Source organism: Magnolia sinica, chromosome 4 (assembly GCF_029962835.1).
Source record: "Magnolia sinica isolate HGM2019 chromosome 4, MsV1, whole genome shotgun sequence".
Taxonomy (NCBI): Eukaryota; Viridiplantae; Streptophyta; class Magnoliopsida; order Magnoliales; family Magnoliaceae; genus Magnolia; species Magnolia sinica.
Genome location: NC_080576.1, coordinates 52,271,366 through 52,559,723, shown reverse-complemented (window position 1 = coordinate 52,559,723; position 288,358 = coordinate 52,271,366). Strand labels below are relative to the sequence as shown.

The 288,358-nt window shown below is 40.7% G+C and overlaps 4 protein-coding genes and 1 long non-coding RNA gene across 19 annotated transcripts; 2 read left to right on the top strand and 3 right to left on the bottom strand.

Moving 5' to 3' along the window:
* Positions 1-57,812: 57,812 nt before the first annotated feature.
* On the top strand, positions 57,813-59,792 carry LOC131243115 (uncharacterized). Its single transcript, XR_009169876.1, has 3 exons — positions 57,813-58,559; positions 59,347-59,425; positions 59,546-59,792. It is a non-coding gene; the product is annotated as an uncharacterized LOC131243115 (long non-coding RNA).
* A 29,290-nt stretch (positions 59,793-89,082) lies between these two features.
* On the bottom strand, positions 89,083-121,284 carry LOC131243114 (pentatricopeptide repeat-containing protein At2g26790, mitochondrial). Of its 5 annotated transcripts, none has more exons than XR_009169871.1 (4): positions 118,517-121,283; positions 117,651-117,706; positions 93,917-93,996; positions 89,083-89,876 (listed from the first exon to the last, which is right to left on the bottom strand). XR_009169871.1 is itself a non-coding variant. In XM_058242224.1 (2 exons), the coding sequence occupies exon 1, from the start codon at positions 121,020-121,022 to the stop codon at positions 118,563-118,565; it is 2,460 nt and encodes an 819-aa protein (XP_058098207.1). In that variant the 5' UTR covers positions 121,023-121,284; the 3' UTR covers positions 89,083-89,876; positions 118,517-118,562. The 5 variants fall into 5 exon arrangements, 1 of the variants encoding a protein (XP_058098207.1); XR_009169873.1 differs by lacking the exons at positions 89,083-89,876; positions 93,917-93,996 and adding exons at positions 111,936-112,068; positions 112,170-112,315; XR_009169874.1 differs by lacking the exon at positions 93,917-93,996.
* Positions 121,285-142,389: 21,105 nt separating this feature from the next.
* Positions 142,390-231,179, bottom strand: LOC131243112 (probable plastid-lipid-associated protein 12, chloroplastic). Of its 9 annotated transcripts, none has more exons than XM_058242213.1 (11): positions 230,849-231,164; positions 229,918-229,971; positions 220,364-220,438; positions 198,904-199,023; positions 180,149-180,340; positions 179,895-179,978; positions 179,689-179,781; positions 161,832-161,909; positions 161,632-161,711; positions 159,361-159,471; positions 142,390-142,619 (listed from the first exon to the last, which is right to left on the bottom strand). In XM_058242213.1, the coding sequence occupies exons 1-11, from the start codon at positions 231,095-231,097 to the stop codon at positions 142,532-142,534; spliced, it is 1,224 nt and encodes a 407-aa protein (XP_058098196.1). In that variant the 5' UTR covers positions 231,098-231,164; the 3' UTR covers positions 142,390-142,531. The 9 variants fall into 9 exon arrangements, with proteins under 9 accessions (XP_058098196.1, XP_058098197.1, XP_058098204.1 ...); XM_058242214.1 differs by having other exon boundaries at positions 161,832-161,885; positions 230,849-231,162; XM_058242221.1 differs by lacking the exon at positions 230,849-231,164 and adding an exon at positions 224,485-224,685.
* On the top strand, positions 169,866-172,063 carry LOC131243113 (uncharacterized). 2 transcript variants are annotated; one of them, XR_009169870.1, is made up of 3 exons: positions 169,866-171,237; positions 171,321-171,396; positions 171,474-172,063. XR_009169870.1 is itself a non-coding variant. In XM_058242223.1 (3 exons), exons 1-3 carry the CDS (start codon positions 170,866-170,868, stop codon positions 171,408-171,410), a joined length of 384 nt encoding a protein of 127 aa, XP_058098206.1. In that variant the 5' UTR covers positions 170,126-170,865; the 3' UTR covers positions 171,411-172,063. The 2 variants fall into 2 exon arrangements, 1 of the variants encoding a protein (XP_058098206.1); XM_058242223.1 differs by having other exon boundaries at positions 170,126-171,028; positions 171,107-171,237; positions 171,321-172,063.
* Positions 231,180-239,700: 8,521 nt separating the features above from the next.
* On the bottom strand, positions 239,701-286,976 carry LOC131243111 (nicotinate-nucleotide pyrophosphorylase [carboxylating], chloroplastic). 2 transcript variants are annotated; one of them, XM_058242210.1, is made up of 10 exons: positions 286,789-286,974; positions 286,522-286,664; positions 283,192-283,325; positions 283,031-283,094; positions 282,821-282,903; positions 273,272-273,355; positions 273,000-273,152; positions 272,460-272,636; positions 257,355-257,422; positions 239,701-240,033 (listed from the first exon to the last, which is right to left on the bottom strand). In XM_058242210.1, the coding sequence occupies exons 1-10, from the start codon at positions 286,914-286,916 to the stop codon at positions 239,937-239,939; spliced, it is 1,131 nt and encodes a 376-aa protein (XP_058098193.1). In that variant the 5' UTR covers positions 286,917-286,974; the 3' UTR covers positions 239,701-239,936. The 2 variants fall into 2 exon arrangements, with proteins under 2 accessions (XP_058098193.1, XP_058098194.1); XM_058242211.1 differs by lacking the exon at positions 239,701-240,033 and having other exon boundaries at positions 257,386-257,452; positions 286,789-286,976.
* Between the last annotated feature and the right edge of the window lie 1,382 nt (positions 286,977-288,358).

The following is a 288,358-nucleotide window of genomic DNA, read 5'->3' as shown; positions in this document are numbered from 1 at the left end:
TGCCTAGCTCCACCTAGGTTCCGAATGCCGCAGATCGCCCCTTATTACGGAACCACCGATCTGACTGAACACCTATAATCTTTTAGGGCTTAGATGGAACTTCATGGTGTATCAACCATGGTTATGTGCCAGCGCTTTCCATAACCCTAATAGGAGTAGCTCGGAAGTCGTTTCAGTAATTGAAGCCACAATCCATTAACTCATTCACACAGCTCAGCAAAGTGTTCATTACTAACTTCATCGGAGGAAAGGAGAGGCTCAAACCGTCCACTCACCTCGTCGCCATTATCCAGAAAGAGGATGAGTTGCTGAAGGACTACAGCAAACACTTCAACCTAGAGGCAATGTAAGTGGATGGACACTCAGAAGAGATCGCCTTGGTTGACATGATGGGAGGCCTAAGGAAGGGGAGGTTCCCCTTCTCACTCGGCAAGAACCCACCAACAACATTAGCTGATCTCCACAATCGAGTTCAAAAATACTCCAACGTTGAGGAGCTTTTCAGCTCGTGAAAATCTGCTCGGAACAAGGGCAACTCAAACAAAGAAAAGCAACCTAAGGAAGAACAAGTCCTAATCAACAGCAATAAAATGGAGAAAGGACAACGAGTCGACTAGATGTCAACACACGAGCAGACGGTGTGAAAGCAGGTTCAGTTCATACACTCCCCTCAATGCGACACCCGAACAACTTCTCATGGAAGTTTGAGATAAATGAATCCTCAAATGGCCAAACAAGATGAAATCCAATGCTAACAAACAGGACAAGTGGAAATACTACCACTTCCACCGCAACCACGATCATTCGACCAGCGACTACTTTGACTTAAAAGAGGAGATCAAAGCCCTCATCTGCAACGGGCACTTGCAAAAATATGTCAATAGGAAGGAAGAGTGGGAAGATCGGAAGAACGAGCAGCCCATCAATAATGAAGCCACCAGGGAAATCCACACCATCTTTGGCGGACCCACCAGGGGAGGAGACTCTAACCAAGCACGAAGAGTTCATGCCCGAAGTATCAGCCATTGCAGCTCAGAATATCAAATCCACGTCACTAGTAGGCCTCTAAAGGAATAGAAAGTAGCATCTTGTGAGTTGACCTTCACCGAAGAGGACGACCGAGGTGTCCACCACCCCCACAATGATGCACTAGTGGAATTTCTTGTGGTTGATTGCCCCTCCATCTACAACGTCATCCTCAGACGACCTTCTCTCAACACTCTACGAGCAGTGGTATCAACATACCATCCCGCAATAAAATTTCCAACCAAGCACGGGGTCAAGTTAGTCAAAGGAGATTAAAAAGAAGCTCGTAAATGTTATTCCATGGCACTAAGAACACAACAACAGGCAATGGCCATCACCTCACTTGATCCTCAGGAGGACTCGATTGAAAGAGGATAACCAATGGAAGACCTTGTAACATCTCGCTCGACGAAACCGACTCGACCCGAATAGTACAGGTCGTCTCATCGCTGACTCCAGCCCTACAGGATGAGATCATAGATCTCCTCCGATGACACACCGACGTGTTTGCCTGGTCTCATTAGGACATGCTCGGAATCAGCCCAAAAGTAATGTTTCACAAATTGAATGTCGACCCCGACCACCGACCAGTAAGACAGAAGCGATGGGCATTCAAGCTAGAGCGGTACGCCATCATTGGGGAAGAGGTCGACAAGCTCTTCAAAGCGGGTTTCATCAAAGAAATCTACTATCCAGACTGTATCACTAACATCGTTTTGGTGAAAAAATCCAATGGGAAGTGGCAGGTTTGTGTCAATTACACTAACCTGAATAAAGCCTGCCCCAAGGATAGTTTTTCTCTTCCATGGATCAACCAGCTGGTCGACAACACTACCAGGCACGAACTCCTAAGCTTCATGGATGCTTACTTGGGATATAATTAGATAATCATGCATCCATACAACAAGCAGAAGACAACCTTTGTCACCAACAAAGGACTCTACTGCTACAAGGTCATGCCCTTCGGGCTAAAGAACGCTAGGGCCACATACCAGCGGCTCATCAATAAGATGTTTGCCCAGCAGATCGGATGATCCATGGAAGTCTACATCAATGATACGCTTGTCAAAAGCATCAAGGCTGCAGGCCACGTCACTAACCTCAAGGAGATGTTCGCAATCCTGCGAAAATACTAGATGAAATCTAAGCAAATGCACCTTCAGCATCATCTAGAGAAAATTCCTTGGCTTCCTGGTCAGCCAGAGAGGAATAGAGGCAAACCCTGACTAAATTCGAGCTCTCCTGGACATGAGCTCACCCAAAATGAGAAAAGAAATTCAATGCCTCATAGGGAGAATAGTCGCTCTCAAATGTTTTGCCTCTCGAGCCACTGATAAATGTATCCTTTTTTTCAAGCAACTGAAAGGGAAATAAAAGATAGAATGGATAGAGGAGTGTGAGGTTGCCTTGCAGTAGCTCAAGCAGTACTTGAGATCTTCACCATTGCTTTCAAAACCTGAGCAAGGGGAGCCGCTACTATTATACTTAACAGTTTCGACAGAAGCGGTCAGCTCGACACTCATCTGGGAGCAAGAAGGTAGATGTCGGTACACTATGTCAGTAAAACCATGGTCTCTGTAGAGACCAAGTATCCAACATTCACCTTATCCCTAGTCATCTCATCCCGTCGCTTGCGACCTTATTTCCAAGCCCACACCATCATAGTTCCGACTAGCCAACCTCTCCATTAGGTACTCCAGAAGCCGTAGGTATCAGGAAGACTTAAGAAATGGGCAATCGAGCTCAGCAAGTTCGACATTAAATATCAGCCCCGAACCGCCATCAAAGGCAAATTGTGTGCGAGAGAGACCAGGAGGCCAGTCCAAGTAGCTAGACTGATCAGCCTGAAGATCAGATAGCCGAGCCAGATCTGCTAACATGGACGCTGCACGTCGACGGTTCATCCAATTCTAAAGGCAGCGGGGCCAGGATAGTCCTTAAGGCTCTTATTCAGACCTATACACAATATGCCTTGATATTTAGATTCCAAACATCGAACAACGTGGCAAAATACGAAGTGCTATTGACTAGTCTTAGGTTGGCAGCAACAATGGGAGCCTAGAACCTAGAAGTCCATAGTGATTCACAGCTCATCGTCAACTAAATATCCAGTGAATATCAGGCCAAGGAAGAGAGAATGAAGTCCTACTTACAAAGGGCCTAAGAACTTATCAGCAAATTCTCGAGATATAATATCGACCTAATCCCCAAGTCAGAGAACTCCAAGGTGAATATGTTGGCAAAGTTGGCCATAACAGCTGAAGATGACATCCCAAAGCTGATTCCAATCGAGTTCCTGACCAAACAGACCATCAACAAATCTAACCCAAACACGGTCCTCCCGATATATTCGAAACTGACCTGGATGGACCCGATAACCAACTGCCTATAGGAAGGTAGACTGCTTTAAAATCGACTCAAGGCACGCAGACTTCGATCCAGGTCGGCCCGATACACCATGATCGAGGGCACCCTATACAAGACAGGATTTTCCCTCCCATACCTCCGATGCCTCTAACCTGAAGAGGCTAAATACGTTCTCAGAGAGACATGAGGGGATTTACGGCAACCACTCCAGCAGTTGTGCCCTGACCCACAAAGTCACTTGGCAGGGGTACTTCTAGCCAACCATCCAGATAGACGCCAAGAAATACACTCGGAGATGTGACAAGTGTTAATGATTTAAGGTGATACCTCATTAGCCATCAAGCAGCTGACTCCCATGACCGGCCTATGGCCTTTCACCCAATAGGGAATCGACATCATTGGCCCCCTACCAACTGGCAAAGGACAAACCAAGCTCGCAATTGTCACGGTTGACTACTTCACTAAATAGGCGGAGGCCGAGCCCCTGGCTAAAATCACTGAGCAGAAGATTATCAATTTCATCTAGAAAAACATCATATGTTAGTACAGAATTCCCCACACGATTGTCTCAGACACCAGGAAGCAGTTCGATAATGACCGGTTCCGAGGTATGTGTAAGAACCTTAAAATGCGGAACACCTACTCGTCACCCCGGCACCCCCAGGCTAATGGGCAGGTCCAAGTGATCAACAAAATCATTAAGAATCATCTCCAAACCAAGCTCGAGAAGGCCAAAGGATTCTGGGCTGAGGAGCTTCCCCACATTCTCTAGACATGTTAGACCATTGCCCGGATGACTACAAGGGAAACCCCCTTTTCCCTAGCCTTCGGGGCCGAGGTCATTGCCCAGTCGAGATCAAACTCCTAACTGATTGGACCCGCTCCTACGACAAACATCAGAACACCGAGCAAATGACATTGGACCTTGACCTGAATGAAGAAAAAGGGAGCAAGCCCAACTCAAAGTTGCAGCTCGGCAGCAACAAGTCTCCCTCTTCTACAACTCTCGAGTAAAAATGAGAAGATTCCGAGCTGGAGACTTGGTCATGCGCAGAACATTCTAGAACACTAGAGAGCCTGGCTCAGGAACCCTGGGACTGAACTGGGAATGACCCTACAAAGTAATAAGCACAAGCCGACCAGGGACATACCAACTCAAAGACATGGAAGGACGACCCCTGACACATCTAAAGCTGGGTAGAAACTGACCCGATCCGGCAGATTCGACCCTATCCAAATCGAACTGAAGGCCTAAATTGGTGCGGTTCGAGTAGGATCAGGCAGATCCGACCGTTCATCAAATCGAGTTCGGATTAATGTTAATCCAGACCAATCCGATCTGAAATCCAATCCGATTGGATGCGATCCGATCCGGACCAAATCTATTTATAAGTTATGTATATTTACTATTTTACCCTAACCCTACATATATATATATATATATTACATTTTTACCCTACCCTCTCTACCCACACTCGAACGCCCACCAAACCCTAAATCCCTAAAATCTCCCACGTCTTTACCCGAACAAGCAGGAGCGGGTAGCCATCTCGATCCTAATTCAGCCACTCTAGACTCCACTCCACAGCCCAGCACACTCATCATGCCACTCCCAATCCCGATCCTAATCCCGATCCGGCCACTCCACTTAACAGATCCGGCCATTCATCATCTCCATTCATCAGGTAAGTACCTACTCGGCCACTCATGTTTATATATATATAGGAGCGCAATGGCTCGCTATGGTGGACTGCACTGACTCACTGTGCGGTCATGTCTCGTCGACCAACCATGGGTCGCTGCCCACTGTTGGTCCCCTCGCTCTGCCTAGTCGTGTGGTCCACTAGATCGATGTTGATCCCGTCCGCCCACACCCTGTAGTAACCCAAACCTGCCCTGGCTCGCTGATGGGTCCATTGGGCTCGTTGGTGGTCCTGTCCACCCGCCTTGGCTCGCTGATGGGTCCACTGGCTCGCTGGTGGACCCATTTGACTCAATGATGGGTCTTAGTAACCTCCGTTTTAATCATCTATTATTGTTGAGAAATATTCCATTGCAATGGTCAGAGAATTCCATGGTGCAGATCTTTCTCAAGGTTATTACTCCGAATGTTGGTAAAAATCAGCATCCGAGGGTATTTTGGGTATTTTGGTAAAAATCAGTGAGTTGGGGTATTTTGGTAAAAATTAGTGAGTGGGGTATTTTGGTAAAAATGAGTGATCTAGAGTATTTTAGTAAAAATTAGTGAGTTGGGGTATTTTGGTAAAAATTAGTGAGTTAGGGTATTTTGGTAAAAACCAATGAGTTAGGGTAATTTGGTAAAAGGTAGTGAAGAGGGTGTTTCGGTAAAAAAGGGTGCACGGGTGTCATTTTAATGGAGAAGGGATGTACACCACCATTTAGGGAAAAAGTTGGTGAACACCATTGTTTAAGGAAGGAGGTTAGTTGTTGCCTTAAGGAGAAGTGGTGGTGATCACCATTGTTTAAGGAACTGGGAGGCCTATAAATACTCCCTCCCATGCCTCATTTGGACAAGAGAGAGAAGAGGGAGACAAAGGAAAGACAAGAGGAGAAAATTTGGGGAGAGGAGCACCTCCACCCAAGCTTTGTGCGCAAACAAGCTTTGTCCGCAAGCTTGCATTGTGTGCAATCTTGTGTTGTGGGCAACCCCAAATAATCCCTTGTCCTAATACTCCATTGTGCGCCACTTTCATTGTGCACTTGTCTTAACATCTCCATTGTGCTCCACTTTCATTGTGCGCTTATCTTAACGTCTCTATTGTACGCCACTTCTATGAGGACTTTGTCTTAATACAACCTTTGTGCACCACTTCTATGGGGACTTTGTCTTAATCCCATGCATTGTGTGCCATCTCTTTCTCCTTCATGTCTTAATCCCATGCATTGTGCACCATCTCTTTCTCCTTCATGTCTTAATCCCATGCATTATGCACCATCTCTTTCTCCCTCATGTCCTAATCTCATGTATTGTGCGCCACATCATTCTCTCCCATGTCCAAATACCACCCTTGTGCGCCATTCCCTTAGGGATTTTGTCCATATACATGGCTTTGTGCGCCACTTTATAAGGGAGAAGCATTGTGCTCCACTTTGAGTGGGCACTTGTCTTAACTCCAAGCATGGTGCACCACTTCTCATGGTGCTTTGTCCTGAGGCTGGGTGATGTGTGCCACTTCTCATGGTGCTTTGTCCTGAGGCTGGGTGATGTGTGCCACTTCTATGAGGACTTTGTCCTAAGGCTGGGCGATGTATGCCGCTTCTCATAGTGCTTTGTCCTGAGGTTGGGTGATATGTGCCACTTCCTAGGATGCTTGTCTTAACTCCAGGTAGTGTGTGCCACTTCCACATTTCAAGGGATGTTCGCAGCTCCACATTTCAAGGGATGATCGCAGCTCCACATTTCTAGGGATGATCGCAGCTCCACATTTCAAGGGATGATCGCAGCTCCACATTTCAAGGGATGTTCGCTGCTCCACATTTCAAGGAAGTGCGCTCCACATTTCAAGGGTTGCGCTCCATAGAGAAGATAATTACAGAAGAAAGAAGAATCTGTCCGTACGATTGTAAATAATGAACGGAAGGATGATCAGAGTTGATCTCAATGGTCAGATCAAGGAAGAATGAATGGAAGGATGATCAGAATTGATCTCAATGGCCAAATCAAGGGTTTCAAGCCCGCATAACCTTTCCGCCATGGCGAGGAACATTAAAAGCGTCGAAATGCTGCCGAAATTGCCATCGGACTGTCTTTTATTTCATTCATTGTGTTGCATTAATTGTACTCTGTTTTCAGAATCAAGGGAATCTGAGGATGTAAATGAACTCAGAATAAATAAATATCTTGTGATCATTGTTCTCTCACTTTTTCTTTGTTATCATTGAATAAATCCCCCAAATCAAATGCATTTATTTTCTTGTCGAAACAATTATGCAATTGCATCTTGAATCAAGACCATTACTTTATTTTTTCTAATTATTTATCTATTTGTACATATTGTTTGGCCCACTTGATCAACATATGGTTAGGAAAGTTCACCTTCTAAAAATAAGGATTTGATTAACTTTAGGGCAGGGTCGGCTCAGGCCAATCCCACCTATGCCCTCATTGATTTAAGATTGTTCATGGCTCCAGCTGCACATTTCATGGGCAAGTAAGTATGCAAACAGCACACTAATCTAACAATCTTAAATATCGAAGATCTAGATCAATTACCTAAAAATAGTTCCAATAGTTTGAACATTATATTAGAGTCCCTAGCTAGTTTAACAAGTCTAATTGCATTATTTGGGAACTGTAGCATCTTGGTGGGCCATATTAATCCTAACCTCTGCAGCATATTGGTGGGGCTTACTAATCATATTGGTTGAACCATTCTAGCCTATAAATTTTCTATATGACTTTGATTTTTTATTTTTTATTTTTATCTACTAAATGTAATTCAGATAAGGAGGTAGATAATTAAGTAAGTGTAATTTTCGGTTGATGAAATACTTGAACATGAAAACTCTAATTGGAATGGTTTATTTCGAATGATGAGTAAACGTGTGAGGCCCGCCTTGATGTATGAATTTTTGATGCCATGCATACATTTTTCTATATCATTTTAGGGCAAGAGGACAAAATTAAAGTATATCCAACTCTCAAGTAAACCACACCACATAAAATAGTGGGAATTGAATGCCTACAATTGAAAACTTCTTGGGCCTCAAAAGTTTTAGATTAAGTTTAATGAATGCCACATGTTTTCCATTCATCTATGTCTTTTTGTCCTTACGAACAGGTTGGATGATAAATAAACATCAATGTGGGCCTTAACCCTAACCTAAACACTAAACCTTAAACCTAACCCTAAATCCTAAAGTTAAACCATAATACTAAACTTAAATCCTAAACCCTAAACTCTTAACCCCTAATCTTAAGCTTATTGCTTATTTCTTACTTACTGCTTAATATGTTTGTATAATTAACTAATTGTGTTACATTACTTTTTCGCTTATCTCATTATTGTGTATTGTATGCTTGGCTTAATATGTAAATTACTTTCTTTGCCTAGATTATTATTGTGACTTGTGACTTGTGTTGTGATTTGTGAGTTAGATAATTAGTTACCCATTTGAGGATTTCTATATGGCCATATATAGATATAGTGTGTTTTGGTGGCATAGAAATCACTCAAATTGTCCCATTTTGGACAGTGAAAGGTTATATGGATAGTATGCTTTCATATAATCTATTTAAATGTTCATGCCTAATCCGTGGTCCATATCCTCATTTCTCTCTGGATATGTTTCTTCCGTTTTGTTTCCAATGCCAACTATCTTCACATTACTTAGATATTTGGCATCGAAATGTAACAGAAGATCAACTTATCTAGAGAAGCATGGGGAGATGCTGCTGGATTTTCAGCGTGGACATTTAAATGGAAATATAAAAGTATTACAATCTATTCAACCTTAGATGGGTAACTAATTTAGAATTTAGTATAACTTTGTTGGCGTTAGATTGTTAATGCTAATATGATTTAGTATATTTCAACTATCACATGGAAAGTGTAGGTCTTTCCAATTCCCCGGGAGGTCGGTCAATTACATCGTCAATGATCCTTGAAGATAAAGGATTAGGTCTTGAACCTAAAGAGGTGCCCATTAATACTAGTACCACATAGTCACATATTGTGGGAAAAGTAAAAAAGAGATCGATAGTGTAGGATGATTTTGAAGAAGTAACCCTAAAAAACGGTACCTTGAAAATATAATGCAAGTACTATAAGACTCAGTCTGCTAAGCAATCAGATGGTTCGACCATAACTCTAAAGAAACATATTTCAAAGTGTTATAGAAAAGTGCGAACTACGGTAGGGCAATAAACACTTTCATTTACACAATCTGCAGTGGGTCTGTCGGAGGGTACATTGTCCATCTATAAGTATAACAAAGAGCTAGTGAATGAGTTGATGGCCAAGTTAATTATTACCAACGAAAGACCATTTTAGATGATAGAGAATCTTGCTTTTGTTGAACTAGCCAAATGCCTTAACCCCATATACGAGAAGGTCTCCCGTACAACAATAAAGAGAGTGTGCATGAAGATGTATGAAAGTGAGAAGCTCAAGTTGAAAGGAGAGTTGAAAACGATTTCTCAAATTTGTGGACGGCATCCAATCAATGAAAGGGGTATATGTAACATCTAGGAAAAATTCATACAAAGACCCGAGTACCACCTCAGGCAAAACAACCCAAGGATCGCATCTTGTCATATAAATTAGACAGGATTTAGTTAAGTACTAAATAATCAGTGGATCAAGCTTGGGCCACCATTTTCACAAATGAGAAGGCCTAAAACTATGAGTACCATTGACTCAATGTCATCTTAAGACCTGGGAGAAATCCCAAGAGCTTGTCGCTCTCGGGAGTACATTAAAACTCTGTAACGGACCTAGACTGCACATCGGGGATCCGATGACTGCGAAATTATATGACTATGTCCGTCCTGCTAGGCTTAACAAACATCGTGGGAATCAAGCCCAGATAGTGTCCAGAAACATCCAACTTGAACCATGAGTGAAGTGCGTGAGAAACGCAAATATCTTTAGAAAATGAACTGAAACTTAAGTGAATTGGGTCGTTCGCTCTCACATAAAGTTGAGGATTTCGGACCGTTAGTTTGTGACCAAACTTCACGCATGGGGAAAGGAAATTTTCTTACACATATCCGTATAACCATGGCCCCGATTGAGCAGGTACGACCATTGATTTGAGAGAGGCTCTCCACGGTCGATCGGCTTATCCGATCACACCAAAATCATGTCCTGGCATGGATCCACTATCAGGGAGCGTACCCTATGATGTAGATGACTTGTGGGCCTCCCTACGAGCCCTATTCATCATAAATAACTGCCCAAGGGGTATAAACCATATATAAAGTGACCCTGGGGCCATTTGCATCACAATTGGGCTTATAAATAGCCATTATTTCACTCTCTCTCTCTCTCCCATATACAAATTTTGCAAAACCCTAAGAGGGAGAGAGAGGAGAAAAGAGGAAAGAGAGAGGAAGAACTTTTAGAGATTTACTGCAGAAACCTTCTCCCACGAATCCACACACCGAATCACCGCCCTGTTGCGCTACCAAATCTTTTTCGGCTACAATTTTGGGTAAGAAACACTAACCCTAATATCGTTGTAGAGCTCCAGGATACTTGTTCGTCAACCTAGCTAATTAGTTTCCTCATTTAGGTGCCCGACATTCCATTTTGGAAGTGTAGAATTTGGACTAAGTCCGAGTCGAGCGTTCTAACGAAAGGTGCGGACTATAAATGCTTAGGATACGATTTATCAATGCTTTCATGATAGCTAATGATTTATGTCTATCTTGATGGCCACCGTATTGTCTTAAATGCAATGATTTCTGTATGAAATATACCTATGAACTGTGATAAATAAATGATGCACCCTACGTGTTTGTTGAAATGTTTGAATGAACATATGAGAATGATTAGTGCTTATTATGATTCCTAATCTAGGATTCATCATCATCATATGCATATAGATTTCTCTATATGAATATTTGATAAAACACATGTTGTAACTAACGTAGTCTAAGTGTTTGATAAATTGTTTCAATGAGAAATTGTTGATGATTTGTATTTATTATAAGTATTAAGATAGGATTCCTTGTTGTCTTATGCATATGTATGTTTTCCTTTATGAAATCAATTGATAAAATGTAATTTATATTTGACATAGTCTATGTGTTTGATGAAATGCCCAAATGACAATCCACTTGAATTGTTTGTTGAATGACGGGATGGATATTCCACTTGGTTGTAGCAACATTTGGATAGGGTTGGGGCTACAAACGTAGTCTAAGCAATCGGGAAAAGTCCTTATTCAGGTAGCCGAATTTGTCTCACCACCTTGGGTAAACTCAATGAATCCGATTCGCACAATGATTGTCGACAGTGGTTAGGCCACGATGGGTGCTTACGCACTCCATGTCGATTAAGTCAGCATGCGCCCATACAAATCGAGCTTGCCTAATGAACTGATTGACCTATTACGTGTTCACCATGTATGGACGCTACTGCTTGAATCTAAGGTACCCCTCACCAATGTAAAGATCCACTATAACCATGGTTCCACGATCCGCTAGACTCATGAGCCGGGCATGGTGGTATGGGACACCGTCTCCGAGCTGTCGGCCTATGCTAGGGTGACGAGCCTCCCCGTAGTGACCAGTGAGCAACTAAGACTCGTGAGCCAGGCATGGTAGTATGGGACACCGTGTTCGAGCTATTGGCCTACGTTGAGGTGACGAGCCTTCCCTTAGTGACCGTGAGCACAAATTTCTTACAACTTGCCTATCGTATGTGTTTGACTAGGAGTGATGAACCTAGATGGATCCAGAACATAGGAGTAGAGCCACTGCGGTTGTCTGATGCCGAATGTTCGATTTAGGTCAATGATGTAAAGGGAGGTACCCTAGCTTCCCAAACTTGCTGTATGAATAAGCTTAATTAATTACTTGGCTAAAATGACCATGGATTGCAATGCATTAGTTAGGATGTGCTTAAAAGGCGCTGGAGTTGCACCGTTTTGAGGAAGTGTTGTCATATGCGAAACAGGCTATCAAAGCCGCGTGTGAGGGAGCTTTGATGTGAGGGCATACATCATTACTTGCACCCCATTCTTGCATTAAAAAGAGTAGTTAAGAAGTGATTGTTATGTTTGCTTTATTATTATTGCTTTGATTGACTTGATAACATGTGTAACTTTTGCCTTATAGAACCACTGAGTTGATCACTCATTCCCACTCAGGGACGGTGTTTTAAAACACCAACTAGACTTTGATGTAGATGCAGGTACAGATAACGTCTATGCTATGGAGCAGGACTTCTTATACGAGGAGAAATTCTCCAACTTCCAACTCTCAGGCGAGTCGATGTAGACCTTGTGCCGATACGCAGGGACCACTGGGACATCTGGGCTTAGTCGAACACTTTTATATATTCATTTTGTTTATTTTGAAATAATACATGTTTATATTGAACCCGGTTATGTACTCATAATCTGGAGGAAATTTTTGAAACACCTGTACACTTAAATAGATATGTTTTAGACTTCCGCTTGCTTAACTTAATTATGTCTGGAGTATGAAGTGTTGTTTCATATAATCCCACACATGCTTAACTCATTAACATGGAAGAAATCTGAAAATTATCATCCATAATGCATAAGTGATGTTCTGGATCTCGGGAGTCGAGCTTTCCTCGACCCTTGAAATTCAGGGCGTTACAAGTTGGTATCAGAGCATGATTTGGATTAAACTGGACCTGGGTTATAGGTAACATGACGCACTCTGACGCACTCTAGCTTAGAAAGGGGGTGATGGAATTTAGAGACGATATTAGGATCCCAAAGTTTCGCTGACAAGCGAGACTAAACACGGTAATTTAGTCCACAACGTATGTCTGAGGACTTACATCACGTGAAGTGACCAAAGTCGCCTCTGGGCCGTCAGTCGATGGGTTTGAGTTGTCAGTTCATGAATTTTGAACCTGAGTTGGATCCAGGTGGCACGAATACATGCGCGTTGGAGCTCTACAATGATATTAGGGTGGCCGACAAGTTCAGTGGGGCCCAGGGTGGCCCACAGTGCGAAATCGACCACTGGAGGTGGGTGGCCACTGCCGATCGATTGCACACCACCGGCCAGTCCAGTGGGGCACTACGGTGCCATGGGATCGGCTGCTCACCGGCGCTGACCAAGCATGGTGGGTCCCTCCTACTTGTGGGGGGCCCCTTTTAATGTCCCTACCACCCTTTTCCCCTCATTTCTACCATTTGCAACCCCTCAAACCCTTCCAAACCCTCTAAAAACCCCTCTTCTCTCTTAAATCTCCATTTTTAAGTTCTTATATTCATCTTCTTCCTTGCATTTTTCATTTCTACCCAATCACTCTCAATCCTTCAAATCTCTCCCTTATTCTCACTCATTTGAGCACAAAACCCTCTTTTTTGTGTCTCATAACACCCATACCTTCAAATCGACTCCATCCTCAAAGTGTTTCCATCTCCATGTCTCTTTTCAAGCTAGTGACCATCATTTTCTTCATTTCTACGCTCCTTTCCCTTATGGGGAAGAAGGGGAAGAAGTAGCGGCCCCGGACGAGGCCGAGACAAGTCGTCCGAGTCACTCTGAAAAGAAGACAAGTGCCAAGACAAGTGCGAGATCCAAACAGAGGTCGAAGCGGGACCTCGACCCTCAACTCCTGATAGATAGGTCTCTACTTGCAGGCATTGAACTTGGTAAGTTCCGCAATCGACGAGTTGTTTTTAAAGCTCACGTAGATGAGAAATTGTTTGGGATGTATCTAGTGATCGACCACCTCCTGGAGAGCGGGTGGGGCCCCATATTTGAAGGAAAAACACATGCTAGTGAGGGCACCGTGCTCGCCTTCTATGCACACATAAGGTGAAAGTACCCTAGTTTGTCAATTAGCGTGAGTGTTGATTCGACTAGACAAATAAGTTCCATAGGAAGATCAATCAACTGTGTGCCTCAATCGGATGTGGGCCCGAACTCGCCACAGGTAAATCTAAGCCTGACATCCCATGTCCCAAAATACCAGGTAAATAAAACCCTTAAAACAAATTAGAACATCATAGGATTTTGAGTTAGAAAACTTTTTTAAATTTCAAAAAATCTCTAAGTTTTCTAGCTCTGTCGATTTTATCGGTATACTGATCCATATTATCGGCATGCTCTTTCGATATCCTCGATCACTAAACGATATAATCGAAATGAGGACAACATATGTCGAACAACCACATACTCATCTGGACAGAATTATCGATGTATCGATATCATCGATATTCAAATATCGAGTCTATCGAAGTTGACTCGATAAAATTGACAACAGAGCATATGAGTCCCAATTTTTTTTAAGAAAAATCATAAGATCATCAATATATCGAAGTACTTCTCGATATCATCGAAATTCAAATCTTGATGATATCGGAAGGCCTTCGATGATATTGGTCTTGGACTCACAGATATCCAGCAAATATTTTAGGATAATTTATCATTGATCGAAGGTCACTCGATAGAATCGATATTCAAATATCAATAATATCGAGGCTGAGTCGATTGCATCGAGAATGGACATAAACTGTCCAGCAAGCTTGACTGAAAAATCCTTTGGATTTATCGATACATCGACCCGACTACCAATATCATCGACATTCAAATTTCGATGATATCGAGTGTACCTCGATCATATTTGTTGACCTGAAATATTTCAAAGCAAGTCTCTCATTTTCAAATATCGAGGAATCGAACCTCGTATCGATACTATCGGAGTTCGAAATCTGATGATATCGACACCTGTCTCAATTTTCTCGACTAGCTGCCAAAAGGTTTCAAAAGCGTATGACAATGAGTTGTGTCATCGAGCAGCCAGTCGATACAATCGAGAGTATACGCTCGATGATATCGACCCTGCTCGATGATATCAAACTCTGTCATAAATGTGACTGTTTTAATCTGTTGGAACTTTTTGCCTATATATAGAGAACTTGTCTTTAGTTGCTAGTAGAGAAAGAAGAGAGTGCTTTTGAGTGTTTAACCTTAGATCATTTGCCCAAAGCCCTTTCTCTCAAGGGAGTTCATCCTCCAATCCACCCTCATCATTGATATTCGATAGAGTGGATTGGAGAATGAACTTTCACATTCAAGGATCCTTCAGCTACCATCTTAATGGCAAATCATTAAGCTTGGGATGCCTTAAATGCATAGATGATTGGAATCACTCTATCTCCTTTATAGAAAAATATTTGAGAGAAGGATTCTATCATAACCTTGACCCAACCCGTCGCCATGTATTGGTACATCTTCTGAGTTGCAGATCAAGGAAGCTGAAGTTCTTCATCAAAGGAGGAGATCTTCAACAATGTGTAGAAAGGGACTCATCTGCTTATCTGTAAGTTATTAAAGTCCATAGGACCCATGTGATCTTTCCTTTCTAGGATTGGGTCTAAGGTGTTTCTCACCCCTTACAAGTCCTCTAGAAAGCCTCCGGCGAGAGTATTTGTGGTGGGTGCATTATGTTGACCCTTCCTCTGTAGAGAGCATAAACAGTTAGGGTCTTGCAGAAGATCTTTGGCCAGTGTGCCTAAAAGTGGGTGCTCATGTTAACCCTTGCTCGTGAGAGCATAAACGAGTTAGGATCTTGTTGAAGATCCTTGGCCAGTGTGCCTAAAAGTGGGTGCTATGTGTTGACCCTTACTCGTGAGAGCATAAACAGTCAACCTAGGTATAGGTTGTAAAGGTTAAAGGTGAACCTCATTTAAAACGTTGGGTTTGGGGTGAACCGTGTGAAACCTCCTTAGTGAAATCCGGCACACTCAAGGGTTGAGTGCGTCTACTGGGAGTGGAGTAGACAAGTAGTCGAACCACTATAAAAATGACTGTGTTTAAGATTGTTATTGTCTTATATTTTGTGTGATTTCCTTTAATACTTTCATATTTGATTATCTGAGATCATATCTCACACACACCCACAATCATATCAATCATAAACTAATTTGCATATTATTCATCTCTCAAATAGGTTATGACTGGATCCTCTACCGGGCTTGGAAGCCAGTAGAGTTACTCTTGAGTAATCCTAAATGTATGCTTGTTGTTAAGATTAGAGTGATAGGATTTTAAATTGATATAAAATTATTAAAAAGTCTTATTCACCCCCCTCTAGAACATATTGGCATATTCCTACTTCAACTAAAGCGGTCATTACCACAATTTCAATTGGTATCAGAGTGGGTCTCTCTTAAGGGCTTCACCGCCTAGAGAGTGATCTTGACTGAAGTTAGGAATATGGCCAAAGGAGAGGGCTCATCGGTCTCTAGACCTCCAGTATTTGATGGATCAAATTAGGCATACTGGAAGGCTAGAATGCACTACTTTCTGAGATCTCTGGATCATGATGTTTAGGATATAGTTGAAAGAGGATATGTGCCACCATCTGAACAAATAGTACTTGATAATGGCACAACTATCACCAAACCAAAATCTAAAGAGAAGTGGACATCATTCGATAAAGAAAACCAAACTACTGGGGCCAAAGTTATGAATGCTATCTACTGCGTTGTGTCCCAAGATATTTTCAATCAAATTAGTATGTGTGGGACATCCAAGGAAGTATGGGATTTGTTAGAAACAACCCATGAAGGAACAAGCACTGTGAAGAGATCAAAACTGCAACTCCTGACATCACAGTTCGAAAGTCTCAGAATGGAAGAGCATGAGACCATCATGGAGTTTTTCACAAAGTTGAATACCATTTGCAACTCCATGGGAGGATTAGGAGAGAAAGTTTTGGTACCAAAAATCTATAGGAAAATTCTAAGATCCCTACCGGAACAGTTCAATCCTAAAGTAACAACCATTGAAGAATGTAGAAACATAGATGAAATGAAAGTAGAAGAACTAGTAGGTTCTCTACAAATATTTGAACTACACTTCAAACAAACCCCTAAATCTAAAACTATTGTCCTCAAAACTTTAAAGAAAACAACACATGAGGACATTGAAAGTGAAAGAGAAGATGAAGATGAGGAAGTGGCTTTATTGGCTCAACGATTCAGAAAGTTCTTTCAGAAAAATCATGGCCGTCCATTTAAAGGAAAAAAGGTAGACAACAGACAACCTACAGGTAAATTTGGTAAAAGGACCAAAGAACCACAATGTTATGCCTATCAGAAGTTGGGACACCTGTCTACTGAATGCTCAAATAGGAAAACTAAGGGTAAGGCAATGGCTGCCACATGAGATGATAAGGAAGAGTCAAACTCAGAATCTAGCGACTCAAAAAGCGATAGAGACCAGAAATCTTTGAAAATTCTTATGGTCTCCACTACTCCAATCATTCCCAGTGAAACTGAGAACAAGAGAGAACCACAAGCACTGAATCATTTCCATCAGATAATGAGGAAACCGAAAAGGAAGAAGAAGAATAACAGAAAAAACTACAAGATGCTTACACTCAACTTTACATTCATAGCATCAACATTGTTAGAAGACTTGGAATATTTAAAAACAAAAAGGAATTGCTGCAAAAACATTTGGATAAAACTCTGGAAATTAATACACATCTAATCAATGATTTACAGCAATATCATTAAGATAATGATAGACTTGAAAGAATCAATACCTTCCTTAAATCTGAGTCTAAAAAACTAAACAAACAGGTTGAACAATTAAAAGATAAAAATATGCTCCTCCAAAATGAAAATCACACACTCCTATTTGATTTCGAAGAATTCAGAAAAATCGCTAAGCTAAACTATAAGTTTTCCCAGAGTAGTGTGAAGCTAGAAAAAGTCTTAGGTATGGAAAGACCTGGAAATGACAAGGGCGGCTTAGGATATGAAAAATCTAAAACAAAATCTAGAAAAGTAGCACAAAAGACTAAAAAATCTGTTGCTTCAGGAAGTAACACAAGAACTACTCCAGTCTGTCATTTATGTGGTGATTCGGGTCACTACAAGTTTGAATGCTTATCACCTAGGAAGACTCAACATAACTCTGGTCAGAATTATATTGGAAAATTCAAACCAACTAGAAAAATGCAAAATGTCTGGAGTCAACATAGGGATATGGATAAAAGAGATTCACATCCATCACCACCTAAAATGACTAACAAGGAGCTATTGAATCAAGTGGTCAAATTAACAAGAAAACAAAATCTACCATAGTTAAAAATCCTGTCATGAAATGGGTAATAAAAGAAAAGAGAAATTGTCTGGTTACTCATTCAAACCATATACCAGGCAATGAAACTAAATGGTACCTGGATAGCGGATGCTTAAGACATGTAACAGGTGACAAATCTCTCCTTACAAATTATTCAGATCTTAATAATGGAATTGTCACCTATGGAGACATAAGCACTGCTTAGGTAATTGAACAGGGAATTATTAAAGGAATAAACTTGCTTAAAAATGAGAATGTTTTTTGCATAAAAGGATTAACTCACAATCTTCTAAGCATCTCTCAAATATGTGACAATGAGCATATGGTTACATTCAACAAAGAAAAATGCGAAATCCTAGACCTCTCAAGAAAATTAGTAATGAAGGGTTCTCGCACAAATAACCACTGCTAGGTCATCAAAAGTAAAAGAAAGGATGTTCCCTATGCCTAGAAATGTTGAACATAAAAATAAGTCCACGTCATGCATCGAGATCGGGATATTTGCTGAAATGATGCAATTTTGCTGAGCTCTTAATGATATATCTGAGGTTCCTCTCCTCAATTTTTTTTGTACATAAACATCTCGATGTTTATAATTTTTGGTTGTACAATACTTGTACAAAATTTTATTATGTATACTATTGATTCAAGATATACTACATTATACATGAATGTTTTGTCAAAGTACTGCGGAAAAATGGAAATTATTCACCTTCGATATGTCTGTCGATAAGTCATTCTCGATTAATCGATCAAACGTCGATATCATCGATGCCTCTTTGGAATGTGAAAAGTCTTATGATCGAGAATGATATCAAAGACAGTTTCAATAACATCGAGTGGGGTATCTCGATATCATCGAAACACTGGTCGATAATATCAAAAGTTGCCGCCCTATATAAGACAGTGGAGCGCGAAAAAGGGTAATTTTTCACAGTTTTTTTTGTCTTCTTCCCTGCTCACTCTTCTCAACCAGATAGCTCGAAGCCTCGTCGAACAGCCCCAAACGTTCCACAAATCTGGTAATACCCTTCTATACATCAAGATTTCATTTTTTTAGGTATCTCCTTTTCAGTTGGGTTTTGTCCGTCTTTCCCAAAACTTTCAAATCCTCCTTTTGTCCAATGGGAAAAGACAAAGGAAAAGTATTCGGACCGGGTGAGTCATCGAGATCCTCTCGATAAAAAGTGCTTGGTCCAAAAGAAAGAGCAAGGGTTCCGGAATGTGGGACCCCTACAAGGCAACGTACTAGACAGGGATCGTATAGAGGCTCCCAGTCAAAGGCCCCAGTACCTCCACCAGTTAAAGTAAATTCAGTCTTGGCAAATTTTGTTGGGAGAAAGGTTGTTCATGAGAGAAAAGTCGATAGAAGTTGTCTAATTCCATACAACCTGGAACCTCTGCTTGCTGCCATAGGTTGGTTGCCCGTTCTTGATTTTGGTGGGCCTTGTCATATTGAAAGAACATATAATTTCATCACCGCCTGTCATTCTCTAGTATCTGACCCACCGTCCATCACTGTGTCCGTTGAGGGTGATGATGTGGTGATCACCCCTGAGTCAATTGCAGGTATTTTTAGTCTTACCCTATCGTCCGTCGAACTTCTAAATTTAGATATAAAAAATATTGAGATTCAGTTCATGGTCACAAAGTTCCTCTATCATGGTCGTGACGTCCAGTGGCACCAAGGCAATGCTCTAAAATCCAAATTCATGGAACCTCGATTTCAAATTCTGCATCGTATCTTTGCTTCGAACATCTATTCTAGAGGTTCCAACAGGGCCGATCTTACGGGTTTCATGACTATGATAATTCATTCAGTAGCCTCTAGAGTCAAGGTTTATTTGCCTACTCTTATCATGCACCAGTTAGTCTATGCCTTTCATACGGCCAAGGATGTCCACTTACCCTACCCTTGGATCATACACACAGTGTGCGACACCATTAGTTTTCTAACTACAAGTGATCTGGAACTTCCACTTCAAGTCTTCGACAAAAGCAACATTAGAAGGATGGACTTGAAGTTCCATAAGTATCCCAAGGATCCTCCAAAGGAAGGAATTCAAGCAGAAGGAGAAGGAGGTGCAGGTGACGCTCCCACTGAAGAGACTGAGAATGCTGGAGATGAAGCTCCTGGACCTCATCAAGCACCGTCGACATCAACTTCCGGGCATGCTAAACGATTTAAGCTCCATCAGGATCGGATTGGAGAGATTTAGTGAGATGTCTCTCAGTTCAGGGAATTGATGAACGAGCATCTTACCGTCTTGGAATGGCTAGTCCACAGAGTGCAGCAGACTGTACAACAATTGGTTGATCTGATAACCTGCCGTCGAGACAACATGACGCCATCTACTTCTGCTCTTTCACCATAGTATAGGACTCTGAACGCTATCACATTCACCCTCTTTTATCTCTGCGTATGATCATAAGTATCTTTTTGGATGCTCTACGCTCTCATGAGTGAATGAGATAGCTCCTTAACAGTTTGACAATTCTTTTTAACTTGTTGTATATGCCCCTGTGCGGGTTTGCTACTGATGGTTACTTCTGGGTGCCCATGAATGGGCCTATTTTTTAATAATTGTTTCTACTGCCAAGGTGGGGCAGTATACGGTTTGTTATTTTGGATGTGGTTGGGTATTAATCACAATTATTTACTGCCATATTTCTATATGTGATCACCTATTTTCTCTGAGTATATGCGGTTTGTGCTTATATTGCAGATGGTATGTGATGCATTTAATGTTGTGCTTATCCAGCTTACCTATTTCACTACCTTACTTGGTCTGCTCTGCATACAAAGGATCCAAACACGAGATGTCTAATTCACTATTTTCATCATTATGCATCTATCTTTTATATATGTATGCTATCTAAATTTTGGTTCTCCTTAAAGCTTCAAACTTTAGTCAATATCTACTATCATGTTATCCTTTGTCAATGACTATCAAAAAGGGGGAGAATGACTCAAACACCCCAACAGGAAATGTGTATTTGCTTGTGTATGGTGATACAGGTGATAGGGGGAGCAGCTGCACCAAGTTAGGGGGAGTTTGCAGATAGGGGGAGCAGCTTCTGAATCCTTCTGAATGATTATGTGTGTGCCCACTAGATGAAATTGTAAAATTGAGTAAAGTGTATGTACACAATTTAGGATGTGTTTGTCTAGATACTGTTCTAGGGTGTTTTGGTATTTTGTCACGTAATTGACAAAGGGGGAGATTGAAAGTGCCCTAGTTTGTCAATTAGCGTGAGTGTTAAGTCGACTAGACAGATAAGCTCCATAGGAAGATCAATCAACCATCTGCCTCAACCGGATGCGGGCCCGAACTTGCCATAGGTAAATCTAAGCCTCACATCCCATGTCCCAAAACACCAGATAAATAAAACCCTTAAAACAAATTAGAACATCATAGGGTTTTGAGTTAGAAAACTTTTTCAAATTTCAGAAAATCTCTAAGTTTTCTAGCTCTGTCGATTTTATCGATATACTAATCGATATTATCGACATGCGTTATTGATGTCCTCGATGACTAAACGATATCATTGAAATGAAGACAAAATATGTCCAGCAACCACATACTCATCTGGAGGGAATTATCGATGTATCGATATACCTATCGATATCATTAATATTCGAATCTCGGGTCTATCGAAGTTGACTCAATAAAATCGATAGCAGAGCATATGAGTCCCTATTTTTTCTAAGAAAAATCATAAGATCACCGATATATCGAAGTACTCCTCGATATCATCGGAATTCAAATCTCGATGATATCAGAAGGCCTTCAATGATATCGGACTTGGACTCACAGATATCCAGCAAATATTTCAGGATAATTTATCTTTGATCGAGTGTCACTCGATAGAATCGATATTCAAATATCGATGATATCGAGGCCGAGTCGATTGCATCGAGAATGGACAAAACTGTCCAGCAAGCTTGACTAGAAAATCCTTTGGATTTATCGATGCATCGACCCGACTACCGATATCATCGACATTCAAATTTTGATGATATCAAGTGTACCTTGATCATATCTATTGATGTGAAATGCTTCATAGCAAGTCTCTCTCATTTTCAAATGTCGAGGAATCGAACCTCGTATCGATAATATCAGAGTTCGAAATTCAATTATATCGACAGCTGTCTCGATTTCCTTGACCAGCTAGCAAAAGGTTTCAATAACGTATGACATTGAGTTTGTGTCATCGAGTGGCCAATCGATGCAATCGAGAGTATACGCTCGATGATATCGACCCTGCTCGATGATATCGAACTCTGTCATAAATGTGACCGTTTTATATCCATTGAAACTTTTTGCCTATATATAGAGAGCTTGTCTTTAGTTGTTGGTAGAGAAAGAAGAGAGTGCTTTTGAGTGTTTAACCTTAGATCATTTACCCAAAGCCCATTCTCTCAAGAGAGTTCATCCTCCGATCCACCCTTATCATTGATATTCAATAGAGTGGATTGGAGAATGAACATCTGCATTCAAGGATCCTTCAACTACCATCTTAATGGTAAGTCATTAAGCTAGGATGCCTTGAATGCATAGATGATTGGAATCACTCTATCACCTTTATAGAAAAATATTTGAGAGTAGGATTCCATCATAACCTTGACCCAACCCGTCGCCATGTATTGGTACATCTTCTGAGTTGCGGATTAAGGAAGCTGAAGTTCTTTATCAAAGGAGGAGATCTTCAACAATGCATTGAAAGGGACTCATCTGTTTATCTGTAAGTTATTAGAGTCTAGAGGACTCTTGTGATCATTCCTTTATAGGATTAGGTCTAAGGTGTTTCTCACCCCTTGCAAGTCCTCTAGGAGGCCTCCGACGGGAGTGTACGTGGTGGGTGCATTGTGTTGACCCTTGCTCTGTGGAGAGCATAAACAGTTGGGGTCTTACAGAAGATCCTTGGTAAGTGTGCCTAAAAGTGGATGCTCATGTTAACCCTTGCTCGTGAGAGCATAAACGAGTTAGGGTTTTGTGGAATATCCTTGGCCAGTGTGCCTAAAAATGGGTGTTATGTGTTGACCCTTGCTCGTGAGAGCATAAACAGTTAGCCTAGGTGTAGGTTGTAAAGGTTAAAGGTGAACTTGATTTAAAACCTTGGGTTTGGGGTGAACCGTGTGAAACCTCCTTAGTGAAATCCGGCACACTCAAGGGTTGAGTGCGTCTGCCAAGAGTGGAGTAGACAAGTAGTCGAACCACTATAAAAATGACTGTGTTTGAGATTGTTATTGTCTTATATTTTGTGTGATTTCCTTTAATACTTTCATATTTGATTATCTAAGATCATATCTCACACACACCCACAGTCATATCAATCATAAACTAATTTGCATATTGTTCATCTCTCAAATAGGTTATGATTGGATCCTCTACCGGGCTTGGAAGCCAGTAGAGTTACTCTTGAGTAATCCTAAATGTATGCTTGTTGTTAGGATTAGGGTGATAGGATTTTAAATTGATATAAAATTATTAAAAAGTCCTATTCACCCTCCTCTAGGACATATTGGCATATTCCTACTTCAACTAAAGCGGTCATTACCACAATTTCATAAGGGACCCATCTCTTAAGCCTCTCCAGTTTACCATCCTGTTAGGGAGAACAGAAACCAGCGTCGATGTAGATATCATGGCCCGAATCATGGGAGTGGAGCATGGTGTTGTGCATGTGAAAAGGCCAAGCTATATGTCCTAGAGGGGGGGTGAATAGGACAATGCCAAATAAAACTTATAATAGCGGAATTAAAATGAATAAGATAGCCAAAGTAAATCACAATGCAGTAAATTAAAATAACCTCAAAATTCAGATCTTGAGAGGTTGATACAAACGTTGTTCTAAGGACAACCTTACACCAAAAACAGAGTTTATGGTAGGACAACCTTATTTCTAGAAAGATCTTTGTATCAAGTCTCAAACCGAAGAGGAATACAAAAATAAATACAAACTGAATTGAAATAACTTGTAATCAAAAATGTATTGTTCTAGGGATAGCCATACACCATAAAAATGGCAGGGCAACCTTACTGGAACAACTTTTAAATGAAATTGAAATTCAAGCTGATAAAGGAATAGCTGAAAATAAATTCTAAACTATTACAAGATTCTCACAATGCTTGAATTAAATGATTACAACATTCACCACCATACAACCCACAAAAGAATAATTAAAGATTAGAAATATAAATCATTCAACCACAACACCAGGGTTTATAGTGGTTCGCCTGTGTGTTCACCAACTGTTAAACAACAGCCACACAAAAAGCTACTCCACTCCTAATATCCTCACACAGGGGATATTAGCATTCACTAACAAATAGGTTTTCCCAGGTTCACCCAAAACCTTTACAATTGTGTCTTTGTCTGTGGGCTTACATAATTAAAAAAACCCCACTTCTGAGTTTTCCTGGCTCTCCTCAGAAAACCAATACAACAAGATTTTTCTGGCAAATCTTGAAAGAAACCAAAATAGAAAGGGATTTACAATTAAATGTAAAATACCTAATTATCTCCTTCGTTGTAGCAGCCCGGTAGAACCAAATCAAAGTAGATGACTGAATGTCCAAGTTCAATGTCCAGTACTCGATTACAATGGTTCTAATTCTAATAGATTTTAAATTAAACCAAATAGGGCTTGCCTTAATTGATTTTGATTCCAAAGAAAGGGAATAACAATTCCTCTTATCAAATCAGATTGGAATAGCAGAAACAAAATCAATTAAAATAAAGCTAAGGAAAGAGAATATTAAATAAGCACACTTAGCTTAGATGGAGCACAGAATTATCTCTCAGAAGTTCGACGAAGATTGGCTTGAATAGATTAATTAAATCAATGATTTCTTCTGAGATTCATGCACTATTTATAAGTGAGAAGATCGGGTCTTCGACTGGTCTAGAGTGCTCTTCGACTAGTCGAAGTACTAACAGATATTTGAAAAATCCAGCGGGATATGCTTTGACCGTTCTACGACTGGTCAAAGCTCTCCTATGACTGGTCGTAGGTCACCTACAACTGGTCGTAGGTCTCCTTCGACTGGTCGTAGGTCCTAAAAAACTTCGCTGGAATTCGAGTCGAAGATTTTTGACTGGTCGTGATGCAGTCGACACTGTTCCTACGACTGGTCGAACAGATTCCAGGACTAGTCGTAGCCTAACAAATTTCATCCGAAATTTGTAACAAACTCACGACTGATCGAGAATTTTCTTAGACTGGTCGAAGCAACTCTAGGACTAGTCGAAGAAGGCCTAGGACTAGTCGAAGAACAGGCCAATCTCATGTAAAATAAACATTCGGTTTATGTATCCGAAATGACCTAGTTCTAAGGTCACCCTATGGTCAGTCAAACCTCAATCATGAAGTATGGACATTGAAACATTAGGAACAAGTGACCTTGAAGTATGAGCCTTGTAATCTTGATGTAGATCAATCTTGAAATCTTGATGTAGCTCAATCTTGAAAGGGTCTTGAGTTCTTTACCAACTGCCTTGTACTCTTCAGCTTGAGTCTTGTCTTGTGAGCTTTACTTGTTGTGAGCTTAGCTTGTTCATGAATGTTGATCCTTGAGAGAGCTTCACTTATGCAAGTTATATATAACATAACAGTGATTTTGTCACCACAAATTTGACAACAGGCAGGGATATAAACTATAGCACTTACAGCATGCCAGTGAGACTAATCTCACTAGTGAATGGGAGAGAGATCGCTGCACTGGCTTCCTTTGCGGCCGACTCGTTGAGTGGAGGCGAGAGAACAACCTCAAAACGACACGCATGATGGATGATTTTCACCTGCTCCACCATATATGCACGTACAACATGTATCCTAGATGAAGCAATCGCACGGAATGCACTAGATTTATGGTGGATTTCCTGTACCGAGTTGGACAAGGAGAAAAGGTGTGTCTGCCCACTCTTGCCTTGACTCAGATCGTTAAGGCGGCACAGTCTACTCGGGGGGACTCATCCCTCCCATTCGTCTGACTAATTTGTAAGATCACCCACAACTTTGGGTTCAAGCTCCACATGGACAATCTCACCCCTGTCCATATCATCAACGAGACTACCCTCAACAACATGAAAATAGGTCCCAGGCAACGCAAAGCCAGACTTGAAAAATTCAGGGATGAGATGGAAGAAGAGACCGAAGAAGAGGAAGACAGTGAAGAAGAGGAATAGGAGGAAGAAGTGGAGGCACAGGACTCCAACTAGGAGCCTCCCACTGCTCGTGATGACCACCAGGACCGGGCCGCCCTAGACACTCGCATGGCCAAGATTGAGGAAAACTAGGCCTACTTAAAGTAGAAGTTTGAGGAAAACCAGGCCTGAAGTTCAAGAGGATGTCATGCACTCTGAAAGCCCTCCTGTACTGCATGCAGGTAAGGGAGCACCTCCACCTTTACCAGAATCGGAGGATTAGTAGTATAGTTTGTAGTTGCTTTCTTTTTGTAATAGCCTTGAATAGGCTTAGTTTGGATGCTAGGTTGGGAAATGTTGGTGTCTTTTTTTTTAGTCAGTTGTCATGTGTTTTCTGTCATAGTACATGTAATGCCATATCATATGTAACTGTGACAAATTTTGTTAAATGAAATGCATGGAGCTCCTTTTGTTTAGAAATGTGTGGAATGTTTAGAAAAAGTTGATGATGTTATCCTAATTCTATAAATGTTGTGCCCTGTGTTGTATATAGGGAATGCCTCATAAAACTACTCAGAACATGGCCTGTCTCCCACTTGGCGGGTTGGTTGATGGGGCCCCTCTCCCGAGTGATAACCAAACAGACCTTAGTTTGGGTCTAACTAGCGAGACGATGCCGAATTCACAACCAGCCACTGGCCCCACAAATGGGCCAACACCGAGTGCACCACCGGTTCTAGGTCAGAACTGCGCGTCTTTGTCGACGCCACATATGCCTCAGGCAGCCCCTCCCCTGATAGATTGCAACAGATGATGCTCTTAATGCAACATCAACAACAGGTCTTGGCGACGATAGCGGGGGCCATTGCACAGAATATGAACGTGGCACCGCCGATGCCACACGTACAGGCTACTAGGACAATGACTACAAGTGGCCTGTTTGAGCATTTTGAGCACCTCCGTCCTCCCACTTTTGTGGGTACTCATAGACCAGAGGAGGCCGAGTACTAGTTGGATCGTATTTTTAAGATGTTGAAGCCATTGCATTGTACTGAAGAAGCCATTGCACTGTACTAAAGCAGAACAGGTCAAGTTGGTTACATACATGTTTGAGAAGTAGGCCAACCTATGGTGGGACAATATCCTACGGACCGTTCCCATAGGATTTGCGTGGATGTGGGACGAGTTCGAAACACGTTTCCATAGAAAATACTTCCCCCTCGCTTATCGTAATGAAAAAGAGGGTGAATTTCTCTGCCTCAGACAGGGGGGAATGACAGTGGTAGAATATGAGAACCGTTTCACAGAGCTAGCTAGATATGCTCCTTTGATTTTGGCAAATGAGCTGATGAGAATGCGACGATTTTCGAAAGAATTGCGGGCTGACATCTGCACCAAGATGTGTTGTGCTAGCATCTCCAACTATACTGAGCTAGTGAACCTGTCCCTGTGAGCTGAACAGGACGGTGAGCAGGTGTCCCGAATACGCTTACCAATGGGCCCGAGGCCTAGGCCTGAATTGCAAAATCGGTCGTTTCTCGGCAAGAGGCTGTGTATGAACTCTACTCCAATACCAATGACTCCCCCGACTTACCAAAGGTGTTCCGATCTTTTGTGTACCTACTGTAACAAAGCGGACCATACTGACCCCTTTACCAAGATGAGGGATAATGGCTACACACCGCCTTAAAGGGTTAACCACCAGCCACCGCATGTTATTTCGGCTCCACCTCTACGATCTGTAGCACTGGCACAACCATACAATCGACCTCCTTGATCAGGGTCGAATATTGCATATCAGACCCCAATTATTGCCTGATTTTATGTATATGATAATGCTTAACGGATTATTTTAATTATATTTTTGTTGCAGGATGAAATCAGGAGCGTTGATGGAGAAAGAGTACTACAGCGTAGATTTGATGCTCCGAAGTCACCAGAGCAAGGGAGGCACTCCAGAGGACCAATATCGAATAATTTACACGCCAGGAATCTGAAGAAATCAAGTCATTCACATTAAAATGACCCGAAATTAGTCCAGAATGCAAGATCACAGGGGCTCCACCATCCGATTGACACGAAACTCCATACATAGGATGGGGATCATAAATTAACTGTACAAATTAAATTTCAGCCATTGAATCATTGAGAAAGTGGCCCAACGGCCAGATCAGCCCCTTAATTCATTAAGTGGGGCCCACCTGGTAACAGGATATACTTCAAATTTGGTCTCAACCCCTTAATCGGGGAGACAAAATAGATGGATGGTGAAGGTTTCTCATAAGCATCACAGAGGGCCCTGTATGTGCAGCATGTGCTTACACCATGTACACGTGCCCACCGAGCACGGAACCAGCTAAGGCGGCTCAGCAGGCACTAACCCATGTCTCCTTTCCAAAAACGGCAGTTGCTGTTTTCATTCAACGTAATGGACGGAAAGTCCATTTTTACGGACCTCTGTGGGGCCCACCCATGGCACGTACGTCTGATCCAATCTGTCCATCGTGTAGAGGGCCTCGAAGAAATCAAACACATGCTGCTTTTTTGTACCCATTCATACACACGTGTTTGGTACAGAGGCCACAAGCGGACTACCTTGTAACGTTCAAATTGATTTTAACATGATTTCTTCTCTGGGCCGCGTCAATGGACGTTTAAAACCATCCATCTTTGAACGAAATCTTGTCCTGAATCCAATGTACGGGGTGGATTTTCCCGAAAATACTTCTGTGGGGCTCACCGATCATCGCAGCGTTGTACGTGCGTAGGCTTACGCACGTCCGTGAAAAACAGACTTTCGGCCGGTTGTGGCCCACCATCTTTGATCAGATGAAATATCTGATCCGTCCATCGTATAGGCCAGCTAAAAATGTCCCAGGAGACGTTGATTTTATGGATAAAATACAAAGAACAAGGGACTTATGAAGCCCCGAACTTTGCTGCGAAAAGATGTTGTGCGAACTTTGCTGCGAAAAGGGTTTCGCACCGACCGACTTCAGCACTCCACCGCCCATCCTTGCTGTATAAAAGGAGGAGGTTGGGACGTCTAGAAGGGAGGAGAGGAGATCCAGGGAGAGCTCAGTTTGGAGAGAAGACAGAGAAGAGAAGAAAGAAAAGGAAGAAAGAGAGCAAAGGAGCTTGACGTGAAGCAATCAAAGGGATGTGTTTGTTTTCTATTATATTTTTCTTTCCAGATTCTTTGTTCCATCCCATGAGTTGTTAATTTCTTAGCTAGGGCTGAGATGAAGCCCCTAATTTGAATGACTCTTGTATGTGTTGATTTTATCTGAATTTGATTGGTTTGTTTCTTTCTCTAGTGTGCTTAACTGAAATCTCCGTACTTCTCCATTCTACGAGCTTAACCAAAGTCTAGTTATGGATGTTGTTTGGAATATTATTCTAGGTGCTTGTGTCTGACCATGAACAAGTTTTCTATAGAGGAAGAAATAGGAATCTACATCTCTTCATGCCTGACCATGGATGGAAAGATGTGATCCATATGCTTTAAGGGATTATACATTCTGTAAGACCCATGTCCTAATCCGTACCATTCTGTTAGCTTCCGCGGTCCTTCCGGTCAAATTCCGGCAACCTTCGCACCGAATTCGGTGTTTGCGCACGATCCTAAGCCAGGTCCCGCGCACCGACGTCGGCTCGATCTGAAACTTATGTCTTGGCGATCGCGTCATCGCCGCGATTCCAACGCCGTGATTTGCGCACCGAACCGATACCCAGGTAAGAAGATGCCGATCAGCGTTTATTCCGAAGAAACACCGCGCGTTGCGGATTTTGAGGGAATCTCTACACAATTAGTCCCACTAATTAACCATAAATGCAACCATACCTCAAAGTACTCCACCCATTCCCTCTTTTTCCAAAAGTCCACCATCTTTCCACCTCACCATTCCTCTTTTTCTCATTTTCAACCTCAACCATCCCTCTTCTCCACCAATTTCAAACTAAACCATACCCCTCATCACTCCTTTCTTACACCCATCCCTCCACCCATTATTTCTATCTCTCCCTCTCATTCTCTAGCAACTTTTCCAAATTCCATGAGAAATTTCACACATCCAACACACTCTCTCAACTTCAAGTGTGGCCCACCCTCTCATCTCCAATCTCAACCATTCATCTTTCATCAACCTCCATTAAAAGTGAAGGTAAGGAGCTAAGGAGTCCAAGGGAGCAAGGAGAAGGAAGATAAGGTGGGTGATTTTCCATTATTTTAAGCTTTAGGCCCACTTGTTGGTGGGACCCATTTGGATGTATGTGATTTAATCAAGAGGGCCCATAGTGGCGGGGTTCCTCTATCTCACCGTGTATCTCTCTCTCTATCTCTCTCTCATTCTTTCTTTGTAATGGTGTGGATCCCACCGATATGTGTTACATCTCCCCCATCCATCCACATCAGACGGTGTGGCCCATTCTATTATAGGTGATGATCCGCACCCTCCACTGTTGGGATGGGCCCAATGCATCTTTTTATATGTATATATATATATATATATGTATGTTATATTTTATATAATATATGTATATAATATATAATATAATATGTACTTATATATATATACAATATAAGATAAATATTAAATGTATCTGTATATATATATATTGGTGGGCCACATTCACGTGGGACCCACCACATTTTTGTGAATATATACAAACCGTCCAGCGTCCCTGGACGCTGGACTTTGCAACAGTGGACTTTTAAAAAAAAAAAAAAAGGAAAGGAGTGGTGGGCCTCTCATGCAGGCCCCACCTTAATGTTTCTATACAATCCAAACCGTCCATTCTCTTCCTCAGGTCACTTAAGGCGTTGAACCGAAAAATGAGATTGATTTGGTTTTCTGGCGGGCCGTGATATAGGAAACAGTATCCCTACCTTTGATTTGCTCCCTGATGCTCCTGTACGTCTGAAAAAGCTCAATATTGGACTCTATGGGTTGGTATCAAGCCACAGAGACCAATGGATGGAGTGGATCGTACTGAAGCGGGCCCCACCTAAGAAAAACCGTAGAAAAACTAATTTTCAAAAAAAAAAAAAAGAAGAAGCAAGCAGCAGCCGCTGCCGTTGACAACAGACGCAGGCAGCGCCTGCGCTGCCGCTAACGGACGGACGGTCGGGCTGGGCTCACGGCCCCAATTGTGGGCCCCACCGTGATTCCTTTCGACCATCAGCACCGTGCATTTGATGGGTCCTCTCAGTCCACACGTCCACCCCGAAAATCAGCCTTATACGGAACTCAGGTGGGCCATACCATCTAAAATCATGAGAAAACATGCCAAAACATATAAAATCACTTGGTGGGGCCTACGTGAGTTTTGGACGTTCCTGAAAATTGGTCTGGACCGTTAGTCCAGTGGGACACACATAATGGGTGGTCTGGATCAGTGGACCACATTACAGTGGGCCCCCAAATCATGACCCTATGAACGTTTTTTTTTAATAAAATAAAATAAAATAAAATAAAAAGGGGTTCCAGTGACCCTGTGACAGGTTGGATGGCAACAGACATCACTGTGGGCCCTACCCACCTATGGTCCACGTGAGTTGTTTGGATGGCAAACAAACATCGTAGTGGGTCCTACTCAAGGTCCACGTGACCTTAGGGATGGATTGGATTGCAAATAAAGAAATAAATAAATAAATAAATATTACAGTGGGTAATAAATATTACAGTGGGCCCTATCACATGACCTTATGAATAGGTTGGACGATAAATAAATATTACAGTGGGCTCTACCCTGGTCCACATGACCCTATGAATAGTTGGTTGGAGAATAAACATTATAATGGGCCTTAAGTTGGGTGGAAAATAAACATCATATTGGGCCTTAGGCTGGGTGCAAAATGAGCATTTTGGTGGGCCCCACTTATGTAAGTATTGTAAACCATACCCTCTATTAGTGTGGGCTCCATCATAATGTATGTGTTTCATCCCACTGTCCAACTATTTTTGGAGATAATTTAAGGCCCATTATGGAGGCCCATCTTCATGCATTAGTGGTCCTTGTTGAGGCCCACCTTAATTTGTATTAGGTCCATCTTGTGAGGCCCATTGAGGCCCACCTTGATATAGATATGGGGCTCATGTTATGTAGCCTATTTGATGTATTTGGGTCCTTGGGTCAAAGCCCAATTAGATGTACAAAAGGCCCATTACAATATGTGATTCATGGAAGGCCATTCCTTGGGAGCGATGTTGGTTTGACGTCCACATTGATAATGTTGGTTAAATGTCCGCATTATAGCTCTCCCTAAGGCCCACTGATAGGCCCAAACTTGTGGTAAGTAGGCCGTCTAGACCCATCTCCATTATACCTAGAACCCATCTCTTATTACATGTTTAGTATAGATTCATGATCATTCGCACCATATGTATGCCTGATGTGAGGAGTGACCGATCATAGCATATACCTTTGGATAGACTATTTATGGGCTCCCTGATAGGTGGAGTTGCCTCATATAAGTGCATGGTATATACAAGATTGTTGCATGACTGATGGTGTGACGCATGCACTTGCATTTGTGTGATTGTAATTACTGTATGCCCTAGCGACATCGGGGCCATAGCCTCCATAGACACATCATGGATGGCTGGGTTGGATACTGAAAATATTTAGTTTTAGCATACGGGCGCCATAGATATCTCTGGGTGAAAATCCCTAAACCCGATGGTACCGGAGGATGACTCCAAGGTCGAGACCGACTGCACACACGAGCGCATGAGGGCCGAATACCAGGAGGCCGCGTCTCCCACTGTGTCGTGGTCGGTTGGAAAGGAGTGTGGCCTTACTCGCCCGAGGGTAGGGGGCAATACTAGGCTGAGTTTGACCAGCTCGCGAATGGGTCCGCTATCGACATGCCGGATAGGTATTGGCAGACTATTGGTCAGGCGGATAGTGAGGTTTCTTACGCTCACTTGGACTGTGCGGCTAGGAGAGCGACAGTGCCATTTGGAATGTATTGAACCCCGGTGATTATCCAGAATGAGAACTATACTGATACATGTTGAGGTTTGGCATGCTTGAGTTGCATCTTGCATCGCATGGCCGTGTTATGGCCGATAGCATTCATATCTTGCACCGCATAGCCTTGGTACGGCTGATTGCATTCATGTGCTCATCACCATGATTCCGCATCACTCTGACCTTGCATTTTGAGCACGTTTATATTGCGCACACACTTACACCACCCTCTAAGCTTTCCATAAGCTTATGCACGATTGATGCGTGCAGGTGACGCCAGGACGCAGTCGCAGCCATAGTCTCGCCGTGGTCGGACCGTGCAGACGAGCTTTTGGAGTTTTGTTTCTTTTATTACATTGTATTTTCCCCTTCCAGTCGCATTGTACTCAAAAGTTTTTGATCATAGTGGATTTTGTGGTGGTGTTCTTGTGGTTATTGTTTGTGGGTTATGCTTTTGTTATGCTCATTATGAATCAGACTGATGATTTGAAACCCTCCTTGTAGTATCCCAGGATCGGAACCTGGTGAATGGGTATCGGGATCCGAGAACGGGGTTCTACGGAGGCTGTCGGCGCCGGATTCGGCGATCGGGAATTTTGTGAGCCCGGTTTCCGAGTTCGGGGCGTGACACATTCTGTGTGCCCGACCAAGGACATAGTTTGTGATTTATTTAATTTATATCAATTTGAATAGGGTGAATCAACAGGTAAACAAGGGTTAGGATAATTAGGGGTGGATTTGAAAGTCCTAGTCTTCTCCTTGATTGAATTTTCCTCACTATTCTCGATTATTTTCCATATATTTGTGTTAGTAGTTTGCTCAATTATTTATTGGATTAGTTAAGAAGAATCGTAGATTTAAATTGTGACAACCAGTCCTCGTGGGAACGATCTCGTAATACATACCATATTTACATCTGATTCGTATACTTGCGAGTTTGAAATCATTTAAATCAGATTGGTTTAAAAATAAAACATCACTCCTATATCCCGAAATAGGCCACCTCAACGACTTATGACAGCGCCGCCTAACTGTCGGGCGTACATGCACTCACCGCCGAAGCATCTGAATTAGCGATTGTTGTACTGCTAGCCTTTGAAGTCACTGCCCACATCTAAGGTACCCCTGTATTCCTGTTAGTGGACACCGGGTCCACTATTTCAATGATAGCATGCTCTACAGTCAAGCAATTAGGGTTGGACACTATCCCTATGGTTGGGGTAAGAGTCATTGCCGCAGCAGGGACCTTCTCAGACGCCATTAAGCTTTATAAGAGTTGCCCGATAGGCTTAAGGAGCAGAGTGGTGTGCATTGATCTGATCGTAACCAAGATATATCATTACGACGTCATCCTCGATATAGATTGGCTCACCGAAATGAAGGCAGAGATTGACTGTGAAACCAGATTAGTGACAGCCCATGGGCCCAAGGGCACGACCTTCACCTTCCTAGTTCAGGTCAGTTGGCCCTACCGCATTAGTTGTTATGCTTCCCTGTTGGAGAATTATGATGGTCCGTCACTTGGGGACACGCCAGTAGTCCAAGATCTCACGGACGTGTTTAGAATGATCCCTGGACTACCTCCTCAACGCGAGATCGACTTTACCATCGACCTTGTGCCGAGCGCAACACCCATCTCCTTGTTGACGTACCGCATGCCTCCGTGTGAGATGGAGGAATTGAGAAAGCAAATTGATGATTTATTAGACTCGGGTTTTATACAGTTGAGCGTATCTCCTTGGGGAGCACCTGTGTTGTTTGTGAAAAAGAATGATAGATCGTTGCGGTTGTGTGTAGATTATCGCAGGCTAAATCACGTCATAGTAAAGAACAAGTATCCTCTGCACAGGATAGATGACCTATTCGATCAATTGAAGGGGGCTCAATATTTTTCTAAGATAGACTTACAGTCCGGGTATCATTAGTTGCACTTTAGGAATGAAGACGTGCAGAAAACAGCTTTCAGGACCACTTTGGGCACTCCGAATTTCTCGGGATGCCGTTTGAACTTACAAATGCACCGGCCGTATTCATGGATCTCATGAACCAGGTGTTTCGGCCATATCTTTACCAATTCGTCATCGTATTCATAGACGACATTTTGATATACTCAAAGAGTCGGAAAGATCATGAAGAACACCTGCGAGCAGTCCTTGATACTCTTATGCAGAATCAGTTATTTGCACGGTACCAAAAATGCAACTTCTGGAAGGAAGAAGTCAAGTTCTTAAGACATGTGATTTCCAAAGAAGGAATCATCGTGGACCTTGCCAAGGTGATGGCGGTACAGGACTGGGAGTAGTCAGGCTCAGTCACAGAAGTGAGGAGTTTCCTTGGACTTGCTGGCTATTATCGCCGATTTATTAAAGATTTCTCCAAGATAGCCCGGCCATTATCCCAACTTACTCGAAAGGATCTTAAATTTGCTTGGGATGAGAAAGCAGAGGCAGCCTTTCAAGAATTAAAAGACAAGCTAACTTCTGTGCCCGTGCTAGTGCTACTAGAGCAAGGGGATAAATATACTATTTACACCGATGCCTCGTGAGTCGGTTTGGGATGTGTACTTATGCAGAAGGATAGGATGATCACCTATGCCCCACGACAGTTGAGGAAACACGAAGAAAATTACCCAACTCACGACCTAGAATCGGCGGCAGTTATTTTCGCATTAAAGCTTTAGAGACATTACCTCTACGGAGAGGAGTTTGAGCTCTTTTGCGACCATAAGAGCCTCAAGTACATCTTTACACAGAGGGACCTGAATATGAGGCAACGCCATTGGATGGAGACTTCAAAAAACTTCAAGTTTGGAGTCTCCTACCATCCTGGCAAGGCTAACCTTTTGGCCGATGCGTTGAGCCTCAAGAAAACTGTAGAATTTACAGCCCCACTGATGATAGAAGAGTGAAATATGGTGGAGTTCGTGCGAGATTTTGAACAGAGGCTGACAGTGGAGGAGTCATTCAAGAGTGTCGCACACTTGATCGAATCATAGTGGCTCAGAAAGAAGATGATCTATTGGTAAAGATGAGAGAACATGCAAGCGATAGTGAAGAATCAGAATGGAGGATCGATGGAGGTTTGAGGTATCACTGCCGTCTATGTGTCCCAAACCATCACGACTTGAGGAGAGAAGTTCTACAGGCCACACACAGTTCAAAGTTGACAATGCATCTGGGTAGTACAAAGATGTATCGAGATGTGAAACATTCATACTAGTGGGACAACATGAAGGCCCAAATAGCAGATTTTGTGTCCCAATGCCTCACATGTCAGCAAGTTAAGGCCGAGCACCGCCAACCCCCTGGTTTACTTCAGCCCATGCCCATAGCCGAGTGGAAGTGGGATTTCATTTCTAGGTTACCAAAGATGAGAAAGGGACATGAGTCCATTTTGGTGATTGTGAACCAGTTGACAAGTCGGCCAATTTCCTCCCAATTAGAGTTTCTAATTTGGCAGATGACCTAGCCAAACTATACATTAAGGAGATAGTACGACTGCATGGGGTTCCTCTAGAGATTTTATCAGACCGAGACACATGATTCACGTCTATTTTCTGCACTCGAATCCAAGAAGCGATGGGGGTGAAGTTGAAGTTTAGTACCGCGTTCCACCGACAGACCGATGGGCAGACAGAGCGGGTAAATCAGATACTCGAGGACATGTTGCGAGCATGTGTACTCGACTTCAAGGATAGCTGGGATGACTATCTCCCTTATGCCGAATTTGCATATAACAATAGTTTTCAAGCAAGCATTGGCAAGGCTCCTTACGAAGCCTTGTATGGAAGCCCATGTCGGGCTCCGCATTGTTAGCCAGAAATTGGCGAGAAGAGCTTGGTTGGCCCAGATTTGGTTCAGGCGACCTTAGAAAAGATCGATATTATCAGGCATCGACTCCTTACAACCTAGAATAGACTGAAGAGCTACGCAGATACGAGATGCAGACAGTTAGAATTTGAAGTTGGGGACCACGTATTCCTTAACGTTTTCCCAATGAAAGGAGTACTTCGTTTTGGCAGGAAAGGGAAACTCATGCCAAGATTCATTGGCCCATTCTAAATTTTAGATCGAGTGGGTGTGGTGGCATACTGTCTCGCCTTACCCATGCCACTCGTAGGCATACACAACGTATTTCATGTATCGATGCTGAAGAAATATATTCTCAACCCTACCCATATTATCAAGTGGGAACAAGTACAGCTAAGGGAAGACACTACCTATGTATTACAACCAACACGTGTTCTAGATAGGAAAGAGCAAGTATTGCACAGCAAGGTCATCTCACTCATGAAAGTATTATAGGCCGAGGAGGAGGCTACTTGGGAAACTGAAGCTGAAGTCCGTAAGAACTACCCAAAAATCCTCGAGGAGTACGAAAAGGTACTAATTTCGAGGATGAAATTTTTCTTTAAGGAGGGTAGATTGTAACGTCCTAAAAAAATCTGTACAAATACCCGAGTACCACCTCAGGCAGAACAACCCAAGGACCGCATCCTGTCATATAAATTAAATGGGATTTAGTTAAGTACTAAATAATCAGTGGATTAAGCTTAGGCCACCATTTTCACAAATGGGAAGGCCTAAAACCACGAGTACCACTGACTCAATGTCATCTTAAGACTTAGGAGAAATCCCAAGAGCCTATCGCTCTCGGGAGTATATTGAAACTCTGCAATGGACCTATACCTCACGTCGAGGGTCCGATGACTGTGAAATTATAAGAATATGTCCGTCCTACTGGGCTTGACAACCATTGCGGGAATCAAGCCCAGATAGTGTCCAGAAATGTCCAACTTGAACCACGAGTGAAGTAAGTTAGAAACGTGAATATCTTTAGAAAATGAGCTGAAACTTAAGTGAATTGGGTTGTTCGCTCTCACGCAAAGTTAAGGATTGCAAACCGTTAGTTTGTGACCAAACTTCACCTATGGGGAAAGAAAATTTCCTTGCACATATCCGTATAACCACGACCCCGCTTGAGCACGTACGACCGTTGATCTGAGACCGATCGATCGGCTTATCCGATCGCACAAAAATCATGTCCTGGCATGGATCCACTGTCAGCAAGCGTATCCTATGATGTAGATGACTCGTGGGCCTCCCTATGAGTCCTGTTCATCAGAAACAGCCACCCGGGTATAAACTGTAAGTGTCATAGTTTATAGCCCTTTATGTTGTCAAATTTGTGGTGCCAAAGACACTGTTATGAAGCTTGCATCTGTGAAGAACAATGCTCTACTCAAGATCAACTTAGGTTGGCAAGCACTGTTCACAAGTCAAGAATCTCAAGAAGCTTTCAAGTTCAACCTCAAGATCTCAAGAAGCTTTCAAGTTCAATCTCAAGATCTCAAAAAGCTCTCAAGTTTAAACAACATCAAGACTTCAAGCTCCATTACTTTCAAAGGTCACTCATCTCTAAAGTTTCAATGTCCTTACTTCACTATTGAGATATGACTGACCTTAGGTTGACCTTTAGAGTAGGCCATTTTGGATACATAATTCATATGTTTTATATAAGTGAGTTTGGTCTGTTCTAAGACTAGTCCTAGACTTTGTTCGACTAGTCCTAGCACTGCTTCGACCTGTCTAAACATTTCCTGGATCAGTCATAAGTTTGTTACAAAAATTGGAAATTTTCTGTTAGGCTTCGACTAGTCTTGGGGACTGTTCGACCAGTCGTAGGAACAGTGTCGACTGCATCTTCGACCGGTCGTAGACCTACGACTCAAAGAATAGCATTGAAATTCGGCCACCTACGACCAGTCGAAGGGATCCTACGACCAGTCGAAGGAAACCTACGACCAGTCGTGAAACTGTCAAATCTTATCGCGTCCAAATTTTCAAATATCTGTTGGTTCTACGACCAGTCGTAGAGGTCCTTAGACCAGTCGAAGGCGTGATTTTCTCACCTATAAATAGAGCACGAATCTCAGAATTATAGAGGGAAATTAAAGGACTTTCAAGCTAAATTAATTCAGCCTTCTGAGAGATAAGTCGATGCTCCATATAAGCTAAGTGTGCATATTTAATATTCTCTTTCTTTAGCTTTCTTAATTGATTTTGTTTCTTATATTCCAATCTAATCTGAAAAGAGGAATTGTTGTTTTCCTTTTTCTGGAATCAAAATCAATTAGAGCTAGCCCTTTTATTTTAATTTAAAATCTATTAGAACCTAGAACCATTATAAAGTGAGTATTGGACATTAAACTTTGACATTCAAATCTCTACTCTGACTTGGTTCTTCTAGGCTGCTACAACGAAGGAGAAAATCAAGTATTTTACAATTTGTGTAATTTACATTACTTGGTTTTATTTGAAGTTAAGCCAGAAAAATCTCAAGGTTGTTGGTTATCAGAGGAGAGCCAGAAAACTCAGAAGTGAGGGTTTTTTGAATTGTGTAAGCCCTTTGAAAAAGACATAATTATGAAGGTTTTGGGTGAACCTGTGAAAACCTATTTGATAGTGAACACTAATATCCCCTGTGTGAGGATATTAGGAGTGGAGTAGCATTCTGTGTGGCTGTTGTTTAACAATTGGTGAACACATAGCCGAACCACTATAATTCTTTATGTTGTAGATATGTGATTTATATTACCTATCTTTTATCATTCAGAATTGTGGAATGTATGTGTAGATGTGAATGTTGTAAATTTTACATTTCAAGCACAATGGGGAATGTTGTAATAATTTAGACTTACATTTCAGCATTATATTTTTGCTATCTCTTTATTACTTTAAGCTTCAGTTTCTCTATTTGTTCTAGTAAGGTTGCCCTGCCATTTTTATGGTGCATGGTTGTCCTTAGAACAATCAATATTTTGAGCTAGCATTCAGCAGTGTGAATTGATTTATTTATTCAGTTCTATCTTTCTATATTTCTGCTGTATTATCTTAAAATTTAGCATAGTCCTATTCACCCCCCCCCCCCCCCCTCTAGGACATATAGCTTGGCCATTTCATAAACCATGTATAAAGTGACTCTGGGGCCATTTGCATCACAACTGGGCTTATAAATAGCCCTCATTTTACTCTCTCTCTCTCTCTCCCATATACAAAATTTTCAAAACCCTAATGGAGAGAGAGGAGAAAAGAGGAAAGAGAGAGGAAGAACTTTTGAAGATTTGCTGTAGAAACCCTCTCCCACAAATCCACACACCAAATCACCGCCCCGTTGCACTACCGAATCTTTTTCGACTACGATTTTGGGGAAGTAACACTAACCCTAATATCGTTATAGAGCTCCAGGATAGTTGCTCGTCAACCTAGCTAACCAATTTCTCCATTTAGGTGCCCAACGTTCATTTTGGAAGTGTAGAATTTGGACCAAGTCTGAGTCAAGCGTTCTAACGAAAGGTGCGGACTATAAACGCTTAGATTGCAGTTTATCAATGCTTTCATGATAGCTAATGATTTCTATTTGACTTGATTGCCACCTTATTATCTTAAATGCGATGATTTTTGTATGAAATATACCTATGAACTGTGATAAATAAATGATGCACCCTATGTGTTTGTTAAAATTTTTGAATGAACATATGAGAATGATTAGTGCTTATTATGATTCCTAATCTATGATTCATCATCGTCATATGCATATAGATTTCTCTATATGAATATTTGATAAAACACATGTTGTAACTAACGTATTCTAAGTGTTTGATAAATTGTTTCAATGAGAAATTGTTGATGATTTGTATTTATTATAAGTATTAAGATAGGATTCTCTGTTGTCTTATGCATATGTATGTTTTCCTTTATGAAATCAATTGATAAAATGCAATTTATATTTGACATAGTCTATGTGTTTGATGAAATGCCCAAATGACAATCCACTTGAATTGTTTGTTGAATGCCAGGATGGATATTCCACTTGGTTATGGCAACATTTGGATAGGGTTGGGGCTACAAATGTAGCCCAGGCAATCAGTAAAAGTCCCTGTTTGGGTGGCCGAATTTGTCTCACCACCTTGGGTAAACTCGATGAATCCGAGTCGCACAACGATTGTCGACAATGGCGAGGCCACGAGAGATGCTTATGCACTCCATGTCGATTAAGTCAGCGTGCGCCCGTACAAATCAAGCTTGCCTAATGAACCGATTGACCTATTGTGTGTTCACCATGTATGGACGCTACTGCTTAAATCTAAGGTACCCCTCACCAATGTAAAAATCCACTTTAACCATGGTACCACAATCTGCTAGACTCATGAGCCGAGTATGGTGGTATGGGACACCGTGTCCGAGCTGTCGGCCTACGCTAGGGTGACGAGCCTCCCCGTAGTGACCAGTGAGCAACTAAAACTCGTGAGCTGGGCATGGTGGTATGGGACACCATGTTCGAGCTATCGGCCTACGCTGAGGTAACGAGCCTTCCCGTAGTGACCGCGAGCACAAATTTCTTACAACTTGCCTATCGTATGTGTTTAACTAAGAGTGACGAACCTAAATGGATCCAGAAAATAGGAGTGGAGCTACTACGGTTGTCCGACGCCGAATGTTCGATTTGGGTCAATGATGTAAAGGGAGGTACCTTAGTTTCCCAAACTTGTTGTATGAATAAGCTTAATTAATTACTTGGCTAACACGACCATGCATTGCATTGCGTTAGTTAGGATGTACTTAAAAGGCGTTGGAGTTGCACCGTTTTGAGGAAGTGTTGTCATATGCAAAATAGGCTATCGGAGTCGCGTGTAAGGGAGCTTCGATGTGAGGGCATACATCATTACTTACACCCTATTCCTGCATTAAAAAGAGTAGTTAGGAAGTGATTGTTATGTTTACTTTATCATTACTGCTTTGATTGACTTGATAACATGTGTAACTTTTGCCTTATAGAATCACTGAGTTGATCACTCACTCCCACTCTGGGACGGTGTTTTAAAAAACTAACCAGACTCTGATGTAGATGTAGGTACAGATGACGTCTATGCTATGGAGCAGGACTTCTTAGACGAGGAGGAGGAATTCTCCTACTTCTAACTCTCGGGCGGGTCGATGTACACCTCGTGTCAATACGTAGGGACCACTGGGACATCTGGGCTTAGTCGAACACTTTTACATATTCATTATATTAATTTTGAAATAATACATGTATATATTGAACCCGGTTATGTACTCATACTTTAGAGAAAATTTTTGATACACCTATATACTTAAATAGATATGTTTTAGACTTCCACTTGCTTAACTTAATTATGTTCGGAGTATGATGTGTTGTTTAGTATACCACGCATGCTTAACTCATTAACATGGAAGAAATCTGAATATTATCATCCATAATGCATAAGTGATGTTCTGGATCTCAGGAGTGGAGCTTTGTTCGACCCTCGAATTTCAAGGTGTTACGGTATATGTCACTAACTGCTCACTACGTTGATGCCGAATGGAGGGTTTGTAAAAGAACAATAAATTTTCGTTATATTACGCCTCCTCATAATGGCTTGATGATTTCAGACTGCATATACAAATGTCTTGTGGAGTGGGGAATTGAAAAGAAGATCTCCTCAATAACTCTAGACATTGCCTCTGCAAATGATAGCGTGATAATGAATTTACGCAACCAGTTTATGGCTACCAGTGACCTGTATTTTGATGAAAAGTATTTCATGTTAGGTGTTGTACCCACATCCTAAACTTGATTGTACAAGTTGGCCTTAAAATAATTGATCCCACGATCGAGAACATAAGAGAGAGTGTGAAGTACATACAGGGCTCACCATCACGATTACATACATGGAATGAGATCGTGAAGCGGTTGAATTTGTCAACTCAGAGAACGATGAAGCTTAACGTCACAACACATTGGAATTCATCTTTTGAAAAGTTGGATTCAGCGATAGATTTGAGACTTACATTCTTTACAATGCGGAGAGTGATAGTGCATATGTTTGGTTGCCTTCTAAAGATGATTGGTCAAGAGTTGAATCAGTTCGCAAGTTCCTTTCAGTTTTTTACAACAGTATGAAGAAATTATCGGGCAGCAAGTATCTAACAACAAATATATTTCTACCTGAACTTTGGAAGGTAAAAGATGTCTTGTGCAAAAGCAGTAGTGGACTAGACTTTTTCCACTTAATGACCATAGGTATGCAGCTAAAGTTTGATAAGTATTTGTAATGCCCCATACTTTTCAGTACACGGGCGTTACCAGGGAAGCCTAAATATGTTTACACATGTGTAGACACACGTGGTTATACTTGCACACCAACACCCAGTAATTCTCGATCTATTCATCTCAACCATCTTGTACAATATTCATCTGTATAACAAGCCATCTATCCGACTGATTTTCAAATTAGTCCATCATATCTTCAGGACATGAGCCAACGAACCCATACATTAGGAGTTCTCTACGTTTACAGAATGAGCCAATCAAACCATCCATCATACGTCCTAAGGTCTGGATCAACAGACCCATCATTCATCTAACTTCAAAGACTCCCACAGCTGTACACCACTTGATCATTTCGATTAAGCCACTTGATTTTTAAACTTTCTAATGACTTCAACGAAACTAGGCCGAGAAACATAGGAATCATCCCTAATCATATTTTGTAATGATCTAACCATCAGATCTTCATAGATTGTAAAATAATCTAGGTATTTAGAAAGCAAGGCTCATTTACAAATTTAAAATAATTTAACCTTTCTCATCAAGCCCTACAGTAAATAAAAGGCATTAGTCAAGATGCAAACCACGATGAACAACTTGGAAAAATAATGATGATGATGATGATGATGATAATAATAATAATAATAATAATAATAAAGATCATAATGATAAAAATAATAATAATAGTAATAGTAACAATAATAATAATGGTAGTAATAATAATAATAATAATAATAATAATAATAATAATAATAATAATGATGATGATGATGATGATAACAACAAATAACATTATAAAAAGTAGTGTAACTTGATATTTACTGCTATAAGGGCACAACAGGTCATATATTGATGATTTGATCATTGATGATCGAATCGGACTAATCCGACCATTGGATTGGCGGAAATCATTAATCGAACGTGTAATCAGCAAGTGCAGGCCATCTTAGTTTAGGATCTACCTTGTGTTGGTCAGGGATATTAATAAGACCAGTGAAAGTTGATGGACGGCTTTGATTTTGTTAGCTGGTCCTGTGGGCCCCACTTTGGGGCTATGCATGTGCACAGTTCACATGCACTCATAGTGCACCGGATGGGGCAGTCCAGTCAAGTCGGGTCTGACCGCGCTTTCTAAAAATGGAGAAACCTCTCTCTGTCTCTCTTTGGGTTTTGACAGAGGATGGACGAGTGTCCAGTTCTCTTGATCAGTGGCCCACCTGCGCCGGCGACCGTCCATCAGATGCGGCCCTTAGATCTGACCAAAACCATGTCTTTTGTACATATTTGTGCAACCACACGTGCATAAGATCCTTGGTGCAAATAGACCCTACAAACACACCATGTCCAAAAGAGGAAACTGTTCTCCCAAACAGATCAACAATCCGTATGCTCTCTCTCCTTTTCAATCCCAGCTGTCCGTATCAGGCAAATCCTAGCCCTTTAAGATAGGTTTTCTCTTCATAAAGAGAATGAGAGAGAAAAATCGGTCGCTCCCTCTCAAGTCCGAACCCACAACCCAAACGCCCATGGAGCTTCGAAATCTCTCCTCTACAATCTCCATGGCGTCCATACGGACCGTCCGAAAGGAGCCGATTGGAGGAGGAAGCCTTCATTCAAGATCTATCATTGCAGATCGGGCATCTTCCTCGTTCAAATGGCACTGAGTCACGGTCCGAGTTGGGTCAGTTCATGCCATGCTAAGTTTCCAATACAGGAAGGAAGTTAAAAAAAGAAGAAGAAGAAGAAGAAGAAGAAGAAAGAAGAAGAAAGAAGAAGATAGGGTGGTGCGACTGTTGCACCGCACCACCATGGCCGACCCGTCTGAGCTATGGGTGGGGTCTAGCGAGTCAGAGTTGAGTCCTGACTCGTTCCAGCCACCTTAGAACGAAGAAGAGGGAGGTGAGGTTCTATCCAGACCACTGCAGCAGTGCTGGGTCATAAGCTCAACTCGGCAGACGCTCGGAGCAACCCAAGTAACGCCCTTCCCCCTTACCCTTCCATCTTTCTACCAGCCATAACTACCGTGGTTAGGGCCATTACCGCTCTCCAGACTGTGAACTGAGCTGAAACAGACCTTCATCTGGGCCGCAATATGAACTGAAAACATTGCTCAGGTGGACCGAAAATGGCTCCCAGACTAGCAATGTAAATGGACCGAAGAAAGCCTCAGCTAGGCTGTGGGAAAACTAGACTAAAACCAGTCGTTGGTGGGCCAGGATAGGACTGGAAACAGGCCTCCAACAAGCCATGTGAAGAGCCGAAAATGGGACTTCACATGGGCTATGCAAAACGTTGAAAACGCCCATCAGGTGGGTCATGGTAGTGGGCTACATGCCGGGCTGGAATTGAACCAGACCTTGGCCAAAATCACAGTGGGCCTTGCCCTACAAATCCAGTGGGCTGCAGGGACCCTGGAATAGCCCAGTTGCTAGGGCCCCATTGGACAGTAAAGGGTGGGCCAAACCAGGCCTAGTTCAGGCCCAGTTTCGGAACCACTACCGAACATCAGTGGCTGGGCCGATCTGGGTCCAGTTCAGGCCTTGTCTAAATAGCTTAGACATGCACAAACCATCATCAGGTAGATGGGCCCGGAGAAATTGCACGTTGGAGAATGTACACTCAACCCAATCATTTTCATTGGGGAACCTTTCAAAACAAAATTCATAACCCAAATAACCACACTACCAAGCTTTATACATGAACTATATAACTAATGCATGTAAGTACCTCGACCACAAGTGTGGGCCTGTTCACTCTAATGCAGGCCCAAATAGCCTTATTCATGGTAGACCATGGTATCTATTATCATGACTAGATTTATTATGGATGGTTATGACAATTACTATTAGATAACATTATTTAGGAAAATTCTTATTAATATGATTATCAGCATTAGTGTTAGCCCTTATTATATTATTTTTAGTAAAAATTGTTATAATTATTACTCGCATTATCTAATAGATTATTAGTCATTATAAGGAGATTAGATAATGTTGGCATATTTAAATATGAACTTGTAAATTATCATTGTTACCATTACCATCACTATTAGGATTATTAGTATTATATATGAATCGCCATTAGTAAAATTATTCATACTAATATTAGTTGTTACATACAAAAAGTATCATGATTAGACATGAATGTTTTATTTTTTCCATCCTTAAATATTATCATTAATAATTGGAGCATACTAGCTATTCTCATTACGATAACTATTAGCGTCTCGGCATATTGTTAATATTAATGATCGTTTCATTAGCATTACGATCGACTATACATCGTTAGCTATTATTGGATTACTATTTTTAATTAGTAACCTTATTAATATAGTTATTATATCCATTAGAAATTGAATCCAAGAATCTAAACCGAGACCTAACTCTAGGATGAACCCCTAAATCTAGGCCTAGAACTAAACCCTATAATAAAAATCCTAATTAAAACCCTAGGATAAATGATTCAAACCCTGGGCTATGATCTTAAACCTAGATAGTGCGTAGAACTTGGATCTTATTGTACAAGTTCATGATTTGTGGTAGGATTCGATTCTAAGGACGCAAGCACTTAGCGACACTAGAAGATGATTCAGTTCATCAGGTGATGATTTCTCCCCTTGAGCTTTCCATATTTCCCATTAGCATAAGTGATAGTTTTATTTTAACTTTGAATTGTTAATTGATATCTTGCCCTGTGAGTACATGTGCTAATTGTTGAAATTGATATGCTAGATAACATGCTGAATAATTATCCTGCATATTTTCTCATACTTGTGGATTACTTGTGGTTTGCTTATGGAACTTAAAATATTACATCAGTGGGAAACCCCCATTTATAAATGTACACCCATACTTTGGATGTAACCTGATTGATTGTGATTATAATGGGCCTTCGACTTAGTGGTTGATGAATAGCGATTTGAATTGGATATTTGTAACACCCCATACTTTCCAGTACTCGGGTGTTACTAGGTAACCTAACTTAGTACAAATATTGACTTAATTTGGACACTCACGTTCATTGCAGTTTAAATCCAACCGTTGAATTATTCGAATCATTAGGATGTCGGGAGTGGATAAGTGGACGTTCACTTAGCATGACTCACTTACAAATTTAAAATAATATGACTTAATTTGGACACTCACGTTCATTGCAGTTTAAATCCAACCGTTGAATTATTCGAATCATTAGGATGTCGGGAGTGGATAAGTGGACGTTCACTTAGCATGACTCACTTACAAATTTAAAATAATATAATCCTTCTTATCAAAGCCCTATAGGCGGCCGATCAAGTAAATGAATGACGTTGATCAAGATGCAAAACCCAATAAAACGACTTAGAAAATACTAATAATAATAGTAATATAATTAAATATTAATATTAGTATTTAGACTAGTAATATAGTAGGTCTTGAACATACATCGCGACCCATGTATTTAGATTCATATAAACAACTTAGGGAAAAGTAAAATAAAATCTACAAGAATAATAATAATAATAATAAAATGATAATATTATTAGAAGTATTATAACATGATATGTAATGTTTAAAAAACATAATAGGACGCACAATCTATAGTCTAGCCATTGATTTCTAGCTTAAATGGTCCCTTGGACCATTTTAACCGTTGAAGTTCAATCACGGGATGATCTGACCACTAGATCATCGAGAATCCACCATTAGGGCGTGAAATTTAAGAGTATGGCCCACTTGGACCTTGGATATGTCCCATATTTTTTTAAATGCATTAATTAGACCCCTAGGAACTAATGGGTGGTGTGGATTTAATCACATGCCTTGGTGGACCCCATTTAGAGGAATCGCGTGAGCACAGTCCGCGTGCACCACGACGCACTGGACTGCGCCTGGAGTCAAAGTTGGGTTTGACCCGACAACCAAAAGAGGAAACCCATTCCTCTCCTGTCACAACTCTCGCCCAAATCGGATTTAAACGGACGACGTCCGTTTGCGACGTCCGTGGGCCACCATGAACTTGTGCATGGATGATCATAACCGTCTATCTGGTGGAGGCTTTGAAATCATCGAAAACCCCAAAGATTCACTTGAGCAATCACACGTGCAGGTGCACAATCACAGGTGCGAGCTGACTGAGTAAAACCACTCCTTTTCCAAAAACGGAAGACTTCTGTTTCCTCATTCGTATAACAGCTAAGCGATCCGAGTGAGGGGAATCCCTCTCATCTCGGACGTCCGTTTGATGGCATCTCAGCAATCCATTTGCTCAGGGCGTTCCTAGCAAAACCAGGGATGATTTTGGTTCCTACCCACTGTTTCGGGAGGCAGTTTTTACCAGAATAAATCCGGGACGCCCATTGACGATCCGACGGCCCTGAGAGAGCTTAGGGCTCGATTTAAGTCCAACGAATGGAGTTGCAACAGGTCCCTCTTCCACGCCCCTGTCGCAACTCGAGAAACCGGCCGAAAGCTTCCAACCGCGAACCCATTGCCCAAACCTCCCCCAAACTTCAAAACTGCATGTCGGTAAGCTCACTGGAGCTTAACCAAACCATCCACAGGATCCAGTTCGAAGGGAGGTATCGTGTGGAAGGAAACGCCATTAATGGCGGTCTTCTTCTCCACCACTGTTGGCACGTTTCTGGGTACGTTTGGCCTGTATATTGAGTCCAGAGATGGCTGGACTCTGCAGTAGGGAAAAACAGAGAGAAAATAGGAAGGAACAGGGAAGAAAGAAAGAAGAAAGAAGAAGAAAGGAAAGGAGATGCCATGACCAGCTCGAACTGAGCCGGCCCGACTCACTGAACCCGCTGACCCGACTCCGATCCCAGCCAGGGATGGGTCTGGTCAATCTAGACGTTTTCTGGCCATAAGGAAGAGAAAAGAAAAACAAAGGAAGAAGAAGAAGAGGGTGGAGGAGAGAGAGAGAGTGCGGCTGGCCTAAGCAAACAGAGTCAACTCGGTTTAGGACTGAGTCGGCCTACTGGCCGTTAGCTGGGTCGAGTCCAGGGACTGCTGGACCTCTGTGCACAAGAAGAAGGAAGGGAGGAGATAGTGAAGGGGAGAGAGAGAGAGAGAGAGAGAGAGAGAGAGAGAGAGAGAGAGAGAGAGAGAGGTGGGCGTGCTTGAGACGAGTCAACTCGGCTGGAACCGAGTTAACTCGGTTGGGACCGAGTACTGTTGGGCCGGGTCATCTTGGGCCTTGTCCAGGTGTTATGTTCGAGTTGTGATAACTCTGTTGCGTCAAGCCGAGCTACCAAGTCAACTAATGTAAGTAAACTTTTCCCCCTAAGTTAGATTGTTTAATTTACTCTAAATTGTATTGCGGTGATTGGCTCGATTAATTAAACATGATCGGCCATTGGTAGACTACTTGCACTGATGTTAAACAATATAAACATATTTACAATTATTAAATAGTAGTATTTTAATTTCCATTCCTATTGTTATTAGGTTTGTAATAGTAGGAATATATATAGCCATTAGTAACTTACCTATATTGATATTAGTCATTACATATAAAATAATATCATTGTGCATTGTTGGTCACTCTTAAATATTAGCATAAATAGTAGACTACAATATTAATGACGTTACGCTAATGTTAGTTACTATAAATGAAACTACCATTAATGATATTAATGTGGTACCCATCACTTGGAAATTTTATCTTTAATAATAGATTATACTATTTTATTACAATCGTAAAACTAATTATTACCGTGGTCACAAATATTAGTTATATCATTAATGTTAAATTGTAGCTAACCATATTGTTATTATATGGTATTTAAGTCGTACATACATTATGGTTCTACTCCTAGAACTAAACCATAGGATGAAAATCCTATTTTTATAATAAAAACCCTAAGATAAATAATTCAAACCCTAGGCTATAACCTTAAACGTAGGTGGGGCGTAGGACTTTGATCTAATTGTACAAGCTCATAGTTTGTGGTAGGATTCAGCTCTAAGGGCACACGCTTTCCCTAGCAACTTTAGTGGCGATTCGATCGTGAGGTGATGATTCTTCCCCTTGAGCTTTTCATCTTTCCATTAGCTTAAGTTATAGTTTTTATTTAAATTTATAATTGATATCTCTCTCTTATAATCACATGTGTTCGTTGGTGGAAATTGAATTGCTATATTGCCTGCTTAATGTTCATCCTATATATTTGTTCATAAATTATTTATGAATTACTTATGGAACTTAAACTGGTACATCAGTGGGAAACCCTCACTTACAAATGTACACCTATACATGGGATGTAACTCGATTGACAGGGATTACAATGGACCTTTGATCTAGTGGTTATTGAGTGGTGGTCTAGATGGATCATTGATGTGGGCCTACCATCTAGAGTTGTTATGTCCAATGGTTTTTAAAGATGGTCTTTGTCGTATGGTTTTGATATTCGCCCTATGTGGAATATTTTGATACTCGCCCTACGTAGTTTTGTTTTGATATTTTTCGTATATGGGTTCGATGTTTTATACTGTGTAACCATGCGATGGTAAGCCCCATATACTGTAATATGATTGGCCACCAGTCGATGGGTTTCCATTAAACATCCCAAGATGGTAGTCTCATGGGCCAGGGATGGTGATCATAAGACATTGTGCCTGAGTCGTCGGCCTACACTGGGTCACGTGCTCCCCGTAGTGACCATGAGCTTATTTAAATTGGCTGGTTGCAATTGGACTAATAACGGGTTGGCTAATCATGCATGCATAGCAAAGACCAGCATCTATTGCTGTTGTATGTGACATACGGATTCGCCTAACTGGATGTCTTAGCCGGGGCACAAACCATCATCTATTGTTATCGTACGTATTTGCTTGTGTGGATGTTTTACTCGGAGCACAGACCATCTGGATGTTTTACCCGGGTCGATGATTTCACGGGCGACGAGCCCAATGTCTGTCTGGATGTCTTGCCCGGGACAATGATTTCATGGGCGACGAGCCCAATGTCCATTTAGATGTCTTACCCAGGACAATGATTGCATGGCAATGAGCCCAATGTCCGTCTGGATGTCTTACCTGGGACAATGATTGCATTCATGCATCCATGTATATAATAAGATTACATTTACTCTGTTTTGGCTGTCTGGATGTTCTATACTATTTCTTACCTAATGCAGCGATGCGTAATCTTGAGCGGAATTCACACTGAGTTGGTCACTCATCCATCAAATATATAACTATACAGGTAGCACAGGTGGCCCAAGTGACATTCATGTTTATATTGATAAGGAACAGACTATAATTGACAATGATACATGATTGTAATTGCTAATGGTTGCTACAGGATTTCATATCCCAAAATTGTTGTAATTTACTTTATTTCACATGTAATATTATTTCACTTTGTAATTTGTAAGAATGGGGACATTGGTTTGTATAAGTCATTATGGGCAACTTCTTGTATATTTGAATTGTAATGAAATTTTCTTTTACGTTAATTTATCCATTCTATGCTCATCTGCTTACTCGATTTAATATATATATATATATATATATATATATATATATATATATATATCAATTTGACCATCCTTTAAGGTTAACACTCGGGTTTTTGAAAAACAGGTCATATACTCGAGTCTTGAAAAGTCGGGGCATTATAATATTAATGTCGGCCTACCTCCATAAATTGTTGTGTTAAGTGGTTTTCAAGGATGGTCTTATCGCATGGTTTTAATAATCGCCCTATGTGGCTTAGTTTCAAAATTCGCCCTATGTGGCTTAGATTAAAATTTTGCCCTGTGTGGCTCAGTTTTGACATTTGTCCTATGTGGCTCGATTTTGGTATTTGCTCTATGTGGCTCGGTTTTGGTATTTGCCCTATGTGGCTCGATGTACCATTTTTATACAACCATGCGATGGTAAGCCCCATATATTGTAATATGATTAGTCATTAGTCGACGGGCTTCCATTAAACATCCTAAGATGGTAGTCTCATGATCCGGTGATGGTGGTATGGGACCTATGCCCGAGCTGTTGGCCTACGCTGGCAACTGACTCTCGTAATGACCTTTGAGCTTATTTAAATTGGCTGGTTGTAACTAGACTAATAATGGGTTGGTTAATCATGCATACATGGCATAAACCATCGTCTATCGCTAACGTACGTGATGTACGATAGGTAGTCGTTACGCCGCACTTAGTATGTTTTCGCTGACGACTAGCCTCTATCTAACTGGATATTTTTCCCAGGTCGATGATTGCATTCCGCACGGTTGACACCGGGGTGTTGATTGCGTATTTGCATGGGTGACGAGCCCAAATTCCGCACGAATGAGCATCCCCGAGGCATGACTGCATTCACGCATCCATGCATCTAATAAGACCTGCATCATGTATTATTTTGTATGCTTTGCTTCATGACTATGCTTACCTAATGCGGTGGTGTATAATCTTGAGGGAAATTCAAACTGAGTTGGTCACTCATCCATCAAATATATAACCATACAGGTAGCACAGGTGGCTTAATTGAGTTTCAGGTTCAGACTGATGAGGAGCAAAGTACCATTGTCAAAGATGCATAATTGTATTGTCAAGAGTCGCTACATGGCTTACAGTTCCAGATTTGTTATATTTTGCTTTTGTTACATGTATCATCATTTCACTTGTAATTGTAAGTTTGAGACATTTATTTGTATAAGTCATTATGGGCAACCTCTTGTACATTCTAAATAAAACACAAATTTTCCTTTATGCTGACTTGTCCATTCTACGTTTATCTGTTAACTCTGATGAAAAAAAAAAAGATTATATATGAGATTTGGCTCTTTATAAGTTAACACTCGGGTTTTGGGACACGGGTCATATACTTAGGTCCTGAAAAGTCGGGGCGTTACAATTGGTATCAAAGCATGGTTTGAACAAACTTGGCCGTGGAAAATGATCTTATACAAATCTTAAATGTCTCAAGTTAGGATATTTGAAATTAGAAATTTGAACTTAGGTGAATTTCCCTTAGATTTAAGAGGATGATTGAGAATGTAGAAACCCAACCTTAGGCTCCCTTATAAATTACTAAGATAGTTGTTTGAATTGATATGAAATCCCCTAGAATTGGGAGGAAATGAGAATACAGAAACTGAAGTGTTAGGCTCCTTGGAAAAGTAATTAGATAGCCATAGAACTTAGAAATGATCTTAGGATCCTTTGAAAATATAGATGCTTAATATTTTAAATTCCTTAGAGAGTTGTTGGATAGTTGTAAAACTTAGAAGTGTTCTTAGGCCCCCTTAAGAATTATTAAGTTAGCCACTCAACTCAAACTTATGTAAAAATAAATAAATTCCCTTTGAGTTGGGAGAAATCTAGAATATAAAGGCCCAAATTTAGGTTCCCTACAAGTTGTTTGGACGACCGTATAACTTGAAAACAAAACCATGTCCCTTAGGAATTTTTAGGATAACCATTTGAATGTATATGAAATGCCCTTAGGATTAAGAGGGGTTTGAGAACTTGGAAACTTAAAACCTTAGGCCCTTTGAACATTTTAGATTTAATTATTTGGACTTAGAAACAAGAACTTTGGTCCCCTTGTGAAATTCCAGAATAGCTGTTTGGACTTAGGAATTTAATATGGGTACTAAATATATACTATGATGTATAAAAGACTAAACAAGAACATCCCTTATGCTTGACTTCCAAGTAAAAATCTTTTAGAAATCTAGGGTATGAGCGTTCCAAAAATTTCCTAGTTAGGAACAACACTATCATATTTGTCAGCAAGCGGACCGAACTTAGGCACGGTAGGAAATTCCTTACCCACCATATTGTATCTTAGAACAAATTTAAACACTTCTTAAACTTAGAAATTATACGTAGGAATTGTAATTTGAATTCCTTAGTACGTCTCTTTAGCTAGAGGCGATGTCTCTCATGGTTTCCAGTACTTAGAAATTGACTAGAGACGAAGTTACGAAATCTTTGGTAGAATCGCAACCCTAGCATAACCATATTGGAGTAAGACTTGAAATCCTAGATAGATTTAGTAAAAACAAAAACCCCAAATTCCCTGCAGAAGACCCTAGTTTAAAAAAATTTGTATTGGGCCTAGAAGATCAGAGTGTGCTGTGGAAGCGTAATGGGCCATGTAGACTTGTCCTTCAGGAGGATATAAGATTTCATGATATTTCCCATGAGTCTAGGATAATCAAAATCACAAGTCGATGGAACCACATATAGACCAAGTTACATGGTTTAGGTTCAAGTTTTAAGTCCTAGCAAATCTTAACGATTCCAATGCCCTGATCAATCAAAGGATCGACATTTAACAGGATTAGGAATTGATACCCAAAATCCTCTGTCCTGCACAGGCAGATGATTGACGTATCGGGCTCAAACCCACTATGACCACAGTTCGTGACAGTTTGACCACTAGGATATAAAAATTAAAATTAAAATAGATAAGATATCGTTATTAGTCACCCGAATGAGCTTACAATCTTAGTAAACGCTATTAGAAATCCCGATGTTGACGAGCACTAGAAAGATTCCCGAGTTCTAATTAACACTTAAATGATTTATAACCTATAGAGGACCCTAAACCCATTAGTGATTGATAGATTAAATGCCAAAGGGTTGTGGTAGGTCTGTATGTAACTCGTTGGGATTTCACACTTAGACAAATCAAGAATATGACGCACCACTAAGGCAATTCTCCTACATCAATAACCAGGATGAGCATTATCGAACCATGACGGTCAAAACTTTCTTTAAGGGAGGTAGGTTGTAATGACTCTTGTTATGGTAGTAAATCATAAGCGCTTGCTTATACAGACAAACTTAGAGAAGAACTAGCGGATGCATACGAACACCATAAGGTAGATTGTTGTCCATTTTCATAGAGGAAGTGCAGAATTTCGAAGACGAAATTCTCTTTAAGGGGGGTAGATTGTAACGCCCTGTACTTTTCAGTACATGGGTGTTACCGGGGAAGCCTAAATCTGTTTACACGTGTGTGGAAACACACGTGGTTATACTTGCACACCAACACCCAATAATTCTCGATCTATTCATCTCAACCATCTTGTACAATATTCATCTGTATAACAAGCCATCTATCCGACTAATTTTCAAATTAGTCCATCATATCTTCAGGACATGAGCCAATGAACCCACACATTAGGAGTTGTCTTCGTTCACAAAATGAGCCAATCAAACCATCCATCATACGTCCTAAGGTCTGGATCAACAGACCCATCATTCGTCTAACTTCAAAGACTCCCACAACTGTACACCACTTGATCATTTTGATTAGGCCACTTGATTATTAAACTTTCTAATGACTTTACCGAAACTAGGCCGAGAACCTTAGGAATCATCCCTGATCATATTTTGTAATGATCTGACCGTCAGATCTTCATAGATCGTAAAATAATCTAGGTATTTAGAAAGTAAGGGCTCATTTATAAATTTAAAATAATTTAACCTTTCTCATCAAGCCTACAATAAATAAAAGGCGTTGGCCAAGATGCAAACCACGATGAACAACTTAGAAAAATAATGATGATGATGATGATGATAATAATAATAATAATAATAATAATAATAATAAAGATCATAATGATAAAAATAATAATAATAATAATAATAGTAATAGTAATAATAATAATAATGGTAGTAATAATAATAATAATAATAATAATAGTAATAATAATAACAAATAACATTATAAAAAGTAGTGTAACTTGATATTTAGTGCTATAAGGGCACAACAGGTCATATATCCATGATTTGACCATTGATGAACGAATCGGAACTAATCCGACCATTGGATTGGCGGAAATCATTAATTGAACGTGTAATCAGCAAGTGCGGGCCATTTGAGTTTAGGATCTGCCTTATGGTCGGTCAGGGATGTTAATAAGACCAGTGAAAGTTGATGGACGGCTTTGATTTTGTTATCTGGTCCTGTGGGCCCCACTTTGGGGCTATGCATGTGCACAGTTCACATGCACTCATAGTGCACCGGATGGGGCAGTCCAGTCAAGTCCGGTCTGACCCGCACTTTCTAAAAACGGAGAAACCTCTCTCTCTCTCTCTCTCTCTCTCTCTCTCTCTCTCTCTCTTTGGGTTTTGACAGAGGACGGACGAGTGTCCGGTTCTCTTGATCAGTGGCCCACATGCGCCAGCCTTTGGGACGATCCAAACCGTCACTATAAGAAAAACAGGCATAGCCGACTGATGGGGCTAACCTTTGCCCGCAGCCAGTTCCAATGGCCGCTAGAAAAGGGCCCTATTAAAAAAAATTCCGCAGCCCTAATTTCATTTCCGCCACTCGATCTCTCTCTACCTCTCCCTCTCCCTCTCCACTCCCTCAAGCTCTCTCTCTCTCTCTCTCTCTCTCTCTCTCTCTCTCTGCACCTCTCTGTCTCTGTTCAATCTCTCTCTACATCTTTCTCTCTGTCTCTCCCTCTCCACTCTCAAACCCATCGCCGACACACACACACACACACAGAGACACACACACACACTCTCTCTCTCTCTCTCTCTCTCTCTCTCTCTGTCTTCCATCCTCCAGCACAAACCGAAGACCGTAGTTATTGTACTGCTTGTCCATCCTGCACGATCAAAGCACCAGGTCCAGCCATATCTGGTCCTTTTACTCACTGCAAACAGGTACAGATCTAAACCCCTCTGCAGTTTAGAGCTTTGGATTCTATTCCCTTCCCTTCCCTCTCTCTCTCTCCCTCCTAGGTTTAGGGCTTTTGGTCTGATTCACGCTCTTTTCCCATGCTTCTGCTGGAAATTAGGGTTTTAGGATGAGGTTTTCTCCCGATGAAAGTGATTGGGTTTAAATTGAATGATATCTTCTGAATGATTTTCGACATTTTTTGTTGTAGATTGAGTGGCATCTTCATATTATCTTCGATTCAGATAAGAATTCTCAACAACTACCAAATTCCAGCCTTGCAATCCTGCAGTGGGAGGACCTGCAAAATCTCAATTGGTACATGAGGTATATTCACTGGGTGGTGAAATTGGGAAAACTGTTGATAGGTAATATTCCAGAAAACACTTTACTTTGAATGAATTTTCCTTTGACACTGTTTATTGATTTGATAATCTATGTTAGAAAATAGGAAGTATTCCTTGTGGTTATTTCATTTGGTTTTGCATCAGTTTGTTGATTTTTAATTGTTGGTGGTCTTCAAATCATGGATTAGCTACTGTTTTTATTGTGTACCAATAAGGACCATATTTATTTTTATTTTTTTGAATTTTGAATTTGGTGTTTGGATTATCATCTTCTGGTTTGATTTTATTGCCAGCTTCACTTGTCTTTTCTGCATAAACTGTTGTTTGGTGACAACATCTTAATCTCTGGCTCTAATCTTGTATGTTTAACATTATCATATAGATTTGATCAAAATATCCTCTCTATCCATCAACAAGACTTGCAAGTTGTAAAGATCTTTCAGAATGATGACAGTGAGAACTCGGATTTTCCTAAACCTTGGAATCAAGCTGATTATGAGGGATTGTTGTTTGCTCTTGCATGGAAGGTCTGTTTTTCACATTTCCTTTCAAAGAAATATATTGTTGGTTTGAGTTCTCTAACCATCTTCCACTATTCTATAGGGTGTGGGAAATAGGGAAGCTGTATGGCAGCGTAGATACTTTTATCTGGTCAGGCCATTTCTTTATATACTAGAAAGCCCTGCTTCCTAAATTTACAAACAGTGTCTTAGGTTCTTAGATAGTACTCTTTTGTTTTGTTCATATCTAGCATTTTGTATCTGACTGTCCTTTCAAAATTCCAGATTTTAAGCTGTAAATGAGTGCACCAGAAAATAGTTATAAAAACTGTTAAATCTATCACGTCTCTCTTCTCCAACCTACGAGGAAAACAAGTATATCAGGTTCCTCCGGAGCATGCTGGCAATGTGGAAAATGTGTTAGCAGTTTGTGATGTTGGGCAATCAAACATCAAGGTCTGGTTCACGTGGTTGTTATTTTAATATAGTAATTTAATCTTTATTTAGAAAATTGAAAACTGTTGCCTGGATGGCATGGTTCTTCTTTCAATTTGCTTTATACTTCATGTGTAGGTCATTGAACTTGTTAATGCATTGATTTTGCGATGTGATAATGATAATTCGTGGCGAACTTGGTAGAACTGCCTTCAAGGGGCTATCTATCGTGCATCGGTGGGTTCTCCTGGTTTATATTTAGGCATGCACATATCTCTCACTTATCATGTGTGGACTTGTTGAAATCCTGTTTGTCTTCAACTTGGGTTTAATAAGATATTTGAAGGCTAAGTTTTTCCTTAATAATATTTAGTCTTTGAAAAGGTTGTTTTAACTTACATATGTTTTCCAATTACAAATTCAGATAAACTACACATAAGACGTAACTTTATTGGTTTAAAAGATAATTTTCCTTTAATTATGTTTAATCCATGATAAGCTTAGGTTGGTTTACATTTATGTCCATATCACAACTTCATACAATTTATACAGAAATTTAATTATTTAGCTTGTTTTCAAGTTTGGAACCAAGTACATAGAACTCATGTAGTTTATAAAGAGAGTAAACATGGGGTAATTATTCTCATTTGTGAACTTTTCACTTGGAGCCCTGTCATTCTAGCACATGCATCGGATGTCTAGCTGTAGAAAATGGAGACCAAACCATGACAATTAACTAGCATGAAAATTGGCCTATCCATCTATTGGGTGGGTTCACCATTACATTGAGTCAGATCACGGGCTGTCCATTTATATTGAATGGGCAACCCACCTGTTGAGTGAACTAACATCCATTCTAATCCTTGGAATCTTTATGGTGTGGCCCACCTTCTGCACAGCTCTGAAACATGTGACAATTTACGGAGAAAGACAGGATTGTGCAAGATCTAAGTCACTCATTAGGTGATCCCAATTTGTAGCTCCATGGTTTAAAAAATCAGACTTCTTTTATTTTTTTATTAAGGAATCATATGAAGAGTTTAAGCACGTGCTTCTTGCATTTATATTTGACAAAGGATTAGACATCTCCTGTGGTAAACGAGGTATGCTGGAAGTTTATCTTTTTCAAAATTAATTAGATAGTTTCTACCATCTTTGCTCTTTGTTCAAAATTAATTTCTCTTGTTTTTCTTGCACGTGATGTGGGTCCTTCATCAAAGCAGTATTAATTTGCTAGAGAACAGAGGAGGAGGGCATTTTGAGGAAAAGCAGGTCCTATTAATTTTCAGGGATGTATGCAATGCGGTATTTGCAATGCATTCCGATTCACCATTGATTGCTCATAGGTAAGGCCCTTTGATCCTTGAGCATTACTCTTTAACCTCTCTTTTTGTTGATCTTCTTTCTATTAATTTGTGTTGATTTATGATTTGAGAAGAACCTTGTTTGGTTCTGGTTATGGTGGTTATCAAGAATAAATTCTGTTTACTCTCAGTACAATTGTCATTTACATATTTATTTTGGGTTGTTTTGGTTAAGGGAATTTGTATTCTTTTTTCCGAGGGATGCTGAAACAAACAAAAATGCCAACTGTTGTATTGTTGAGAAGAGAAGAAATGGATGGATAAATTGGGTCTTTTAGCAAATTCCCTCGGTTCATTTTGGATTTTTTTATTTTGTATGTAATCTATTTTCATTTTGGTTTATTTGTAAACTCTTTTTTACTGCCTTGCCAAAAAAGGATGATTGAAATTCTGCATTTTCCCCAAAAATTTATCACTGATCTGGGTTTTGTCATTTTTAAAGGTCAAGATAATATTGCTGATTTTGAGATGAAGCTCATGGACATTGACAGCAAGCATCTTGGAATTCCATAAGCAGAGTATTATGCCATTGTAAAGATGCCATCAGCTGAGTTCTCAAGTATTTGCAAGGACCTCAGCAGCATTGGAGATACTGGTATCATCATCATCATTGCATGAGTTAGTATTGAGATACTTCCATACAGATAATATTGTGTACTGAATTCACCCACCATCCATTGGTTGAAATTTGAATAGAATGTGTAGGGATTCTTGTTGGTTGTTTCATACTAATGTCCAACATTCATATCAACAGTTATAGTTCACTAACAACATTCGTGTTGGAATAATTCCTTGTTGTCTATCATTTATCTTTCAATGATTCATTTGGCAAATTTGGTGGGTTACTCTTATTTTATGGTGCAGATATTGAACTGGATTAATTCTGCTGTTAACTATCAGTGCTAGTTTCAAGATAATTGGTAGAAAGTGCCCTTTGATTTCGAATTTTACATTATTGTTTATAACTATGAAAACCATGCAGCAAAGATGTTATACACGCACTCAAATGAATGGTTGATAGTCACTTATTACATTCAACTGATTTCTTGTTAAATGTTGGCCATTGGTTGGGACTTTTTTAACCATCTGTTTGTAATTATTGAAAGTTTTCAAGTGGATAGGATCACCTAACGTTGTGGTTTTCTGAGGTACGGCTAGAAGAATGGTCCAGATCTCATGCATGGCATCACATGTTTGGAGAAGTATTGCTGGACAACTAACTATGATGCAAGTGTCGAAACTGGTTCCTTTCTCAACTTGTTCAATGCGAAAGCTTGTTAAGTCTGAAACGAGCCCTGTTTTTTTTTGTAGTGTTTGGTATGCTTCACTATAGTCATATGCATTAGTTTTTAATTTCTCTATGATCCATTTGGAATATTCATATGCATTTAATTTATTTTTTTCAATGGACATTGCTCTTTGTCATGTGGTCTGTTATTAACATATACTCACAGAGATAGGAATTTCTTGAATAATCGGCCATTCAATATACATTGTGTTATGTAGTCATATGATTTGCTGACTTCCAATTGCAGGGCAAAAAAAACCCACCTGAATTGACTGAATTAGTTATCTTGTTTATCTTATTATCCACGTTTTTATTGTAGCCTGATGTTATAGATGTGTGTGTGTATGATTGTTTGTCATGAAGATGCATTTTATAGGAGCATTGCAAGTGTTTGATGGTGGTTTTCCTTTCCTTGACATTGTCTGATATATGATTTTGTCACTGGTTTCCTCTTCAATCTAAATGCAGTGATTTAAACATATCCATCTAATAAATGCAGGATATCAACTGAACTTGCTGCCTTGTCTAGTCAGCAACATGGTGCCTCGTTTCAAAACCAAAGCAGCAACGATAATTTGTTCCAGCAAAATCTGGGCATATCCAATGATCTCTCAAGTGATCCCCACCAACAATCACACAGGTGGTTACTACTTGGTATAAGTAAATAAATCTTCAAGTATAGGACTAGCCCACCTTTTGATGGCTATCTATTAGTTCTTTCGAGTAGTATATCATGACACACGTAGATGCTAAGATTCTTTCATTCCTTGAACAATACTCATTCACACTCAAATATTTAAATACTTGTGATAGATAATAATGTTTTCCAATGAATTGTATGTACAAAAACACTTAATTCCAAAGGGAAACAGAGTCATCTTCTTTGAACTTTGCTCTTTTCTTACTTTCTCTTAGTTTGGTAATTCTCTTGAACTTTCGGTGCTCTGTAATATCTGCTGAAGAAAGTCTGAATTAATTTTCATTTTTTTTGTCATGTTCATAGATCCTTGAAAAGCTATACAATGCCAGCCACGTCATCATTGTAAATGAGTTGGTGAAGCTAGCATCCATTCAGCTCTCATTCAATGATTGTGCTTCTGCAATGGATACCATAAAACGAGTAGATGCAATATTTTCACTGTATTATGGATCTCACACGTCGAAGCTATTTCCATATTTGGAAAATCTCAAAGAAAAGTTCTAAAGCTCACTTCATAATGAGAAACCTTCTGTTTTATCTGTTCAGGTTAGTAGCACTCACTTTTGCTTCTTGCACCAATTTTTTTTCAAGGAATGCTAATTGCTCAACCTTAATTCAATAAAGTTCTCATTGCAATGTGTAACTGCTCATCCAGTATGATCACCATGGATGGTCCATGACCTAGAAATAGGATGATCAAACCATCCCAACTGCTCAATCAGGCTGTGACACCAAGATGGATGGTTGGTCATTTTTTTCATCAAATCGGGTGACTAGGATAATCCAATCAAGTTTGCTTGTTAGTGTGGTGATGTTATTTGGGTAATTCTGTTTGACTGGGGATCCCATTAGTAATTAATGAATTTTACTATTGAATAAATTAGGTGATTGTGTTATTGGGCAGTTGGCTGGCCGCAGATGTAATGAATGTGGACAACCACTTCCTGAAAGTTATGCGCCCCCTGCAGATGAACCTTAGACAACTGGAATTTTCAGTCAATTGTTGCCAAAACTGCCTTGTCAACTGAATGTGTCTCATCTAATGTTCTGGTACTTGTGTCTCAGTTCTGCTCTTAATTCATCTCAGCCATCAGTTTGCACCACTGATACATCTCTTTCTTCTGGCAATGGAGCTTTGGATCCTATGGATACTTCTCCTTGTTCTATGGATATCATGCATACAGACATCTTGAAATTTTTGTTGGATTGATTCTGAGGGTCTTACAAGAATGTCTGTTCTCACTTTTGTTGTGCAGGATTTGGCAACTGTGGTTCCAGATCTTGAACCAGCAGGAATTGATCTTCTTTCTGTAAGTTTTGGTTTTCAGTTATTTTGTTTTCATATGCTTACGAGTAATCTTACATAGACATACACAACTGATTGTTTGTCAAAATAACTCGAAGTATACTCCAGGTTTGTATGTGGTCTCTTACATTTATAGTTTGTTGAATTCCCAGTTAAACACATAATTTTAGTGGAATGCAGGGTTTTATCTTGTAGGGAGAGCAGGTTTTTAGATCTGATCCCTCATCCTAGTTGGAATACTCTGCTGAGCCAACATGCACATGTAAGGGATCCATTGACACACTTTCTACTTTCCATCATCCAAATTTGAAGTCTTTAGATATAATAGTAAATTTCTGACAGTGAGTAAGATTGTCTTGTGATCTTCATTTTGTGGCCTATGAAATATATGCTGAACCTAGTAGATCTTCAACAACATAGGGAAGACAAAAACCTTTCAACTAATGGAGTTTCAATGGTCCCATAGTCTCTCTAAATCAATAGTCTTATATGTAGAGATAAAGACAGACAGTTTTAAAATTATGATTTAAATATGTTTGCTAACCCCTCATGTATCCTCCACTGGTCCACATGCACCTCTATTTGGGGCTCCACATGCCAACCTGGCAAATGTTATCTGTGTATCACTTGTGAACCAGTGTAGATCATCTAGCCAGAAACTCAAGCTATTCAACTGTCAGGTCAGCTGCATGGGAATAGGCAGAATAGATGGCCTTGAAAACAACTGTCCAATGTTTTTGTTCATTTGTGGCTGGCCTGAGTGATTTTCTGGACTGGCTTTTGGCTGGATAATCTACACCTTTTTCCACCTGATACGTGGCCTGGATGTCATATGCACATGCCCAGTTAGCATGCATAGCCACATGTGGAGGTGCCTGTGGGGCTAGAACCTCGAAGTAGTGAGCAAACATCTTTTTATCTATGGAAACTTAATGTTTTACTGCTATGAATTTGTTCCGCTTCATTTAATTGATAGTTGAATCTCGCTTTTGATTGTTCCTTTTACTCTTTTATTGATAGTTGAATCTCACTTTTGATTGTTCCTTTGAAGAGATCTGCTGTTTTCAATCTGGTGGGAGTTAGTTCATTCATTGAATAGAAATAGCATTGAACTAGGTGTTCTGATGTATTTAGGGCTTGGTTGCACGAACTTTCTTCCCAGCCGCCTTTCCTACTTTCAATCATGCACTGGATTTGTGCTTCCGCTTCCAAACTGTTTATGCTTCGTAATATTTTGAATAGATGCTTCCTACTCATGCACCAGAATCTGTTGCTGCTTCCTTTCTTCCTCTGTGCAACTAAGTCTAAGTGGATCTTTATACATTTGCCCGTTATGAATTAGGGCATGGTTTTATGGCCAGCTATGCCTTTCGGAAAATTTAATCATCTGTCATTTCATGGTTGACAAGGTGTATATGACCCCTTGTAGGACTGCATGTGGGCTTAGAAAAGCGCCTGTTTATTGTTACTAGTGGAGAAGACATTTTACTCTAGGTCTAGCCTGGACTTTTGAACTACATTCAGTTTCTTGTTTTTCTTTTTTATAGATCAATTTATATTTCAGTTAGGAACTTCCATTACATTGTTGAATTGCTGGTTTTAAAATTTACAAAACTTATTTGTAGGTGATTCAAAGTGTATAAAGATTTGTTTCAAATATTTTGATATGTAACCATGTGCTAATATTTGTTATATGTTCTGTACTTTAATTCACAGAAACTGTTCAATTAAGGTTTGATTTATTTCACTATAGGCATTGTCTGCCTGTAATATGTTAGTTAAAAACTAAAATAGGAAGCAATTTCTTTACGGTATATGCCTAGGAGCGCTTCCATGAATTTTATTTATTGCCTATCATATACCTAGAATAACTAAGAGTTTCCCTGCATCTTATTGGGGTAAGCTGATATGGATTCAACACTGCCGTATCAGCTGATGTGAACCTGATTTTCTGAACCCCACTCAGCAAGCTATGCATCTACCGTGGCTATGGGCTAGTCATATTTAGCTACGGATTTTAACCGTAGCTTTTAACCAATTTTGCACCAAAAGCTGATGATTTAGCGGCGGCCAGCACAACTGTCAGTAAAGGTCCTGGCCGCCGGTAAAGCCTTTACCGACTGAGGCTTTACCGGCTGTTAGATAACCGCAGGCAAAGGATTTACTAGCGGTTTTCTTAGCCTTTGCTGGCGGTTTTGACCGCCGGTAAAGTCCAGTTTTCTTGTAGTGCGTCCATCAGATGCGGCCCTTAATTCTGACCAAAACCATGTCTTTCGTACATATTTGTGCAACCACACGTGCACAAGATCCTTGGTGCAAATAGACCCTACAAACACACCATGTCCAAAAGAGGAAACTGTTCCCACAAATAGCTCAGCAATCCGTGTGCTCTCTCTCCTTTTCAATCCCAGCATTCCGTATCAGGCAAATCATAGCCCTTCAAGATAGGTTTTCTCTTCATAAAGAGAATGAGAGAGAAAAATCGGTCGTTCCCTCTCAAGTCCGAACCCACCACCCAAATGCCCATGGAGCTTCGAAATCTCTCCTCTACAAGCTCCATGGCGTCCATACGGACCGTCCGAAAGGAGCCGATTGGAGGACGAAGCCTTCATTCAAGATCTGTCATTGCAGATCGGGCATCTTCCTCGTTCAAACGGCACTGAGTCACGGTCCGAGTTGGGTCGGTTCATGCCATGCTGAGTTCCCAGTACAGGAAGAAAGAAAAAGAAAAAAAAAGAAAAAAAGAAGAAGATAGGGTGGTGCGGCTGTTGCACCGCACCACCATGGCCGACCCGTCTAAGCTATGGGTAGGGCCTAGCGAGTCGGAGCTGAGTCCTGACTCGTTCCAGCCACCTTAGAACGAAGAAGAGGGAGGTGAGGCTCTATCCAGACCACTGCAGCAGTGCTGGGCCATAAGCTCAACTCGGCAGACGCTCGGAGCAACCCAGGTAACGCCCTGCCCCCTTACCCTTCCATCTTTCTACCAGCCATAATTACCGTGGCCGGGGCCACTACCGCTGTCCAGGCTATGAACTGAGCTGAAACAGACCTTCATCTGGGCCGCAATATGAACTGAAAACGTTGCTCAGGTGGACCGAAAATGGCTCCCAGACTAGCAGTGTAAATGGACCGAAGAAAGCCTCAGCTAGGCTGTGGGAAAACTGGACTAAAACCAGTCATTGGTGGGCCAGGATAGGACTGGAAATAGGCCTCCATCAAGCCATGTGAAGAGCCGAAAATGGGCCTTCACATGGGCTATGCAAAACGTTGAAAACGCCCATCATGTGGGCCGTGGTAGTGGGCTACATGCCGGGCTGGAATCGGCCCAGACCTTGGCCAAAATTACAGTGGGCCTTGCCCTCCAGATCTAGTGGGCTGCAGGGACCCTGGAATAGCCCAGTTGCTGGGCCCCCATTGGACGGTTAAGGGTGGGCCAAACCAGGCCTAGTTCACGCCCAGTTTCGGAACCACTACCGAACATCAATGGCTGGGCCGATCTGGGTCCAGTTCAGGCCTTGTCTAAATAGCTTAGACGTGCACAAACCCCATCATCAGGTAGATGGGCCCGGAGAAATCGCACGTTGGAGTACGTACGCTCAACCCAATCATTTTCATTGGGGAATCTTTCAAAACAAAATTCATAACCCATATAACCACACTACCAAGCTTTATGCATGAACTATAAACTAATGCATGTAATTACCTCGACCACAAGTGTGAGCCTGTTCACTCTAATGCAGGCCCAAATAGCCTTATTCATGGTAGACCATGGTATCTATTATCATGACTAGATTCATTATGGATGGTTATGACAATTACCATTAGATAACATTATTAAGAAAAATTCTTATTAATATGATTATCAGTATTAGTGTTAGCCCTTATTATATTATTTTTAGTAAAAATCGTTATAATTATTACTCGCATTATCTAATAGATTATTAGTCATTGTAAGGAGATTAGATAATGTTGGCATATTTAAATATGAACTTGTAAATTATCATTGTTACCATTACCATCACTATTAGGATTATTAGTATTATATATGAATAGCCATTAGTAAAATTATTCATACTAATATTAGTTATTACATACAAAAAGTATCATTATTAGACATGAGTGTTTTATTTCGCCATCCTTAAATATTATCATTAATAATTGGAGCATACTAGCTATTCTCATTACGATAACTATTAGCGTCTCGGCATATTGTTAATATTAATGATCGTTTCATTAGCATTACGGTCGACTATAGATCGTTAGCTATTATTGGATTACTGTTTTTAATTAGTACCCTTATTAATATAGTTATTTCATCCATTTGAAATTGAATCCAAGAATCTAAACCGAGACCTAACTCTAGGATGAACCCCTAAATCTAGGCCTAGAACCAAACCCTATAATGAAAATCCTAATTAAAACCCTAGGATAAATGATTCAAACCCTGGGCTATAATTTTAAACCTAAATAGAGCGTAGAACTTGGATCTAATTGTACAAGTTTATGATTTGTGGTAGGATTCGATTCTAAGGGCGCAAGCACTTAGCGACACTAGAAGATGATTCGGTTCATCAGGTGATGATCTTCCCCTTGAGCTTTCCATATTTCCCATTAGCATAAGTGATAGTTTTATTTTAACTTTGAATTGTTAATTGATATCTTACCCTATGAGTACTTGTACTAATTGTTGAAATTGATATGCTAGATAACATGCTGAATAATTATCCTGTATATTTTCTCATACTTGTGGATTACTTGCGGTTTGCTTATAGAACTTAAAATGGTACATCAGTGGGAAACCCCCATTTATAAATATACACTCATACTTGGGATGTAACCTGATTGATTGTGATTATAATGGGCCTTCGACTTAGTGGTTAATGAATGGCGGTTTGAATTGGATATTGATGTGGGCCTACCATCCATAAGTTGTTGTGTTAAGTGGTTTTCAAGGATGGTCTTTATCGCATGGTTTTAATAATCACCCTATGTGGCTTAGTTTCAAAATTCGCCTTATGTGGCTTAGATTAAAAATTTATCCTGTGTGGTTCAGTTTTAACATTTGCCCTATGTGGCTTGGTTTTGGTATTTACCTTATGTGGCTCGGTTTTCGTATCTGTCCTATGTGGCTCGATGTACCATTTTTATACAACCATGCAATGGTAAGCCCCATATACTGTAATATGATTGGCCACTAGTCGATGAGCTTCCATTAAACATCCTAATATGGTAGTCATATGAGCCGGGGATGGTGGTATGGGACTTATGCCCGAGCTGTCAGCCTACGTTGGCAACTTACCCCTGTAGTAACCTTTGAGCTTATTTAAATTAGTTCGTTGTAACTGGACTAATAATGGGTTGGTTAATCATGCATTCATGGCACAGATCAGCGTCTATCGCTAACGTACGTGATGTACGATAGGCAGTTGTTACGCCGCACTTAGTATATTTTCGCTGACGACTAGCCTCTGTCTGACTGGATGTTTTTCCTAAGTCGATGATTGCATTCCGCATGGTTGACCCTAAGGCGTTGATTGCATATTTACATGGGTGACAAGCCCAAATTCCGCACGGATGAGCATCCCCGGGGCTTGACTGCATTCACCCATCCATGCATCTAATAAGACCTGCATCATGTATTATTTTGTATGCTTTGCTTTATGACTATGCTTACCTAATGCGGCGGTGTGTAATCTTGAGGAGAATTCACACTGAGTTGGCCAGTCATCCATCAAATATATAACCATACAGGTGGCACAGGTGGCTTAGTTGAGTTTCAGGTTCAGACTGATGAGGAGCAGAGTACCACTGTTGAAGATGCATGATTATATTCTCAAGAGTCGCTACATGGCTTACAGTTCCAAATTTGTTATATTTTGCTTTGGTTACATGTATCATCATTTCACTTATAATTGTAATTTTGAGACATTTGTTTGTATAAGTCATTATGAGCAACCTCTTGTACATTCTAAATAAAACATAAATTTTCTTTTATGCTGACTTGTCCATTGTATGCTTATCTGTTAACTCTGATAAAGAAAAAAAAAAGATTATATATGAGATTTGGCTCTTTATAAGTTAACACTTAGGTTTTTGGGACACGGGTCATATACTAGGGTCCTGAAAAGTCGGGGCATTACAGTATTGGTCTAAGTGTAGTCTAGTAATGGCCGTTGCAGTCGTTCTTGATCTCCAATACAAGATGATAATGGTTAAATTCATATGTAGTAATTTGTATGGTGCAATGGGTGTTGCTGAGGTCGAAAAGATTTCTGATGCAGTCAGTGAATTGTACAATTTCTATGTGTGCGGTGCAAAAGAAAAATCTCCTCATGTGGGGGTTCTAGTTCTGCTGTTGATGAACCATAAGAAGAAACGTAGATGATTTCATGTCTTACGTGGCACAATGGAAAGGGACTCAAATGCAAACGCCCAGATCAGAACTTGAAGACTATCTCAAGGAGCCACTTCTAGTTGTAAAATCCAAAGGCGATGAATTTGATATTTTGGACTGGTGGAGGACGAGATCTGGTAATTTACAATACCTTGTGCTCTCGTTAATGGCACGAGACATATTATAAATTCCAATTTCAACCATGGCTTCAGAATCTGCTTTTAGTACGAGGAGTAGGGTCATAAGTAAGTATAAAACCTCACTTATACCTGAATCGGTTAAAGCGCTCATTTGTATTCAGGATTGGCTGCGTCCGATATGGGGGAAAGGGAACTCTGTTGATGAGGAGTTCGATGAAGAGGAGAGTGACAAGCATGATGAGACAGTACCTACAGCTGCAAGATGAGACACTGCATTCTATTTCTGTTGCATTCGCTTAAAAGTTATATCATGATATTTGTAATTATTTTTAACAGTTAAATTGTAATATTATGGTTATGGGTGGATGGATATTTCTCTCTTTTCATTTGTATTATTCAATTAGTTAATGTTGTTTAAATCTCTTATTATATTGTTGGGTAATTGCATTCATTCATGACTTTAACTTATTTTTTTATATTGTCCTAACCTAACCAGATATACAGTTGTAGATATATCATCGGAAGATGATGCATCGGCGAATATTTGGAATTATGGAGTCCAAGTCTACTTACAAGATGGAAAGATAAAGTTAAAATATAAGTTGTGTGGAAAACAATTTGTCAACAAAACAAATCAGCTCGAATTAGATTTGACTTATCGGAGAGGAGACGCCGCACCATATAGCAAAGCTCTTCAAGAAGTCCGAGATTTATTTAGAGTTATTCTCGACTCAAATACAAAGACTTCTTACACCCCTCACCCTATAACTACAACCAATACAACCAACTAAAGAGTATATAGAAGTAGGCCTATCATAAATAAAGAAGGGTTAAGCTGAGGAACTGTCTTTAGTTCCAGGCCTTTCACAATTAGTAGAGAAGAAGAACAAGAGAGAATTTTAAGAGAACAAGAAGAACGCGATTATAAAGAGGCCGTTAAAGAAAGCTTGCAAATGACATCCAGATCAAAGAGTACCAGACAACAACATCCACCTCCGAGACAACATGATGTTGAAGCAGGTACAAGTAAACCATCAAAGTTTCTTAAAAGTCTTGCAACATTTTATAGGCAGTTGGGAATCCTATACAAATTAGATCATAAAAAGCGACTGAAAAAACTTGTTGCATCTATGAATGAGGACGATGGGAAGGCATCCCCACCATCTGATTCAGTAGAGGTGAACGACAATTTTTTGGACACATCCAGGTCGAAGTCGGCCAAGAGTTCTCCTGTAGTTGAATCCGTAAAAAGAGAACCAAAGAATGATTCTGGTGACGAAAGTGGAGGAGGGGGTTACTATTACGGTTACGGACAAGGTTCATCTAGTTACATGCTGCAAAAGCATTCATCATACAGAGGGTGTTGAATGTATGAAAGTTTTACCTAATTTGTACGTCAATATGTGCATATTAGGTTTATTTACTTTTGATTTTGGACGAGGTTTATTTACTTTGTTCATTTTATGTCAGTATGTGCATGTTAGTTTTACCTAATATGTATGTTAGTATGTGCATTTTACCCTTAATTTCTTATTATGATTTATGAGCCATACTGTGGATGAAGCATATCTCTTAAATAATAAATATGTTAGCCATATTATCAATGACTATTCAAATGGAAAGATCAGGTAATTAGTATTATCGTCTTAAACTCTTGGTAAAACTTTTAGGCCATGCACCATCAATAGTTAGGTCGGCAACTTCGACGGCTTAGATTTCTATAAAACTATACCTTCTATATGATTTAAGAATCACCACCATTTTTCACAATTTTTTTACAATTTTTAGAATTTTACTATTATTATTTTTAAATTTTTTAAAAAAAAATAAATCAGGACCGATCCGAACCGTACCCAATCTGATCCGACTCGGTTTCCCTAACTGAGTCGGACTCGAATCGGATCAAGCCAACAGTGGTCCGGATCGGTTCGAGTCAGATGTGTCGAATCGGATCGAGTTCGGGTAAGCCCATGTAAATTTCGGACCGAATCGAGTTTAACCCAATCTGATCCAACTCGGTCTGATGCCCAACTCTAGCCACATCAATGAAACGCCGAGCACCTGAAGATCTACTACGCGTAGAGACCGACCATACCTAGGGGAAAAATCTAGTTTCCTTTCATTTTGGATCTACAATTAACAACCGACCAAGTCGGAATCCACATATTTTCCTCGGAATCTACAATAAAAATCCCGAGGTCGAATAATTTTACTTTCCACCTGTCATCTACAATAGTTTGATCTACATGGCCTACTGAGGACTTTCCTTAGTACAAGGGAGAAAAAGTCTTCACCAGTCGCTCGACCCTTAAAGAAGAAGTCGAACCACTAACTAAATAAGACCATTAAGACCACACAATATACAAGGAGGGCTCGCACTTAAGCCCTGGCACAACCTAAAGGGTCGACCTGCCAATTAACAATAAATTGATCCGACTAGTCTACTTAGAAGAACCACACAAACAATCATTGCAACAAAAATTTCTTTTTCATTCACGTGAAAAAAAGAGTACATAATAGAGGCAAAAAGAAATGCAACAGTAAGAGGGGTACAAGAGAAGGCAAACATGTTTAGGGTTCCACTGGAGGAGGTTGCTCGGAAGGTAAAACTTCAAGAATAAAAAATTAAAAAAAATAATAATTTTTTTTAAAAAGGAGAAATACAAAGGAAGAGGGGGTAGAAGAGCAAGAACAAGGCTCACTGGAGAAGAACGTCTGAGAAGTCTTTGGAAATCACATTGAAATCGCCCAAGGAAGGGATATAGAATGCTTAACAAAAGGGTGACGAGGCGAATAACCCAAGGCGATGCTAGGGCACCTCCTTTTATAGCAGGTCTACTCGTATGGGGTTCAATGCTTGCATTTAATGCGCAGCCGAAAACAGCTCCTCGACACTCCCGTCCAGACACGTGGAGCACTACCACTCGCTACACGGCTCCACGACCAAGAACAGGCCACACGTTAGTGCCCCATATGCCAAGCATCGAAAAGGTGCCCTGACAGCACATGTGACCTTAAGCCACGACACGCCACCTCAAGTGCAGCATATCATGATTGTATATACACTCTAATTCCTATGCACACCACCTAACTCGACATTAATGACAAACATATTCGACACCCCAGGCACAAGACAGTCTGACCCGACCAAGACTGATCTACTTCTCAAGTCCACTGTGCAAACTCAAAAGTAAGGGGGCTTACTGTTATGGGAAAAATGGATCGACCAATACGATAAGGTCAGGTCAGAACTTTGTGCACTTCACCAGGTTGAACAATGACAGATATGACTAAATATTCAACATCCGGCTCCAAACCAAGTAGTAAATGAGGTCAAGCTCGGTCTCTCGTCAGCAGGTCGGAAGACCCACTGATCTGTCCGTTGCCAAAAGAAGCGCAACTACTATTCTCCAAAGAAGTCAAGTCGGGGTAACCCCAGGTCGACATAATCCTAAGTAAGCATAACCACAGGTCGGCACAGCCCTTCTTTTGTTGGTTTCAACCTGTCCTGATGGTATCTAGCCAAGATCCCAGTCGAGGATCTAGGAAAGTGGCCACAACATGGATCTGCCCGAGATCCTAGCCGAGAATCTCGAAAGATCCTCGTGACACATATGGATCCGAATCCTACTACAACTCGTCCCTACCAAACAAGGAGATCTCCTTTACGCCACTGCCTCTCCTCACCTATAAATAGGAGCCCCTCCAATGGTGGAATGTAAGGCCCCTATCCTAGACCGTACTATTCCATAGGTTTCTACGGTCCTCCTGATCGAATTTCGGCAACCCTTAACCTGTATCCGACGTTTGCGCGCGATTCTAAGCTGAGTCCTGCATATCAGAGTCGACTCAACTCGAAACTTGTACCCTAGCAACCGCGCCGTCGGCCCGGTTCCAACACCGCGACTCGCGCATTGATCCGATACCCAGGCCAGGAGATGTGGGCCCACGTTCATTTTGAAGAAATGCCGCATGTTGCGAATTCTAAGAGAATCTCTATGACCCGTCACATCAATCAATCAATTACACATTAAGTACACCACCCATGCCTCATGTCAGCTCACCCCTCACAAGTCAACTCTCTCTCCCCACCCATTCCTCTTTTACCCAAAATTCAACCCAACCCATCCCTCTTCTTACACACTCATCACTCACCCAATCACTCTCTCTCTCTTTCAATCTCTCTCTCTCATTTCAAAATCCATTTTCAAGCAACCCCCATGAGAGGTGGACATCCAAGCTCCCTAAGAGAGAAGCCATGTGTGGCCCACCTTTCTATCACCCAATCCCACACTCCAAAATCAATCTTAACCATTGAATCTTGTTCCCTTTTAAGCTCCAGGATGCGTTGGTGGAAAAAGGAAGAAGAAGATCCTACGGTGGGTAAGTTATGATTTGATTTCGATGATTTTAGGGCCCACTTATGGTGGGACCCATCTTGGTGTATGTTTTATATTTTTGGAGGGGCCCATAGTGGTAGGGTCCCTCCCATTTTCACCACTCCTCTCTCCCTTTTTCTCCCTTGTGTGATGGCCCGCCTTGATGGCATGTGGTGTCCACACGTATGGACCCACTTAATCTGCAACTTCCATCTGTTGAGTTACTGGGCAGCAGCCCAGCAGCATATTGTTGCTGCAATTAACGTCAGTATGCCATGTGGGCTGGCTGATGTATGTGTTTTATACACACCTTCATGTTGATGTTACGTGGACCCCACCACCAATCATGTATCTAACGCATGGGGTGGCCACATGTACGTGGACCCCACCTGAGGCATGCGTCCATCCGTGCTATCGTGGAGCCCACATTATGTATGTATTACATGTCCACGCCGTCCACCGTCCAATGCCTGGATGGTGGAACCCATATGTAATATGTGTATTCACGTCGTCCATCCGTTTGCCTTGACATGGGACCCCACTTAGACATATGTTATATCTTCACCGTCCATTAAATTTCTCCGCTCATTTTAGGCGTTGAGTCTAAAAATGGAGCCAATCCAAATATCTGGTGGGCCATGTAGTGGAAACAGTGATATTGTGGTTAAAATCTATTAGAGCCCACTGCGATATTTCTATACGTCAAATATGTTGAATATTGGGCTTATTAGACCCGTCACGAGTAGGAGACCCAACGGACAGACTGGATTGTCCCAATGTGGGCCCCGCCTATGAAATTTCTCAAAAAAATGGGAGGTTACTCTGGACGCTGTTGCTGTCAGCGTCCAGAGGACGCTGCAGCAAGCAGCATCCTGGTGCTTAGGATGGACAAATCAGTGGGCCCCACTATAGGTGCCACCATGATGTGTGTTGGAAATCAATACCATCCATTTGATGGGTCCCCTTTATTTATGGGGTGCCCCCATAAAATCAGTCGTAGATAAAACCCAGGTGGTCCACACTATAGGAAATAGTGGTGGATTGAACGCCTACCATTGAAGCTTATTTGGGGCCCTAAAGTTTTAGATCAATGTGGAATTGATTTATTTATTTATTTTAATTGTAGGTCTGTGTGACCTTATCACCAGATTGGATGGGAGTTAAACGATACGGTGGCCCCACGTGGTAACCCACTTGTTGTGGGCCAGCCGTGACATATGGGTCTTATCTCACCGTCCGTGTAATGCTGGATGGTGGGGCCTACTGCATGTGTGGCAGTCCACACTGTCCAGTTCACTGGATGTGGACCCCCATGAGATATGTATTATATCCTAGCCATCCATCCATATGGCAAGCTCTCTCTCTGGTGGGCCACGAATGTGGACCCCACCCTTGATGCATGCGTTGTATCTACATCGTCCAACCATTTTGAGAGATAATTTTATGGCATGAGAAAAGAATGAGATAGATCTAGTTATTCAGTGGACCACACTGCCAAAACAGTTGGATTGAATGTCTACCATTGACACTCTTTTGGGTTACAAAAATTCTAGACCAACATGATATTTATTTTTCCCTATTGGTTCAGGTCCTTGTGACCTTATGAACAGACTGGATGGAAAATACATGTTATGATGGCCCTTTGTGAAATTTTTATACATGGAAATCACCGTCTCCACTACTATTTGTGATGTGGTCCAACTGACCATTTGATCATTACCTCCACTGTTATTTGTGGTATGGTCCAGATGATCTTTTGATATGATTCAAATTTTTTTAATACTCTAAAATGACTCCTAAAAATAGTTGAACGGTGTAAATGGTGCGGCCCACGTAGTGCGGCCCTCTTGTTGTATTTGAGAGGCCCAATATGATGCATTCGAGGCCCAAATACATGGCCCATTTGATGCATATGAGGCCCATGTGCAGGGCCCATCTATTGTGTATAAGAGGCCCATTAATGCAGTCCACTTGATGTATATGAGGCTCATTGGTGCGGCCCATCCATGAGGCTCATCATGATGTATATTTGAAGCCCATGTGCAGGGCCCACCTGTGATGTATATAGGTCCATGTGTAGGGCCCACCTATTGTGTATCGAAGCCCATCAGTTGTGGCCTATTGTGATGTATATACGGCCCATAAGTGAGGCCTAATGTGATGTATTTGTGACCCATTGTTGTGAGGACCATTTCGACATATATTAGGTCCTTGTGTGAGGCCCTGGGCCCACGATACATTTGGCTCTACATGGGCCACTTCTTGGGAGCAATGTTGGTTAAATGTCCACATTGATGGGCAATGATGGTTAAAGGTCCACATTATGACATTCCATTAAGCCTTGTTAGGCCCATTCTCATTGATTCTGATTCCGATTGTATTGGCTGATTCCGATTGTCGGGGCTGAGTATCGAGGCCAATTCCGATTGTCGAGGCCAATTCAATTTGTTGAGGTTGATTGTATTGGCCGATTCCGATTATCGATGCCAAGTATCAAGGCCGATTTCGATTTGTCGAGGCCGATTTCGATTTGTCGAGGCTGATTGTATTGACCGATTCTGATTATCGAGGTTGAGTATCTAGGCCGATTCCAATTTGTCGAGGCCGATTGTATTGGCCGATTCCGATTGTCGAGGTCGAGTATCGAGGCCGATTCCGATTTGTCGATGCCGATTGCAATGGCCGATTCCGAGTGTCGATTTTGATTGCCAAGGTCGATTGTCGAGATCTATATGATATATATACGACCCGTTATTGAGGCTCATGATAATATATTCATGGCCCATGGGCAACACTCATCGTGATGTATTCGTGGCCTATGCGCAAGGCCCATTATGATATGTATTAGGCCCCTAGTGCATGGCCCATTTGATGTATTCGAGACCCATGTGCAGGGCCCTCATGTCATGTATTTGAGGCCCATGAGCAAGGCCCACCTGTTGTGTATATGTGGCCCTTAAGTAAGGCCCATTATGTTGTATATTAGGCCCTTGTGTGAGGTCGTGAGCCCATTATATGTTTGGCCCTATGTAGGTTATTCCTTGGGGGCAATGTTGGTTAAATGTCCATATTGTCAAGGCCAATTGTTGATACCGATTATGAGTATGTGACAGCATAGCATCATGATACATGCCCATACGCATCATCTTCATGTTTGTTATAAGATGTGATTGACCATTGCATATGTCATTGGGCAGGATGATATGAGACTCCCTAATAGGCGGAGGTTATCTCACGTGAGCACACGGCATGCACAGGATTGATACATGACTAGATTGTATGACTCATGCATCTTGCATTATGTTGTGATTACTGTACGTCATAACGACATCAGGGTTGCAGCCTCCACAGGCATGTCATGGATGGCCAGATGGGACACCGAAAATTTGTTCTAGCATCGGGCTACCATAGATGGCCCTGGGTGAAAATTTTTAAACCCTCTTGGTACCAGAGGATGCCCCAATGTCTAGACCGAGTGGATATATATGAGTGCATGAGGGCCGAATACCAGGAGGCCGCGTCTCCCACTATATCGTGGTCGGTTGGGAGGGGGATGTAGCTTTACCCGTCTAAGGGAGTAGGCATAGCTAGGCTGAGTTTGACCAGCTCGTGAATGGGTCTGCTATCGACGTACCGGGTAGATATTGGCTGACTACTAGATAGGCGGATAGTGAGGTCTCTTTCACTTACCTAGATGTGTATTTGATAGGACAGCATGCTGGTGTAGAGTGTAAGACCCGTGTCCTAATCCGTACCATTCCGTTGGCTTCCGCGGTCCTTCCGGTCAAATTCCGGCAACTTTCGCACCATATCCGACATTTGCGCGCGATCCGAAGCCAGGTTCCGCACACCGACGTCGGCTCAATCTGAAACTTATGTCTTGGCGATCGCGTCGTCGTCGCGGTTCCAACGCCGTGACTTGCGCACCGAACCGATACCCAGGTAAGAAGATGCCGATCAGCGTTTATTCCGAAGAAACACCGCGCGTTGCGGATTTCGAGGGAATCTCTACACAATTAGTCCCACTAATTAACCATAAATGCAACCATACCTCAAAGTACTTCACCTATTCCCTCTTTTTCCAAAAGTCCACCATCTTTCCACCTCACCATTCCTCTTTTTCTCATTTTCAACCACAACCATCTCTCTTCTCCACCAATTTCAAACTAAACCATACCTCTCGTCACTCCTTTCTTACAACCATCACTCCACCCATCCCTCCATCCATTATTTCTATCTCTCCCTCTCATTCTCTAGCAATTTTTCCAAATCCCATGAGAAATTTCACACATCCAACACACTCTCTCAACTTCAAGTGTGGCCCACCCTCTCATCTCCAATCTCAACCATTCATCTTTCATCAACCTCCATTAAAAGTGAAGGTAAGGAGCTAAGGAGTCCAAGGGAGCAAGGAGAAGGAAGATAAGGTGGGTGATCCACCGTCATTTCTCCTATTTTTTTTTGGGCCACATGTGGTGGGACCCGTTTGATGAATGCATGTATGAAATGGAGGGCTCATAGTGGCGGGGTCCCTCCTCTATCTCACCGTGTATCTCTCTCTATTTCTCTCTCTTTCCCTCTCTTTCTCTCTTCCTTAGAATGAAGTGGGCCCCACCAATATATTAAATCTACTCCATCCATCAAATAGGGTGGCCCACCTCATTTTAGGAAAGATCCACCCCCCCCTTATTTAGAGTAAATGACATATTATAATATTTTATTAATATTTATATATATGGTAGGCCGTGATCATGTGGGACCTACCTTGATGAACATGGGCCACTCACGCGTGGGACCCACCATGAGGCAGTGTTTATCCAAACCGTCCAGCGTCCAGAGACGCTGGACGTAGGCGTATGGCATGGCTAACAAAAAAAAAAAGAAAAGCAAAGGAAGAAAAAAAAAGGGTTACTTTTTGGTGGACTACTCATGCAGGCCCCACCTTGATGTACGTATGTGATCCACACCGTCCAATCTATTCTCCGGTCTTCTTTAGGCGTTGAGCCAAAATGTTAAGGCGATCTGATCATCAGGTGGGCCATACCATCTGGAACTATGTAAAGACATGCCAGATCATAAAAAGTACTCGGTGGGACTCACCTGAAGTTTGGATGCAGGTGAAACTAGTTTTGGACGGGTAGAACAGTGGGATACACGTAATGGGTGGGCTGGATTGTGAATCACATCTCGGTGGGCCCCAAAACAAAAATATATATATATATAGGGCAGCGCCTGCTGCCACTGACACAGCAGTAGACGCTGCTGCGTTTTTTACACGGGCGGGCGGCCAAGAAGCAGGGACCCACGGCTCCATCCGTGGGCCCCACCATGATGTATATTTTGTATCCACACCGCCCATTTGGTGGGCCACTATTTGACATTGACCCCCCTCAAAAATCAGGCCAATCCAGCGCTCAGGCGGCCCACATCATAAGAAACAGTGTGAATTGAACTCTACCATTGAAACCCTTTCTGGGTCCACAGAAGTTCCAGATCAAGCTGAAATTTGCTGTTCCCCTTCTCCCTGGCCCGTGTGACCTTATGAACGGAGCGGATGGAAGATAAACGCTATGGTGGGCCTCGCATGGGGCCCACAGTGATGCATGTGTTACATGCCCACCGTCCAGACGGACGGTGGGGCCTACTTGATGTATGTGTTCGTCCGCACCGTCCTGGACGGTGGGACCCTTCCCTGCTGTACGTGAATGTGCACGTGTGTGCACGTGTGTATGCATGTGGTTGTGTGTGCACGTGTGTATGCATGTGGGTGTGTGTGCACTTGTGTGAGTGTGTGTGGATATACATACATACATATCTATATATGTATATATATACATATATATGTGTATATATATATAATATTATATTATTATTATATATAATATTGTATATATTTACATATATTAATATTATATATAATATATATATATATATATGATGGTGGGCCTATATGGGCCCCACCATGATGCATGTGTTGCATCCAAGTTGTTCAACCATATGGCCGTTGTTGAGGCCCACCTGGATGTGTATTTGTGGCCATTGTTGAGGCCCACCTTGGTATATACATAAGGCCCATGTGATTCGACCCATTTAACGTATTTAAAGGCCCATGGGTTATGGCCCATTGCAATGTACATAAGGCCCACTAATGCGGCCCACTTGACTTATATAAGGCCCATATGAGATGGCCCATTTGATGTATCTGAGAACTATGGGTCGAGGCCCAATGAGATGTATATTAGTCCATTGCAATGTGTGATTTCCTATGGTTTGTGTAATGGTGCTTTATGGCGGGCTAAGCCTTGGGAACAATGTTGGTTTGACGTCCACATTGTAAGGACAATGTTGGTTAAATGTCTGCATTGTCACACTCCTTAAGGCCACTGATAGGTCCATACTTATACTCTGCAGGCCGTCTAGGCCCATTTCTGTGATACGCAGAGCCCATCCCTATATGCATGTTTAGTATAGATCCATGATTTATTATCATACGCATCATATGTATGACTGGTATGAGGAGTGATTGATCATAGCATATGCCTTCGGGCAGACTGTTACGAGCTCCCTGATAGGCGGAGTTGCCCTGTATGAGCGCATGGGTTACGCAGGACTATTGCATGACTGGTAGTGTGACTCATGCACTTGCATTGTGTGATTGTAGTTACTGTATGCCCTAGTGACACCAGGGCCATAGCCTCCACGGACACATCGTGGGTGGCTGGATTGGATACCGAAAATGTTTGGTTCTAGCATACGGGCGCCATAGATGTCCCTGGGTGAAAATCCCTAAACCCGATGGTACCAGAGGATGACTCCAATGTCGAGACCGAGTGGATATATGAGCGCACGAGGGCCGAATACCAGGAGGCCGCGTCTCCCACTGTGTCGTGGTCGGTTGGAAAGGAGTGTGGCCTTACTCGCCCGAGGGTAGGGGCAATACTAGGTTAGTTTGACCACTCGTGAATGGGTCCGCTATCGACGTCCCGGATAATTGGCAGACTATTGGTCAGGCGGATAGTGAGGTTTCTTACGCTCATTTGGACTGTGCGGCTAGGAGAGCGACAGTGCCATTTGGAGTGTATTGAACCCCGGTGATTATCCAGAATGAGAACTGTACTGATACATGTTGAGGATTGGCATGCTTGAGTTGCATCTTGCATCGCATGGCCGTGTTATGGCCGATAGCATTCATATCTTGCGCCGCATAGCCTTGGTACGGCTGATTGCATTCATGTGCTCATCACCATGATTCCGCATCACTCTGACCTTGCATTTTGAGCACGTTTATATTGCGCACACACTTACACCACCCTCTAAGCTTTCCATAAGCTTATGCACGATTGATGCGTGCAGGTGACGCCAGGACGCAGTCGCAGCCATAGTCTCGCTGTAGTTGGAGCGTGCAGCCGAGCTTCTGGAGTTTTGTTTCTTTTATTACATTGTATTTTCCCTTTCTGCCGTATTGTACTCAAAAGTTTTTGATCATAGTGAATTTTGTGGTGGTGTTCTTGTGGTTATTGTTTGTGGGTTATGCTTTTGTTATGCTCATTATGAATCAGACTAATGATTTGAAACCCTCCTTGTAGTATCCCAGGATCGGAACCTGGTGAATGGGTGCCGGGGTCCGAGAATGGGGTTCTACGGAGGCTGTCGGCGCCGGATTCGGCGATCGGGAATTTTGTGGCCCGGTTTCCGAGTTTGGGGCGTGACATAGAGTGTACTAGACTCCGGTAATGATCCCAAAGAGGAACCGTACTAATATGTGGACTTATTGAGTAGGAGTTGCATACTCATTCATTCATTCATTTACTATCCACTCGAGCTGGTGGTGCGCAACTATTTGTTACGTGTACTTTTGCAATGGCCGGAATTTTGGTTGGGGCGCGCGACTAACCTGAGATCAGGAGTTTACCACATTGAGTCTAACTTTTCAAATTAGGTATGGGACTGGTTTGGATAGAAATCCCTTGTGGTAGACCCCGTAGCCTGCGATACTACATACGATCATCCCGACTTCACACTCCAGCATAGTCATTCCATTCACACCGCATACTTCATTATATCCCCGGCATATGGCATTTTGGGTTACTGTGTTTCTACATTTATATGGTCTAGATACGGCTAATGATATTCGTGAACTCATCAGGAGTTGTATGTTGCATTTGCATCATCGGCATCTAATATTTAGTTATCTATGATTCCACTTTACATAGTCGATCCGCATTGTTATTCTGATATTGAATGATTTATAGACTTGTCAGTATTTTCGCTTATCCCGATGACATATGATTTATGAGTTTTATTGTATGTTTGACACTTACCTTGTGCACACACTTACACCACCCTCTACGCTTTTTATAAGGCAGGTGATGTTAAGTTGCAGCAGTGCGGAGCTTGAAGCATGTAGCTCTCTTCCAGAGCTTTGATCTTATTTTTGACATATGTATTTTTCCCTTTTAGCATTGTATTTAAAGTTTATATTAGTAGATATGTGATGATGATGTTGCCTTTGTTATTTGGGTAAGCTTGTGATTATACTTCTTATGAGATAAATGTACATTTGAAAATCCTCCTTGTAAGATCCCAGGATCAGAACCTTGTGTATAGGCGCTGGGAGCCGAGAATGGGGTACTACGGAGGCTGTCGGCACCGGATTCGGCGATCGGGATTCCTGTGAATCCGATTTCCAGGTTTGGGGCGTGACATGAAAAGTACACACAACTCTAGCCTAAAACCCCATTTATGACCAGACTTAGATTCACCACCTGACTTAGGCATCAGAGGGTCCTTTATATTAGCTAGGGTCTCCTTTATCCGTTCCTTATGCAGGTGCTTAAAGGTCTAAGGAAGGCTAACCAGATTTCTACATTAACAATATTAATGTTAATTTTATTATTAAATCATTAAATGCCGATTTCTTTGAAAACATATTCCTAGCAAAATCTAAGGCTACTTCCGTGGAAGTAATAAACTTAGTTGTAAGGATTGATGTAGCTAATGACAAAATAGAAAAGCCATTTGAATCTAAAAGAAGAGAACCGAAGTTGAGACTAACTTCGGATCCGATTTTTACACCTTGACTCATGAGCTCTACTTATGCAACCATTTGGAAGGAAGCCATTAATAATGAAATGAACTCTATATTGCACAATAATACTTGTCAATTGGTAGACCTACCTCATGGTAGCAAACCCATAAGTTGAAAATGAGTTTTTAAGACTAAGCTTAGACCAGATGGATATGTTAAGAAATTCAATGTTAGGCTTGTAGCTAAGAGGTATAAGTAAAATAAATGTATTGATTTTTCGACACATACTTACTGGTCAACAAGAGTACAACCATACAAGTATTAATAGCTATTGCTTCCACTACAATCTTATGATCCACTAAATGAATGTGAAAACTACTTTCTTAAATGAAGAATTAGAAGAAGAGATTTATATGGACTCAAGGTCATGAGAATAAAGTATAAAATTAATTAAATATCTTTATGGGTTCAAGCAAGCTCCAAAAGCAATGGCATGAGAAATTTAACAAAGTATTTTTGTCAAACGGTTTTCAAATTAATGAATCAGAAAAATGTGTGTACAACAAGTTCTTTGAAAATGTATGCATTATCATATTTGTTTATGTGGATGGCATGTTAATCTTGGGTTCTAACATTGATGTGGTGAATAAAACTAAGTCCTTAGTTCATATTTCAAGATAAAGAACTTGGGAGATGCAAATATGATTCTTAGAATCAGAATTGTGTAAGATTCTAACATAATCATTTTATCTCAATCACATTATATAGTGAAGATTCTAAGAAAATATAATCTTCTAAAATGTAGACGTGCAAGCACTTCCTTTGATCCATATGTGAAATTGTATAAAAATTTTGTGATAATGTATCATGAGTACTCTAGTGTTATTAGGCATTTAATGTATCTAATGAAATGTACTAGATTTAATAGTGCATATGCAACTGGTAAGCTGAGTAGATATACCAGTAATATTGGAGAAAATCACTAGAATGTCGTAAATAGATTACTAAGATACTTAAAAAGTCTTGCAGCTTTGGTCTTAGGTATACAAGATATACATCTATACTAGAGGGGTATAACGATATAAATTCATTATCAGATTCAATGAAATCCAAGTCTACTGGTGGTTATGTGTTTACTCTTAGAAGAGTCGTAATGTCCTAAAAGTCTAAAAAGCAGACTAGTATCTCTCGGTCCACGATGGAATCCGAATTCATTGCTCTTGCGACTGCAGGTGAAGAAACATAATAATTGAGAAATATGCTTTCAGATATACCGATGTGGGGTAGATTAATGGCAACAATTGCACTACATTGTGATAGCCAAGCTGTGATAACTAAGGCAGACAATAGAACCTATAATTAGAAGTCCAGGCATCTGAAACATAACTTAGTTAAGCAATTGATTTGAGATGGGATAATTGCAATTAACTTTGTCAGGTCCAAAGAGAATTTAACTGATCCACCAACTAAAGCTCTAGCCTGAGAGTTAGTGATGAGTACATCGAAGGGAATGAGGTTAAGTCCCACCTAGATAAATTACTAGCAATGGGAACATAACCTATATGACTGTATATCCTAAGAAGTAAGTTCAGTGAGTAACAACAAGTAGCCACGAATGACTTATTACCGGCATTGTATATGAAAATTGAGAACCCCTTTCCTATGATGTAGCAATGTCATAACATGTAGCGATGAAGGTCGAACTATGTCCTTAATGAGTTCCATAACTTTGATATAGTGGGATGTCTAGCTGGATGTACATTCTTTATGGACTTACTTATATGGGTGTGGAAATGGGGCTGCTTCTTATGAGAATTGAGACATTTTCCAAAGCACTCATGAAACTAGGATAAAGTATATGACTGTAATGTGTTGGCTTAATAAATTCAAGTTGCCTCGAAATATTGTGTGTGATATGTTTGGGTTATTATTGTAAGGGGTTAATTCAAAACTCTATGTTACTTCCTCCCAACAAACTAGACATATTTGTATTAGTATATGTTCAAATCTTTAAGATACATTTGTTAATGCACTTTGTTTCATTAATTTGACCAATGGATTTTCTATTCATTTTATTATTATTTTTTTTCAAATTGAAAGGAATTGTTATAATAAAATAAGAGATTTGAAAAAAAATCAATAAAATTGATTTCTTGCCTTTGTTAACTATTTGCCATATTTGCGTTTAGTTTTATTCCACATTGGAAGGTTGTTAAGAAAACTAAGCATTTATATTAAAATATCTCACTAATCCTTTGTATTGAAAAATAATGATATGCTGTGAGAGCAACCCTGCACACACACGCGAGGGTTGCAACTATGGTCATAGTCGTGGTCGTGGCGTGGTGCAGTGCGGTGTGTTTTTTATTGGGCACTTTTGTTTTCTCTACTATTTATTACATCGCTCGCATGCACCTGTAGCCCCAATGGCTATCTACTTTCTTCTTTTTTTTAATAAAAACATTTTCTCTTCATTGCAAAATCATCCAAGAAATTTCTCCTCTCTAATTTTCTCCTAAGTTCTTTCCGCAACTTTTATTTTATGGAAATCAGTTTGAGCACTACTGGGTTTATGTGGCTGAGATTGAGAGTGCACAAGATCGACGCCATTCATCTTGGAGGAGAACTGTTGTATCCCGACGGCAGACTTGCTGAACCCAATGTGCATCTAAAATCTTCCTAGTGGTAAATTTGTCTTTAAGGCAGCGATGGTCACGTGCATTACCTTTTCAAATTCTTCTTTGTTATTTTTAATTATGATATTTTGGATTTTCTTCTGTATCTTTGCACATTAGAACCAATAGAATGTCCCTGGCTGGTCCAGAGTGTGCTATGAAGCAGCCACATGACCGGAGGAACTATATGCTATATGGCCCGCATCTTTGCACTATAAACAGGTTTTCAATCTTAACCTTTCATTTGAGTAGCTACAGGTAAACTGTTAAGGAAGGAAATACAATAACGGTCCAAATTCAATTGAAGAACGTCCTGAATTTGGTTGCCGATATCTTCAATTTTGAGAGATTTTAAAGGGCTTCCTCCACCACAGTGCAACGCAACAAAACCAATGGTCTAGATTACTCGAGCCACTGGCCACTTGTCATCATTGTAAATAAGTATATACCACATCATATGATCTGAGGTGAGAAATCAAAATCAGATTAATGTTCCAGCTTACAAGATAGGTTTAAGAGCCTCTGATAATAACACCCAGATCCATAGTTCAACTGGCAGACTGAGTGGAGATACCTCGTTTCAACACTTGAGGTCTTGGTATCGATCCCTAGAGGGGGGTGGCTAACATGGAGTGTGTGTATTGACATGGGTGTGTACTAACAAAGCTAACCGAAAAAAAAAAAAAAAAGAGCCTGTGATAATATCGCAGAAAATACACGAGATTTTTTAATTTATCAGCAGATCTTGAAGTACCGTGTTTTCTCATGGTGTACCTGCAATGTTAATGAAAAATAGTAAAAAGTAAGGAATTTCTTATGTGTTTGCGTGTGTATTAAATGTACTTATTAATTTACAATAAATATTTTTAAATATTTTCTTTTTGGCTAGATTTTTCGGGTAATATTTCAATAAAATCTCAAATTTTGAAAAGCTCTTGAGAAATTTTCGTGCTGGGAATGAAATTTGTCGGCTATGGATTTCGAATTTTGACATTTTTCTCCTTATGTCATGGGAAAATTTTACTTATTATTATTATTATTCGAAACGGCAATCAAATCTATTTTTCAACGGGCAAAGGCCCAAAGATTTATAGAAACCAAAAAAAAAAAAAAAAGACTACAAATCAGCCCAACCAACTTTCACAAAGCCCATCCATCCCAATTCCTTTTAACTCAATTGCTCATTCGTTGACATTATCTTTAACAAAACAGCCAGTTAACTCCAAAGATCTCTCCCAATTCCTAAAAGCTCGATTATTCCTTTACAGCCATAGAGCCCAAATCCCAGCAGGTAAACATAGTCGCTAAATTAGCTTTCCTTTTTTACCATTTCCCCACCCTACCAACATAGGAAGAGAGATTAGATTGAACTGGATATGGCGAAACTGGCAAAGATACTCGATCAGAACTACGTTGCATAAGAACAATGGATAAAAAAGATGATCTGTTGAGTCCTCAACCTGGTAGCACATAAAACATACGTGGGGTTCCAGTCCTTACCTCAGTGGTAGACACTGAGGAGTTTCAACACGAGGTCTAGGGTTCAAAACCCATAGGTGGTGAAATCTCACCATGGCCTGCGTGGGTGTGTGCGTGTGTAAATAAATAAATAAACATAAAACATATATGGGAAGAATCAACCCTCTTTTACACAAAATTTCAACTGTTAAGACTTTGTTTCTACCCACCAACCACACTAACGCCACCACCTTTGGAGGAGCTCCATAACTCCTAAGATAAGTTATATGACTGATTTTCATTGATGTAGATCCTCCGCTAATCTTTTGATAGAATGATTTTTAACTGTTAACTAACCAGATTTTCAGATTTTTGTAGAAGCCACTTGAGGGAGTCAGATTAGAGCATTTTCGGCCACACATTCTCCAACAACTTTAATAAAGACAACACTTCCTCAAACCCCGCCTCATTTAAATTCCTCGTATATTGGGGAGTCCACACCATTATAGGAACAACATCTAGCCATTGTCATGTCAACTTGAGGGGCTAGCCCTATTAGAAGTGGAAAACTTTCCTTTAATCTATTGTTTCCTTATCCAGATATCTTCCCAAAACCTAATCCTCTCGCCATTACCCAAATTGAAATCAACCCCTTCTCAAACCTTCTCCTTTAATCAAGGCCCTATACAAGGATGATTCTTTAATCCACTAAGAGCCCTCTTGTTGCCCATATTTCCTACTAACTACCTCCCTCAATAAGCTACCATCTTCCACCCCAAACCTCCATGCCCACTTGCTCAAAAACCCCACGTATAACTTGTGTAACGTGGAACCTGACAAACACCCCCCCTGTACTAGTTTACAGACCTCCTCCCACTTCATAAGTGGAACTTGTGTTTCTCTTCAGCCCTCTTATGAAAATCCCTCCTTATCTTCTCTAACTTATCCACCACCCCTTTAGGATATTTGAATAAAGACATATAATACACATGAAGATTTGTCATCATTGCCTTTAAAAGTGCATACCTTCCTCCCAACGATAGGTGTCTAATCTTTCAAGAACACGAGACTACTTTCGAATCTTTCAAGAACTTTGTCCCAACATTCTAGATAGGAGTGCAACTCAAGTCAGTTGGGTCAGGTTGAGGGTCAAGACCCGATCCCATCGGACCCGACCCAACCTAACCCAACCCAATGCAAATACATATGATCATTCCCAACTCAAACCCAACCCAGTGACTTTGACAGCTCAAACTCAGGTTTAGACAATCGGGTTGAACATAAGTTGAGTTGCAGCCCTAGTTCTTGTGCTAACATGATGCCTAAAAGATAGAGCTTAAAATCATTTTTGTCAGGGGAGTTACTTGATACTCTGTAGCTAACGCGATGCCTAAAGTAAAGATACTCTCGCTGCTATGACACTTGATACACAGACATCTAGAAATGGCATGTGGCATGTAATAACTCAAGTTAAACCGGCTAATTTGTGGACAAGCTATCAATAACTTACGGGCCAAAACTCAGATTGGTTGAACAATCCATAACTCCGGTTGATGGGCCCCTTGTTTACTGAAATAAGACCATTGGATATTTTTTCATTATTAACTATCCAATAAATGTCCACAAATCTTGAGTCATATAATAAAATAAGCCTGATTTTTGGGTCATGATACATGTAAACTCATAATTTGGACACTTTCATTTACATTACAAATGACGTGTACAGTTAAGTAATTTCTAAGGTCCTGTGTATCAACCAATGATTTTAGAGGCAAAGTTTACAAAAACAGAAGAAACTGTACAAATCAAAGTTTCTTCTGTTTTTGTAAACTTTGCCTCTAAAATCATTGGCCCATTTGCTCTGCATTCATTTCTATGTAGAAACAAGCTCAAAATTCTTTTTAACATTTAAAAATATTTCAAAAACAGTGTGATGGTTAGACATCAATTCATCTTTTGATGTTCCAAACATTTGATTACTTTCTATAATTGTGTGGTGACGTCACTAAACATTTGACTATGATGATGAGCTTGCTAAAGAATATAATAATTTATAATGTAAAAAATGTAATGATTATATTTATTTTTTTTACCTATTTCCTTCACAGATGTATTCAACTATCAATTTACAAGCTGTAATTCTTGTTTAAACAAACACCTTGAAATGATAATGATGAAATAGGAAAACAAAACACACAACAAACACCTTAAAATGATCATGATGAAATTGGCAAACCAAACACACCCTAACTTATTTCACCTTATTTCAATACAATGCAATCGTGTAGAACTGCTGCTGCCTCAATCAGATTCAGAATCTTCTATGGGCATCGTCTTGACTTGGCCTAGTTCACCACAATGGTTGAGTGCCCTTGACTCATTAGATTATATCACATTATCTCTTCAAAAAGTGTGAATCCCTCAACCCTACTGGGCCGGAGAATCTGTTCTTGACGAGTACCACCAACACCACCTTCTTAGCATGAATCCCCCAATCAGCAACCATCGAAATTCAGCTTATAGGCCTTTTCCACCTTTCTTTGATCTTGAAAGACTTGTATTTGCCTTGATACATGGTTCAGCCCAGTTGTGGTAGATCAGTTGCCTTGGAATGTCAATCATCTTAGAGTTTAGACTTACTACCCCAACTTGCTACCAGCCCAGGATTTTTTATTTTTTATTTTTAATCACACAAGCTAGCTTTGCTTTGAAGATTCCATAGGGCCGATTTCCACAGGATTGTCGACTGTCCACCAGCGCTTCTCCATGCAATTGCGGTCGGAATCATTGTATCAATACCCAACTGCGCTAGCCCATATTTGCTACAAGAACATAAAGAATTAAACATGTATGTTAGTGGATGAGGATGACGTAAAAGTTGGATAGCCATGAATCAACCATCAAATGTCCAAATGCAAAATGAAGAACATGCCAAGGTTAATTTTGAGTTTATAGATGCCTCATGCACAAATTTTGAAGGCCAGTATGGATTATATATCCATGTCAGCCATTCATTTTGCCAACTCATTTTAGGGCACGAAAAAAAAAATAAATAAATAAAAATGAGGCGGACCCATATCTTTAGATGGACCAGTAGTGGATCAAGAGGGCCACCTAAATGTATTTGTATATCCATGCCGTCAATCTGTCTTGTCAATTCATTTTAAGCATGGTCCAAAAATTCAGGTACATCTAAATCTCATGTGGACCACTAGTGAGTGGCGCCTTAAATGTGGGGCCCACCTCAATGCATTTGTTGTATATCCACCAGGCAAATTCAAATCTTAAGTGGACCACTTGTGGATGAGACCCTGAACATGGGACCATCTCAATGTATGTGTTGTATCGATGCCGTGCATATGCTTTAGCACGAGCAAAAAAAAAATTAGGACATGGCCCAATTGCTATTAGATAGTGCTCTGTGAGCCCACCATGATGTATGTTTTTTATCCATGTCATCCATCCATTTTTACAGCTCATTTTATGGCATGAGCCAAAAAATGAGGCAGATTCAAATATCAAGGATCATACCACAAGAAACAATGGTGATTTAATGTTCACCGTTAAAAAGTTCTTAGCCTACATTGTAATGTTTATTTGCCATCCAACCTGTTGATTACGTCACTACGTCACACAAACCTGGATGAAAGGAAAATACAAATAACAGCTTGATCCAGAACTTTGGGGGCCCCAAAGAAGTTTTGAATGGTGGGCGTTCAGTCACCACTGTTTCATGTGGTGTGGTCCAACTAATATTTGGATCTGCTTATTTTTGCGCTCATGCCATAAAATGATTTGGCAAAATGGATGGAACACGTGGATAAAATGCATACATCATGGTGGGGCCCACATAACATCATCTAGTAGCAGTCGTTACTGGTAGCGTCATTAGGCAATCCGCATGTGCGTGAGCCCTGACCATGGGCCCCCATATATGTTGTATATCCATGCCGTCCATCAGTTTTGCCAACTCCTTTTAGGACACGGTCCCAAAAATGAAGCAGATGCAAATCTCAGGTGGACTACACCACAGGAAAAAGTGATCATTGAATGCCCACCATTAAAAGTTTCTAGGGCCATTGTAATGTTTATTTCCATCCAACCTGTTGATAAGGTCACATAGACCTGGATGAAAGGGAAAACACAAATAACAGCTTGATCCAAAGATGTGGTCCCAAGAAGCTTTTAACAATGGAAATTTAATCCCTACAGTGTGGGGTCCACTTGAGATTTGGATTTGCTTCATTTTAGGGACCATGCCCTAAAATGAGTCAGAAAAACGAATGGACGGTGTGGATATACAAAATATACATCAAGGTGGGCCCCACAGGTGCAAGCGCATGGAGCATCGTACACTCCAGAGTATTAAAAAGAAAAAATTGAGACGTGGTTGTTCCCCGATTCTCTTTTCAAGAACAGAGAGAAGGAAAAAAAGAGCGGGGGAGAGAGAGAGAGAGAGAGAGAGACGGGATCGAGGAGAAGAAGAAGATGGTGCTGCTGACACAACAACAGCAACAACAAAGAAGAAGAAGAGGTAAGTTTCTTTTCTTTTTACTTTTTTATTTTTTCAATTGCTTCACCGTCATGGGGCCATAATGGCCGTTATAGCCTATAACGGCCAATCTGTGGCTGTTACCGCCCTTTTTCTCCCCTACCCCGTTTCAGACCCATATCACATAATGGCCTTAACCGTTACTGATACGAATCAACTGTTACAGCCGAAACGTAACCGCTTTTACACACCTTTGTCTCGCTATCCTCCGAGGTGACGACCTAACAATAGGCGCCAAACAAGTAAATGTATGAGCCACCGACCCTAGCATGCCGTTGATCACCCACCACGCGTCATGGGAAGAGAACCCTCGAAAACAAGAGGCGATGGAGGCTCACTCTCATGCCTTCACATGGTCAACCCACTGCTCGAGACACATATCAGAGAGAGAGAGAATGACAACCTTTCATTGAAGCAGGGGGATTTAAGAGCGATCTCCCCACCAGGCATCACCTCTCTCTCGTCGAAGAGGGAGCCATGTGGCATCCCCCCTTCTCAGCAGCAATGAAGGCGTCAAAATGAGCAACAACATCGGTGACACGTGGCATTTGAAAGTGAAATTGCGACGGTTGTCCAACACGACAACACGCTACGCAGAAGCTTATGGAGCTTAGAGTTACGACTAAGTCCTAGGGGGGGGGGGGGGAATAGGACTGCTTAAAAATATGTGCCAATTAAAAGTAATTAACACTTGAGCTTTAGGCTTCCAAGCCAAGTAGATCCAAGTACATATACCATATACTACAATGGATACAACTAATTGGGCGACTAGTCTACATTGGAGATGTGAAATATCAATTGTGTATGCTTACAAATTAAGTGCCTAGCATACAATCTATTCATGCATTCATAATAAACAAATTCAACACAAGCATAAATAAAATTACAAACAACAACAATTGCAAACACAAGAATGTATAGTAGTTCGACTAATTGCCTACTTTACTCCCCGTGGACGCACTCTCCTTGAGTGTACCGAATTTCATAGATTCACCTCTAACATTTACAATGGTTTTATAGGTTCACCACAAACTTACACGTACACACCTGTGTCGGTGATGGTCCTACACAAAAACCTACACGTACTCACCCGTGTTAGTGGAACACGTTTCCACCCGTGTCGATGGATCCCACAGAGACTTGGTTTTCTAACAGCTAAACAAGAACCACTACGGTCCTAATTCAAGGACCTATGTATACCCCCGCCAAAGGCTTCCATGGAGACTAACACGTACGCACCCGTGTCCTGTGGCGGTCATACACAAGAACCTACATACACTCCCGCCGGAAATGATCCCACAAAAGGACCTAAATGAATTTGAATCTCAAACTCAATAATTACCAGCAGCACTAGTCAGGAGTGGATTGAAGAAAACTCTTTTAAAAGCTCCCAAATAGTCTCTTATAATATCCACCAAGGCCCTAGCTCTGTTAGCCCTGGGTTGGCAAACAAGCAATCATCGTTAAGCTCTACCATCCCTACAAATGGGAACTCCATTCAAGAGCTTGTCTTCCACAACCTTCAAAAGGACCTAAACTCCTCGCAACAATGAGCCCGGGAGATATACTGACATTCCTCCATCACCTCATGTATCATTTTGAGCTTGGTTTTAGAAGGTTCTATCCTTCTAGATAGACTACAATACTGCAGGTAGGCAATGGTCCCAAAGATCTCCCCTCTTTTATAATAGAAGATAGACCATCAACTTCCATATTGAGAAGAGGCTTTTATTGCTTATGGAGCTGGGTAAGTCCATCTATAGGACAAGTGAAACCACGACAATGACTTGATTGTAATCTCAATAAGTCACAAGAAGATCTTTATGAAGACCATGACAGGATGTCTCTCACTCCCTGCAAACATCATTAAAGAATCACAATTTTACAGAACCTCCTAAGACCTCAAACAATCCCCATGAGAACATCTTTCCTTGCTTCGCAGAGGAGCCGCTACTGCAGACATTCCTTTTCATTTCTTGACTTTCAAATTTGGGAATTGGAATAGACCAAAATGTGCTATTTCAGTTCCAAAGACGGAAAATGTGTATGCAAATCAATTAGGGTGGTTGTAGACATCAATTCAAAAGTATCTTGAAAGGAGTTCATATAAATCAAGGTAAATGTGTAGATATCAATTATCAAGTATCTTCAAATTGGGGGTATGCAAAACAATAAGCATACATGTAGATATCAATTCTCAAGTATCATTCAAATGCGATAGTAAAGGAAAATAACTCGATTGATTAATTTATTTCTATGTACCATTTTTCATTCAATACGCAAATTAGATTAGTTAAGCAAGCAACATACCTGATTGCTAACAGTGTTGTGCATCACAAAGCAAACAAAGCCAGCAGCATCATGCATGCGTACGTTGTCAACTCCCATGCCTAGCACAAGATAAGATGTAGTATGTCATCACAAATTACTTTGTCTAAAATATGCCACTTAAGGCATGGGTACAAAGATATCATGAGACTTCATAAGCACATGTTAAATTCCTGCCTTTTGGGGCTCACAAGAGTTTCAACACGAGGTCATGGGTTCGAGTACCCATTGTGGTGTGAGTGTGTGGGTGTGGGTGTGTGTGTATTAAAAAATAAATAAATAAATAAAACATGACCTACACTCATAGACACACGGAGAGAGAGAGAGAGAGAGAGTAATGCACACAGGTGCATGGGTGTCAAAAATTATGTGAAGTGGCATCTCCTAAATTCTAGTCAACAGGAACGTGCAAAATGCATGTTGAACACAGTTTTTACAAATGTCATTACAAAAATTGATAATTTTAAATTTATTAAAAGATCTATTCGAAATTTTATTAAATTTTCTTAATTAAATTTAGCTAATCATTAAGATTTCTTAATTAAATTCAGTTATTCATAATCAAAATATTTAATTAAAAACCACAACAGTAAAAATTGGCATTGTATAAAAAGATCATCATCATCATCAATATTCATAGTATTGGTATCGATGCATGCATCTCACCGCTGGGATACAGAAACATTTTGGTAGCACAGGGGAAAGATTGCATGTATTGGGGAATGGATCATTGTGCAAGGGAAACATTGGAAAAATGATGGAATTTAACAGAAAAAACTTCAGGTGATGTTAAAAAAGACATGACCACACTCTTAGAACTCAAAAAAAGGAGAAAAGAAAAAAGAAAAGAAGAAGAAGACAAAAGGAGTATCCATGATAAGTTTCTGTTGGACAAAAGTGATGCAATTATATCCAAAATGAGTCATATCATTCAAGTATCCTACAACTAATTCATACAAAACCATTCAAATTTTGGGTCCCAATTTAGATGTATGATGAATAAAAAATTATGCTTAGTTAATTGACTACCAGATCGGTGGACATTTATTGGACGGTTAAAAATGAAAAATATCCAGCACTCCTAATTCAACAAATAACAAATCAAAGGTTAAGCCATCCAATTCTGATCCACCTTACACATGGAAGGCATGTCCAACTATCTAGACAATCCACATGGTTAAGCTCATAGTGGATGGAGCACATCTCTACAATCACACCAATCAAGTAGTCCTAAGTCCCAAGCAATTAATTAATGGCTCTTAAATGGATGGTTAAAAGTAGAATAGTGAATGGCCTAAATTTGAATGTACTAATCAGATTGGTTAGTATTATCTTTGCAGTGTATATTTTGGGTCATGCTCCCTTGATAGTTGGGTCAGCAACTTAGACGGTCTAGATTGTCATACAATTATGACATTTTTATTATATCAAGAGTCGCCACCATTTTTTATATTGTGCTAAAATAACATAGAAGTGTAGCTTCTAAATGAGAAAACCTTTGATATTCTTAATAAGCATGATGGGATGGTGGACATGCACGTAGAAATTGGCTTAAAAATTGCACTTGGCGTACAACTAATTGAAATTAAATTGTCCAAATTATGTGTCATAAACCAAAAATTAGGTTTATTTCCTCGTAAAATGATGATATTGGTGAGGATTTATTGGAAAATTAAGAACGAAAGATATTCATGGTCTTCAACCAACAAGTGTCCACGAATCAAAGGTTAGGATCATTCAACAATCTGATTTTAGGACCATAACTTAGTGATAGTGGGTTCCACAATTTAGTTGGTTTAATTTGAATTAACATACGAAACATGTACAACTCCTGAGTGCATGCATGTCAAGTGTTATATGCTGCCAGAGTATCATACAACTCTGCATTTCATAAATGGAGAAATACTTTGATACTCTGGCAGTGATATATCATATATGATACACATGCACATAGATATTACAAAGTAAATGCTTATGTGGCATACAAATTATTCAAAATAAACTGTCCAAATTATGGCACCAGTTAGATCTATCGTGGATAAAAAAAAATTACTCTTATTTGGTTATCAAAATAGTAGATTGTTGGGCATTTATTGGATGGTTAGAAATGGAAAATATCCAATGGCCTAATTTCAAAAAACAAGTGTCCATGAATCAGTGGTTAGTACTGTTCAACCAACCTGGTTTTTATACTGTAACTTAACAAGAGTGGGATCCGCATTCTAATTGGTTTAATTTGGGTTAATATGTGCCATGTGTACCATTTCTAAGTGCATGTGTATCAAGCGTCATACACAGCCGGAGTATTAAATACCCTTTGAATATGATGGATGACAGATGGCCTTGCAGGCTCTTTTATTTTGGAAAGAGGTGCAGGAGAAGGAGAGGGGAGGAGAGAGAGGAAAAAAGAAGAGAGAGAGAGAGAGAGAGAGAGAGAGAGAGAGAGAGGAGGGGCAGGAGGAGGAGGAGAAAAAGACGAAGAACGGAAGCTTTACAAAGAGGTGCTTTTTTTTCCATTCTCTTCTATTTATTTTTTTTTCAATTTTTCTTTTGAATGGGAGGTGTTGCCCTTGTATCGTCAATAGATATCGCATGTATCAATGATAGAAGGGAAGTTTACAAAGGCTTTACGACAATATTTTCAGATATATCGTCAATATCATGATATATTGGGCAATATTGACGATATATCGATCAATATGGGGGTACTTCGCAATTGCCCCCATGTTTCGTATTAGTCCCCTGAGAAACCAATAGTATCAGCCAATATATCAGCTGATATTATCAATAGTGCAAACTGTCAAACAACCATTTACTCCAAAAGCTTAAGCTGTCAGAGTGTGGTGTATCAATGTATATTGAGGGACTTAAACACTTCGACAACACCGCCCCCCCCCCCCGCACATGCGGGGTGGGAACTCCGCATGGGAACATACTGACGAGGGTGGAGGGACACTCACACCATAAATAGGCCGGGCTTAATTTCCTGGTCCCTGGGCCGGACCTGATTTTTTCCTGACCCCCCATGGGAAAATAATATATTAGCGATGCATATTTGCTACTCTCGAGATTCGAAAATAGGACCTTCCTCTCTAATACCATGTCAAACAACCATTTACTCCAAAAGCTTAAGCTGTCAGAGTGTGGTGTATCAATGTATATCAAGGGACTTTATCACTTCAACACAAACAATGATCATCATCATCATTATCATCATATAAGCCATATCCCAATTAATTGGGGGATATTATCAATACTACAAACAATGATCATCATCATCATATAAGCCATATCCCAATCAACTGGGGTTGACCATATGAATCATATTCCACCATACTACTCTCTTAAGGACTAGACTTGAGTTAGTCCCCAAGTCATCAAGCCTTTTCCTACTACCTCCATCCAGATTCTTTTGGGCCTTCCCCTTGCCCTTTTACAGCCTTCAACTCGTACGAAATCACTCCCAAGTCCTTGGTCTCCATTACACATGACTAAACCATCTAAGTTTGTTTTCCCTCATCTTATTACCTATTGATGCTACTCGTAAGCAATGCTTTAAATATCGATGATATCAGCCAATATATCCCACGATATATCTTGTATCCCACCTATGCGATACGAAAGGCACAGGTAATGCCGATATATCCCACATGTCTGATTCGGTGAACATTTTCAATTTCCGATCCCTTTTTTTTTGTTGAAATTATGTTAAATCAGTGTCAAATTGCTATAAATTCATTAGTTCTTCATGTTTTGCGTGAAAAACCATGGAGTTTGAGCTTTGATTTCGATATCCATTGGTTCTTCATGTTCTCCACATTTTTTTTTCAAAAATTTCCTTCAACCAGCTATCAATTGAGACTAATTTCAAAGTATTTACAAGTATTTGATTAAATGATCATCACATACACTCTAATTTTGAAATTTGAGTGTAGGTGGTCCAATTTGGAAAAAATTCAAAATTTCCCCATTTTCTCCCAAATTGCTTGCAATATTGCACTCCAAACATGAAATCAAGCATGTATGAGGGCTGATCTACTGATTTGTTAAGTCCTTGTCCATTTTCGGAAAATAAAAATTATTTTTTAATTAAAAATTATTAAAAATTATATTTTTGAAACTTCCCTTCAACCAGCTATCAATTTAGACTAATTTCGAAGTATTTAGGAGTGTTTGATGAAATGATCATCACATATACTCTAAATGTTATGCATTTAATTTGAATATATTTGCATTAGTTTAGTCAAATAGTGCATAGCTTAGGACCCTATACAAGGAAACCTATTATGTGCACTTCTTTTTTGAAATGTTATGATTTAAAAGTGTGTATCAACGTTTTTTTTTTTCACAATCCCTAAGGTTTCATTGAAAAATTCAACCATTTTCCCAATGTTTCCCCATGTTTCTCCAAAAGTGCGATAAATTACCTAGTGTAAATGATATATCCCGTGCGATAACCGATGCGTATCTGTATCCCAAGGATGCGATGCATAACGCAATACCGATATTTCGAACACTGCTCATAAGTTCCCTCAAATGCATTCATAGGTAATTCTATCCTTCCTCATCTTTCCACTCATCCATCTCAACATCCTCATTTCAGCTACACACATCCTATTGATGTTTTGTTCCTTAACTGCCCAAAATTTTGTCCCATGACACATGGTTGGTCTTATAGCCATTCTATAAAATTTTCCTTTCAATTTGAGTGGTACACAATGATCACATAAAATACTAAAGGCACATCTCCATTTCTTTCCACCTAGCTTGAATTCTATGGGCAACATCCTACTCAATCTCTCCATTCTCGTGAATTATTGAGCCAAGGTATAGAAAGTGGTCATTTGGGAAACTTCTTGGTCAACAATCTTGACTATTCCTCGTTTTCACTCCTATTGTTACATTTTTGAAAGGTAAATTGCACTTCAATATACTTTATTTTAGTCTAATTATTTTTAAATCCTTAATATTCTAAAGCACCCTTCCATAAATTTAGTTATCTTTATGCCCTCCCTCATCTTGTCAATCAAAACCATGTCAATTGCAAACAACATACAACATAGAATCTCTTCTTGCAAATGCCTCATTAACTGGACTAAAACTAATGCGAAAGAAAGGGTAAGGGCTCAATGTTGACCCCTGGTATAAGCCTATAGTAATTGGGAATTTACTTCTCTTAGTGGTCCTCACATTTGTAACCCCTCCCTCATACATATCCTTAATCATGTCAATATATCCTCTTGAAATTCCTCTCTTTCCTGATACCCACCAAATTAACTCTCTAGGGGCCCTATTGTATGCTTTCTCTAGGTCAATACCAACCATGTAGAAATCCTTCTCTTCCTATATTTTGTCATCAATTGTCTAAGTAGGAAACTAGCTTCGGTGGCAAATCTCCTAGGCATGAATACATTTGTCTCATGCCTTAGTCTTTGCTCAACCATTCTCTATCAAATTTTCATAGTATGGCTCATAAGTTTAATCACACGATAGTACAACCATGTTTGTCTCCTTTCTTCTTATAAATATTATTATAAGAAATTTATAATTAAATATTTAAAATAATGTATCTAGCCGCAGAGGTAATCACTTTTGAAATATTTAAAATATTGCAAAAAAAATAAAATAAAAATAAAAAATAAAATTACAACTATCAAGAAATACAAGGATTTTTAAATATATAAATTTAAATCATTTCAAAATATTGCATACAATTTAATTAAATTATTTAATTAGAAAAACTTAAATAATTCCCTAATTAACTTAATTTATTTTTGTAATTAAAATATATAATAAAAAAAACTACAATAGTGCAAACCGTAATATTAATGTTTTATTAAAAGAGAAATCTTCACATACCTTAATATACATTGCTTTCTTTCCCAATTTAAAATATTTAAATAAATTTAATTAGGGGAGTTCTAATGATTTTTTTTTACTATTAAAATTTTGCTAATTAAATTAATAAATTATCCAAAATTTTCTAATACAATACAATTAGATTGTCCAATTTCCTATCAATTATCGGATGGCTCAGATCACTTGATCAAAGTGACTTTCAAGATGTGCAGGCAATTAAAATTGGAGCCCACAAGATGGATGTTTAGAACGTTGATCAAACCTTCTTCGGTACGATCAATCCAGACAGTCCATTTTGTTGCCCATAATTGAATATAGCAAAATTAATTGGAAACTCCCATAAATGATCAAGCATAAGGATAAAAATCTACTTCTTTCATGTGCACTAAAGCATGCATGCATATAAATAGAACAAACATGACCAAAGTCTTGTTAATTGAGAAGACAATATGCACTAAGATGGATTAACATAATGAGAAGACATGGGAAAAAGTTAATTTAAAAACTTTAAAACAAAATCAAAGTAGACCATACCTTATACGCAGAGGGGAGAGAGAGGAAAGTAATTGGTGTGTGGTGTTGCATGAAAAGAATAAGATGAATGGTGTAGGTTGTTCGACTGTTGGAACATTAAGATGAAAGGTGTTTGAATTTTGAAAGAGAGCATGGTTACGATGAGAGAGAGAGAGAGAGAGAGAGAGAGAGAGAGAGAGAGAGAGAGAGATGGGGTGAGAGAGAGAGAGAGAGAGATGGGGTGCTATTTGATACTCCAGCTGCATGAAAGCATGACATGCTGCCCACTTGTATACCGCATGACAAATTTCAGATTGAATGGACAACCTCATTCCTGATTTGCAGGATCTTCTTTGCAGAAAAAGGATTGTAGAAGATTCATTTTAACTGGTAGCCAGGCAATCAAACAGTTGTAATTTTTTGTTCACGATATCTTTGCAAATAGACCCATAATATGGACCAGCTTATTTTGAATAATTTGCATGACATGTGCTTGATTTTGAATGATTTGCATGATATGCTTGATCTTGAACAACTTGCATGATATGATTTTGAACAACTTGCATGATTTGTGCTTGATTGTCACTTCTGTATGTGCATCCACATAAGCCATGCAACTATGCGTAGTCAAGTGTCTTAAGAGTTAAATTACTAAAAACCCTAATCAAATCGTAGCACCATGTGTTTGAATTTTTAGAGGCAAATTCGGAAATGAAAATGGGTTGAAACTCCCTCTTTTTTTAGTAGTGTAGATTAGTGCCTCATATAGAAGTTTGAGGCAATGGGATCTGTTGGGGGGGAAAATGGACGAGTCAACAAGTCGGCTTATGGAATGGACCAATTCTACTGAAGTAGCTCAGGCCCATCGAGCGCTGAGCCTAAAGAGGTCTATACGTCTAGAGAGCGGAGCCTCCAAGGAGGTTGATGCAACCTTAAGGACACTCAAAGAGCCCTTTAAGAGCCATATACTACCGACCTAGCCCATAGGTCGGTGATAGGTCGATTATGGATTGACCGCGTCTCGGTCAACAGTCGATTACGTATCGACAATAGCTCGGCCGTAAGTCGATTATGGATCGGCTATAGGTCAGGCGTTGTACAACCACAGAGATCAACAATACTCTCAATTGGTTTGAGAATAGCAAGAGCTAAGTTGGGGCCCATTCTGGTCATGACCCAAGGCCGACCCAAGGCCGACCCAGAAGATTCAAATGAACTCCTAATATCCTGGGAGGTCTATCGAGATCTCTGGGGGATAATATCGGATCCCGATATTATTGGGAATCCCTCATCATACGGAAATATGGGATTATAGCCATAAAATCAAGGAAGAGTCCAACCAGAACAATATTCGAAGTCTCCTATAAATAAAGGTATGTTCCACCATTCAATGTACGTTGAAAACCTTCTGGACGATCTTACTCCCTTCTCAAAGACCTCCATCCTGACTTAGGCATCGAATAGTCCCCTGTGATAACCAAGGCCTCCTTTGTCCCTCTTTTTTTGGCCTATACAAGTCCAGGGAAGGCCTGTACACTAGATCCAGCGGAAAACTACATCAACAGTTTGGCGCCGTCTGTGGGAACGACATCGTAAGTCGTTCCTACTCTATTGACGACACTCCAGATACCTGCGATGGCAAAGGGAAATAAGAAAGCACAATCTCCCCTAGTGGCAATCCCAATCATAAGCACAATCTCCCCTAGTGGCAATCCCAATCATGACTTTGCCCGTGCCAGAACGCACTCCGCGATCTGTGGAACGGCCAGAACAGTAGGAGAGCTGCCAGGGTTCTCCGCAACACTAGGCCACCTCAGGTTCGAGCAGGCACGCCCAGCAAAACCGTCGAAGGAATGGTCGACGGAACACCCTCGAAAGGGAGGTCGGAGATATCAGGGCAGATCTAGGTTATATGAAACAGATGCTGGGGCAAATGCAGCCCCAATGAGTGCAAGGATCCGATTATATACCAACCCTCCTCGACCCTCCATTGCGCAGGCAGCTCCACAATCGAGCTAGCATCACGATCCAATCGAACCCGTTTCGTCCCATGTTTCAGGGACAGTCCCGTTACATGCGTCCAACCTACATCACGAGATAGATCAAAGAAGGCGTAGCCGACCCCCAGCCGAAGCAACCGCCGACAGCGAGGAAGCATGGAAGGCTGAGATTCAGAGCTTGCAAAAGCAAATTACATATATGAAGCAAACCTACCAAGATAACCCATCTAGGACAGAAGAGACCGAGTCCCCGTTCATAGCCGATATAATACGAGCATGATTGCCAGACAGGTTTCGGTTGCCCCAGATCACACCATACACTGGGAGTACCGACCCAACGGAGCATATGGAGTCCTTCCGGACTTGCATGGAGTTGCACGATGCGTCGGACGCTGTCATGTGCCGAGCCTTCTTGCTGACCTTGGTGGATGCTGCTCGGCTCTGGTTCAAACAACTAAAGCCGAGGTCCATCAATTCATTCTTCGAACTGAGTGAGGCATTTGTCACAAACTTCATTGGAGGGAAGAAAAGGCTCAAAGCATCAGCACACCTGATGAACATTGTTCAGAAGGACGGCGAACTCCTCAAGGATTATATCAAGCGCTTCAATCTAGAAGCACTGCAGGTTCAAAGGCATTTGGATGAAACTGCATTGAATGCCATCATGACTGGACTAAGGGACAAACCGTTCCTCTTTTCCTTAGATAAGAACCCTCCTACTACGTTGGCCGAATTCATGAACCGGTCTCAGAAATACGCCAATGCCGAAGAATCTCGAATCTTTCGGGACGCAGCCCAAAATAGAAACGCCCCAACAAAAGAGCAAGCAAAGAAAGAGCTTGATTCGACCAACGCAGGCAAAAAACAAAAGGACCGATCTCGCGACGACCGTAGGTCGAGTAAGCGACCCGACAGTAAGTTTACTACTTACACCCCACTCAACAAATCCCATGAGCAGGTCCTGATGGAAATAAAGGGCGAACGCTTCGTCCACTGGCTGAATAAGTTGCGAAGCAATCCCGACCGAAAGAGTAAGAACAAATACTGTCACTTCCACCGGGACCACGGATACAATATGAGTGACTGCTATAATCTCAAGCAGGAGATCGAAAGACTTATTCCTGAGGGCCACCTCGAGGATCATGTGGACCAAGGAGATAATCGGATCACAGCGGCCGAAGAATGCCTGGTCGATAACCGACCAACTGAAGAAATCCGAACAATCATCGACGATCACAAGGGTGGAGGCAGTGTTCGGGTTGTCGGTATTGCTACAAGTTTCGCTGGCCAGAGATAAAGATATAATATCGTTATCGCCGATAACTGGAAATGCAAAGAAAATTGCGAAAACATGGAGATAACGGTGAAATTTTTTAATGAAACTTCAGGACATGCCTAAATACACATATTTGCATATTTAGAAATTAAAAATTTGTAAAAAAAAAAACATTAAATAATAATTTTTCATTTATGGGGCCCAAAAAAGCATACGTTTTCATAAGAAATTACTCTAATAATAACCAAAATAAATTTATCTAAGTTTCAAGTTGACCACACCATATGAAACAGTGGGAATAATGATTTCCACCATTGAAATCTTCATAGGGCCCAGTGATGTTTATTTGTCATCCAAACTGTTCATAAGATCACAGGGACATGGATGAATAAAAAAGAGAAATATCAGGTTGATACAAAACTTTTGCGGCCCCCAAGAATTTTTTAATGGTAAACATTCAATTCACACGGTTTCATGTGGTGTGGTCCACCTAAGCTTTGGATATGCTTCATTTTTTGGCTTGTGCCTTAAAATCATCTAATAAAATGGATGGACAGAGTAGATCAAATACGTAAATTACGATGGGCCCACGGAATTTACTCAGTACACAATCCACTTCTGGCGGAGTTTGTATGGATCCCAAAACTTACCGAGGTCGGTGGATTCGAAAGCGAATTGGTTGGTGTACCTCACATCAGCTATTGACATCAGCAAGTTCCGTGGGTCTAATCATGAGGTATGTGTTATATGCAAACCGTTCATCCATTTGAAGAGCTCGTCTTAAGGCTTTAGACGAAAAATAAGACAAATATAACTATCAAGTGGACCACACTACAAAAACCAGTGGAGGATTGAACATCCACCATTGAAACCCTTTTTGGGGTCACAGAAGTTTTGGATCAATATATATATATATATATATATATATATATATATATATATATATATAAAATCCTCTTCATTCAGATATTTGTGTTTTTATGAAAAGATTGGATGCAAAATAAACATTATGGTGGGCTCTACAAATTGTTTAACGGTGAAAATCATTTATCTCCACTGCTATCCATGGTGTGGTCCATATAATCTTTGGATATGATTCATTTTTTACATATAAAATGAACTCTAAAAACAGATGAACGGTGTAGATATAATAAATACATCACTGTGGGGCCAATGTAACTTTGATCTCCTTTGAACTGTTCGTACCAATCGGAGCTCGAGGAGTGTCAGTGCTCGTCTTCGCACGACACGTACCTACAGCAGCTATATAGCTGGTGTGAGGTACACCTACCAATCCGCTTCCGGTGGATCCCTAACTGTGGGACCCATTATGAAGTATGTACCTTACATCTGCACCGTCCATCATATATGACGGCTTATTTTAGTGCGTGATCCGAAAAATGAACCAGATTCAAATCTTCAATGGACCACACCACAGGAAACTATGTGAATTGAATGCATATCATTAAAAACTTCTTGGTGGCCACAAAAATTTTGAATCAAGCTAATATTTATTTTAACCCTTCATCCATGCCTTTTTATATTTACAAAAAGGTTTGATGACAAATAAACATCACCGTGGGGCCTAAGAAAGTTTCAACATTGAAAATCATTATTCTCATTGTTTCTTGTGGTTTGGTCCACTAGAGCTGTGGATATGCTTTAATTTTGGGATTTATCCCTAAAATGAATGGACGGCGTGGATAAATCACATACATTCACGGTGGGCCCAGAGAGTTTACTCAATACACTGAAGCACACCATGCGCCCGGTCTGCTTCAGAAGTTCTAAAGCATAAAAGAAAAAAAAAAAAAAAAAAAGAGGGGATTTCGTCTGCGAAGAGGGGTTTTTGGCGAAAAGTGGGGATTTTCGACAGAGGGTTTCAAAATCCTATCTCAATCTCCCAAAATCCCTGATTTTTCGACAAGAGCTGTCGATTGCTGCCCACGAGGTTCTTTTCTTCCGAGTTTCGATCAACCATCAACCAGGTATTACCGAATTCAAAGGTTTTTTTTTTTATTTTTTTCGCTTTTTACCTATTTTGTTGCAAAAAATCCAAAATTATCGCCGATATTTCGCCGATAATCCAGAGAGAAACGAAAAATGGGGGTTTCGGTGTCACTAGTCTAGCGACACCGATATTATCAACATTTCGTCGACAATGCGAACACTGGGTGGAGGCGATTCAAACAATGCTCGAAAGGCTCATGCGAGGAGCATTAGCCGTCCCGAGGCAAAAATCATGGTCCTGGCCCGACCCTCAAAAGAAAGGAAATTGGAGAAGTATAATGTGACCTTTACTAAGGAAGATGCTCAAGGCATTCATCACCCTCATAATGCCGCCCTGGTGATTTCAGTAACCATAGCAAACCGGAAAGTGTTCCGAATCCTCATCGACATAGGGTCAACGTGCTTTTCGCCCAGGCCTTTGATAAGTTGGGCATTGATCAGTCCACGCTCCGACCAGTACGAACTCCCTTGATCGGATTTTCAGGCGAACAGATCTTGCCCGAAGGAGCTATTCAGCCCCCTCTCACAGCCGGGGATGGGCAGGACCAAACGACGGTGATGGTCGACTTTCTTGTGGTCAATCAATCATCGGTCTACAATGCTATTCTCGAGCGACCATCGCTATACCTCCTCCGAGCAATAGTGTCAGCTTATCATCTTGCCATGAAATTCCCGACCGAACATGGCATGGGAATTGTCAAAGGGGACCAGCACGACGCTCAGCGATGCTATGCAACGACGTTAAAGGTCCCACTAGAGGTTATGATGATCGAGTCCTCCATCGCGCCCACCGTGGCCTTGGATCCATGCGAGGAGTCTTCCAAACAAGGCCAACCCGTGGAAGACCTTGTTCAAATCCCATTGGACGAGTCCGATACCTACAAAACCATACAGGTCGGATCGTCCCTGACTCAGCCATTGAAGGACATATTGGTAGCCCTACTACGACGATATGCCGACGTCTTCGCATGGTCTCATGAGGACATGCCAAGGATTGACCCCTCCATCATCACACACCGGCTGAACATTGATCCGACTTACAAGCCGATCCGACAGAAGCGATGCGTCCTTGGTCCAGAAAGGTACGCTGTGATCGGGGAAGAGGTCAGCAAGCTCCTCAAGGCCAAATTCATCGAAGAAGTCTACTACCCTGATTGGGTGGCCAACGTCATATTGGTCAAAAAGGACAACAGGCTACACAGACCTGAATAAAGCCTGCCCCAATGACAGCTTCCCTCTTCCTAGGATCGACCAATTGATCGATAGTACCGCGGGTCATGAACTTCTTAGTTTTATGGATGCATATTCAGAGTATAACCAGATTGTAATGCACCCAGGGGATAAATCTAAAACTACCTTTGTCACTGACAAAGGTTTTTATTGTTATCGAGTGATGCCTTTTGGTCTGAAAAATGCAGGAGCGACCTTTCAGAGACTGGTCAATAAAATGTTCGCTCGCCAAATAGGGCGAACAATGGAAGTATATATCGACGATATGCTCGTCAAGAGTGCTAAAGCTACAAACCATGTAGCCGACCTTGAGGAAATGTTCCTCATCCTTCAGAAATACCACATGAAACTAAATCCGAGCAAGTGCGCATTCGGCGAAAGCTCGGGAAAGTTCCTCGATTTCCTAGTTAGTCAACGAGGGATCGAGGCAAATCTCGAGAAAATCAAAGTGCTACTCGACATGCAATCGCCGAGGACGATCAAAGATATCCAGAGGCTGACCGGGAGAGTTGCTGCGCTCAATCGCTTCGTGTCCCGAGCCACAGATAAATGTCTTCCTTTTTTCAAACAACTGAAGGGAAGACAAATAGTGAACTGGACCGAAGAGTGCGAGGCAGCTTTCCAGCAGCTAGAAAGATACTTGGGATCGGCACCCCTACTCTCCAAACCCAAGCAAGGAGAAACGCTGCTACTGTACTTAGCAGTATCCGACGCAGCAATCAGCTCAGCATTGTTTCAAGAGCATGAGGGAAGGCAGTTCCCAGTTTAGAAACAAGGTATCCAACCTTGGAAAAAGTGGCCCTGGCGTTAGTCGTTTCTTCCCGACGCCTACGGCCATATACTTCCAAGCCCATACAATAGTCATTTTGACTGACCAACCATTGCGACAAGTATTACAAAAGCCGAAAGCTTCAAGTCATCTCACCAAGTGGGCAATTGAACTGAGCGAATTCGACATCAGATATAAGCTGAAAGTTGCGATCAAAGGCCAAGCGGTGGCCAACTTCATCGTCGAGGTCACACAACAATCTAAACGATCTGGGGTAGATGAACAACTTCCTCCCGACCCGCCTGAATCGGGAGATCCAGAAGCTCAGTGCGACCCAGAACCCTCTAACTCCCTACTTCGTCCCGACCCTCCCCATTGGAAACTCTATGTTGATGGCTCCTCCAATTCTAAGGCAAGCTGGCCCGGGGTCATCCTGGAAACTCCCGATCATACGCACATGCAATATGCCTTAAGATTTAGATTCCAAGCCTCCAACAACACGGCATAATATGAGGCCTTGCTCGTCGGACTCCGGCTGGCAGCAAACATGGGGGCTAGTCACCTTGACGTTTTCAGTGCCTCGCAACTAGTTGTTAACCAGATAGCCGACATTTACCAAGCCAGAAAAGAATGCCTAAAGGCTTATCTTCGGAAGGCGAAGGAGTGGATCGGCAGCTTCCGACACTACAGCGTCGCCCTGATCCCGCGGGCCAAGAATTCTAAAGCTGATATGCTAGCAAAGCTCGCTACAGCAAACGAAGACGAAATCCCTAGATCTATCCCTATCGAATTCTTGGCCAAGCTGAGCATCGACGAAGTAGACGTCCCGACTGTACTTTCGATTGGTTCGGAACCGACCCGAGCGGACCCAATTATCCATTATCTCGAAACCGGTAAACTTCCCGAGGACCGAGCAGAGGCACCACGGATGAAAATAAAAGCCGCCCGATATACCATGCTCAATGGTACGCTCTATAAGAGAGGCTTTTACCTACCTTTCTTAAGATGCCTACGACCCAATGAAGCCGAGTACGTCCTGAGGGAGATTCACGAGGGTATCTGCAGGAACCACTCAGGAGGAAGATCACTAGCCCACAATGTCATTCGACAGGGTTACTATTGGCCGACCATCCAACATGACGCGCGCAAGCTCGTCCAAAGTTGCGATAAATGTCAGAGATTTGCGACCGTTCCGCGACAGCCACCAGAAGAACTTACCCCCGTGGCCAGTCCATGGCCATTTGCTTAGTGGAGAATCGATATCATTGGGCCCTTCCCCACAAGAAAGGGTCAGACCAAGTTCGCCGTCATCATTGTGGATTATTTCACCAAGTGGGCAAAGGCAGAGCCATTGGCCAAGATAACCAAGTAAAAAATCACAGACTTCGTTTGGAAAAATATCATATACCGCTTTGGGATACCTAGGACTATCGTCTCCGATAATGAGAAGAAGTTTGATAACAAGCAGTACCAAGAGATGTGCAACAATCTCGGGATCCGCAACATATACTCGTCTCCGCGACATCCACAAGCGAACGGGCAGGTCAAGGCTATCAACAAGATTATCAAGCATCACCTCCGAACCAAACTCGAGAAAGCCAAGGGAGCTTGGGCCAAGGAACTTCCCAAAGTCCTATGGGCTTATCGGACCACGACCCGAACAGCCACCGAGGAAACCCTATTCTCCCTGGTGTATGGGTCAGAAGCCGTCACCCCCATAGAGATCGGAATGCCTACCGCCCGCATAAGCTCGTTCGACGAAAGAGACAACGATGAGCTTACGTCCCTCGGCCTCAACCTTTTGGAAGAGCGAAGAGAGCGAGCTCGGCTTCGAACCGTTGTCCGCCAACAACAAGTGTCTCGGTTCTACAATGCTCAGGTTAAGGTCAGAAGGTTCTGAGCAAGTGACCTAGTCCTCCGAAAGACATTCCAGAACACCAAGTTGGCACGGGGACCTTGGGACCCAATTAGGAAGGACCCTACGTGATTTCAAGCATAATCCGACCGGGCACATACCGATTAGAGCATCTGACCGGCCAATTACTCCCTCATCCTTGGAATGCCGAACACCTAAAGATTTACAATCCATGAGTTGGTAAATAGGCGATCTACATCCGAGACATGTCAAGATCGGTATCGATAAGGGGATCTATAAATGACCTTTTCCCGATCAAGTTCCGAGCAACACCCGACTGACATGTACATACTCGCATCCGTTATGTAATCCGACCAGTGAGGAAAATGAAAGCGAAACTTCAAAAAGGAGACATTTTCATTAATCAAAATGGTGTAATTACATCGGCATTACATCAACTGTGATTTCAAAATTTGTACATCGGGAATAAGCAAAACAAAAAAATATATATACAGTGCGCTGGAGATAATGATGCTCGGACTACTGGGGGCGCTTAAGGCTCGGGCGCTTGGTGTGCTTGAAGTGCCTGAAGCTAAAAAAGGGAGCAGGACGAAGGAAATACTGCTCTGCAAAATTAACTTCAAGGCTCAGTCGCTGCTTCAGAGGCCGTCTGTGAAGCCACTTCAGGAGCCGCCTCAGGAACCCCTTCATCGCCCAACCCGTCGGAGGCTGACTCAAGCTCGTCAAAATCAGAAAGGTCAAGCTCGGGAAAGCTCTCCTTCATCACCTTCACGCACTCGGCATAGCCTTGGCGATAGAGAGTATTAGAGGTGTACGCGAGTCGAAAATACTCATTTACTCGCTCAACTCGACTCAAAAATACTCGACTCGACTCTGCTCGAAGTGAGTTAGAGCCGAGTACGAGCATAATTTAGGTACTCGAAATGAGTACGAGCCGAGCACAAGCATGAACGTACTCGACTCAATACTAGACTCGGTACTCGACCATGGGTATAAATACCCTTCTATTACATTTCACGCCCGCCCGTTCAAACTTTAAAAACCCTAACCACCCCCCCCCCCCCCCCTGCCATACCAGCGCCCAACGGCCATCCCCATCTGGACGTCACTCCTCTCTCTCTCTCTCTCTCTCTCTCTCTCTCTCTCTCTCTCTCTCCTGTCGTGCTCATCAAGTCGTCCCTACCCTACCCTGCTTGCCCGGTGCCGCAACTCCTCCCTGCCGCCCGTCCGGTGTGGTAGATCGTCCCTGCCGCCGGTCGTCCTGGCTGCTCGACCATGCCCTCTCCGGTGCCGGTCATCCGGTCCCTGCTGCAGCTCGCCCGGTAAGCACCTATCTAGTGGGCCTTTTTTAGACAGTTACATTTGCAAATTTAATAATTTAAAAAAAAAAAAAAAAAAAAAAGCAATATTTTGGGACTGATTTAGATGTAATCTAAGTTCTAACAGTGGATTTCAAACCACTCTGTGAGGGAATTTGAAACCCCCATTTACTTTGAGATGCCAAACAACCAAGGGATTTGAAATCTCCTCAAATTCCCTAAATCCATAGTGCCAAATGACTCTTAAGTGTCTGATTTTTCTCCCATTTCTCCTCTCATCATGGATGAGAGAAGATGAGTTAAGTTCAAGTCAGGTTTAGAGGCTAGAAAACCATATGGCAATTGGCACTCGAAAACTCTACTCGAACTCAGCTCGGAATCTGCTCGGACTCTGCTCGTAGCCCGAGCCAAGCCGAGTATGAGCTGGGGCTGAGCATACCGAGCACGAGCAGAGCAATACTTGACTTGACTCGACTCGTGTACACCTCTAAAGAGTATCCCTCTCATCCAAGAATGCCTGGGACGACTGGAATTCCTTCACAGCATCCCTTCGTGCGATGGCGAGGGCGGCCTTTGTCTCCGTCTTCAGCCGATCAAGCTTGGCGTTCGTATCCACGAGCTGAGTGTGGCATCTATCATACACCACCTTGGCCTCTTGCAATCGCGAGGCCATCCCAACCTTCTCAAAAGAAGACACTTCGAGAGCAGCCTTCATCGCCTCTAGCTTGGCCTCCACGGTCGACGTCCGAGCTTCAGCCTCCTTGGCCTGCCTATGAGCCTGAGCAAGCTCAACGCGGGCCTTCAACACGCATGGAGCAAACTACAATAAGATGAGGAAGGTCAAAACAAATTGTCCGAGAATAAAACAGACAAGAAATAACGTCAGCTAAAGCTCTTCCCTCGAGGAGGGTGGTCGTCATGCGGGCAAGTGTCTGATCCATGGAGGATTCGAACAAGCCGACGAACTCTTCTTCGGCGCCTTGACGATCCGCCCATGGGAGAATATCCTCCGTCCGGCGGAAGCTCCCCTTCTCCTCCTCAGCCTCCTCCCCTCTCAGAGGATGAACCTTGGAAGGGGGCTTAGACGTCTCCTGAGGTCCGGAGGGAGCCACCTCCATGCCCTCGTCCATGACCTCTATGACGGTCGAGCAAGAGGGGGCAACTTTCCCCTTGCTCTTGGAGGACGTCTTCTGCCTCTTCTTCTTCGGAGCGTGAGTGTCGTCCCGAGGAGGCGCCCGGACCTTGGAGGGAGGCCGAAGGATGGGCCGAGCCTCAGACATCTCTGCATCAAAGCAAAACACGATAGTACGTCAAAAGCATTTTTTTTTTTTAAAAAAGTGTGAAGTCCGAGGGCTCAGCTGAAGGTCTCACCACAAGTCGTACCTGTCAAAGCTATGTCCAAGCCTGACCGAAGGAGTCCTCTGGTTGGAGAAGCACTCTCCAAGATCTCTTCTCCCTACTCAGGACTCGTAGGTCCCTGATCCGAGCTGTCGAGCCACCGTCGAGCAACGGCGGATGCTTGGGAACGACTAGAAGAAAGACATGCAAACAGAATTAGAAAGTATAAAAGATCACCGATCGACCAAAAAAAACCGGGGGGGATTTATCATTGAACTCACCGGGCTCGGAGAAGGCTCGGTGAACGAGAGATTGAATCGGTCATGGGTCAGCCATCTCCCAACAACTATAAGCCCAGAACCACCTATCCCTCCAATGTTTATTAGAGGAAGGGGGATCGGTAACCAAAGCCCCGCTGGTATTTCGCCAGGCACAAAAATATTGCCAGTCAGGCTAAAGGAGGTTCAGCTTCACTTGATACAAGTGGAGGAACTCCTCCACTGATAGCTCGAGTTACTCCATCTCAACCCACAAGACTGCACAGCCGAACAAGTCCCTCCACCCATTCGGGGTCAACTGCCTCAGAGCCAAGCCGAGGCAAGCCAAGAGACGCCGAGCAATCCCTTGGAGTGGGAGTCGCAGGCCACATTGGAGGGTGACTTGGAAAATCGCAAACTGCCCCGGCCGGAGGTCGGTCCGGCAATTCGTCCCCCGAAGGAAGCTGCAGGATCACAGATTCGAGAATGTGATACTCGAACCTAATCCAGACAAGCTCTTCCTCAGACAGGGTTAAGGGCACCGGTCCTCTCGGATCCTCCTCGCCCTCGGCTTCCCCTGCTCCATCCTCAGCAGGAGGATCACCCGCCTCAGCGGCTTGTCCGGTCTCCAAGGGCACGCTAGTCTCGCGTGGTCCAGGCACCATTTCTTGCCTAGGGGATAGGTTCAACGCCCTAGCAACGGGCGCCGGTCTCTACACCGGAGACCTCTCCAGCACACTTCTTGACAACGAATATCGAAATGCGACATCCGCCATCACCACCAGTGGCGAAGGTGGGTTCCACATAACCCTAAGGTGACTACTCACCCCACTTTCGCCACCAGAAACCCCCTCCCGCGAGCTCATAGAGCCAGACATGGACTGAAAAATAAAAGGAGGGGGGAGTGAGCTCACCGGAGTTGACGCTGGTGATGTCTTAATCAAGCTGGGGCAAGAACAGTTGCGCCCAGGAGAACAGAGAAGCAGAAAGGGGAAGAAAGTGAGACGCGAATGAAGATGACTCATAGGTTAGGGTTTCCCTTATATCAAGGTATCCCAAATCGGTTACGTTTCGGCCGTAACGGCCGATACGTAACAGTAACGGCATCAACCGTTACGCGATTCGGCCCCGAAATGGGGCAACTCTGTTTTTTGGGTTCGTAACAGCCGTTACGGTCCATAACCCTAAAGAAAAATGAAAAAAAATGGTTTTAAAAAAAAAATTTCTTCTTCTTCTTCTTGTCCTTCTTCTTCTTCTTCTTCCTCTTCTTCTGCTTCTCGCCCTGCTGCGGCTGCGGCCCGGGCCTCCTCTCTCTCTCTCTCTCTCTCTCTCTCTCTCTCTCTCTCTCTTTCTTTTCGGTTTCCCTCTCCCGTTTTTTTCTTTTGAAATCGGAAGCGATTTGACTGGTGTAGTATAGCTGCTGTAGGTACGTGTCATGTTAAGACGAGCGCTAACACTCCTCGAGCTCCGAGTTGTACGAATGGTTCAAAGGAGATCAAAGTTACATGGGCTCCACGGCGATGTATTTATTATATCTACACCGTTCATCTATTTTTAAATATCATTTTAGAGCATTAGCCAAAAAATGAATCGTATCCAAAGATCGTCTGGACCACACCAAAAATAGCAGCAAGATGATGATTTTCACCGTTAAAAAATTCGTAGGCCCACCATAACATTTATTTTCCATCCAATCTGTTCAAAAGGTCAAAAAGACCTGAATGAAGAGGAAAAACAAATTTCATATTGATCTAAAAGTTCTGTGATCCCAAAAAGGGTTTCAATGGTAGACGTTCAATCCCCCACTGCTTTTTGTAGTGTGGTCCACTTGATAATTAGATCTGTATTATTTTTCGTGTCAAGCCTTAAGACGAGCACGTCAAATGAATGGACGGTTTAGATATAACACATACCTCATGATCAGACCCACGGGACTTGCTTGCGTCAAATGAATGGACTGGTACGCGTTTCGCAGCATGTTGCACAATTTAATAAAATGTACACGTGCCACATGAGCCCCACCATGCTGTATGTATTTTATCCATGCCATCCATCCATTTTGCCACATCATTTTAGGTTATGATTCAAAAAATTAGTAAGATCCAAATCTCAGGTGGACCACAGCATAGGAAACAGTGGTTATAGAATGCTCACCATTAAAAATTTCTTAGGGTCCACTGTAATGTTTATTTTCCATCTAACCTGTTAATAGGATCACACTAACGTGGATGAAGGGAAAACACACATGTCAGCTTGATCTGAAACTTTTGTAGCCCCGATAAATTTTTAATGATAGTCGTTTAATTATTATTGTTTCTTATAGTGCGGTCCACCTGAGCTTTGGATCTGCCTCATTTTTGGGCTCATGCCCTAAAATTATTTGGCAAAAATGGATGGACGGTGTGGATATAACACATTCATCACGAGTGGGGTCCAAAAAACTTTGACACTCGTGTGCTACACTTCACAATCTAAGTCCTACCTAATTCGGGCCCTCAAAAAATTATACACGAGACATGTATTAACTTAAAATTTACCAATTAAATTATGGACTGTAATTGCTAACTCAAAATGCCAAAATCAAATTGTTTGAATAGTTTTAACTGTTAATTTGTGAACGCTTATTTTTTAAAATAGGGCCTTTTGATTTTTTTTTCATGATTCACTATCCAATAAATGTCCACCAATTCACAAGTGGGATAATGCCAATAAATTGCATGAATTTGAGGCTGATTTGGGGCATGGATTGGTCCTCCAAGTCAGCCCCAAATTGGCAACACGATCTACCTAAATAAAATTTCATTTTTTAAAAGAACTATTGGGAGAAATGATATCAAATTGTTAAAGTATATAAATTAGATATTTAGAAAATTAAATATATGAATTTGGTAGTCAAATTCAGGTTATCTGGTCCATAAATTCATCAGACAGTCCGATACAACTTCTCGCCAAAGAGTGGACCGTTACACCACCATAAACATGTTCCAATTTATAAATGAATGCATATTTGGAATGCTTAGAATATTTTGGATTTAATCCATATTTTTTCATATTTTTTTGGCAAAAAAAAAAAAAAAAGACTTTGTGCCGTTACACCCCAGTATCCATATCGGTTTCGGAGGGCACTGTTACGCCAACCGATACCGATATGGGACACCTTGCCTTATATAGCTACGCCACGTGTCACTGGAGAAAAGAGACCTCTGATGGCACGCCGTACGAACGTCCCTTCGGTTGCCCCAGAGCGACACGTGGCATAACCCATGCACCATTCGAGTTCAACATCAAGTGTGTCGCCACATGTCATTCCCTCATTGCTCCGCCGCTGAAACGACGACTTGGCAACCCACGTGACATCGGGTATTGAACCGACACATCACGAAACTAGTTGGCGCGCTTCGTTGTTCGCACTAGGTTTTAATGACTACACGACTCGCCCGGTCCAATCATAACCCGACCTATGTCCGATCTACTTCTTGACCGCCATAGGTCGGTACAAGAAGTAGGGGGCTCACTGTTGGGGGGAAAAATGGACAAGTCGACAAGTCGGATTATGGAATGGACCAATTCTACTGAAGTAGCTCAGGCCCATCGAGCACCGAGCCTAATGAGGTCTATACGTCCAGAGAGCGGAGCCTCCAAGGAGGTTGATGCAACCTTAAGGACACTCAAAGAGCCCTTTAAGAGTCATATACTACCGACCTAGCCCATAGGTCGATGATAGGTCGATTATGGATCGGCTATAGGTTAGGCGTCGTACGACCACAGAGATCAACAATACTTTCAATTGGTTTGAGAATAGCAAGAGCTAAGTCGGGGCCCATTCTAGTCACGACCCAAGGCCAACTCAAGGCCGACCCAGAAGATTCAAATGAACTCCTAATATCCCGAGAGGTCTATCGAGATCTCTGGGGGATAATATCAGATCCCGATATTATTGGGAATCCCTCATCATACGGAAATCCAGGATTATAGCCATAAAATCAGGGAAGAGTCCAACCAGAACAATAGTCGAAGTCTCCTATAAATAGAGGTATGTTCCGCCATTCAAGGTACGTTGAAAACTTTCTGGACGATCTTACTCCCTTCTCAAAGACCTCCATCCTGACTTAGGCATCGGAGAGTCCCCTGTGATAACCAGGGCCTCCTTTGTCCCTCTTTTTTTGGCCTATACAGGTCCAGGGAAGGCCCATACACTGGATCTAGCGGAAAACTGCATCAACAGGATCCATTTATCTCCATATCTATTTGTGTTGGTGGCAAGGCATTGAGTAAGACTAGCTAGAGGTGCAAAATCAGCTCTTATTGAAGGTTTTAGGGTGGACTAGTCAAACTTCCAAGTTTCTCATCTCCAATATACAAACGATACAATTCTACTCTGTGAGGCGGAAGAGAGAAAAGTGCGCAATTTAAGGAAAATTATTACTTGTTTCAAGGGGGTATCTGGTTTCAAGGTAAGCATTAACAAAAGTGAGATTATGGGTGTTGGTCTTTCAAAGGTAGTAGTAGATTTGCTGATATCTTTGGTTGTCATGCAGGTTCTTTTCCGTCAACCTACCTCGTGCTTCCACTTTGCATCGGAAAACCAGAAAAGCAATTATGGTATACAATTATTGAAAGATTTAAAGGCAAGCTCTCAAGATGGAAAAACAGATATCTTTCTATGGGAGAAAGGTAGACATTAATTAGATCGGTTATGTCTGATCTTCTGGTTTATTATATGTCCCTTTTCAGGTGTCTAAACTCAATGATGGATAGGGTGGAAAAACTAAGGCAGAACTTCTTGTGGCAGGGATTAGAAGAAAAAACATAAGTTCCATTTGATTAAATGGGACGAGGTAAGTCATTCGGAGGAGGAGCGGGAGTGCAGAATTTAAATCATGTGAATCAGGCGCTTTTAGGGGAGATTTGGAATGGAAAAAGGAAATCTTTGGAGAGAAGTGCTTGAAAGGAAGTATGCAGTTCATGTAGAGGGAGTGGACTATACAGGGCTTCCGAACTGTGGAAATCATAGCATCAATGAGGCCTAAATTAATGGAGGATGTTAGTTTCTCATTGGGTGATGGGAAAGATATTCAATTTTGGGAGGATATTTGGTTGGGGGAAAAAGCACTGATTGAAGCTTTCCTAGGCTACAGAGAGTATCCACGGAAGTTAATATATCAATGGCTCATTGTTTCTCTTTTTCAGTGGGGATGATCCAATATGGGGCCCTCCACATCATAGGATTTTTTTATTACATACGAACAAATGAAAGAATTATTGATACCTGCAAATATCAAAGGTCCAACTTTCTTGCACGAAAAAACCCTTCCTTTCACACATCTGCAGGCATGGTAATAAAACCACATTCATGAAATAAGAAGAACGAAATACATGTAAACTTTACAAACAGCCAGAAATAGGACATTTGCTTGTAAAAGAACTTCATGCAGAGGCAGTGAGGCATGTTTGGGTGTTCATGGTGGCCAATGCCAACATGAAAAACTGCCTCAAAATCGCGGCTGGATAAAGAATGGGACCTGCCAACGCCAACATGATGAACTGCCTCAAAATCATGGCTGGATAAAGAATGGGACAATTTTGTTCTTCATTCAACCAAGATTTAGGACAGAGAGAGGAAGAAAACATTATCCCACTCGATGCAGGTTGCATTTTCCATGCCCCTCCAAACGCCAAGGGCCTGTTTGGCTTTCCAATTACAACGGTGAATGGCTGTCAATGGGTAATGATTATTTACTCTTGTAATTGTGTGATGACATCACCTATATTTGACTGCAATGATGATTTTGCTACATTGTTTGTTTCACCCATAAATTAATGTAAAAATGGTTGTTTTATACCGTGAAAATGTAATGATTACAATTTACATTACCTACTTCCTTTACAAGTGTATTTGACTCTCGATTTACAAGCCATAATTCTTGTTTAAACAAACACGTGGAAATCATAATGATGACTCATTTACGTTGCATTTCATAGGAAGTTAGAAAACCAAACAGGCCCCGAGGGCATTAAGTCCATTAGGAAACCCACCGACCACAATTTAAAGGTACACCCAAACACTACCTCATGTGGGCAACTTTAACAAACTTTCAACTTGAATCTTTAGTTTGAGAGTGAGAAACAACATACATGGCATAATTTTTGTCCTTAATGCTGCAGTCTGTGAATCAGATAACTAATAAGCTTTCATTTGATGTGCCATTGACAGCTTCTGAGGTGTTACTGACGGCTGCACCTTTCTGGCCTTCGAAATCCCACTGTCCAAGACAGAGAAGATCTTTGTATCAGGCTCTATTCCTTTGACTATCATTTCATCAACCAGATTTACAGCCTTATCTACATCCCCTTTCCTACAATACCAGGACACTAAGACTGTGTATGTTACAGCATCTGGTGTCCGTCCACTATCCACCATTTCATCAAAGAGATTAACAGCACCCTCAATATAGTCTATCTTGCAATGTCCATCAATCAAAACAGTGTAGCAAATCTTGTCGGCCTCAATCTCCATTTCTGTCATCTCAGTCAACAATTCTAAACACTTGGGATTGATTCCACCTTCGCTCTTCCCCGTCTCAATAGAGAGATTGCCTTGGTGTGAACTGTCTTTTAAATACCCGTCGAGGAGAACTGTGTAAGTGACTACATCAGGTAGAATCCCCTTCACTTTCATCTTGTTGAACAAATCACAAGCTTCTTGCAAGCGCTTTGCCTTGCAGTATCCATTTATCAATGTAGTGTACGTAATAACACTTGGGGACAAACCTCTTTCCACTAAATTCTCATATAGACACCAAGCCTTTCTCATCTCCCCTGCCCGAGAAAAAGCAGCTATAAGTTGATTATAAGCAATCTCACCCGGGGTAATATCCATGGCCAACATTGTCTTGAACACAACAGAAGCTTTCTCCACATCGCCCTCCTTATAGAGCCCACTCATGAGTTTAGAGCATGCAATCTCATCCACAAGAATCCCTTGCTTGGACAACCTGACAAAAAGCTCAAACCCTTCTGTTGTATGGCCCACATCACAGTACCCACCAATCATCGCACTGAAAGTAACCACACATTGAGCTAGCCCTCTTTCTTCTAATGTATTAAAGAGTTCTTCCGCCTCTTTCAGCTTGCCCCCTTTACATAGGCCCTCAATAATTGTACTGTATGTAACGGCATTGGGCTTCACACCTTGGTCCACCATAAAATCTAGAAGCTCAAATGTCTCTTGCACAAGCCCATTCCTACAAAACCCACTAGCTAGTACATTGTACGTAACAATGTCAGGCACGAGACCAATCTCCAACATATTGGCAAATACCTTCCAAGCCTCATCCAATTCACCTAGACGGCAATACCCCTTGATCAAACTTGTGTAATGAATAATGTCAGGTATCAACCGTCTACTCATCATTTCATCAAGCAATTCAATTGCTTCTTTCATGTTACCAAGCTTGCAGAGAGCATCTATCACAATATTGTAGGAAATCCCATCAAGAAAAACACCCGAGCCCTTGAACCTACGGAAGAACTCCCATGCTTCAACAGTCATGCCTATTTTACACAATTTTTGAAGTAAGAAGCTGACAATGATGTAGTTCGTTTTAATTCCCTTCGAAACCATCTCATCGTGAAGAGATAAAGCTCTTGAGAGACTCCCCTTCTGACAGTGCATTCCAATAAGCCTTTTATAACTGTACATATCAGGAACTATCCCTTGCTTTTCCATGTCCTCTAAAACATCTTCAGCTTCCTGCACTCTCATCTCTTCACAGAACCTATGAAGCACGGCATTATAACTATAAGCATCTATCGGGCCACCCACACTCCGAACTGACTTGAGGAGTTCATAGCCTGAATGTGGTTTCCGATGTGAGCACATCCATTTAATCATCACCCCGTAAGTGACAGCATCAGGTGCAACACCTGCTCCTTCCATTTCTCTCAGTACACCAAATGCTTCTTCGAAATTCCCTTCTTTGCAAAATGCCTTAATCCTGATTGTGAAAGTGTGAACGTTCCGATCGACTCCCAATCTATTCATCTGATGATAAATGGCCCATGCCATCTTTACCTTACCACTATTGATCAAGCTATTCATGAGGTAATTGAAAGACCACAAGTGGGGAACAAAACGACGACCATCCACTTGGAAAAATGCATCAACAGCCTCATCCAACATACCCTCCTCAACATAGACTTTCAACAATGTATCAAACACCTGAACTGACATACTCAGACCGATGCATCTATCCACAAGAGTGTCAAAAAGGGTCGAAATTTCAAAACCCAATTCATCTTTCGATGAGACAAGCTCCACAAACAGAGAATGCAACTTCTTCTCAAGACCCGAACTGCACAGAATCCGTATGATTGCCGAGCACGTGTCAACACCATGCCGGAACCCACGGCTCTTTGTATGATTGAAGAAAGATAAGGCGAGAATAGGGTCATTACTCAAACTGTTCAAGATATCAACCACTTCTAAAGTCCCCCCGATCAAATTGGGCCGTTGCTCACCATTCGGGTCCGATACATGAGGGGCGATTCGAACTGCGGCGGATATGGAATAAAAGCATGAGAATTTGCAAGGGAATATAGACTTCCTACAAGAAAACGACCTGATTGCTGAAACCCACATGGGAATTTATGCGCATCGCAACGGGATTCCGATACAGGCATCAACGGAAACCCAGTTATGGAGAGAAGAAACAAAGCCGAGGTTTATAGACTGATTGTAGGAGAAAGAGATGAATGTCTAGAAACAGAAAATTCTAGAAAATCCGAAGGAAGAGATAGACATCTCACCTGCTGTTGATGAATGAGAGAGAGAGAGAGAGAGAGAGAGAGAGAGGGAGGCTGACGGTAGCTGTTTTTCTGGCTTTTGAGGGTTTTTACAACGTCTATCTAAAACCCTTCCTGTATCAGTATTAGGGCTGTCAATGAGCCGGGTTGTCCATACGGGCCATCAGGCTTGGCCCGTTTTGGCCTAGTTTTGGGTGGTGTATCAGGCCCGACGGTCGGGCTAGGGCTTAAAGAAGGAGACCGATAGTCAATCAAGCCAGACTCGAGCTAGCAACCTAAAGGCCCATAAACCCAGCCCGGCCCAATAAGTATTTCCTAAACCTAATTTCCCATTTTCTTTCATTCTCTGCCAAAATATCATTTATCTGCAGAGATATTCAGGGCTTGGGCTCGGGCGGACTCAGGTAGGGCTTTGCGTAAAAATTCCAGGCCGGACTCGGCTCGACTATCTGCTTGGACTTACGTTCAGAATTGCAGACGGGCTTAGAGAGTTCTCGGCCCAGACCTAACCCGCCCCATTGACAGCCCAGTATCAGTCTCTCTTTTTTCTTCTCTTTAGCAGATAACCTGCGGAGGACACGACTTCCCGTGGCCCTAAGCTTAGTGCTGCCTACCGCGATGTTTGTATTATATCCACTCTGTCCATTCTTTTCTAGTTAGTATTGAATTGTATTAGATGGGATTAGCATCTTTATTGCACAATAACTTCATGCCTAGAAATACCATGGTATTCTAGCCATCTAATCTCATGTTTGTGATAATATTTTTGTTATCGCTGAATTAAGCAAAATCATGTTTGGTGGACCATAGAATTGTAATTAACGGACCAAATTCAAAACGGATGTTGCATATATATATATATATATAAAACCAGGATGTCACATGTAAACAGTATATATGGATGGACATCATGGATAAATGCATGCATCGTTGTGGGGCCACATGTGGAGTGGATTTCAAAATCCATAAAAATCCAACATGAACCAAATGCAATTCCATGGGGCTTAAATGCAATTCCATCCCACCTAATCCCAACATTTCCTATCCTCTCCAAATGATGGATGAAATTGCAAGGAACAAATGCAAATCTATCCCTCCTAATCCCACCAAACACTTCCTTAGTACATTAGATCAGACATAACAAAGATCAGAAACTCAAGTAGACTACGCCAGAGTAAAGGGTGGGGATCGAAAATGACATCTAAGAATCCACCGTGACGGTTGTATACCGTCTAGTGCATTTACGAGCTGATTACCACGGAGAAAATACAAATGTCAACTTGATCCAAAACTTGTGGCCATTCAAGAATATTTCAACAGTAGCCGCTCAATTCCCACTGTTCCTATGGTGTGGTCCACTTGAGTTTTCAATCTTTTTCATGTTTGGGCTCATGTAAGGCAAACATCACCGTGGGTCCCATAGGCTCCCTCCAGGGCAAGACTCTTATATCGTTCATCACCATTGTAAACGTGCAATCCTGTTCGACCAAATCGGTGCCCTAATTGTGGATGGACGGTGACCCAAAAATTACAATAACAAGATGGTGCAAAATCAGAACTCGGACCACTCTTTTTTTCTTTTTTCTTTTTAAAACTTTTAACCATCCATTTCATATCCGTCAAATTGGATGGTTAGGATTGCTCGATCGGTGTAACTTCTGATATATGCCTCATCCACAATGATTGTTTGGATGGTCGCACATGAGTGCAATAAGTGATGAGGGTGGTGGCAACCTATCATGGGAGTCGGCTCCCAATAGCAGCTACATGATACTAGGATTGGCAGGCCTAGGTTTGTAGAAACCTGGCACATGGGATGAACAACCAGCCTAATCTAGCTAGCTAGGTAGGAGACGGCGCCAACAAGACCAAGCCTGGCTCACGGTATCTAAGGCCGGGTCAAGTCCCATGGTGCCTGTTAACGCTGCCCATCGATCCCCTCCCTAATCTTCGGAGGGGAAGGACGCCCACACACATGCCACTTCAAAGGCATAGTATAATGACCCAGAATTTTGGTACACGTGTGTACACATACATGTATGTACAATTGTAAGTGCTATAGTTTATATCCCTGTCTGTTGTCAAATTTGTGGTGCCAAAATCACTGTTATATATAACTTGCATAAGTGAAGCTCTCTCAAGAATCAACATTCATAAACAAGCTAAGCTCACAACAAGCAAAGCTCACAAGTACAAGGATCAATCTTGAATGCAAGAACTGCTCACAAGACAAGACTCAAGTTGCAAGACTTCAAGAAGAGTACAAGGCAGTTTGTAAAGAACTCAAGCCACTTTCAAGATTGAGCTACATCAAGATTTCAACTACATCAAGACTTCAAGGCTCATACTTCAAGGTCACTAGTTCCTAATGTTTCAATGTCCATACTTCATGATTGAGGTTTGACTGACCATAGGTTGACCTTAGAAGTAGGTCATTTTGGATACATAAGTCGAATGTTTATTCTACATGAGTTTGGTCTGTTCTTCGACTAGTCCTAGGCCTTCTTCGACTAGTCCTAGAGTTGCTTCGACCAGTCTAAGAAATTCCTCGATCAGTCGTGAGTTTGTTACAATTTTCGGATAAAATCTGTTAGGCTTCGACTAGTCCAGGAATCTGTTCGACCAGTCGAAGGAATAGTGTCGACTGCATCTTCGACCAGTCGAAAATCTTCGACTCAAAATACAGTAATGTTTTTCAGGTTCTTCGACCAGTCGAAGGTGACCTACGACAAGTCGAAGGTGACCTACGACGAGTCGTAGAACGGTCAGGTTATAGCAAGTTCAAATATTCATTATTGCTTCGACTAGTCGAAGAGCTCCCTAGACCAGTCGAAGACGCGATCTGCTCACCTACAAATAGTGCACGAATCTCAGAAGAAATCATTGAATTAATTAATCCATTCAAGTCAATCTTCGTCGAACTTCTGAGAGATAATTCTGTGCTCCATCTAAGCTAAGTGTGCTTATTTAATATTCTCTTTCCTTAACTTTATTTAATTGATTTTATTTCTGCTATTCCAATCTAATTTGATAAGAAGAATTGTTATTCCCTTTCTTTGGAATCAAAATCAATTAAGGCAAGCCCTATTTGGTTTAATTTAAAATCTATTAGAATTAGAACCATTGTAATTGAGTACTGGACATTGAACTTGGACATTCAATCATATACTCTGATTTGGTTTTACTGGGCTGCTACAACGAAGGAGATAATCAGGTATTTTACATTTAATTGTAAATTCCTTTCTGTTTTGGTTTCTTTTAAGATTTGCTAGAAAAATTTTGTTGTATTGGTTATCTGAGGAGAGCCAGGAAAACTCAGAAGTGGGTTTTTTAATTGTGTAAGCCCACAGACAAAGACACAATTGTAAAGGTTTTGGTTGAACCTGGGAAAACCTATTTTATTAGTGAACGCTAATATCCCCTGTGTAAGGATATTAGGAGTGGAGTAGCATTCTGTGTGGCTGTTGTTTAACAGTTGGTGAACACACAGGCGAACCACTACAATCCCTTGTGTTGTGGTTGAATGATTTATACTTCTAATCTTTAATTATTCTTTTGTGGGATGTATGTATGGTCGTGAATGTTGTAATCATTTAATTCAAGCATTGTGAGAATTTTGTAATAGTTTAGAATTTATTTTCTGCTATTCCTTTATCAGCTTGTTATTCAATTTCCTTTAAAAGTTGTTCCAGCAAGGTTGCCCTGCCATTTTTATGGTGTATGGCTGTCCTTACAACAATACATTTGTGATTACAATTTATTTTAATTCAGTTTGTATTTATTTCTGTATTCCTCTTCGGTTTGAGATTTGATACAAAGATCTTTCTAAAAATAAGGTTATCCTACCATAAACTCTGGTTTTTGGTGTAAGGTTGTCCTTAGAACAACATTTGTATCACAAGATCTGAATTTTGAGGTTATTTTACTTTCTTGCATTGTGATTTATTTTGGCTATTATATTCTTTTTAATTCCGCTGTTATAAGTTTTTTTGGCATTGTCCTATTCACCCCCTCTCTAGGACATTTAGCTAGGCCTTTTCAACAATTGCCTTCATTGGAGTATACACACATAGACCCATGCATACATCCACACACCCTATGCACACATGCATCTGTCGACTCATGTAAATTGTGACCGTTAATATGTATGATCATTTTGCTTAGTGCAAACTATTAATTAATGTCATTAATGATTACATGATTTTGGTAGAATATATATAAGTTTATTTATAATGCACTCTCTCAACTCATAACTTAAAACCACGTGTTTAATTATTAACTAATCCAAATCTAGCCAACATCAACTATTGACTGTGCACTGAGATTAATCTAATCTTAACCACTAGATTGTTGTTAAAAAATAAAATAAAAATCGAGAACAACCCATTTTTTGTGGGAACCAACCCCACCGTCAGCTTGTGTGTGGCTCACCTGAGTTTCGGATCAGCATCATTTTTTGCCTTATATCTTCTCTTGGCCAGGCCGAGATGATGGACGAAGTAGATTTAAATTATTGTTAATGGGACCCACTATATCTTAAAAAATAAAAATAAAATAAAAAATAAAAGTTATATCTTCCGCACGACTAAACCACTTTCTCCACTTTCCTTCCTTTTTGTACGGTAATGGCCGCCGAACCTCTCACTAAATGAAACCGTCCCATAATTCTCACTCCTCCATTCCATTACACATCCATTTATAAAATAGAAAAAAAAAAGAAAAAAAGAGAGAGAAAGAATCGAATGAATCAATCAAATTAAAAAAAAAATTGAGTGAATGAGAGAATGAGCTCTGTAAATCAAGAGAGAGAGATTAAAGTGGGGCCGGATCATCAGACTTTAAAGTAGGTGATCTTAACATGAAATTTATCATTTTCAGTTATTATTATGTTTATTTTATCCAAATTTTCGTAGAAATATTATTGTTAGTTAATTTTTTATGTAAGAAATCTACTCATTTAGAAATCTCTATTTTATTTTTTAAAAATATTTAATATTGAAATAATTTATATATAAATAAAATAAAATAAATTTACAGAATAAAATAAATAGTTTATTTAAGATTATTTTATTAATTCTTAAATGTTTTGTTAAGAAAAAAATTATTAAATTTAATTTCAAATAAATTATAATATCTGACAATATTTTACAGTACAAATAGAACATATAATTAATTATTTAAAGTATTGATGATTCATTATGCAGAATTGTGAATATAAGTGATGTAAGATTGATAAGTATATATAAACAAATATGATTATGAAAATAAAATAAAAATATATAATAATAATAACAAATTATAAATTATATAATTGTCATATGTAATCAGTATTAATATGATATATAATAAGATATATAATAAAATAAAAAGGTTTATTAGATCATTAAAGTATATTAAAATATAAATATTATGTTTCATAATAATATAGTAGTAATACAATATAATTGTAGGTTATAAAAAAAAAAGACAAAATATATAACATAATTAAAGTAAACATGTGTAAGATAACATTATATTACATAATTAATACATAAGTATTTAATATTATTTATAAGATTATGTTATAAGTAACAAAATAGAAAAGTTTTATTTGATAATATATAAAAGTTGTAATAAATATAATTTATTATTTAAAAAAAATTATGTAAATGATGATATTAACAATTTAACATAAAAGTAATATAATGATTATATTAAATGTATCAAACAAAAGTAAATTTATTAATTTAAATAATTAATTATAAAACAAGGTTAATCATACTTACATAATGTTGTAACAAATAATTTATATAATAATAATAGTATCTAAAGTCCAAATTAATATCTTCCTTTACTTTATTCAATTTAGATTTAAAAATAAATAATAATAAAATTCTGAATTTAGATTTAAATAGTTAGATAAAAAAAATAAAATAATAATAATAAATTTTAAATTATCAAATAATAATTTAATTACATTATTAATGTTATATTATAGAAATCAGTGTAATAATTTTTGTTCTGTAAAGATTAAAATCTAAATTTTAATTCTAAAATTTGAAGAGTTAATTAAATTAAATTTAAATGAACTTAAGTTTAAGAAAATTTTCAAAATTTTGGAATTGAAACTAAATTGATTAGATTTCTATATTTTCAAATTCTAGTGATTAATGTATATTTAAAACTTTATTAAATTAAAATTTTAATAAAGTATAATATTAGATTTTTAACTTTAAAATATATATATATATATATATATATATCCTTGTAGTTCAAAATTTTTGTTTAAATTAAAATTTAAATAATTTATCGATTAAACCTAAATATATATTCTCAATGAATTATCAAAGAGAATTTAAAATTTGTTATAAAATAATTAAGTTATTTTAATATATATATGTGTGTGTGTATGTGTGTGTGTGTATTTATTAAGTTTATGTGATAAATAAAATAAATTTTTTAATTTTAGAATTTAGTGAATAAAAATAATAAATATTTTTATGTTAATATTTAACATTATTTAAGTAAAAAATAATAATTTAATTAAAGTTAGAATTTAAACAAAATTTCTTGTACATTATTTCATTGTAATTCATAAATTCAATAATAGTAAAAATAATATTTTATTTAAGTATTTGAATTATTAAAGTTTTAACAAAATGATATGTAGAATTATTAATTAGAAATAAAAATTTATATTGTTGATATTTTCGATTGTAAAACAGTGATTCATCTTACATACCATATTAGCCCAACAACACGAACAGTAGAAAACCTTGATTGGAAACAGTCATGGTTAAAAAGATTAACCTGAAATCCAAACCATTCATCAAATAGACCACTTAGGTGTTATTTTCTTTTAGTAGATGGTGTCCTAAAACTCAACTTCTCACGCCTCCAGCGAGTGTAGACAGCAAGTTAATGCTATGTGCTGTGTCAGGGGGAGAAACTCATTGAGAGCGTAAGCGTAGGTCAGGTCTAGCATGTGACGCTAAGTAGGTCGTGGGCATATGGTTTAGTCCAGAAATCGACGGTCCAAATATTAGGTGAGTGATTCTCCTCCATTTCTGAACTTTCTGATTTTATGTATTTTAGAATATTTATTTATTTATTTATTTATTTGACATAATGATTTCAAATTAATATTGTCAAATTCCTTTATACCTAATATCTACTTTTCTAAATTTTAGCATTTACTGAATCTGATTAACTTGTAGAGTTAGATTTTAATCTAACTTTTATTTCTGAAATTTGGTGTTAAGATTTAGACATTAAATCTGTGTTAAAGTAATTGATTTAAATTAATTGGTTTAAAATAATATTAATAATTTGATTCTAAATTTTGGTTTTCTTTTTTTCAAAAAAAAAAGGGCAAAGAAAATAGCTTAATGTTTCAGTAAATTTCAGGAATTGAATTTTTACGGCATCAAATTTCTGCACATTTGTATAGAACTTGCATTGTTGTATCGGGATTTAAATAATTAAATTATTTCGCTACTGATTTTAGAATAATTCATGACATGCATTCATCTCTACTGATTACGGAATTATAGAAAAAGAAAGAAAAATGAGGAAATGATTATGGTATTAGCAAGTACAGCAATCGTGTCCCTTGGGTGAAAGACCCTAAAGCCAGCAAGTAGGGCAATCGTTTCCCTTGGGTGAGAGACCCTAAAGCTAGCAAGTAGGGCAATCGTGTCCCTTGGGTGAAAGACCCTAAAACCCATTGGATCCTTCGAAGTCTCCTTTGTGTACGGCGTATGAGTACAATTGTGTGCGCCGACATACGTCAGAGGTACAACTGGAGCAGTAGTCTGACCAACTAACATATAAATGGGTTCCTCATCACAAGGTACCAGTGTGTGGGCGTTAATGTAACGTAACCATACACCTAAGTACGGTGTTGTAAGATGTGATGATTATTTAATTTTATTATTGAATTCATGATAGTGTAGCATTCGGTACGTCTTTATGATTCTAACATCGCATTCATGTCATATTTAATATTCAATATTTTGATTCATGTTTTGAATTTCAAGAAAGTAATTTTATTATTTATTTGTTTAATATAAATCGAGAAATTTTAGATTTGGTTGGATAAGATCCCACGAGCGGTTGTGCTCATACCCAAAATAACAGTGTTTCAGGGCATCAAAGTTTAGTCAAGGGCAAAGTGGAGTGAAGATCCAATCATCAATTTACTTATATTTTATTTATACCGATAGAAGAAAAAAAATGTATAATAAGAATTTAGAAATGAGTTTAAGCTGTAATAGTTAAAGGTTGTATTTGATGAACGTTGTTATTGTAATGAGATTGATTAAGTGTAGTTGTGAATGTTTAATATTAAATCATGACCTAGGATTCGGACCTGGGTCTGGCCAACTCGGGTATCGAATTTCAGGGCGTGACACATAGGATGTTAATGGTTCGGTTTGGCTGCCTCTCATTTCCATAGTTGTAAAATTCTTTAGACGAAATAGAGTATGGTAAAGAATATGCTAGAAATTTGGAGTCATCACTAGCCAATTAAGCTATTGAATGCATGGTAACTTAGAAATCATAAAATCACTTAAGGATCAAGAAATCGTAAAATTCTCTGACTTAAGTGACCTGCTGTTGGTCTGCAACCATAGGTTCTGGATAAGGATCCCAGTGATGAAACAGGAAGGGGTTAAGTACCCTCTTTTGCCTACACAATGTGTCATCTCTACTCTTTTGGGCTCACAACTTTTCGAGGGATTGAATCATACCGCATCATTATGTAATGAGCTATGCTTCGCATGGTCTCTTAAGGAGATTGGCTAAGCAAAAAAAAAAAAAGATTCTAGTATATGAAATAATAAGGCAATGAATAAAATGAAATGCAAAACCAGCCTTGCTGCATAGGTTTAGGACCTGGATAAACACATACGCTAAAGTAAAAAATGAGTTAATGTTGAAACATATTAGGAATGTGTAGAGTTGGAATGTAATTTGAGCTTACTCGAGATGTGAGAAGAAGAGCAAAAGAAAAAAGGAAAAAAAAAAAAAACGAGAGAGAAAAAAAAGAAAAAGAAAAAAAGAGAGGAATCCAAACACTATTTTTCAGTTCAAAAGAGATGATCGAACATCACGATTCTAACCCTACTTATTTGACTGGCTTCCTTATAAACGTTTTGTTGCAAGGGTTGGCTTCTTAAGTAGTCAGGGAGGGCCGTGGTGTTGACCAAGAATCTTCAAAATACTTGGGAAAAAGGATCAACCCTGACACTCCTCTCAATCTCTATCTCTCAGTCTTCTGTACTCTTTCTTGTTTCTCTCTTCCTCCCTATCTCTCTCTATTCCTCTACGGACTGCTGTGGGGTTAAATTTATAGATGAAAACCATCGACTCATGGTGAGCCAATGGCGTGACACTTGTCATTTTTTTCATGGTTTTAACATCTGCGAGAGTGGAACGAAATCTTCGTTACGTAAAAAGTATGAAAGTTGTTTGTTGGTATGCGGTGGGCTACGACTTATTTCTCTCTCCTTCGCTCCCTGCTATGCTCAAGGGGATTTATTTACTTTTAGGGGCTTGTTTCCTAGTGAAATCCAGGTTTAAAAGATTTGAAATTGCCTAATCGGGAGGTATTCAGGTCCTATTCATCTCTTTTTTGATCGGCTTTCAATGCTTCTTGGGGCATCCACACGCGGTTTTATCGCGATTTTTAGAAGAGGCGGGTTATTGGCTCCCATTCTGATTTCAGAGTTGGGTGTCTTTCAATTAGGTCTAGTGATTACTTTTATGATGTGCCTAGGGTCTTTCCTCCTGGATGTATCAGCTTTCATGACCTAAGTATAGTTTTATCAAAGCGTGATCAATAGTTCAATGAGTAGTTTTTCTCACCTCATGTAGGGTGCCTATAATACCCCATATGGCCTGATTGCCTAACTGAGCCCAGGTCCCTTTTTTGAAAGACCCAATCAAGTTCAGTATCCATCGGATCTCTGGATGAGTTGGGTTCAACACAAATAAGAGAACTTAAATAGTCAGGCTCACCCAATGGTTGGATTGGACCACACACACGTGCTACTGTGACACATGCATTGCATGTAACCAGGCTCTTTGACATGTGTGTGGCTTGCCAAAACCCCGTTTTGTTACTGGAAAATTAAATAGAGGAATGCTGGGGTGCACTATAAGTTGTGGTACTCCCAGTTGCATTAGTAAATCAATTGATCTGAACTGAACTGTCCAGAACACATTCCATCGGTTATGATTCAAAAGTTGCATTAATTAGGTGCTCTAATTTATCATTGTTTTGGCCTTATTTTTAAAGCCGTCTATTTTTTAAGCCATGGATGGGATGGTTACAATTACCTAACAAAGGAGGGGCTTCTTTGTAATCATGGTTCCCAATAACTAGATATATCGAATTGGTTAGGGGACCTATTTTGTGTGAATAATCTTGATCGTCTATATTAAAAGCTATTGATTCCATTAGGATTAATCTTTACATCTGGAGTTGAAATATTTTTCTCGTGTTTTGTAATCCTTTCTATTTTATTTCAGACTGTGATTGTCCTATCAACTAAATTCTTCATTTTTTTTTCCAATCCACAAATCTAATTGGTACAATTGATTCATGGTTAATCTTATAATTACTTATAAAATCTTCTCTAATTTCATTATTGATAAAATGGTTATATTTTTTCAGATCTGCATGGTATTTTTGCATGGTAACTTATGAAATGTGCTTTGGACCTAATGAACAGTCAGGATCAATAAATTGAAAGCACTCTTAACTTATTGTGCTATTGAGATCACTGAAGCATTTTTATATATAACTAGAGCTGGGCAGAATCCGAAACGAAGGCCTAAATCGGTGCCGATCGAGTAGTACCACTCAGATCCGATCGTACATTGGATCGAGTTCGGATCGTGGTCAATCCGGACCGATCTGATCTGAACCAATCCGACCCAATTTGGTAGGGTCCTATATATAAGTTTTTTACATATATTTTTTTTTACTTTTTACTTTTTACTACTCATCCTGAACTTAACGAGCCCTAACCCCTCTTTCTCTACCCGAAGGAGGCACCGCACCCACCCATCTCTCCTCCTTTCTCTCCCAATTTCCATCCTCTCCTCCTTTCTCTCCCTCTCTCTACCGATCTTAATTCAACCCAGTCCGAATCGACTGGATAGACTCAACTCGATCCGACTCAATTCGGTTTCCCAGACCGAGTCAGACTCGATTCGGGTCAGGCCAGCAAGGATTCGGATCAGATCGAGTCAGCCATGCTGGACTCGATCCTGGATCAGATCGAGTTCGAGTCAGGTTCTTGAAAAATCGGATCGAGTCGAGTTGGACCCAATCCAGTCCGACTCAACTCGATGCCCACCTCTATATATAACTATAATATCAAAACAAAGTGGATCCCACACTGCTAGACACGGCTTTTCAATGGGCTTGAAAAGGGCGAGACCTAAATCCAATAAGATTTTGTTAATATATCTAAAAAAGGACCCATTAATATCCTGTTGGGTCCAGCTACCTATTGACAGCCTAGGCGTTGAAATTTATGCCCACACGGATGTGTTTGTGACATTCACACTGTCCCTCATTTGTACCAGCTTGTGTATGTGAGCCCGGAAACTTGGCTAACCTAAAACTCTTTATGTAGGCGGTAGGCCACACCACTGAGAAAAGTGAAGATGGGAACGCTCACCATCGACTTGCTAGTAGGCATCCAACACAATTTTGTTAACCGGCCAGGAGAGAGAGAGAGAGAGAGAGAGAGAGAGAGAGAGAGAGAGATCCAGACCAATTAATATTGGGTCAGGTCCAACTGTTGTGGATCCAGGTACCTATTAATAGCCCGGTTATTGAAACTTATCCCTAGGTGGCTGACATGTCTCAACAAGCTCTGTGGGGCCAACTGATGTGTTTGTTACATCCACTCCATCCATCATTTGCACCAGCTTGAGTATTTTAGCACAAAAATAAACTAATAAATCAAGCTAATCCAAAACTCAAGTGGGTCATACCATAGGGAAAAGTGAGGATGGGCTCCCTACAACTGCAGAAAGAAAAAACCAAATATCAATCTCTTATTCAACCCATTCATAATGTAAGTCTCACTAGGATGAAAGAAAAAAAAAAAAAAAAAAACAAATATCAATCTCTTATTCAAAAATTCAGTAATGATTGTTGTACATATTGGGTAAAAAATAGTTAAGTCGCTAGGTTGATTTATGGAATGGACCAACTCTATTAAACAGCACAGGCCCTTTTTAAAATCCGAGCCCTAAGGGGCATCTATGTCCTATAACAGGCCGACCTTCCAGAAGGTCGATGCAACTTTAAGGACACTCAAAGAGGATACAACTATAAGTCCACTTAAATGGCCAAATGCCAACCTAACCTATAGGTCAACCATAGCTCTGCTATAGGATGACCATAGCTCGACATTAGGTCGAGCATAGCTCGGTGAGGTCGACCATAGCTCGGTCGAAGCTTGACCAGAGCTCGGCTATAGCTCGACCAAAGCTCGGCAATAGCTCGGAATGACCTCTACGGAACAAGTTTCCAGGCTCAACGAAAAGTTATGCGAACAATCCCCAAATTGACGATCCGAAGATCTCTCTAACGGCCCGAAGATCTCTCCCAAGATACTCGGAGGATCAGATCGGATCCCGAAACTTCGGGATCTGATAAGGATCCTGAACTGATTTCTAAATAGAATTCCTCTCCAGCGTATCAGGAAAGACTCCCTATCACGTACGTCTTCCCTCTCCTATAAATAGAGGTACTCCCAACCAAAGTAAGTTACGCACATGCATACCCTAGTATTTGACTGATGAATCTTTTCCAAAGAGATCCTACCCTATAAAAGACCCCAAATATCTGACTTAGGCATCGAAGGGTCCCCTGTACTAGCCAGGGTCTCCTTTGTCTCTTGTTTTTATCTGTGCAGGTTCAGACAGGTTAGCCACAGAGGGTTCGCTGGAAAACCGCATCAACAATTTGGCGCCATCTGTGGGAATGATGTCTTAAGCCATTCCCACCCTACCAAAAAAGCTTCAGATAGGCTACAATGGCGAGAGGGAAGAAGAGGACTCGAGCTTCCCTGGCGGCAACTCTAGTTGCCCCGGAGCACACATTGCCGCCCCCGGAACAACTCGAGGAACCGAAAAATCATCAGGGATCGTCTTCGCAACACCAAGCGAATTCTGGTTCCGGGGGACAAGGCCAACGGTCCCGTGCAAAGGGAGGTCGACTGAACTCTCTCGAAAAGGAGGTCAGAATGCTTAGAGAGAATATGGGCTACATGAGATAGATGTTGGAGAACCTGCAACCCCAGCATGTGTAGAGAGCCAATAGGGAAGACGAACAAGTGGGCGTCAACCCTCTTCAGCTTTCCTGTACCCGAGATGCCTCTCAGAAGAGCCAACAATGTAGCTCGGCCAGGCCAGCCCCATCCCACGTTTCGAAAACTACAACTTTGCCCACTTCCGACCTACGCCATGAGCTAGATTGGAAAAAGCGCGGCAAGGCCCTGGTTGAAACTATTGCTGAAAGCGGCGAACCTTAGGAGGCTTAACTAAAAAATCTGTGAGATCAGATTGGAGACATGCAGTAGGCCTACTGAACTAACTTGTTGATGCATTCCACAACGGAAGAAACCGATCCCCCATTTACTACTGACATTATGCGGGCACGACTCCCAGACAGGTTTCGGCTACCTCAAATTACCCGCTTTTCAGGGAACACCGACCCATCGGAGCACATGGAGTCCTTCAGGGTCTACATGGAACTCCATGATACCTTTGATGCGGTCATGTGCCGAGCCTTCTCGTTAACTCTGGATAGAGCTGCCCAACTGTGGTTCAAGTAATTGAAGTCGGGCTCAATCAGTTCATTTTCTCAACTCAGTCAAGCCTTCGTCACGAACTTCATTGGAGAAAAGAAGAGGCTCAAAGCCCCTGCCCACCTGCTTCAGATAGTTTAGAGAGAAGGCGAGCTCTTGAAGGACTACATTAAACCCTTCAATTTGGAAGCCTCATAAGTCCGTAAGCATTTAGAAGAGCTCGCCCTCAACGTCATCATTACTGGGTTGAGGGATAAGCAGTTCCTTTTCTCGCTAGACAAGAACCCTCCTACAACGATGGCCAAGCTACCGAATAGGTTGTGAAAGTACGCTAATGCAGAGGAATCCTGGATCATACGAGAAGTCGTCCAGAACAAAGTCCCTCTAACCAAAGAGCAACAGACAAAGGCAGAGCCAAGCTTGACCAATTCGAACAAGAAAAGGAAGGACGACCAATCTTGGGACAATCGTCGCTCAAGAAAATGGCCTGACAGTAAGTTCAAAACTTACACTCTCCTCAACAAGACTCCAAAACAAGTTCTGATGGAAATCCAAGATAAACGTCTCCTCAATTGGCCAAATAAGATGAAGTCCAACCTCAGAAACAAAAGCAAAAACAAGTACTATCACTTTTTTCAGGATCATAGACATAACATGAGTGATTGCTTTGATCTTAAACAAGAGATTGAAGCACTTATCCGCAGCGGCCATCTCGGAGTGTACGTCAACCATAGGGGAGATCGGGTCGTAGCAAAAGACGACTAGCCCGTTAACAATGAACCCACTGTTGAGATTTGCACTATCTTCGGAGGTCACAGAGGCGGAGGAGACTCGAACAATGCTCGAAAGGTTTATGCCAAGCGCATTGGTCGTCCCGAGGACGAAGTTTACAGATCAGACGACCCCCGAAAGAGTAGAAGGTGGATACCCATAGCCTGACCTTCCTTGAAGAAGATGCCCAAGGAATCCACCACCTACACGATGATGCGCTTGTGGTCACCTTGACTATAGCTAATCGAAAGGTGTTCTGAATCCTTGTCGACACCGGGTCGTCTGCCAATGTTCTCTTTGCCCAAGCTTTCAACATAATTAGAGTTGGTTAGTCTTTGCTTCGACCGGTTAAAATCCCATTGCTCGGCTTCTCTTGCAGCAAGGTCATACCCAAAGGGGCAATTCAGCTTCCGCTCACGGCTAGAGACAAACAGAACTAAGTCACTAAAATGATCGACTTTCTGGTAGCAAACTGTCCGTCGATTCATAACGCGATCCTTGGCCGATCATCCCTAAACGCCTTGAGAGCCATGGTCTCGACCTACCACATAATGAGAGTTGGTAAGTTCAAAACTTACACTCTCCTCAGCAAGACTCCTCAACAAGTTCTGATGGAAATCCAAGATAAACGTCTCCTCAATTGGCCAAATAAGATGAAGTCCGACCTCAAAAACAAAAGCTAAAACAAGTATTGTCACTTTTGTCAGGATCACAGACATAACACGAGTGATTGCTTTGATCTCAAACAAGAGATTGAAGCACTTATCTGCAGCGGCCATCTTGGAGTGTATGTCAACCATAGGGGAGATCGGGTCATAGCAAAAGACGACTAGCCCGTTAACAATGAACCCACTGTTGAGATTTGCACTATCTTCAGAGGTTACAGAGGCGGAGGAGACTCGAACAATGCTCAAAAGGTTTATGCCAAGCGCATTGGTCATCCTGAGGACGAAGTTTACAGATCGGACGACCCCCGAAATAGCAGAAGGTGGATACCCATAGCCTGACCTTCACTGAAGAAGATGCCCAAGGAATCCACCACCGACACGATGATGCGCTTGTGGTCACCTTGACCGTAGCTAATCGAAAGGTGTTCCGAATCCTTGTCGACACTGGGTCGTCCGCCAATGTTCTCTTTGCCCAAGCTTTCGACATAATGAGAGTTGGTCAGTCTTTGCTTCGACCGGTTAAAATCCCATTGCTCGGCTTGTCTTGCGGCAAGGTCATACCCAAAGGGGCAATTCAGCTTCCGCTCACGGCTAGAGACAAACAAAACTAAGCCACTAAAATGATCGACTTTCTGGTAGCAGACTGTCCGTCGATTCATAACGCGATCCTTGGCCGATCATCCCTAAACGCCTTGAGAGCCATGGTCTCGACCTACCACCTAGCCATGAAGTTTCTGACTGAGCAAGGGGTCAGGTCAGTGAAGGGCAACTGTACGTCTTGAAAAAATCCGTACAGAAATCACTAAGGACCGAATCCTTTAGAAATTAGACGAAAATTAATTAAGTACTAAACTGAATTAATTAGTAGATTAGCTTAAACTACTTTCTATACGAACTGTAAGACCCAAAACTAGTAGAATCGCTAACTCTACATTACCTAAAACCTAGGATATATCTCAAAACCCAGTTGCTCTCAGGAGCATCTTGAAACTCCGTATCGGACTTGGACCGTGCGTCGAAAGTCCGATTACAGCAAAACTATATGGTTATGACCGCCTTACTGGGCTTGACAACCATCTCAGGAATCAAGTCCAAATAGTATACAGAAATGCATAACTTAAGCCTGGAGCGAAGTGTGTGAGAAACACGAATATCTTTAGAAAATAGACTCAAATTTAAGTGAATTGGGCCGTTCGCTTGCAGGCCAAATATAAGGTTTCAAACCATCAGATTCTGACCCAACTACACCCTTGGATCAGGAAAATTTCCCTACACATGTCAGTGCACTTGTGGCCCTGATTAAATGACGATGGCCATTGAACTGAAGCTGGTCCTCCACGGTCGATTTATAAATCCGATCGGACCGAAACCTTAACCTGACATAAATCCATTGTTAGGGAACTTTCCCCAGACCGTATGCAGGCAATGGACCTCTAGATGAGCTCCGTTGGCCCGAAACAGATGCCCTTTGGTTATAACCTAAGTATACCATGGCCCTGGGGCCATTTGAACCACTTCTGGGCCTATATAAGGGCCTTAACCCACCCCTCTCTCATTCCATACGAAATTCCTAACCCTAGGAGAGAAGAGAAAAGAGAAGGAAAGAGTGAGGAGAAGAGAGAGAGAGAGTGAGAGATAGTTGCTGGGATTCGTTCCCACCACTCCATGTGCCAAATCATCCCTCCTGTATCGCTACACCGTCGAATTCGAAACCATTTTTGGGTAAGAAATCCTAACCCTAATCTGTTTTAGGTATCCAAATAAGTGGATCAGTGAAATAGCTAACCTATTTCATAATATAGGTACCCATTATTCCGTATTTGAGAATATAAGATTCAAACTGAATTCGATAGGAATATACCGACGAAAGGTGCGGACTATAAACGTTTAGGTTATGGTTTTCAAGGCTTTCAATGTCAGTTAATGATTTATGACTGACTTGATTGCTATCACATGTATTTAGATGCAATGTTTTCCGTATATTACACATATATATGAACTATGTTGAATATAATGCATTCCATGTGTTTGTTGAAATGTTTGAGTATGGAATCATGATTTGTGCTTGCCATGATTATTGATTGAGAATACATGATTGTTGTATGGGTGGCAAATCCTTGTGAAAGGATTTGCTATAGTATATGTTATAACAAATTTATTACATATATGTTGATGTGTGTAGTCTAAGTGTTTGATAAAATGCCTAAATGAGAAAATGCTTGTTGAAATGTATTTAATGAGGGTGTTGAGATAGGATTCTCAATTACCCTATCTATATTTACAGTCTCCTTCATGTAACCTATCTTACTACTGCCTGATTTATGGATGAAATGCTTATGTATGACAACATGTGCACTATGTGTTTGTTAAAGTGCTCAAATGAAATTTATATTTGAATTGGTTGCTACATGCTGTTTCGACTATCACATATGAATGTTTATTGCGTTTGAGTATGATTAGGACTACTACGTGGTCCAGGCAATCGGTAATGGTCTCCGATCGAGTGGCCGAACTAGTTTCGCCACAATGGATACATTCGATGAATCCGAGTCGTACGGTGATTATCGACACTAGTTAGGCCACAAGGAGTGTGTATGCACTCCATGTTGATTAATTCAACGTGCACTCATACCGGTCGAGCTTGTCAAGTAACTCGATGGCCAAATGTATGTTCACCATGTATGAATGCTATTGCTTGAATCTAAGGTATCACTTACCAGTGAAAAGCCCGTTTAACCTTGGTACCATGATCCGCTAAGACTCATGAGCCGGGCATGGTGGTATGGGACACCGTGGTCAAGCTGTCGGCCTACGCTGGTGTCACGCCCCATGCTCGGAAAACAGGCTTACAAAATTCCTGATTACCGAATCCGGCGCCGACAACCTCCGTAGTGCCCCATTTTCGGATCCCAGCACTCACACACCGATTCCGATCCTGCGATCCTACAAGGAGGATTTTTAGTATGATTATTTTTTTTTGTAATGGATCATAACCACAAGCATAATCAAGTCACAAAACAACATCACCACATATCCACTATATCAAAAACTTTAAGTACAATGCGGAAAGGAAAATACAGGGTGATCAAAACTCAAAAATGATCTGATGTGCGCTTCTGCCTCAGCGCTGCTGTGATCCAACGACACCTGCATGCAACAGTCGTGCATAAGTTTACAAAAGCTTAGAAAGTGGTGTAAGTGTGTGCACAAGGCAAGCGCCAAGTGTACAATATCAAAGTAATGTGAAAATATACGGTAAGTCCATGAATGCTATCAGCTGTACTAAAGATATATGATGCAAGACATGAATGTTATCGGCCATACCAAGGCCATGCAATGCGAGGCCTATATAGCCAAATGTTATATGTGAAATGCAAAGTAAGCATGCCAGTCCTCATCAAGTACACATATCAGTACAGTTCCTCTCTGAATATCATCGGGGTCTAATACACTTCACACTGACTACCTCCTCCCTAGCTATACAGCCAAGCAAGTGGAAGAGACCACACTATCTGCCCGACCAGTAGTTTGCCAATATCTACCCGGCTCGTCGATAGCGGACTCATTTGCGAGCTGGTCAAATTCAGCTTAGCTTATAGCCCCCTCGCTCGAGTGGATAAGGCCACACCCCCTTCTAACTGACCACGACACAGTGGGAGACGCGACCTACTGGTATTCGGCACTTGGGCACTCATGTATCCACTCGGTCTAGACGTTAGAGCATCTCCTGGTACCAAAAAGGTTCTGAAATTTTCACCCAAGGACATCCTAAGTGCCCACAATGCTAGAGCCAATATTTTCGGTATCCGATACGACCATCCATGATGTGCCTGTGGCGGCCACGACCCTGATGTCGCTAGGGCGTGCAGTGATCAAGTCACACATATGCGAGATGCATGAGTCACACCATACAATCATGCAGCAATCCTGTGCGTACCACACGATCATGTTGGGCACTCCGTCTCGTAAAGAGTACCATAAATGTCTCAGCCCAACGGCTTATACTATGGTCAAACATTCCTCATATCAAGCATACATATGATGCGTATGGGCATGAATCATAGAATTATACTAAGCATGTTATAAAGTGATGAATTATCCTCACAACGAAGATGGGCCTAGATGGCCTACACGTAACAAGTATGGGCCCATCAATGGGCCCTAGGAAAAGTCGTAATGCGGACATTTAACCAACATTATACTTACAATGTGGATGTCAAACCAACATTGTTCCCAAGGCACGGTCCGCCATAAATACCATTACATAAACCATGGGAGAACCACACCTTGCAATGGACCTTAGGTACACCCCATTGGGCCTTAAATACGTCAAATGAGCCATATCACATGGGCCTTATATTCATCAAGTGGGCCACATCAATGGGCCGCACCAATGGGCCTTATGTACATTGCAATGGGCCATGACCCATGGACTTTAGATACATCAAATGGGCCGCATAACATGAGCCCCATATATATCAAGGTGGGCTCAACAACGGGCCTCAAACACATTGAATGAGCCTCATAACATGGGCCTTAAATATATCAGATGGGCCATAACCAAATAAAAGTGGTGATAATGATTTCCACCATTTAAGGTTCCTAAGGCCCATCATAACATATGTTTCCTATCCAACCTGTTTATAAATTAACATAGTGATAGGTGAAGTAGAAACAAATATCAACTTAATAGGGAACTACTATGGCCTTTAGAAATTTTAAACGGTGGACGTCATTGACCACTACTTTAAATGGTGAGGTCCACTTGAACTTTAGATCTAACTTATTTTTAGTCTCAAGCCTATTAAGACAAGCTTGCCAAATAGTTGGACGGTTATAATGCAATACATGCATCATGGTGGGTCCCACAAACATGGCCCACCAATTAAATGAACGGTGTGGATATAACACAAACACCAAAGGTGGGGCCTACTGGCCATCCAGCAAGTGCCTGGACGGCATTGATAAAACACATATATGGTGGGTTCCACTGTCCACTGTCGTGGATGGTGTGAGCAAAACACATACATCATTGTGGGTCCCACGTGGGGCCTACCATAATGCTTATTTGCCATCCAACCTGTTGATAAGGTCATACGGACCTGGAATGAAGAGGAAAAACAAATTTCATCTGATCCAAAACTTCAGTGAACCCAAAATTGGGTTTCAATGGCAGACGGTTCAACCCCAATGTTTCCTATGATGTGGGCCACCTGAGCTTTAGATGGGGCTGATATTTGGAGAGCGGCCCACTGCCCTAAGGGGCCTACAAAATGTAGGATATGGATATACAAAACACATCACGATGGGGCCCACATATGGGACCGTGGTCCCTGGCCCAGACGTGTCGCGGCAGCAGGTGCTGCATGCATTATTATTATTATTTTTTTGAAAAAATAGTTTTTCTACGGTTTTTCACACGTGGGGCCCGCATCAAGTGAATCTACCCTAGCCAATGGATTCGACAGTCCATAACCCATCCATCAAGCCCAATATTGGGCATCTTTCAGCGTGTAGAAAAATTAAGGTGAATTTAAACGGAGAAAATCACTGTTTTCAAAGGTATGGCCCGCCAGAAAATTGGATCAACTTCATTTTTCGGCTCAACGCCTAAAATGAGTTGGTAAATAGGATGGACGGCGTGGATTGAATCCATACATCCATGTGGGGCCTATACAAGTGGCTCACCCAAATGCTTATGAATCAAGCTAATATTTGTGTTTTCCCAGTTCACGTCCTGACGCTGGACGGTTCTGTGCAAAACAAATACATTTAAGGTAGGCCCTGCTTAGGTGGGCCACCACATGGCTGGGTGGTGTGGAACAACATATATACAAAGTGGGCCCCACTTACAAATGACTTGGATCAAATACATGCTTCATGGTCACATCACACAAAATGAGAGAGAGAGAGAGAGAGAGAGAGAGAGACATGGCTCAAGTTCAAGGCCAGGCATGGAGTGAACAAACAAGCAAAAAGACAGTGAAAATCGATCATGGCAACTGTCCCACTTATCCAACTGTCGAGCCTTGCTGGATTCTCGCAATCAACTGCATGTTTGTACCCATCCAATCTGTTATTCCAATCTTCTACATCTTTGTAGGTTCACTGACACGTAGGTGGACAAAAGTTATCCGCCTGTAACCTCGGGTGATTCTGATCTTGTTGTCTATGTACCTGCAGAATGATAATAAAATCAGGATTGCAACGTTCCAGGAATGCAGTGCCCATAAAGACAAGAAAACGTATTCTAAACAAAGTATTCAATAACAATAACAGTTGCTGTAACAACTAGCCTTATGGCTGTTACAATATGGGCCATAACGGCCATTACAGCCCTGTAACTGTCAATTTTTTATTTTTTATTTTTAAAGGAAGAAAGTGTATCAACCCTGTATTGGCCGACAACGGCTGTTACAACTTACAGGGCAGTTAACAGACTTTGGTTCAGAACATGCTTTATAATCCCATATCACATAAAGGCTCCCACCATTACTGTTGTGATCATTAAATAAACCATTTTTTTAATACCTTGATTCTGAATGACAACAGATCGCATACAGCCCAAGTTTGCAAGCATTGTGCCCTAGAAAACATTTTCATGAAGATTTAAAGGGGAATATTGGCAACCAAAATTCTGAAGGCATAGAAAAAGCATACAACCAGTTCTAGGGGATCACTCCCTTTTTTTTTTTTCTTTTTCTCAAACTCCTAACATAAAGAGCTCCTCTGTTTGAGATGTTCTAAGCCCACACACATGTACAAGTACACAACAACACATGCCAGCATGGTACGATAGGTCCAAGATCCAATTCATCCATCAGAATGGCACCACAATATTGATGCACTATCTCATGAATCAGACTGATCCAGTGGCTTGGGTTCGAGTCCTTACCTCAGTGGTAAACTCTGGGGAGTTTCAACACGAGGTCTCGGGTTCGATACCCATAGGTGGTGAAATCCCACTACGGCGTGGGTGGGTGTGGGTCGGGTGCGTGTGTAAAAAAAATGAAAAAAAAGGATGCATGTGCAAAAAGAAAGAGGAAAAAAAAAAGATTGATCCAGTGGTCAGCTTGACCACAGTTTGCAAAACAAATGTATGGCTCTGAAAAAAAAAATGGATGAGTTTTGTAACCCATCCACATGTTTCTATTATTGGGGACCACATCCTGATTGGACTAGATTTTATTTTTAAGGAAACATGTACGAGGCCGGACCAACCTGATGGATGGATTAGATCTTGCACATATGTGCCATGCTGGCAGATGTGGCATTTACATGAGCTTTATTGCAAAAGCATGTGTGCTTAGAAAACCTCCCCTTCTTTAAAATAGTGGATCATGCAATGGGGCTTACTCCTACTGTCCCACCATGTTGCCGACCATATTTTAAATACTGAACACAAGTACCCTAGCATGAGTTTTCTGGGTATTTAGTTTGTCAATAGCCAGCCACCATAATACAGATGAATGCTCAATGAGTGAATCTAAATTGGCCATTTTGTGGGTTCTACTGTGAATAGTCCAAGATAGAAAAACCACGCTGATCAAGTTCCCATCTGATTGCTTGATTAGTGTTTGAAGTATCAGCATTGCTACAAGTTTCACTGGCTGAGGATATGGAAAACAAATCGATATTGCTGGTTTCCAAAAATGTGGGGAAACATTGGAAAAACATGGGGAAAACGATGAACTTTTCAGTGAAACTTTAGGAGAGGCTAAAATACACATATTTGTATATTTAGGAATAAAAAATTGTAACAAGAATGCATAAATAATAAGCTTTCATTTATTGGGGCCTAAAAGTATGTGTTGTCGTGAGAAATCAATCTAATAGTAAAACAACAATCACTAAAATCTCACTAAACAAATTAACAAGCAAGCAAACATACATAATGCATTCATACATTATATATCCATGCATAAATAAGTATATAAACACAATACACATGCATGAGGATCCAACCATCCAACCATCCATCCCATCCATCCCATCCGACCATCCATTCATCCATCCAACCATCCATTCCTTCCAATCACCCAAACATCCATCCATCTATTCCAATCCATCCATCCAAACATTTTTTAATAAACAGATTATTTTTGGCAATATCGATGCATTGGTGATATTATTAAAATATCATTGATACATTGATGATACAAGTGACACCTGAAATTTACACAGTAAAAAATATTGACAATGCATTGGTGACACGAGTGACACCTGGAATTTGCACAATCGAAAATATTGGTAATACACTGGCGATATCAACACATCGATGATACTTAGTGATATATCATCGATACCTAGAATTTTTTATACCACCAGTGTTATCGGTATCGCCAAGCTGGAGATACAGATAATATCGGGGGTATTAATATTAGGGATACTCTGAACAATGGGTTGATCCACATCCATCAAACAAATAGTGAAACAAATGAGGATAGCTTCCATTTGAAGGCGGCATTTTAACTAATAAAAACACTAAGATCATCTAATTGGTATGGATTTTGTAATGGCTGAAATGGGCCCCACATGGAAATAATTAGAAATTGGGATGAGCTACATGACTTTTTTAATGAATGGCCTAAACAAAGGAATCAAGAAGTGGTACTCTAACACAACCACTAGGGACTTATGTGGGGACCACTCCAATCTCCCATGTCCATTCCTGGAGAGACCAACTCCGATGCGGATTTTCTCACCAAGTAGAGTAGATTCTAATGGAGTGAACGGGGTTGATTTGTGATAAAGGTATGGGGCCTAGTCTTTTGTGGATGTATGTTGGCCTGTTTGTCCATGTATGATGTTTGGGTGGCTGCAGTTGTGAAGCCCCCTCGTACGATCTTTTTTTTTTCTTTTGTTTGGGTAAGGGTAGGAGAGAGATGTCCACCCCTCTAATTCAACGGACAAGATGATCTCCAAGGAAGGTGATGAACAAAATATACCCAACACAATAGAAGATAGAGATGAACTCTTGCACTATGAAGGAAAATGGCCAAAGGATTACCAATCCCTCCAGTGAGAGATTATATAGACCCTCCATCACAAATGGGAAGTTCACTCTCCCATGGAACATCAAGACTAACAGTAGTGAGTAGCAATCAAGCAACACCATTTCATTGAAACAAAACAGTGAGCTCCTTACCCAAGAAAAACCCAAGGATGGGTGCTTAAATTCATAGATTGAAATTTGGTGGGTCTGACTGTGATGTGTGTTTTCCATCGTATAAGCATCCGCATGGTCCATTTGTTAACATTTATTAAACAATAGCAACCCATCCACCTATACATACACATATGGCATCCAGACTGTCAAAATGTGTGTCCTACTGCAAACGAAGAACGGCTTCATCATTTGCTGGATCCATCCAAGGATAAAAGCAAAATGGCCAGTGGTATGAATTCAACAAATATCAAATGGTTAAGATCTACTGAACAGTGTGATTTTTGGGCTATGCTCCATCTTCAAGGGCCCACAATTTGCAGAGCAGATTGATATACAGGTATGCCACATGAGGTGCATGGGTTGCTCTGGAGAAGGTTTAGAACACAAAGAGTATTTAAAATTTTGCAAAAAAAGGAGAAGAAATTAAGAATAATTAAACAAGTAATCAGAAATTGTTTGGATATGGTGTTTATCTAGGGTAGAGAGAGAGAGAGAGAGTTTTGACTTGATAATAATAATACAATTTAACTTGGTTAGGAAAAATCCATATTATAAAAAATATCAATAAATATGAATGGAAATAAATATAACAGTGTATAGTTTTTGTTCTTTCTCTTTACTTGATGATTGCAATTGGAATAATCAAGTAGCAATTGCTCACTTCGTTCTCCACCGATATCAAGTTGATTTGGCTTAGTACAAAAACAAGATGAGAGCGAGAACGAGATGCAGCTTGTCGTTGTGCAGCTTGTCGTTGTGGCAATGGACGAGAGGAGAAGGCAAGAGTCATCATCGACAAAAGGTTGGAAACACACAGAGGAAGACCAAGAGACAGCTCTAGCTCTAGCAAGGGACTGAGTAGAGGCGGAATTGGGAGAGAGAGGGTAGGAAGCGGACTGGTTATGGGATCTGTGTGTGGGAAATCATTGAGGATGGGAAGAGGCAGATCATTAACTAGAGGGGATGCAAGTGGGTTTAAGAGCGAGGGAGGGTAGCACTAGGATGGCGAAGAGGAGGGACAGAAGAGGGGACAAGATTGGAGGGGAGTGGTCGGCAAGAGGGAGAGGAGAAGGGGGTAGTTTTAGTGAGGAAGGAAGAGGGCCAAGAGACCTGGGGGTATGGGTTGAGGTTAGATGGAAGGGGAGGGAGAAGGCTAGAGGGAAGGAGGGAGTTAGGCACTCTCTGCTGGAGATGCTGACTCTATTTGTGGAAAAATTCTAGGACAATTGGTCGGAAGTGCAGCTCATTGGGGAGTTTAGTAAGACCAGTAAGGTGAGAGATGTTTTCATTCCCCAATCGAATGGCTCCCCTCACAGCTATGCTTCTGTAAGGACGGAGAAGGAGGAGGAAACAAAGGCATCGACAGCTGAATGGGTGCTCCTTTGATGGAAAGTGTCTGGTGGTGATGAAATCCAAATATGGTTGGGAGGTTGTCAATCACAGGGAGAATAGGCTGACAGAGGGAGGAAGCAAAACTAATAATGTCATAGAGCCGAGCGATGCAGCGTTCCTAAAGCATAGAGGCAGAGTGGTGCCTCTGAAGCAACCCTAGTTTGATTGTGAGGTGGTTGTAGGCAATGTTTTTGGTATTGGTACCGACGGATGTATCGCACACCCTTGGGATACGGAAACACATCGGGTATCACACGAGAAATATCAAATGCATAGCTGTTTTTGGAAAACATTAGGAAATTAGTCAAAATTTTCAATGAAACTTTAGGGAATGTTAAAAAGACATCATTACCCACTTAGAACACAAATGACTACAAAAACAAAGTACACACAATAAGTTTTTTTTTTTTTTGTAGGGTACTATGCATTGTCAAATAGAAGAGATGTGACAACATACTAGAGGAGGAAGGTTGAGCTAGTCTCCTTGTAGCTAGACGACCATTACATGGGGGCCACTTGGCCCAATTCACATTCCTAGCCACGTTAAATGCCCCACGTGTATGTTTTGTGCATCTTTGAGGATCCCCCACTGGGAAGATGCATGTGGTCTGCAAATAGGAGCTTGATAAAAACATCGGACTGTTGGATCGAGTGGACACGATGATCGGGCAGTTGGATCATCATCATCAAACATCTTGATCGTGGACCCCATGGGTCACGAAATAGTTTAGTTGTTTAGTTTGTTTATACATTTCGTTATTTTTAGTATAGCTAATATTTGTGTTAAGATTAGGGAGTTAGGAACAACTTTTAATTCATTAAGCATCTTTATGTTGAGAATCTTGTCTGAGAGCGTCCTTTTGTAAAAAGGACTTTTCTTAAACTATCAAGGGTTGGACGGTTCCACGCCTAACCATTATGCATGTTATGAATGAAAGAGATTTCCCTCCTGCTTTGAGATTGAGCAAAAAAAAAAAAAAAAAAAAAATCATCATGTGATTGGATTGGTGGTGAGAAACCATGAAGAGCGATTCCCTAGTTATTTTTCTACTTTCTCTTCTCAACAAGGTATTATTTTCTCTCATCTTCTTCATCTCTTCTTTATTTTTCTTCTTTCTTCTTTTAAGCCTTCATTCTTTTTCTTTCCCAACCCCTAATCCATCTAAACATAGTTATCAAAACTTTAAAACCCTAACCCTATGTCTCTAAAACCTTAATCCTAATATCCCCCAAAACCTAACCCAAAGATTCCCAAATTCCAAAATCCCTTGTCCAAATCATAAATTCCTAATTCCCACAACCCGAAACCCATATTCCCAATTTTAGAAATCCTAAATCCTAAATCCCTTAATACCAAAATCTAAAATCTTAACCCGGAACCTCCCAAAACCTCAACCCTAATGTTCCAAACCTCAATTCCTCTAAGCCTAGATACCCAAACCCATTTCCCACATTCCCTAGCCTTTAAACAGCCCTAACACATCAAAAATCTTATAAGATACATTATTACCATTGAATTCATATTTAACCCTATTCTAGGATGGGGGTTCTATTTCTCATAGGTCCTGGTTAATCAGTAATTTACAAGATTCGCATTGCAGACTATCGTAGGCCTAAATTTGTACATCATGAATATGAAATTTATGAATTTATGCTAAATTAGATTTATTTCGTTATTCCATTACTTTAGTTAATTTGTCTTTTAATTTCATGGCATCATATTAGGTTAGATCATTCTGTCCTACATCAAATTTTGGTATCAGAGCTTAGGTTAACATAGGGCTTAGTGCGTCTAATGCAGGGGCATTTTCACACCGGACTCGAGTGGGGTCGCCTGTGGGATGCAGGGGCACACTCGAGGTGGGTGACCCATGTGATTTGGGGCCTAAGGGGGAGATCTTGTGTTCGAGACTCCTCACCGGGGGTGATTAATGTGCATTTCACACTGGACTCGAGTGGGGTAGCCCGTGGGATGTAGGGACACACTCAGGGTGGGCGGCCCATGTGATTTGGGGCCCACAAGGAGAGTTCGGCCGAGGTCCTAACCCATGAGATGTGGGGCCTGGGCTATGAGATAAAGGGATTAATTCGCCGTAATCCAACAGTTCGAGCTTTTAGAGCAAGTGGTTAATTGTCCTACATTAGTGTCCATCGCATTTAGAGTTTAAGGATAGTGTGTCCATTGCATTAGAGTCTAGGGTTTACATATTGTCGTGTTTCAAGTTAGTAGCCTTCCATTCTCATCATATTGTATTTAGTATTTTAGTAGTTAGTTCTCCCCAATTAGCGTGTCTAGTGTATGCCCACCTGTAGTGGGCATGGTTTTGGTCTACACGGAACATCTTACGGAGGCCCTCAACGCCATCAACCACTGTCTTGCGGCCATCGAGGCCCAAAGTAGAATCACCAGTCACCAACTGGCATCCCTCAGGAATAAGATCAACACTCGCTTGAACGGGTTAAAAGCTTCCCACCAGGCAAACCCTGACAATGTGGAAGATGGCCAATCTCAAGTGGGAAGTGAAGTTGAAGGTGTTGAGACTGTGCAACTTGTAGTTGTTAGACGCGCCATAGGCCATACTATAGAAAGTGATGATTGTTGCAGGAATTCAATTTTCCACACTTATATCAAGTGTGGTAACAAAACTTACAAGGTAATCATTAATAGTGGGCAGTTGCATCAACGTGGTCTCTATAAGCATTGTGGATCACTTAGTTTTGATAGTCGTTCTTCACCCTCAGCCCTATCGAGTCTCATGGGTTGATGCGTCTTCGATTATGGTTTATCACCATTGTCCCATTTCCATCCAATTTAGTTCATATACAAACACATATTCTGGTGTGATGTTTTGCCTATGGATGTAGGTCACATCATTTTGGGCAGACCCTGGTTGTATGATCACGATGCGAAACTATTCAGTCGCTCGAATACGTGTTCATTTATGCATGAAGGTAAGAGGATAAAGTTGAATCCTCCCCTGTCCAAAAGCATCTCGAAAAGGAGGAGGACATCAAGAAACGTGATCTTGAAGATGTGAGGAAATTTCAGCTTGGGCCTCTTCCTATAATAAATGCCAAAGAGTTTGAAAGGGAGACTAAAGCTGATTTGACGGTGTATGCCCATGTGGCAAGTGAGGTCACACCTAAGGTTAGTATAGAGATGCCACCTAAGGTTACACCCGAGGGTAGTGTAGAGGTACTACCGGAGGTGAGTCCAATATTGGAGGATTCTAGTGATGTTATCCCAGAGGACATAACAGATGAGCTAACACCTGTGGAGGACATTCAACATGCCCTAGATCTTGTTCCTGGGTTGACTCAACCAAACCTTCCTCACGAACAAATGATTCCCACGGAAAAAAGTGGATCTGGAAAGGCAAGTAGATAGCCCAGGAAGCCGATAGATCTTACTCCCGCGTTATTCTTACATAGGTCGTCAGAGTCTGCAGATGCATTTAAACGTCATATCCATGATTCACATGTGGAAATTAGAAAAGAAGATTAGCATGAGCAATGAAACGTACAAGACATTTGCTAATTCTCATCACAGGTTCAGAAAGTTTCAGGTAGGTGACTATGTGATGGTTTATATAACGCTTAATCGATGTTCGCAAGGGACCGTTAAGAAACTACAAGCCCGTAGTGCAAAACCTTATAAGATAGTAATTTGGGACATGGTGCATATGTTGTGGATCTTCCACCTGACATGGATATTAAATCTACATTCAATGTGGAAGATCTTGTATTTTTTAAGGGTCCAACATCTACACCTACTAGCTTTTTTTTTCAGATAAATCACATTGATCCTGATGATATCCCTTCCGACTTGTCCTATGACCCTTGGCCTATACCCGACTTTCTTCCCAACATCTACCTCTTTTGCTATACACACCTGCCAAGAGAGAGAAGATAGAGGATACTGGGATGAGCGAGTGGTTTCTACACAACATGGAGGTTACTAGGAGTACCTCGTCAAGTGAAAGGGCAGGCCAAAGTTAGACAGTACGTGGATCACAGAGGCAGAGCTTCAATGACGAGACCTGGATCTCCTTGAGCATTGCCGGAACTTTATTTCGCCAAAATCTTCTTGGTTGAAGGGAATTGATGAGGACATCCGAGCAACATACCAAAGGCGGAGGGCTGAGCTAGTCTCCTTATGGCTAGATGACCATTACATGGGGCCCACTTGTTCCAATTTACATTCCTAGCCACGTTAAAGACCTCACGTGTATTTTCATGCATCTTTTAGGACCCCACACTAGGAAGATGCACATGGGCTATATATAGGAACTTGATAAAAATGTCAGACCGTTGGATTGAGTAGACATGATGATCGGACCGTTGGATCATCATCATCGGACATCTTGATCGTGGACCCCATAGGCCACGAAATAGTTTAGTTTTTATTTTGTTTACATGTTTCATTGGTTTTGGTATAGCTCATATTTGTTTTAAGATTAGGGAGTTAGGAACAACTTTTAATTCATTAAGTGTTTTTATGTTGAGAATCTTATCTGAGAGTGTCTTTTTGTAAAATGTCTTTTTTGAAACTATAAAGGGTTGGACGTGCTCACCCTAGCCATTATGCATGTTATGGATGAAAGAGATCTCTCCTTTTTCTTTGAGATTGAACAAAAAGAAAAAAAGTATCCTGTGATTGAATTGGTGGTGTGAAACCATGGGGAGCGATTCCATAGTTATCTTTTCTACTTTTCTCTCTTTTCAATAAGGTATCATCTTCTCTTATCTTCGTATTTTCTTCCTTATTCATCTCTTCTTTGTTTTTCTTCTTTCTTCTTTTAAACCTTCATTCTTCATCTTTCAACAACCCCTAATCCATCCAAACCTAGTTCTTAAAACCCTAAATCCCTAAATCCCTAACCCTAAATCTCTAAAACCCCAATCCTAATCTTTCCAAAATTCTAACCCTAAAATTCCCAAATTTCAATATCTCTTGTCCAAATCATAAATCCCTAATTCCTACAACCTGAAACCCACATTCCCAATTCTAAAAACCCTAAATCCCTTGAACCCAAAATCTAAAATCCTAACCCGAAACCTCCCAAAACCTCAACCCTAATGTTCCAAACCCTAATTCCACTAAGCCTAGATACCCAAATCCATTTTCCACATTCCCTAGCCTTTAAACAACCTTAACACATCAAAAATCTTACAAGACATATGATTTCCACTGAATTCATATGTTAACCCTATGCTAGGATGGGGATGCTATCTCCTATAGGTCCTGATTAATCAGTAATTTACGAGATTCTCATTGCGAGCTTGTCGTAGGTTTAAATTTGAATATGTCACGAATATGAAATTTCTGAATTTATGGTAAATTAGCTTTATTTTGTCATTCTATTGCTCTAGTTAATCTGTTTTTTTAATTTCATAACATCGTATTAGGTTAGAACATTCCGTCCTGTATTAAGAATCAATTTATATAAAATAGTAAATAAAGAAATCAATAAAAGATATATCCTATAATATATAGTGCTTTTATTTTTTTTAAAATAAATTATTTTTTTATAATTAAAAAAATAAACTACTTTTTATAAATTAAACTAAAATTTGAAAATAAATAAACATTGGGTAACGTCAAAATTAGCATACACTCATAAATACAAAATATTAGGCATACATAACATCTAGTAAATCTAATTGTTTTAAAATAAATTTACTTTTAATTAGTTTTCGATATTTTTTAATTAAGAATGTTTTTAATTTTTTAATTTTTTCAAAAAGTTCCGTCAATCTGTACATCAGCCTTCAAGCACTTAAATGTGATTTTTTTTTGAATCTCTAATTGCAAGTCAAATGGGTGAAATAGAGAAAATTTCAGATTTCCCCAATTTCTCCTAATTTTTCCAAATTTGAAAATCAAAGGTCAAAACCCTTGATTGAGCACGTATAACATACAAAATCATGAATTATGAACTTCATTCCACTGATATTAAGGAATTTAAATAAGAAAAAAACTGTTTAAATTCGCAAAAATTGACCAATTTGGGATTTGGCACCACACACTCTTCAACCTCTATTTTCGCCACCAAATCTTCTTTCCTCTCCAAACAATCAAAAAAGAGTAGTCAAAATTTCCTTAGGAATGTAATGAAAGCAAAAAAAAAAAAAAAGAAAAAAAAAAGAAAAAAGGAGATTTTTTGGGATATTTTACTATTTTTTCAATATTTTCATAAAGGGGACAAATGCACTTTAGGCATCATCGATACGTTGCGAACTTGCGATATAGAGTGATACATTGCAATACATGGTGATACATAACGATCCATTGAAATACATTATGATACATTGTGGTAGATTATGACATATCAACTGATACTGGAAAGTTTCCCAACTAAAGCCCAATATTGTATCAGTTAGTGTTCGAAATATCAGTATCCCGTTACGTATCGCACCCTTAGGATATAGATACATATCGGTTATCACATGGGATATATCGGTTGTATCACTGTTGTTGGAAACATTAGAAATTGGTTGAAATTTTCAATGAAATTTTAGTGATTGTTAAAAAAAACATCAATACAAACTTACAAATCAAAACATTACAAATAAACAAGTGCACATAATAGGTTTTCTTTATATGGGGTCCTAATCTATGGGTTGTCTAACTGAATTAATGCAAGTATATTCAAAGTTTATTCATATAATTTATAAATATAGGAAGATGTGTGGAAACACAAGCAATAAATTCAAAAGCAAAAGAAGAATCACTAGATAAGGTTACATAAATGTTTGGACACAAAGATAGCAACCGATTTGTGAGAAATTAGGAAATTTTTTATTTTTTAAAATCTTCCGCAACTCAGTCCTCCTCTAAATCTCGAAATCGAAGCTCCCAAATCCATGATTTTTCATGCTTTGATTTGTAACAATTTAACACTAATTTAACATGTTTACAGAAAAACTGATCAGAAATTAAAAAATGCTCACTGGATCGAACATGTGGGATATATCCCACTACTTACGCGTTTCGTATCGCACGGGTGGGATACAAGATATATTGTGGGATATATTGGTCGATATCGTCGATGTTTAAAACAATGGTATCAGTATTGCGCGATATTGATAATATCGACCAATATTATCAATACTGCAATCATTCGTAGCAAGAAATCGGAGGATCAATGTATTGAGGCAAAAGACTGAAGACTGTACGAAGGGAGGGAAAGCCAGGGTCGCGGAGGTGGTGCAGTGGGTCTGGAGGGAGGAGGCATGTGTAAGCACAATGGTGAATGTCCACCCCTTGGTTCTTGAGAAGGTGCCGACTTCGTTCCAGTGGTGCTTGGTAGTCACCGTTAAAGCTGGTGCATCGCTGGAGGTGAGCTACTAGCTTGACCTTTGCTGCTAAGTGGTAGAGTTAGACTGGGTCCTCACACACCTTAACGAGGTGGTGACCTTAATCCCGCGTCGCAAGAATGCTAAGATTGATGTGATTATTTTAGCTATTAACCTCTTTATGGGAAGATTGATCTCAACCATTTGTAGGTGGGAGGAGTGGTCTATCGTGGGTTAGGAGAGTTTGGATTTAGTTGTCAGGTCTCCCTTTGGAGCTTTGGGTTAGGAGGTGTTCAAGGAGATTGCGAAGTGTTGTGGTGAGGTTCTAGCCATTGATCCGAGGATAGAGGGGCGCTTAAAACTACACATGGCTCGTATTTGCATGTGGAGGAAGACAACGTTGTCACTACCGAAGTCAATAACTGTGGCGATAGGGGAGGTGAAGGTGATGGTGTGGGTTGATTGGAGGCTTCGAGCATTGAGAAGGTGATAGAGAGTTGTTGGAGGTTGGAGAAGGTAGGGAGGCTAGGGGTTGTCGAAGTTAGGGGGAGATGACGAAGCATGCATTGGGTGGTGAGGCAAACCACCAGATTCTCCTTCGACGAGATGTCTGCTGCAAAGCGAAGGTAGAGGGCTGCCGGCCATACGGTATACGGATAGTTGCCACGCTTCCTAGTGTCAAGTTGTAGCACACTTACGAATGAGGTGGGGGAGGACACATCTTACTGAGACAGTTGGCAAGGATGGGGCTATAATGGTGAGTGGGATAGTAGTCTATCAAATGGTCAGTGGAAAGGGAGAGAAGTTTTCTCAGACTTACGCAGGGACAACAGTGTCAAAGGGCGGTAAATCCTCATTTATGGTGGGAAAAAGTATTATTGTCATGGCTCTTTATGGCAAGGGTAGTGGACCTTGGACTAACATGTGTTTGATGCTTGCCGTCTCAGGCTGTGTGGAAGAGACACATGGGCAAGGGATGAGGCCCATGGTTGACACGTCTCCAACTCATGTATTGGCATTCTCTCGTGCAGAGTCTCGGGTTCGGAGCCACATGTACTATGCCCCTTTGGTGAAGACACTTGTGACCCAAGTTCTCTTTATAAGGTCATCGAAACCGAGTCTTGCTTTCAACTTGAGGAAGGGTCGAGGTCTACGGCTTTGTTGGACTAGTCATCAAGGCCCATGACCCCTCCTCTCAAATTGAATGGACTCCTGCTTATCGTGGTGCCATCTCTCTCTTTAGCGAGGTGGAAGGGAGCCACTACATTAGCCCTAGAAGTTGCCAAGGATAGGAGTTCTAGGATGGATCTAGTAACATGCCCTTGGCTCGAAGATCCATCAACGGTGGCCTTTAAGGTATCTCCCTTGCAGTTGTCTAAAGGTTGTGAGGAGGAGGTGCGGCGTTTGGCAAAGCTGATGGTGCATGAGCTCGCGAGCTCTTCTCGAAAGGTGGATACATCTCCACGGCGAAAGGAATGAATTGGGTGGGCAAAGTTCTAGGGCATGTAGGGAAGTAATTGGGGTCACATTCGGGGACTACAAGAAAGATTACCAAGCTTTGTTCTAGTGCTTGTTGGAGAGGGGAGAACAAAAGGCCATGGAAGCAAGGTAGGGAGGTGCCATCAGATCTTCGAAATAGTGTAGGGAGCTGAAGAGCCTTGTATACTTGATTGATTATGAAGGTGGGTCAACCTCCGAAAGCAGAGAGAAGGGGAGAAAGAGCCGAGAGGTTTGAAAATGGGGATCATTAGTTAGAATGTGAGAGGGTTCGGTTGCCCTAAAAAAGGAACCCAAATAAGGGATGTGTGTAGGCGATACAAGGCCCAGATTGTGACATTGCATGAGACAAAGATGCACTGACTGGGCTAGAGGATGATCGATGAGCTCTAGAGAGGAAGAACGAATGAGTGGGTTTCATTGGATGGTGTTTAAGCAGCTAGGGTGGTGGTTGTGATTTGGAACTTTGCTCTATGGGTGAAGGAGAACTAGTGATGCGGCCGGTTTTTTTTTTTTTTGGGGGTTAACGTGTCACCTGCAATACGAGTGAGTTCTCCGAGTGGGTGCAAAGGAAGGAGCTTGTTGTGGATTTGCCTATGGCGAGTGTCAAGTTTAAATGGTAAAATCGTCAATAGCGACCCATTTGTTCTAACTTGGAACGTTTCCTGGTTTCGTCAAGAATAGGTTCCCTCTTGTTAGGTAGCATAGCTTGCCAAAACCATGTTTGATAATTTCTTAATCATATGCTTGAAGTCAATGAAGAGCATTGGAGGCCCAAGCCCTTTCGATTCGGGTCATCATGGCTTGGAGTGGAAGGTTTCTCAGAGTTGATCAGTGCTTGGTGGACCTAATTTAAGGTCGTTGGTCACCCCGAGTTCATTCTTTTCCAAATACTTATATTGCTAAAAGGGAAGTTGATTGGTTGGAGGAAAGAGGTGCTTGGGGATAGCTATGTGGAGTTAAACGGTACTCCAAGATTCATGCAATTGATGTGAAGGAAGAGGGGATAGAATTGTCGGAAGAGGAGAAAGCTAGAAGGGATTGTCTCTTAAGTACAAGAGATGCCTAACAAAGGAAGAAATAGAATGGAAGCAATGGTTTAGAGCAACGTGGTTAATGGATGGAGATAAAACTATGAAGTTCTTCCATGGTTAGCAAGCATCAGGACAACAAGCAACACATTTAGGAGTGTAAAGGTGGGATGGGGAATAACGAAAGAAAAGTCTAAAGTCTGTGATGCCATTATCAAATTTTGTGAAGATCTTCTTCCAAAGGAAGGGTGGAATAAACCCGAGCTAGATAATCTGGAGTTCCCGTCGATCCCGGTTGTTGAGCCAAAAGCCATTGAGACATCAATGTTCGAAGAGAAGACAAAGGCGGCAATGGATGCATTGGGAAGGGATAAAAGTGTCCGGCCGGATGGTTATCCAATGGCTATTTTCCAAAACTTCTGGGAATTAGTGAAATCCGATGTGAGCAACTTTATAGAAGAGTTCTTCATTAGCATTCATCTCCTGATGGAGTTGAGTGATTCCTTCATAGCCCTAGTCTTGAAGATAGAAGGTGTAGATTGCCTTAAAGACTTTAGGCCCATTAGCTTGATAGGAGCCCAGTATAAATTTTATCAAAGATTTTGGCTTCTAGGCTCCTCTTAGTTCTTCAATAGATTATCTCCAAGGAATAACGTATGTTCATTGAAAGGAGACAAATTCTATATAGAGCCTTGATTACTCACGAGTGCATTGACGCACAACACAAGGGGGAAAATGGTAGAGTCTACACGCTCTACACTAAAAAGGCATAAGACCACGTCGAGTGGGATTTTGTGGACTATATGTTGGGTTAGTTTGAGTCTTCTGTTGTACTTTTTATCCTTGTTTAGGTGCCCGAATGATGTCTTAGGGAAGATGGAGCAGTTGAGGCGTGACTCTTTATGGCAAGGGCCGAGGAAAAGAAAAAGTTCCACCTAATGAAATGGGTTGAAGTTTGCAAGCCATAGATGAAGGCGGAGCGGGGCATTCATAACTTGGAGGTGATGAATGGAACTCTCTTGGGAAAATGGATTTGGCAATTTTCTACCGAAGATGGTAGTTTGTAGAAAGAAGTCGTGTCTATAAAGTACGACTTGGGAAATGGGGCTTGGTGGATAAGGGACTCTTCTTTATACAAGATCTAGATGTTGTGGAATGAAACTTCTCGATTTAGGAATCAATTCAAGGAAGGGGTGGGTTTCTCTTTAGGGGATGGGAGGAGGATCAGGTTCTGGGACAATGTCTAGATGGGTGATAGGGCCCTTCCCAATGATTTTCCAAGGATTGCTAGCTTATCCTCCGAATTGGATATCTCAATTGCGAGCTGCTTCACAACAATGGGCAGTGGTATGGTGGGGACTCCTTGTCGAAGAAACCTCACAAAAGGGGAGGAGGAAGAATTTGTTGCCTTGTCATCTAAGCTGGTAGGCGTCTCACCCTCTCCTCCTTCTATGGACTTGTTGTCATGGAATATTGAGAAGTCATAGCATTTCTCTGTTCGTTCTTTCTCTGTCTTGCTCTATCGGCCTTCTCCTAGTGGCAGTTGTGTGCACACTACCTTCCTTTGGTCCTATGGGGCCTCCACAAAGTATATTGTGCCTACGCTAGCTTGGTTGGTTGGTAAGAAGGTGCTCACCTTCTGACAAAAGAGGAATACAATAATGACAAATGCACGCCCTCTTTGCTTGCGTAACGAGGAGTTTGTCAATCATCTTTCCTTCACTACCCTTTTGCGATTGTCATAAGGGATCGTATTTTGAGCTCTTTCAATGTTTCTTGGGTAATGCTGGAGTCAATTGGTGAGTTCTTTTTGGCTTGGCATGGGGGAGGGGCGGGGAAAAGAGGTAAAAGGGTGTGGAGATGGGCTTTGTTAGTGGGCCTTTGGGCTTTACGGGTGGAAAGGAACAAATAATGTTTCCACAATTTTAGTGGGACAATGGAGGAAGACAGGTTAGGTATGAAGTTCTTGAGTGTGCTTCGATCTCTAAGGTTATTGGGGATCATTTTGTTTGAGTTTCTCTTGAAGAGGTAATCCCTCTTTGTATATCTGTATTTTTTAGCCTTTTTGGCTCTTTCTAATAAAATCATCACGTTTCCCAAAAAAAAACGTAATAGTCTTTATATCATCCTTATCATAACTATAGCAATAACAGCCATTACACATATACCATATTTCAATCCGTTCATACAGTTGCATACATTTGCTACTCGACTACCACTGCAAGCTGATATGATAAAAGAGTAAATAATCCTTGGCATATACAATGTTGGAATGCTAATCAGCTACATACAACACGCACTAGCACATTCATTCTCAAGTCGATGCCGCCATAAAAAGAAAGAAAGAAAAGAAAAGAAAAGAAACATTTTTAGAATCAGTTTATCCAAGTTATTACTGAAAAAGAAATCATCATTCAGTATCAGCTTCATAGTTTCGGAATTAAATGCAGGTTGGATGTTGTTTTCCTACTAAACAAGCATTTCTCCTTTCTTAAATATGTGCAAATTTCAATTAGATCAGAAGACTTACAACAATTCAAGGTTGAATTTTCCGCTGACCTCCACAGGAAGCAGGAATTTGCCACCGATCAGGAAAGCCGTTTCAGCCATTGTAACAATGTATGTGTTATTTTCAGATACCCTGCCAAAGTGTAATATAACACAAATTAAGTGTCAATGGAAACCTTGAGAACCATGTCATTAGGAAGCTAGAAAGGGGAGATGATTGTTTACTCCATAAAAGATATGATGCTAAATCTAATCTAAGTATAGAAATATGAAATACAATTATGTATCCTTGGAGGAGCTTATGTGGCTTGAAGCCTGGTCATTCCCCTAGCCAGGATATCTCTACCAGCTCGACTAATGAACCGGAAGCATGAGCTAGCCTTTTCAACTAAACAATCAGTGAGCTTGATGCACTTTTGGGTATGGCAAAGCAATGCACCATATAGCAAATTGTAAGTGATATAATCATTGCATTGAAAACGACCATGAGCTATCATCCATAACAGTCACACTTTTTAGAGGTCGAGAGCTGTCCACACTAATGCAATTGGAGATTCACTTTTAACTGCAAACTAGAATAGTTATACATGTCCCACCCGTGGAAAGGGGCCCATGATTTGCACCATCTCTGTGGAAAGTAGCTTCCAATCCCACCAGAAAGGTTAAACATGTCCTACTTGGGCATGGTTTGCTCCTAGGTGAGAATCTTGTAGAACTTTTGTTTCATCTGTTAATATAACTTAAGAAAAGATGAGACAATGCTATTATGATGACGGTGGTGAAGAAAGAAATATTTTTCAAAAGGTCATTTCTTCTATTCATGAGAAACACTATATCAAATTGGGTCCTTAAAAATTCAAGTTTTGACTGTAGATCCTGTAGATGTGCAAGGACAAATCCATCCTAGCAGTCAGTTTTTTCTTTTTCTTTTTTGTATTTGTTTCAATTAGTTGCATTTAGCACAATGTGACGTGGTTTTCTTGAATATCTTCGAACACTACTATTTGAAATGACTTCGTAAATCCATTTAGAAGGTATCAGGAGCTCATATGCCAATGACTGCAGAACCATAAGGATTAAACAATAAATTTTCCTGTTTGATCTTAATTTTTTCGGGATTCTTCACAACTTGGATTAGTGACCACAAAAATTAGTGTGAAATATATGGAATAAACTGAGGTGCCTAACTAAAATGACTAAATAATTATATGCCAAAGTATAAAGTAACAACCAAAGGGAGCACACCATGCACATAATATTGCCAAAGTCATTATCGTATGCGAATTGTAATAGGGGTTGAACCGTATCATATCGTAAATCATAAGATTGAACCATATCGTATCGTAAATAATAAGATTTTTTCTTATTCTCACAAAAGATTGAAAAAACATGCCAAGAAAATATTAATAGATCAGGGAAAAAAAAAAAAAAACTCATCAATCATCCATTTCCCATCAACATACACCAAGAAAAGTAATACTTATAATGATATTATGTATGCTATCCTACACATATCATGACAGTAAAGGATTCTTGAAAATTTCCGTTCTTTTTTCTTTTTTGTCTTTCAAGAAATTTACCTTAAAAGACATACAAGAGTCCTTTAATAATTTTCTTTTCTTTTGTACCTTTCTTGAGTGATGAATCACATTAAAAAAACTGCCATTTGATTCCGTTGACTGAATAAAAATTATATTTTGATTCCTTTGTTTTGGGTTTTCAAATATCAAAAACCCTAAAATCTCCCTCCCTCCCTCTCACTAAAAAAATGAGGAATTTTCAATAGGGGAGTGCCAAAGGGTACAAAAAGGGAAAAAAACAGAAGAAAATTTTGATTTTTTAAGTAAATTTGGGCCTCATTTACGTAACCCCGCTTCTCATACAATTTGAACTATAATTGTAGGATTATGTAAGATATACAATTTGGGTGCACGACTTGAATTATACATCAATACAATAGGATATGATTTGCAGAATTGTATTATGAATTATACATTCCTGATAACACCGCATGCCCATATAATTGGAACTAAACCTTGAACAGAAATGGTAACATCCAAATGCCTGCAAATAGACCTCATTCAAATGTTTCACACGAATAGCCAACAAAAAAGGAATTACCTCTGGAGACCAGAGGTAGAGAACCAACAAAAAAGTACAGATCGCATTGCACTACACGAGAAAATGCAGATATGAAGCGGCCACACATTTCTCAGTTAAAACGATTATGGTTTGCTAGTTGTGACAACCAATTTCTAGGAAATGTGAAACCAAATAAATGAGAAAAACTCACACAAAGTTGCCAATCGCACGTAACCCGAACCCAGGCAACACATCTATCAGATGTTCCACCTGTCCATAGTTTCCAAAATTCTAAAAAAGATTTGATCTGGTTAGAAACTCAATAGCACCCATCATGAAGAGATATGAAATATAAATTTTCTACAATAAGAATGATATGTGCCGTGTAGATGATCAAATGCAAGGATTCACCTGCAAGCCTTCAAGACCATTAGCAGCCACATCTAACAAACTTTCAGCCTCTGACTGCAACATACATGAGATTTGATTCTGTGAAAGTTGAGAATGGTATGCATATGCAAGCAAATAACATGGAAAATGCTTAATTTCCTAAGAAATATGGATGTGAGCCACAAAATAAAGTTGTAAGGAAATTTTGTGGAAGATGGTCGTCTTCAGAATATTATGGGTTCTGTGGAAGGAAAGAAATAGAAAAATCTTTGAGAATAATATTTCAATTGGAAGACTTCATTAGAAGAAAGATGCTTGGCATGATCATCAATTGGGCAAGGTTGACGCATGAATACTGCAGTTGCTCCTTGGAAGTTCATTTAGGGAGTTGGACTGAGGGTTTAGAAAGGTGTAGTTTTGCGCACCATAGGTGAGATTCTGGTGTTCTTTGTTTTATTTTAGTTGGAGTGAAAAGAGAGTTGTTGTATTAGCCATCGGAAGCTTGTATTGTTCTGCTTTTTCTTTATACACTCGTCAACATTCAAAAGGAAGGGTAGATTACTTATGATAATCAGCTTCTTTTAAACGACAACGATTAACATAATCACATCTTTTTGGTAGGTAAGCTAGGATCTGACCTCATAATGGCAAGGTTGCTACAGAGAGCACTGTCCAATTGAACGAACTTGACCCCATAATAATGATATTTCTCTTGTACCATAACAATATCCTGCTTTTGCAGCAATTAGGTGACTTTTTCCCTATTAGATTTAATTGCAGTTTCATACTTTCATGATCCAAAAGACCACAACACAAGAAAGATAATCCTGGTAATCAAGAAAGTCTAGATAAAGCAATGTCCTGGCAATGAAGTTTTTATGCAAGTAAAAATTGCAGCAGGGGGAAAAAATAACAAAGACAATAAGAAATAGGATAATGTCAGAAGGGTGTGATAGGTTGAGATTGTATAAAATCTATGGAAAAAATCAATGTGCAAATCCATTGAAATAAAAAAGGACATCAGATATTGGATCTCAACATTGTGATTATCACTCAGATATCTGGAACCAGATGGTTACTTGTAGAAATGCCCCCATGCCTCCCCTATTTGTAGGCATAAGGAACTGTCTTTGGTTAACACTGTTAATGGTGAGGAAACTTAAACATGGGGATTGTCACATGTTTCCCCTTCTTTCAAAATGATTCAGAAATTTTTTTTATGAGAAGGAGAGAAACAAGAAAAGCTGCATCACAACAGGGAAAGGAAAAAAATAATCTTGGAAAGCAGGCCCAGAAAAACAAAGCCAAAATCAAGACAAGAACGAAGATAAAACATAGCCCTGCCCACAGATTTGGTTGTTCCAGTCGATCACAGAGGCCACTCAAACTGTACCCTGCTTAGCTAGTGAAGAGATTTTTTGTTAACCTCCTCCAGGATCTTTGAAAAGGCTAAACTACACTCTGAACTCGAATCAAGAGCTTCATCAATAATGTCATCAATCCTCCAAGGGATCGGCCCGCCTGAAGCCCACAAGATAGCATTTTGAGAATTTCCTGCCTATTTTGTTGGGCAAAATAAGAATCAATTGGCACCTCATCCCTTAGAGAAGAGCCACTCCCTCAGTGATATTGGAATCAGGAATACCAGTCAAACCTGAAAACTTGACTATAATCATGCCCCTATGGTCCTGCATGATCAAACCCGGAGTAGAAGAGGGGGGGGGGGGGAGGGGGCGAACTTTGTTTTCACCGGAAGACAACACCAGCTGCCAATTTCTTCAATCAAAGAACCTGAAAATCCCTTAAATGTGGTGTCCAAACGTGCCCAACTCATGACCATACTGAAGATGATTTACCAAAGAAAATTCTACTGTTTCTTTCCAGATAGCTGATCTACAAAGCTGTCTACAACACATCTTCCAGAGGATGAGACCAAGAGGCCCCCATGCCTTCACAGTCCAGCAACTGATCACGTCCAGCAGCAAATACAGGAATACTGAGATGATTCCAAACTTATATAGGATCTCCGGCACGAGAATGTGCAGTGAATTAACAGGAGTTGGGCAGTCTCCTCCTTGCAGCAGCAAAGGGAGCATCTGTTGGTTATCAAAATGCCCTCGTTCCTTTATGCTCTGGCTTCATGTTTGTGTTATGGCTTTTTTAAACTTTTCTGGGATAAGCTCCTTTCTAGTTAGGGTTTTAGTTTACAATTCGATAACAATAACAAACTGAAAACCAACTTTCATGAAGTAAACCAATAACAAAAGATCAAGGGAAAAGAAAAGAGCTGGGTAAACATTCTGAATATGATGGGGCCTTCATGCACACACGCACGCCCCCCTTACGCACGTATGCAAGGAGGAGGGCCCCACCATCGATCTGGATCGATGATAACGTCCAGGGAGGGCCTCCTAGCTAGAGGATTGCGTTTTAGTTTGTTGGAGTGGACTCGATAGTCGTGTAAATCCCACCATGGGTTCTCATGATCGTGACCCACTATTCTAATTAATTTAGTACTTTGGGTTTTGCTTATTATTACTATTAGAAGTATCAAGACGGTTTAAATAGCTTTGATTAGTTGTTATTTTTTATTACTTCGTCACCAAGTAATAGGTTGCGCACACGGCGCGAGTTTTGGGGTATAGGGTTTTATTATAAATAGGCACCCCTTGTAGTCTTTTTTATTCATTGAAGATTAATAAAATTTCTACATTTTTCTATTCCTCTAAATTTCTGAGTTGTAGAGATTCAATTGAGTGTGAAACCCTCCCTTCCTCGAAGGGCTGACTATTGTGGTGTGAAGCCACACCTATCCCGATTCGCCCCCACCTTCTTCCATCCATATTTCTCCTCCTACAATCATTTACGCTTCAAATCCATCCTCTATTGCAGCCGTTTTTCTTTCTACAGCAAATTTCCAGAATCTAGCCCTGCAGGAGGGTTGAAACTTTGGCGGAGTACCACACACAAACCGTGCATCGGATCGAGCTGAAATTTGGGGGTTTTGGAGTCCACCCATGGCCGACCAGGGCCAAGCTGGCCTTTTTCTGAATAGTGGGCCCCACACATGTGCGGCCGGGATGGCACGCAGTGTTTCACATGGCGCCCGTAGCGTACGCTGCGTAGTGTAGCGTGGCCGTAGCACTACGCAGCGTCCCAAATAGCGTACGCTACAGGGGTCGTAGCGTATGCCATATTACGTAGCGCGTAGCGTCCGTAGCGTAAGCGACAATGCATTGTTTTACTATTTTATTTTTTAAAAAATTATTTTTCTCACGTTTTCTTTGTTTCTAATATTAAGGAATGTGACACTTGTATTATACTTGATACTTTCAACCTATGGGATTTTTATTTCTTTTCATACTTGTGACTTGTGGTTTCAATTAGACATTATTAATTAAAGTGGTTTGCTTAGAAAGTTGTTGATGTGATAATTATTTGATTTGGCTTATATATGTGGATTGGCTTTTCATAAACGATAACTAATAGCTTTTTTGAATATGCTTATAATTGATAAAATGAATCATCTTTTAGGCATTTTTATATATTTTTTTCACTATTTATTATATTTGTCCTATTTTTAAATTAAAAAATAGAAGTATCGTGTAGCTTAAGCTACAGGCTACGTATTTACACTACACGCTATAGAGGTTTGATTGCTACGCATCACGCTACCGCTATTTAAAACACTGATCGCATGCATGTGCGTTTGGGCCATTGCTGCTGTTCACACGTGCGGTACTTCTCTGGTTCGTTTCTCTCCTATCTTCCACCCAAAATCCCTAAACCTAACCCTAAATTATTCAAATCCCCAATTTTATGCCCTTTCTTCAACCTTAAGGTTCCCCGAATTAAAATTTTTGAATCCCTTAGATTGGGGGTATTGTTTCTGTGCGTGTGGATGAATTTACCCATATTTGATTTTTGTTTGGTCCATAATTTTGATTGATCCGGCCATAGCATGTGTAGGCCTGGATCCGCATAAGATTCCCCTTGATTGAGTATTTGAACTTTTGTGTGGGATGTGGAATTTTGAATAATTGTTTCTGAACTAGTGTAATCTAAAGCCTGAAAGTCTTGCACATCATACTTGAACTTCATGTCCTGCATCAAATTTGGTATCAGAGCACAAGGTTTTTATCGGGGAATGCAATACATGTTTAGGGTTTAGTTTATTTGTGTCTATTATGCATTAAGCATCATCATATAGCAGTGATCGAAATATCGATACTATCGGCCGATATTATCAGTATCGCACCACTGCGAGACGAAACACCTCCGATAACACTCAGAAGATACCAAAAATCCAAAACTTCAGATATCGTACGATAATATCGTCGATATCGTGCGATATATTATCGATATCGTGCGATACATTGTCGATATCGCCGATACAACCCACCCCGATTTAGATATCGCGGTATTTCCGCCTCCATTATTGTCGGAAATTGACAAACAGAGTCACGGACACTCACGGGTGTGTTTGCAGGGGACTCACCGGTCCCACAGTAGCCAACAACCCACAGGCCACAACGATAAAAAAGCCGATGCTGTAGGTTGTGGAGAATAAAAAAATTTAGAATTAGAAAAAGAGAGAGAGAAAGAGAGAGAGAGAGAGAGAGAGAGAGAGAGAGAGAGAGAGAGAAATCGGAGACTACCTGTAGTCGTAGGCTATAGCGGTGATCGGAGGTGGGCCATTCGATAGGTAAGTATCTGTATACCCCTGTCCTTGAATTTTTCTCGCTATTTTCTTCAATTTTTCTCTTTCTTCATTGATTGGAGCGTGCCTTGGCGGATTTCTCAGAGATTCGGCGAGAAATCAGGCCGGATTTGAGGAAACAGAACGAGAAATCCTCCTCCGGAACCCTCGCTGCGTGAGGGAGAGGGAGAGCGCTCATGACGGAGAGGGAAAATGAAGAAGATGGCGCGGGAGGGGTGAATTAGGGATCGATGCGCAGGAGCTGGTTCACTGAGCACGGTCTTATCGTACTCAGTAAACTCAGTTGGGCCCACCTTTAAAGTATGTGGTCTATCCACGCCGTCCATCTGTTTTACCATCTAAATTAAGGGGTTGATCCCAAAACTTAGAGACGAGCGGTGGATCATACCACAGGAAACAGTAGTCATACTGATTTCCACCGTTGAAACCTTTCTGGCCCTGCAGTGATGTTTATTAGTCATCCAAACCGTTAATAACATCATATAAACGTGGATGAAGGGAAAATAAGAATTTAAGATTGATCCAATCATCCAAGACTTCTGTGGCCAAAAAGGGTATTTTAACGATGGATGTCCAATTCAACCGTTTTGTAAGGTGTGGCCCATTTAAACATTGTATATGGTTTATTTTTGGGCTAAAGCCTTGAAATTATCGGGTGAAATGGATGGACGGAGCAGATAAAATACATAAATCATGGTGGACCTCACACGAGTTTACACAGTACGCTGAGCGTAGTGCGTTACTCACTGTACAATTGCATAAAGTGGTGTCCGTGTTCTTTGGGTCCCACGGTAATGTGTGTGTCATATCTACATCGTCCATTAATTTGGAAATAATTTTTGAGGGCATGACACAAACAATGATGTCGATCTAAATCTTTAGTGGACCCCGCCACAGAAAAAAGCGGAGAGAGTGACGCCCACCATTGAAACTCGTAGCATTCTTGAGGGCCCATCATAATGTTTATTTGTGATCTAATCTGTTTATAAGTCCAGGAAAATATGGAATAATGCAAAACACAAATATCATCTTGACCATCCATCTCTTGTGGCCCTCAAGAAATTTTTAATGGTGAACGTCACTCTCTCCACTGTTTTCTGTGGTGGGGTCCACTCGAGCTCTGGATCTGACTCATTTTTTGGCTCACGCCCTAAAATGATCTATTCAAATGGATGGACGGTGTGGATAGAAAAAATACATCATGGTGGGACCCACATAACTTGTTGACGTTACTTCAGTAGCCATTTAGAGGAAATCGGATTGCGAGTTACTCAATACGCTCTTATCGTACTGAGTAAACTCTGTTGGGCCCACCGTGAATGTATATGGTCTATCCACGCCGTCCATCCGTTTTTCCATATTATTTTAGTGGTTGAGACCAAAATTTAAGCATACCCAAAGATCAAGTAGACCATACCATAGGAAACAGTTGGAATAATGACTTCCACCGTTGAAACCTTTCTAGGGCCCACAGTGAATGTTTATTTCTCATCCAACCTGTTCATAAGATCACACAAACATGGATGAAGGGAAAACACAAATACAAGCTTGATCCAAATCTTTTGTAGTCCCTAAGAAATTTTCAACGGTAAATGTTCAATTGACACTGTTTCCTATGGTGTGGTCCAATTGAGGTTTAGATATACTTCGTTTTTAGGCTCAAGTCCTAAAATTATCTGTTAAAATGGATGGACGGAGTGGATAAAATACATAAATCATGGTGGACCCCACATAATTTACTCAGTACGCAATCCTCTTCCGATTTAGAGTTGGTGCGAGGATGTATAGCGGAGACGGATTGACTACTCCACGCGACACCGGCCTTTCGCTAGTGGTCAGTGCTCTGTGGGCCCCACCATGATGTGTGTGTTTCATCCATGCCTTCCATCTAATTTTTATAGATCATTTTACAGTGTGAAACTAAAAATGAGGTATATCCAAATCTCAAGTGGACCACATTATAGGAAACAGTGTTGAATGAGCGTCGACCATTAAAAACATTTTGGGGGCCATTAAAGTTTTGGATCAAGCTGAATTTTCCTACCCACCTTTTACTCTAGCGCGGCCCACTTGAGTCTTGGATCCTTCTCACTTTTGGTCTCAAGTCCTAAGATGAGCTCAAAAAACGGATGTACAGGGTGGATTTCTCAAAAACATCACGTTGGACCCCACCCAGGTTTCCAGCGCAGGAAATCTGCGTCCGTGTCTGCAAAGACGAGCATTGATGCTCCTCAAGCTCCAGTTGTATGAACGGTTCAAAGGAGATCAAAGTTACATGGGCCCCAAAGTGATGTATTTATTATATCTACACCGTTCATCTATTTTTAGAGATCATATTAGAGCATTATCCAACAAATGAATCATAGCTAAAGATCAGCTGGACCACACCACAGATGGCAGCGAAGAATATGATTTTCACCGTTAAACAATTCATGAGGCCACTGTTAAAGATCAGTTGGACCCACCACAGATGGCAGCGGAGATTCTGTGAGCCCAATAAGGGTTTCATGTTAGACATTCAATTCACACCGTTTGCCTTGATGTGGTCCACTTGATTTTTTAATAAGCTTCATTTTTTGGCTAAAGACTTAAAATTATATAGTGAAATGGATGAACGGGTTGGATAAAATGCATGAACAATGAGACAACTGTACGTGTGGATGGTGCTCTAGTCCACTTGATTTACATGTGGTACTGTTGCATGCATGAACAACTGTATGTGTGGATGGTGCCCTATGGACCATTCCTTAAACTAATCTGACAAAATGGATGTGTGTCATGGATATACAGCACATGCCCCAAGGTGGGCCCTAATAAGTACTAATATAATATTATTTTACAGATAAAATATGTCGGGAGGACGAGGAGGTAGGCAACCTGATATAGGGTGGAGGTACGGTCGGCCCATTCCCGATAATCGATTCGGGAGTATTTGTAATTTAGGTGGCCATGTATCGAGGAGTGGTGGGATAACCCACTTAAAAGAGCATTTAGCGGGAGGGTATCGCAATGTTGTGGATTGCCCGAAGTGCTCACAGGATGTGCGAGAATAGATGAGGACCATATTGAAAAAAAAAAATGTGAAGACAAAAGATGAACGACATGCACAGGAGAGGGAGATTAGGGAGGAGTTAGGGCGACCACCATATGTAGGTGAGAATGATGTAGTGGATCTCGATAATGATGATGATCCCGAATACAGACGCGCAATTCAAGAGTCCATACGGGATCAGTGGGAGAGGGATCAGGATAGGAGGTGGGACACAAGTAGGCCTAGATTTGAGGGGTCTATCCATGAGCGTGGTGGGGGGAGTGGAGCAGGGGAGAGTGTTAGGGGTGGATCAGGGGAGGGTAGTAGGCGGGGAGGAATATGGGGCATGGGCAGGAGCAGTAGCATGCGGGTATCAGATCTACCTTCAGATCCGAGGATGTACAAAGAGGCAGGAGGGACACAAAAGAAAATAAAGGAGATGTTTAGTGGAGGGGATGTGAGGAAAAAAGTTAGAAAATTTATAGCAAATTTTTTTTATATACGATCAAATCCCTGCAAATGCCGGGCAAGCACGCACTTCAAAAATATGACAAGTGAAGTGCAGCGTGGGGGTGAGGGTGTGCAGCCGCCCACACCTGCACAGATCATGGGGAAATACTTGGATGATGAACATGTAAAAATGAAGACATACGTTGATTCGTATCGGCAGTCATGGGAGATGTACGGCTGCACCGTCATGTGTGACGGTTGGACCGGACCGATGAAGATGTCGATTATAAATTTTATGGTCTATTCTAGGGGACGGGCGGTGTTCCTAAAGACTATATATGCGAGTAGTAAGATCAAGGATTCTAACTACATTTACAAACTAATGCACAACATCATGCAAGATGTTGGGAGGAAAAATATTGTGCAGTTTGTTACGGATAATGGAAGTGCATTTGTTAAGGCGGGGAAGGATATTCAAAGCAAGTATCATATGTATTGGACCCCTTGTGCAGCCCATTGCATCGATCTCATGCTGGAGGGGATTGGGGATAGGCCGTCGGTGAAGACTGTAATTACTGATGCACGGCTCATCACAAACTTTGTATACAACCACGGCTGGTTATTAGCCGCAATGCGCGAGAGGTGTGGTAGGGATATAGTGCGCCCCAGAGCGACGCGGTTCACCACAAATTATATTGCCTTAAGTAGCCTTCTCAAACACAAACAGGGGTTACGAGAGCTTTTCGCCTCTCATGATTACGTAGAATGGAAAAAGAGGTTGACAAAAGTAACCTATAGAATTGAGGAGCTGGTGCTGGGAAATTTATTTTGGGATAAAGTGCGTGGTGTTGAGGATGGTGGACAATGAGACAAATCCGTCGATGGGGTCGCTGTATCCGTCTATACAGCTGATGAAAGAGGCCATCATGGTTAAAGCTCCCAATGCATATAAGTGGGTGCATGCAATAATAGACGACCGTTGGGAAAGGACGCTTTCCCACCCACTACATCAGGCTGGTAAGTACCTATATGGATTTTTTTTCCATATGCAATAATAAACGAGGGTTGTACTGATGTGTATATGTTGGTTTTCAGCGTATTTCCTGAATCCCAAATACCACTACAGCCGTCACCTCTTCGAAGATAATTCATTAAAGAGGGCTGTGCATGAGGTGTACGATCACTTATTCCCCGACTGTCCGGGGAAAGGCACCTTTGGTAGTGAGGTAAATATGTTCCGCACTTACATTCTCCTTATCTTCATCTTAATCATTAAATACTTATTTTGATTGCTATACGCCATCAATAGATTGTTAAATTCTGCGACCCGGTTGGAATGTTTGGGTGTCACCCTGCGGTGAAGTCAAGGAATGCCATGGTGGCATGTGAGTCACTGTAGTAAACTTAACTTTTATATTATTTTGGAAAATCTAGGATAATGAAAGAATTTTATGATATGCAGGCGAATGGTGGTCCATGTATGGGACTGATTGCGAGGTTTTACAACGACTGGCTGTCCGTGTGCTTGCACAGATGGTGTCCTCGTCACCCTATGAAAGGAATTGGAGTACATTCTCCCTCATACATACAAATAAACGTAATAGAATAGGGTACGAGAGGCTTCAGAAGCTAGTGTATTGTCACTACAATATGAAGTTACGAGAGAGGTTGCTCCACTCGGAAGGAAGAAGAAAAGCACAGGAAGACCCACTGGACCTGATGACGGTCGGACAACATGCATATGTTAAGGATGCGGAGGATGACCCAGTTTACCAGTGGGTTAGGTCGGATGACTTAGATACCTCAGATAGGCGACCAGAGCCACATATTGCGGCAGAAGCAGAGACACAAGGGATTGATGTTGACAAACATGTGGAGCAACAGAGGTCTCCTGATGAAGCATTCGACCCATTGGCGAGGAGTTCGGAGGGCAGCCCGCGACAGTCACTATCACGCGGGACACGTGGTGGGGAAACATTGTCTGACACCGAGACTGAGTCAGAGAGTGATGCGGGAAATGAGTCCGGTGATGATGATGGCGGCGGCGACAAGGGTGACGATGACTCTGATGATAGTAAGGATGATGATGATGATGGTGCTGGTGGCGACGGGGATGGTGGCCACGCGGGCGGGAGTCAGGATAAGAGGCCTCTTAGCCCTTTTACCGGGGAGGAGAATTTCGATCATTCCACACAGAACCCTAATCATGGTTCTCGTCCAGGAGAACCACGACCCTGTCTTGTTTACAATAAGACATACACATGTCAAAAGCTACTGCAGAAAAAGAAGACTCATAAACTTTCAGATTTTGAGGAGCTGCTGGCAAAATGCACGAGGGACACAACTGTTCGTGGCAGGCGAGGTGGCTCTAGATTTGGATCACGGACGAGGGAGTGGAGCTCGAGTTATAGGCCACAACATGAATCTGGATCACAAACACTGGGAGTGGAGCTCGAGTTATAGGCCACAACATGAATCTGGATCACAAACACTGGAGAGTAGCTCGAGTTCTGTGCCACAGTATGGGCATAGATATGGACCTAGTGAATATGCGACGAGTGACTCCAGCAGTTACGGCACATCATTTTTCAACCCTGGTCAGGAGTTCACTTCTGCATATGGGCAAGGATATGAGCAGCAGTATGGATATGGCCAACAATATGGATACCAAGGAACTTCATATGTGCCCTTCCCAGATTCATATCAGTTACAGACTGTGACGATTACGCAGTACCCACGGATGAACGTATTGATTCAGTTCGGAGAGGATGAGTACCAGCGTTATGTCAGAGAGTATCTTAACTGGTACCACTCTACTATGACTTGAGCACAATATTGTCGATTTGTGGAGCAGCAGTACTATGCCCAGCCCCATCGAGATGGAGATGATGATTACGAGCTACCACGCAACTCTATGTGGGTCTAGATCACAAATAGTCCCCATCATTGATATGTATATTTCTCAAATTTTACTTCTTCAGTTCTTCTTTTGCTTTTCACTGAATTGGTTGTGTTTTCATACATGACTATGATATATTTATAAATATCATGCATTCACTTTAAAATTAGTTACGTTAGTTCAGTTAAACATCGCATAACTTAGGACCCTATACAAAGGAAATTTATTATTTGCATCTTTTTTTTTGAGATATTATGATTTAAAAGTGTGTATTAAGGGCCTTTTTAACCATCCCCAAAGTTTCATTAAAAAATTCAACCATTTTCCCAATGTTTGCCCATGTTTCCCAAAAAGTGCGATAAACTATGCAATACAAACGATATATCCTGTGTGATAACCGATACGTATCTGTATCCTAAGGGAGCGATACATTGTGCCATACCGATATTTCGAACACTATCGTATAGAGCTGTTTAGAGGTCCATAATTTCTGATATAAGCTGCTGAATTTTTTGCTATTAGAAAATCCGCATATCTCTTTGCTGGATTTTCTGTTGACAGATTCTTTGGACTTATAGGGTGCTGGAAATTGAGTAGTATTGTGTCATTTCCCCCATATAGAGTCCTATAGGAGCATTTAGTCCCATCTAGGCGCATATAGTCGTACTAAAAGGTCCTTAAGTTGAGTTAGTAGTTATATGCCCACATGTACGGGTTGTGGTTTTGGCTTGCACCCTACACTAAACATGAAGCAATTGCAAGAGTCAATGACCAAGCTGACCCAACAGTTTGAGTCTTAGGGTAAGCACTTGGAACAATGCATGGACCAACACTTTGAGCAGTTTAATGTGCGCGTTACCTAACTAGAGACCTCCGCCGGGGCAAACCCTACCATTGGGGAAGATGCCCAATCTCAGGCAGGTGATAAGGGGGTTAGACCAATGAATGGAGGTGGCCAAGGAATTGGTCATGGGCGTGCACTTGTGCACCCACCCTGTGAGGGACATCATGATTAATATGACCCAGATGCGCAACTCCTCAAGGGAGTTAGAGTAGATGCCCCTACATTTGATGGCCACTTGAACCCTTAAAGACTTTTTAGACTGGCTAGCAGATATGGACCACTATTTTGAGTGGTATGACATGTTGGATACTCTTCGAGTCCGATTCGCCAAGATGAAGCTTGTGGGCCAAGCAAAGAGGTTTGGGCTACTGTAGAGTGAAAGAAAAAAAGAGCGAGGGAGCTCCCAATAGTCCATTGGGGAGAAATGAAAGAAACACTTAAGGAGAAGTACCTCCCTTTCTCTTATCGCTTACGGTTGATTGAGGAATGGCAGTATCTTCAACAAGGTCCATGAGTGTGGTGGAATACATTAAGAAGTTCGAAGAGAGCTTGACCAGGTGTGAAGTTGATGAGGATCCTATACTCACCCTTCCTCGATTTAAAACGGGCCTCCGTACTGACATTATGAGAGAATTGCTCGCCAAATACATAGACACTATTGAACAGTTGTATCAAGTAGTGTTAGAGGTTGAGAAATACCTTAGCATCTGTGGGAAGATGATTTGAGTTTCGCGATTCTGGCACTAAGGCGAACCCTTCTGGGGCTAAGCCTAACGCTGGATACCAAAGCAAACCTTCCAGTAATTTTCAGCCCAAGCCCAAGGATGATAGGGGTAAAGAAGTTATCGGGTCTGGCTCACGTAAGAGTGGAGTAATTAGGTGTTTTAGGTGTCGAGGGTTTGGTTACTTTGCCCACCAGTGCGACACGAGAGAGGGCACCAAGGTGCTCCTTATTGATGAGCAAATAGAAGTAGTGCCCCCCAAAGAGTGACGGTGAAGAAGAAGAATATGAGCAGTAGAAACCCCTAATGATGAGGAAGAGGGAGCGCAAGAGTCTGCGACCCTCACAGTTGTCCGATGCGCCCTTGCTCAAGCCAGGAACACTCACGATTGGCGTCGTAACATGATCTTCTATACTTAAGCAAAATGTGGAGAAAAAAGTTATAAGATGATCATGGATAGTGGTAGTTGTGCCAACGTGGCATCAACTAGCATTGTGAGCCGTTTGGGCTTGAAACTTGAAGCCCATCCTCAACCTTATAGTGTCCTGGGTTGATGAAACTTCCATTCCAGTCTCACACCGTTGTCTTGTTCCTATTCAGTTTGGATCTTATAAAGACATGTTTTGGTGTGATGTTGTTCCCATGGATGTGGGCCATATCATTCTAGGTAGACCTTGGCTTTATGACAGGGATGTCACCATATTTGGCCGTTCGAATGTGTGTACATTCTGGTTTGAGGGCAAGAAAGTCAAGCTAAATCCACTTCCACCTAAGAACATACTGGAAAGGAGTCCACGCAGAGTGGTGTGAGCGGCTCAAAAGAATTGAAGGAGTGAAGTCCAAGTTCAAGTCTCTCCATATTTTAAATGCCAAAGACTTTTGAGCGAGAAACTGAAGTGGACTCGATGGTATACGCTCTTGTGACTAGGGAAAGTGTACCAGAGGCTAGTGTAGAGTTACCCACTGAGGCCATCCAGGTAGTGCATGAGTTTCATGATGTCTTTCCTGATGATCTACTGAATGAGCTTCCCCCTATGAGGGATATACAACATGCCATTGATTTAATCCCTGGGGCGACTCTACCAAACCTCCCTCATTACAGAATGAACCCAAAGGAGCATGCAGAGTTGAAGAGACGGATTGATGAGCTCCTAGAAAAGGGTTTCATTCGAGAGAGCATGAGCCCGTGTGTCGTGCCTGCCCTTCTTACACCTAAGAAGGATGACACATAGAGGATTTGTGTTGATAGTAGGGCCATCAACAAAATCACAGTCAAGTATCGGTTTCCCATACCGCGTCTTAATGACATGTTGGATATGATGACCAATGCTACTATCTTCTCAAAAATTGACTTCAAAAGTGGTTGTCACCAAATCCGTGTACGCCCTGGTGATGAGTGGAAGACAACCTTCAAGACGAAGGATGGGCTATACGAGTGACTCGTTATGTCTTTTAGGTTGACTAATGCCCTAAGCACTTTCATACGTGTGATGACCCAAGTGTTGAGGCCCTTCATGGGGAAGTTCCTGGTCGTATACTTTGATGAAATCTTGATTTATAACATGACCAAGGAACAACACCTCAACCATTTGAGGCAGGTTTGTGGGATCCTTAGAGCCCAGAAATTGTAAGCCAACTTAAAGAAGTTTGCATTTTTGTCTAGTAGTGTTATCTTCTTAGGTTTTATTGTATCAGCTGAGGGCGTATCGGCAGATCCCTAGAAGGTCAATGCCATCGTCAATTGGCTTGAACCCTGCAATATTCATGAGGTGCGCAACTTTCACAGCTTAGCCACCTTCTATAGGCGGTTCATTCGAGGCTTCAGTTCCATTATGGCTCCCATCACGGATTGCATAAAAAAGGGAGAGTTTCAATGGACAATGGCAGCCTTGAAGGCCTTCAAGGAGATAAAGGTTAAGATAACCGAAACTCTAGTCACGCGACTTCCGGATTTTTCAAAAGCTTTTGAAGTCACATGTGACACGTCAGGAGTCGGCATAGGAGTACTTAGTTAGGAAGGGCACCCTGTCGCCTTTTTTAGTGAAAAATTGAATGAGGCAAAACAAAAATATTCCACATATGACAGAGTTCTATGCGGTAATGCAATCACTGCGTCATTGGCATCATTACCTATTGCCGCAAGAATTCGTCTTATTCTAAGATCACGAGGCCTTGAAATATCTGAACTCTCAAAAGAAATTAAACCCTAAGCACGCCAAGTGGGTTCAATTCCTTCAAGAGTACACTTTTGTAATTAAGCACAAGGCCGGTGTAGAGAATAAGCCTGCTGACGCGTTGAGTTGTCGAGTCGCGTTACTCAATTCCATGAGTGTCGAAGTCATGGGCCTCGAGCGCATTAAAGAAGATTATTCCGAGTGTTCAGATTTTGGAGTTGTGTACGCATCGTTGTAAGAGAGTCCATCAAGAGCTAGCAGAGAGTACTTGATTTTAGACGGATATTTATTTACGAGTGACCGCTTGTGCATACCTCGCACCTCCCTCTGCGATTTTCTTGTCTAGGAGTTACATTCATGAAGGGTTGCAGGTCATTTCGGTCGAGACAAGACCATTGCCCTAGTGGCGGATATGTTTCATTGGCCAAGCCTCAAGCGAGACGTGACCAAAATTATAGGGCAATGTCGTACTTGTCAACTGGCAAAGCAGAAAAAGCAAAATACAGGATTATACACATCTTTGTCAGTTTTAATCATCCCTTGATAGGACATCGGTATGGACTTTGTGCTTGGACTCCCCAAGACTATTCGGAAACACGATTCCATATTTGTTGTCGTGGACCGTTTTTCTAAAATGGCCCACTTCATTCCTTGTTCTAAGACCTTCGACGCATCTCATGTTGCCAAGTTGTTCTTTATTGAGGTCGTCAAACTACATGGGTTACCAAAAATCATAGTGTCTGACCGTGATGTACGATTCATGAGTTACTTTTGGAAGACACTATGGCACATGATGAATACTAGGCTCCAATTTTCTTCTGCCTACCACCCTCAGACCGATGGTTAGATTAAGGTGGTCAATAGGAGCCTAGGGAGTTTGCTCAAATGTTTAGTGGGGGAGTACACCAAGACGTGGGATACCGTATTACCTATAGCCGAGTTTGCATTCAATAGTTCTTCAATAAGTCCACAGGTCTAAGTCCTTTTGAAGCCGTTACCGGTTGTAAGCCTAGGAAGCCTATTGATATTGTCCCTATGTCACTGTCCCATAGGCCATCAGAGTTTGCAGAGTCCTTTGCGCATCACATTCATTCATTGCATCAAGAAATCAGGCGAAAGATCATTACTAGTAATGAACATTACAAATTTTCTGCAGACCAACATAAACGTTTTAAGGAATTCAATGTAGGGAATTTTGTGATGGTCCACATTAGGCCCGAGCGGTATCCTCAGGGAGCCGTTCGTAAATTTTATGTGCGTAGTGCTGGGCCCTTCAAAATTATAAAACGAAATGATCTCAATGCGTATGTGGTAGTTCTTCAACCTTCCATGGGAATTAGTTCCACATTCAATGTGGAGGATCTAATTACTTTTCAGGTGACCACTGATACTTTGTCCAGCCCTTCGCCCAACCATCCTGCTTCCCCAGACCTGTCCCTTGATCCGTGGCCTTTTCCCAACCCTTCTTCCCAGCCTCTACCTCTCATACCTAACCTTCCCACACCCAGAGAGGAAATTGAGGATATTTTGGACCATCAGATAGTATCAACGTCGGACGGCGGGTTGTAGAAGTACCTGGTTAAGTGGAAGTCACGCCCAGCTTCAGACAGTACGTGGCTCACTGAGGAGTTTCAGAGACTTGATCCTGACATCTTGGAGTGGTTCAGGAGTTATTTCTCCAGTGGCGAAATCTTCGCAGCCGGGGAGAGTTGATGGGGACATCATGCGCACACGCACGCCCCCTACACACGTACGCAAGGAGGAGGGCCCCACCATCGGTCTGGATTGATGACGACGTCCAGGGAGAGCCTCCTATCTAGAGGACTGCGTTTTGGTTCGTTGGAGTGGACTCGATAGTCATGTGAATCCCACCATGGGTTCTCATGATCGTGGCCTACTATTCTAATTAATCTAATACTTTGGGTTTTGCTTATTATTGGTATTAGAAGTATCATGGACGATTTAAATTGCTTTGATTAGTTGTTATTTTTTATTACTTCGTTGCCGAGTAATAGGTTGCGCACATGACACGAGTTTTGGGGTACAGGGTTTTATTATAAATAGGCACCCATTGTAGTCTTTTTTATTCATTGAAGATTAATAAAATTTCTGCGTTTTTCTGCTCCTCTAAATTTCTGAGTAGTAGAGATTCAATTGGGTGTGAAACCCTCCCTCGAAGGGCTGACTACTGTGGTGCGAAGCCACACCTATCCCGATTCGCCCCCACCTTCTTCCATCGATATTTTTCTTCTCCTACAATCATCTACACTTCAAATCCATCTTCTATTGCAGCCGTTTTTCTCTCTACAACAGATTTCCAGAATCCAGCACTGCAGGAGGGCTAAAACTTCGGCAGAGCACCACGCACAAACCGTGCATCGGATCGAGCTGAAATTTGGGGGTTTTGGAGTCCACCCCTGGCCGACCAGGGCCAAGCTGGCCTTTTTTTGAATAGTGGGCCCCACACACGTGCGGACGGGATCGCACGCACGTGCGTTTGGGCCATTGTTGTTGTCCACACATGCGGTAATAATTCTCTGGTTCGTCTCTCTCCTCTCTTTCACCCAAAATCCCTAAACCTAACCCTAAATTATTCAAATCCCCAATTTTATGCCATTTCTTCAACCTTAGGGTTCCCCGAATTGAAATTTCTGAATCCCTTGGATTGGGGGAATTATTTCTGTGCATGTGTGGATGAATTTACCCTCATTTGATTCTTGTTTGGTCTATAATTTTGATTGATCCGACCCTAGCATGTGTAGGCCTGAATCCGCATAAGATTCCCCTTGATTGAGTGTTTGAACTTTTGTGTGGGATGTGGAATTTTGTCTAATTATTTCTAAACTATTGTGATCTAAAGCCTGAAAATCTTGCACATCATACTTGAACTTCATGTCCTGCATCAGAATACTAATTGACCCAGTATATGTGTCAAACCTAACTCGCAACTTTTACATTGTAAATATGACAAAGATATAATTTATTTTCCCATTTACAATGAAATAAAGAGATAATTGCTGTCGGCAGGCAAAAAGTACCTGCGAACTCCATAATAATTGCCATTCACCAACTAAAGCTTCTGGTTCTCCTTTGGCCCTAATTGGATTTAGGGAGATGAGCTCATCTATAGCCTGTTTTCATGGCACACTGGTCAGATTGAGGGAACTAAACATAACCATTAGGATTATATACACACATGTTATATATGTTCTGACATGTTAGTATTACATTTACAGAACCTAACCTCTTTCACCCCTATCCCAGTGGAAATGGATGACAGTAATCTTTGCCTTGGTTCAGTTTTCTTTTGTAGAACGAATGTGGTGCCCTGCACTATACAGTAAGTAGCTGGATGTCCTTAGTAATTGCAAACCAAACTGAACATTTGAGCAGTCAATTAGTCTATTGACATTTGACACTACTGATAAACTGAAATAACGATTATATTATTCAGGAAGGAAGATAAATGAATTCATGTGTGATTTCTCACGTAAATACCTTATTTCCTCTTGAAATACGGATATTTCCAGTATGAGACAAGTATGTAGTATCCAACCATCCTTTAGCTTCATCTCCAAGAAGCCTGAATGGCACTGGATACGGAACCTTAAATGGCAAGAACTTGAAAGAAAAGGCTGCCTTGTCAAAGCGGAAAAGGATGCGCTTTTCATCTTTAACTGTTGCTGCTGCCTAGGTGGGAAAAAAACAAAAAAAGAAGATGTGGCATGCATGAGGGGAAGAATAAAATAAATCTCTAGATTAAAAAAAAAAAAATTAAAAAAAAAAAAAAAGCATTGCATTTTCTTAACTAGGCATTAAAACCTGAACAACCTGAACCAAGTGCACAATTCGTGGAAATTGATGCTAGTAACTTATGATTCATACTAAGCAGGCATCGAACATAACACAAACTTTCATTTGTTACCGTCTTCCATTTTTTATTTTCCTTGTTCAATGCAGCAGGCCTATACTTTTCAGATACATTTGCTGGCTGTCAGTTTCTTAGTGTGCCAGAAGGTCTTGTAGGAAAGTATTGTGGACCGTTAACTCTAGACCCAACACTATTAACAAAGCAATTTCCATTCACATATCAATAATCAAGGACCACCATGCCTGCTCACCCTCTCTTCATCCTTTATTTATTTGATGCCACCAGCTTACTGAAGATAGGATTTATTTATTGATTTATTTGTGTGTCTTCTGACCCCAAGGATTTCTAAGGCCATAGACCCTTTTTGTGGGATCAAGTGTTCATTCTCTTTATTCATTAATGATACAAGATGGAATGATCTAACCTAATATGATGCCATGAAATTAAAAGACAGATTAACCAGAGCAATGGAACGACAAAATAAAGCTAATTTACCATAAATTCAGAAATTTCATATTCATGATATGTCTAGATTCAAGCCTACGACAGTCCCGCAATGCGAATCTCATAAATTACTGATTAACCGGGACCTATGGGAGATAGAACCCCCATCCCAACATAGGATTAAATATGAATTCAATGGAAATCATGTGTCTTGTAAGAGTTTTGACGTGTTAGGCCGGTTTAAAGGTTAGGGAATGTGAGAAATAGGTTTGGGGTATCTAAGCCTAAGAGGAATTAGGGTTGAGGTTTTGGGTTAGGATTTCAGATTTTGGGTTTAAGGGATTTAGGATTTAGGGTTTCTAAATTTGGGAATATGGGTTTTAGGTTCTGGTAATTGGGGATTTATGATTTGGACAAGGGATTTTTAGATTTTGGGGATTTGGGTTTGGAAAAACTTGCGGATTTTGGAATATGGGACTTTCAAGGTTAGGATTAGGTGAAATTAGTTTAGGGGTTTTGAAAATGGAAGCAAAGGGAAAGGAAGAGCAATCGTGATGTAACAAGGGGGCCAATGTACAAGGATGTCCATACGGACATCCGTACGTATGTGCATCCGTAAGGATAGAAAAGGATGGCCGGCTGTGGTCGGTTTGGGCTTGGGATGCGTCGATTTAGGTTTTGGATGATAACAAAGAAGGAAAAAAATGAAGACATGAAGAAGATGAGAGAAGATGATACCTTGTTGAGAAGAGAGAAGTAGAAAAGATGACTAGGGAATCACTCTCTATGGTTTTGCACCACCAATCCAATCACAAGATGAAATTTTGCTCAATCTCAAAGCAAAAGGAGAGAAATTACTTTCATTCATAACATGCATAATGGCTAGTGTGGGGACGTCCAACCCTTTATAATCTAAGAAAAGACCTTTTACAAAAAACCTCTCATATAAGATTCTCAACATAAAGACGCATAATGAATTAAAAGTTGTTCCTAACTCCCTAATCTCAACAAAAATACGAGTTATATCAAAGATAACGAAACATGTAAACAAACTAAACAACTAAACTATTTTGGAGCCCATGGGGTCCACGATCAAGATATCCGATGATGATGATCCAACAGTCAGAATGGTCCACGATTGAAATCCAATGGTCCAATCAACGTGTCCACTCGATCTAACGGTCTGATGTGTCCTTCAAGCTCCTATATGCATCCCACGTGCATGAACATACACATGAGGTCTTTAACGTGGCTAGGAATGTGAATTGGGCCAAGTGGGCCCCATATAATGGTCGACTAGCCATAAGTAGACTGAGTCAACCCTCCTCTAGTATGTTACTGGATGTCCTCATAATTTCCCCTCAGTAGGGGAGATTTCGCCTTTGGCGAAATAAAGTTGCGATGACGCTTGAGGAGATCCGAGTCTCATTGATGAAGCTCTACATCTGTGATCCACGTACTGTCCGACTTTGGCCTTCCCTTCCACTTGACAAGGTACTCCTGGTAACCTCCATGTCGTGTGGAAACCACTCGCTCATCTTAAATATCCTCTATCTTTTCTCTCTTGGTAGAGTTGTGTATGACAAAAAAAAGTAGATGGTGGGAAGAATAATCGGGTATAGGCCAAGGGTCATAGGACAAATTGGGAGGGATATCATCAGGATCAAGGTGATGATGTGAATAAAGGCTTATAGGTGTAGATGTTGGACCCTTAAAAGATACAAGATCTTCCACATTGAATGTAGATTAAATATCCATGTTGGGTGGAAGATCTATAACATATGCATCATGTCCCAAATGACTCAGTATCTTATAGGGTTTTACACTACGGGCTCGTAGTTTCTTAACGGTCCTTTGCAAACACCATTCAAGCCTTATATGAACCATCACATAGCCACCTACTTGAAACTTCCTGAACCCGTGATGAGAGTCATCACGTATCTTGTACGCTTCATTGCTCATGCTAATCCGTCTTCTAATTTCAACATGCAAACCATGGATATGACATGTAAATGCATCTGCGGACTTTGACGACCTATGTGAGACTAACACATGGATAAGATCTATAGGTTTCCTAGGCTCATCTACTTGCCTTTCCAGATCTGCTTCCTTCGCAAGATTCTTTTGTTCATGAGGAAGGTTTGGTAGAGTTAACATGGGGACAAGATAATGTCCCACATGGGTGTAAGCAATGTTTTAAATATCGTTATCGTGTAATGTATCGCACCCTTGGGATATGGATACATATTGGTTATCGCATGGGATATATTGGACGTATCGTGTAATGCATTGCTGTTGATGGGAAACATGGGAACATTGGGAAATTGGTGGAATTTTTTAATGAAACTTCAGGGATTGCTGAAAAAGACATCAATACACACTTACAAATCAAAACATTACAAAAAAATAAAAAAATTAAAAAAAAAAATCACATTAGGGGTTTCCTTTGCATGGGGTCTTAATACATGCGTTGTACAATTGAACTGATGCAAGTATATTAAAAGTCTATTCATATAATTTATAAACATAAGAAGACACGTATGGAAACACAAGCAATTCATTCAAAAACAAAAGAAGAATCCTTAGATCAAATTACAAACATGTTTGATTTTGTGTTTGGATACAAAGATTGCAACTGATTTGCGAGAAATTGAGAAATTTCAATTTTTTCCAATTTTTTGCAACTTGACCCATCTCCTTAAATATCAAAATCAAAGCTCTCAATCCATTATTTGTCATGAAAAACATGAAGAATCATGGATTTGTAACCATTTGACACTGATTTAATGTGATTTACAACCAAAAATGGATCGGAAATCGAAAATGTTCACCAAATCGAATAGGTGGGATATATTGGCACTACCTATACGTTTCGTATCGCACAGGTGGGATAGAAGATATATCATGGGATATATCAGCCGATATCATTGATATTTAAAACACTGGGTGTAAGCTCATCCAGCATGTGCTTTGGGATAACATCACTAGACTCCCCAATACCGGACTCACCTCAAGTGGTAACTCGACACTTGATAAATGGGGAGATTGCAAGTGCTAATGTCTTACGCACACAAGTAGATTGTCAAATTTCGTACATAAAATATAGTGTATGGAACTTCAACTCACTTCAACATTTCAAGACTAGAGCGCGATGCAACATCCCAAGATTATAAGGCTAGGAAGAATTTCAAGAGAAGAATCAATTGTATGCCAACCTACAAGTAAAGAAGACCTTAGTAAACACCCTAGGTTAGAGTACATCTTAGTGGATTTCTAAGATTTAACTTATTGCAATTTTACATTAAAATTCAAGGGTGTTTTGCTAGCCCGACCTTGTCTTCGGCCAGCCGAACCATCTCAGGTCAGCACAAGATCAACCTAGGTCAAGTTTCCAGCAATGCATAATTTTGAATACCAGGAAACTTAGGCCAACCAAACCCTATCTCTGGCCAGCTGAAGGTATCTCAGGCCAGCCGAAATTTGTCTCGGGGCAGCCTAAGTTTGTTTCAAAATAAGATCCCGCAAAATCTGCTATACGTTGAAACAAAATAATGGAAATCCAGCCAGTCAAAGGTATTCTTAGGCTGATCGAAGATTCAGATCTTTTGCTATAAATAGAGATCATTTCTCACTATTTCAAAACACACACACACACACAAAAAAAAAGAAAAAAAGGAGAGTAAAGTAAAAGAAACAAAAGAGAGAAATCTTCTTATTTTCAAGCTATTTGCATTGTCATTCTTATGTTATTTTTATAGCTTATTCAATTCTCTACTTAAGTCTTGTTAAATTCAAATAGCGAGTGGCCTATACTCAACTTGAGAATAGAGGATTGAATCTGCAACTTTTAAGGTTTTGTTCTTTGAAAATCATATATCCCTAAATCCTTCTTGGTTGTGTATACATTGGTTCATCTTCATCTTAGAAAGGAAATGATCGCTGCATCTACTAAAGCTTCAACTTCAAAGGCTTCATCGACATCTTCGCTTCGACTCACGTATTCAAGAAGATAAGTTTTTCTTTTGGTAAATTACTTTAAGTTTGGGTTGATTGAGATTATTCGAAAAATCTCATCGGGTTGAGGAATGATAAGCTCGTTAAAATCACTTGAGGTTAGTTGTGATAGCCTGTGAAAATCACAAACCGTAAGAGGTTAAGTTTAGCCTGTGAAAACCTTGAATATAGTGGAAAGCCAAAATTACATAGAGAAGTAATTTTGATAGTGGAGTAGATGGGTGTTAAACATTGAACCACTATAAATTTGTTTGTCTTATAGTGATTGATAATCTTATTCTTGTATTTATCATCTTGAAATACAGAAATAAAGGAAGTTGTGAAATAAGGTTGCGTGATGGATATGCTTGAGGATATGCTTCGAGCTTATGTGATGGGTTTCTCGGGTAGCTAGGATGAGCACCTGTGTTTGGCCGAGTTTGTGTACAATAACAGCTACCAGGCGACTATTGAATGGCTCCCTTCGAGGCGCTATATGGCAGACCTTGCAAATCTCCGAGTTGTTGGACTGAGGTTGGAGAGCGCCGTCTCCTAGGTCTCGAGCTTGTGTAGAGGACGTCAGAGGCCATTGATATCATCAGGCAGAGGATGCGAAATGCAGGGGCATTTTCACACTGGGCTCGAGTGGGGTTGCCTGTGGGATGCAGGGGCACACTCGGGGTGGGTGACCTATGCGATTTGGGGCCCACGGGGGAGGTCTCGTGTTCGAGACTCCTTACCAGGGGTGATTAATACACATTTCACACCGGGCTTGAGTGGGGTAGCTTGACGGAGACACAATCGGGGTGGGCGGCTCATGTGATTTGGGGCCCACGAAGGGGGTTTGGCTGAGGTCCTAACACATGAGATGTGGGGCCTGGGCTATGAGATAAATGGATTAATTCGCCATACTCTAACAGTTCGAGCTTTTAAAGCAAGTGGTTAATTGTCTTGCATCAAATTGGTATCAGAGCGGGAGGTCTCGTGTTCGAGACTCCTCATCGGGGGTGATTAATGCAGGGCATTTTCACACTGAGCTCGAGTGGGGTCGCCTATAGGATGCAGGGGCACACTCGGGGTGGGTGACCCATGTGATTTGGGGCCCACGGGAGAGGTCTCGTGTTCGAGACTCCTTACCAGGGGTGATTAATGTGCATTTCACACCGGGCTCGAGTGTGGTAGCCCGTGGGATGCGGGAACACACTTGGGGTGGGCGGCTCATGTGATTTGGGGCTCACGAATGGGGTTCGGCCGAGGTCCTAACCCATGAGATGTGGGGCTTGGGTTATGAGATAAATGGATTAATTCGCCATACTCTAACAGTTCGAGCTTTTAGAGCAAATGGTTAATTGTCCTGCATCAATGCGCCAGCTCAGAGCCAGCGAAAGAGTTTTGCAGATTGTCAGCGTCGTCCCTTGGAGTTTGTCGTTGAGGACCATGTGTATCTTAAGGTCTCACCCATGAAGGGTGTAGTTCGTTTTGGAGCCAAGGAGAAGCTTGCCCCGAGGTTCATTGGACCTTTCGAGATCACTGGACGCATTGGCGCTGTGGCTTATCAGCTTGCCTTGCCACTTCGGTTTTCTGGCATCCACAACGTTTTCCATGTTTCTATGTTGCGGAAGCGTGGGTTAGACATGGTTCCCGTGATAGATTGGCAGCCGTTGGAGGTTCGTGAGGATGCTTCCTACATTGAGCAATCAGTTCGTATCCTTGACCGGAAGGAGCAGGTCCTCCAGAACAGGGTCATTCCCTTGGTGAAGGTTCAGTGGGACCACCATAGTTTAGATGACGCATCTTGGGAGCGAGAGGCTGAGATTCGCGAGCATTATCCCCATCTCTTTAATGTTTGATTGTATTTGTCTGTTGTGTTTCCGATTTATATATATATATATATATAGTGATATGATTTTCCTTTCTTTGTGAGCTCTGTCTAGTTTGGGTAGTAGTGCATGGGAGGGTAAAAACCCTCCCTTTCTTTGTGATTTATCTAATTTTGGTGGGCCCACAAGGGTGGGACCCACCTTGATCATTTGTGGTATGTATAGTGGACCCCATAGTGGCGAGGGCCACCCCGATGGCCGAATCTCCTTCCCTTGCTTATTCTTTCCATTCACTATTCCTTTCCTTTACTTTGATGATGTTGTGGGGCCCACAAGTGGGCCACGCTGTTGGAGAGTTTGCTCCGCACACTATCACAACATAAACCACCTTGTGTGGCCCACCATGATGTTTATTTTCCATCTAACCTATTTATTAAATCATACATATTTTGATGGTGGAGAAACACTAAGATTGAGTTGATCCAAGGCTTTTTGGGACCGCCTTGAATTGGTCAATTTGATGGACGGTTTGGATCTCTCACGTGAACCCCACCCACATGTCCATTTCAAGAAAATATATATACAGTAAAGAAGTCCAGACGCTGGACGATCTCAGCGTCTCTGACGCTAGAACAGTCCAATTTCCAGACGCCATCAATGCATAGAGGAAGAATGGGGCCTCCAATCATGGGCCCCACCATGATGCATATGTTTCATCCACTCTGCTCATCAGATTCTCCATCCCATTTTGGCCATTGAGCCTAAAGCTTAAGCCGATCCATATCTCAGCTAGTCCACACCATAGCAAATCAACATGCTGAAAAGCCTAGCATCATTGACGCCCTCTGCATGAGCTGGGAGAGTAGGTTTTCACTCATAGGAGCCATTGTGTATTTCTTCGATCCACACCATCCATGTCTCTCGGATCATGTTAACCATGGAGCCCAAGAATCAGGACGATCCAACCATTAGGTGGACCGCACCAGAGGCGATGGTGGGGCTAGGAGCACCCCTCACGTCAAAGACGTGGGTGGGGGCATCCCAACAGTGGACCCCACCTTGATGTATATGTTTAATCCACGCCGTCCACCATCTTCTCCAAATGATTTTAGGCCATGGGCCGGAAAACGAGCCATATTCGAGTCTCGAGTGGACTGTTCATGTATGTTGAAACCTTCCAAGGCCCACCATGGGGTCCCTGTTCTTCTAAACGAGCCCCAATCAAGGCCATTGGCCTCCAATCCATCTGGCATACGCGGTGGACAGGTCAGATTATCCACTTGAGGCCCACCTTGATGTTGTGTCTAAACAAAAATGTATACACACACACACACACACACACACACACACACACACACACAATTAAATTAAAGACCAAACAACCAACAACAACTAGTGTTGTTGCTAGCGTCTAGAGGGTGGGTGGACGCCTGCCAGGGCGTGTGAGTAAGGGCCCACTTGTGGGACCCACTATGGTGTATGTATTTCATCCATGGCACCCATCTAGTTTGCCAAGTCATTTTACGCTAGGAGCCTAAAACTTGGGCCGATCCGTATCTCAGGTGGGCCACACCGCAGGAAACAACAAGGACAATGACGTCTATTGTTGAAACCTTCCTTAGCCCTCTCTAATGTTTATTTCCCAGCTCACCAAGGACTGTGAGGCCCATTTTAGGGTCCCATAAGAGGTATTTGTTCAATACCCTACCGTCCATCTTAGCAGGGACGTGGGACTTGGACTTGAGTGGGCCCATCGTGAAACCAAAGGTGGTTGGGTGCCTGCCTTTGGAAATCTTCTTGGGCTCACTGTAATGTTTAATTGTTATCGAACCTGAATGAGGGGCCCCCATGGTTCCACATTGAGATGATAATATATATATATATATATATATATTATCCAAACTGTACTTCTGTTTTGTTACCTCATTTATATGTGCAGGCCCAAGTATGGGGCCGATTCTAGTCTCAAGTGTGATGGGGTTTTCCTCCTTAGTTCAGAGGAGAGGTAGTGCAGCCTGTTGTAAAACGGATGTCTTTCACTGCGTTGCTCGACCAGTCGAGTGGGCTGCTCGACCGGTCGAGGCTCACTCAACTCAAAGTCCAGCAAGTTCTATTTTTTGGCCTTGACCAATCGAGGTCAGGCTCGACCGGTCGAAAGGGTCCTTCGACCAGTCGAGGACCTGGCTCAACTAGTCGAGAGTAACGCAGATTCTGTGCGGATTTTGTGTGGACTGGGTAAATTTGAGGCGGTTTCGCAGAGGTGCGGAAGGGGAGTTGCCTAAACTATAAATAGGGGTCCCTAGGGCTATTCTAGGGCATGTTAAGGCTTCCTAAAGTGATTCTAGAGGAAGAGAGAGAGAGAGAGAGAGGGAGAGAGAGAGAGAGAGATAGAGAGGAAGCTTGTGGAAGGGAAGATTCTGCTCGTAGAGGTGATCTACTACGTAGTCGACGTCTCAACGCTTCTACGTCCTCGTGATTAGTGAGATCTCTCCGTTTTCATTATACTCTTATTGTTCATCCACTCCTACGTGAGTGAAGAAGGTTTGATCCAAGCAGTGTATGCTTGTGATCGGTTGTAACATTCTACTTCAGAGTGAATTGTTGCTCTGGACTAGGTCCCGTGGTTTTTACCTCTTCGAGGGTTTTCCACATAAAATCTTTTGTGTCGTGTGGTTTGTGCTTTGATTTATTTCATTGCTTTATTACATCCCATAATTCTAGTGTTTTTGGGAGGCGAGATCCTAAGGCTTTTGTGCAACGCTCCCAACAAAGTGAGCCATGCCACATAGACCTTTACATTTCTAGTGGGGCCTGTCGTTCTGGTTCCACTCTCTATATATGACGTGCCAATTAAGGCCGATCGTCACTTGATGTCTGATAACATGCTAATTTACTTGGCCTGATAGGACACACTAATAACATGCTTAGAGTAATGGTATCATGCCCAGTTATATGCCCATATGCATCATTTGTATGCATGTTATGGATGATGATTGATCATAGCATGCGCTTTTCGACTTGAGATACTTAGGGGACCCCATATGAGATAGGGTTGCCCCACATGATAGCGCAGTACGCGCAGGTTTGGTGCATAACTTGGATGGTATGACTCATACATTTTGCATCTTGTATGTCACGGTCACATTACACCCTAGCGACATCAGGGTTGTGGCCTCCACGGGCATATCGTGGATGGTTGGATTGGATATCGGAAATATCTGTTCTATCATTAGGGCGCAATGAATGTCCTTGAGTGAAAGTCCCTAAACCCTTATGGTACCAGTAGGATGCTTCAACGTCAAGACCGAGTGGATAACATGAGCGCCCGAGTGCCGAATACCAGTAGGCCGCATCTCCTACTGTGTCATGGTCGGTTGAAAGGGAGTGTGACCTTATCCGCCCGAGGGTAGGGGGTTATAAGCTAGGTTGAGTTTAACCATCTCGTAAATGGGTCCACTATTGGCGAGCTGGGTGGGCATTGACATACCACTAATGAGGCGGATAGTGAGGTCTATTCCACTCACTTGGTCCTGCCCGCGATGGGGAGGCAACTAGTGTTGTAGTATACTAGATCCTGGTGATGTTTCCAGATACGAACTGTACTGATATGTGGACTAGTTGAGGATTGGCATGTTTGCGTGGCATCCCTAACATATGATATTCGGCCACGTAGGCCTTGCATTGCATAGCCTTGGTATGGCTAGAAACATTCATGGATTTGGTAGTTTAGCCCTCCATCTTCCGCATACTCTGATATCTGTATTATTGTCATATGCACTGTGCACGCACACGCATACTTAACTAGCTTCGTGGGAAGCTTATGCGCGTTTGTTTATGCTACAGGTGATGCTAGGGCGTATCAGCATCATTAAGCTCGGAGCATGAGCATGTTCTTTTGAGTTTTGATTACATCTTGTATTTCCCTTTTCAGCAGTGTACTCAAAAGTTATATTAGTGGATATGTGATGATGATGTTTTGAGACTTGGGTTTACTTGTGGTTATGCTCCTTTACAAAAAAAAAAAAAATTCTCCTTGAAAATCCTCCTTGTAAGATCCCAGGATTGGAACTTGGCGTATGAGAGCTGAGATCCAAGAATGGGGTACTACATAGGTTGTCGGCACCGAATTCGGCGGCAAGGAATTTTATGAGCCCGGTTCCTGAGTTTGGGGAGTGACAGTATCAGCCCCGTAATGCATAATGGTTCCCACCATTACTTATCTAACCAGTTTTCTAATACCTTTTTAAGAGCTTAAGACATATAAAAAACAAAGTATGTGTATAAAGTTTCCATTGTATGTGATCCTAAACTATACATTGTCCAACAAAAGTGATAAACTTAATATCCAAAACGAGTTCATATAATACATAAATCATATAATACAAGTACTAAAACACAAACCATACATCTAAAAACCAAAAAAAGAAGCAAAAAGAAATCGGCAAATTAAAAAAATGATACTTTATTTATTTTCACTATTTTTAATTAAAAATAATCTTTTTTAAAAATTTTAAAACGTATCTCCAATCCATAATACTAACCTACAAGCAGTGTACGAAGTATCGGTATCGCTAAAAGTTTCATTGGCTAGGGATACAGAAACAATATCAATATCGCCGATAATATCGTTGATAACTAGAAATGCAAGGAAACATGGGAAAAACAGTGGAATTTACAGCAAAACTTCAGGAGATGTTAAAATGTACATATTTGCATATTTAGAAATTAAAAAAATTACAAAAAGAATGCATACATAACAAGTTTCCATTTAATGGGGCCTTAAAATCATGTGTTATTGTAAGAAATTAGTCCAACCATCCCTTCCAACCTATTTAACCATCCAACCTTTCATCCAAACACCCATTGATATTGCAAAATATCAACAACGCATGATATTTCACCAAGAAATTATCAATAATTGGAAAGGAAACAAAAGATTGTGGTCTCAATATCGCGCATCTTGCGATATCGATAATATTGAGATATTAATAATATTATCAATGACAAATTGAACACTACATACAACCATGTGCCCTTGAAAAGAAAATTGAAATACAATTTTTTCTAATAAACAAAATTCTGATGATATCAATACTTAGCGATGGTATTGAAATATCGTCGATACACTTATGATACAAGCATTGCCTATAATTTACATAGTCGAAAATATTGGCGATACATTGGCAATACAAGCGACACCTAGAATTTACATAGTTGAAAATATTGACAATTACATTAGCGATAATGATACATTGGCGATAGTTAGCAATACATTGCTAATATTTGGAATTTCTGATACTACCAGCGTTATCGGTATCGCTGAGCTAGAGATAAAGATAATATTGGAGATATTTTGATAATATCAGAGATAATTCGAACACTGCCTACGAGTAGTGTCCATTGACTTTTTTGAGACTCGCAATTTAAATGGGTAAAAATGAAAGATTTTCGAATTTCTCCAAAATCTTCCATTTTCCCCAAATTCGAAAATCGGAGCTTCGAATCCATGATTTTGCATGAAAAACATGCACAATCATGATTCAGTAACTTATTTCTACCGATTTTGACCAAAAGAATTAAGTAAAAACAAACAAAATCACAAAAATACAGAATGGGTTTCAACTCGTTTCTGTTCATCTATTGCAAATTTTCCACCCAAACCTTTATTTCTCTCCAAACAACGCAAAAAAGTTGTCTAAATCTTGCCACGAAGATATTCCACAAAAAAAAAAAAAAAAAAAGCGAAAAGGATGGAGTTTTGGGGGAGTTTTTTCATTTTCTTTTTTAGATTTTTGCAGAAGAGGGGTATGTTGCCTCGATATTGAAGAATGAAAGAATCGAGGAATGTGAGAGAGATGGGAGAAAAATGTGAGAGGGTTTGGAGAGAGAGAGAGAGAGAGAGAGAGAGAGAGAGAGAGAGAACGTGCGACCTCTCTATTATCTTATTCAATATATATGTAGGTTTTTTTTTTCTTTATTACATCATAAAAGCCCACTTTATACAAAATTTGCAAATAAGCCCACTAATATCATATTTACAAACATGACCCTACCAATTTAATATTTCAGCACTCCCCCTTAAGTTGGTGCATGAATGTCCATCATACTCAACTTGCCAGAGATTTCTTGTAATATGGGAGAGCTGAGAGCCTTTGTAAACATGTCTTCCAGTTGTTTTGTAGATTTGACAAATGGAGTAGCCAGTAATCCAGAGGATATCTTCTTTCGAATGAAATGTATATCAACCTCAATGTATTTAGTCCGCTCATGAAAGACCAAGTAAGGCGCAATATGGATGGCAACCTAATTGTCACAATAGAGAGGAATAGTTGAGGTGATAGGGAAACCCAGTTCCATCATAATGGATCTCAACCACAAGAGTTCACAAGCCTCATGAGCCATAGCTCTATACTACGCTTCTGCATTGGACCAAGATACGACTACTTGTTTTTTACTTCTCCATGTAACCAAGTTGCCACCAACGAATGTGCAATAGCCAGAAGTAGACTTTTTGTCCATTGAGCATCTTGCCCAGTCAACATCCTAATAGCCATCAATATTAACATGTCCATGATTAATATAAAGAATAACACGTCCTGAACATGACTTAAGGAATCTCAATATGCGATGTACAATCCAGATGAGGCACCTTTAGCAAGTACATGAATCGACTAACAATACTTACAGCTTGAGCAATGTCCGGTCTTGTAATCGTTAAGTAGATCAACTAATCTCTTATACATACCCGAATCTGTCAAACTCTCACCTTCAGATGCATGCAACGAGTGCTTCTGGTCCATAGGAGATAAAGTTGGACGAGCACCTAATTTCCCCGTCTCACTCAGCAAATCAAGAGTATACTTTCTTTGGGATAAGAAGATGCATTTAGATCAACAGGCAACTTCAATCCCTAGAAAGTACCGCAATTAACCTAGGTCATTGATCTCGAATTCTTTGCTCAACTTGTGCTTAACTTGATCAATAAACTCCAAGTCCTCCCTGGTCGCAACAATTTCATCCACATAGACAAGTATAATAGTTTTGCCTTCTTGTTGAGTATGAATGAAGACTATATGATCTGCCTGACATCTTCTGAAGCCAAAGGAGAGAATAACAACACTAAATCTAGCAAACCAAGCTCTAGGAGACTGCTTAAGGCCATAGAGAGCCTTTTTCAGCTTACACACATTCCCAGACTCCCCCTTAAGCTGAAAACCATGGGGTGGATCCATATACACTTCTTCTGCCAAATCGCCATGAAGGAACGCATTTTTAACATCCAACTGGAACAGAGGCCAATCAAGATTGGCAACTTTGCCACAAGGGAGAAGGTTTCATTGTAATCAACCCCAAAATGTTGTGTAGCCTTTAGCCACCAAACAAGCTTTGTAGCGCTCAATGGATCCATTAGCCTGATACTTTATGGAGAACACCCACTTTCACCTAACTGAACTCTTACCTGGAGGTAATGGAACAAGATCCTAGGTGCCATTTTTATGAAGAGCAACCATTTTTGCTTCCATTGCTTGCTTCCAAGTAGGGACTGAAAGAGCCTCAAGTATTAACTTAGGAATAGTGGAAGAGGAAATGGCGGCCAAGAATGCACAATATGATGGTGAAATAGACTCATAAGAGACAAAATTAGAAATAGGATGTAATGTGGGATGATGAGTCGATGACTACGAGTGCGAGAAGCAACAAGGGATGAAGGACTAGCAGTAGAGATAGGATGAGAGAAGATACCTAAGACCGGAAGAGGAGCTATTGATACAAGCGATCCGTGTGATGGTCTCGACTGTCGGTGAACATAGGTGAGGAACCGCTTAGGTGCCGAGGGAGATGCAAAAGGAGAAATATCAACAGCTGACAAAGGCAGAAAATGATTTGTCTCGACTGCATCAGCATGTTCAGACAAAGGAGAGTAGAATAGGCGATCTTTAAAGAATGTCACATCCGTAGACACAAAATATTTCCTTGTAGATGGATAATAACACTTATAGCCCTTATGTTGAAGAGAATATCCAATCAAAATACACTTAATAGACCGATTGGCAAATTTGTCCCTGGAGGGACCTAATGAATGCACAAAACGGATACAGCCAAACACTTTAGTAGGGACAATAAACAAAGGACAGGTAGGTTTCAATGCATGCATTGGAATATCTCCCTTAAGGACACGGGTAGGCATTCAATTAATCAAATAACATGATGTTAACAAGGCTGCAGACCAATATGACTTAAGGATCTTCATTCCTATCAAAAGAGAGTGAGTAACCTCGAGAAGATGGTGATTCTTGCGCTCTACCACTCTATTTTGTTGTGTAGGCACAAGAAAGTTGATGATGAATGACATGCTCCTGGAGATATGATTTGAAGTTATTTGAGGTATACTCACCATCATTATCAGAACGAAGATTCTTAATGACACAATCATACTAGGTCTAGATCATTTGATGAAATGATCGAAACAAGTTAAACAGTTCATCATGGCGACGCATCAAATACACCCGAGTCTCATGAGAGAAATCATCAATAAATGTAACAAAGTAAGAAAAACCCTCCAGAAATGTAACTAGACTAGGTCCCCAGCTATCAGAATGTACCAATGCAAACATTTTATCAAAATGATGCTCAATAATAGGCAATGAATGTTTAACATGTTTACTCAATTGACACGTTTCACATTTAGAGTAAGCATCACTAATTTTATTAAAGTGAGGAACAAGAGATTGTAAAGTTCTAACAGACACATGACCCAGTCTTGCATGCCAAATGGCAGCAGACGCTTTATTGGACTCTAAACTGCATAACTGAAAAACAAATGAATGAGGTGTAGCGAAAGCACTAGCAGCAGTAAACTCCCCTTCTCTCAAGAAGTAGAGATCACCATGCTTATACCCCACACCAATAATCCTCTTCGTACTCAAGTCCTGAAAGACACAACGAGATGGAAAGAAAGTCAAACTGCAATTTAATACTCTAGTAAGACAACTAACAGATATCAAATTTGCATTGAACTTAGGAATGTACAAAGCATTAGATAAGGTGAGGGTAGGAGAAACTGAAATTGAGCCAACAAATTCAACTTGGGTAGAACTCCCACCAACAAGACGAACTGAATGACTACAAGAAGTGGTTGAAAGAAGATGACACTTGTGTGTACCGGTCATGTGATCGGATGCCCCATAATCTATAATCCAAGTGGTGGGAGTGGAGGAGGCATGAAGTGTAGTACCTGTCGTAGCAACCAATGTTCGAAATATCGGTATCGCATTACATATTGCATTCTTGGAATACGGATACGTATCGGTTATCACATGGGATATATCGGTTGTATCGTGTAATATATCATTGTTGTTGGAAACATGGGGAAACATTGGGAAATTGGTTGAATTTTTCGATGAAACTTCGGTGATTGTTAAAAAAGACATCAATACACACTTATAAATCAAAACATTACAAAAAACATGTACACATAATAGGCTTTCTTTATATGGGGTCCTAATCTATGCGTTGTCTGACTGAATTGATGCAAGTATATTCAATGTCTATTCATATAATTTATAAATGTAAAAAGACATGTGGAAACACAAGCAATACATTCAAATGCAAAAGAAGAAACACTAGATTACGTTACAAATATTTTTTATGTGATGTTTGAACATAAAGATTGCAAACGATTCACAAGAAATTGGGAAATTTTGATTTTTTTTTTTCAATTTTTTGCAACTCGGCCCATCTCCTCCAAATCTCGAAATCGAAGCTCCCAATCCATGACTTTTCATACAAAATCTGAAAAATCCTGAATTTGTAACAATTTGACACTAATTTGACATGAATTATAGAAAATAAGAGCATCAAAATTCGAAAATGCTCACTAGATCGAACATGCAGGATATATCGCACTACTTGTGCGTTTCGTATCACACAAGTGGGATACAAGATATATCGTGGGATATATCGTCGATATTTAAAATAGTGGTAGCAACAAAGGAAGAGGCAAATGACTGTGATGAGACAGATGTGGATGTGGCTGATTGAGGTTGAAGGGATCTGAGATGTTGAAGCTCCATCACATCCGCCCCAGTCATAGTAACAGACTCCATATGAGGGGAGTCGGTAGGAGGAATGCAAAACATATCAGAAGTATGTCCAATATCATCGGAAGCTACGACATGGCCAGTAGGGCGGCCATATAGCTTGAAACATCTTTCTCGGGAATGTCCTAAACGATTGCGATAGGTATATAAAAATCTCTCCCTACCTCTACCACGTCCTCTAGATGAGAACCCGCCGCAAGTATTTGAACCACCACTCCTATCGCCATGTGGAACAGTAGTAGAGGTAAAGGCAGTCCTCTCCTGTGTCAAGGCTGGAGCTGACATAACTCACCGGCGGGCTTCTTCCAAATGGACCATAGAATATGTTGTCTAGAGCATAGGAAAAGAGTTGTGGTGGCGACAAGCTGAGTCCTCAATGCCTCATACTCATTATTCAATCCCGCTAGGAATTTGTATGTCTTGGCTTCATCCTTCCGAATCTTCACAATTTCAGCACTGTGAGTGTCAAGGAGTTCACTGAGGGGCTGCAAATGAATCAGTTCTTCCCAGCGACTCTTCAAGGCCACAAAATACTCGGTAATGAAAAGGTTCTCTTGTGTAAGAGAATACAACTCCGTATTCAGCTAGAAGATGCGAGGCTTATTGGAGGTCGTTCCATAAGTGTCATTGAGTGATTTCCATAAATCAACAACAGTTTCATAAAAGAAATATCTAGAAGCAATACTAGGTTCCATTGAATTGAGTAACAAGCCCATAACAATGGCATTGGAGGAATCCCATGTGTCCGCTGAGGATGAAGACCATTTTATTGTGCCAGTAAGATACCCAAGCTTCTCATTGCCAACAATATACATCCGAATAGCCCAAGAACAAAGAAGAAAGTTACTTTCATTAAATTTCGTAGAAGTAATTGAAAGTGGTCCATCGAGGCCATGTCCGAGAGACTTGGAATCCATAAATATGAACAAAAAGGTGAAACAAGGAGAAGACTACAGATGACAGCAGTAGATGGAGATCAATCAACACAAAGAATGCAGGAATATACACCGTGCAGTCGGTATATGCACTGGACCTCAAAAACCCCAAAAATGGTGCAACCGGTCACCCATTTTGGCCCAAAAATGCATCCACGCTGTTCGGATCTCCACGAAACTGACTCCCCTATGTAGGGTAGTAAAAAACGGCCCATATGCAATTGGTTTGGTGCATAAAAAACCACGAATTTGAGAGATCTAAAAAATGGTCCGATTTGGGTATTTTTCTGCATAATACTATAAAATCCATAATATATATATATATATATATATATATATTAATTTTCTTCAAAAAATTCCAGAAAAATAGTTATAAATCCTCTTACATGATTGCACACCAGGTGGTAGAGATTTTGGAAAAAAGAAAAAGAAAAGAAGACGATTTGTACAAATGGTGGATTGCTAATGTCAGCCGTACGGACGTTGATGTCAGCACGTGGATCCGTTGATTTCTATGTAGAACTTCCCCATTTTACCTAGATTTGATGTCTTGACGAGGAGGATCTGATGTATGTTGGTCTTGCACAAGTTGGATCGATCAAGGCTTTGATATCATGAAGAATGAAAGAACCAAGGAGAAGGAATGTGAGAGAGATGGGAGAAAATGTGAGAGAGAGAGCGTGGGACCTCTTGATTATCTTATTCAATATATATGTAGGTTTTTTTTTTCTTTATTACATCATAACAGCCCACTTTATACAATGTTTGCAAATAAGCCCACTAATATCATATTTACATAAATGACCCTACTAACTTAATATTCCAACAAATATCATCAATATATGTTGCATGTATCGATATATCCATGTATCGATGATATATCGAATGATACATGCAATATTTTCACTGAAAAGAGGAACTTCACAAATCTCTATGTTTGGCAACAAGCCCATGTCAATGGTATCAGTTGATACTATCGATTCTGGAAACACTAACTATGAGAACTTCAAAAACATACATAAGCATTTCCACAAATGTCGTGGAAAGACAAGTAAATTAAGTAATGAAGTTAGAGATAACAAAGGCATACCTCTACTTTTAGCTCACCTATTGCATCCGATAATTTCACAATATTGGATACCCTAGGGTCATCTGTCCGGAGGTAGACCTCTTGAAAGATCTTAAAAAAGTCGACCCCTACAAATGTTCTCTGCATGAGTAGAAGAATTAAACAAGCATCATCATTCCAATAAGCAAAGGTAAAATGACCAAATAGAACAAGGCTTGGGAAGGAACATAATTCTCAAGGAAACTTGTCAACATGCAAATAATGATCCTTTTAATTTCTTTGCTTGAACCATCAAATGAAGTAGCTATTTAGAATCATACACAAATTCATTGTTAAGACAGCAATGTCCCCTTTGTAATCAAGGAGAAAAAGTGGTTAGCCATGTAGGAAAAATCCAATTAAGCTATCTAGTAATTCTGTAGAGATACACCAGGCAAATTTATTAACCACTCAAAAAGTATAAATAATTTTATTTTTTTAAAAAAAAGACATTGAAACATTGTGAATCACATAAGCAGTCATTGATACCTGCCGAATCTAATACAGACTTAACTATCTTTTATCTCTAATATTTAATTAGGAAATGAAAGATATTGCTCAATCACTAAAGAATGTTTCCTCTAGCTACCTAATGAAGCGACAAGTCATATGGAAGTGTAGTGCATGACAAGTAACTAACATAAGGAAGATAGGAAGATACTATATGATTTCATGTCTCATGAAAAATTATAGATCCAAATTACATAAAACTGCAAAAATTCACCAGAGAGGAGAAGTTTTTCATAAGAAGTGGTATGGCAGTGGAAGCTACACATACTAGTAAGTCCTGGATTAGTTAATAACAGCTACAAACATGTAAAAAATTAACAAAGGCATAACAGAAGGAGGCATTGCTTTGCTTGTTCACAAATTCCACAAGCATTCCATATGAAGCCTTCATGTCTCAAGTGTTGAACTCAATGTTGGCATTTGAATCACCTGAAAGGTCTTATTTGATGTTTTGAAAATAAGGAGTCATCACAATCCAAAAACTTCTTATTAAGTTGTCCCCAGTGTTTAAATTGTTGGCGATATTATCGAAATATCGCCGATAATATCGGTGACGCTGCACAGGCGACACCGAAACCCCATTTTTTCGAATCACTTCCAGGTTTCGCCGATAATCTCGCCGGATTGTCGGTATTTTCAAAATCTCGCCAATATTTCGCTGTTCCCACCAACCACGGGTGGGAACTGTAGCCAACAACCCCCTTTATCGATAAAAGGGGATAGTTGTGGCGATAAAAACTCAAAAATACCTATTTTTTTGCCCGGATCTGGAGGAAGACGTGAATTCACAACTCTTGAGTGCAGATCGGCAATCTCTGGTAAGATTCAACCCAAAAATTTCTTCTTCTTTTTTTTTTTTCCGTTAAAAAATCCTCTGAAACTTCTCGAATCTGCTTGCGGGCCGAGGTCTTGTTGTAAAATAGAGGTTTTTTTTTTAATTATTTGGGATGAGGGAGAGGGATTTTCGAGGTTTTACGTAAATTGGGGATCGGGCAGGCGTGAAATGGGATTGTGTACATAGTTACTCAGTACGCTCTTATCGTACTGAGTACACTCTGTGGGCCCACCGAGAATGTATCTGGTCTATCCATGTGGTCCATCCGTTTTTCCATCTTATTTTAGGGGTTGAGACCAAAATTTAAGCGTACCAAAAGATCGAGTGGACCATACCATTGGAAACAGTTGGAATAATGATTTCCACCGTTAAAACCTTTCTAGGGCCCACAGTGATGTTTATTTCTCATCCAACCTATTCATAAGATCACACAGACATGGATGAAGGGAAAACACAAATATAAGTTTGATCCAAAACTTCTGTGGCCCCCAAGAAATTTTCAACGGTAGATGTTCAATTCATATTGTTTCCTACGGTGTGGTCCACTTGAGGTTTGGATATACTTCGTTTTTAGGCTCAAGACCTAAAATTATCTGTTAAAATGGATGGACGGAGTGGCTAAAATACATAAATCATGGTGGACCCCACAGGGTTTACCCAGTACGCTTAGCGTGCTGAGTTACTCAGTATGCAATTGGCTTCCATCGGGTGGGGCTTTAACGGTGTAGGTCGGTGCTCCGTGGGCCCCACCATGATGCATTTGTTGTATCCATGCTGTCCATTAATTTTTAAATATTATTTTAGAGCTTGATCCATAAATGAGGTAGATCTAAAACTCAGGTGGACCACACCACGAGAAAACAGTAGTGATTGGACATCCACCATTTAAATCCTCATAAGGCCCACTGTACTGTTTATTTGACATCCAATCTGTTAATGAGGTCATACAAACCCAGATGAAGGGAAAAAACAAAGATCAGGTTGTTCCAAAACCTTTATGGCCCCCAAAAAGTTTTTAATGGTCAAAGTTCATTCAACACTGTTTCTTGTAATGTGGTCCAATTGAGATTGGGATATACCTCGTTTTTTTTTCTCATATCATAAAATTATCTATAAAAATAGATGGACGGCATGGATGAAACACATACCTCGTGGTGGGGCCCACAAAGCACGGCAGGGGGAGTAGCCAATCCGTTTCCAAAGCTCAAGTGAGCCGTACTATAGGAAAATGTGGTTAGGCAAACTGTGATGTTTGTGAGAAATCCTCCTTGTCCATCCGTTTTGTGATTTCATTTTAGGACCTGTTGCCAAAAATGAACCGTATCCAAAGCTTAAGTGAGCCGTACTCAAGGAAAATGTGGTTAGGGAAATTCCTGCCGTTGAAACCTTCCTGGGTTCAACAGTGATGTTTAGATGCCATCCATACCGTTAATAACGTCATTACTATTCGGATTAACTGAAAACAAAAATATTGGCATGAATCAAATCTTCTGTGGCCCCACGAATATTTCAACTGTGGATGTTTAATTATCACGTTTTAGGCTCACTTGAGCTTTAGATACGGTTCATTCTTGGCATCATGTCCTAAAATGAACTCAAAAAACGGATGGACGGGGAGGATTTTTCACAAACATCATAGTGGGCCCCACCTGAGCTTGCAGCGCAGGAAGGAAATCCTAGTCCCGCGAATGCTATTGAATCGAGCGTGGATTGGATACTGACAAGATCCGTAGCCAAAGGAAATGGATTGGCTACGCCCCCTGCCACCAGCCATTGGCCAATGGCTAGTGGTCGGTGCTCTGTGGGCCCCACCATGATGTGTTTCATCCATGTCGTCCATCTATTTTTCTAGATCACTTTATAGAATGAGACTAGTTTTGAGGTATATAACAGTCTCACGTGGACCACATTATCATAAACAGTGTTGAATGAACTTCAACCATTAAAAACTTTTTGAGGGCCATAAAAGTTTTGGATCAAGCTTATTTTTGTTTTTTGCCTTCATCTGGGTCTGTGTGACCTAATCAACAGATTGGATGTCAAATAAACAATACGGCGGTCCTTAAGAAGATTTTAATGGTGGATATCCAATCACTATTATTTTCCTATGGTGTGGTCCACCTGAGATTTATATTCCTATCATTTTTTGGTATAAAGCCCTAAAATGATCAGTAAAAATGGATGAACGGAATGGTCTGTAAAATGTCATGCAATTCCCACGTCTAGGCGTACTCGTACAATTTGGGGAGGATGACTATCAGAGGTACATAAGAGAGTTCCTCAATTGGTACGAGCAGAGGATAACCTGGGAACAGTACTGCCAACATGTTGGGCAACAGTACTACTCTCAACTGCCACGGGATCTGGACAATGATTATAAGCCACCTCGTCACTCTATGTGAGGATGAAACATGGCCAGAAATGTGTATTTTTTGAATTCATTTACTTCTACATGTCTTAATTGTTGTAAGCTTGCATTTGTATTATACAAACTCATTTTAGTTACTATTTGAGTGATTTCTTACGACAATGCATGCCTTTTGGCCCCCATTAAATGGAAACTTCTAATTTAATGCATTCTTTTTGCAATTTTTTCGTTCTTGAATATGTAAATATGTGTATTTAGGCATGTCTTGAAGTTTCACTGAAAAATTCCACAATTTTCTCCATGTTTCACCCTTTTTCCTTGCATTTCCGGTTACCAGCAATATTATCAGCGATAACGATATTATATCTTTATCCCCGGCCAAAGAAACTTGTAGCGATACCGATAACTCGAACACTGGTTGTCCCATTCTCGTAATGATGAATGCCCGGGTAATTTTCTCAATAGTAATTTCTGGAATCCAGTGGCATTTCTACAAAATAGAGCTATTTGTGCCCATTGCAGAGAAAATAGGCAGTCTTTGAAGTTGCAATATACTTGAGGTGTACCAAAACAGTAACGGTGACCGTAACGGCCACCACCGTTACCGTTATGATACGGGCCGTTACAACCGTTTTTTATTTTTTGAAAAAACTGTTACTAAACCTGTTACGGCCGTTTCAACCCCATAACGCGCAATGGTAATGACCGCTACCATTACGTAACCGATTTTGAATACCTTGAATATAATTCAACAAACTATGTGAATGAACTATCATGAAATGAATCCCAAGGTGCACTCTTAGCAATGCCCATCAATTCCATGAACAGTAAGACGTGCAGTGTCAATGCCATTTCCTCTTCCAAATAATGAAGGATTGACCAAGGCCCTGTGGTAGATACCTAATAATAAGTTCATCTCATTTTAGTTAATAGTAATTATGTATTAGGCGTCTACCAAACAAGCTTAAGGCACTTGGAAAAGTATCTCTATGTATCAATCTGTGAATGATTGATTCTCATTTATCAGCTTAGGCATCTACCTGTATTTTATTCATGTGACAAAGTAATCTAAATGCTATTCTTCCTTTTGGTCCTTTCTAAGGGTATACTTTTATAAGTTTCCTCACATGGATTGTAAGATGTGTTGATGCAGGACATGAAATTCAAGTATGATGTGCAAGATTTTCAGGCTTTAGATCACACTAGTTCAGAAACAATTATACAAAATTCTACGTCCCACACAAAAGTTCAAACACTCAATCAAGGGGAATCTTATGCAGATCCAGGCCTACACATGCTAGGGTCAGATCAATCAAAATTATAGACGAAACAATAATCAAAAGAGAGTAAATTCATCCACACATGCACAGAAATAATTCCCCAATCCAAGGGATTCAGAAATTTCAATTTGGGGAACCCTAAGGTCGAAGAAATGGTATAAAATTGGGTATTTGAGTAATTTAGGGTTAGGTTTAGGGATTTTGAGTAAAAGAGATGAGAGAAACGAACTAGAGAAGTGTTGCACGTGTGGACAACAGCAATGGTCAGACGCAGGTACGTGTGATCCCGGCCACACGTGTGTGGGGCTCACTATTTAGAGAAAGGCCACCTTGGCCCTAGTCGACCAGGGATGGACTCCAAAACCCCCAAATCTCAACTCGATCCGATACACGGTTTGTACGTGATGCTCTGCTGAAGTTTCAGCCCTCCTGTAGGGCCAGATTGTGGAAATCTACTGTAGAGAGAAAAACGACTGCAAATACTAATGGATTTGCAGATGGAATGCTTGTAGGAGGAGAAATATGGATGAAAGAAGGTACGGGCGAATCGGGATAGGTGTGGCTTTGCATGACAGTAGTCAGCCCTTCAAGGGAGGGTTTCGCACTCAATTAAATCTCCACAACTCAAGAATTTAGAGGAGCAAAAAAACGCAGCAATTTTATTAATCTTCATTGAGAAAAAAGACTACAAGGGATGCCTATTTATAATAAAACCTTATACCCCAAAACTCGCGCCATGTGCGTAACCTATTACTTGGAGACGGAGTAATAAAAAATAACAACTAATCAAAGCAATCTAAACCGTCCATGATATTCCTAATAACAATAATAAGCAAAACCCAAAGTACTAGATTAATTAGAATAGTGGGCCACGATCATGAAAACCCATGGTGGGATTCACATGACTATTGGGTCCACTCCAACGAACCCAAAATGCAGTCCTCTAACTAGGAGGCCCTCCCTGGACGTCGTCATCAATCCAGATCAATGGTGGGGCCCTCCTCCTTGCGTACGTGCGTAGGGGGCGTGCGTGTGCGTATGATGTCCCCATCATGTATTGTCTCAATTAGGAGACATGAACGAAGAATTCCTTCCCTTCTCAACTTTCAACTTGGGAATTCTGTCTTTGCATTGTTACATTGGCCAAAGTGTGCAACATGTGGGGATAGCAAATGCAGAAAAAAAAAAAGAAAGGAAAAGAAGATCAATGGGTCCTCCTTCTAAAGAATATGGAGCAACATTCGATTTAACAAAACCTGGTGACGTAGGAGCGATGCATGAACCAAATAAGATGTGAGATCAAGTAGCAGAATTAAGAGAATTAACAAAAAAAACACAAGCATTGCCATAATCATAACGAATCCTATGAAAACCAAAAGAACATGCATGATCCTAGCCTAGGTTACCAACATCATCACACAAGATCATTAAATAAAACGAAACTAGGATTTAATGGATGTAGAGACATCCAACTAGCATAGGGTATAGTCTATTTTAAAATAGAAAACCTAATACAACCTAGGGTGAAAATTAGGCTTTGGGTAATCTGGGAAATTAGGAAGTTTAGGTTTAGGGTTAGGGTTTCGGGGATGGAAGAAATGAGTTTTGATAAAATGATGATGGGAAATCAAAAAAGGGCAAAGTGGGATTTACACGTGAGGCCGTATGGTCACACATTAGGTGTGGGGTGGATGGGTTTGGGAAAGTTGGGTTTAGGAGAATGAAGAAGATCTGGGATGGGAGAATTAAGAACCTGAAGAAAATACCTAGATAGAGAAGAAAAAAGAAGATGGTGTGGGGATAAATGGAGACCTCGCACCTCCGTTGATGAAGATTAGCCTAGTACCAATCTCTCTTCCAAATAGCATGGAAGTACCTTCAAATCGCATGAAGATGGAAGAAGAAAGCAAGAGCTTTTCTATTCTTTTTTTTTTTCTTTTTTTAAATCATAAAATCCAATGGGAGAGAAGTCACACGCCCACCTCTTTTTATAAATCCAAGAAGTTTCAAATTTTACAATAATCTCACTGTCTTGTGAATCTTAATGAAAAGGGCCCTAGTCTAAATAAAATCAACCAAAACACTCATAATGTGTTCAAATATAAAATAATTAAAAACGAAATCCTAAAAGATGATAAAGTCTAAAATTGATGTGGACGATCAATAATCAATAGCCTGATCATGTGATCCATGCGATCCAATAGCCCAATCGTCACGTCCTTCCAATCCAACGGTCTGGATCATTCCATAAAGCAGCTCATGTGCATATTCCCAATGTGGGGTCTTCCAGATGCTCGCACATACACATGGGATCTTTAATACGATCACGGATACTCACCTAGCCACAAGAAAATTGGTGTGGCCCACCTCCTCCTCTGATACGTACACAAGGGTGTACGTGAAGTGATGTCCTCATCAACTCTCCTCGGCTGAGAAGAGTTTGCCTCTGGTGGACTAAAACTCATGTAACGCTCCAAAATGTTTGGATCTAAATAATGTAGCTCGTCCTCTATAATCCACGTACTGTTTGAAATCGGCTTGTGCTTCCACTTGATAAGGAATTTCTGAAATCTTCCATGTCGAGTGGAATCTGCTTGTGCATCTAGTATGTCTTCTATCTATTCACTTCGAGCAGGCAAGGAAGGTAAAGGTGGTAATGACTCAAATGATTGGTCAAGTAGGGGATTTGGGATTAGGTCATGGTCTGTGGATAGATCAAAAGGTGAAGTAGTAGGACCCTTGTATTGTACTAGATCTTCCACATTATAGAACTAATTCCCATGGTAGGTAGAACATCTACTACATACACATTAGGACCCAGTTTCTATATTATTTTGTATGGTCCTGCACTACGCACTTGTAACTTTTTAACGGCCCCATGTGAGAACCGTTCAGGCCTAATGCGAACCATGACATAATCTCCTACTTGGAATTCATGAAACATACGATGAGAATCGGCAAACGCTTTGTATATTTCATTACGTACATTAATTCGCCTCTTAACCTCACTATGCAACTCATGTATGTGACGTGCAAACTCATGTGTGGACTCAGATGGCCAATGGGACACAGACATGAGTATAAGATCTACGGGTTTCCTAGGTTTGTAGCCATGCACAACCTCAAATGGACTCATGCCTATGGACCTATTGATGGAACTATTATATGCTAACTCAGCTATAGGCAAAACGGTATCCCAAGTTCGGATGTGATCACCAACAAGACATTTAAGCAGATTTCCAAGACTCCTATTGACAACTTCAGTTTGACCGTCTATTTGAGGGTGATAGGAAGATGAAAATTGAAGCCTTGTCCCCATCATGTGCCATAACGTCATCCAAAAATAGCTCATAAAGCTTACATCATGATCAGACACTATGGTCTTAGGCAGATCATGTAAACGCACTACCTTCCCAAAGAAAAGCTTAGCCACATTGGAGGCATCTGACATTTTCAAGCATGGAATGAAATGGGCCATTTTAGACAAACGGTCCACAACCACAAATACGGAATCGTGTTTCTTGATAGTTTTCGGTAAGCCCAACACGAAATCCATACTAATATCCTGCCATAGAGCATGGGGTACTGGCAAAGGCGTATACAATCCTGTATTTTACTTCCTCTACTTTGTCAGTTGACAAGTCCTGCACTGCCTAACAATCTTGGCTACATCTTGCTTGAGACTTGGCTAATAAAATCTATCCTCCACAAAGGCAATGGCCTTGTCCCTCCCCAAATGACTAGCTACCCCTCCGGCATGAAGTTCCTAAGCCAGGAAATCGCTGAGGGAGGTACGAGGAACGCAGAGTCTGTCACCTTTAAATAGGAACTTATTGATGATGACAAACTCGCGACTGTCGGTTGACTGACAGTCTCGTAGTGATGCGTATAACTCACCAAAGTCTGGATATATAGGATACTCTTCTCTCAGCCGATCAAACCCAGTCACTTCCACTCTCATACTTTGGAGTAGCGCCACACGATGACTAAGGGCATTAGCAGGTTTGTTCTCGACCCCAACATTATGTTTAAGAACGAAAGAGTATTCCTGAAGAAACTGGACCCATTTAGCATGCCTAGGGTTTAGTTTCTTCTGGGAACTGAGGTAACGTAAGGCCTCATGGTCAGAGAACAAGACAAATTCTTGCAGTAATAAATAATGCCGCCAATGGCGTAAGGATTGTACGACCGCATAAAACTCTGTCATAGGTGGAATACCGTTGCTTTGCCTCATTCAACTTCTCACTAAAATAAGCATCGGGGTGCCCTTCCTAACTGAGAACGCCACCTATACCCAGTGTTCGAGTTGTCGATATTGCTATAAGTTTCGCTGGCTAGAGATAAAGATATAATATCGTCATCGCCGATAACCGGAAATGCAGGGAAAACATGGTAAAACGATGTAATTTTTCAATGAAACTTCGGTAGAGGCTTAAATACACATATTTACATGTTTAGGAATAAAAAAAATTGTAAAAAGAATGTATACATAATAAGCTTCTATTGAATTAGGGCCTACAAGCATGTGTTATCATAAGAAATAGTCCAATAGTAGCATAACAATCACTTAAATCTCATTAAACTAATTAACAAGTATAATGCATTCATACATTTTACAACCATGCATAAATAAGCATATAAATTAAACAAAATACATATGCATGATGATCCAACCATCCATCCAACCATCCAACCACCCAACCATCCATCCCATCTATCCAACCATTCAACCACCCCAACCATCCCATCCATCCATCCCATCTAACTATCCATCCATCCCATTAAATCATCCAATCATCCAAACATTTATCCATCCATCCCTATCCATTCCATCTATCCAATAATCCAACCATCCAACCATCCCATCCATCCATGCCATTAAATCATCCCATCCAATCATCCATCCATCGATCACATCCATCCCATCTATCCATCCAACCAATCATCCATCCATCCATCCCATCCATCGATCACATCAAATCATCCCATCCAATCATCCATCCATCCAACCATCCAACCACCCAACCATCCCATCTATCCATCTAACTATCCATCCATCCTATCAAATCATCCAAACTTTTGTCCATCCATCCCATCTATCTAATAATCCAACCATCCAACCATCCCATCCATCCATGCCATCAAATCATCCAAACATCCACACATCCATCCCATCTATCCATCCAACCATCCCATCCAATCATCCATCCATCCATCCATCGCATCCAATCATCCATCCATCCAACCATCCAACCACCCAACCATCCCATCTACCCATCTAACGATCCATCCATCCCATCAAATCATCCAATCATCCAAACATTTATCCATCCATCCCATCATCTAATAATCCAACCATCCAACCATCCCATCCATCTATGCCATCAAATCATCCAAACATCCACACATCCATCCCATCCAATCATCCAAACATCCATCAATCCCATCCATCGCATCCAATCATCCAACCACCCAACCATCCCATCTATCCATCTAATGATCCATCCATCCCATCAAATCATCCAAACATTTATCCATCCATCCATCCCTATCCATCCCTATCCATCCCATCTATCCAATAATTCAACCACCCAACCATCCCATCCATCCATGCCATCAAATCATCCAAACATCCAAACACCATCCCATCTATCCATCCAAACATCCATCCATCCATCCCATCGATCGCATCAAATCATCCCATCCAATCATCCATCCATCATCCATCCATCCCATCCACCACGTCAAATCATCCCATCCAATCATCCATCCATCCATCCCATTCCATCCAACCATCGAATCATCCAAACATCCATCCCATCTATCCATCTAAACATCCATCCAACCGACCCATCCATCCCATCCAATCATCCAAACATCCATCCATCCATTTATCCCATCTATCAATCCAAACATCCATCCAAGCATCCCATCCATCCATGCATCTAACCACCGGGAGTGGATGATGTGTGGCCTCGGCCTCACTTAAGAGGGTGGCCCCCACCTTGAATTATGTATTCTATATCCATCTATTTTATAAGATCCTTTTAGGGCATGAACCTAAAAATGAAGTGGATCCAATTCTCAAGTGGACCTTATCATAGGAAACAATGGTGATTGACCATAAATGGGCCACAAAAGTTTTGGATCAAGCTGATATTTCTTTTTTCCCTTTATCCATGTTCACGTGACCTTAGCATCTAGTTAGATGACAAATAAACATTATGGAAAGATTAAGGTGAGCCCCAGGAAGTTTTTAATGGTATGGCATTCAATCACCGTTGTTGTATGGTCCACGAGATTTGGATCTTGACTTTTGGGCTCATGCCATAAAACGTTTTGACAAAATGGATGGACAATGTGGATATAGAATAGGTAGATCATGGTGAGCCCCATAATAAGGGCCTCACCTACCATAAATATCCCACTCTATTTAAATTTTTAGTTTTTTTAAAAGTGCATTTTTTTCTTAAAGTGGTGGTGATCCAGTTTTGTTACATGATACGAAACTCACACTCTAAAAGTAACTTAAACTATTAGTTTTATTTCCATTTAAAATAGTGGTGACATATGCTTTTAAACGGTGGAAAAAGAATACTTTAGAAAAAGTTAAAAAGGTAAAGTTAAAGCAAATAGCTTCGACCCCTCTTTCAAAACCCTAAAACTCACGCCCATCCCTCCGCAGCAGCACGGGTAGCTCCGTTAGATTCTCCTTCTACAGGTATGGATCTATTCAATTACCTGCTTTATCTAATCTAATATCTCTCGCTTTTTCTTTTCTTTTTTTGAATTTAAGGCTATATACGGAGATATAATCGTCGAATTGTCGATATTTTCGTTGTCATCAACGTTATTGGAGATATATATCGCCGATATTTGGAAGAGAAACGAATTTTTGGGTTTTCGGTATCGCAAGTCCAGCGATACCGAAATTATCGACGATAATATCGATTTTTCGCCGACAATACGAACACTGCCTATACCTACCCTAGATGCATCACAAGCGACCTCAACGACTTTAGAAAAGTCTGGAAGGCGCATGACGGGGGCTTCACTTATCTTGCCCTTAATCTCCTTGAATGCTTTAGAGACAGTTTTGGTCCATATAAACTCGCCTTTCTTGATGCAATCCATGATGGGAGCCATGATGGAGCTAAATCCTCTGATGAATCGCCTATAAAAAGTTGCCAAGCCATGAAAGCTTCACACCTCATGGATATTGCGCGGTTCAAGCCATTCAACTATGGCTCGGACTTTCTCGGGGTCCGCTCTCATGCCCTCAGATGATATGATGAACCCTAAGAAGATAACGCTTTTTGACATAAATGTGCACTTCTTAAGGTCGGCGTACAACTTTTCAGTGCTGGGGACCCCGCAAACTTGCCTCAGATGGTGGATGTGTAGTTTCTTTGATGTGCTATAGATAAGAATGTCATCAAAATACACCATGAGGAACTTACCAATAAAGGGTCTCAACACTTGGCTCATCACTCTCATAAATGTGCTCGGGGCGTTAGTCAAGCCAAAGGGTATGACTAGCCATTCATAGCCCATCCTTCATCTTGAAGGCTGTCTTCCACTCATCTCCTGGGCCGCTAGGCGTATACGTATTTGGTAATACCCGCTCTTGAGGTCAATTTTCAAAAAGATTGTGGCACCCGCAATCATGTCTAACATATCATCAAGACGTGGTATAGGAAACCGGTACTCGACCGTGATTTTATTGATGGCTCAACTGTCCACACACATACGCCACGTGGCAGCTTTCTTGGGCATGAGAAGCGCTGGCACAACACACGGACTCATACTCTCCTAAATGAAACCCTTTCTGAGGAGCTTATCTACTTGCCTCTTCAACTCCGCATGCTCCGTAGGGTTCATTCGATAATGAGGAGGGTTTGGTAGGGTCGACCCAAGGACAAGGTCAATGGCATGCTGGATATCCCTCATGGGTGGAAGCTCATCTGGTAAGTACTTTGGAAATAAATCGTGAAACTCATCCATAATTGGCTTCACCTCGGGGGGTCCCTCTACACTATCATCGGGTGTAACTTCTCTCACTACTTAGGGCCTGTTTGGTTTTCCCAAATAACAGTATATGGGCTGCAATGGGCAATTATGAAATTTCACAAGCGTTTGTTTTTTTAAATGTTTTCGGCTGCAATTAAAGGGCGGCAGCAGATGGAAGGATTTGGCGGTATTACAGTCGCCGAATCCATAAAAAATGCAGGTACTCGAGGATTTCGTTTAACGCCCGGATTTAAGACTGAAAAGGGTATGGTGGTCCGTGGGACACCACTGCACGATCGATACTGACTATAGTCCACTTGAAAGGCTTCTATTTTCGTCTTCATTCTAGAAATTGTCTTCCCAGCGAGACGAGACGGATTCTTTCACTAGTCAGGTATGATCGTCTGGTAGCTAGCCCCGTTTTCAGAAATCCTTTCCAGTTGTTAGATTGCTGCTTCCCCTCCTTGTATGGTGATCTTTTTCCCTTTCAATCTACATGCTAACCATCCTTGTCTCTCTGTTTAACAGACTGTCAAGGTTAGATCTTGCTCGTAGACTGCCAAATACCATCTTCACGGCTGTGTGTTCTGTCGGAAATAGGATAGTTGCCTCAAAGGTATGGGTTCCGATTGCTCTACGGTTTCCGATTATAGTTATTTTCCAGCTTTTAGTGGGTCTTGTGATTTTGTTTATTGGGATGAACTCTCAGAATCTGTCATGTGGGGTCGTACCGTGAATCGGTTTTTCAAATGGTGCAAACTAACATTGGACCTTGGGCTATTTTCTATATGATTTACGTCCACCTCCCTTCATTTTTCCAAATGATTGTGCTCGCTACATCACCAGACCAGCAAATCTCAAACCTGGACCATGAGCCTGCGAGTGGGTGTCATGAGTCATGACCATGGTCCAGATTTTAGTCGAACATATTTTACTGGCATGGATGGCAAAACAGTCGGAGGAGTATGTTGTGCATAGACTCTGGTAATATCCAAAATACATACGTACAACAAGTTGCAGGATATGTGCAAAACCTGTAACCCATGGCCTGTTTAGGGGGCATTCAGCTCTTTCTGTTTGATCCTGCTCAAGTGTGGTGACCTGTTTAGGTGGCATTCGGCTCAATGTTATTGACTATCGTGTCAGCCCCACCGAAAAATGTAGGCCAGACATCATGTGGGGACTCACCTTGGATGTGGGACACTCATCATTAGGACCGATCTTTGATGTGGGTTGTCTATGATGTGGGCAACCCAAACAGGCCCTAAAACTTCAGGAGATTTCCTTGTAAACAACCCAAATGTGCCCCTCCATTTTTAAAATGTGTCACATGAACATGTTCCATATTACCAACTTATAAATACGTAATTTTCGTAAGAGATCCTTTTACCTGTTTGCTGTTCAATATCGTGTGGGGCCAATGCATACATGGATTGATGAATGGAACAAATATATTCTTTGTGCCTGCATAGCTTGAATTGTAGTGCAATATTCGATCCAAAAATGAGACTCACCATCAGTTACTAATCCTAGTACAATAACACACTTCTCAATTCGACTAGCAGTTGTCGTACGCAAAGCATATACAATTCCATCACCATTCCATTCTAGCAATTAATTCTGAATACCGAAATACATATAAATACTCATTGTGAAGGAATACAGTTGATCTGAATGACGTTCTATATATGTTATATATATTGCTTATTCCATTTCTTATATGTTTGATGTTTTTAGTTGCGTTTGTTGCTATAAAGCCTCTAGCATAACTGCTAGTATGAGAGGGTTTTGATGATATGCTCTGTAGGTTTTGTTGTTCTACTACGAATGTTTAAAAACGTATTTTTTGAATATCAATTCATTGTTATATCTGAATAAACAGAGTTACATATGGAACTGGTGCTTGATATTGGAATAGTGGATGCTGACTCAATTTCTCTCGATTTGTTGTACAAGTTAATAATATAACGTGGAAGGACATGGATGGACAGAAGAGGAGATGGCTGCATTTGTAGCTTCAGTTGCAGCAGCAACTACAGTCATTGCAATTGGAGAATTTTGTACAAATCTCTTACTTAGGACACCATCGAGACTTGGTGACAATGAAAGAAGCAAGATAATTACTAGGATAATTAGAGCCGAAGACAATGACTGCCTGGCACAACTCCGAATGAATAAGGATATTTTCTTTCACCTATGCTCGTTTCTCAGGGATAGGAATCTGCTACCGGATGGGAAACATGTAAGTATAGAGGAATAACTTGTCATGTTCCTCCATACAGTAGGGCATAATGTGCGAAACCGTGTCATTGGACATCGCTTTATACGGGCTGGAGAAACAGTAAGCCGATATTTTTCTAAAGCATTGGATGCAATTGTGGGGCTATATCCTGAGCTTGTAAAACTCCTGAGTGCAGATATACCTACAAAGATTCTAGCCACTCCCGATTGGAGCATGTATGTTCAGGTATGGATCATGTTAATCACTAGTATTCAAGAACATCCTTGTCATAAGAGTATGTCTCTTATAATTTCTTTTTCTGATATATCATATTCTAATTAGGATTGTATTGGTGCAATTGATGGAACCCACGTACCCGCTTATGTTTCTACGATGAACAGTGTCACCTATCGTAATCGAAAAGGGGTTCTATCTCAAAACGTAATGGCCGCTTGCACGTTTGATATGAAGTTCGTATACGTGCTTGCCGGATGGGAAGGTTCGGCCTCCGACGCACGCGTCTTACAGAGTGCGTTGACACATTCACACGATCGATTTACAATTCCAGAGGGTACTTAGTGTTTATATATATAATGGAACTTATCTTTTAGTACGTTTGAAATTGAAATTATACATTTATAATTACTCGTAAATATTTGTAGGTAAGTACTACATAGTTAATGCTGGTTATGCGCATTCGCCAGGATTCATGACGCCGTACCGTGGCGTATGGTACCATCTCAATGAATACCGCGCGCGTCGCAAGCCTTGCAACAAGAAAGAACTATTCAACTACAGACATGCTCATACCAGGCCTTTTAATGAGATTTGTTTTTCCTTTATTTAGCTAATGAAGTGAACCTATTTTATCATTTATTGTCGAAACATCTAAAGCCACCGGAAAAGCAACAGTTGAGCTTCCAACCACCAGTATGTGTATCCACTAGAAGAACAATGGTTGAAATCTCGGCAACCATAAGTACCACTGAATTATTCGCCAGTCGTTGGAAGTGTTAATGGTTCACATCCCAGAAATCCTCGAAAGTGGCTACTCACCTCATGTTACTCATCGTCTCCTCACCACACTACTGTTGAATTTTTCTTTTGCTTTTGAATAAATGCTCGCCATACCTTTCAAACTTAAGTTCCTCCTTCTAGAGTACCTTGAACTTTTTTTTCTTCCTTTTTTTTTTTTTTGGGGTGGTTGGGGTTGGTTGTTGTTTAGAGTATATAATACTTACTATAGATTCACGTGTATTTGTTAAGATCTCTAAATACCTCCCACCTCTTATATATATTTCTATTATTGTTAATGAAATAAACAACTTACAGTTTCCACAATGTAGTCTCTTGTGGTTAAACATGCACACACTACCAATGTTTTCCATATCCTTATCGTGTCATGTATCCCACCCTTGGGATACAAATACATATTGGTTATCACATGGGATATATCAGTTGTATCGCATAATGTATCGTTGTTGTTGGGAAACAAGGGGAAACAAAGGATTGTTAAAAAAGACACTAATACACACTTAGAATTTATTTATTTTTAAATCACAAAAACAGGGACGTATAATAGGTTTTCTTTGTATAGGGTCCTAGTCTATGCATTGTCTAACTGAACATGTGCAACTATATTCAAAGTCTATTCATAAAATTTTTAAATATAAGAAGACATATATGGAAACACAAGAATTAAATTCAAAAGCAAAAGAAGTAGAAAACTAGAAATATAACTATGGATTTCGAAAGGAAAAAATATATATATTTTTTTAACATTTTCTACTTAAAAATTTTAAAATTTTCCAAAAAATCCCCAAATTGCCAAGAACATGTCGATCAAGTTATATACATGTTTAATTTCATGTTTGGACAGATTGCAACTGATTTGGGAAATTTTGGAATTTTGGAATTTTTTTTTTCATGCAACTCAGGCCATCTCTCCCAAATCTCGAAATCGAAGCTCCAAAGCCATAATTTTTTCTGCAAAACACGAAGAATCATGGATTTCTTACCATTTGACACTATTTAAAATATATGAAACAGAAATAAAAAAATAAAAAATAAACAAAAAAATTCAAAACTTAAAAATACATACCTTTTAGAATCTAGCCCCAAGAAGCTTCTGATCACAATTTGGGAGAAATTTCGAAGATTTTCTTCCAACAAAATAGAGTGGATAGATTGAAATCACCTTACAATGTATAAGAAGATTTTTTTTGGCAAAAAAACGATTTTTGTGAATTTTTTTAAAGGATTTTCCATACAAACACCATTAGTTTCCTTTTATCCCTTTTGATATCGCACTCAGTATCTATATATCGCACGATACGTTAAGAATTTATAAAGGAGGAGTGTAGATATATCGCATGACATCTCGATTTCCACAATATATTGTGATATCGTGCGATATATTGCACAATACCACGAAAAATGGATATTAAAGCTAGGTACTGTATCGCCCAGCTAGGATAACGGATATGTTGGTGATATCGCAAGATACTAAAAACATTGCACACTACAAACGCCTAGTGGATTGTGTTATTAGGTGGTTAGTTGAAAAGAACAAAGTATTGACCATAGATTATCTTTGAAACCGGATTATGATCATCACGAATGTATGTTCATTATGCCTTAAAGATGCAGAATCAGCCAACCATCTCTTTAATTATTACAAGTTTATATCTATGGTAAGAAGAAGGATGCTTTCCCTATTTAAAGTCCAACGGTTGTTAGGCCTAATCCTATTGAGACTCTATCTCGAATATGATTAGGGGGAGTTCAGACAAAAAGGATGAAAGTTCTACGGTAGTTATCTTTATGTCAATGTTGTGGTCGGTATGGAGAGTGGAATAATAGGACTTCTAACAACTAATCAGACAGGGTTGAAGTGGTCTTCCAAAGAGCAAAGGGGAAGATGATCTTTTGGACCTTCAAAAATATCCAATTTAAGGGATGCAACTAGGATGATTTTGTGGGTGTTCTTGGGAATCGTGATTCTTTGTGGGATGTGGCTGAATTAGGATGATTTGTCATTCTCCATCTCTCTAGCTTGGTAGTTTTGTTTGTTTTTCTCAATAATATTTTCATTGCCATTAAAAAAAAAAAAAAAGAGTGGAATTGTCAAATCACACCAAGAAACAAATTCCCTCAAAAATTTTGACCCAAAATGATTTTTTCTTGATTTCTTTAATTTCCTGCGATGCAAATTGTTGTTGATACTTAAGAAATATCACAAGTATCGATTAATACAACTTTAATTCATAAAATGGGCTTGCAGATATATCAGAATATATTAGCATGTATCGATAATAACGTCGATGACACGATGTATTTTTTTGCATTCCCTTTAGATATCATATCACTGACCTGTGATGCTGATAATATTGGCTCATATACTAATCGATACCATCAATAATAGAACACTGACTTTAAGAAGATTGTCTATTTTTTTGTTCAACGATCCCATTTTGTTGAGGAGAATAAGAGTATTGAGTATCGGGACCTGATTGCATGTTCTTGCAAATATGAGAAAATCCCCTTAATCCATGTTCTCTAGTATAATCGGATTATAAACATTCGATGGAAGATTTAAATTGAGTTAGCACTATTTTGTGAATATCTTGAAGACAGGATTTCAAGACATGAAAACAACTTGAGTTTGCGTTCGAGGGGACTTAGGAGTGCATTCAAGGGACTCAGGTATTGCATTCAAGGGAACTTGTAGTACTAAGCGGTAATGCGATGAGGGGAATAAGGCTTAGATGGTTTGGTCATGTGCAATGGAGACCAAGAACCGCACTGGTTAGAAGGACTGAGTTGGTACAAGTTGGTCTAAAAAGGAAAAGGGAAAGCCCATAAGGACATGGATGGAGGTGGAGTAAGTTGGTACAAGATGAAAGCTCTAAAAGGGCGAGGGGAAGGCCCAAAAGGATGTGGATGGAGCTAATAAGAAAAGACTGACCTATGGTCCAATTGAAGGTCTAGCCCTTGAAAGAGTGGAATGGAGGAATAGGATTCATGTAGCCAACCCCAATTGATTGGGATAAGGCTTGGATGATAACGATGATAGAAATATCTTGAGCTAGCACCATTTTATTCTCATTACCTTTCAAAAAACTGAATATATACATGTATAGAACTTCACACTTTGATTTCAAAAGATAAATCAAGCAAGAGTAATCACCAATAAATGAACTATTTATATCCATGAACCAAGACAATAGGAGCTGGCCCCCAGACATCAATATGAACTGATTAAAAGGAGTTCAGCTCCCAGTTTAACTCAAAGGAAAGACTATACAAGTACGTTTTTCCAGCTCATGAGTTTCACTTGACAATTTAAAGACACAAACATACTGCAATTGTGGTGGAAGAACATGCCAAATAATGGAGAATGGAGCTTGTCCATGCAACAAGTTAATATCTAATTTGCTATGGGAGGATAGCAACACCTGCCTTGAAGCTTTTGTTACCTCTTAAAGTTATTACCTTTAAGATACCAAAATATTACACCATGTTCCAAGTCTAACCCTTATTTCTCCATTGTTAAAAGAAAAGAAGATGTTCTTGCATGGGAACCTTTAGTCGACCGAGATAGAAAAGATACAAGAGAAAAGACAAAGATGCCCTTGTAAGAATAAGAAAATGCAAGATTTCTCATGGGATGCTCTTAACAGAAGGGAAATCATCCCTTCATATGCAAGATGCTAGAGACTTTACATCAAGAGATGCAAAATCTTTGTCAATGGATCTTAGAGATCTAGCTATATTTTTTCATGTTAGTTATATATTGAAGGCTATATTAAACATCATAACTAGTTGATGAGGACATCCAAGCACCATACCAAAGGAGGGTTGAGCCAGTCTCCTAGTGGCTAGACAACCATTACATGGGGCCCACTTGGCCCAATTCACATTCCTAACCACGTTGAAGACCCCACGTGCATGTTTGTGCATCTTTGAAGACCCCACACTAGGAAGATCATGTGGGCTGCATATAGGAGCTTGATGGACACGATGATCAGACCATTAGATCATCATCATTGGACATCTTGATTGTAGACCCCCATGTGACACAAAATAGTTTAGTTGTTTAGATTATTTACATGCTTCATTATTTTTGGTATAGCTTATATTTGTGTTGACATTAGGGAGTTAGGAACAACTTTTAATTTATTAAGCGTCTTTTTGTAAAAGGTCTTTTCTTATACTATAAAAGAAAAAGATGAGTGTGTGAAGCCCTAATAACATTATTTTGAAAGATAAAAAAATAATACTAAATTCTATGTGTTTTCTATCTTCATGTGATTAAAAGAATACTCCATGTGATTTGGAGCTTGGGTGTGGTGTGATTTCATTCCCCATTCAACGAAGGAGCGAGGCTTCCATCTATCATATTCCTTCTCTCTTCCTTTCTATCCAAAAGAGGTATTTTCTGAAAAATTTCATCTCTCTTCTTCCTTTCCTATCCAAAACCATCCAAATCATCATTTTCTTCAACTTTTCATCATCCAACTTCAACCCCAACCGAAATTAACCATTGAGGACCCCAAAATCCCTAACTTCCCTTCATCCAAAACCTTAATTCCCCTCTACCAATACCTAAATCCATCAACCCCCTTAAACAATTCACCCAATTTATGCCTAATTTCATCTTTTTCCCAAATTCTAAAAAACCCTAATTCCAAATTTTCCAATTCTCATGAACCATAATTTTCTAAATTTGGGATTTTTCCCTTCCTAACCCTAATCATAGAACCTACAAGTCAGTCCCTTGAGTGTGGAATGTGCCTATGCTAAATTGGAAGTTCTATCCTTCCATCGGGCCTAATTTTAATTGATTTATGTGATTTCTAAGCATGCGAGCATGTGATTTAGGTTGAATCAGATTTATTTCCTATTAGTTACTCCTAATTACATGTTGGGTTAGATTCTTTTGTTAATTAAATTACTTTATGGACTCTTTCATAATCTCCATGTTGCATACTAGGATTAAATCATGTGTCTTGCATCACTAGTTCAACAAAAACAACTAAATATTCCATAAAATAATGCATAACCCTAGAAAGTGTTGAAGTTGCATAAAGTCAAAACAAGGTGCAAGCCTCAAATTGGCCACAAACACATTCTTTGGAAGTCACCTAAACGGTAAAAATTATATCAAACACGATCAAGAATGACATTTCACACTTAAAGAACAAACAAGAACTTACTTGAATTGGAGATGCTGTTCCAGGTCTTGTAGTGAATATAAGTTGCCAGCGACCTTCAATTAAAGTAGAACTTGTCTGTAGTATATGAAAAATAGAGACCATTAAAAAGCTTTAACCTATAAAGACTCAAGACTGTTGGTAATTTCTTCAATGGGTATTATACAAAAGCATATACATGAACAGAAGTTATGTCATATCCATGAACATTAGTTATGCCTTATCCATGAACATAAGTTATGTCTATGTCTTGTGCATAATGAACAAAAACAAGGGTGTAAGATTGAAAACAGTCGAAAGCAGTGATTGGAGATTAACATATAAATAACCAACTCATTATCAAAGAACCACTCCAAGGAAATAAAGCAGTTAAAATGAATAATTCGCTTGGCAGTAGATTGAAAAGCACTGAATTCCAACATCAAATACGAAAACACAACCACACAAATAGCTTGCTTTCTTACATTGCTAAAACTTCACCCAAAGTTTTTAACTGATAAGAAAACTGAAAACATGTTATTTCAATTGAAAATTTTCAGATGGACATTGAAGACTCCGAAATATGTTATATATGAAACAGGAAGTCAGATTGATGTATTGTAAATCAAGTCTTTGACCATGATAAGATCCACATACAATTAATAAAATGCATAGAAGGTTAACAAGCCTCACATTTAACTGGAATAAAGAGCCTGCGACCCTATGGCTCATTGGTAGACTCACAAGAGTTTCAATGCAAGGTCATGGATTCGAGCACCCATTGTGGTGTGAGTGCTTGGGTGTGTGTGGGGTGCATGAGTGCATGTGGGAAAAAAACTGGAATAAAGAAACTATCGGATTCTCATTCAACCAAGAAATGCATGAATCATAAATGATAGGAGTCCAATTCATTTTATTTCAGTTGCATGATTTCAAAATGCATCGAAGACTCCATGAAATGTGAATATAAAAAAACAAATCAGATTATAGTCAAAACCATGCCAAATTTCACATCCAACAAGTATAAATGAAAGGTTAGAAGGCCTCGCAAGAATAAAGAAGATTATTAGAGTTCAAACTCTCAATAAACAAACCCAATAAAGTGTGAACCCAATAATCTAAAATATGTTTGTCAAAGTTAATAGTTCTCATCTAAGTAAAAAGAACAACTATGATATTTATTTCTGCCAGAAGCGACTACCTAATCACCTCCCCCTTTTACTCCCTAATTTTTTAGACAATGAGATGTCTGTTGTGCACCTTCACCCTTAAAAAGTCTTCAAAATTACCAACAAACCCAGCCCAATGTCCTAGGGGTTGTGTCATGTCCCTATGCACCAAAAATCCTATGGGTTGTGCCAGGTAGAGCTGTACACGAACCAAGTTAGCTCGGTTAACTCGCTCGACTTGACTCAAAAAAGCTCGATTTGACTCAGTTCGAGACCGAGTCGAGCTGATTTTTGGAGGTCAAAAAAATTTTGAGCCGAGTTTGAGCTTGTCCGAGCTCAAATCGACTCAAATCGAACCTCAACTCGAATCGAACTCGGATCGAACAGTTCGGTGACACGATTATTTTGATATTGATGTTGCTCACCAAGTCTTTGATGAAATGACTCAACGAAGTGTTGTTTCGGGTGCACACATTCTTTGCAAGATCAACGGGTGGCGAGGAAGGTATGGATATGAAACAAATCACTACAAAAAAAAAAAAAAAACATTACATGATAAAAATACCCTTGTATCTTGATTTTGATGCTGCCTACTGAGTGTTTGAAATACTTATAAATTGTTGTTGTTGTTTTGCGTACTGTGAGAAATTGAAGGTGCACTCCATATGTTTGAGAAAATGCTGCACAGGCTTGAACTCGACTTGAACTGGCCCGAGCTGCTTACCGAACCGAGCCGAGCTAGCCAGTCAAGCTCGAAGACCGAGCCGAGCCGAGTTCAAGCTAGGGACAGCTAGTGGTCAAGCAGAATACAACTTTAGTGCCAGGTGTCTCTATGTACCTGTACCTGCTAACTACCCCAAAGTAACCAAAAGCCCTCTCTCAACTCTATAAATAAGACTTTTTACTTCAAAGCAAAGGGACTTCGGACTCTCAACCTCTTCCTACTCCCTCCCTTCTCCCTCCCCTTGCTTTTAGGCAAGGACTCAGAAAACCCCCAATCCTCTAGAACATATACTGTGTGAGGAAGGAGAAGAGTAGCAATTAAGCTTCAAGAAAAAAGAGAGCCAAGCATCTGAGACCCCTCCAATCTTCACCAGAGATCGGCAAGGGTGTGTGCCTTGGCCTACTGGGTCTTGAGAAATGGCTCCCAAACTATTGTTGGTACAAAGCTTGGAGAGTTATTTCCTACTGGGATCTCTAGAACCAAGGCCCTTCCTAGAAAATATGGATCATCTCAAGTTGGAGGCTACATTTTCTTTTATCATTATTGCTTTTACATTCCCTTTTATTGTTGTCATTTTTTATTTTAATTGGAGAAAGGATATTTTTCCTAGAGCTCTAATTCAAGAACTTTGATTCCCATAAAATAAAGACCATACAAACATAAGGGCAGAGAAGGTGCCTAGCGCCTTTCTTCTTTGTAACTGAGGTCCTTACTCGAATCTTTGGAAAGCTAGACCATATTGGAGTAATTCAAACAAAATCATCATCCTAAACCCATCATCCTAAACCCTTAGGCTAAGGATTCTAGCTTTTCGTAGACTGAGATTTTTGGATAGTGGTGACTCCTTTATTTTTGCCAAATTCCGCTAGTGTGTTTATTGGTCTGTTCCACATGAAAAAAAAAAAAGAAGTGATGTTGATTTCTGCATTTGTAGCTTTCACACTTCATTTTATTGTTGCATCGCCTCTTCCTATTACTATTTGGATGTTTTCCTTTTAAGTCCCTTTTTACAAGGCCATCAATCCAAGGTTTCTCAGAATAAGACACCTGGGTAGCATTTGCATGTGAAGAGAGCCCTCTCTTTTCTCGCTATTGAGCTTTTACGGCCAACATCATGGGCAACTCTTGCATATTCATTATCCTGTGTGACATGTTTATGGCCTCGAGAACTGGTTCCCATGAATCCATTAAGTTATGTAGAACAATTAATACTTGCATTTTGCCACTAGTTTGTATACAGCCAGTGATTTGGTGAACATGCTCGATTATTGATTATGACTTTCATCCTATGGAGAGGATTAGGTGTTACCCGAGTAACACCGACAAAGGTGTTACCCCAGACGTGGCGGCCTATCATTGGCATGCATACGCCTGTCAGAGAAGGGTTGAGTACGTACTCGACCCGTGAAAGTTAATGTGCCCACTCTAACAGCTTCTGCACAAGAATGAAAGGGTGCCACATTGGGCTAACACCTTAGTCGGTGTTGCCCAGGGACCACCTAATCTGCTCCCTTCATCCTACTAGATGTGTCAGAATGTAAGGCTTGATACATCGGGTACCCAAATATCCCTTGATCATCTAAGATAGCTGCTATAGGTGATGGGTAAAATGAGCTCAAACCGTAGGATAAAATGCACACTTGCTTTTTCAATGGTTGTGATGCAGCTAGATCAGGGTGCATGAACCCTTATTTTGATGCATCTGGAATTCAAGAGAAAGTGCAACTTTAATTGCTGATATACTAATTTGTTAGTCTCCTTTTTACCAAGTTAAGGGAGGAAAAATCTTTGGAGTCACATGGCTACTTTCTATTGGTTATTGTAATCATGCAACTAATATTCTGGATTTTGGGGCATATTAATTGCTAACTTCATTTGTAATGGTGGTTTTATATAAGCCATATCTCATAGCAATGAAATCATTGAAATCACTTTGTGAGAAAAGCCACTCCTCCATCATCATTTATTTTGCTATGTCAATGGTAGTAGAGCACAAATCTCTATCATCATTTAACACGAGACTATATTATGTACATTGTATCTTGTTTATTTCCATTGAGAATAATAGGAATATATGGAAGAGGTGAGAGATCTGTAGAGATCTTAACAAAAAAGGAAATATTCCAATCTAGTGAAATTACCCTAATCTACCCTAACATCCCCCCTCAAACCCAAGGTGCTCTAAGAGTAACTTGCGTTTGAAAGCTATGGTTAACATTTATTCAAAAGCAAAACAAAAATTCAAAGGTAACCTGGCGACGAAACGATGAGTGGCGTGAAGAGAGCATGGACTTTGATGACTGCTAGGATGTGAACCATTAGCACTTCCAGCAATTGGCGAATGATCCGGTGGCACTTTTGGTGGCCGAGATTTCAACCATTGCTCTTCTAGTGGCTACACACTTCCATTGCCTATGAGTTCAACCGTTGCTCTTGTGGTGGCTCTAGATACTCTAATAGCAAAGAAAAAATAGTTTCGACCATAGGGCAGACATGGTAACAAGGCCCAATCCAAAAGCATGTCATAATAACAAGTCCAGTCCAAACGCTCGGCACAATAACAAGTCCGGTCCAAAAGCCCGGTATGAACAAAAAACACATCTTGTCGAAGGACCTAGTATGACGAGGATATGTAGTCGAAGGTGTATAGATGAGATGATTGATCAAGGCTCATAAGGCAAAGGAGATGAGGCAAGTTCACTACTGAAAATGTTCTTCTAAAGCGCCGAAATTGATACACCCAAGGACCACCAAGCTAATACACTACTAAAAAAACACTCTAGTTAAGAGTTTTGAATGTGCATTAATTGTATGCATCCATGGAGCGCTAAACATCTAGGAGAGTACACTTAACACTGCATTTAAAATGCACCAAGAAACAAAGAAAGCTTAAGGGGTAACACACCCCTTCTTAAATACGAAGCCTTTTGCCCTGGGGGGGGGGGGGGATGAAAGGGTGGGGATAGTAGATCTTGTGGCGGATCTAGCAGCAGCAAATGGCAATTTCAATGATGCTAGAGGACGTAGATGACAAAGATGTCGATGGCTATTAGAAGAGTGATAATGATTATGGACTATGTCTAGATCTTGTAATGTTGTTGATGGGTTTCTGACGGACTGTGGAAAATGAAGATTAGGGGTGTCTACCAAAGAAGAAGTAGATGACGGTTGCTGGATTTTTTTTCTTTGTTTCTTTGCTTTTTTTATTTTTTTATTTTTAAAATGGTGGTTCTAGAGAAGGTCACCAAATCTAATGGTGGTTGCGAGCGGGGATGGTGCAATTGCAACTTTGAAGTATAGGTCAATGTTTTAAATATCAACGATATCGGCCGATATATCCCACGATATATCTTGTATCCCACCCATGCGATATGAAACACACAAGTAGTGGGATATATTCCACATGTTCGATCCAGTGAGCATTTTCGATTTTCGATCCTTTTTTATATATAAATCATGTTAAATCAATGTCAAATTGTTACAAAACCATGATTTTTCATGTTTTGTATGAAAAATCATGGATTGGGAGCTTTGATTTCGAGATTTGGAGGAGATAAGATGAGTTGCAGGAAAAAAAAAATATTTTAAATTAAATTTCTCAATTTCTCGCAAATCGGTTGCAATCTTTGTGTACGAACATAAAATCAAACATGTATGTAACCTGATCTAGTGATCCTTCTTTTGCTTTTGAATGTATTGCTTGTGTTTTTACACATCTTCTTATATTTATAAATTATATGAATAGCTTTTTAATATACTTGCATCAATTCAGTTAAACAACGCGTAGATTAGGACCTCATAAAAGGAAAACCTATTATGGATACTTGTTTTGTATAATATTTTGATTTAGAAGTGTCTATTATTGTCTTTTTTAACAATCACTTAAGTTTCATTGAAAAATTCGACCAATTTCCCAATGTTTCCCCATGTTTCCAACAACAACGATACTTTATTCTTCCAAACATCTACCTTATGTGTATAGAGAGTGCAGAATCAATCAATCATCTTTTTATTCATTGTTCTTTGGCACGGAAGATATGGGGGGTACTTCCTAAGGCCGTCCAATATGCATTGGGTGATGCCAATTTTGGTGGAAGCCCTTTTGTGGGCATGGCATGGGAGGAATGGAGGGAAAGATGCCACAGTGGAGTGGAGGATTTCTCGTTATGGCCATTCTTTAGGCAATCTGGAAAGAACGTATTGGGCAGTGTTTTAGGAATGAGCTCTCCTCAGTTGAAAGGGAGGTGAGCATTATCAAGGGATATTTCTTTGATTGGGTTTCTGTTGTTTAAGGTTCGGAGATAGCTTTTCCCTTGCTTGTTTCTTCATTTTTTTGCTTGTATTCTTTCTTGCCTTTGGTGAGTGTTTTTATAAAATTATTTGTTACCTCTCAAAAAAAAAAAAAAAAAAAAAAAAAAACGTGATAGAACCAATATATCCCATGCGATAATTGATACATATCCATATCCCAAGGGTGCAATACGTAACACGATACCAATATTTCGAACACTGGTATAGGTTGTATTATTTTGCGCGCTTTACGTGCTTCTCTAATTAATTGATGTTATCTCTCTCTAAAAAAATGGTGCAGTTGCAACTGAGGAAAGTGGTAGGCTTTAGATGTGGGTAGACGTAATAGTAGACATGAGCAATGAACTGGGTGAATGTGTTGAACGAATGGTGTAGATCTGTCGTTGTTTAGATCAATGGAGATAATTCAAAAGTCACTACACAGAATCGGGTTACGGGAGGGGATGATGGTTGGAACTGGGGCTGTGGTGATGGTCAGATCGGAAACTGAGAGGGATGTCAGTGATTGTAGATGTGAGGCTTGCAATCACTGAGAAAAGATGATGATAGATCTCGTGAGATCTAGGATGCAGGGGCATTGGTGGATTCAATTGGGTGGGCGTTGAAGATGAGTGATGTTACCGGGGATGGAATGTGGGTCTTAACGGCAACAGATTGGAGACAATGGTAGTCAACGATCTGCTGCAGTTAGTGATGGATCCGACAATTGCGCAGATCAAAGGTGATGGACACAAGATGGGCCGGCAGCATGGTTACAAGCAAAAGGTCACCAAATCTGGTCGATAATGGATGGTGATGGAGGGTTGTAGCGGCAGGATTGCAGACGGACAGAGATACCACCAAACGGAGATGATAGACACTGTGCACAAATAGACAAAGTTGGGTTTGGGCACTAAAAGCAACTGGATTCCAGATATGGGATCTCCCGTATGGAAACGGATGGTGGTGGGGACCTGGTAGATCAGAACCGTAGCCTTGATATCATGTTAAACCACAATATATCTATATATATATATATATGAGGTCGACCTCATGGGAACTTCCCATGAGGTCGAGCTGTGTGGGACCCACCGTGATGTGTGTTGAACATCAACACCGTGCATTGTATGGGTCCCTTTTAGGTTATGGGACATCCCAAAAATCAACTGTATATGAAACTTAGGTGGGGCATACCATCTAAAAATATGTGAAGACATGCCTAAAACATATAAAAGCACTTTGTGGAGCCCACTTGAGTTTTGGATGCAGCTCAAAAATGGTCTGACCCCTCATCCAAGTGGGACACACACAATGAATCGGCTGGATCTGTGAACCACATCTCTATGGACCCAATAAATTATTATGAATGTTTTAATGGGAAGGTAACCCCTCTCAACTATTGTATGTGGTGTGTCCCACCCAAGTCTTGGATTCACTTGATTTTAAGCCTGTGGCCCACCATGGAATGGTGCATCTAACTGCACGGTGTTGATGTTAGACCCACATCATGGGGGGGGGCCCACACAATACACACGCACACACACATATATACATAGATAGATAGATAGATAGATAGATAGATAGATAGAGAGAGAGAGAGAGAGAGAGAGAGAGAGAGAGAGAATAGGTGAGAGATTTCTAGAGATCTTAATAGACACACATCTTAACAAAAAAGGAAATATTCTAATATGGTAAGATTACCCTAATCTACTCTAATATAATCCGTACTTCCCAAATCTCAGATAATGTCACTATCCAATTTCAAGCAACACTTGTGACAATACACCAAGTTGCAGTGCATGCATCTTCCCCTTCCGCCTACTCTATCCTGTGTCTCAAGAAAATCCGATTCTGGCTTCACTTATTGTTGGCTGCAACACCACGTGTTGTCATTTCAGCATTGCTACAGAGCCGCTATCATCATCACCTATTCCCAATGCCAAACCCAGGGACGCATTCTATCTAGCATCACCTCCTCCTCCAATCCCATCATCTCTTGAGGCTGAATCTGCACAGACCAAAACTTTATAGCAGATGGCAGTCAATATTATCTACCCCTTGACCAGTTTTCAGCAGCCGTACTCTGATGAACATTAGATCAGCCCATTCTTCTTTGGTTCTGCTCCATCAATCGCCACCCATCACAATAATCTCTGGCTGAACAAACCCCATCACCCAACATAGAAATTTCAAGCACGGCAGCACCTACACCCACATTTTTGTGCAGTTGTTCAAAGGGCTAGAGTGGTCTACTACAGAGAAGAAAGAGGCGTGAATCCCCCCCCCCCCCCTGATTTCTCATTTTTCTATTTTGATGCTCCAAGAGAGCACCGCTACTATTGCAATCTCAGGTTTCACAAGAATCAATCTGCCAACACCAACTTGGGCCATAGAACTCTCTATCGTCTTATTCATATTGGTTTTGGTGGGGTCCGAAACAAGTCCAATACCATATACACAAAAAAGGGCCAACTAGTTTCTGACTCGGAACAAGTCTTACCGAATTTGGGTAGTGATAAGTCAGGTGAGTCGTAAAATAGAGAGAGAGAGAGAGAGAGAGAGAGAGAGAGAGAGAGAGAGAGAGATGAAAAAGAAAAGTGGAGAACAGTCTGGTCGCACACTTGCCATGCTGACCACACATGTGGTCGCATGTGTTTGGCTGCTAAATGCATGTGGCTATTTACATCCTAAAAAATGAAAAGATAAGATAAGAGAGACCTAAAGCAAGATGCATCCCCAACTTATAAGGATGGGAAAGAGAGCTTCCTTAGGAAGTTAACTCTCTCAAGCCATGTCTATAAGATACAAACATAGAGATGTTTCCATGTTGTGGAGACTCTTCAACCATATACGTGGCATTGTACATCTATCCAAACCATCCAAAATCATTGACCCACTGTGCGTGGAGCATAACTGATAATTTGTACAGAGAAGGTAATATTAATCATCTAACTTTTATATGTTTTTCTTCTTTTTTAGGTTGTTTATGATTTTCCTAAATTTCTTTGTTTACTTTCATAATTATTTTTTTCATTTTTCAAGTTTTTGGGCAACTCATCCCTTACTGGATGACGCGTACCAGCATCGACAATACAACCCGTTCTAATACCCGAACAAGTCACACTCCCTACCTAGTACTAAACCCCAATCCAATGATGCACGGGCCCCTAATGAAAAGCAAGCAAAGTCAGTCATGGAAGGGTAGTTTATAAAGTAAACTGCTAAGTGCGAAGTGCCCACATACATGAAGGAAATGCTCAATTAGTTAACTGCACAAAATGGCACGGAACCTATCGATACGTGATTACCAACACCAATCCCATGTCAACACAAATTTTTAAAAAAAAATCATCAAAATGAAAAAGGCTATTCTTGGTAATGTAAAATCAACTCACGGGATCTGGTACGCCTTTCAAATCTTCTAGCGTTTTCACAGCACTTTCAACATCCTAGGAATCTCAAACATCAATATATTAGTAAAAAGGAGTAGGAAGTAGACAAAGCAGAACTGAACTGAGGGCTTGTTTGAATTACATCAGTAATGTACTGTAAAAGCGCCATCATTACAACACGTAATTCAGCAGTCAAATGTAGATGTAATAGGAGACTGCCAAAGGAATTTGTAATCATTATGATTTTACATTGTGTTGCAGTGGAAATCTCCTACCGAAACACATTAATCAGTGTATTTTTCTCTATGAGTTGGCATTGAAGTAATGTATAAGTATCATCATTACGATTTTACCATGCCTACCCAAATAATTTGAAATCATTGCACTTTTACAGAATACATTACTTATGTAATTCGCAATCCAAACAGGCCCTAAATGCATTTTTCATTTGACCATTGAAAGCACCAGTAGCCCGCCTTTCAGCAATCCAGACCGTTCATCAAACAGGCCCGCGATGAATGCATTACATATTGACAATCTCCCCAACAGAAAATATTGCCAATGTGACCGGTGAATATTTTCTTATTTAATGTGGACCATTGGCTAAACCTCCCATTTAGAGCCCACCGATCCAACAGTTAAGTTAATACTTGGAGGAGATCCTAAGGGCATGGTCCATACATAACAAGGCCCACCAGATAAATGGTCTAGATCACCGAAAAGGTGGCAGAACAAAACAAATGCTTTTTAAAAAAAAAAAAAAATCAAGCATGATAGGGCAAAAAAAACAAAAACAAAAAACAAAACTCTTTTATTGCATTAAATCCACTTGAATTAACCGAATTGTCATTCAAAATCCCAAAATCGAATCACATACACACACACACACAGAGAAATTACAAAAATAAGAAAATTAAAAAAAAAAAAATCAAACCTTGAGTTGCTCGGGAGAAGCCTTACGACCTCTTCCTTGAATTCCTAGAAGACGTTCCAAGAGAACCTTTTCCGGTTCGCTAAAGGAAATCTGTTGTTCGTCGATGAAAGACGATGACGAGGACGAAGAAAGACGGACAGTAAATGGCTTTTCCGTTCGACAGGATTCGAAGATTTTAGGGAATTTCGATCGGTTTGGGGGAGAGAATGGCGTCGATCGCAACCCTAATTTTGCAATTTCGACGGCCATTCGAGCTGAGTAACTGACCCCAGTGTGTGGCTTCAACCGTTTCGGGTGCTTGTTAAAGGGTGATGGCACTCAGATAACTTGGCTACCAATGCCACGTGAATGCATCACACTGGAAACGGATTGGCTACTCCCCCTGACACCAGCCCCGTAGCTGGTGGTCGGTGCCCTGTGGGCCCACCATGATGTATGTGTTTCATCCATTCCGTTCATCTATTTTTCTAGATCAATTTATGGTAATATACAACCAATGAGGTATATTCCTGTCTCAAGTGGACCATATTACAGGAAACTGTGTTGAATGAACTTCGACCGTTAAAAACTTTTTGGGGGCCATAAAAGTATTGGATCAAGTTGATCTTTGTTTTCTCCCTTCATCTGGGTCTTTATGACCTAATCAACGGATTGGATTTCAAATAAACAGTATATCGGGCCTTAGGAGGATTTAAATGATGGATATCCAATCACTATCGTTTTCCTGTGGTGTGATCCACTTGAGATTTATATCCCTCTCATTTTTGGGGGAAAGACATAAAATGATATTTTAAAATGGATGAACTGAATGGATGAAACACTTACATCATGGTGGGGCCCACAGAGCACCGACCACCAGCTCCGGGGCTGGAGTCAGGGGGAGTAGCCAATCCGTTTCCCATCACACTATGACACGTGCCACGGTTATGGTAGATTTCAACTGTCTGAGGGCAGTGACGCAATACAACAGTTCCATGGATTTCATACTGACACTGCCAGTAGCCACGTCGGACGGTGCTCTGTAGGCCCCACAATGATGTTTGTGTTATCCACGCCGTCCATCCATTTTCGATCATTACATTATTACTATAACTGGGCATGAACCCCACAAATGTGGTAGATCCAAATCCCAGGTGGACCGCACCAGAAGAAAACAGTGGTGATTGAACACCCACCATTAAAACTTTCTAAGTCCCACTGTAATGTTTATTTTCCATCTAACCTTTTTGATTAGGTGACATAGATCTGGATGAAGTAAAAAACACAAATATCAGCTTGATTCAAAACTTTTACGGCCCCAGGGAGTTTTAACGGGTGTACGCGGAATTACCACTATTTTCCTAGGTTGTGATCCAACGAAGATTTTGATCTGCCTCATTTTTGTGCTTATGCCCTAAAATGAGCTGGAAAAATAGATGGACAGCGTGGATAAAATATATAAATCATGGTGGGCCAAGAGCACCGTCCAGTAGAGAGTCCTGGCAGTGTCAGCATGCAATCCGCGTCCCCAAGCGACGTACCTTCCTATGTGTACTAAGCAGAGGGACATTATGGATGGTGACCGTCCATCTAGTGGGCCCTAACGCGGGTGGGTCACAATTCAAAGATCACACTGACCAGGCAACAGTAGCTCCAATCCTCGCTTCTCCCTGCTGACTCTAAACAATTGACCTGTTTTTTAGCCGTCCATTTTTAAAAGAAAAGTTGAACGGTTAGGAGTGATTGATGGTGTGGTTTTTGAAGCGTGGTCTACAAACGGCAGGAAACACTAGTACAAGGACCGAGTGGGTCCACCTTTCTTCCACGTGTACCGTCGGTGGGAACCATAAAGAGAACAAATCATGGACAGATCAAGGACCAAAAATCCATTGATATGAAGTTCCTCACCATTTGATCTATGGACTTTTGCATGATGAACATGAAACCATGCCGTGTTTAGTTATCCATTCGTCCCCTCGACGGGCAGTTTTGCTCCATGGAGCATCATATAATCCTAACCGTCCGATTGGGCCCTCGTTAAGTAAGACCGGTAGAGGTAACTGTCCATCAATAAGTAGCCAATTGGTAGGATAGGATTATCTTATAGATAATACATTGGGACATAGACCATCCCACGATAGGGGTGCCAAGTAAACCGTTCAAGCTGAGAACTGGCAGCAATGTAGCATGATACATTGGGACCATCCCTGTTCGTACCGAATCAGTGCATGTGGGGCCAATGGCTGGTTTATCCAAGCCATTTTTGTGATGGCCCCATCATTGAACAACTATGCCTAAAAATTTAGGCAATTGGTCAACTGTAACATTTCTGCTGTTGGCATTTAAATACATGGTAAATAAGAAATGTAACATAATCCACATTCAATGGAGAAAAGACAAGATTGTATGGTTAGAATCTTTCAATTTGGGTGATTTTTCAGGCGTGGCTCTTCCATGATTGGGGCATTAGATTAATGACTTTGATAAAACAGCGTGAGAGTTGTTCATCTTTATCATCACCAATTCCTGCGAAAGCCAATTAAAATAGGTTGCATGTATTTTGAATGGATTTGCGTGGTGTATTTGGAGATCTTTGCGAACATACAAAGAGTATTCTACACTAATACAACTAAAGCATATCGAGTGACGCCACATTATCTATTATGCGATCAAGTGAAGAATGATTATGCAGAAGTGGTTACAAGACAAATGACAGATCTAGAAGCAAAGAGGGTTAAGACATGCTAAATAGCTGCAGCAACTGTCAGAACGTGGGAAACATCTACATGGCTGAGTTAAGTATATAAATTGCAAAGGATTTTAGTAAAACAAATTGTCGTGTAGAAACCCAATCAAACAAAATCTATTTTTCAATTATCTGTCATTTACATTCCTTAATGCAATCCATAGCGTTAATCAAATAACTATTAACTTTAACTGTAATTCAGATCTAGGCTTATATGTGGGATTCAATTCGAGAATCAATTAGAATTTTCCATCTAGGAATGTGTTTTACAGCTGTTTTTTACGATTAATTGTAAGAATTCATTTTTGGTTCTTTTATCTGTATTGAAAAGTCATTTTGTACGAAAGGTAAAGGTGTAACCCATTATGTAACACCTCGGATTTTTGCCAACTTGGAATTAGATATACTTAAGCAATGGGTCGATCCTAACACCTTAATTACTTCTTAAAAACTCAATTCCAAAGTCTCAAATCCTCTTTCAACCCATTTCCTTCAAAATCTCTCACTTCCTTCGAGATCTCACCTTTCACCATCCTATCCTTCAAAGTTTTCTAAGCACATTCATAATACACACTAATCCTAAGATATAAATGATGAAGAATAATATCGAAACTAAAACTTAGTATAAATAGTAACTAAATGGATAAAATGGATTTTTAACCCTTAACCTTTTGGAATCTAACAAAATAAATAGGTTAGTTGGATAGATTAGCATCTCCTACCCCAAAATCATATATTGTACGTCAAATAAACTCATTCCAGTTTGCAAATTAGACCCGAAAACGCCTTACACGGACATGGGAGTCAAACGACACAATTCGGGTGGACCCGAGGTGGGTCCCGCATGTATTCGGCACCCGGGGGGGAGGACATCGCCCCTGGGGTGAGTTATCGCCCCAGAGTCCGGTGACCGACGAGGGGCTCGCCGGTTTGGCGAGGCCTCGCCGCCAAGCGGGCCTGGCAAGACCGCAGCGGGCCAACGGCCCGTTTTCGGCAAAAAAATTCTGCAATGTTCCTCCAACTTTGAAAAATCATATCTCCCTCGTTATAACTTCGATTTAGGTGATTCAAAAGCCATATTAAAGCTTGATAAGTCTAGTTTCATATAAAAATAAGTGAAAAATATAATAAATACTTAATATAGTTAAATATAGGTCGTTGTGACAACTGTGCGAAAATCATTAGTTTGGACAGCTGTTGCTTCTGGAATTTTTAGAATTTTTCTACAACATGAAATCTAATGAAATTTGGTAGGGATGAAGTAGATTTGATGAAGAACTATTAGAAAAATAATTAAAATAATATACTAACTAAAAGTGGCAGAAAGGGGCGTGGAACTGCCCTAAGACCTTATTCTATCGTAATTAGGGCATGATTTAGTTAAGTGCTAAACTGAACAATCAATAGAATTAGCTCGAACTACTTTAAATACGAACTACAAGACTCAAAATGTATAGAATTACTAACGTTACATTATCTTGAAACTTAGGATCCATCTCAAAACCCAGTTGCTCTCGGGAGCACCTTGAAACTCCGTATCGGACCTAAACCACACATCGAAAGTCTGATTACCCCGAAACTATACGGATATGACCGCATCACTGGACTTGACAACCCCCTCAAAAATCAAGTTTTAATTGTGTCTAGAATTACACAACTTGAGCCCGAAGCGAAGAGTGTGAGAAACATGAAAATATTTAGAAATAAAAATCCGAATTTAAGTAATATGAGTCGTGTCGCTTGCGGGCCAAATATAAGGATTCAGACCATCAGAATCTGACCCAAATACACCCTCGGATCAGGAGAAATGTCCCACACATGTAGGTGTACTTGTGACCCTGATCGAGTGACCGTGACTGTTGAACTGAAACGGGTCCGCCACGGCTGATTTGTAAATCCGATCGGAACGAAAACTCAGCCTGACCTAGATCCATGGTCAGGGAGCTTAAGTTCGACCGCACGTGGAAAAGGGGCCACTAGAAGTGCTCCGTTGAACCGGAACGGCCCATATTTGGATATAACCTAAGTATACCTTGGCCTTGGGGCCATTCCCATCAAACCTGGGCCTATATAAGGACCTTAAACACCCTCTCTCATATGCCATACGAATTTGCAAACCCTAAGGGAAAGAAGAGAGAAAAGAGAAGAAGAAAGTGAGGAAGAGAGAGAGAGAGAGAGAGAGAGAGAGAGAGGTTGGGATCTTTCCTTGACGCTCCACGTGCTTAGCCACCACTCTTGTGTCGCTATACGGGCAATACCAATCCCGTTCTTAGGTAAGAAAACCTAACCTTAATCTGTTTTAGGATTTCATATAGTGTAAGTTATGAAATATCTAACCTAGTTTATGCTATAGGTTGCCAATCTGCCGTAGACAAAAACTTAGCTTTAAAATTGAGTTCGTTACAAGTCTACCGGCGAAAAGTGCAGACTATAAACGTATAGGTTATGGTTTTCAAGCCTTTCAATGTCAGTTAATGATTTATTACTGATGTGGGTACTATTTCACATGCCAAATGCGTCGTTTGTATCGCGTTTCTGATATATATGAACTATATTGAGTTTAGTGTGTTCCATGTATATGCAGAAAGTATCGTATACGTATGAAATTGGAACATGTGTTTGCCATGATTAATTGTCATGTGTTTGTGCTAGTTGTATGTGTAACAACTCCTTGGCAAAAGGATTTGTCCTAATATGTGCTATCACCGACATACGTCATGTATGTTGGAATATGTAGTCTAAGTGTTTGTAGAAATGTCTGAATGAACAAGTGTGTAATATATTGTACTTTATATGGATGTTGAGAAGAGATTCTCAACTACCTTAACGATGTGTATGATTTCCTCCATGTAACTTACATTCTTTGACTGTTTTACTTAGACACTGCTTATGTGTAAATTCATGTTTAAGTTGAAATCCATCAAATGCTCACATGCTTGTATGAATGGAATTGTTGATCCATTATTGTTCTGATTTGCTTGTATGATTATCTGTTATAATTGAATGTGTTTGGGACTACGAAATAGTCCAGGTAATCAGTAACAGGCACTGAATAGGTGGCTGAGGTCGTCTCACCACATAGGACGTGATCGCTGAATCCGAGTCGTACTTGGAAGTCGGCAGTGGTTAGGCCACACGGAGTGCTTACGCACTTCATGACGATCAACTCAACGTGCGCTCGTACTAATCGAGCTCGTCAAGTAACCCGATTGACCCGATGTATGTTCACCATGTATGGACGCTACTGCTTGAATCTAAGGTATCAAACTCACCGGTGAAAACCCCTTTAACCTTGGTACTTCGATCCACTAAGACTCATGAGCCGAGCATGGTGGTATGGGACACCGTGGTCGAGTTATCGGCATACGCTGGGGTGACGAGCCTCCCCGTAGTGACCAGTGAGCAACCCAGACTCGTGAGCCGAATACGGTGGTATGAGACACTGTATTCGAGCTGTCGGCCTACACTGATAAGGTGACGAGCCCTTTGTAGTGACCTCGAGCGTACACTAAGACTGCATAGAGGCGACAAACCCTTACGTAGCAACAAGAGTACACTAGGCCTGCACTGATAAGGTGACAAGCCCTTTGCAGTGACCTAGAACCGTATCATCGTATGAGATTTACTAGGATTGACGACCCTAGAATGGATCATTGTTTGAGAATTGATATAAGGGAGGTACCTTAGCTTCTCAATCCTTCTGTAAGAAAAGGACTAATAAGAACTTGGTAATCATGCTCATGCACCGCATTACATGTGCGTTTGGCGTAGCAAGTCAAGCACTGAGGCAGTGTTTCATGCGCGATCATAAAATGAAGTCGCTGAGAGAGCACAGGCGAGGGCATGCATCATTATTTCATATCATTCTTGCATTAATCACAGTACTGAGGGATGTTTGCTTGTATTGCGTTATCATTACTGCGTAACTGAATTGATAACATGTTAACCTTTGCTTTATTGTTCCACTGAGTTGATCACTCACTCCCACGTTACGGGACGGTGTTGTACACCAACCAGACCCTGTTGTAGGTTTAAATGATGGCGTAGCCTGCAATGCGAAGCTGGACTTTGAGAATGACGAGGAGGTATCCTCATATATGCAGTATTCAGGCGGGTTTCTATAAATTGTTCTGATCGACGGGCTTACAGGGATGCTGACTAGATATCATTACACTCGTTATGATTGTATTTTGGAGCACATATGTATATTATTTTTGTACAATTTGAGAGTATACATGTACATGTTTAACCTAGTAACCCGATCATACTTCGGAGACTTACTACAGTTCATATATCTTATACATATAATACAGTTTTTCGCTTACAAAATTCACTTGTCTCTGGAGTATAATATACTGTTTTGGTATAATCTCATTCATGTTTAATGCACTAATATAGACAACATTTAATCATCATTATCTATATTGCATAAGTGATGCGTTGGAACTCAGGAGTCGAGTTTGTGCCGACCCCCGATTTTCAGGGCGTTACACATTATCAATCAGAGGACGAATCCAACCGTCTGACTATTACTTAATCATTTTAATATATTGTGCGAGTGGCTAAATAGACGATCGATCTTATTCAATCTCAATCAAATACTTTGTTTGGTTTGAACTGAGCCGCACATTCAATTTTGGCATGCCTGTACTTGCCACGTGATAGAAACTGTACATCAAACCACAACAAGAGTTCTATGCTCTTCCACAAACAAGAGGCAACTCACCGTGGTGTGGTAAGCGGATTGCGTGCTGAGCAGGGACGTGGATTGCCTATTGATGCTGTGAGTAGCCAGTAGCTACGCCGGTGTTCTATGAGCCCCACCATGATGTATGTGTTTTTTCCACGTCGTGCATCTATTTCTCCATCTCATTTTAGGGAATGAGCCCAAAAATGAAGTGGGTACAAATATCAATTGGACCATACCACAGGAAACAGTGGTGATTGAAATGCCACCATTAAAGCTTCTTGAGGCCACAAGTTTTGGATGAAGCTGATACTTATATTTTCCCATCATCAGATCCATGTGACCTAATCAACAAGTCGGATGGAAAATAAATGCTACAGTGAGCCCTAGGAAATTTTTAATGGTAGGCTTTCAATCACCATTGTTTTCCTATGGTGTAGTCCACCTGGGATTTGGATTCACCTCATTGTTAGGCTTATGCCCTAAAATAATGAGCCAAAATGAATGGACTGAATGGATAAAACACATACACCATGGTGGCTACTGGTAGTGACAATCCATTGAATAACTCAACTCTGTGGGGCCCACTGTGATGTGTCTTATCCACACTGCCCATCCGTTTTACCACCTAATTGTAGGGCATGAGTCCAAAAAAATGAGGCAGATCCAAAGCTCAAGTTGACCACACCACAGGAAACAATGGGGATATTGATGTCCACTGTTGAAACCTTCTTGGAGCTCGCAATGATGTTTATTTGTTATCCAACCTGTTAATGAGGTCACAGGGACATGGATTATGGGAAAACACAAATATCAGCTTGATCCAAAAGTTGTGGTCCCTGAAAAGTTTTTGATGGTGGGTATTCAATTACCACTGTTTCCTGCAGTGCAGCGTAGTCCACCTGAGATTTTTATCTGCCTCATGCCGTAAAATGAGCTGGAAAAATGGATGGATAACTTGGATAAAACACATACATCATGGTGGGGCCGACAGAGCACCGTTCAGTAGCAAGTTGCTACTGGCGGTGGCAGTAGGCAATCCGCATCCTGGGTTAACGACCTTTCCGTGCTGAGGCCAGCTGCAAGAGAGAGCCCACTTCATTTACAATTGAGATTAATAAAACAGGCTGACCAAGGACCAGATTCCACCTGGTTCTGTTCTTATTCTCAAAGACAGCTGCATAAGAAAAGGGCGAGGTGGATGTTAGCTCTGCCAGACCATACAATGCTTCAGACAGCAGCACCTTGATTATGTGATCCAAACCATCGATATGACGGGTCTCACAACTACAGCCCATGCATCAATTCCCCCTAGGTTGGAAGATCCTAGCTTAGCTGTATAATATTTGGCCTTTTTTTCCTGGTTGAATATGACCCATTGCTGGGGATCCACTTGCCCCCCAGGGGTGGTGGTGGGTGCTGCAAAACCTCAGTCCAAGCCAGCATAATCCCACGGTTCACTTCTTTATGTCCAATTAGAAGATGAACGTAGTTTTACTTGCATATGCGTTTCTGCTGTTACATGGCCATCACGTCATACAATGGCCCACTGCTCATAAGGATTTTCAGCTCTCGTTTTCTCCATAATATCCGTAGCTATAATGTCGCTTTACAACTAATGTAAAAACCCCGGACAAAGCTGTGGTGATGATGACGATGATGACAACAATGTATGATCATGCCCTGTTTGTACGTCTACCAACTTGAAGAGCAAGCTCAGTGTCGATATTTAGGGAGATATCAAGTGCTTTCACAGAATGTGTCAATGCCCCACTGCAAAATTAAATATTAAAAAAAAAAAAAAAAAAACACATGTTAATATATTAACTTGCCAAACTAAGAATTTAAGGATGACGGCATCGTTATTCCTTTAAGATGAAAATAGTGGTATCTCCAATACTTGAAAACTCTCACTGAGTTTGGGAAATTGGTCATCTCATTTTCCAGAGTTTTAGTGCTTTGAATCAGATCTGCCAAGAGCTAAGCAGATGGGAGCCTTTTTATTATTATTATTTTTTAACATTTCTCACCACCAAATGAGAAAATAAGTTGTTTTACTGAGCTCTCTAAATTAAACAGACTCTTAACTCCAGGAAGTTTCTTAGCATAATCAACAGAAAACAGGGTGATGGAAGCTTTTACTTCTTTCATTTATGAACTTGATGAGTCAGCCATGCCCAGCGCCAGACTCTTGGCCGGACTATCACAATTCTGATTGAATCTGAAATGGCCAGACAAGAAAGCTGGTCTGCATTTAACAGGGCAGACTGGCCAGCTGAGATGTAATTAAAATCATCGTCCATGGGAAAGTTACTACTTGTAGCAGTACAGGGATTTATATATACACATACGTGTGTGTGTGTGTGTGTGTGTGTGTGGAATAGTCTGGAAGGTCTAGAGGGTTCCTTGACCATTGGATGAATGCCAAGTGGCATAATCCAGGCCATTGATGTAAGATATCTAGAAGGTTCTTAGGCCCATATATAGGTGAGCACTCCTCGGAACCCTCACAAACCCACCCACCCGCACCCACACACATGCGCACACAAAATGCTGTAGGATCCTTGGATCCTTGAAAGATATTCTGTAAAACTCTATTTTTCATTTCAAAGAAACTCATTTTTAGCATGTAGAAACTCAATATATAAAAAAAAGGACACTTCTTTGTAGATCGGAATGAAAATAGTTTCTCGTTTTAAAGATTGAAATTTTCTTGGCACATTGGAAATTTGTTTCTCATTATAAGAAAAATGTCAGTTCCTAAATCCCAACTTGAGTTCTAACTTTAAATACCTTGACTTTGATAGATATAGACATCTATTAGAAATTAGTTTAAATTTGTTTATGGTAGTGTAACAATCCACTCTTTGGTGAGAGTGTTGTGCAGGTTGTCTAGTGAATTTTTTAATATGATTGTCTCTAATGTTTACATATCACAATCAAGCATTAGAACTAGAAATTAGAAAAAAAAATAAAATAAATAAAATTGAATAAATACTAAATTTTCAATTTTTTGAAAAAAAAAAGGCCCTCGGAGCTCCTATTCGCTCAATTCATTTCAATCTACAATTTTAATCTTAAAAGCTATAGTAAGATTGGTGACTCACATACATCACACATGGCAATACCTTGCATCAATCTAGACCATCCAATATTGTGGTTCCTATCGTGTTGACTCTCCATTCATACAATTACACCCATCAGACAATCTTAACCATTTGATTTGGGGCTTGAAATTGTACAACTAGAGAGACTTTAGGTTTGGTAAATGGTAACAGACTCATTAAGTTTCTTTTAAAAAAAAAAAAAAACTTTATAACTTAAGCCTTTTACGAAAGGGTTTTGAAAACCCTATCGACTCCAGCAGCATTGCTTAAGGAGTAAAAAAAATAATTTGGGGTTTTCTTTTTTAATTTCTCAAAATACAAATCTTTTTGAAGCAAGATTTTTAGGGGTTTGATCGGCCATATCAGAGGATACTACAGGTGGAATTTCAGTGGCATTGGACCAAAAACAAAGGAGAAAAAAAGGATATTCCCAATCTGACTTCCACGCGACTGTGGGCCTTCCGATTTGATATTTTTGCTTGATTTCGAAGAGATTAAAGGTATGTTTAGTAGTATTAACCTCATTTAGTTATATTATTATGCTCCTTTTTTTTTTTTTTTTTTTCCATATTTGATTGCCCTTTTTTATTTTATTTTTCATTTTTCTTCTATGTATGGATGCCATTTTCTTCAATTTTTTAAAATTTTTATTCCATCTTTTTTTTAAAAAAAAAATGACAACAAGGTGTCCCCGCCGCCCCTTTAAGGTGAGACTATTTATTCCCTATGGATGCACGCAATCACCCGCCAACCACATGCATCGGGTAATCCAAGGGGACACAAACTCATGTCTGTGAGGAGCAAACCCACAACTAAAGCCGATTGCCCAAACCATGACAGGTTATTTTTATTCCATCTTGGAAATGCTGGTTTTGTAGAATAAACTTGTTTGACAAGTATTAGTTGCGTACAACCACTGTTTTACTATTTTGCATTGATTTGGTTTCAATCATGTCTATGGTTGGCTAAACCTCTTAGCTAGGGCTAAGAGGTGAAGCTTGTAGCGTGTTGAGATGTTTATTTTGCTTTGATTCTTGTTCTTATTGAACTTCATTGATTTCTAGTTTGATATTAAAGGAATATTTTCAGTTTTCCATGATTTATTGTGACTCAAGTTACAATAGATGTTGTGATAGCTTTGAATTTCTTATTTTCCTGTTTTGAGATAGTGAGATTGGTAAATCCCATTGTTCACCATCATCTCTTGGGCATGTTAGGGTGATGGAATCCCTTCCAATATTCACAATTCTCCTCCATTGAGAATTAGGTCAATGAAAAGTTCAGATTTGATTTAAATTGTTTTATCTTCCAATTGAATAAGATAGGACTCCAATTCCAATTGTGTTTATTGAATCAAGCAAGGTAGCATCCTTATAGCTACAAGTGGATCCTTGGCACTCTGGTTCCCACCTTTAATTGATAGTTTAAACATTATTCACAATTATTCGCTTTTATTCAAGAATTCATATTTAGATCTTCTTCTAGTTCTAGTTCTTTTCAGAATACGTACAAGATTAGTCCCTGTGAATTCGACCTCGTTCTCATGAGTTATTACTACATCGCAACCCTACACTTGGGGTTGTAAACAAGTTCTTGGCGCCGTTGCCGAGGACTACAACTACGTTTTTTTGGAATTAATTAGTATTAGAATTATGTTAAGATTATGAATTATTTTTCTGCTATGTTTTTAGGTTAGGATTTTTTCTAAAATTATTTTTAGAAACTAACATTGTTTTCTATTTTGTAGGATTCCTAACATAGCAACTCTATTCGGTAATTTTGTTCCAACCCTCTTTTTTTTTTTTAGATCTCTTATTTGTTTTAGTTTTTCTAGTTTTCTTTTTTAGGTTTAATTATTTAGTTACATGAGAGTTGTGCGTGTTTCATGCCCAAGTGGGTTCGTGAGAACACTTAACGTCTCTTGAGTGAAGGAGGATTAGTCGAAGGGTTGCCTATCCATCAAAGAATTGGACACCACTTGAGATCCTCTCAGTTAATTGAAGTGATGGCTGCAAATCAACCTCAACCTCAACCACCAATTGAGGAAGTTCAAGATGAAAATGAGGTGCATAATGCACCCCGCTTCGTACTCTACACGATTATTTACAATCAGCAGGGGTGAGTACACCTTCCTGCATGGTCTTTCCACTTAATGCAGGAAATGTGGATATCAAATCTAGAGTGATACAACTCCTTCCTAAGTTTCATGGACTAGATTCTGAAAGTCCATATTTGCACATCAAGGAGTTTGATGAGATAGTCGCTACATTACACTTTCCAAACGTGTCTGAGGACACAGTGCGACTTAAATTGTTTCCTTTTTCATTGAAAAAGAAGGGTAAGACGTGTATGCACTCCTTAGCCAAGATCCATTGGCACATGGGCCGACATGACCCGGGAATTTCTCAAAAAGTTTTTCCCGTTTCATAAAACTAACACTTTAAGAAAGCCAATCATGAACTTTGCCCCAAAAGAGGAAGAGACCTTCTTCCAATGCTGAGAAAGGTTCAAAGATCTCACGAATTCCTGTCCACATCATGGCTACGAAGTATGGCGAACAATAAGCTTTTTTTATAACGGATTAACTTCACCAATGCATCAGTTCATAGAGATGATGTGTAATGATGAATTCATGAACAAAGAAGTCGATGATGTGTGGGATTACCTTGACCAATTGACAGAAAATGCACAATCATGGGACACCTCTCCAAGACTCACCACTTCTAAGCCTACTCAATCAAAGGAAAGGGGAGGATGTTCTAAAAGAGGAAGATGATAAGAGTGCTAAAGTGGCCAATCTCACAAGAAAAGTCGAGGCCATGGAACTTAAGAAAGCAGAACCTATCAAATGGAACTTAAGAAAGCAGAACCTATCAAATCTGATAAGGCTGCAGAAGTTGTTTGTGGTATTTGTGCTTGCAACATACATACAACTGAGAATTGCCCAACAATTCCTGCTTTTCAAGAGATATTGAATGAGCAATCAAATGCCGTGAACAACTACCAAAGACCTTTTAGAGGACTCACCTCAAATACATACAATTCTAGTTGGAGAAACCATCCAAATTTCAGTTGGAGGAATGGACAAATGGCTAACCCAAAAGAGGCCCTTAATTTTTAAATCAGAAGAGACCTCAAGCGGATACGGTTCAAAAATTCATGCAAAACCAAGAACTATTCAACCAGAATACGCTACAAGCATTCCAGGATATCAAAACAACAATGAGAATGTTTGCATCGTCTATTCAAAGGATTGAGTCACACTTAGCAAGTGGGGAGAAAGGGATGCTTCCAACCCAACCTCTCCCCAATCTAAAGCCACAATGTGAAATTAGTGACCCAAGCTCTTCAAATTAAATGGATTAAGCCAAGTCTATCACCACTCTTAGGAGTAGAAAGACAATTGACAAATCTATTCTGATAAGGGCTGAAAAGCCTAAGGACCCCGAAGAAGATAAGAATGATAGACCTAGCATTACTCCACATGGGTTCGAACCGGAACCTCAAAGTAAGTCGATTACCCTATTCCCACAACAGTTGATTGCACCAAAACCTCTATCTAATTCTCAGGATATTCTAGAGGTGCTTAAACAAGTGAAGGTCAACATCCCTCTACTGGATGCCGTTAAACAAATTCCTTCATATGCCAAATTTCTGAAAGATCTATGCACTACCAAAAGACGGCAAAACATACAAAAGAAAATCTTTTTGACAGAAAAAGTGAGTGTCATCCTCAAGCAAGAAGTGCTATAAAAATACAAAGATCCCGGTAGCCCAACCATCACTTGTGTAATTGGGAATTACCGGATTGAGCAAGCACTTCTTGACTTGGGGGCGAGTGTAAATCTGATTCCTCACTCGGTCTACGAACAACTGGGTCTTGGTGAATTAAAACCCACCCGGACCACGTTACAACTTGTTGATCGATCAGTTCGTGTACCGAGAGGGATAATCGAGGATGTGTTGGTCCAGGTTGATAAATTCTACTACCCAGTAGATTTTATTGTTCTGGATACTCAACCCATCGTGGATGTGAGCACTCAGATACCCGTCATTCTTGGTCGCCCATTCCTTGCTACATCAAATGCTATAATTAATTGTAGGAATGGGATTATGAATCTATCTTTCAGAAATATAACATTGGAGCTCAACATCTTTTTCAATATGAACAAACAGTCGGAGGATGATGATGATACCCACGACATTAACATGATTGTTTCTTTCATGGAAGATAGAACACTTTTGACTTTATACTCTGACACTCTAGAGACGTGCTTGTCCCACTCCCCTGATTTTGATGATGACACGATTAGGGAGATGGATGTCATACTTGATGATATGCCGGTACTTGAAGTTAACCGGTGGAGGCCACAATTTGAAGCATTAACCCAAACTAATGTAGTGCCTCTACCGTCTAGCCTCAAAGCGCCGAAGCTTGACCTAAAACCTTTGCCCTCTGATCTTAAATATGTCTATTTAGGTCAAGATGAGACATACTCGGTGGTGATTTCTTCCCACCTTGAGCAAGAACAGGAGAGTATGCTTACCTTTACTTTCATTGAGTATAAAAGAGCCATTGGATGGTCGATTGCGGACCTCAAGGGAATTGACCCTTTGATTTGTACTCAGCGTATTCATCTTGAGGATAACAAAGACCTCCCGACAACTATAACGCCGATTAAATCCAAACATGAAGGAAGTAGTTAAGGCTGAGGTACTTAAGTTGTTGGATGTGGGTATCATATACCCCATATCCGATAGCCAATGGGTGAGTCCAACTCAGGCGGTTCCTAAGAAGTCCGGAATCACCATCGTAGCCAATGCCGACAATGAACTTGTGCCAACTACAGTTACTACTAGTTGGAGAATGTGCATTGACTATAGAAAGTTGAATACCGTCACGAGGAAGGACCACTTTCCTTTACCCTTCATTGATCAAATCTTGGAAAGGCTAGCTGGTCACTCTTACTATTGCTTCCTTGACAGATATTTGGGCTACAATCAGATAGAGATAGCCCTTGAAGATCAAGAAAAGACCACTTTCACATACCCCTTTGGCACATTTGCTTACCGAAGGATGCCATTTGGACTGTGTAATGCCCCCGCCACTTTTCAACGATGCATGTTGAGTATATTTTCTGACATGGTAGGGCAATATTTAAAGGTCTTCATGGACGACTTCTCCGTCTTTGGTCCATCCTTCAGCGAGTGTTTGGAAAATCTAAAAAATATGCTGAAGCGATGTGAGGAAAAGAATTTGGTACTAAATCGAGAGGAACCATTTCATGGCTCGTAAAGGAATAGTTCTTGGACATATCATCTCGTCCAAGGGAATTGAGGTAGATAAGGTTAAAATTGATCTTATCTCTAACTAACCTCCATCTAATAAGAGCATACGAGACGTGCAATCCTTCTTAGAACACGCTGGATTTTGCAGACGATTCATAAAGGAATTTAGTCACCTCTCTCGTCCTTTATGCGATCTACTTCAAAAAGGATATACCATACGAGTAGACTGATCAATGCCAGGAAGCTTTCATTAAGCTCAAGGGCATGTTGACACCACACCTATCATGCAGCCACCCGATTGGAGCATTCCTTTTGAGATTATGTGTGATGCATCTGACTATGCTATTGGAGCGGTGTTAGGCCGGAGAAAAGAAAAGAAGCCTTACGTTATTCACTATACAAGTAAAACTCTAAATCCTGCCCAAGTGAACTACTCTACTACGGAGAAGGAACTCTTAGCTGTAGTGTTTACTTTGGACAAATTTAAGTCCTACTTGATCGAATCCAAGATCATCATCTACACTGATCATGCGGCATTGAAGTACCTTCTCTCTAAGAATGATGCTAAGCCCCGCTTGATAAGATGGATCCTCCTACTCCAAGAATTTGATTTGGAAATACGGGACAAAAAGGGAATAGAGAACGTAGTGGTTGCTCATCTTTTGAGACTTGATCTCCCCGATTCCCTTGAAACACCACCTATAAACGATATGTTCCTTGACGAACAATTGTTTAAAATCACTCAATTACCTTAGTTTGCTGACATTGCTAATTATCTTACAACAGGTTTAACGCCGACTCATTGGAATGCGCAAGATAAGAAAAAATTCTTCGCCGAGGTTCGTAAGTTCTTCTGGGATGACCCGTATTTATTCAAATATTGCCTAGACCTAATTCTAAGGAGATGTGTGCCAGACAATGAACACCAACGTGTCATCTCCTTCTGTCATTCGTAGGCTTGTGGTGGTCACTTCTCTGCCAAAAAGACCACGGTCAAAATTCTGCAGTGCGGCTTTTACTGGCCCACTATGTTCAAGGACACTCATGAGTTTTGCAAAGCTTGTGAGCGTTGTTAGAAATTGGGTGCATTGTCCCATTGAAATATGATGCTTCTGAACCCCATTTTTTTTTTTATCATTGAAGCATTTGATTGCTGGGGCATCGATTTCATGGGGTCATTCCCCCAATCCTTTGGGAATTTGTACATTTTGCTAGTAGTAGATTATGTCACTAAGTGGGTCGAAGCGATCCTGTGCCGGAACAATGACCATTGTCTGGTCATTCAATTTTTAAAAGAAAATATCCTTTCCCGGTTCGGAACACCTCGGGCCATCATTAGTGATGGAGGTTCACACTTCTGTAATAGGCCATTTAAAAACTTAATGAAGAAATATGGCATCTCTCATAAAGTGAGCACTCCATACCACCCGCAGACAAGTGGGCAAGCTGAGATTTCCAACAGGGAAATTAAACACATTCTGGAGAAAACGGTTAACCCTGACCGTAAGGATTGGTCAATCCGTTTGACCGATGCTTTATGGGCATACCGTACAGCTTTTAAGACCCTCATTGGAATGTCTCCCTTTAAACTCGTTTATGGGAAAGCTTGCCGCTTGCCTATAGAGTTGGAATATAGAGCCTACTTGGCTATCAAAAATCTAAACCTCAATTTGGACAATGCTAGTTCACTGCATAAACTATAGTTGAATGAACTTGAGGAAATCCGAAACGACACATACAAGAACTCGAGAATTTACAAAGACAAGATGAAGGTGCTCCACGACAGGAACATCCTTTGAAAATCATTCATAACCGGTCAAAAAGTCCTTCTGTACAATTCTTGGTTACACCTTTTTCCGGGTAAACTTCGATCTCGATGGACCGGCCCTTTCACTGTTACTAATGTTTATACACATGGGGCCGTTGAGATAAAGAATCCAACGAATGGCCATGTTTTTAAAGTGAACGGACATCGTTTAAAGCCATTTGTTGAGAAATTTGACTCAAAGGACATGTTCATGCCTCTGACTGATCCCATATACCAGGATTGATCTCCTAGTCTGATGGAGGTGTAGTTAGCTTTATTGTTTTCGTATGATTTAGGATTAGGATAGTTTGCTTTCAGTTTGTTTGAGTCTTTATGCTAACCCATCTTCACATTGAGAACCTTGGAAAAGCTTCAATCACCTTGCTTCAGGTACTACCTTTCCATCACTTCTCATTTATTTTCATTGTCTCATATGCATTGCATGCTCATGTCTTTTACATTGAGGAAAATGTAGGTTTTAGGTTGGGGGGTGTGGATTAGGTAAACTAATCAATATTTTCTTAATTTTGAGCAAAAATTGTGAAAATTTTCAAATTTTCAAGTTAAAAACATGTTTGGGAAATGATAATTTTCGGAATTAAGAATGTTTTGAGTATGATGATAACATAGAGATTGAACTTTGAATTGTTGGAGTTTGATCAACTGAGTAGACTATCGTCTAAATTCTTGCATTTAATTGATTAAGAGGAAGTTTGAATATCATGTTAATCTAAGTCACAAGACACGTTCCATTTGCTTTTTGTGAATAGTACTAGAATTTCTGATTGTTAGTATGTATATCCTTGAAAGATATTGAGAATTAAGTCTGGAGGATTTTATCCACCTTAAAAGATGAAAAGAACTAGTTAAAAAATAGTGAGATCGACAAAAAGGTCATGTATGGTGAAAAGACTGGAAAAGAATGAAAAGAATGTAAAGTATGAAAAGAATGAATAAAAAGAGACCGTCGATATAAAATCAAAAACTGGAAAAAGAAGGAAAATGGGATAAGTTCGGAATCAACACTTGATTATTCAAGTAATCCTAAGGTGATAAGCATGGCTAACATTATGAAATAATAGTTCTTTTATGGAAAGTAATATGAAATTCACTAAGCACATTGGGAAAACTTGATATATGAACTTATGCTCTAGATTGATTGATGAAGAATCTATTTGATTGATTGCTCGTTTGATTCGGCTCTAGGTTTACAAATTTTCACTCTCGCTTCTTTGGATTATACTCATTTACACAAATGATTGTTTTCTTGAAGAACTTTGAACATTGAGAATTGAAGATCACTTCACGCATATTTTGCTCGGGACTAGCAAAATGCTGGTTGGGGGGTGTGTTGAGTGTGAAATATTACATATTTCCCCCTATTTATACCTTGGTTTTATAAACATAATAGTGCTTAATCGATTTAATTATGCATGTTTTCATGTGCGAGGTGATTTCGAGAGCTTATGGTGAAATTGATGCCAAAAGGAAGATTTATGCTCAAAAGATTACTAAATGAAGATTCGGAGATTTGGAAGTCATTAATGAAGAATTCACATAACAAAGATCCAAGAAAACCAAGTGAAGAATGAAGAGAATCAAAGATTTGAAGTAAAGAAAAAGAATCTTGAAACTATCTTGAAAACAAACATATTCCTGAAATTATCCTAAAAAAGCATATTCTGAAACTCGGAGTCTATTTTAGCTGTGCAGAGTGAAGTATATTTTGAGAAACTGCGCAGAGTGAAGTTTAATTTAGCAAACTGTGGAGAGTGCATAAATTTGAGGGGGCTTTTAGATTTTTCCAACTAAGTGCGAAAGTTGGAATTCCACAACTATAAATAGGACTCCCTAGGATGCCCCAAAGCATCTTCTAGGGTTTGGAAAGTGTCAAGGAGCATAACAAAGGGGTGGATAGGACAGGACTCCAATTCCAATTGTATTTATTGAATCAAGCAAGGTAGCATCTTAATAGCTACAAGTGGATCCTTGGCACCCTAGTTCCCACCTTTAATTGATAGTTTAAACATTATTCAAAATTACTCTCTTTTATTCAAGAATTTATATTTAGATCTTCTTCTAGTTCTAGTTCTAGTTATTTTCAGAATACGTACAAGTTTAGTCCCTATGGATTCGACCTCGTTCTCACGAGTTATTACTACATCGCAACCCTACACTTGGGGTTGTGAACACTAACATGCAATGTGGAGATTATGAAAGAATCCATAAAGTAATTCAATTAACAAAAGACGCTAATCCACAAAGTAATTAAGAGTAAATAATAGGAAATAAAATTTGATTTAACATAAATCACATGCCCGCATGCTAAGAAGTCACATAAATCAATTAAAACTAGGCTCGATGAAAGGATAAAAGTTCCAATTTAGCATAGGCACTTTTCACACTCAAGGGATAGGTTTGTAGGTTTTATTATTGGGGTTAAGAAGGGAAATTTTTGAAATTTGAAGAATTAGGGTTCATGGGAATTGAGAATTTTGGAACTAGGGATTTTTTAGAAATTGGGGAAAATCTAGAAAAGTTAGGGATTTTAGGTTTAGGTTTAGGGTTTCGAGGATGGAAGAAAGGATTTTGACATAATGATGGTGGAAAACCAAAAGGGGCAGGTGGGATTCACATGTGTGGCGTGAGAGAATGGATTTAGGTCAGTTAGGGTTTGAATTGTGAATAAGTATGAGAAAATTGGGTTTGGGAGAAGACGAATATCAGTGATGAGGAGAATGAAGAACCTAAAGATAATACCTGGATGGGGAAGAAAAGAGAAGATGGTGTGGGGATAGATGAAGACCTCGCACCTCCGTTGATGAAGATTAGCCTCACACCAATCTTCCTTCCAAATCACATGGAAGTATCTTCAAATCGCATGAAGAGGGAAGAGGAAAGCAAGAGCTTTTCTCTTTTTTTATCACAAAATCCAATGAGGGCTGGATCTCCACCCCCTTGTGCTTTTATTATTAAAAATTCGGAATTAAAATTTTAGCATAATTATAACTATGCCACTCACTTAAGTAAAGTGGCCCATCGTCCAAAATAAAAAAACTAAAACATTTATTATCAATCTCAACCATCAAATAAATACTAAAAATAACAAAAAACATAAAGAAAGCAAGATCAGAGTCCAATGGGCCCAAATTTAAAAGATCTGGTGGCTTGATGGCCTGATCGACAAGATCGAACGGTCAGATCGACACGAAATAGCAATCCTATGACTAAAATGATCTCTTAAGCAGCCCACATGTATCATCCCAAGGTGGGGTCATCCTGATGCACGCCAAATGCATGTGGGGTCTTCAAAATGGCCCGACGGACCCCATCTAGAACTCGTCTCCCATCCACAAAGAAAGTTGCGCTAATGTGGGTGGTCGTCTCTGTCTCTGATACATCGAAGTAGGTCCTTCAATGTCCTCATCACTTACATTACACGCTATAGAGGGCCAAACGTTATGCTATACATCATACGCTACACACTATTTAAAACAATACTTGCCACAACCATTACATCTTCTTTGTTTATTTCTTTTAATTTCCTTCCCCCTTTCTGAAATTATTCTCTTTCCACTTCCCTTTATCTTAACATGCTCGGGATCTTTAATATTCACTTTGTGACTTATAGTTACCTTTTTCGTCGACTTTATTACAATTTCCACATATGGGTCTGACTCTAGATCACATGCCACTCTCAAAACTTCATAGCCCAGTAGTGAGATAATTCATCAGAATGTAGCTTAATTCTAACGCCATAATTGTTATGAATCGAATCCACTTTCGCATGCCGTGTCCACCTCTTTAGAGTATAGTTATATGGCAATAAAGGTATACGAGCATGTCGCAAAACACAATATATCTCTACACGATATACCTTTGAACTTAAATTTCAAACAATTAAATATTGCACATTTTACAGTCACTATGTATCTAAGAACTCATTCATGTTTGGTTTCGTCTAGGCTTCTAACTTTCAAAACTTTATAAATGTAAATATCTTCATCTTGGCACTCTCTTTTTGCAACATAATCCAAGCATTCGTATCACCCTTCTTGAAATTTAAAAAATACTTTCCTTGTGTATGTTTCCCCTATTATTTTCTCCATTTCGTATGGTGTTTTCAACTTGGCTTTACTGCTTATTATTTCATAATCTGCAATAAGCTCATTATGCCTTTAACAAGCATTTGCCCTATCAAATCGAACGATAAAATCCATAAGTGAGTTACTCTTTGAGATGTACGTATGGAAGGAGAAATTCATGCTTTCACTATGTTGATTGCTAGACATACCCACAAAGAATATGTATCTTCCAAATGCAGGTATCCATTTATGGTGGATATCATATATCAAGGTTAACCATTCATGGTTCCGAAAACCATTTTCTCTTATAATCTTCTCCCACAGCTCATTGAACTCTTCTAGCATTTTAGAATTTCATATGTAATCATTGAAAGGGCCACTAAATTCTTCCTGATGTGCCATAACTAATGTTGTCAAATGGCATAAGCGATCACGTGCGACCCAAGGGAGTTGTGTGCTTACGATGGCATAATCGCACATGCAATGGCACAATAATGCAGGGGCATTTTCACACCGAGCTCGAGTAGGGTAGCTTGTGGGATGTGGGGACACTCGGGGTGGGTGGCCCGTGTGAAGCGGAACCCATGTGAAGTGGGGCCCATGAGGAGGTTCAGCTGAGGTCATAACCCATGCGATGTGGAGCCTGGGCTATGAGATAAGGGGATTGATTCGCCACTCTATCAGTTCGAGCTTTTAGAGAAAGTGGTTAATTGTCCTGCATCAAAGTGGGATCAGAGCAGGAGGCTCGTGTTCGACACTCCTCACCGGGGGTGATTAATGCAGGGGCATTTTCACACCGGGCTCGAGTGGGGTAGCCTGTGGGATGCTGGGACACACTCGAGGGGGGTGGCCCGTGTGAAGCAAAACCCATGTGAAGTGGGGCCGACGAGGAGGTTCGATCGAGGTCCTAACCCATGCGAAGTGGGGCCTGGCCTATGAGATAAACGGATTGATTCGCCACTCTCTATCAATTCAAGCTTTTAAAGCAAGTGGTTAATTGTCCTGCATCACACAACCCCCAAACAATTTTTAAAATGAAAAATTCAAGATAAAATGATATATATATATATATATATATATATAATACACACACACACAAGTGAGGGGAATTATTTTTTATAGTTTTATTAGACTATAACAAGTTAACTAACAACTACTCAAATGAATACGTGTACTCAAAAAAGTAAATAAAAAAATAGCATATAAATTTTATTGATGTCATTTTAAGAGAGAATGGGAGTAATATTGTAAGAGAGAGAGAGTAAGAAGAGTTAAGAGAGTTAAGCAACTAGAGAGATTGATAGAGGGAGAGAGAGAGAGAGAGAGGGTGTATTTATAGAGTTGTGATATTAGGGGGGTGGGAGTGCATATTTATAGGCAAAAGTGAGAGAAATGAAGCAAACAAATAAATAAACAAATGAGTCCCAACAATAAAAAAATCTAACCATTGGGAGGTTATAACATTGCATACGCAATAGCATAACCGCATAACTATGGCTTACGCGATCACATACTTCTCTCTACAAGTGCATAAGCCTCAACGGCACGATAACCGCATATGCCACCATGGCATATGTGGTCCATTGGTCCAAAATGGCGTATACGATGACATAATCGCTTGTGCGATCGCATGTGACAACACTAGCCACAACGCCCAACTTTATGGGTTGCATTATGTGACGCATACAGTAGCGATGGAAAGTATTTGAGATAACAATAGCTATAACTTTCATCATATACCTGGATCTTGATTAGTTATAATTGCTTTTGAAGGCTCTCCTTACATAACTCGTCGCCACGACACAAACAACCAAATAAATGACTCAGTCATTTCATTTTGTAAGAAACCACACCCAAGTGTAATGGACTGACCATGGTGATTTACTCTTGTGAATGGTAAAAATATCATCTCATATTTGTTGGTTTTATAAATTGTGTTAAGTATGATAACATCACTAAAATGATTATATGATTTACGTGCAATTGAATCAGCCAAAAAGCAATGCGACAACTTGTTATCATCGTCCACCTTGACTTCATATGCAAATGTGAGTTGCAATTCTTTCATTTTTTGAAAATGTTCATATAACAAATACATGTTATGGTTATGGCCCTTAGATTCTTGTCTCTTATCTCTCTCATAATTTTTCATATCTTCTTCAATGTATCTGACATTTTCATACTCGCCCAATTCTATTTCAAGCATTGTCATTGTTTGGGTTGTCCTTATATTGACAGCACCAAAGTTGTCTCTCAAACTTTTCTGCACTTTCATCATCTAACAATGTGACTTCAACAAATACTTTTTACAAGGAGGTCACTAAGTCATGGCTATGCTCCTCAATGAACTTTTAAACTACATAAGTTGATGTTGATTTTTGTAAGCAATAGTCATGAGAGCAGTACAACTATCCGTGTTTCACTTCGTGTCCTTTTTAACTTCTCTTGCACCGTATCATCTGTCTTTTCCTGTTTCGCATATACAAACCTTTTTCGAATCACGTTACAATTTATGTTGCAATCCACTTCGTCATTCACCTTATTTTTCTTTCCATACTTACATGAGCGATTTCATATACTAAAATGCGCACATATTGCACATTCACTATAGAAATCGTATGCTTCTTTCAATAGGGAGAAAGTAGTTTCCCCTACCATTAGCTTTCGACATTCTTCTACATTTAGAATCCATTCCTTTTTTGCAATAGATGTACTTATATCATATGCATCACCAGGATTATCTCCATCTGCACTCATTTTCAACTAAGTAATAAAACCTCGCTTATAGGAGCAAACACAATAATAAAAAATTCTTAAATTGAATAAGTAGATAAACAATTTTCTCAACAACAGCAATAGAACCAAATTACAATAAGAAATCAATCTGTAAATTCAGGTATAATAAGGGTTGTCCAAAATTGGGACAGCTTGTGTTTCAGCTTGTCGGAAGAAAAGTTTCGACTAAGATAAAAAAAAATATATAAATAAATAAATAAATAAAAGTGGGGGAATAGACAACAATAAAGCTATAGGGCCCACGGCCCACCATATTATACATGTAATTCCATAACTGAATAGAAAAACAAATCAAACAACGAGAGAAATTCCAAAGCGAAAGCCAAACCATTAGAGACAAAAATTCCCAATTTTGGGATTTAAGCTATCTGCCATTGTATATTGTTGGGCTAGACGAGAAAAAAATATTCCATCACAATACCAACAAAACCCTAAATCAATCATCAAAGGAATTTTCAGCGGTGGACATCTCAAAAAATTCCCGAAATCGAATATAATACAAACATTCATATTGCTACATTTATGAAGAGAGAGAGAGAGAGAGAGAGAGAGAGAGAGAGAGAGAGAGAGAGTACACAGGTGGAGGATCGTTAGAGCTATGATATGTGCAAACAGCCCGGAAATCGATCTCTAGAGGACAGTTTGAGCTCCGATTAGATCGAATAGACCCAATGCATACACCTTCAATTCATAAATATCCAATAGACCTAATGTCGATCTATGGCGTGCAACTACAATTTGTGCGAGCCTAGAGAGTTGTGGAGGGTGGTGAGAGCGTTGACTCTTCCCTACATCTGTCTGGGTAAGATAGTGAACAGCAGAGGGTGGTGAAAGGACTGGAATGCTGGGCTGCAAGAGAGAGAGAGAGAGAGAGAGAGAGAGAGAGAGAGGACGCATGCAATTTCAAAGAGGATGGAGAGTCGAGAGAGAGAGAGAGAGAGAGAGAGAGAGAGAGGATGGAGAGTCAAGAGAGAGGAAAGAGAATGAGAGAGAGGATGGAGAGCCGAGAGAGAGAGTAGAGAGAATGAGAGAGAGAGAGAGAGGACGCAAGCAATTTCAAAGAGGATAGAGAGTCGAGAGAGAGAGAGAGAGGATGGAGAGTCAAGAGAGAGGAAAGAGAATGAGAGAGGATGGAGAGTCAAGAGAGAGGAAAGAGAATGAGAGAGAGAGAGAGAGAGAGGACGCAAGCAATTTCAAAGAGGATAGAGAGTCGAGAGAGAGAGAGAGAGAGGATGGAGAGTCAAGAGAGAGGAAAGAGAATGAGAGAGGATGGAGAGTCAAGAGAGAGGAAAGAGAATGAGAGAGAGAGAGAGAGAGAGAGAGAGAGAGAGAGAGAGAGAGAGAGAGAGAGAGAGAGAGAGAGGATACAAGCTGTTGCAAGCAGCTTTCAACAGTCGTGGCTGGTATGTAACAGAGACCAGCATAAGGGATACAATATTACGATCCTCAGATCCTTGCAGCAGAGTTCTCCTTTCAACACAAATAACAAACATAGTTTATCTAGATGTCCGGTTTCTATGATCATGGAAAGAATCAATATCCTTGTTGTTAATTTGTTATTTCTCTTTTGCCTGTTGAAGAAGATGACGACTAAGAAGAAGAAGCTCTACCATAAAATCCTATACTCAAAGATATGCCTTCCTATGTTCATACAGTTGACTAAGAAGTCTATTAATGCGCAACCAGAAAAGGCAGTCTATAATTCAAATTCATATTCCATCTTACCAAAGAAATTTCAAGAACAAGATATGCAACTGGGTGATTTCAGAATGTTTCTATGACTATTGTTTTATCTCCTCTTCAGTGTCATATTTAGATTATGAACAATGTAAAAGACCAAGCAATCGTGTTTATATAATCATGGAATAGAAATCCTATTTTAGAAGGATGTTCAGAAAAAGGGGGGTAAAAGCTCTTGCACTGATAGGAGGAGAGTTCACCCCAACATAAAAACCTGAATTGCACCGTTCTAGTGGTCATGGAATAAACAGAGAAGTTATGCATAATTACCTGGAAATGTATGTTACTCCGGTTTGCCCGATTTTCTTCACGGTTTCAATAGTAACATTACCGGATGCCTGTAATCACAGAATCGTATGAGGAATCATCTACAATTGAAGTCAAATTAAGTTAGTTGAGTATAAACGGCCAGAGGAGTGTGTACTATCCAATCAGCTTCAATCAGACAATTATAAGACCAGCATGTTATGCTACTAGTGATTATTTTAGACAGTTATTTACAGCGATTCCCACAAAGACCACCCAACTATGGCAATTTCCATTAAACACAAGTAATTTCTTAGCTAAAAAGGCTTCAAAATTGAGAGCATGTGGAGGACTGGAAGACATGTATATTTCCATTCAAGCATTTATTACAACATAGACATGAAATAGATTGCCAACAAAGTAATGTAAAGCTAGCGTGATAAGCAAGGTGTCTTCTAACCGCAGTTTCCATTTCAGCACTTAACAGAAATTATCATATTTCGCAGCATATACAAGACGTCCAAACATTGGTAACATTCTTCAGTTTCTCTCCAGCTTCAGAGGCCAGGTTATATATACAATGTCTAAGAAGTTAAATATATTGTGCGGCCTTGGAACAAGAGAGCATAACTTGACTAAAACCAGTACAACTCATTCCAACCAGTTTGAAATGTTCTCGCATAAGTCCCGCAATACACGAGCAACTCATTTCATTCTCCTCCGAAATCGAGGCAGCTTCACCACGACCTAGTTTTTTTTCCAAAAAGAAGCTTTCTATTGATAAAAAAATCTTTACATCGCTGAGGGCCTTCGGGCGCCCCTAGGACAAAAAACAGGGGTGCCTATCATAACCGGCAGCCAAAAACAGCCACCAAAAGGAAAGAAAAAGGAAAACTCTACATCTTCACACAGGTAGACCTAATGGATCCTAATCCAACCTTGTCTAAGAAAACTAGGCTGTGCACTTGGGGAGGAAGGTCCCCCATCTGGTTGAGGACGACGGCAACCTGGCCCTTGCTGCCCTCCCTGGCCATACCGTCAGCCGGGCCATTCCCTTCCCTCTGAATAAGCCCAACCACAAATGAAACTCTTTGCCCCAATTTTGTGATTCTCGTGACCCATGGTCTCCATTGCCAGGGCGTACTGGTTTTACCTGAGAGGAGCTCGGCCACTACCTTTGAATCTGTTTCAACCTCTATCTTATCCAACCCCCTTTCCAGGCACAGAATAAGACCATCGCAAATTGCACGAAGTTCCGCTCTATTATTGGTCCCCACCCCGTAACCTGACGAGAAGGCGAAAATGAAGCTGCCATTGTCCCTTCTACAAATACCTCCCCCGCCAGATAATCCTGGATTGCCACTAGCCGAACCATCCACATTTAATTTGACCTAGTCTCTTGTCGGTTTCGCCCATTTAACAACTTGCGCTTGGAGAATCTGTCTGGATGGGGGCAGAATACCCAGCTCTGCCCTGAAGTGCTCCCTTAGAAAAGCTGCTTTTTCCTCAAGGATGGAATTGGCCCACCACTTAATACGGGCGATCGATCTGGACACATGCATGGGACGATTATCGTGTCTAGCTCCGTTCCTAGCTCTCCATAATTCCCAAATTATTAGGATGGGTATGATTTTTCTGATGAGGGCTGGAGCGATACTTGGAGCCATTGCTCTACGCCATTGCATCAATCTTTCTTCGATCGATTGGTGGGGGAGAGTTGAGATTCCACAAACTACGGAGAAGTGCTACCAGATCAGCGTAGCTTTCTGCCCATAAAGAAATAGATGTTGAATCGATTCTGAGTTTGGCTTGGAGGTGTTGTCCTCGTCATAGCATGAGCATTTGGAGGCTAGATGAATGCCTCTGGACTGCACCCTGTCATCCAGTGGAGTTGCTCCCTGCATCAGTCTCCAAAGGAACAGAGACATTTTGGGAGGGACCTTATTGTGCCAGATCTAGCTGGACCACCACCTAGCCAGGGACGAGATTCTGCTCATTTTCCAGGCCAACTTGATAGAGAAAGAGCTGGAGGGGTCGTATGGCCAGAAGCATTCCGATCTGTCCTCAGATGTAGCGAAACCTCCCTGGAAGATGAAGTTGAGAGTTTCTTGGGGCGGATAGAAGCACACTGATGAAGGAGGCCCTGATGGACCAAGGAAATCCCTCACCTGTAATGATTGCAGCGCAGCTGGAATGGGGTTGACGGCAAGCTACTGTAGGGGGCCTAGCCTTGACCAATTAACGCTCCACAGATTAAGGCCACCTGAACCCACCTGCCATTGCACGCAACTGGCGAGAATGGGCAGAACACGTCTGATTTCCTTCCAGAACGGAGAGGCCTAGTTGGAAACATTGCTTATGCTCTCATTCTCTAGGTCTCTGCGGCATTTAGCTCTCATATAAGACACCCATGGACCCCCCTTGTCCCCATACTTGACGTCTCAGGCCATCTTCATTCGAAGCGCAGCCAGCACCTCTTTCAAGCTCCTAACGCCCAGACCTCCTTCTTCAATGGGCCTTGAAATCTTTTTCCACGCTATCCACTGACATTTCCTTTTCCCCTCAGCCCAACCCCAGAAGAAGTGGGCGAAACTACGCTCCAGGTTAGCAATAACCTGGACTGGAATTTTCGTGGCTGCCACGGTGTGAAGAGGCATGCTACCCAACACATGTCTGATAAGAGTCAGTCTGCCAGCTTGGGACAACAATCTAGCATTCCATCCACTAATTCTGCTCTGAATCTTTTCCATAATGCCCTGAAAGATAGTTGTTTTAATTCCGCCTTTGAAGAGAGGAACTCCCAGGTATTGAACGTCAGATCTGGCTTTGGCAAAACCCAGAATACGCTCAGTGCTTCTTATCCTTCCTGTCGACAGTTTATTGGAGCAAAGGAAGCAGCTCTTGGTGTTGTTAATCTTTTAGCCAGAGGCTTCTTGGTAGGAAGAAAGAAAACTCTTGACTGTAAGCAGCGGTTCCTGACTCCCGTTCAAAAATAAAAGAGTATCATCTGCAAACAGCAAGTGGGAGATAGGTGGGCAGCCACGTTGGAGCTTGAAGGGTTGGCACCAACCTCTAGAGACCAGCTGCTTGAAACTTCTGGAAAAAGTTTCTGCTGCTAGGATGAAAAGCCCAGGAGAGAGAGGATCCCCTTGGCGAAGTCCTTTGGAGGATTTGAAGAAACCTACTGCTTCCCCATTGATGAGGACGGAGAACCAATTGTTACCCCAGCATGATTCCATTAGCGCTAACCATCTTCCGCAAAAACCAAAACTACCCATTATCGGTTTAAGGAAGTTCCAGTCTACCCTATCATAGGCTTTCTCCAAGTCCAACTTGAGAATGATATTGCCTCCCCGCGCTTTTCTGTCGATGTTTCTCATCACCTCCAGCGCCATCGCTATGTTCTTTTTGATTGATCTGCCTTGAACAAACGCTCCTTGTTCAGGAGAGATAAGCTTTGGAAGAATCTTACTCAATCTGGTTGCCAGGATTTTTAAAAGGATTTTGTAGATGACGTTGCATAGGTTAATCGGATGGTAATCAGCAAATTTCAAATTTAGAGGCTGCAGGGGATTTTGGAATTAAGCAGATCATGGAAGAGGAGAAGGCTCTAGGGAGCGGACCCCCTGCAAATAGGAAGCAAGCTGCTTTATGAATATCTTTCCCAACTATCTACCAACACTCAGTGAAGAAAGAGGCAGGAAAATCATCCGAACCCGGGGCTCCGTCCTTTGGGATGGCGTTAGCCGCGGCCTGAGTTTCCTCTAAGGATGGCAGGGCAAGCAGATCATCATTGTCTTGCTGCGATAAGATCCGGGGAATGGCCGATGATAGGACATTAGACTGGGAGGTTGGCTCTGCCTGGAAGAGATCTTCAAAGAACTTTGTCGCCGCTGCTTTAATCTGGGTTTGGCCTGAGATCGTGTTCCCTCCCTCATTCTTGATCGAGGAGATAGTGGCATGTCTGATTCTTTCTCTGGCTGATGCATGGAAATGCTTTTCCTGTCTCCTTCCTCCAACTAAGAATTCCTAGCTTTCTGATTCCAAAAAACCTCTTCCATGAACTCTAGCTGGGCCAGCTTCCTCCTAGTTGCCAAGCTTTCTTGAAGTAAGTCCTCTGATAGGGAATTTTGCATTCTGTTTTCAATTTGGACTAAATCTTCCTCAGCTGACTTGATCTGCTGGAAAACGTTGCCAAAGACCTCTTTGTTCTAGACTTTTAATAGTTGTTTAGTCTTCTTCAACTTGAGCTGAACATTGATCATGGGCTGGCTGGAGCATTCACCGTCCCAGGCCTTTTTTATCACTAGCTGAAATGAGTCATGGAGAGTCCACATACGGAGGAAGCGAAACAGTCTGATGGAGGGTTGAATCTAGATTGGAAAGGATAGCAGAAGTGGCGCGTGGTCTGAATTAACACAGGGTAAATGCTCAACTCGAAATGACGGAAAATCCGTAGCCCACCTGTCATTAATGAGGACTCTATCCAGTCTAGCCCAACCAGCCCGGTTGTTACTCCAAGTAAATATGTTCCCTACGAAGCCTGCATCAAGAAGCCCAGAATTTTGGATGGCTTCAGAGAAATAGGTCATGCTTGTTCTGTCTGCATCTCGGATCCCCCGCCTTTCATCGGATTCTGCTACTGCATTGAAGTCACCTCCCACAGCCCACGACCCTGATGTGCACCTGCTAAAGTTTTCCATTTCGTCCCAAAGCGATCTTCTAAGAAGTTTGGAGCAGCGTGCATATACAATGGACAACAAAACTGGCTCCCTGAAATTCTTCAAGCAAATACTTAATGATAACATTTGGTTTGATGAAGAACGCACAGATACATTAATTTGGTTATGATAAAAAAAAAACCCAAAAATTTCCCCTTGATTCGCCATTAGACAGCAAGGAATGGAAGCCAAGTTTCAAGCCAATGGCTACGCGCATATCCTCACCCGTCATCAGCTCCAGGATCGCCACCAGCATTGGATTAAATTTCCTGATAAGCTTTCTCATGGTTCTGATGGTAGGCTGATTGCCTTCCCCTTAGGCGTTCCATATAAGGGGCGTTATCCATCCGTAACACACCCTGAGTTCACGGCCCTCCGCTTAAGTCTCCGAAGCCTGCAAAACCATTCTCCTTCCTCAATAAGTCTTAACACATTCCTACTCGGAAGTTTCCCTCTCTTCCCTTTTGATGTTCTATTAACTGGATTCGTCAAGCCTGGGGACGCATTGCTGATGATTGAGATTTCCTCAACGTGTTGCTGTGGACGCTGGTCCTGTGTAAGAGCAGCTAGTTCATTCGATGAAGATGCAAGATGATCCAGCAGTTCTGACTAAGGTATCTTTCCCTGACCGATATCTGTCTCATTACAATACGCCTGTTTGTCTGGAACAAAATAGGGGGATAGATCCACAGCAATCTGACCTGCTTCCTCTGCCTCTATGGGACCCAACACCTGATCTATCCGGCTGAACCACTCCCTAGCAGGGGAAGAAGAGGCACACTACTTGGACCTAGGGGCCCTCGGCCAGCCCTGGGAAGCGGATTCCGACCTGAGCGGTGAGCAGCCTACTGATCTAGCCCGGATTTTGAAGGTTGAACGTCATCGCCTGATCTTACTGCCACACATTCCTGCGAAGAGAGGCTGAGGGGGACTTGTCTCTTGAGCGGAGGGATTAGCAAGGGTGAGGGGTGGTTGGGGTTGACAGTTTAGAGTCCTTTTGAAAAAGTCTGCCTTTCTTCATTGACAATTGCCCATTATATAGGTAGATTACAAGCTATTTAGGGAAGAAATACAAGCTGATCTTCAGCCCCTACCATATATACATCTATCTAAATATACTGTACAGCTAATATATCCTAATTAAGGAAGGAATAAATCTGTATAACTGTCATATCAGTCAAAGCTGTAGATATTAGCTGTAAATCTGCTATTAGCTGTAAATCTATAAATCTGTAAATCTGTAAAGCTGTAAATCTGTAAATCTGTAAAGCTGTAAATCTGCTGTGTAGATTGATATTTCCTTTGACATCCCCCCTCAAATTGATGCTGGTAAATCGACAAGCATCAATTTGCTAACGAGAAAATGATGGCGCTGACGTGGCATGGATTTTGTGAAGATATTGACGATCTGCAAAGTTGTGGAGATATGTGGAAGAGTGATGACTTGATGATCATAGGCTTCCCTGATTGAGTGACAGTCAACCTCGATGTGCTTGGTGCATTCGTGATAGACTGGGTTTGCGGCAATTTGGATGGCACTAGTGTTGTCAGCATGGAGTGGAGTAGGATGTACGGGAATGAAACTGAGCTCTGTGAGGAGACCACGCAGCCAAATGATCTCGGAGCATGCTGCAGACATGGCTCGGTACTCGGCCTCAGTAGATGATTTGGAGACGTGGTCCTGCTTCTTGCATTTCCAAGAGATAAGGGCATCACCAAGAAACATACACCAGCCGGTAGTAGATTTCCTGGTGTCTGGGCAGCCAGCCCAGTCAGCGTCACTATAGGCTTGTAGCTGAAGTGAAGAACCGGAAGGGAAGAATAAGCCACGAGTAGGTGTCCCAAGAATGTAGCGAATTATGCGGCGGACTGCAGATAGATGGAGATGCCTCGGTGCTTGCATGAATTTGCTGACGGTATGAACAGCATAAGAGATGTCTGGTCGGGTAATGGTTAGATAGATAAGACTACCAACCAAACTTCCGATAGGTAGTAGGATCCTCAAGAAGCTCCCCTTCGTCACGTCGATATTTCACATTAAGTTCCATGGGGGTGTCAACCGAAGTAGCGTTGGTGAGACCGGCTAGCTGAACCAGATCTTGACTATACTTGTGCTGATGCAAGAGGAGACCGTGCGGCTGATGATGCACCTCTAAACCCAAGAAATAGGTGAGCTGGCCAAGATCTTTCATGTGAAATGTAGAATTCAACAAAGTCTGAACCACAGAGATTGCCTCCAAGTCAGAGCCAGTAATGACGATATCGTCCACATAAACAAGGAGGACGACGATACCTGTGGATGTCCTTTGTAGAAAAAGAGAGGAGTCATACTGACTTTGAGTGAAAGAAAAACTAAGCAAAGTGGATCGAAACTTCTCAAACCATACTCTTGGTGCCTGCTTCAAACCATACAAAGAACGTTTCAGTTTGCAAACATCAGTAGGTGAGGAAGTGGGCATACCAGAGGGAAGTTTCAAGTAAACGTCTTCCTTGAGATCACCGTGGAGAAATGCGTTCTTAACATCCATTTGATGTAAGGGCCAGGATTGGGATGCGAAGAGCGAGTATAGTTCGGACAGTGGTCATTTTGGCGACCGGTGCAAAGGTCTCATCATAGTCGAGACCATATTCTTGTTTGTTGCCAAGTGCCACTAACCGAGCTTTGTAACGATCTATGGACCCATCGGAATTAAGCTTGATAGAAAACACGAACTTACTGCCAAGGGGTTTCACGGAGGAGGGACATGGAACAACATCCCATGTTTGGTTTTCTTCAAGTGCGAGAAGTTCGGTTTCAATTGCTTTTCGCCAACACTCATGCTCCATTGCCTGTTTATAAGATGGAGGAAGAGAAATAGACGACAAAGTGGCTGTGAAGGATGAAGGAGAAGAGAAACCAAACCTATCTGGGGGTCTACGAACCCGAGTAGTGAGTCGGAGAGCGGGAGGTGCAGGTGCTAAAACGCAGCAATCGGGGAAGAAGCTTGAGGGGGCTCAGGAGGTGCTGAAGGTTGGTGGGAAGTGGCGGTGGAGCGTCGTCGATACACTAAGAGAGGTTTAGAAGGGACTGGATCTGCAAGAGAGTTAGGAAACATAGGCAAAACAGAAAATGAAGGAGAAACATGATCCTGATGGGTAGAAAAGAAATATTGATTTTCGAAAAAAATCACATTTCTAGAAACTCGAATGCGACATAGATTTGGATCATAGCAAAGAAAACCTTTCTGCTGTACTGAATATCCTAGAAAAGCACATTTAATTGACTGGGTCGTAAGTTTTGTGCGTTCATGTGCAGGAAGATGAACATAACAGACACAACCAAAGGTACGAAGGTTAGAATAAGTTGGAGGGTGACCAAATAACCTGGTGAAAGGTGAGTCATGGTTCAATGTGGGAGAAGGCAATCTGTTAATGAGATGGACAGCAGTGGAAAGAGCTTCACACCAAAATCGAGAGGGCGTGGAAGATTCTAATAGAAGAGTGCGAACCACATCAAGAAGGTGACGGTTCTTCCTTTCAGCCACTCCATTTTGTTGAGGTGTCGAAGGGCAAGACCGTTGAGAGATGATGCCATGATTCTGTAGGAAGTCCTGAAACAAATGAGACATATACTCACCCCCATTGTCAGAACGAAGGATTTTGACATGGGCCGAAAATTGTGTCTGAATAAATGCATGAAAAATCTTAAAAACAGAAAATACTTCGTCTTTGGAATGAAGGAAATAAATCCATGTGAAACGACTATAGTCGTTAATAAAAGTGACAAAGTATTTGTAATTAGCATGCGAAGTGACTGGTGCCATACCCCACATATCACTATGTATCAGATCGAAAGGTTTGACAACATGCGGTGTGTGAAAAGGAAAGGGTAGAGTTTTACTTTTGCCAAGTCTGCAAGAATTGCAATCAAACTGAACAACACTAAGAGATGGTGTTTCATTATTCCCAAGAAAACCAGATTTCAATAAAGCATGAAGTACATTAGAGTTTGGATGTCCGAGACGTTTATGCCACGCTCGGTAATCAACATGAGCAGAATTACAAGCGACAAAAGGCAAAGAAAAAGAAGACAAAGGAAATTGAAGAGGAAAAAGACGTCCCACTTTAGGCCCCCTCGCGATCATCCACCCTGACTGTTGATCCTGCACAACACAACCAGATTTAGAAAACTCTACTTTACAATCATTATCAACTAACTGACCGACAGACACAAGATTGGTGGTAAGACCGGGAGATACGAAGACATCAGTGAGAGAGGAGGAAACATCACCAGTGGCCGTGATAGGTAAATGATTGCCATCAGCAGTATGAATTTTGAGATTTTCAAAATATTTGTTTACATTGGTAAGAGAAGCAGCATTGTTTGTCATATGATGGGAAGCCTCGGAATCAAAGTACCAAGGAGATGATGTAGTGAAGGGTTTACCTGAGAGTCTTAAAGCTGAAAATGCAGAAATGATCATTTGTTGAATCATGTCAGGGGTCACGGGTTGGACTGAAACGGGAGCAGGAGCAGGAGCACTTTGTGTTGTATTCACCAAACTACCCGCACTAGAAGAGCCAACTGAGACAGTATATGCTGTCTCCGATTTCTTGGGGGGTCGAGTTGGGCATTCCTTGATGATATGGCCATCCTTTTTGCAATAGTTGCAGAATTTTTGGGGACAGTTGCAACATAATGACCAAATCCCTTGCAACAGAAGCACTGAACAGTGCTCATATCCCTGCTTCGTGGCCTGCCTTGTGCTGCATAGGCTACAGGAACAGATGTAGATCGTCGTTGTTCCATGGTGGTTTGAGTGAGAAGGCGCTGTTCCTCGCGAAGAAGATCATTTAGGCATGTATCCAAGGAGGGGACAGATTCTCGGTTCATAAGATTGGATCTGGTGCCTTCAAATTCAGACCTTAGTTTCATTAGAAATTGATCCCTCTGAGTAGTTTCATGGACAGATTGAACAGAACTAAGACCTTCGTATGGTAAGTCAGCATAAACTATATCAGTGTATTCAGCCCAAAGATTAGTGAATCTAGAGTAAAAATCAGAGATAGAAAGACTATCCTGTTGGAGAGTGGCCAATTCATGTTCAAGCTGGAAACGACGAGCAGTGTTTTGTTGACTGTAGACCTTCTTCAGGTATGTCCACATCTGAGCTGCAGTCTGAGAAGATCGAAGGTTCAAGATGATGTTGGGTTCAACGGATCCCAAAATCCATGCCATAACTTGTGCGTCCTTGACTTCCCACTTGGCGTGTCGGTCTTTGTCTTTGTCTTTGTCAGGAGCTAGGTTACTGCCATCAACATGTCCCCACAGCTCCTTACCTTTGACGAAAATCCTGAAATGAAACGCCCAAGCAGAGTAGTTCTTGCCATTGAAACGAATCAAAGAAACATCAGACTTATCGGAAGACATGAGGTCAACAGAACTAGAACAAGAATAACCGAGACTAAGAAACTTGAGAGCACGAGACAAATGAAAATTTAGAGCTATAGCTCTGATACCATTTACTGTCAAAGGAAATATCAATCTACACAGCAGATTTACAGCTCCTGAGAGCACGAGAGCTATAGCTCTGATACCATTTACTGTCAAAGGAAATATCAATCTACATATCAGTCAAAGCTGTAGATATTAGCTGTAAATCTGCTGTAGATATTAGCTGTAAATCTGTAAATCTGCAAAGCTGTAAATCTGTAAATCTGTAAAGCTGTAAATCTGTAAATCTGTAAAGCTGTAAATCTGTTGTGTAGATTGATATTTCCTTTGACAGGGGTGTCTCCTCTATTGACACCAAATGATCCATCAGCCTGCTGCCAGCTGACGGTAGCTGATCCCCTACCTCTCCAGCCTGCTCTACAGGAGGAAAGGGTGGCTAATTACCCTCACTCTAGGCTAAATGATTCCTCCCACCACCGAATTCCTTTACCAATACCTTAGGACTACCTGCCGCAGGAGGCGCTTGGACATAGCTCCTGGTTGCCTGGGAGTAACAAATCTAGAGGGGCTCGCTATTGTGTTGGGCCTCCGAGCTCTGAATGAGCAGCTGGTTCGGAATGTCCTCTGGCTGAGATAATTGGGAATGAGCCCTAGCAGAATCTGAGAACAAGGGGGAGGTTTGGAGATGTTGAAGGGATTGATGGGGTTGATGGGAGTGTTGAGATAGTTGGGGTTGCTTGCCCCGGGGTAGTGGCTCTAACTCATGTCTGCCGATCAGCAGGGAGGGAGGATATGAGGAGGATGGGATGTCTAGAGGGAGATGGGATGTGTGACTATGGGAGGGGGTGGGGGGTTTGGATGCCAGCTCGGCCTGGTTGGATGAGAGCGGCTCAAAATCTTTATCGCAAATAGGAGGGAGGCATAGCAAATGGGGCTCAATGGGCATGTAAAATGACTTGGAAACCCAATCTCTGGTGGATTCTCTGCCTTTGGGCGGTGCCTTGTGATAAGATACCTGGCTTCCCTTAATGTTTAGGCTCTCCAGGACTCCTATGATTGGGAAGGATTTACCATTCACCTTCAGATATCTCAAGCTATGCAGATCCGACCCCGGCGAAGGCTTGATACGCACTCTGGCAAAGGCCTGGAAAATCCCGAGTGTCGCCACACTGTCTATCTCTACTACTTCCCCAAAGGTTTTGGCTAGGCCCTCAATGGCTTCCGGGAACCAGGAATGAGGAGGGATCCCCAGCAAACTGATCCAAACTCCTTAGATGAGGGAGGTGGCATCTGCAGACCATGAAGCCACCTCTGATATGCCCATCTGGCGGTGGAGATCTGGGTCTGCAGCAAAGGCAGCCATCTCCTGACAAGATTGGAATTTCAGTAGGAATTTCTTGGGGGCTATTCGAGTGAAATCCACTAAAGAAGCTGAAAATTTGGAACTCCGAAATGTGTCAATCAGCTGCAAAATAGAGATGGATTCATTGACCGAGTAGGCTATAAGGGCAAAGGACAGGGCTACCTTCATCTTCTCAACCTCCCCTGGATCAGCCTCAATAGTGAATAGGTTCGTTCTAGGGCTGGGAGCGAGAAACTCTACTCTCCGGGTTGGGCCCTTACTTGAGGGTAGATGATCTTTCACAATCTCCGAGTAGGGTTTCCGACTCGCAGAGGGGGGGACTTGGTGTGGAGTGTAGATCCGCTCCGATCTTGAATGGCCCTTCTAGTTTCTAGCCCAGGCCATGGAGACAATGCGCCCATCGATTCTCCTCTCGTTTTGGCAGTGCGTTGCATTGTGCACTTCTTGTTCATACCAGAACCGTATGAAGGCAAAGCCCCGAGATTTGTTCCGGCTAGGATCCTTTGGGATGAAGACACCTACGAGTTTCCCGAACCTGCCAAAAATATGCAGAAGATCCTCTTCTATGGTGTAGAAGGTGAGATTAGCCACGAAAATGGTGAAAGGAGGGCTTTGCTGACGAGAATGCCTAGGGTGAACGCGCTCCCAGGGGCGCTCTCTTTCTTCCATGGTTTTATAAGCTTGGAGATTAAGTCATGCACTAACTACACCAATGTTGCAGTAAGCGTCGTTGAGCAAATGGTTAAAGACCTAAAAAACGCCACCATTGATGATGGGCTGCCTCAAGGATTGTCGAGAGAGTTACGCCCACTCGAACTGAGATGTTGTGCGGTAGCTTAAGTTGCGCGCTACCAAGGGATGTGCGGGCACAAACGTTGCACGGACTAAGATGTTGTGCATAAGCTGTCATTGCGCGCTAGCAGGAGATGTTGTGCGCTAGCTTTCATTGCGTGCTAGAGAGTGATGCGTGGATGTTGTGCACACTGTTCTCGTTGCGCGCTAGTGAGTGATGCGTCGACACGGATGTTGCGCGCAACAATTGTTGCGCAGGCAGAGAAAAAAGCATTCCGCTCCGCGATCTCGGCTTCAAAGAACTTGCTACTCCCAATCTCCGGTTGCGCACTAGTGAGAGATGTGCAGACATGGATGTTGCGCGCTAGCTCCGCACTCCGTATTGCGCGGACCAAAAGAAAGCTGGGGTGAGATGGGCTTCGCACTCTGCACTCCGCGCGCTAGCTCCGCAAAAAATTTAAGATTGGTACCACAACCTAGTTTTGATTCCATATACAGAATTGCCGTAACATTTTCCCTCCTCTCTACTAATTATTGATAAAAGGAAATGTCCAGGTAGATAACTTGATATCATAAAGAGACTTCAGCCAAGCAAAATACATCTTCCAGTTCCAGACCATATTGTAAGTGCTATGATGTATTAAGCACCCTTTGTTGTCAAATTTCGGTGAGACAAAACTATTTAGAGCATGACTTGTCATATGATGGAAAGTTCACCTTCAAGTGAAGTATGGTGGATAGTTCGTTTTCAAGATCGTCATCATGTGAAGATTTGAAGTACAAGACATGAAGATCAAGCTTCTAATACGAATTCAAGATCAAGCTTCTAATGCAAATCTACTTCATTTAGAAGATCTAAAGTTACTAAATATTAGAGTTCAATATCCAATGATTTAGGTATACGTGACCCTAGAAAGACCCTAGGTTTAGGTCCTTTCTTATACATATTATCTAAAGGTTATTATACTTTGAATAGGCTAAAATTCGACTAGTCCTAGCATATGTTCGACTAGTCCAGGCTCTGGTTCGACCAGTCCAGGAATTGCTTCGACCAGTCCAAGTTTCAAACTCAAATTTCGAGTTTTTCTGGTAGATCCTTGACCAGTCCTGCACCTTGCTCGACCGGTCGTGGGGAGCTCGACTCGAAATCCAGTAACATATTTTTGCATCCCACGACCAGTCGAACAAGCCTCTCGACCAGTTGTAGGTCGGTTTTATCCAAGCGCGCCAGAAATTTTGAAATTTTGTTGAATCTAAGACCAGTCGAGGGAAACCTTAGACCAGTCGAAGGAACCGTTTTTCAGCCTGTAAATATAGGTCTTTTCTCATTCTAAATCATTCAATTAAGCCATAGAAAGCTTTTGCTTAGAAAGAAAAGTCCCCGTCATTATCACGCTATAGTCTAGTAATTTTAAATCCTTTTAATAGCTTATTTATTTTTGAAATTCCTTGATCTCTGTGTTATTAATCTGATTTTTTAAAGGGAGTTTTTACTCTACCTTTGAGATCTAAGGAATTCAAACAAGTAGCCCAAGGTTTGAGATAATTTAAAATCTCTTTAGAACCTAGAACCCTTGATTATATTTGTTGGACATTGAACATCTACATCAAGCGAAGCGGTTCTACAGGCTACATCGAGCAGCATCTTCAAGAAGAAGATAAGTACTTTTTATTTGCTTTTTGGTTTTGTTAGAGATTAGCTAGAAAAATCTCTGTATTAGTTTTGACTGAGATCAGCCAGAAAATCTCAGCGCGGGGTTTGATTGTGATAACCCAATTTAAAACACAATTGTACAAGTTTTAAGGTGAACCTGAGAAAACCTTGTTTCATAGTGAACACCAATATCACGTGGGTTGTGATTATTGGGAGTAGAGGAGGTGTGGCTGTTTGAGAACAGTTAATGTACACACCGAACCACTATAACTCTTGATGTTTGAGGTGGATGATGATGTATGTGATGGATGTGTGCTGAATGTTTGTAATCTCTTCTTTCATATACATGTGGTGAATGCGTATAATAGATAGCATCCTTTATTTGCCTCTTGTTTTAGTTTGTGATCTTGATCCTTCCTGAGTTCAAGAAATTAGGTTGTCCTACCATAAACATTTGTTTTTTGTGTAAGGTTGTCATTTAAACAAAGTTTGAATCAATTTCTCAATACTATTACGATTGAGATTTGTGATTGATTCAATTATATTTATTATTTCTGTTCAGTATTTTTAATTTTGGCATAGTCCTATTCCCCCCCCCCCCAAACAGGTTGTCACCGTAAACATTTGTTTTTTTGTGTAAGGTTGTCATTTAAACAAAGTTTGAATCAATTTCTCAATACTATTACGATTGAGATTTGTGATTGATTCAGTTATATTTATTATTTCTATTCAGTATTTTTAAATTTTGGTATAGTCCTATTCTTCCCCCAAAAAAAAAAAAACAGGTTGTCCTACCGTAAACATTTGTTTTTTGTGTAAGGTTGTCATTTAAACAAAGTTTGAATCAATTTCTCAATACTATTACGATTGAGATTTGTGATTGATTCAGTTATATTTATTATTTCTGTTCAGTATTTTTTAATTTTGGCATAGTCCTAATTCCCCCCACCCCCCAAGGACTGAGAGCTCACCCTTTTCACATATAATAATAGACGGTCCAATAACACTGGTTTTACTTTTATTTTACTTTTTTTATTTTGTGGGACAAGTGCTAAAAAATAAGGGTAAAGCTGTGAATGTGATTGTTCCAAGAAGTTCAGAAAACCGATAAAGACAAACACCTTAGCTAGAAAGACTGGAAATAAAAGTAAAGATCAGCAACTACCTCTGTCTCATATCTTCCATTTATCAATTCAACAGCTTCCTTCAGCATAGAAACATCCACATCCCCATTTGGCAGTGGGACAACCATATTGTCCAACATTATCCGTGTCAACGAAGTCTTCTTTTGAGAAGTATAATCTAATACCTCCTTAACTTCCTCCAGTGTCCTGGTCTCAATCTGAACTAAATCATCTTTGTTAGAACTTGATCAAAGTAATGCTCAAATGCTGCCACTAGAGACAACTCGAAGCAGGCGCACACTTAAGGATGGTTAATAATCCAAAAAGCCGACAAAAGGAGAAGAGGAAATTTGACATGCCAGTTTAAAATAAGGATCTTCATCTGTAAGGGTGACTAAACCCATCAAGGATTTTGAAAGCATGACTTGAAAATCAATATGGTTTCCATTGTCCTAAGTTCCCTCTCTTTGAGAGGTTATTACAGTAAAAAGAAAAGAATCAATGACATTTCATTGACCTGTTTAGCATTATAAGGGTGCACTCTGAAAAAACATTTACTCAAGCAGTTCTTATCACTGTACCTCAACTGCCATCTGAAGATTCTTTTGCTCTAAATATTGGTCAACGGATTTTATTGCATTTGTGACACCTCCGGCTATTGAAATATGATTATCTTTTATCATCACCATATCGAATAAACCCATCCTGTGATTCTGTCCTCCACCAATCAGTACCTGTTAAAAAAGTGATAGCAAAAAAACAAAAAAAAAAAGGTCAAGGAACAAAGGGGGGACTAAAAGAAAACAAAATACAATAAAATAATAGTATCACAAGAGAGTGAAGTGATACACACTGCCCACTTATCCACCAAACGTAAACATGGAGCAGTTTTCCTTGTCTCTAAAATGCATGCTGGACGGGCAGCATCTGCCATGGCCTGCAAAATGAGAATGCGGACATTCATAAAAGTCGAGGGGAAAAAACATGTTAGAACATGGAAAGAGTAAGTGCTAACAAAACCTGTGGATGCAATTGCAAAATATTCAAGCAGATGCTCTACACCAGGAGAATTTTCTTATTAGTAATTTATGAAGAAAACTTGGCCAGAGTTCCACATTCTACATAGACATGTACAATTTTATGATAGTGCCAGCCTGATTTTTCGGCCAAGGCCACAATCAGCAGGGTGTCTTTTAAAAAATAAAAATAAAAAAAAAAAACATTTTCCCTTTAATCTGTCCTGGTTACATCCTCTACCCTCATACTTTCATTCCGAAAGCATTGACCATTTCTAGCTCCCCAGATAGCCCAAAAAAGCCCCCATCAAAATCAATCTCCACTTAGCTTTTTCCATTTTACCCACTCCTTCAGGCCAAGCCCAAGATTAAATTAGTAGCAATGAAGTTTTCCAGTCAAGCATTAGCATGGTCAGACAATCTCCAAACCAAATGAATTCGTCAAAGCAAGGAGAAAGTAAATTCTTGAAAAAAGATGAAAAAGAAATTAAAGCAGATGTTTCTGCCCACGACCTATGCTCGTGACGTCCACCAAAGATGTTACAATCTACGTCGAGGGACTAAATTGGTGAATGAATACACCCAGGAATTCCATACCTTTATCGTAAATATAAAGACCAAAAGATTTCAGGATATCTTAATGGTCTTAACCCTGACATAAGAAATGAATTGGCTTTCAAATATGTACTAAGATGTCCAATGACAAAAACTTGCATTAAAAGCTGAGATAATTAATTGGGAACTTGGAAGATGATTTGGTGCCCCATGAGGATCGTCATCAATGATGGGCAGCATATTGATTTCCCACATAAGCAACCACAAGGCCTCCCATTGGTCAAGGGATGATGAACCAACATCCAACAATGAAGCCAAACCATAAGTGGTTATGGATGAGAGGTAATGTGTGGAAAGCCAAAACATCACTCTATTCAATGTCATGAACATCAATCCACAGTTATAAGTGAATTCGGCAGAGGAAAGAGAATGTGTTGAAGACACTCTCGACCGTATGAAAGCTGGGGATGACATAGAATGTGAAGAACATTCATATGAGGATGGAACACATGTTGGGGAAGAAGTAGTAGACATGCATGGTTATAAGGGTGAGACATTGGTTCTCCAACAGACTATGCTATCGGCACCTTGATGATTGATGAAGGGGCGACAAACAATATCTTCCATACCACCTACACTTCTAGTGGGAAAATATGCATGATTTCAGTAGATATGAAGAGCAGTGAGAACATTGTCTCACAAGAAATGGTGGATAACTCAAAAAATACAAGCAACCACGTTCATACCAAATTCGTTGGTTCTAGAAATGTGAATAAGTTTTTGTTAACTCCAGGTGCTTAGTTTCCTTCTCTATTAGATCTAAGTATAAGGATAAGTTGTCATATGACGTGTTCCCCATGGATGCATGCCATATTTTATTGGAGAGACCATAGTTGTGGGACCAAGATACAGTGCACATGACTCAGACTAACACATTCTTTCATCAAGAATGGAACTCCCAACTAGACTTCCTCCTATGAGGAGCATTTAGCATCGCACTAATTTGGCCCCAAGCTCAAACCTATCAAATCTTAAGCACAACAAAATGAGTCCAGATGAACATGTCGAGCTCTACCAACAGGTCACTAAGTTGTTAATTCAGGAAAGCATGTCACACTGTATTGTTCCAGTATCATTTACTCCTAAGAAAGATGGATCTTGAAAGATGTACATGGACAGTCATGCCATCAACCGAACAACTATCAAGTACTGGTTTCTTATTCCACGATTTGAAGATATGCTGGACCTGTTGTACACAGTGTTTTGAGTATCGATAGTTTCGTATCGATGATCAGCAATACAAAATTGCCCGGAAGTGTTACCACTTTTGGGTACCAATCGATATTTTGTCAAAAATCACAATGTGTTGTGGAAATATTGACACATTAAGATATTTTCATTATATCGCCATTATATTCTTCCTAGTATTGGCGAATCATCAACAAGCATTGTCGATGCATTCTGGTCGACACCCCCCTTTCAACCAACCCTTGTTATTTTTTAGAGGGAAAAGGCGTTTTGGTGTGGAAATCGAGATCGCAAAGCGAGTGGGGTCGATTTGCAAACAGTGAGATTTTTTTAGTTTTAATCTTTTTTTGGTTTTCTTTTTTCTTTTTGTAAATCATACGACATAAATGGATATCATAGTATGGACTGATTGGATATAGTTGCATACTTCTGTCAGACAATGCATAGTTTACGACCCTATACAAAGGAAACTTATTATGTGCACTTGTATTTTGTGATCTTTTGATTTCTAAGTATGTAATGATGCCTTTTTTAACACCCTTTGAAGTTTCATTGAAAAAATTGACCAATTTTGCAATGTTTCCCTAAAACAGAGACATATTATGCGATACATCCGATATTTCCCATGTGATACCCGGTATGTTTTTGTATCCAAAGGATGCAATATACTCTTCAATACTGAAAGTGAAAGCATTGCGTAGGAGCACGTCTCTAATATCAAAGCCACTTATCAAGTGAACTTGACAGATTTTTATTTTTTATTTTTTGAAAGACAACAAATTTATCAAAACAAGTGCTGAGATGGCGTAAAGACTTACAATCCATTAAAAAAATACTCCAATCTCTTAAAGCATCTATACAAGAAATCCACCCCCACCAAACAAAACTTTACCCTATGCACCACTTAAGACACCGATGTGCTTAAGTTATTGAAACATTTTCCTTTTCCTTTCCCCACAAATGTTCCATGGCCAGCCAGCAACGATAGCCTCCACCTGATATCGAAGCCACTTATTAGGTGAACCTGACAGTTTAGATGCTATTTCTTAAACTTACTTTATTTTTTAGAAAGACAACAGATTTTATCAAAATGAACGTCGAGATGGCACAAAGACTTGCAACCATGGTATTCAAAATCGGTTACGTAATGGCCGTTACGTAACGGTAACGGTCATAACTGTTACACGTTATAGGGTCGAAACGGCCGTAACGGCTGTTACAGAAAAAAGGGCTGTAACAGCCCCGTAACAGCCCGTAACAGTCCCATAACAGTCTAGTAACAACAATTTTCAAAAAAAATAAAAAAAAACGGCCATAACAGCCGATACGAGGCTGTAACAGCCGTTACGGCCCGTATCATAACGGTAACGGTGGTGGCCATTACGGCCAATGTTACCGTTTTGGAACACCTTGCTTGCAACCCACTCAAAAGAAGAAGAAAAATTACAATCTTTTAAAGCATCTATACAAGATATCCAGATGCAATTTCCATCACCCAATGGAAAGGACACACCTACCTTGAATTTTGGCACCACCATGGACCGCCTTCCACAAGCTTGAACGCCCGATAGAGAGAAGACTCCCCAATCCACCATCCCCCCTCTTGCACCCCATACTTGCTGACAATCGTCTCTCTCCAAAGCCTTCCTTCTTCTGTGTCGAAACTCCACATCCATTACCCAAGGAGAACCTAATTCATCACTTTGAAGTTGATGGGGACATCCCGCGCACGCCATCCACACGTGCATGCACACCACCCCCCCACCGCTCGTACGCCAGAAGAAGGACGGCCCCACCGTTGATCTGAATTGATGACGACGTCCAAGGAGGGCCTCCTAGCTAGAAGATGGAGTTTTGATTCAAAAGAGTGGGCCCGTTGATCAAGAAAAGCCCATCATGGGATTTCATGATCGTGGCCCACTAGTCAGATTGATTTTATATTTTAGGTTTTGCTTATTAATGTTATTTAGAAGATCATGGACGCTTTAGATTTATTTGATTAGTTTTTTTTTGGTTTACTTCATCGGCAAGTAATAGGTTGTGCACATGGCGCGAGTTTTGTGGTATAGGGTTTTCTTATAAATAAGCACCCCTTGTAGCTTTTTTCATTCATTAAAGATTAATAAAAATTCTGCGTTTTCCTACTCTTTGAGTTGTGAAGCCTAATTGGGTGTGAAGCCCTCCCTTCATCGAAGGATTAACTACCGTGGTGCGAAGCCACATCGATCTCGATTCGCCCCCATCCATCGCCATCTCTACTACCCATCTTCTACCATCCCTTCTTCTCATCTCACCCCATCATCTACACTTCGAATCAATCATCTATTGCAGCAATTCTCCTCCCCACATCAGAATTTCAGAATCTGGCCCTACAGGAGGGCTAAAACTTCGGCGGAGCACCACGCACAAACCGTACATCGGATCGAGCTGATATTTTGAGGTTTTGGAGTCCATCCCTGGCTGACCAGGGCCAAGGTGGCCTTTTTCTGAATAGTAGGCCCCAGACACATGCGGCCGTGATCACACACACGTGCGTCTGGGCCATTGTTGTTGTCCACGCGTGCAGTACTTCTCTGGTTCGTCTCTCTCCTCGCTTTCACTCCGTTTTCACCCAAAATTCCTAAACCTAACCCTAAATTACTCAAATCTCCAATTTTATGCTCCTTTTCTCACTCTAGGGTTCCCTAAATTGAAATTTCTGAATCCCTTGGATTAAGGACTGATTATTATGCATGTGTGGATGATTATTTCTTATCTTTGAGTATCGTTTGGTTCATAATTTTTATTGATCCAGCTCTTATCATGTGTAGGCCTGAACTCGCATAGATTCCCCTTAGTTGAATGTTTGGACTTTCATGTGGGATATGAAATTTGTGTAATTGTTTATGAACTAACGTGATCTTAAGCCTAAAATCTTGCACATCATATCTGAATTTCATGTCCTACATCAGAAGTCCTTAACTCCTGTCCCTCCCTTTAACAAGGGGTTGCACACCCCTTTCCAATCCAAGAGGTGGAATTCATGCTTCCCTTCTACATCATTCCACAAGAAGTCCCTTCTAAGTCTCTTTAATTATTCAAAACCAACTTCAGGCACCGAAATAGAGACGTGATTAGATAGCATGTTGGCGAAAGCAGCTTTGATGAGTGTAATTCTTCCTCCAACGGATAAATGTTTGACTCTTCCATCTTGATAACTTCCTCTCCACCCTCTTTATTACCTTATCCCACAAGTGCTTAGCCGGGCTTACCAACGCACAAAGGGAAACCAAGATACATGGTTAGAAAAGAACCCACACCTTACACAAACACAACAACAAATCTCAACATCTTTTCTTCAGTCATCTGAATGCTCACATTTCACTCTTTTGATGTGTTCACATTTAGGCCTGAAACCACTTCAAAGCACCACACACTCCGACACAAGTTACCCACTACACCTTCATCAGCATTGCAGAAGAGGATATTCTTGTCTACAAATTGAAGGTGAGAGATTTAAACAGTTGCATTTGCCACCTTGAAACCTTGGATAACACCTCTTGCCCTTTATTTAGAATCTTGTTGAGAGCCTCGACCACCACCAAGAATGAGAATAGGGAAAGAAGATCGCCCTATCTAATACCTCTTAAGGCTTTAAAGAAGCCCTTTGGAGATCCATTGACCAAAATGGAGAAATACATTGACCAAATACATTCTTGCATTAAAAAGAGGTGGGGACACCCTATGTCTTCAAAAAAAAAAAAAAAAAGAATACATTCTTGCATCCATCCTCTCCATCTCCTACCAATGCCCAACCTAGCCAACACATTATCCAAAAATTCCCATTCTACATTATCATAAGTAATAAGAGTTTTTTTTTTTTTTTCCTTATCTACCAAAAAAAAGTCTTTTCTATATCCAGCTTGCACACTATGCCTCTTCCGCCTTCATTGTGCCTGGGATTGGCACACTCGTGGGCCATTAGAGTGTTATCCAAAATATGTCCAGCCACCACAAACACACCTTGATTTTCAGATATGACGCTCAAAAGGGTCGCCTGGAATCTCATGGTTAATACTTTAGCCAAAATTTATAAGGGCATCCAATTAGACCTACTGGCCTGAAATCCTCCAGCCTTTCTACACCTTTGATTATCAGGATAAGGGCAACGAACGACACACCTAATTTCAAGGATAGCTTGCACCTATCGAAGAATTTCGAAATGAAATTGACCACTTCCATTTTCACAAAGTTCCAGAAAACTTGAAAGAAGGCAATAAGAAATACGGATGTCCTGGAGCTTTATCCCTCCTTAAGGAATCCACCATGACTTTGATTTCTTCCTTGTTGAAAGGTTTCTCAAGTATCTCCAATTCTACATTGGATATATGGTTCAAGGCCAAATTGTCCAAATGAGGGCATTTCCACCCTCCAGAAGAGAGCAAATTACTGAAAGACTTCATAATAGAATCACAAACTTGCTCCTTTCCTTCGATTCTTTGTTGACGATCATATGGATCTCCCTTAGGATGCCATCAATTTGGCTTCCCAGTTCCTAAGGACCTCTGTCTCAACACATTTAATTGCCTATCCAACTAAAGCAGCTCAAACCTGAAAGGCTTCGAGCCCTAATTCTCCTCCCCCTCCATGTCTAGTAGAATGGGGCAATGGTCAGATATAGATCTCTGTTGCTTCTTACAGCAATGCTACTATTGGTGAAAATGTTGTGCACTTAAGGAAAGTAAAACCCATCAAATAATTGTAAGCACGACATCAGATGGGGGTACATCTAATCCAAAGGACTAGAGAAAAATTGTGAACTACTTTTTTTTTTTCTATGTACAAGTATAATTCTTTTTTTTTTTTTTTGAAAGGGATGTATAATAGAAATTTATCAAGAATGGGAAAAAAGAGTACAAAAGTGGGTAGTGGCTACTACACTACCGCCAGAACACTACCATTAGAGGCCCTCCTCTAACCCAAATAGCCCAAAATTGTGAACTCATTACCATATCATCCAATACACACAAGCCTGTGTACATGCATACATAGATACGTATGTACATAATTACATTCATATATACATATATATACAGCTTTGTTACGCCCACATGTGTGCCAAGGCATACTGATGGGGACATCCCGCGCACGTCGTCCACACGTGCACCCCCTCCCCCCCACCCCCCCCCACACACACACACTCATACGCCAGAAGGAGGGCCCCACCGTCGATCTGGATCGATAACGACGTCCAGGGAGGGCCTCCTAGCTAGAAGATAAAGTTTTGATTCAAATGAGTGGGCCCGTTAGTTAAGAAAAGCCCATCATGGGATCTCATGATCGTGACCCACTAGTCGGATTGATTTCATATTTTAGGTTTTGCTTATTGTTATTATTTAGAACATCATAAACGCTTTAGATTTCTTTGTTTGGTTTTTATTTTAGTTTACTTCATCGCCAAGTAATAGGTTGCGCACATGGCGCGAGTTTTTGGGTATAGGGTTTTCCTATAAATAGGCACCCCTTGTAGCTCTTTTGATTCATTGAATATTAATAAAAATTCTGCGTTTTCCTACTCTCTGAGTTGTGAAGCCTTTGGGCGCAAAGCCCTCCCTTCATCGAAGGGTTAACTACCGTGCTGCGAAGCCACATTTATCCCGATTCGCCCCCATCCATCGCCATCTCTACTCCCATCTTCTACCATCCCTTCCTCTCATCTCACCCCATCATCTACACTTCGAATCAATCATCTATTGCAGCAATTTTCCTCCCCACATCAGAATTTCAGAATCTGGCCCTACAGGAGGGCTGAAACTTTGGCGGAGCACCACGCACAAACCGTACATCGGATCGAGCTGAGATTTGGGGGTTTTGGAGTCCATCCCTGGCCGACCAGAGCCAAGGTGGCCTTTTTTTGAATAGTGGGCCTCACACACGTGCGGCAGTGACCACATGCACGTGCGTCTGGGCCATTGTTGTTGTCCGCGTGTGCGGTACTTCTCTGGTTCGTCTCTCTCCTCTCTTTCATTCCGCTTTCACCCAAAATCCCTAAATCTAACCCTAAATTACTCAAATCTCCAATTGTATGCTCCTTTTCTCACTCTAGGGTTCCCCAAATTGGAATTTCTGAATAACTTGGATTAGGGACTGATTATTATGCATGTGGGGATGATTATTTCTTATCTTTGAGTATCGCTTGGTTCATAATTTTTATTGATCCAGCTCTTATCATGTGTAGGCCTGGACTCGCATAGATTCCCCTTAATTGAATGTTTGGACTTTAATGTGGGATATGAAATTTATGTAATTGTTTATGAACTAACGTGATCTTAAGCCTAAAATCTTGCACATCCTATCTGAATTTCATGTCCTACATCACATACCAATTACACACTATCAAAGGTGGCCAGCATGGCAAACATGTGAAAAATATTCAACTTGTCCATTATGTGGGTCCAACCATGTAGATGTTCAGCCCCAAAATTAAAGTTGGTCCACTCAGCAAGTAGGCCGCAATGTTAGAAACAGGTGGACAGGTTAGAAAACTTGGCCAAGTCTTTTTCAGCCATACATTTGTTTTGTAAACTGTGGCTCGACCATTGGACCGGCCTGATTCCTGGGACAATGCATCTACATAGCAGTATACCTCTGATGGATGGAATGGATCTCATGCCTATATGCAATGCTAGAAGCCTAGAATATCTATTGCATCCATATGAGCTTCCTCATATACGCAAGTGGGCTTAGCAAAGCTCATACATAGACGTATATATATGTATGCATGCATGTAGCATAGCCTTGTCACCAGCTATCTAAGGTCAGCTTTATGATTCCACTCATAATTGCTAGTCATAAGTTCAATGACTAGCTTTACAAATCCTATTCAACTGAATCCAATCATAATTGCTAGGCAAAAGTTCAATGACCAGCTTTACAAATCCCATGAAACCTTTTTTCATGAATACATAACTAGTTTGCATCATACTATGGTGCAAAATATGAGATGGCACTTGGCCTTAACTGCTCTCCATGGGCCATAGAACTAAAATAACACTTGTCAAACAATTGTAAGCATCCAATCAATGGTTTGCAAAATGGATGGCCCAAATAAGTTATAATGGAAAAAGGTTGGACAAACAAACTAGATAGTCCAACCAGGAGACACCCTGTCGATTGCATGTGTCCCAAGAAGCACTTGGATCTAATGATCCTAGCCATTGAGGAGTCTCGGAAAACAGAGTTATAACAAAGAGGTCATTCTAGCATGGCTAAAATCTTTTTTATCAAAAAAAAAAAGCATGGCTAAAATGCTCTGACATTGTGATTTTGGCACAATGGTCCATGAAGAGTAGGCTTTGGTCTGGATGATTTGGACAGTCCCCAGATCAAATCTTAGCACTCTCCAAGTGTCCAATACAATTCATTTGAACCATAAATATAATATGGTGCAAACTAGCAATAGAATAATTACCTACATAGCAAATCCACCACTGAAACGCATTGTACCCATACCCATAGCATAAGCTATTTTCATCGAAGAAATTCAGGTCAAGATGGCAGCAAATTATCTTTGAGCTCCCATTAAAGATGCATGAGATTCATACCTTGGTGAGTGTTGCTATTCCACTCATTCTTTGCATAAAATTAAGCACCACCCTTTCTGCCACGACAATCTTGTGTGCACATCCTTCAGATTATCGACAAAAGCAAAAAAGATGAAGAAGAAACATATCAGCAGACAGTCCTTCAAATGATACTAGTAAAGCAAAAAAGGATGATAAGGGGGGAAAAAAATCCTATTCCTAGATCCTTACCATAAACTCTGCCAAACTGCATGCCCTTGCAAATGTAGCTTCCATCATTTTGAGACCACTCAACCTATCCAAAAAATTACACAGCAAAGACTCTCATTTAAGATGCCCAGGAAGAACTTTCCAGCATCCAGAATAATCCAGCACAAAAGTTCTAGTTCTACCTTCAAAGATGGATCAACCTCATTAAATATCATCTCCGCAAGAGCAATTCCAGCAATGACACCGTTCTCCTTTGCTAGGAAATGTGCTTCGACTTCAACGTCATCTGGAATAGTGGCCATACAGGTGACATCCCCTGGAATTAAGAAAAGGTCCATATTGTAATCAGGCAACAGTAATCGTCATCTACAATCTTCTACGCCTTATCCCAACTAATTGGGGTGGACTCATGATCAAACTGATGTGGCTTGATAAAAAAGATTGTTTGAACTATACTGGTAGAGTAATGAAGAAACCAATTGTGTGGTCAGTAACCGGGGGGGCACTGTGTGACTCGTTTGATTTGGCCAAAATCAGACAATTCGAAACTGTTTTAGGCCTTTTTAAGGTTCTAGAAAAACACTCTTTTTGGTATTTAATCCCAAGGAGAGTCACATTTAGCAATCGAGATTTAAAATCTTGTTAGTTGGATACAACTTACTAAAAAAAAACTACCAAATGGTCAATATTTTCCATATCATTATTGACAAGATGTATCACACCCTTGGGATATGGAAACATATCAATTATCGCATGGGAAATATTGGATGTATCGCGTAATGTATCGATGTTTTTGGAAAACATGGGGAAACATTGAGAAATTGGTCAAATTTTTCGATGAAATTTCGGGATCTGTTAAAAAATACATCAATACACACTTGGAAATCAAAAGATCACATAAAACAAGTGCACATATTAGGTTTCCTTTGTATAGGCCAGTAGGGTCCTAATCTATACATTGTCTAACTGAAGTGATGCAATTATATTCAAAATTAATTCATATAATTTATAAATCATAGAAGATATATATGGAAACACAACGAATTTATTATTTTTAAAATTTGAACATGTGGTGTACAATTAATTTTTTGAGAGAGTGTGTGGTGTTCAAGTAATTGAAATTAAATTATCCAAATTATGTCTCATAACCCAAAAATTAGATTTATTTCCCCGTCCAAATGAGATTGGTAGACATTTATTGGACAATTAAGAATGAAAAAAATACAATGGTCCTGTTTCAACAAACAACTATCCACAAATCAACGGTTAGGATCATTCAAACAATCTGAAAAAATCAAGGGACATCAAATACGGGATGGGCCTGTTTCAACAAATTCGTTTGCCAACTCATTTTAGGGCATGGGCCTAAAAATGAAGCAGATCCAAATCTTAGGCGGACCACACCACAAGAACAGTGGCAATTGAATGAAATAATAATAATTACGGGACACCCTTGATTTTTTATAGGGCCCACCTTGATGTGTATGTGAGATCTACTCCAACCATTAGATATGTAATCTCACGTTAGGCCCAGGCCAAAAAATAAGGCCGACCTGTGATTCAGGTGGGCCACACCAAAGGAAACGGTTTGGAGAGAGACGTTCACCCTTGATTTTTACAGGGCCCACCGTGAGGATTATATGAAATCCACTCCAACCATTAGATGCCAAGCAAACATGGGGCCCAAAAAATCAATCCCAAACATGATTCACATGTGCCACACCAAGGGAAACAGTTTGGAGGGTGAGAGTTGCCCTGTGCATTGTTTCCAATCTTATGGTTCACCTGAATGAAGGATGGGGCTGATTTTTTGACCCTGGGCCTAACGTTGGGTGACCCACCTAGTGGTCAGGGTGGATTTCCAATAAGCATCACGATGGGCCCACCTTTTCAATACAATGGATGAATGACCATCCCACCACACTAGTGCCCTTTTTAGGTGTGGATTTAGTTAGGTAGTGACCATGGGCCCACCTCAATGCGTGTTGTATATCCATGCCATCCATCCGTTTTGCTAACTCATTTTAGGGCATGGGCCCAAAAATTATGCAAATCCAAGTCTAAGTTGGACCACACCACAGGAAACAGTGATGATTGACCATTAAAAACTTTTGGTGGGCCATAAGTTTGGGATCAAGCTGATATTTGTGTTTTCCCTTCATCGAGGTCTATGTGACATCATCAACAAGTTGGATGACAAATATAAAAACAACAAGAGGCTCCAATCCAGTAATCCAACCAGGAAACACAGATACAAACCCAAAAAGCAACAACAAGACCACTATCCCCATTATTAACTCTAATCAATAATTCAGTATCCGCCCACTAGGGCTCCATTCACAAATGGTGTCCTCATAGGAGCACCTCCTGAATTCCGGTCTCGGGCGCGCACAGTCTGCAATCATTGAAGCAATGCTGAGCTTACTTAATTCAATCGACTTACGTTTGTTTTGAAATTTTTGTTATTTCTCTTCCACCACAAAGCCCACAACAACCATAAGGGAGCATCCTCAACACGCTACATCTTATCTGTTCAAACGGACCACTCTCTAATCAGCTCAGGTGAGAACCACCGGGAAAGCCAATCAACACCAAAGAGGTTGAAGAAATCATCCCTAGCTATGTCTGAGTGGAGAAACACGCGGTTCACACTTTCTTCATTATCGGCACATGGTATATAAGTGGGATCTTAAACTAATCCCTTTTCAAAATGCATGTTAGGATTCCTGCCAACAATCTTTGGATGGTTGGACAGTTGTGCAGTATATTTCCCTTAGCATTTAGATTAGGGTGCATTTGGTTGCACCAAATATCATGATATTTCATGATGAATCAATCTAATTTGGTTCAAAATTTTATGATATTTCATGAAATTCAGAGCAACCAAACACAACCTTTGCAAAAAAATAAATCAATCAAATCAAATCAAAACTAAAACTGTATATAAATACGAGAGATGCTCACATCCTACCAATTGGGCCACTAATTTACCATCCAAAGGACAGATATTTTTAATCCTATGATATGTTTGTGTGACATCCACCCCATCCAAGAGTCTGGCCCCACTATGAGAATCAGCTTATACAAAAATCATCCCAATCCACCCATTTGATGGCATCCATTGATTTCTATGGGGTGGCCCACCTAATGAGTGGAATGAGTTGATTCTTAAACTAGGTGATCCAATGGTTGGGCCAACCCATTGGAGGGATTGGATTTAACACAAAAATGGAAGGTTGGAACCTATCCACTAGTCGGATTGTAACTTATCGTCCAACCGGTTGAATGCAAGCATTTCTCTATAAACACACAGCGACTCCATCTTACTACCTATTCATATTTCAAGCATTCTAGACACTTCAGTTATGATAACCACAATCGAGAAATAATCATACAGATCAAATTCTCGAAATCAAGAATCTAGAAATAGACACTGAAAGGGAATTCCTTAAATAATCCACCACAAGAAAAATGAATAAATGATTTTTGAGTGGGACCCGACCGAACCGAACCTCGATGGCCGGCATCTTCAGCAAGGGCGAGGGCAATGACGGCCTTGAGATCGTAGGTGGGGTGGGAAGGAGGCTTTATGGACATGGCCTCAACGGGGATTTTAGGGTTTAAGGTGCCTGTTGCGGACATTGAGATAATTCTCCTGAAAATCCCAACCAAAGTAAGTAAAATAAGAGCTTGCAGAGGAAAAGAAGAACAAGAAGAAGAAAGGAAATCGATATCTCGGATTTGAATGTTTCTGTAGAGACGGAAATGAAAAATCGAACCGAGGAGATTGAAATGACGGAAACGGAGAAGCCCGAGCGAAGGGCTGAAATGGAGAGAGGGAGGTTGAACTCCCAAGCATCGTCGCTTGCCTTTTGTTTCTGCTGCTGACTGTAGTCTGTAGTAGCATTTAAATGGAAAACGCTTTAGTCACTAGAGCAACGTACCGACCGGTAAACGACCCAACGTGAATGAAGTCCCAACTGTCCATTTTCGTACTTGATTCCTATAAATCGGACTATCCTCGGTCCCCACCATGACCTAGCCGGAAGCGGATTGGCTGTTGCACCACACAGCACCGATCTAGCTGATATGTTGACGTCACCAAGTTATGTGGGTCCCATCATTAGGTATTTGTTATATCCCAACCGTCCTTCCATGTGGCGAGCTCATCGTAATGCTTGAGGCAAAAATAATATAAATCCAAAGATTAAGTAGACCACATTGCAAAAAACAGTGGAGTATTGAGCGTCTAGCATTGAGACTCTCCCGAGCTCATAGAAGTTTTGGATCAATATGATATTTGTTTTTTTCTCTTCATCAAGGTTTGTATGACATAATAAACAGATTGGACGGAAAATAAATGTTATAATGGGCCCTAGGAATGTTTTAATGGTGAGAATCATTGTCCCCACTTCTATTTGTGGTGTGGCCCAATTAAGCTTTGGATATGAATCATTTTCAGCTTTTTACATAAAATAATTTCAAAAAATGAATGAACAGTGTGGATATAATAAATACATCATTTGGGGGCCATGTAACTTTGATCTCCTTTAAACCATTTGTACAACTCGAGCCGCCGCGCTCGTCTTCGCACGACACCCGCGCCAGCGAGATCGTGGTGTGTGGTACACCAGCTAATCCGCTTCCTACCTAACCAGATAAGGACGGTCCCTTCAGGGCTCCAGGGCCCACCTTGATGTGTATGTTTTATCATCCATACATATCATCCCAGGACATGTTATAAAAAGGAGACAGAATGAAAGATCAAGTGGACCACATCCCAAAAATCAGTGGGGATTGAAAGCTTGACGTTAAAAACTTTTTAGGGTTACGGAAGCTTATGCTAGTATTTAAGTTTTTCCTTTGTCCAGTATATTTCCACCCTATGATAGGAACTATGGTAAATAAATATCAGGACCGCTTTTAGAAAGTTTTAAACGGCAGTAGTTAAACCGTAGTGCTTCTTGTGGTGTGGTCACTTGAGCTTTTGATCTGCCTCCCTTTTTTGGATTCATGTCCGCTGCTAGGATAAAACGTAAAGATAGGATAGAACGTAAAGAGTATGCTGGCCCCATCGTATCTAGCTAGGTCCTTGCACTGGTAGTACCTAGGGGCGGCTCAGCATTTTTGGGGGCCTTAGGCAAGTCATAAAAATGAGGCTTTTCAGTTTAAAATTTTTAAAAAAAAAAAATTAATTAATTTAAAATTAAACCATAAATTTGCTTCTTACCTTTTTAGATGCAAAATTACTAATTAAACTTTTGTATTCAAGTTTACCTAATAAATCAATTTCGATAGATAAAATTGTTAAACCGTTTAATCTATCTTAAAACATAATTGTTCGTAAAT

What these genes read in the sequence shown, in the direction of transcription:
- LOC131243114 (XM_058242224.1), bottom strand. Translation starts at nt 121,022, where the DNA reads ATGTGGGTTTCAGCAATCAGGTCGTTTTCTTGTAGGAAGTCTATATTC.
- LOC131243111 (XM_058242210.1), bottom strand. Translation starts at nt 286,916, where the DNA reads ATGCTACTACAGACTACAGTCAGCAGCAGAAACAAAAGGCAAGCGACG. An exon ending in GAATAGCAACACTCACCAAG is followed by an intron (nt 273,356 to 282,820) that starts GTATGAATCTCA and finishes CTCATTTTGCAG; the next exon opens with GCCATGGCAGATGCTGCCCG. An exon ending in ATGGAAGATATGAGACAGAG is followed by an intron (nt 257,423 to 272,459) that starts GTAGTTGCTGAT and finishes CTGTGATTACAG; the next exon opens with GCATCCGGTAATGTTACTAT.
- LOC131243112 (XM_058242213.1), bottom strand. Translation starts at nt 231,097, where the DNA reads ATGGCCGTCGAAATTGCAAAATTAGGGTTGCGATCGACGCCATTCTCT. An exon ending in CTGGGATAGGGGTGAAAGAG is followed by an intron (nt 179,782 to 179,894) that starts GTTAGGTTCTGT and finishes CCATGAAAACAG; the next exon opens with GCTATAGATGAGCTCATCTC. An exon ending in ATGGTCTTGAAGGCTTGCAG is followed by an intron (nt 161,712 to 161,831) that starts GTGAATCCTTGC and finishes AATCTTTTTTAG; the next exon opens with AATTTTGGAAACTATGGACA.
- LOC131243113 (XM_058242223.1), top strand. Translation starts at nt 170,866, where the DNA reads ATGGTGGACAATGAGACAAATCCGTCGATGGGGTCGCTGTATCCGTCT. An exon ending in CCACCCACTACATCAGGCTG is followed by an intron (nt 171,029 to 171,106) that starts GTAAGTACCTAT and finishes GTTGGTTTTCAG; the next exon opens with CGTATTTCCTGAATCCCAAA. An exon ending in AAGGCACCTTTGGTAGTGAG is followed by an intron (nt 171,238 to 171,320) that starts GTAAATATGTTC and finishes CGCCATCAATAG; the next exon opens with ATTGTTAAATTCTGCGACCC.